At 48.9% G+C, this 288,358-nt stretch overlaps 1 protein-coding gene across 2 annotated transcripts; it reads right to left on the bottom strand.

The window, feature by feature from the left end:
• Window positions 1-96,421: 96,421 nt before the first annotated feature.
• On the bottom strand, window positions 96,422-267,181 carry egf (epidermal growth factor). 2 transcript variants are annotated; one of them, XM_038792155.1, is made up of 25 exons: window positions 266,680-267,181; window positions 238,520-238,651; window positions 234,659-234,858; window positions 230,148-230,329; window positions 226,028-226,258; window positions 223,912-224,114; window positions 212,752-212,850; window positions 207,916-208,038; window positions 196,372-196,494; window positions 190,015-190,140; window positions 185,565-185,701; window positions 181,697-181,845; window positions 177,492-177,596; window positions 175,778-176,001; window positions 175,503-175,670; window positions 166,828-166,974; window positions 158,938-159,108; window positions 154,556-154,672; window positions 153,371-153,496; window positions 152,218-152,340; window positions 149,419-149,602; window positions 137,786-137,950; window positions 127,578-127,683; window positions 103,221-103,314; window positions 96,422-96,713 (listed from the first exon to the last, which is right to left on the bottom strand). In XM_038792155.1, exons 1-25 carry the CDS (start codon window positions 266,807-266,809, stop codon window positions 96,520-96,522), a joined length of 3,759 nt encoding a protein of 1,252 aa, XP_038648083.1. In that variant the 5' UTR covers window positions 266,810-267,181; the 3' UTR covers window positions 96,422-96,519. The 2 variants fall into 2 exon arrangements, with proteins under 2 accessions (XP_038648083.1, XP_038648084.1); XM_038792156.1 differs by lacking the exon at window positions 103,221-103,314 and having other exon boundaries at window positions 96,452-96,713.
• Between the last annotated feature and the right edge of the window lie 21,177 nt (window positions 267,182-288,358).

Below are 288,358 nucleotides of genomic sequence, written 5' to 3'. Positions count from 1 at the left end.
CCATATCAATTTAAGAATATGTCCGTAAGACAATAAACAAATCTTATTCTATATGTACCATAATCCGCACGCGTTTATAGAAAAAGTTTGGCGGAACACCACCAAACAGATGAGACAACGATACTATGCAACCGATATGCACACCAAGAACAGGAAGCTTGAGAAACTCGACATCACCACCAGCAGCAACCAGGCCTGCCCCGGTACCACAACACAAAACAATACAGGGAAATCTATTGTCAATTTGTCGGACTACACCCTTCAACCAGACAAAATTGAAGTCCTCAGCAGAGGGCTCAATTTCTGCGCCACCACCAAAATGGACCCCATCAGTCTCGCGGCAGACACGGAGGAATTCATCAGGCGAATGAGGCTCCGGGAATTCTTCCACAGAGGAAGAATCCACAACCGAAGAGGAAAGAGTCGAATTGGACCCCTCCGGAAGGCCGCTGCCCTAGACTCGACATGTATGCTCAAACCACCAGGAGTTGCATCAATGCCAGATTCATCAGTCGCATTCACAAGACAGGCCCGAACATCACCCAAGCACAACGCAACGCCATCCGTGCTCTCAAGACCCACCGCCATCAAACCAGCAGACAAAGGAGGGACCACCGTAATACTGAACAGAACGGACTACTGCAAAGAAGTATACCGACAACTCAACAACCAGGAACACTACGGACAGTTACCCGCAGATCCGACCAAGGAACACATCTGCCAAATCAACAGACTGATCAAGACCTTGGATCCAGACCTTCAGAGCACTCTACGTGCTCTCATCCCACGTACTCCCCGCACTGGAGATCTCTACTGGATCCCGAAAATACACAAGGCCAACACACCAGGCCGTCCTATCGTTTCAGACAATGGGACCCTGTCTCTGGCTATATCGAGGGCATCTTGAAACCCATCATACAAGGTACACCCAGCTTCTGTCGCGACACAACGGACTTCCTACAGAAACTCAGCACCCATGGACCAGTTGAACCAGGAACATTCCTCGTCACAATGGATGTCTCGGCACTCTACACCAGTATCCCCCATGACGACGGCATTGCTGCAACAGCCTCAGTCCTCAACACCGACAACTGCCAATCTCCAGACCCAATTGTGCAACTCATCCGCTTCATTCTGGATCACAACGTCTTCACCTTCGACAACAAGTTCTTCATCCAGACGCACGGAACAGCCAAGGGGTCCAAATTCACACCTCAATACACCAACAACTTCATGTACAAGTTTGAACAAGACCTCCTCACCACACAGGACCTTCAACCGACGTTATACACCAGATACATCGATGACATTGTTTTCCTTTGGACCCACAGCGAAGAATCACTGAAACGACTACACGATGACATCAATAAGTTCCATCTCACCATCAGACTCACCATGGACTACTCTCCAAAATCAGTTGCATTTTTGGATACACTCATCTCCATCAGGGACGATCACCTCAGCACTCCGCTTTACCGCAAGCCCACGGATAACCTCACGATTCTCCACTTCTCCAGCTTCCACCCTAAACACATTAAAGTAGCCATCTCCTATGGACAAACCCTCCGTATACACAGGATCTGCTCAGACGAGGAGGAGTGTAACAGACATCTGCAGACGCCTAAAGATGCCCTCGTACGAACGGGATATGGCGCTCGACTCATCGATCGACAGTTCCAACGTGCCACAGCAAAAAACCGCACCGACCTCCTCAGAAGACAAACACGGGACACAACCAACAGAGTACCCTTCGTCATCCAATACTTTCCCGGAGCGGAGAAACTATGACATCTTCTTTGCAGCCTTCAACACGTTATCGATGAAGGTGAACATCTTGCCAAGGTCATCCCCACACCCCCACTACTTGCCTTCAAACAACCGTGCAACCTCAAACAAACCATTGTTTGCAGCAAACTACCCAGCCTTCAGAACAGCGACCACGGCACCACACAACCCTGCCATAGCAATCTCTGCAAGACGTGCCAGATCATCGACATGGATACCACGATTACACTTGAGAACACCACCCACCAGGTACGTGGTACATACTTGTGCGACTCGGCCAATGTTGTCTACCTTATATGCTGCAGGAAAGGATGTCCCGAAGCGTGGAACACTGGCGAGACCATGCAAACGCTGCGACAACGAATGAACGGGCATCGCACGACAATCACCAGGCAGGAATGTTGCCTTCCAGTCGGGGAACTCTTCAGCAGTATAGGGCATTCAGCCTCTGATCTCCGGGTAAGCGTTCTCCAAGGCGGCCTTCAGGACGCGCAACAATATAGAATCGCCGAGCAGAAACTTATGGCCAAGTTCCGCACACATGAGTGCGGCCTCAACCGGGACCTGGGATTCATGTCGCACCGGTTGGCGGGGGGGGGGGGGGGGGGGGGGCGGGTGCTGTCAACGGCCCCTGACCGGCGCGGCGGGAATCCCCAGGGCACCCAAGAATCGGCGGGGGACGATCGAGAAGCCAGCGTCAGGGCAGCGGGGCGCGATTCTCACGTCCCCCTGGGGATTCTCTGACTCGGTGCAGATTCGGAGAATCCCAGCCAATAACTCTCAAGTACAGATTTATTCCAATGAGAAAGAATGAAAAAAGATGCATTGTACGGGGCTAAATACGAAAGTTGAGGATAGTACCGAATTAAAAGAAACACGACAAATCTGCAACAATTAGTGGTGAGTTAGAAGATTGGTAAGATTCTCAGAAGCTGCAGGGTTACTCATCTGACTTGCTTATATATTTTTTGTAAGAGAGAAAGCTACTTAGTAATATAAAAACAGATAGTAAGGGTTGCTGCATGTATTTAAATTGAGCTTGTTGACCTGCTCATTCCTGCCCAGCAAAGCTGCTGCTCCTCGCTCTGAATGAGCTTGAGCTTCACACCTCCTGTCTCCAACATCTGATATTAGAAGAGGAGGAATTACAGACAGAAAAACAGTAACTAAAGCTAGTGTTGGTTCTCTAGACAGTTAAAAAAGAAACTTAAAGCCATGGGTTCCACGACATGTCACTGGCCAAATGGACTCTGATCTGCCTGCGCCACCAGTAACTCAGACTGCGGTCATCCGGGGCATCATTTTAATGGTCACCCCAGCGCACAGCAAGCAAACCAATTCACCCAGGTGCACCCCTTGGCACTTCCCCGGCATAAAGCTCGCGCTATCTGGGCACTATCCTGACACCATGCGGGAATTCCAGGTCAATATCCAGACACTATCCTGGCACTACCTGGCCACCACCCACTCCCCCCAGAATGCAGTACTCACCTGAGCCCCCCTGCAAGTTCTGCTCGCCAGTTGCATATCTTCGGAGACCAGTCGTGCTTGACACCGTTCTGGCAGCATGTTGCCATGAATGGATTTTTGACGTGGGTGGTTGGTTCTGGTGTATGGGCCTGATAATTATGATAATTTATTATAATGACTTCCCGACATTGAATCCCGAGATACATCACTATCGAGAATGTATATAAGGAGCCAGGACTACAAGTGGGAGAAAGGAGATTTGTACCACACTCCACTGTGTACAAGGGGGAATCAACTGCTGGACAGTAGTGGAGGGAGGTCATTAAAGGGTGCTGATGTTTGGGGGGTGTGGGTTTGGGTTGAGGGGGGCAGATTGGGGCTCTCCCCTGGGCTGCGGGTCGGGGATGGTCTGTGTTGGTATGAAACATGCTGTGTGTCTGTTTAAAAACCCCTTTGCAGCCCTGAGCAATTCTGCAGCCTGTCTGGTTGAAAAGCAGTTCACAGCCCAGAGCAATTCTGCAGCCCGTTGGTTTTAAAAGCAATTCACAGCCCACAGTGAATGAAAAGCACTTTGTTTATTGTCTGTGAGGAGTTACTACATTCTCATTGTGTCTGTCTGGTTTTTCTCCGGATGCTCCGGTTCCTTCCCACAGTCCAAAGGTGTTCAGGTTAGGTGGATTGGCGAGGCTAAATTGTCCAAAGATTAGGGAGGATTGCGGGGATAGGGCAGGGAAGTGGATCTATGTGGGGTGCGCTTTTTGAGGGTAGGTGCAAACTCGATGGGCCAAATTGCCTCCTTCTGTACTGTAAGGATTCTATGATTCCATGATTCTAAGGATGACCCACTGAGGTCTTGGCTGTGGTAAACCACTGTTGCACCTCTATTAGGTCATATATGGTAGGACCTGTACTACAGGTACGTTGGTAGTCCCTGCCTGCTGGGTCCGCCCAGTAGGCGGAGTATAAATATGTGTGTTGCCCATGCTGCAGCCATTTCGCCAGCTGCTGTGGGAGGCCACACATCTTAGAGCAATAAAGCCTCAGCTGTACCCAACTCAAGTCTTTGTGCAATTGATCGGGCATCAATTTATTGCTCTAAGATTTTCAAAAGATGGACGTCCGTATCAAACCGGATCGCCTGCAGCTGGATCCGCATTCAAGCGACGCCAAAAAGGACTTTCAACACTGGCAAGCTTGTTTCGAGGCGTACATCAACTCAGCGCCCAGCCCTGTCTCGGAGGCTCAGAAGATACAGATCCTGGACTCAAGGTTGAGCTCCAGCGTCTTTCCGCTAATCCAGGACGCGCCGAACTACGCCGAAGCCATGAGTCTTCTCAAAGAGAATTACACTCAGAAGACGAACACGCTCTTCGCCAGGCACGTATTCGCCATTCGCTCTCAACTCCCTGGTGAGTCCATAGAAGACTTCTGGCAGGCCCGAATCCCACTCATCCGGGACTGTGACTGTCAGGCCGTTACAGCCACTGAACATTCAAACCAACTCATGCGGGGCGCATTTGTTACAGGGATTGGGGCGGACCTCATACGCCAGCGACTGTTTGAAGGGGCCACGCACGACCTAGCAGAGATAACGATTCTAGGGCTCTCTTTGATGATCGCCTCGTCTAACGTTCAGGCCTACACCCCCAGCTGCACGGCCCACCCCTCCTACGCATCGTGGACCGCACAGATGGCCGCTCCAGTGGGGGCCTTATCCAGCCAATACGCTAGGGCCACGTGCCAGTCATCGCACCCCAGGGGTCCCCGATGTTACTTTTGCAGCCAGCAGAAACACCCCCGCCGACACTGCCCGGCCCGCGCTGCCCTTTGTAAGGCTTGCGGCAAGAAGGGGCACTTCGCCACGGTGTATCAGGTCCGCGCAGTCGCCGCTATCGCCCCCATCCCCCTCGTTTATAGACAATGGGCGCCACCATCTTCACCTCCCCGGACCACGCGCGACCAGTGGGCGCCGCAATCTTCTCCCCCTCAGACCAAGCGCGGCCAGTGGGCACCGCCATCTTCCCTTCCGAGCAACATGTGCGGCCCATGAGCGCCGCTATCTTGTTCAACCCCTGCCACGTGCGTCCCATGGGCGCCGCCATTTTGTCCTCCTCAAGATCTTCAGGCACCGCCATCTTGTCTCCCCCCACGGCACATGGGCACCGCCAGCGTCCCAGGACCTGTGCCCCCCGGGCTCCCCATCATCCGACACCAGCGACGACCGCCCACGACTCGCCTCAGTGACCATCGACCAGTCTTGTCCGCACAACCTGGCCACTGCATCGACCAGCGTTAAAATCAATGGACACATGACCTCTTGCCAGCTGAACTCTGGGAGCACTGAAAGCTTCATCCATCCGGATACAGTAAGGCGCTGCTCCCTCGTGGTACACCCCGCCAACCAAAAATTCTCCCTGGCCTCCAGTTCCCATTCCGTGGCGATCCGCAGTACTGTACGGTCACGCTCACGGTCCAGGGCATAGAGTTCAGTGGCTTCCGCCTCTATGTCCTCCCAACCTCTGCGCTGCCCTACTACTCGGCCTGGACTTCCAGTGCAACCTCCAGAGCCTAAGCCTGAAATTTGGCGGGCCCCTACCACCCCTCACTGTGTGCGCCCTCGCGACCCTAAAAGTTGATTCACCTTCCCTCTTTGCAAATCTAACCTCAGATTGCAAACCCATCGCCACCAGGAGGAGATGGTACAGTACCCAGGACAGGACCTTCATCAGGTCCGAAGTCCAGCGGCTGCTTCGGGAAGGCATCATCGAGGCCAGCAACAGCCCCTGGAGAGCCCTAGTGGTAGTAGTTAAAACTGGGGAGAAACACAGAATGGTTGTGGACTACAGCCAGACCATCAATCGGTACACGCAGTTCGACGCGTACTCCGTTCCACGCATATCTGATATGGTCAATCAGATTGCACAGTACCGGGTCTTCTCAACGGTAGACCTCAAATCCGCCCACCACCAGCTCCCCATTCGTAAATCGGACCGTCCATACACTACCTTTGAGGCAGGTGGCCGCCTCTATCACTTCCTCAGGGTTCCCTTCAGCGTCACCAACAGGGTCTCGGTCTTCCAAAGGGAGATGGACCGAATGGTCGACCGGTACGGTTTGCGGGCCACATTTCCATATCTAGACAACGTCACCATCTGCGGCCATGATCAGCAGGGCCACGGCGCCAACCTTGCCAAATTTCTCCACCCCACCACTCTCCTAAACCTCACCTACAACAAGGAGAAGTGCGTGTTTAGCACGACCTGCTTAGCCATCCTCAAACACTGGGGTTCTTTTTGTACTATGCTCAGTGGGGCACCCACTTATACAGCCAACCCATTTTCCCCTGACGGCCAAGGCACAATAGACCTTCGCCCGTATGAGAGCCGATATCGCCAAGGCCGGGATGCACGCAGTAGACGAGACACTGCCCTTTCAAGTAGAGAGCGACGCATCAGACGTCGCCCTAGCTGCCACCCTCAATCAGGCAGGCAGACCCATGGTATTCTTTTCCCACACCCTTCATGCCTCAGAAATTCGGCACTCATCCGTAGAAAAAAAAGCCCAAGCTATTGTTGAAGCTGTGTGGCATTGGAGGCATTATCTGGCCGGCAGGAGACTCACTCTCCTCACTGACCAACGGTCAGTAGCCTTCATGTTCAATAACACACAGCGGGGCAAGATCAAGAATAATAAGATCTTGAGGTGGAGGATCGAGCTCTCCACCTACAATTACGAGATTTTGTATCGCCCCGGTAAGCTCAACGAGTCCCGAGACGCCCTATCCCGAGGTACATGTGCCAGGGCACAGGTAGACCGACTCCAGACCCTGCACAACAGCCTTTGTCACCCGGGAGTCACATGGTTGTACCATTTCATAAAGACCCGCAATCTGCCCTACTCCGTCGAGGAAGTACGGACAATCACCAGGGATTGCCAGGTCTGTGCGGAGTGCAAGACGCACTTCTACCAGCCGGACTGTGCGTGCCTGGTGAAGGCCTCCTGCCCCTTTGAACGCCTCAGTGTTGATTTCAAAAGGCCCCTCTCCTCCACTGACCATAACACGTATTTTCTCAGTGTGGTCGATGAGTACTCCAGATTCCCCTTCGCCATCCCATGCCCCGAAATGACGTCTGCCACCGTCATCAAAGCCCTCAACACAATCTTCGCTCTGTTCGACTTCCCCGCCTACATCCACAGTAACAGGGGATCCTCATTCATGAGTGATGAGCTGCGTCAGTTCCTGCTCAGCAGGGGTATCGCCTCCAGCAGGACGACCAGCTATAACCCCCGGGGAAATGGGCAGGTGAAGAGGGAGAATGGGACGGTCTGGAGGGCTGTCCAACTGGCCCTACGGTCCAGAAATCTCCCGGCCTCCTGCTGGCAGGTGGTCCTCCCCGATGCACTACACTCCATTCGGTCACTACTATGCACCGCCACTAACAACACACCCCATGAACGTCTTTTTGCCTTCCCCAGGAAGTCCACATCCGAGGTGTCGCTCCCGACTTGGCTCGCAGCTCCAGGACCCGTCCTGCTCTGTAGGCACTTCCGACTCCACAAGAGGACCTGTTGGTGGAAAGGGTGCAATTACTCCATGCAAACCTCCAGTATGCCTACGTGGCGTAACCTGACGGCCGCCAGGATACTGTCTCCCTCAGGGACCTGGCACCAGGAGGTTCCACATACACCTCTGGCCCGGCTCCACCCCCCCCTCCCCCGGCGCTCCCAGCAGAAACCCCCCCGGGACCATCCGTCCTCCCCCTGCCCACGCCCAAGGATGAAGAGGATTTCGGCACACACCCAGAGGCTCCGAACATCAGACCAGCATCGGCATCACCGCCACCACTGCGTCGCTCCCAGTGGCACATCAAGGCCCCGGACCAGTTAAACCTCTAACTGGTCCACTGGACTTCAAAAGACATTTTTTTTCTCTCTATAAAATATTGTAAATGTAAATGTAAAAAAGAAAACCATTTGTTGTATATAGTTCTCCACCACCCCCGCCGGGTGAATGTGGTAAACCATTGCTGCACCTCTATTAGGTGATGTATGGTGGGACCTGTACTACAGGTACGTTGGTAGTCCCTGCCTGCCTGCTCGGTGGAAAGGGTGCAATTATAAATATGTGTGTCCCCCATGCTGCAGCCATTTCACCAGCTGCTGTGGGAGGCCACACATTTTAGAGCAATAAAGCCTCAGTTGTCCCCAACTCAAGTCTTTGTGCAATTGATCGTGCATCAGACGCGAAGAACAAGATAGTTTAATTTGGTGAGTAGTGACAGTAACACTTTGATTACACCCTAACTATAGGTGCCTAACTTCACCCATGCCCACTCTATGTGCTTTATCCTACAAGGCCTCAGGCTATGTCTCGGTCGGTCTCCAGTTTGTATGTGTGCGAGGTGCGCAAGAAGCCCAGCAAATCATGTCCACATATTTTGGGCATGCCCGAAGCTTGGAGGGCCTAGGCAGGGTTTGCCAGGGCAATGTCAATGGTACTAAAAACACGGGTGGTGCCGAGTCCGGAGGTAGCGATCTTTGGAGTGTCGGAAGAGCCGGGAGTTCAGGGGGCGAAAGAGGTCGACGTCTTGGCCTTTGCCTCCCTGGTAGCCTGGAGACGGATTTTGTTAATATGGAGGGACTCGAAGCCCCTGAGTGTAGAGACCTGGGTTAGTGACATGGCTGGGTTTCTCAGTCTCGAGAAAATAAAGTTCACCTTAAGAGGGTCAATGGTTGGGTTTACCGGAGGTGGCAGCCGTTCGTCAACTTTCTCGGGGAAAATTAAAAAGTCAGCAGATGCAGTATTCCAAGGGGGGGGTGGAGAGGGCCGGTTTTTGTTTTATGGTTGGGGTGTGTGAAGATTGGTATGGGGGTGGAAAGGTGTATTATACCATGTTTACAGCATTGTTATTATTATTATTATAAAAATTTTCTAATACCTTAATAAAAATATTTTAAAAAAGAGGTGGAGATGGCCTGCTGCCTTCTGCACATTGTAGCCTGAGGTGCCCTTGCAAACATCCTCAGGAGGGCCTCGACCTGGAGAGAACCAGTCAACTTTGGGTGTTACTGGTTTAGCTGCATCACCATATTATGCCTACTGCCCCTGAAATGCGCCAGTGTCAGGAAGGGGGGATTCAGAAGAGCTGCAGATGGCCAGTGTCTCCTTTAGAGAAGGCCCCAGGATAGGCTCCAGTGCTTCTTCCTAACTCGGGTTGCTCGTGGCCTCTGGGCTACTCCATAGGATGGTGGGGCAGCCAGAGTGAGCTCCAGGAGCCTGTGTCACCTAACGCTGCCAGTCCTGGATGCCCACCAATATCTGTACCATGTTGTCAAAGCGTCAGCAATGGTAGTCTGTGTTTGCACCAAGCTGTGAAGCTTCTCATCAATGGCACTCTGTGTCTTGACCATGCTCTCGAAACCCTCAGCCAGGGTCCTCAATAACTGACCAATGCCTTGGGCTCTGCCACTCATGGCTCAGATGTCCTACCCCAGGAATTCCACTGCGGTCGTCACCCTTGCAGTGTTGGCCTGGGTGCCACACAACACCGACAGCCTCCTCTGCGCCTTAAGGCTTTGGTATTCATCCAACCAGCCTTGCAGTTTCAGGAATCTTGCTGACACCTCGTCCTGGAATTCCCAGCTCTTCCTTTGCATCTCTAGCAGCTGAGGGAGGGACCTGTCCAGAGGCACAGCACCTGACTGGGGTGCAGTTGAGTCCTGGCATCCAGCAGACCTTCCGCATCGCTGGGATGTTCCTGTCTCCACCTGATGTGTATCAGATGCAGTGTGGTACTTCCGATAGTGACCCAGATAGTGACCCAGATGCCTGTCTGCTCAGCTCTTCGACCGAAGTGATAGTCTCTGCGATGGTGGATGGTGCGGGTGATGGATGTGACGTATTTTCGGTGTCGTTGTGTCCTTCGGTTTTTGCTGTCGAGAGTTGAAAAGGAGTGTTGGGAGGGAGTGAGGTGGAGCTAAGTGGACTAACAGTGGCATCTTGGGGTTGACGGAAGGGATGAGTGCTAGGGGCAGACAGGTGGCACTCACTTTTGTGGCTTGTAGGAGATCATTCATTTTTTTGCGACATTGAGCCCCCATCCTCCTGGTCATACTGCTGACACTAACTACTGCTGCCACCATCTGTCAGGCAGGATTAATCACGCTGCTCGGGGGCCTCCTGCCAATATGTGGGTAGATGGTTGCCTGTCTCTCCTCCACTGCATCCAACAGTGTTGTCAGGACCCTCTGCGAGAATCTTAGCGCAGGTCTGCGATTGGCTATCCTCCTGGCTTGATTGAGAGCGTGCACTGAGGAACCGTTTAAATGCAGCGCCTCCATGATTGCAGTGCTCGACTGACCCGCCAGGGTGGGCAAATCAGATGCCTGGTGACACAGGTATGGCGTGCTTCACTGTAGGGAATTTTTTTTTAACTGTGGCTCAAAATCACAATCTGGGTCATGCCACCAGTGCCAGCGCAAATCACACCGACATGCTATCTGAAAATTACATTTTGCCACTTTTCTGCAATGTTCCACTCCAAAGTAAACATTAAGAACTAAGGGCCCAGATATTTCACCTCCACGGACAAATTATCCTTTTGTAATTGGCCTGACTCTTTCCTTAGTTAATAATAATCTTTCTCTTCATGTATTTGTCCAACATGGCTGGCTTTCCCTTGATTTTACTTGCCAAATTTATTTCATGTCCACACTTTACTTTCCTAATGTGCTCTTTAATTTCACCTCTGCACTTTCTACAGTCCACTCACAATCGGGTCCTGAGTCATTGGCAGCCCCAGTGCTGCAACAGGGATCACGTCAGCAAAAAATTGTTTTCCAATTAAGGGGCAATTTAGTGTGGTCAATCCACCTACCCTGCACACCAGTCAGGGGCTGGTTTAGCTCACAAGGCTAAATTGCTGGCTTTTAAAGCAGACCAAGTAGGCCAACAGCACGGTTTGATTCCCGTACCAGCCTCCCCGGACAGGCGCCGGAATGTGGCGACTAGGGGCTTTTCACAGTAACTTCATTGAAGTCTACTCGTGACAATAAGTGATTTTCATTTTCATTTCATGTTTGGGTTGGGAGGGGGAGACCCACGCAGACACGGGGAGAATGTACGAACTCCACACGGACATTGACCTGGGGCCGGGATCGAATCTGGGTCTTCGGCACTGTGAGGGAGCAGTGCTAACCACTGCACCACCATGCTGCCTGGTAAAAGGTCTAAGTGTCTCATTTTCTTCAGGCTCCACTGGCCTGAACATCCACAAAACTGTCGAATGGGTTAGGTAAACGTGACCGTGAGTGCTCTGGATCTATGAACATCATCATTTATGCTGCTATATTGATAAACTTCTAACTGTTAGCCCTGTCCTTGAATCTTGTGGGACAGGCTGTGGACACAATGTGGTGCAGGATTTCAAAGCACAATAGCTACACCTAGTGGCAGGCACCTTCCCATACAAATCAAAGAGCTCAAGAAACAATTTTGATGCAGGTTGGTACCATCCTATATTATTTTATTGGGATTGAGGGAAGGTTAATCCACTGTCATACTGGGTCAGAACCAAACATTTGATATGTGCTTGAGCTGGCCTCGCACATTTCTTTTTAATTTAAAGAAAGAAAGTTGAATTGTTTGAAGTACGTGGTCAGCACCACAGAAACCTACGTTAAATTCATTGGTACTGCCTTTTCTAATGGTAGTAGTCATGTTTACTGATATACAAAATAACACTTAGATTTGGATTTAGTTATCTTTTTGAGCATTTATTTCATTTTTGACGCTTAATGAACATTGCTCTGGTGGCTTGACCTGAAGTTGATTTTTTCAATCGTTGTTTGGCCAGGCTTGACGTCTGTTGACCTCCCAGCAGGATTGCAACCCTGGGCACCCCCACAGTGCGAGAGTTGAAACCACAGCACTGGGTTTTCTTTTTATTATTTTCTTGATCAGATGGCCCAGTAGCAGGGAAAGAGGTCAACTGTGTGATTGCCAACTTAACCTTCCTGCTGAACAGTAATTCAGCAAAAGTCAGAAACCCATCTGCACCATAAACGGTACAATATTAGTTTAAAATGTTGTTTTAACCGGTCATTGATTTTTCGTGGCAAATTGGAAAAGTATGATTAGAAATAAAGCAATATCAGCATCTCAGTATAAAAAGTTGACAGGCTCATTGTCATTTTTGTAGTATTCTTCACAGCAAATCTTATTTTTATCAGGCATATTTCCATGAATATCTATGGAATAAATAATATAAATCGACGGTTATAGCTTAAACTGATTTCCATAGAATTGTTTTGCTGTGGGGAGGGAGCGATTTATGAGCCTAGAAATGACAGTGTGAAACCACCTAATGCATTAAAATCTAATTTTTATGCTATCCCTTTTCCTGGCGGGAAGACTTGATGTCAGACTAATGGACTAAACTTTCATAGCTCAATTTTGCCAATTGGAAAATTGTCACCAAACCTAAAGAGCTGGTTATGAAATACATTAGTCCCTTCAACTGAGCCAATACCCTCACTGCCTGTGATTCACCTTTGAACCCAGCACTCCCCAAAGCTGAGCAGGGACTTGCCTTTCAAAGGTTACAGACCCAGAACTAGATTGGTTTTGCAGGTTTCAATTGAGTTCATGCAGAAGAGCATCTGCAATGCAGAACACTCTGACACTTGTTTGCAATGATTTTTGTCAAATGTGCAAAATATCAAAATATGGATAATTAGTCTAATGGATACCTTTTAATAAAGAATTCCGCTTTTCAATCACGTTGCAGAAATGAATGAAGGCGCAATAGGATAATTTAACTCATCTTTTCAAAATGCAACCTGAAAGCCACCCAACAGATAGCCCAGAGTTGGAATCTCTCAGATGTAAAAACGTTAAAGCAAGCATATATACAATCAGTTTCTATTTTTTGGCGAACAAAATACTGTAGCTTCAACATGTGGGATAGAGAGGATGGTTGCTGCCATATGTGGAAATGCCTTCAGGACGCATTTACTTCCTTGTATTTTATTCAAATCTGGTTCATCAAACAGAATGTACTGAAAGGTTGGTGCCAAGAAGACCGGATCATGACCTCAAGGATCAAAACAAAGCCTTTGAGTGGGCAGCTAATGGCCTGTTTAGTACATCATCTGCGAAGACTGAGGAGAGAAAAAAAGAAAACCATCACTTAGGGCCAACTACTACTGTTTGAGAAATCAGTAATCATGTGAGCTTTTGCAGCAAGCCAAGCCATGCCATGGCCTACTCTCTTTAGGTGGATTAACCTTTATCCCTTACTTTAAGTCTGAACAGCTGAACCAAAGCCACCATAAAGCCACACTTACAGGAAAGAGCACTATAATAATCTACATTTACTATTCAACAGACCATAAAGAAGAGACTAATTTGATTTAATGTCTCTAATGCTGAACAAGCAAATGGCTCGTCTTAAACTCTCAATATCCCACAGAACCACTCTCCCAAATGTTCATATCATTTCGTGCTTCCACAAATAATGGTGTTGTTTGTTTTCATTAACTGCAGCCTACAATATTTTGGGAATTGAGAATTCATTTTCTGACAATGTATGAAACCTTTAATTATGAATGTGGATGGGGCTAAAAAAATTTGGATAAGGAGATGATCAAAAAGCAATACGTTTATATTCAGGACCTGTGCACTAACATTTGCTTTTTTCACAAATCCAACATTAAATATTATATTGTGTTCTCTATTTCCCACTGGCTACTCTTACACATCCCTGAAAAGTGATACTGACAGATTGATTTCTGTGAAACACTTATGGCGCGATTCTCCGCACCCCATGCCGGGTGGGAGAATCGCGGGGAGGGCAGCTCTGGCATCCCCCGCGATTCTCTCCCCCCCCCCCCCGGTTTTCCCGGTGATTCTCCGGGCCGGATGGGCCAAGCGGCCTGATGACCCCGGCGGGTTCACGCTGACGGCAAACACACCTGGTCGCTGCCGGCGTGAACATCGCGCGACAGGTAAGTGTGGGGCCTGTGGGGGGTGGAGAGAGGATCGAGCACCACGGGCGTGCTCGTGAGGTGACTGGCTCGCGATCGGTGCCCACCGATCATCGGGCCGGCGTCTCTAAGAGACGCACTCTTTCCCCTCTGCCGCCCCGCAAGATTAAGCCGCCACGTCTTGCAGGGAAGCGGAGGGGAAGATGGCAACCGCGCATGCGCGGGTTGGAGCCGGCCAACCTGTGCATGCGTGGCTGACGTCACTTAGGCACCGCCAGCCGCGTCATTCTCGGCGTGCCGCTTTGATGCAAGCATCAAGCCCGGCGGCCGAGTTTCTCGCAACGCCGCTCCTCGCCCCCTGGGGTGGGGGAGAATAGGGGGCGAGGAGCGGCCTATGACGCCGGAGTGAAACACTCCGGGTTCCATTCCGGCGTCGGCTGTTGCAGAGAATTTCGCCCTTAATATTTTTCCAATAACGTTTTGAGATAGGGAGGCACAGTGGTTCAGTAGTTAGCATTGTTGCCTCGTGGCACTGAGAACCCGGGTTCGATCCCGGCCCTGGTCACTGTCCATATGGAGTTTGCACATTTTCCCCATGTCTCTGTGGGTCTCACCCCCACAACCCAAATAGATGTACAGAGTAGGTGAATTGGCCATGCTAAAAACCCGTTAATTGGAAAAAAAGGAATTGGATACCCTAAATTTATTTTTAAAAAACGTTTTGAGATGCAGTACTTGAGTAATTTAAGACATGACATGGTGAGGAAGGTAAAGTCGCCATAGTCGCAGATGACCATAGGCTGTTTTCTCCTTGGAGGGGGAGAGCTGACTAGTGGTGATTTAACCCGAGGATCACCCACACCTCAGGTGAGGGGCAAGGCTGAGAAAGTGGGGCCTTCATGAAGAACCACATGGTGAGTATAACATGCTCAAGAGGATCCATGATCTTATTGATTGGCAGAGCAAGCTCAAGGAGTTGAATGGCCGAAATACTCCTCTTCCTATTTCTTATGTTCTCACAAAGCTCTCTGCCACTGGAATTTTCTTTATATCACGTTTAGGTCCTTTGTCGGTTAATTTTTAGAGATTGTTTGCAATGATTTACAACAACTCTATTATTGTCATGTTATGTGATTACCACGCTGGTAAAAGGCAAACTGGATGGACTTTGTTCTTTCCCATCCTGGAATTCCTGTGTTTATGCACTTTGTTCCAGCTAGGAATCGAAAAATTAGAGAGCACAGAAAAGAATAGATCTCAGAAAATAAAAAGGCAAGAATAATGGTGTAAGAGTCCTTCCTGTTTATTTCCTTTGTTCCCATTTATTTTATTGTTTTGGTCAGTGGACCCACAATTGGGATGTGCCTTCAAGACTCAAAGTTTAAACCGCCTGCTTGCCAGGACTGTGTGTTTCCAGGTTTTGTTTCTTGTGAGAAGCCAGACTCCTCGGCACCGAGTGGATCTTCGGAACCAGGTTTGGAGGGAGTTAATTTGATTGGTTAACTGGCAACCAATTGGTCAAGGACAGTGTTCTGCCTGACAAGGGTCAGTGATTGGTTCCTGTGTGATGCTCTTTGAGAGAACTAGGCCGAAGTGTTTAGACCTTGGAAGTGAAAAGAATGGTCTCTCTCTCTCTCCTGCTTACTTTTTTTTTTAAATAATTTTTATTGAAGAGATTTTTTACATGAAAATATTTACCCCCCCTAACCATAGACTATTACACAGTATTCCCTCTTAACAGATATCCCCCCCCCCCGCCCGACCCCCCCGCGCGCGCTGTCCCTCCCCCCCCCAAAAAAACAAACAAAGCAACAATTAACATCAAACATGAACTGCGAACAAATTTGTCCGCATTACAACCTTAAATAACCCACCACACCTGTTGTTGCCACCCCCCCTCCCCCCCCCCCCCCTCCCCCCCCCCCCGGGTTGCTGCTGCTGCGACCTCTGCACCCTATCTTTGAGCCAAAAAGTCGAGGAAAGGCTGCCACCGCCTGAAGAACCCTTGTACCGACCCTCTCAGGGCGAATTTGACCCTTTCCAACTGGATAAAGCTTGCCATGTCATTAATCCAAGTTTCCACGCTTGGAGGCCTCGCGTCCTTCCACTGTATCAGTATCCTTCTTCGCGCAACTAGGGACGCAAAGGCTAGTATTCCGGCCTCTCTCACCTCCTGTACCCCCGGCTCCACCCCAACCCCAAAGATCGCTAGTCCCCATCCTGGTTTGACCCTGGATCCCACCACCCTCGACACCGTCCTTGCCACCCCCTTCCAGAATTCCTCCAGTGCCGGACATGCCCAAAACATATGGACATGGTTCGCTGGACTTCCCGAACACCTGACACATCTGTCCTCACCCCCAAAGAATCGACTCATCCTTGTCCCCGTCATATGGGCTCTATGTAGCACCTTAAATTGAATGAGGCTAAGCCTCGCACACGAGGAGGAAGAATTAACCCTCTCCAGGGCATCAGCCCATGTCCCATCCTCTATCTGCTCTCCCAGCTCCCCCTCCCACTTGGCTTTCAGCTCCTCTACTGATGCCTCCTCAGCCTCCTGCATTACTTTGTATATGTCCGATATCCTCCCCCCTCCGACCCAGACCCCCGAGAGCACTCTATCGCTCGCCCCCCTGCTGGGGAGCAAGGGGAACCCTTCCACCTGGCGGCTAGCAAATGTCTTCACCTGCAAATGTCGAAACACGTTTCCCGGGGGGAGCCCGAATTTCTCCTCCAGCTCTCTCAGGCTCGCAAACCTCCCATCTACAAACAGATCCTTCAGCTGCCTGATGCCCACCCTGTGCCAGCTCTGAAATCCCCCGTCCATGTTCCCCGGGATGAATCTATGGTTCCCTCTTAACGGTGCCTCCATCAGACCTCCCACTTCCCCCCTGTGTCGCCTCCACTGCCCCCAGATCTTGAGGGTGGCCGCCACCACCGGGCTCGTGGTATACCTCGTGGGAGGGAGCGGCCATGGCGCCGTTACTAGGGCCCCCAGGTTTATATTGCCACAGGACGCCCTCTCCATTCATTTCCAAGCTGCCCCCTCCCCTTCCATCATCCACTTGCGCACCATTGACACATTAGCCGCCCAGTAATACCCCGAAAGGTTGGGTAATGCCAGCCCTCCACTCTCCCTACTCCGCTCCAAGAAGACCCTCCTCACCCTTGGGGTGCCATGCGCCCACACGTAGCTCATGATGCTGCTCGTCACCTTTTTGAAGAAGGCCCTAGGGAGGAAGATGGGCAAGCACTGAAATAAAAACAAAAACCTTGGGAGGACCGTCATTTTAACGGACTGCACTCTGCCCGCCAGCGACAGCGGCACCATGTCCCACCTTTTAAATTCCTCCTCCATCTGTTCCACTAGCCTAGAGAAGTTCAACTTGTGGAAAGTCCCCCAGTTCCTTGTCACCTGCACCCCTAAATATCTAAAACTCTTTCCTGCTCTCTTCAACGGGAGTCTCCCGATTCCCTCTTCCTGGTCCCCTGGGTGTATCACAAATACCTCACTCTTACCCAAGTTTAGCTTGTACCCCGAAAAGTCCCCGAATTCTGCTAACAGTTCCATCACCTCCGGCATTCCCCCTTCTGGGTCTGCCACGTATAGCAGCAGGTCGTCCGCGTATAGCGATACCCGGTGCTCCTCCCCGCCCCTTGTCAGCCCTCTCCACCCCCCTGAGCCCCTCAGTGCCATCGCCAACGGTTCAATTGCCAGTGCGAAGAGCAGGGGGGACAAGGGGCACCCCTGTCTGGTCCCCCGGTGGAGCCCAAAATACTCCGATCTCCTACCATTCGTTACTACACTTGCCGTCGGGGCCGAATAGAGCAGCTTCACCCATTTAATAAATCCCTCCCCAAATCCAAACCGCTCCAGCGTCTCCCACAGGTACTTCCACTCCACCCTATCAAATGCTTTCTCCGCGTCCAATGCCACCACTATCTCCGCCTCCCCCTCCACTGCCGGCATCATGATGACGTTTAGCAGTCTCCGCACGTTCGTATTAAGCTGCCGCCCTTTCACAAAACCCGTCTGGTCCTCGTGTATCACCCCTGGCACACAATCCTCTATCCTGGTAGCCAGGATCTTTGCCAGCAGCTTGGCGTCCACATTCAGGAGCGAGATAGGCCTATATGACCCACACTGCACGGGGTCCTTATCCCGCTTCAAGATCAGAGAGATCAGTGCCTGCGACATTGTCGGGGGCAGAGCCCCCCCCTCCCATGCCTCGTTGAAGGCTCGCACCAGCACAGGGCCTACCAGATCCGCATATTTTTTGTAAAATTCCACCGGGAACCCGTCTGGCCCCGGCGCCTTCCCCGACTGCATATGCCCAATCCCCTTGACTAGCTCCTCTAGCCCTATCTGCGCCCCCAGCCCCTCTACCAGCTCCTCTTGGACCTTGGGGAACCTCAGTTTGTTCAAGAAGCCCTCCATCCCCCCTTCCCTCGTCGACGGCTCTGACCGATACAGCTCCTTATAGAAGTCTCTGAAAACCCCATTTACTTCTGGCCACTTCTGCACTATGTTCCCACCCCTCTCTCTCACTCCCCCAATTTCTCTAGCCGCATCCCGCTTGCGGAGCTGATGCGCCAGCATCCTACTCGCCTTCTCCCCATACTCATAAATCGCGCCCTGCGCCCTTCTCCACTGTGTCTCCGCCTTTCTGGTGGTCAACAGGTCAAACTTAGCCTGCAAACTACGCCGTTCCCCCAGCAGCCCCTCCTTTGGTGCCTCCGCATATTTCCTATCCACGTCCAGAAGCTCCCCCACCAGCCTCTCCCTCTCCTGTCTCTCCCTCCTTTCCCTATGTGCCCGTATGGAGATCAGCTCCCCCCGGATCACCGCCTTCAGGGCCTCCCATACCATCCCCACCTGCACCTCCCCTGTGTCATTAATGTCCAGATATCTCTCAATGCTCTTCCGGACCCTCTTATACACCTCCTCATCCGCCAGCAACCCCACATCCAGACGCCACAGCGGACGCTGGTCTCGCACCTCTCCCATTTCCAAATCTACCCAGTGTGGCGCGTGGTCTGAGACCGCTATGGCCGATTACTCCACTTCCCGTACTTTCGGGATCAGTCCCCTGCTTAATACAAAAAAGTCAATTCTAGAATAGACTCTGTGGACATGGGAGAAAAAGGAATACTCCCTCGCCCTCGGCCTCCCAAACCTCCAGGGGTCCACCCCTCCCATCTGCTCCATAAACCCCTTTAACACTTCTGCCGCTGCCGGCCTCCTACTCGTCCTTGAACTCGATCTGTCCAACACGGGGTCCAGCACTGTGTTGAAGTCCCCCCCCATGATCAGGCCCCCTGCCTCCAGGTCCTGAATGAGGCCCAGTAGGCGCCTCATGAAGCCAGCGTCGTCCCAGTTCGGGGCATACACGTTAACCATCACCACTTTCTCCCCCTGCAGCCTACCCTTCACCATGACATATCTACCCTCTTTATCCGCCACCACCTCCGCCGCCACGAACGACACCCTCTTCCCCACCAGGATCGCCACCCCTCGGTTCTTTACGTCCAGTCCTGAGTGGAACACTTGTCCCACCCACCCCCTTCTCAGGCGGACCTGGTCCGCCACCTTCAAATGGGTCTCTTGTAGCATTGCTACATCCGCCTTCAGCCCCTTCAAATGCGAGATTACTCTCGTTCTCTTGACCGGCCCATTCAGCCCCCTCACATTCCAAGTGATCAGCCGGGTCGAAGGGCAGCCCGCCCCTTTCCCCCGCCGACTAGCCATATCCTGTCACCTGCTCGCCCCAAGTCAGCCCTCCCTTTCTGACCCGCTCCCCATGGCGATGGCGCCCCCCCCCCCCCACCCCTCCAGTCCTCAACTTCTCCTCCCTGGCCTTTTCAGCAGCAACCCGGTGCCCCCCCCCCCCTTCCCCCCCTCCCCCTCCCCCCCCCCCCACCCCCCCTCCCCCCCCAGGCTAGGACCCTTCCTAGCCGCGACGCACCCTCCATAGTACTTCCGTGAGTCAGCTGGTTTACGCTGACCCGGCTGCCCCTGCCACACTCCGGCTCCTCCCGGCATGGGGGGACGTCCCCCCCCTTACCACCCCACCTTGACCCCGCTCCAGCGCGGGAAAGGGAGCCATTGCTGACCACGCCCCTTACTCCCACCCCCCTCCCTCCTCTGCCCCGTGCACGGGAAACCAGAGGAAAGCCCGCGCTTTCGCCCTGCCCCTCCCCGCCCCTCCATCTTCAGTTCCACCCCCGTCCCCGATCTCCCACCGATAAATACAAAACAACCAAAAACCCCACAAGAAACACATACCCCCGGCACTCCCCCCCCACCCCGCCCTCCCACCATAACATTATAAATAACAGGAAAAAGAGAGAAAAAACTGGTATAGAGAACAAAAAGGGTCCAAAAATACGGCCAAGTGAAAATCCAACCAACAGAAAGCCACGTGTCCAGCTTAAAGTACCAGAGCGGCAACGACCGCCAAGTATCCCCTGGTTCTAGTTCGAGTCCAGCTTTTCTTCCTGGACAAAGGCCCACGCCTCCTCCGGGGACTCGAAATAGTGGTGCTGGTCCTTGTAGGTCACCCACAAGCGCGCTGGCTGCAGCATCCCGAATCTAATTCTCTTGGCATGCAGCACCGCCTTCGTCCGGTTGAACCGGGCCCGCCGCTTTGCCACCTCCGCACTCCAGTCCTGAAAGATCCTCACCGTCGAGTTCTCCCATTTGCTGCTCCTCTCTCTCTTGGCCCACCTCAGCACCCTCTCCCGGTCACTGAATCGCTGGAACCGAACAAGCACCGCCCTCGGGGGTTCGTTTGCTCTTGGCTTCCTGGCCATTACTCTGTAGGCCTCCTCCAATTCCAGGGGCGAAGGGACGGCCCCTGCCCCCATCAGTGAGCCCAGCATTTCTGCCACATACCCCTGGAGGTCCGACCCCTCCAGCCCTTCTGCCAGGCCCAGGATCCTCAGGTTTTTCCGCCTCATGCGGGTATCCATCTCCTCCAATCGGTTTTGCCATCTCAGGTGGAGTGCCTCGTGCACCTCCACCTTTCCCACGAGGACCGTGGCCTCCTCCTCCCTCACAGTCATCTCCTGCTGCAGCTCCCGAATTGACGCCTCTTGGGTCTCCTGTGCCCCCATCAGCCTGGTGGTCGTCGCGTTCATCGACTCCAGCAGCTCCACTTTCAGCTCCGTGAAGAAGCGCAGGAGAGTGGCCTGCTGCTCCTCCGCCCATTTCCTCCAGTCCTCGGGTGCGCCGCCGGCCGCCATTTTGGATTTCTTCCCCCGCTTTTTTCGGGGAGCTGCTGCCGCTTTTTTTCCTGCCCCACTTCGGGTGACGACCATAAATTTGACGGGGTTCTCCTCTGGGAACCTTCCCCCACCGGGAATTGCCGTTCCAGCGCCGTTAGGGGCCCTCCAATCGGCCCGAAAACACCTTCCTAACAGGAGCAGCCAAACGTGCGACTTAGCTGGTCATAGCCGCAACCGGAAGTCTCTCTCCTGCTTATTGAACAGAGAACATAGAACAGTACAGCACAGAACAGGCCCTTCGGCCCTCGATGTTGTGCCGAGCCATGATCACCCTACTCAAACCCACGTAACCACCCTATACCCGTAACCCAATAATCCCCCCTTAACCTTACTTTATTAGGACACTATGGGCAATTTAGCATGGCCAATCCACCTAACCCGTACATCTTTGGACTGTGGGAGGAAACCGGAGCACCCGGAGGAAACCCACGCACACACGGGGAGGACGTGCAGACTCCGCACAGACAGTGACCCAGCCGGGAATCGAACCTGGGACCCTGGAGCTGTGAAGCATTTATGCTAACCACCATGCTACCGTGCTGCCCACACGGGCAGTGAAATAACTCCCCCTATTGTTCTGAAAGCAGTGACACATCCTTTGCCGTGAACCTGAAATTACGCGAAGTCTGCAGAGGAATTAGACAACCTTGCCAGAGAAAACCATCTCAAACCTAGACGGAAGAAGTACCAGAACGAAAGCCTGAACCTCAGAAAGACATTGACTGGAAGTCGTCCCAGTGCATTAGAGATCTTTATCCTTTCATCTTTATTAATATTTTCTTTCCCCCCCCACCACCCTTTCTCCTCTGTTGTCTGTGTGTATGTGTGTGTGTGGGTATGTGTGTAGAGAGTGGGTGAGTTAGGAAGCAGGGGGTTGAGAAAGAGGTAGTAGACAGTCAGTTACATTTTCTGCCCATTTAATTTTAATACAGTACATAATAAAAGGTCAAGTGTGTTTTAAAGTTACAAACCTGGTGACTGTAGTTTATTTGGTTCAACCAAGGGCCTTGGGTATTTTAAATAAAATCTAATTTCACCTATGTTGTGATTCCAGGTCACGTGGGGCGGGAATTGACCGTGCACTAGCCCAGGGTTTCATGACATAGTTTGGGGGGCTCATCCTGAGATCTTTGGAATGCCTGACAGCGACAATTTGGGGTACAGGATACATTAAAGAGCTATCAGGTTTTTAATAGCATAGCAGGTGGCTCTGGAAGCTGCTAAAGTCTTGCTTCAGGTGGAGGATGTAGTTGGTTCATTTACAAGGGCTTCAAAAATATAGGTTAATTGAATTGACTGGTGAATTAAAAGTACGAGTGCCAGTTAAAGCTAAGAAGGCAGAGGTATATGATGTATTAGTTGAGTGCTTAGGTCTGTTAGAGACACAGGTGAGCCAGCCCACAAGCAAGTTGTCTCAGTACTGTAGCATCAGAAGCACTTTTTGGTGGGGATACCGATCTGGAGAGAATTCAGTTGCAATTCGAGCATGAGGGGCAATTTTTAAAAATGGAGGTGTGGGAAAAGCTGAAGAAAGAACTTTTCAAAAGAAAATTGAAATTAGGAAGCTTGATGTCGAAGTGGAATGATTAATATTGTCATGAGAATGTCGCATTAAGAAATGCTTGGCTGCTCATGTTACTGCTGTGATGTCAGAGTGTGGGTGGAGCTGAGCTATGGCTCTGCTTTTTAGTTTCACTTTGAGTAAAGCTTGGGTCTGTCTGTGTCTTTTTGGTTTCGTTTTCAGTGTTGGAGCTGAAGCCAGACAAAGCTGGTGTACTGTTGGTCTCTCTGCCATGAAAAGACTATCTCTTGATAATTTGGTGAATTCAGAATTATAAATGTTCTGAGTAGTGACTTTAACCTGATGTGCTTCTGTTAAAGGTTATGTTTTTTGTAAGTCTTCTGGATGTTAAAAGGACAGTTTACGCATTACTTACTATTGTATTCTTTGGGGGTTGTATTTGAATTAATGGTTGCTAAGGTGTTCACTGTTTGTTTTAAAAGGTTAACTTGAGTTAATAGAATAAACATTGTTTTGCTTTAAAAAATAATTTTCTATTTCTATTGTACCACACCTGTAGAGTGGGCCATGTGCTCCCCATAGTACAATCTATTAAAAGTTGTGGGTCAGGTGAACTCGATGATACACTTTGGGGTTCTCTACACCCTGGCCCATAACAAATTGGGGGCTCGAGGGGGACAAAGGTCTATCTATTGGATTGGCTTAGTGAACTTAAAGACAGTGAGGGGTGAGCATATTGTGGTTGCTTTTCAGGTGTGGTATTTCAGTTTAAGTAGGGAGTGTGTTGTGGACAATGGCTCTTTCAGAGGCTCTGAAGTTTTTTGGGGTGGAGACGGTCACACGCAGTACCTTACGGACAGAGACTAAAAGCAGACTGTTAGCTTTGGCAAAAACATTGCAGTTATCATTCCCTGACAAAATGTGAAAAGATGGGGTAAATATGGCAGTGGCTAAGCATTTAAAGTTGCCTGAGACACAGTTTGACTCATTGGAATTAAACAAACTGAATTTGTTTAATTCAGTTACAAATTCAACAAATGGAACATGAGAAAGAATTAAAGCAGCTTGAATACAAAAGAGAGAGAGAAGGGAAAGAAAGAGAAAGGGAGAGAGAGGAAAAAGAGAGAGAAGAAAGAAAAATAGAAAGAATAGCCCTAGCAGAACAAAAAGAAAAAGAAAGGGAGATACAGATCAGAGAAAAAGATAAAGAGAGAGAGTTTGCACTTCAGAAAATGGCCATGAAACATGACAGTCAGTTAAAATTGGCAGACGTAAAGGGAAACATACAGTTAGTTGATAGTGATAAGGATAGTGAGAAAGAGTGTCAAAGTCGAAGGCTTGGTGGAAATCTGTTTAAATATGTCCAAGCATTGCCAAGATTTGACGAGAAGGAGGTAGAAGCCTTTTTCATTTCATTTGAGAAGGTGGCTAAACAAATGAAATGGCCACAGGAAATGTGGGTATTGCTGATGCAAACAAAGCTGGTAGGTAGGGCTAGTGAAGTGTTTGCATCACGACCGGTGGAGGTGTCTGAGATGTATGAGGAGGTGAAAAAATCCATCTTAGGTGCACATGAATTAGTGCCTGAAGCCTACAGACAAAGGTTTAGAAATTTAAGGAAAGAATTTGGTCAAACATACATGGAGTTTGAAAGGATCAAACAGAGTAATTTTGATAGGTGGATAAGGCATTTGAAAATAGACCAAACGTATGAAGCTCTCAGAGAAATTATACTTATGGATGGAGTTTAAATGTTCAATTCCTTCTTTATCCAGGATCATTCTATAATTTGATCTAACTACTCGCTATCTTTATTTCTACCATGCAGATCTAGTGAGGTCTCGCAACACTAAAACTCAGTAGAAATTGGAGTTAAACTTCTCGGATGCAAATAAGAATCTTTTATTGCCTCAACTTGATTACAATTGAGAGAAACTTAAATCTATTCTCAATAAAGTCCGGCTAGCAAAAGGACTTAAAAAGAAGTCCTTTTAATTAAACATTTTAACTTTCAAAATAGTACAAACATATAGAAATGGTTTCTTGCTTCCAGCAAAACAGCTTGCATTTACTTCAAGAGTTAGAGTGGAAAAGAGAAACTATGAAAATAAAGATAGCGAGTAGTTAGATCAAAGTATAGAATGATCCTGGATAAAGATGGCTGTATGGACCATCATGTTTAAGGAGAATTTTATCAGTCTTTAGCCATCTGTCTACACCTCTATGGTGTCCAAATTGGTTTGGGTGAGAATCAAATACATTTGATTTGATGGTTCACTGTTAATCCTCAATGTGCAACATAAGTTCTGAATGTTTCATGTTTGAATGTTTGTGCATGCAATGGAATGTGAATTTGTGCTATTATCAAGACTGGTTTTTACTGATTTTCTGCTGACTTTACTTTATCCACATTATGCACAATGGTGCCTTCATATTGTGATGGTGCTTACTTCAACCTTGATCTAGATTACTGGTACGGCTCATTTCTTAATGTCAAACTGACTTTGAAAATCTATTTATTCGAACAATAGCTTGTTCATTTTGTCAGCAGAGATGTTGTTTTAATCTACAATTAGTTTATGCATGTGTCAGGCTTTTGTGCTTCTGTTGAGGTTATATGTTTTGTCAGCCTGAGGTCATGAGTACTGAAATCCTTATTTTAACATGGGCATTAAAACTGGGTTTTAATATTTACATTAAATAGCCTTTTTTACCGATCAGAATATAGCTGATTACTATCAGTGGGCCATTCTCTGGGGAATGCCTACTGCAGTTGTGCCCAATTGCTGATGTGTAAGGGTTGTCTTCTGGATGGCCATGAGGGCAATAAACAACTACTAATGATTCTGCCCATCCAATTCTCTTGCATGTTGAAACAAGACAGAAGAGACTGTGCCGTACTGGAACCTAGGGTCCAATAAGCAACAGTCTTAATGGACTGCTGACTTGTAGTATAACGCAGACTTCTGTCACCAGGGGTTCTATAGAGATAACCTGAAGTAACCATATGCTTCATTGTAGATCATTATGCAAACTATACAAATATAACTAGTGGACTCTTGCAGCACCCACCAGACCCAGCAGATTGTCTGGCACATAATCTAATGACTTTAGGAAACATTATTTGCACTCTGCAGCTGAGCAAAGATGCCAGTCCAGGCTCCTACTTATTCTCTGCCACCACCACCACCACCTAGTTCTCTCATTCATGTTCCGTGCAAAGCCCAGTGCATCATCCTCAAACTGACTTTGGGGATGGATGTAAATCCGCTGGTGATATAGAAGGAGTGAATGATACAGGGTGCCGTGAGGTGCGATAATTAATTTTGAGGTTCACTGCAATAGCTTAAAAAGAGGATCATATGTTTGCATGATAACTGCAACAAAACACTTTCAAACTAATGCTACCTATCTACTGACATGGAAATGAAAGTATGTGTGTGTGTGTATTTGTGTGTCTCTGATGCACCATGGGAGTGTGTGTGTGCGTGTGTACTTGTGTGTCTCTGATGCACCATGGGAGTGTGTGTGTGTGCGTGCTTGTGTGTCTCTGATGAACCATGGGAGTGTGTGTGTACTTGCGTGTCTCTGATGCACCATGGGAGTGTGTGTGTGTGTACTTGCATGTCTCTGATGCACCACAGGACTGTGTGTGGACTTGTGTACTGGTGTGTCTATGATGCACCATGGGAGTGTGTGTGTGTGGTAGTCACCACTGTTGTATTATATTGTATATATTGGTATTACGGTAAGGCCCCTGTACTACAGGTACGGGGGTAGATTCCTGCTTGCTGGCTCCGACCAGTAGGCGGAGTATAAATGTGTGTGCTCATCGAACAGCAGCCATTTCACCGCTGCTGTAGGAGGCCACACATCTCTGTGTAATAAAGCCTCGATTACTCTCTACTCTCGTCTCGTCGTAATTGATAGTGCATCAGTGTGTGTGTGTGTCTCTGATGCACCATGGAAGGAGGCCATTCGGACCGTTGTGCCTGGGCAGGCTCCTTGAAAGACCTACTCATGTCCGACTGCCCTGATCTTTCCCCACAGTCATTTCTTTCCACCACGTATTTATCCAATTCCCCCTGAGGATTTATTATTAAATCTGCTTACACTAACTCTTTCAGCCAATCCAGATCCATTTTTTCTTCATGTCACCTCTGATTCTTTTCCCAAGCACGTTAAGATGGGAGAGTGAGTGGAACAAGGAGAACAGAAATGGGATGATTCTGACCAGCAACGTGGGGAAGACGTTAGCTTCACCCTGGCCAACTGCCCCTATTGTTATCAGGTGTAAGTCAAAGGGAAAGTATGTCAGAATGGATTCAGACAGGGTTGTTTCCAGGCTTACCTTTTTTCATCTTTTCCTGGAACCTGAGTCATAATGCTGAGGTAGTGGATATTTGAAAAGCACAGATGAGATGCAAAATTTCCACCCTACACATCAGACCGGAGTGCGATGGAATACTCTCCACTTGCCTGGATGAGTGCTGCTCCAACAACACTCAAAAAGCTTGACACCATCCAGGACAAAGGAGTCAACTTAATTGGCACCTCATTCACCACCTTTAATATTCACTCCCTCTATCATCGACATACAGTGGTAGCAGTGTGTACCACATACAAGATGCACTGCAGCAACTCGGCTAGGTTCCTTCAACAGCACCTTCCAAACCCCCAACCTCTGCCACTTGGAAGGAAAAGGGCAGTAAATGCATGGGGGCCCCACCGCCTGCAAGTTCCCCTCCAAGCCACACACCATCCTGACTTGGAACTATATCGCAAGACACGCCTCATCACAATGCAGAGCACCTTATTGTCCGATGTTGCATTACTGGTGTTTTTCACATCCAACTAACTCTTCCTCAGCAACCATATGCTACTTTGTCTATTACCGCTTGTGGGAGGGTTTCTTACAGTCCCAAAATAGGGAATCCTCCTTGACAATCCTTTTACAAAAACATCTCTAATTCATCATCAGACAATGAAGGTGCTCTGCGTTGTGATGAGGCATGTCTAGTTCTATGCCCGCCAAGAGTTAGGAAATCCCCTCAAATACTAACTACAGTCTTTAAAAGCTGTAACAGTCAATTATTTCCTGTACCAGTGATCTCGACCAACAGTACACTGCACATAATTAACAAGGGCAATCTCAACAAATCTGATGAAGCCAGCTGATGTAAATTTGGTGAGTGCAATGTTCAGTCACTTCATCACTAAGACCAGAAAATCAATTCTATAAACACTTCGAGCTTCAGGATTGGATAATCTTGCTCAATAGAATGACATCCAATTAAAAGAGATCAAAAGTGCAAATACATGACTAGAAATGGCTAACAACTTAACTAATTACAGAACACAACTGGGGCATCGGTCGGCACCAGGAATTGTATTTTGCTGGAGAGCAACAACCATTTAACAAAGTGTTTACTCACATATTTGTTGCTGCATTTGTTTCTGTGGGAGACAGCGGCTATTCATTTATTGGCTGAAATTTTCAAGCCATTCCAGCCAATGGGAGCTTCTGGTCCTGCCAATGGCAACACCCTGCCGTGGGTTCCCCGATGGTGGAGGGTACAAGCAACAGGAAAATCCATTGACAATGGTGGGATTGGAAGGCCAATGGTGGGCTGCCTTTGCCACCGCAAAACACCTGCGGGGGGGAGCAGAAAACCCCATCTGCTATGTCCGTAACTGGAAAATATAGGTAGACACTGATCACTCGGTCCCGAGTTACTGACCATGATCCGATCACGGCCTCTGTCACCTACGCCCAGGCCCAGTTAACATCTGTGGGTGACAACCTCCTTCCCACCTCGGGGAACAACGTGCCCCACCTCTCCTCCATGGCATCCAGTAAAAGCTCGAGCTCTGTGTCCGTAAATTTCGGGGCCTGCTTTGGAATTGCATGAGCACCACGTGGTGCGAATGCTGCCACGTTAGCATGTCCTAAATGGCTCCGGCAGTCACGCCCCCATCAGGACCGTGGAACACCTCCCATTCAGTCCTGGTGTCTACACTTAGCCTCTCAAACAGAGAACTCTGCCCCTTGTTCTTTGCTTCCTGAATTGATTCTCAAAATTGGGGAATTGTGGGTCCCTGTGACATCACACTGTTGGGTATGATGCTATTGTGACAGAGTTCCGTGTTGTCGCGGTACCCACCATGTTTGTTTACGTTATTCCACATTACCTGTTTCCATAGTTACTCAGTTTAACTCACTGTTGACAGAATGTTTACCATTGATTTGGTGTTCTACCTGCCAACTGCTCAGACGGAAAACGATTGCCTTGAGTGAACATTATATCCAGGCACTCTGAACAATGATCGTGACTACCTGGATTGTATATTGTTGGGCAAATGGAAAAATACATGGAGCAGTTCAATCCATTTCTATTGCAACGACTGCTGAAGTGAAAAAGACAGAATTTAATGAAATTATCCCCAGTGGAGATCAGACACGATGTGTCAACAGTCAAAATACCTCAGTTGTGTCTGCTCAGGAGACTGAAGTTGGAACTGAACAGTCAGACGCTGAGGATGAAGAGGAGCTGAACCTCCAAGCTTTCATGTCAGAGATCAAAAGTCAGCTGCTGTGGAGGAGGGCGATCCTGGTCACCAGCGTACAGAATGACCAGCAGGATCTGGGAGTTTCCCTGGAGATCAGTGAAGGTGTGAGTGACTGTCAGATGATTGAGTGGACAAGCAGCACACCTGAACCAATGGTTGAATCACTTACTCCAGCTGTTCACCTTGATGACATTGATTGCCAAATTGTGAGTGACTGTCAGATGATTGAGTGGGCAAGCAGCTCACCTGAACCAATGATTGAATCTCTTACTCCAGCTGTTCATCTTGATGACATTGAATGCCACATTGAACAGGAAAATAGCGTCAATGGCAATAGTGATGCAGAAGACATATCTGCCGGTGAGGTCTCCTCTGTTGCCATCGATCATCACGCAGAGGACCAAGCCTCACTGCTAAGCAACTCTGAGGCAGCCATTGTGGACAATACCCCAGCTGGAGCATTTCCAAGTTTTGCAGATGATGATGAAATGGACAGCAGCGATCTAGAATCCTCGTCGGACACTTGGAGCTTCAAGTCCACCGGATTTTTATTTGTGCAATTCCCCAGCAGCAGTGAGAATGACTCACTGCTGAGCAACACCGAGGGAGCCATAATGGACAATACCACAGCTACAGGAATGGACGTCAACATCGACCTGGAATCGCCGCTGGACTCAGAGACCTACAATTCGACCAGCTAATTACGCACGCAGTTCCCAAGCAACACTGAGAGTGAGCAGTGTTCAGCAGCCACTCCCTCAACTCGGAGACCATTACTGGAACATTCTGTTGAGAGAATGCAGTCTTGGTTGGCTGTCAAATCAGCTCAAGTCAGGAAAGGACTGGAGAAAAGTCAAGTTGCTTCAGACACCAGGAACATCGTTGAACGCTCGGCAGTTCGCGTAAGAGGTTGGAAAGCAGAAGTCCAAGAGAAGATCCGCAGGCGGCTGGGCAGAGGACCGAAGAATTAAACTCATCAGAGGCCCAGACTGGAACGGGGGAAAGCCAAACAGGGAAGTCATTGTGAATTTTAACTTTTAATATTCTTCTTTTAGTGCACTTGTAGAAAAAATATTGAAATATTTAATATTGACAGAGAATTGTAATTGTGTTGTGTTGGCTTTGGCGAGTTTCTTCCCAGTTTAGCCCACGTGTCAAATTTGCTACAGCCGGTGCTGATCAGTGCTGGTCTACACAAATGTGGACCTGGCGGAATGGCACCCTGGGGGGGTCAGGTAAGTACAGGGTGAATCCCTGGCCCTCCCCCTGGAACGCGGGCACATTAACACTGCCCAGCTGACACCTTGGCACTGCCACCCTGCAGAAGCAGTGCAAGGGTGCCCGAGTGTGAGAGTGGCACTGCCAAGGGTCAGGGGGCGAGGGGCCATGTCCATGAAATGAGAGTGGAGGGTGGTTTGAAGTCTGGAGGAGTGCAGGGCAGGTACATAGGGGCTGATGGGTGGGGGTCAGGGAAGGGAAGGGACGTTGTAAGGGGGCTTTGGGGGACCTGAGCAGGGAAGACCCCCAGCACCCCAGAGTGACGTATTCTCACTTGGGGGGTTTGAGGTACTGTCCATGTGTGTGGGGTTCACATTGTCCATGAGTGGGGGTGTGGGGGAGCCACAGCTCTCTGAGAGATCAGGGCACCCCTTTGAAATGGCAGCCCGAGCTCTCTGAGTTCAGCTCCCCAGTGCTAAAAACATTCTGCACAGGATACTCCGCCCGCCAGCCAGCCAATGGGGTTTCCCCCCACACCGTCGGGAAATGCCCAGGCATGGGAGCGCTTCCGGCGTAATGATATTCCGGCCTTGTTATGCTCGCGCTCAAGTGTAAAGTGGCCGGTGAATAGCAGGAGAGGCCAAAAAGGGGACCCACGCCAGGCACCAAACAGTTTGCAATGCAACCAGCCTGCTCCTGTAGGTGAATTTAGAATCTCGCCGTAGCGTGGCAGAAACCAATTATCACCACTTAAGGCCCATTTCCATACAATTAACAAGAGCCATCTGTCATCCAAAGTCCTCCTGTCATTCACCGGCAAGTGGTCACGCTGGCGCCGATTGGTACTCCTTTGTAAAAATCGGAACCATAAGGAAGGGCTTCCGTGGGGAGCCGAGGAGGGGAGTAGCAATCTTTATGCCAAGGCAAAGAGACCGGGGGTGCTTGCCTTGCCACCCCAGTGCTCGGTGGGGGGTGGGGGATCCTCCGCAGGGGTGAGCCGCCATGGGAGTCGAGGGGAGGCACTGGGGGTGCAATCACTCACGGCACCACCATGCCAACCCTTGGATCCCAGCCGCATGCCGGGGGCAGCCGCTGTCCCTGTCCATCTGCCTCACTGATCACCCATAACCCCCACCGACTGCTGAGGCCCCTGGCTGTGCGGCTGAAGGCTGTCAATAATAGGGAACTGGCAATTGTGGTCAATTTGACACATGCCAAGTGGGTTCCCGTGGGTAGGTGGCCATGTAGCATGTGGGAGTCATTGCCCAGCATTCCAATCAAACCTTGATGTCTGGAGACTGTGTGAGGTTCATCATCACACAAGCAGCAGCCAATATCTTAACACCCAGGGGGTGGGACACAGCTCCCGGGAGATGATCACGGCCGGAGGGTGGGTTGGTGACACTGGGGAGGCCGGTAAATGACAGGAGGCCGTTGGATGACAGGTGGCTCTCGTTAATTGTATGGAAATGGGCCTTAAGTGGCGATAGTTGGTTTCTGCCACGCTACGTGTCATTCCGAATTCACCAACGGGTGCAGGTCGGTTACATATCGGGTCATCGGAGACTCCAAGGTGGTCAGGATAGGTGCAGGGTGGCCCCTGGCCTTATCCCTGGTATTCAGGCACCTTCGCACTGTCCAGCTGGCAGCCTTGCACTGCAACCCTGGCACCCAGGCAGTGCTCCAGTGCCAGTATCAGGCGCAACCGTGTACAATGCGCAGCTCATCATAGATCATAGAATTTACAGTGCAGAAGGAGGCCATTCAGCCCATCGAGTCTGCACCGGCTCTTGCAAAGAGCACCCTACCCAAGGTCAACACCTCCACCCTATCCCAATAACCCCACCCAACACTAAGGGTCATTTATCATGGCCAATCCACCTAACCTGCACATCTTTGGACTGTGGGAGGAAACCGGAGCACCCGGTGGAAACCCACGCACACACGGGGAGGATGTGCAGACTCCACACAGACAGTGACCCAAGCCGGAATCGAACCTGGGACCCTGGAGGTGTGAAGCCATTGTGATGATCACAGAACACCTGGATGTTCATTGAGTGGTACACCTTTTGGTTGGTGTAGAGCAGCCTGTTAATCGCAGGTGCCCTATGGGGAACATGCATCCTATCCCATCCACGCCTCCTGGACCCGGGCATCCCAGCAATGGTGGCGAACCCTGCTGCCCGGACATCCTGCTGGGTTCGGTCCACGTCGAAATGGATATATTGATCCGCCTGGGCATATTGTTGCGCGTTTTACTGGAGTGTTACGCGTTTTATTGGAGTGTATTAACACGCCTCCGTTTAAAGGCCATGTGCTTAACACTACTACGGCTCTGTGTATGTAATTCTGCTCAGGAGTCGCCAGATGCCGTATTTAGACACCTCACAAGTATATCAAGGTCAGGTTCAAAGTAATAAATCTGTACACCGATTAGTAAGTCCAAACGATTGTGTTTATTATAACAAATATAATAAATACACATGCATACGCTAAAGAGACTAAGTTACTTCTAAACTAAACAACTAAAATACTTATCTAGACAGGAACAGGCAAGGTCAGGGAGCGAGGCCTTCGTCCCGTTCTTGGTCTGCAACTCTCAGAGTCTTAAAAGTCGTCAGGGTCTAGCAAAGTCTGGATCACGTAGCGATCGTTGTGGTGACACTTACAGTTCGATGGCTGGTGGCTCAACAGCTGGTGATGGAATTGGAGTCAGGATGCGATGTATCAGCAAAGCGATGAAAACAGCAGAGAGCCGGAGCCAAAAACAGACCGAACTATGTGCGGGGTCTACTTTTATAGGTCCCCCAAAGTCCGTGCCTCTTCGGGGCGGTTCTCTACCTGCCGTGTATCGATTGGGCCTTTTTCCCAATCGATATTTTCCAAACCCCCCAATCTGAGGGTCGCTTCTCGATGGGTGGGGCGGTACCTATGGGGTGAAATTCTCCGCACCCGCGGAAAGTCGTAAAACCGTCGTAAAAATCGGGAGCGTTTTACGACGGTCGCGAAGGCTTCATTTCCCGACGGATTCACTTCCTGGAAATGGGCTAGTAGCGCGGCCGCGTCAATTACGTGCGTGATGACGACAGAACGCGACGACGACACGATCACGCCCACGTGACGCCGCCCGACGCCGTAAAAAGGCGCGGGCGACCACAGAATCTGTCGGGCAGGATGTCGGAGCCGAGGAGAGCTGCTCCTCGCTTTGTAGATGCTGACGTCGAGGCGCTGCTTGATGCCGTGGAGCAGAGGAGGGGCATCATCCGCCCGCGGAGAGGGCATCGCCAGCCTGCCAGCGCGGTACGCCAGGCCTGGCGTGACGTGTCTGCTGCCGTCAGTGCTGTGGGGCAGACCCCTCGCTCAGCAGAGCAATGTAGGAAGAAGCTACACGACCTCACCAGGTCTGCCAGGGTAAGTGCCATGAGGGTTCCCCCTAGTCACAACCATCCGTCCCCCTTAACTTAAGCACCCCCCCCCGGCACGGGAGGGGGGGGGGGGAGAGGGATTGGGGCAGTTATTTGAGGGTGGTTCACAAAGTTGTCACAGACCCAGCGCTCTGGCCCCGAGGAGAGACGCAATCGTCTTATGACAACTTGCCCCCCCAAACTGTGCCAGTATCTGAACGGACTGCTGCTACCTACCGTTTTGTAATGATCTACCTATGTTCCCTCCCCCAACAGGCCAAGGCCGCTCATAACCACCGTGAGCGGCACAAGACTGGAGGGGGTTCGCCCAACCTGCACCCCCTCAGCACCTTTGAACAGAGGGCCCTGGACCTTGTTGGGGGGTCTGCCACCCGCGATATCGCGCAATGCGAGGTTGGCGGAACTGCAGCAAGTGAGACAACCCTCCCTGACAAACACTCACCCCTCCCCCATCCTCTGTCCCTTCACACACCCTGCCCACTGGGATACCTCCCCCATCCTCTGTCCCTTCACACACCCTGCCCACTGGGACACCTCCCCCATCCTCTGTCCCTTCACACCCTGCCCACTGGGATACCTCCCCCATCCTCTGTCCCTTCACACACCCTGCCCACTGGGATACCTCCCCCATCCTCTGTCCCTTCACACACCCTGCCCACTGGGACACCTCCCCCATCCTCTGTCCCTTCACACCCTGCCCACTGGAACCGTCCAGCGGCCTGCCGAGCAAATCAAAATAACCCGTCTCATTCTCTTCCCTAGGACGTGATGCCGAACGACCAGGGCCATCTGCCTCCAGACGGAGACAGGAATCTGCCGCCACCTCACCCGGGGCCTCACAACAGAGGGTGCCCGATCAGCGGGCAGCCCTATCCGCCCCAACCCAATCTGCGGACCAGGACGCACAGAGGGATCGAAGTCCACCACCACCACCAGAAATGGCCAGGGACAACACTCCTGTCGCTGAGCAGCCCCACACCCTGGAGGAGGCCCTAAACATTGAGAGCGTCGGGCTTGCGGCACTGCTTTCTCCCACCACATCCATCATCCCAGAGACACACACCCCGGCGGGCCTATTTAGTGATGAGTCTCCTGGGGCACAGTCTGGTTGGCACATCACAGCTGAGCAGGTACAGCAGGTGGAGGTCGGAGCAACAGAGGGCCCGGACCCGCGGAGGCCAGGCCAGGCCCAGCATGCAGCTGGCTCCCAGACGTTTTCAGAGTTCCTGGAGTTTATCAACCCACCCGCACAGCCGATGCCTCAGGAAACCCAGGGAAACAATGGCGGGAGGAGGGCAGCCTTCCTGGCTCTGCAGACGCTGTTAGAGGAGTCGAACCGCGTCCAAGAGCAGGGAGTGGTGCCGCTCATGGCAGAGACCCAGTCCGACACCGCACGGGTAGCATCCGCGGTGGAGGCAATGGGTCAGGTTATGCAAGACGTTGGGGTTAATGTGCACGTGTCATCCTCGGCCCTGGACAGGGTTGCCCTCTCACAGGCAGCAATGTGCCAGAGCCAAAACGACATTGCCGGCGCCCTGCGGGCCATGGCCGAGTCTCAGCAGGTCATGGCCCAGTCGCAGCAGTCGGTCGCGGAGACCATCAGCCGCCAGACACATGTGCTGGATGGCGTCGTGCACACACAGGTTGAGATCGCACAGTCCCTGGCAGGAATGTCTAACTCCCTGGACTCCGTCTCTGCAAACCTTCGGATCCTGGTGGATACCGTTGCAGGCCTCCAGGACTGGCAGCGCCAGGTGTCGGTGGTGCGACGGGGCACCTCCCAGCTCGCACCTCTGTCCCAAAGTGAGGCCCGGGGGCCACCGGGCTCCCCGAGGGAGGAGGAGGTTTCGGGGCCCGTCCCATTAACTCCATCACGGGACGTCCCGGAATTCTCGGCCTCCCCCCGTCCCATCCCTGGTGCATTTGGTGGGCAGCAGGCAGAGCAGGGTGGCACAATGTCACCCGAGACGCCCGCAGAGCAGCCTGGCCCATCAAGGCCTGGTCGCCCCAGGAAACTCTAAGCCAAGGAGAAACGAGTCGAGGTGGGCGATTCGCAGCAATCCTCCTCCACTCCTGCTGTATCATCTGGGGAGTCACTTAGACGTAGTGGTAGGGCCCGTAACGCAACTAAGATAGACACTGAGTAAGTTGGCACGGGTGAAGGGCACAGTTTAGTTGTAGGGGCTAGGGCACCTGTAAATAATTGTTAATATTAAACGCACTGTTCCACCTTACTTGTAATACCGTGTGATTGTTCCACAGCCACAGGAATCGTGATGGTGACTGAGTGTCGCTGGGGGTGACGGGTGGTGAAACCTCGGTGCCGGGTGTGCAGTCCCTGCCCCTACCCCCTCCCACAGCTAGCCCACGCGGGCATGTGATGGAGTGTCAGTGACGAACTCTGCGGCCACCAAGGTGGATGGTTCAGCTATTGCCATGGGTCAGACTCTCTCTAACGATTCTGAGCTCACAGCTCTTCGCAGAGCGGGCTGTCATCATTCCACATGGCACTGATCACACCCGCTGACACAGCCATCAATGTTGTGCCATTCCGTCTGCACCCAGTGATAAGCGTCATGTCGAAGTGGAGCAGTGTACACTGAGGGGGGGAGGTTGTGGTGGTGGCAGTTGTGTGGTGACCCTCTGCATGACTAGCGATGCAGGTGGTGGTTTGGTGTTCATCGGGGATGTCACATGCGATGCGTGAACCGTGCTGCCACCAGGGCGTCGCGTGCCCGCCGTCCTTGCCGGGTCCGTCGTGCCACCTCCTGGACATCACCAGCACCTGGGTCGTGTCTGCGTTCTGCGCCCGCCACTCCGCCAGCCTCCTCCTCCTCCTCCTCCTCCTCCTCCTCCCTCGCCTCCTCCTCCTCCTCCTCCTCCTCTGTGCTGGCACCACTGCCACTAGCTTCTCCCTCCTCCTCCTGCAACAGGTCATCTCCCCTCTGCATCGCGATGTTGTGCAGCGCACAGCAGACCACTATAATGCGAGCGACCCTGTCGGCCTGGTACCGCAGGGCCCCTCCGGAGCGGTCCAGGCACCTGAATCTCATCTTCAGGAGGCCAAGGCAGCGCTCCACCACACCCCTGGTTGCTGCATGGGCCTCGTTGTATCGTGTTTCCGCATTGGTCTGAGGCCTCCGTATAGGCGTCATCAGCCAAGACCTCAGCGGATAACCCCTGTCGCCAAGCAACCAGCCCCTCAGCCGGGGGGGACGTCCCTCAAACATCGCAGGGATGAACGACTGCGCTAGTATGTAGGAGTCATGCACACTCCCTGGGAACCTTGCACAGACGTTCATGAACCTCATGTGGGGGTCGCATACCACCTGGACATTAATGGAGTATGTCCCCCTCCTGTTTGTGAACACTTCCTTGTCCACAGCAGGCGGGCGCATGGGGACGTGAACACAGTCGATTGACCCCTGAACCCTCGGTATCCCGGCCACACTGGCAAATCCACGGGCTCGTGAGTCTTGACTTGCTTGGTCCTCGGGAAAGGTGATGTAGCGGTCCGCGATGGCATAGAGGGCGTCGGTCACATCCCGGATGCACCTGTGCACCGATGACTGGGAGATCCCGGAGACGTCCCCGCTCGGAGACTGGAAGGAGCCGGTAGCATAGAAGTTCAGAGCGACCGTCACCTTGATGGCAACCGGGATCGCGTGTCCTCCCCCCGTTCCACGTGGGGCGAGGTGCGACAGGAGTTGGCAGATATGTATCACCGTCTGCCTACTCAGCCGGAGTCTTCTCCTGCAGGTGATGTCCGGCATTGTTAGGAAAGAGACCCGGACACGGTACACCCTCGCCTTTGGTCGTCGCCTCTGGTGCCGTGGCTGCACCCTCACTCTCTCCTCTTCCTCTTCCTCCTCCTCCTCCCCCCCCTGCTGCTCGAAGACTGGCAACTCCTCGGCCCTTCCCTCTGCTGCTGCAGCTGGCCCTGCAGCCACTGCGGGTTGTGGGTGTGGATGCTGCTGCATCTCCAAATCCAGTAGAGCGGCCCCAACCACTGCGCAGAACATCGCCGTTCTGTTCCCATACATCGTGCTAACCTACAGAAGGGTGGTGGGAGGCAGAGAAACGGGACATGTTAGACGGAGGTTAGTCGACACCTCGGCAGCCGCCAGCCATGGGATACCAGTGTGTCCCGGTGGCCTGGTCGCGCTGCTGACACGCGGTCAGCCTAACCCCTGGTCACTTTCTGCATCCAACGGCCAGTAAACTATGGCCTCCTCACGGGTGCGTCAGTGGCCTGTGTCCGGAAGCCACAGGGGGACCAGCGGCCGTGTCCTCGTCACCGGCACACCATGGCATGCTGGCAGACATATTGTTACGGGGTTGGACGGCTCACTCTCTACCTAACCCCCCCCCCTCCGTCGCCCCCCACTGCCTCCCCCGTCTCCCCCACTGCCTCCCCCGTCGCCCCCCACTGCCTCCCCCGTCTCCCCCCACTGCCTCCCCCGTCTCCCCCCACTGCCTCCCCCGTCGCCCCCCACTGCCTCCCCCGTCGCCCCCCACTGCCTCCCCCGTCGCCCCACTCTCCCCCCGCTCTGGACCCCCTCCCGTTCTCAGGGATGCCTTCCCCGTTGTGGCCAGACTCGAGCGGTGCGCTGAGCGGTGCGCTGAGCGGTGCGCTGAGCGGTGCGCTGAGTGGTGCGCTGAGTGGTGCCCTGACCTCCTCCAAGCTGTCGTCAGCCAGGCCGACTGGTTGATGAATTTAAAAAGCAGGTGTGTTTCACGACGTGCAAACAGGGCGCCATGACGTCGGGACTTCGGCCCAACCGGGCCGGTAAATAGCGGGGGGGGGGGTATCAGTGGCGATTCTGGTCGTGTCAGGGGCGGGAAGGAGGCGTTTGTCGGGAATGGCGACTCCGACATTTTGCGGGGTCCGGAGAATAGCGGGAGGGCGTCGGAACAGCGTCGCCGTAAAAATTTCCGACGCCCGCTATTCTCCGACCTGTCGTGAGTCCGGAGAATCTCGCCCATGGTTCTTTGTGTTGGGTACTATGGTGCCGTTTTGTCTGGCCGTCTACTCTAAAGTATCCATTCATACCTAAATGTTTCTATTGTGTGGGGCCTGGATCTGGATCACCTCATTACTATGTAGATCGTTGTTGCCATTTGCACCTTTAGCTGAGATTCTGCACCTGGCCACAAACTGGTTTCTGTACGTGCAGAATGCTAATTAGCCTTCTGCAAACTGCTTGTCCTTGCTAAGACTGTTTTCTCCCTGCAGCCTTAGCAGTTCTCCATTTTGTAGCCCAGTGTCCATCTTAGGTGGCTACATTCCCTCCTTGTGATTCTCACAATAAAATTGTGAAGGATCACCTTTGCACGTTTCCTCGAGTGCTTCTGGGTGCCCTCTTTGTGTTCCCTGACCTTAGCAAGTTCCTGGGCGTCTCCTCTGTCTTTAACTATGGGAAGAAAAATTTTATCTGACATTTCTACTTGGCGCTATGTCAAAGGGGACATGCATTACCAAAACCGGGAACCTCTACCTATCACAAGTACTATCCTTATCTTACTTTAAGCATTTTATTACAGTCTAAAAACCTTATCCATTCACACCACATTACATATCACTTTCTGACTCGGCAGTCGAGTTCAGAACAATATAATACATTGGTATCTTTTATTAACATAGTGCTTTATTCATTGAGGGGCTGGGGGGATTGGTGAAAACCGAAAATAGGGGATTGAACTCCGTAAATGGTTGAGGGGCAGGAACGGGAGGCTCTCCTTCTCCATTTCCTCAACCTGAGGGTCCGTATGGTTATGCAGAGGATTGCAATCACTAGCAGTGATTCAATCACGTACGACATTGAATACCATGTCATAAATTTTGTGCACCAGGTCTGAACTTCGCTGATCAGAGCTGAGCACGGGGGAGTTGGTGTGAGGGAAACATTGACGGCGGGGGTTGTGGGGGAAACGTGACTTGCTTCCACATATACAAATACAACATTTAACAGTAATAGGTAGGCTTCCATCATGGTCTTCTCTTCGTTCTCTTTCTCTTCCTCCTGTATGGCCGATCCTTGCTGTGAACTCTCTTTCGACTCTTCGAAAGCTATGGGATCAAGCACAGTATCTGTCAATACACAGTTTAATATCCGTACTTGTTAGTGTATCTGTCCTCTCATTCCAATTGACACATTAAATGACTGGCCAAGTTACACCCTGTGACTCCCCTCATTTTTTTTTCAAAAGCGAATTTCAGGAACAGAATACACCTAACAACTTTCCTCCTGCGAGCCGTCTCGCAGGTCTTGCAAATTTACCATCCGAATGTTCCTGGATGTAAATAGCATGTGGGATGGCGGCCTAAGGGCTACCTAACGAAAAATGAAAACAAATTTTGAAACAAAAGTTCGAATGGGTTGCGTATGGGCCGCTACGGGTACGATTTGAATGGAATCCCCGGGTAAGGCGTGCTGTGCCGTACCCGAGCTTGGCTGACCAAAGTGGGTTCTCAGACAGGGCGGGTCCTCAGTGCCGTTTCTCCACTGCCTGAGTAACCTGGAATGAACGGGCAAGAATGTGTTTACCGTGGGTTTGCAGCCTCTATTCACCGAATAGAGGGGCACCTAAAGAACAATGGAGGAGCCAAGATGCTCCAACATCTAAAAGAAAAACAGGGAACAAGTCGTGAACCGTGTCGGTTCACCAGAGGATACAACTGAAGTTCTCAAAGATTTCAGCGGAGAAACCTAGTGTGCGTGTAAGGCAGTCACAAGCCTTACAGCTGAAAAGATCTCCAATCAAACCATTGGATTGGGAACTGAAATTCTCAAAGGTTTCTGCGGACAAGCTAAAGTGCGTGCGAGGTGGTCACAAGCTTTTCGGCTGAAAAGAAGGTGGCCAACCTCCAACTGAACCATTAACATTAAAGACAAACAAACATAAACTCGCAAACAAAACATACGTGCAGGTTCCATCAGAAAGGATATCGCTTCCCTCAAGCGGTTCCTATTTTACATCATCTGGACACCTCACTTTTCCTCTGCCTCTGTGAACAGGGTCACAAAGGGGCTTCCGTATCGGGAGTCAAACACCGTGTCGTCCTGCTCTCCCGGATCCCACACCCTTGTGTGGATCAGGCATGCAATTTTTGAATTATGTGACCGGGGGTCACTTTCGTCGTTACGGACAAGTCTGTATGAATTGTCCCTGTGCCAAAGTGTTGGGTCCAAACTTAAATGGGCATTGTCGGGGTAGTCAGGGTCGGGAGGTGGGTCTGGATTTTTGATGTAGGTGACTTCCATGGGGTCACTGGAGTCGGGGTCGTAGTCGCTGCAGTGTGGGCTGTAGTGTGGTGTGCTGTGGCTGTCCTCAGAGTCAGTGTCAGTATCGCTGTCTCTGCTGTGGCAGCTTGTGGGCGTTTCGGGGCGTGGTCTGTTGTGGTCAGTGGGCGGAGTCGTGGGCGAGTCCGATGATGAACTGGTCTGTGAGGGGGATGGTGGAAACGTGTCTCTAGTGGGCGGGGCGAGGTGTTCTGCTGCGTCTAGCAGGACATGGTGTGCATGGTTAGACTGTGTTCCATATGCCTTCAGTTGGTTAATATGGAACCACGCAGTCTTTCCATTGGGGTATTTTATCCTGTAAACTGAGGGGCTAATTTTGTCCGAAATTGAATACGGGCCTGAAAATTTTGGTGCCAAAAAACTGCTGGGGTTATACACAGATAGCATTACCTGTTGCCCAACCTGGAATTCTGTGGGGTGTACGTTCTTATTAAAGCAGGCTGTGCTTTGTCTGCGGCGTTTTCCTAGTTGAACTGCGGCTGCGATCTGTGCAGACCTCACAGTCTCAACTAGGTCTTTAACAGCTTTCTCATGGGTGAGGGCCGTCACTTCTGGGCTAGTCATGTCCAGTCCTAAAAGGAATTCTGTACCTTTCATAGGGCGTCCGGTCATGAGTGTGTGTGGGGTGAATCCTGTAGATGTGGAAACCATATTTCGGATAAACATTAGTGCAAATGGGAGTACTGAATCCTATGTAGAATTGTTTTCCTGAACCATTTTCCTAAGGGTAGATTTTAGGGTCCGATTCATGCGCTCTACAATCCCGCTGGACTGTGGGTGATACGCAATATGAAAATTTTGTTTGATGCCGAATATGGTCAGGACGTTCTTCATGACACGTCCTGTGAAGTGAGATCCCTGGTCCGAATCAATACTTCTAGGTAAACCCCATCTTGTGAAGATGTGGTGGGTCAGAATCTTTGCAGCTGTCTTAGCTGTATTTGTTCTTGAGGGGAAAGCCTCTACCCATTTGGTAAAGGTATCAATTACCACCAGCACGTATTTATAGCCATTCCTACAAGGGGGCAATGGTCCTATAAAGTTGATCTGGAGGTTTGCCCAGGGGCCATTAACTGGTCGAGTATGCCGAAGCTGTGCCTTTTTGGAATACCTCTCCGGGTTATTCTGGGCACAAATAAGGCAATTCTCAATGTAATGGGTTACATCGGTCCTTAGGTTAGGCCACCAACAGAGTTGCCTGAGGTGCCTCGTGGTCGTGTCGATCCCTTGATGTCCGTGTCCGTCATGGAACAAGGCAATCATTTGGTTTCTGTCCTGCTGCGGGACCACATAAAGCTGGTCCTTGATGATCACACCCTCATGTGTGGTCAGAGCGTGTCTAAACTTATCATACTGAGGCACAAAGTTGCCTTTAAAAATCTCCCTGAGATCCTCATCCTGCTTCTGTGCTTCTGCTAAATCCTTGATGTCCGTCTGTGAGACTTGAACTGCGCTCACAGGGGCGCTAGCTGGTGCGCTAGCTGGGGGTGTCCACAAGTGTCCTTGCCTGGAACCTGCTTTAGCCAGTGCGTCGGCTTTTACATTCCCAGGGGGAGATGACCTATGGTGGCTTCTAACTTTTATAATGCCGAAGGTCCTATCCTTCGCTTTGTCTAGAATGTGGTGGAGTAAGGGGGCTGATGGAAGGGGTCTCCCGTCTGCGGAGACAAAACCTCGTGTCCTCCACAGGGGTAGAAGATCTGTCAGACTGTTGCAGACGTATAGACTGTCCGAGTATATGGCCGCCAGGCTGGGGAAAGAATCGGGGTGGTCCACTATGTACGCTATGGCCGCGAGCTCTGCTGCCTGCGCGCCTAAGTGACCTGGCAATTTTAAAGCTATTTCTTCGAGTGCGCGACCCTGCGCGTCCTCGATATAGATGCCGCATCCAGTGATACGCTCACCATCTAAAACCGTGGATGAACCGTCCACGTATATCCTTAGTGGGCCACACGTGTCTGTGTGTTGGGGGCTTTGTCTTGGTTTCCCTATCTTCCTGGGGGGGTGTCTTCGCTATAAAGGGTCCTGTGTTGTGTAGGGGTGCTACAATTTCACATTCATGGGGCTGTCCTGGATATTGGAGGTTGTCGGCTAAAAATGTGTGTGTCCGGGTCCGTTTTACCGTAATGTCGTGTCCTTGTAAAAGTAATGTCCACCTAGCTGCCCTACTCTGGCTAACTGAACCGTCCTTCAGTCGACCGTCTAGGAGTAACTGTGTGGGGGTGTGTTCGGTCAAAATGGTGATGGGGTTGAGTCCGGTAATGTAGGAGAAGTATTGAACTGCCCAGAAAACTGCAAGGAGGTGCCTCTCGCAGGCTGAAAATCCTTGTTCTACTGGGTCTAAAAGTCGGGAGGCATAAGCCACTGGTCTTAGCTGCTCGTGCCGTTCCTGAAGTAACACGGCCGAGAGGGTCAGATCTGTGCTCGCTACCTCTATTGCATAGGGGGAGAGTTGGTCTGGGACTTGTAGCGCGGGTGCTGCGCTAAGGGCTCTCTTTAACTCTTCCACAGCCTCTGTATGCTGTGGAAGCCATTCCCAAGGGGCTCCTTTCTTAAGGAGGTCTGAGAGTGGGGCTGCCTTTGTCGCAAATCCATCGATGTGGTTCCGACAGTAACCAACCAGTCCTAAGAACGACCGGAGGGCTGAAACATTCTGGGGAAGGGGCAATTTGACAATCGAATCAATTCTTTTGAATTCGATCTCGCGTTTGCCGTGTGTGATGACTGTACCCAAATACATCACCTTACTTTCCAAAATCTGGGCCTTTCTTGGGTTAACTTTACATCCAATCTCAGTTAAAAGTTCCAGGAGCTCGGCCAGAAGCGTAATGTGCTCTGCCTTTAGAACATAGAACATAGAACGATACAGCGCAGTACAGGCCCTTCGGCCCTCGATGTTGCACCGACATGGAAAAAAAAACTAAAGGCCATCTAACCTACACTATGCCCTTATCATCCATATGCGTATCCAACAAATTTTTAAATGCCCTCAATGTTGGCGAGTTCACTACTGTTGCAGGTAGGGCATTCCACGGCCTCACCACTCTTTGCGTAAAAAACCCACTTCTGACCTCTGTCCTATATCTATTACCCCTCAATTTAAGGCTATGTCCCCTCGTGCTAGCCACCTCCATCCGCTGGAGAAGGCTCTCACTGTCCACCCTATCTAACCCTCTGATCATTTTGTATGCCTCTATTAAGTCACCTCTTAACCTTCTTCTCTCTAACGAAAACAACCTCAAGTCCATCAGCCTTTCCTCATAAGATTTTCCCTCCATACCAGGCAACATCCTGGTAAATCTCCTCTGCACCCGTTCCAAAGCTTCCACGTCCTTCCTATAATGAGGCAACCAGAACTGTACGCAATACTCCAAATGCGGCCGTACTAGAGTTTTGTACAACTGCAACATGACCTCATGGCTCCGGAACTCAATCCCTCTACCAATAAAGGCCAACACACCATAGGCCTTCTTCACAACCCTATCAACCTGGGTGGCAACTTTCAGGGATCTATGTACATGGACACCGAGATCCCTCTGCTCATCCACACTACCAAGAATTTTACCATTAGCCAAATATTCCGCATTCCTGTTATTCTTTCCAAAGTGAATCACCTCACACTTTTCCACATTAAACTCCATTTGCCACCTCTCAGCCCAGCTCTGCAGCTTATCTATGTCCCTCTGTAACCTGCAACATCCTTCCGCACTGTCTACAACTCCACCGACTTTAGTGTCGTCTGCAAATTTACTCACCCATCCTTCCGCGCCCTCCTCTAGGTCATTTATAAAAATGACAAACAGCAACGGCCCCAGAACAGATCCTTGTGGTACGCCACTCGTAACTGAACTCCATTCTGAACATTTCCCATCAACTACCACTCTCTGTCTTCTTTCAACTAGCCAATTTCTGATCCACATCTCTAAATCACCCTGAATCCCATGCCCCCGTATTTTCTGCAATAGCCTACCGTGGGAAACCTTATCAAACGCTTTACTGAAATCCATATACGCCACATCACCCTCATCCACCTGTTTGGTCACCTTCTCAAAGAACTCAATAAGGTTTGTGAGGCACGACCTACCCTTAACAAAACCGTGTTGACTATCCCTAATCAAATTATTCCTATCTAGATGATTATAAATCGTATCTTTTATAATCCTCTCCAAGACCTTACCCACCACAGACGTTAGGCTCACCGGCCTATAGTTACCGGGGTTATCTCTACTCCCCTTCTTGAACAAAGGGACCACATTTGCTATCCTCCAGTCCTCTGGCACTATTCCTGTAGCCAATGATGACCTAAAAATCAAAGCCACAGGCTCAGCAATCTCTTCCCTGGCTTCCCAGAGAATCCTAGGATAAATCCCATCCGGCACCGGGAACTTATCTATTTTCACCTTGTCCAGAATTGCCAACACTTCTTCCCTACGCACCTCAATGCCATCTATTTTAATAGCCTGGGTCTCAGCATTCTCCTCCACAATATTATCTTTTTCTTGAGTGAATACTGACGAAAAGTATTCATTTAGTATCTCGCCTATCTCCTCAGCCTCCACACACAACTTCCCACCACTGTCCTTGACTGGCCCTACTCTTACCCTAGTCATTCTTTTATTCCTGACATACCTATAGAAAGCTTTTGGGTTTTCCTTGATCCTACCTGCCAAAGACTTCTCATGTCCCCTCCTTGCTCGTCTCAGCTCTCTCTTTAGATCCTTCCTCGCTTCCTTGTAACTATCAAGCGCCCCAACTGAAACTTCATGCCTCATCTTCACATAGGCCTCCTTCTTCCTAACAAGAGATTCCACTTCTTTGGTAAACCACGGTTCCCTCGCTCGACCCCTTCCTCCCTGCCTGACTGGTACGTACTTATCAAGAACATGCAATAGCTGTTCCTTGAACAAGCTCCACATATCCAGTGTGCCCAACCCTTGCAGCCTACTTCTCCAACCAACACATCCTAAGTCATGTCTAATAGCATCATAATTGCCCTTCCCCCAGCTATAACTCTTGCCCTGCGGGGTATACTTATCCCTTTCCATCACTAACGTAAAGGTCACCGAATTGTGGTCACTGTTTCCAAAGTGCTCACCTACCTCCAGATCTAACACCTGGCCTGGTTCATTACCCAAAACCAAATCCAATGTGGCCTCGCCTCTTGTTGGCCTGTCAACATATTGTGTCAGGAAACCCTCCTGCACACATTTTACAAAGAACGACCCATCTAATGTACTCGAACTATATCTTTTCCAGTCAATATTTGGAAAGTTAAAGTCTCCCATAACAACTACCCTGTTACTTTCGCTCTTTTTCAGAATCATCTTCGCCATCCTTTCCTCTACATCCCTAGAACTATTAGGTGGCCTATAGAAAACTCCCAACAGGGTGACCTCTCCTTTCCTGTTTCTAACCTCAGCCCATACTACCTCAGAAGAGTCCCCATCTAGCATCCTTTCCGCCACCGTAATACTGTCCTTGACTAGCAGCGCCACACCTCCCCCTCTTTTGCCCCCTTCTCTGACCTTACTAAAACACCTAAACCCCGGAACCTGCAACAACCATTCCTGTCCCTGCTCTATCCATGTCTCTGAAATGGCCACAACGTCGAAGTCCCAGGTACCAACCCATGCTGCCAGTTCCCCTACCTTATTTCGTATACCCCTGGCATTGAAGTAGACACACTTCAAACCACCTACCTGAACACTGGCACCCTCCTGCAAAGTCAAATCTGTGCTCCTGACCTCTATACTCTCAATCTCCCGTACCCCAAAACTACAATCCAGGTTCCCATGCCCCTGCTGAATTAGTTTAAACCCCCCCAAAGAGCACTAACAAATCTCCCCCCCAGGATATTGGTGCCCCTCAGGTTCAGATGTAGACCATCCTGTCTATAGAGGTCCCACCTTCCCCAGAAAGAGCCCCAGTTATCCAGAAATCTGAATCCCTCCCGCCTGCACCATCCCTGTAGCCACGTGTTTAATTGCTCTCTCTCCCTATTCCTCATCTCACTATCACGTGGCACGGGCAACAACCCAGAGATAACAACTCTGTTTGTTCTCGCTCTGAGCTTCCATCCTAGCTCCCTAAAGGCCTGCCTGACATCCTTGTCCCCTTTCCTACCTATGTCGTTAGTGCCAATGTGGACTACGACTTGGGGCTGCTCCCCCTCCCCCTTAAGGACCCGGAAAACACAATCCGAGACATCACTTACCCTTGCACCTGGGAGGCAACATACCAAACGTGCGTCTCTCTCGCTCCCACAAAATCTCCTATCTGTGCCCCTGACTATTGAGTCCCCAATTACTAATGTTCTACTCCTTTCCCCCCTTCCCTTCTGAGCAACAGGGACAGACTCCGTGCCAGAGGCCCGTACCCCATGGCTTACCCCTGGTAAGTCGTCCCCCCCACAAGTATCCAAAACGGTATACTTGTTACTCAGGGGAACGACCGCAGGGGGTCCCTGCACTGACTGCTTCTTCCCAGTCCCTCTTACAGTTACCCATCTATCTCCAGTCTTTGGTGTAACTACTTCCCTGAAGCTCCTATCTATGACCCCCTCTGCCTCCCGAATGATCCGAAGTTCATCCAGCTCAAGCTCCAGGTCCCTAACACGGTTTTTGAGGAGCTGGAGTTGGGTGCACTTCCCACAGATTAAATCAGCAGGGACACTGACGGTGTCCCTCACCTCAAACATTCTGCAGGAGGAGCATTGTACTGCCTTCCCTGACATCACCTCTAGATTAAAAAAAACAAGAAAAAGAAAAAGAAAGGAAGAGCTTACCTGATATTACCTCAAACCCTGCTCCCGCTGAAAGTTAAGCAAATTTAAAGGCACTCACTCACCTTCACGACAGGCCCCTGCTCCCGCTTCCCAACCACCGTGGGGTGGGGGGGTTGGTTAGAGGAGGAGGTAGGGTGGGAAACACTCACAAAGTGTTTCGGGTTTAACTGTCACTTGCCAACAGCCCCTCCACAAACCACCTTCAACTTAGGCTGACCGCACTGCACGTATGCAAATTCCCCCAGAACAGCTGATCAGTAGCTCTGCTCTGCTGCCCTCTGCTGGATGCTTGTCTTCACTCAAACTCCTTGGGTCTCCTTCGCCGGTTCCCCTTCAACTTAGGCTGACCGCACTGCACGTATGCAAATTCCCCCAGAACAGCTGATCAGTAGCTCTGCTCTGCTGCCCTCTGCTGGATGCTTGTCTTCACTCAAACTCCTTGGGTCTCCTTCGCCGGTTCCCCTTCAACTTAGGCTGACCGCACTGCACGTATGCAAATTCCCCCAGAACAGCTGATCAGTAGCTCTGCTCTGCTGCCCTCTGCTGGATCTGCAGTAGTAGGTCGTCCACATACTGTACCAGACATTCGCGGCGGGAAAACTTTTCTAAACCATTCGCCAGCTGTCGGTGGAAAATGGAGGGGGAATTGTGGAATCCTTGTGGGAGGCATGTCCACGTATACTGTTGTGCTTTGAATGTGAAGGCAAATTTGTACTGGCACGCCTTTTCCAATGGGATTGACCAGAAGCCATTGCTAATGTCCAATACCGTGATATATTTGGAGTGGAGTCCCTGTTTGAGCATGGTCTCGGGACTTGTTGCTACCGTGGGGGCTACTGCTGGGGTTACTTTATTGAGCTCCTGATAATCAATGGTCAGACGCCATGATCCGTCGGGCTTTCTCACTGGCCAAATAGGGGCATTATTGGTCGAGGCTACTGTCCTAAGCACCCCTTGTTCCAATAAGCTACCTATTACCTTCTCTATTTCTCCCTCTGCTTCTAGGGGAAATCTGTATTGTTTCTGTGGTCGGGGGTCAGGTCCGGTAACGTGAATTTGTCCAGTCATTCTGCCGCAGTCGGGCCGGTGACTGGCAAATGCTGTCCTGTGTTTGTTTAATACTGCTTTTACTTGTCTGTCCGTGTTTAGTGTAGTCAGGTCAAATGAATAGTCGCCTACTGCGCTAATCCGATTAGCGTACTCTCCTACTGTGAGAGTAGCGGGTGCTCTGTCTGATCTTGCCATTCGCCAGACACACTGGTTAACTGGGTCGAACGACAGGCTATGGGCATTCATAAAATCTATCCCCAATATGTGTTCTGCTGAACGGGGAAGATTTACTAAAACAACTGGGTGTCTGGTGGAAATGTTCCCTAGCTGGATTACTACGGGTGCTGTAATGTGTCCCTGCTGCGAGTGACCTGTAAAACCGCTAAGTGTGATGGTGGAGGTGGTCGGCCACATGTCTGCCTGTGCCGTGGTGGTGGACTTAATCGTGGTGCGGGACCCTCCTGTGTCCCAAAGTAACTCTATGGGCTTCCCTCTAACCTTAGCTGTGACTACCGGTCTTCCGGATTGATCCCAAAGAGTGTCACAGACCCAAGGTGGGGAGCCCGAACACCGTCAGTCCGTCCCGTCCACATTGGTCTGTCCTGACTGTATCCCTATACTATGAATCGGCTTTGCTTTATTTCTATTCAGAGTGCCTGTCTGCTGGCCTCTCTGTGATCTTTGGGGTGCATTGCATTCCTTAGCCCAATGTCCTAACTGGCCACAGTTGTAGCATTCAAGCGACTTCTGTGGAGGGCTGTTTTTTCCTTCATTTACCTATGCGGGGCTTTGGTGTGCTCTCACTGCTTGAATGTCCGCTGCAGCCTGAGCTTCCTCTGGGGACTTTACTTTGCCTTTGCCCTGAAGTGATTGCTCCCAAGCGCGGGACAACCTTTCCAGGACCCATTTCTCATTGTGGGCCTCTTCTGAGGGGTCATAACTGTTGCAAGCACTCTGTCCTGCATCTGTTGCATGGGAAATTATGGTGCGCGTCCATTTAACCATGTTTTCACGGTTCAAATGGGCTCTATTTAAATTGCCGAAAACTGCGTTAAAATGGATCCACAGCCTTCCTGCAAATGCTGTGGGATGCTCTGTTTTCTTTTGTCGGCACTTGTTAAGTCCTTCAACTAGGTCACCTCGGTTATACCCTATGGCATCTAAAATGGAGGTGTGCATTTCCCCTAGGGTGCCTCCGCCAACTTTCTGTGGGTCGGGGAGGGCTGCTACTATCGATTGGTCTAAGCTCAGAACCGTGAGCTTAACCTGCTCTCTCTCGTCCAGGCCGTACATGGTTGCCTGCTGTTTCACTTTCGCGAAAAATTGGTGGGGGTCTGCGGTGGGGAGAAACGGAGTGATTTTCTCACACGCGTCCCTGAGTTGGGTTACAGTTAAGGGGGTGGTGTAAGTGATATCGGGTGCGCCTTCTGTGGTCGCTTTCCTTTGGGTGGTGACTGGATTCATTGGTGCGGTAACTATCTGATCTGTGGGGGGTTGGGGTGCTTGTCTTTTCTGCTGCGCTGCTGGCGCACATGTTCCTTGAACATAGCGCTGCGCTGTCTCACTTAATTCCTGCCAGTCTGGGGCATTCTCCTCATCTAGCTTTGTTCCAAAAGTACTTTGAAACCCATTCTGCACTGAAAGCAGAGATTGCAGTTCCGCAATCTGCTTTCTAACACTTCGCATGATCCACTGTACTCTGTCTTTGTTCTGTGGTGGCAGCATGCAGTGCTCTTAAAGCTGCCTTAAGGTCAGAGCATTGCCTCTGCAAAGCCTCTACTTGCTTCTCTGATTCTTCTCTTATCAGGACGGCACGTTGCACGTCCTGATAGGCTTTTTCGTACTGGGTCTGGGAACTGCTGAGATGGGCTAGGCAAGACTGATGTGTCCTCTTGGCATCATCCACCTCTCTACCTTTCTCTGCCAACTTCCCTCTAAGATCCATATTTTCTTTCTCGATGTCCCTGACATCCACTTTACTCATTCTGTTTCTCTCTTCTAATTCTGCCCGGAGCGTCTGAACGACCTCCTCAGTGCCTCGCAATTGTACCAAACAGGACACAATTGCCATCGGCTTGCGTGCTTTACTAAGGTTTTTCTTATGAATCTGAGAGAGGTTCTCCCACCAAGTATGTCCTATACTTCCGGGACCTGTCTCCTCATTCATACAGAACTCTTTCCAAAGGGGCCATCCCTTTCCTTGCAGATATTTGAGGAGTTCCAGCTCCCACACGGGACACTGACCTACTCGGCTACTGCTGGTCGCTGTGACCACAAACCGTTCTGGATTCATGAGGCGTTCCATTGCCTGCATGGCCATTTTCTCTGACTCACTTGAATTTGGAACAGGGGGTGTTGAGGTTATGTTTTACGAGACGGTTAAGGCTTACGCTATGTTCCGTTCACAAAACTCCCGAAAGTTTGTCGCAACAAAAATGCTCTCAGGTTTACCTTACAACCCTGTTAGTACGCATGCACAAAACACACTTCCGAATTACGTTTATTCGTTTGAACACCTTGATTACTTGTGATTCTTTTTTCTTTTTCTTTACTCAGATTTCTAATTCAAATTTCTGGGTCCTCGACGGAGTGGGGGTGCCACTTGTAACCGCATCCCACCAGAGTCGCCACTAAATGTTGCGCGTTTTACTGGAGTGTTACGCGTTTTATTGGAGTGTATTAACATGCCTCCGTTTAAAGGCCGTGTGCTTAACACTACTACGGCTCTGTGTATGTAATTCTGCTCAGGAGTCGCCAGGTGCCGTATTTAGACACCTCACAAGTATATCAAGGTCAGGTTCAAAGTAATAAATCTGTACACCGATTAGTAAGTCCAAACGATTGTGTTTATTATAACAAATATAATAAATACACATGCATACGCTAAAGAGACTAAGTTACTTCTAAACTAAACAACTAAAATACTTATCTAGACAGGAACAGGGAAGGTTAGGGAGCGAGGCCTTCGTCCCGTTCTTGGTCTGCAACTCTCAGAGTCTTAAAAGTCGTCAGGGTCTAGAAAAGTCTGGATCACGTAGCGATCATTGTGGTGACACTTATAGTTCGATGGCTGGTGGCTCAACGGCTGGTGATGGAACTGGAGTCAGGATGCGATGTATCAGCAAAGCGATGAAAACAGCAGAGAGCCGGAGCCAAAAACAGACCGAACCATGTGCGGGGTCTACTTTTATAGGTCCCCCAAAGTACGTGCCTCTTCGGGGCGGTTCTCTACCTGCCGTGTATCGATTGGGCCTTTTTCCCAATCAATATTTTCCAAACCCCCCAATCTGAGGGTCGCTTCTCGATGGGTGGGGCGGTCTCTATGGTTCTTTGTGTTGGATACTATGGTGCCGTTTTGTCTGGCCGTCTACTCTAAAGTATCCATTCATACCTAAATGTTTCTATTGTGTGGGGCCTGGATCTGGATCACCTCATTACTATGTAGATCGTTGTTGCCATTTACACCTTTAGCTGAGATTCTGCACCTGGCCACAAACTGGTTTCTGTACGTGCAGAATGCTAATTAGCCTTCTGCAAACTGCTTGTCCTTGCTAAGACTGTTTTCTCCCTGCAGCCTTAGCAGTTCTCCATTTTGTAGCCCAGTGTCCATCTTAGGTGGCTACATTATAGAGACTCTGTAACAGCACGGATGCACCTGTGCACCAAACTCTGTGAGATCCCGGACAGGCCCCTACTCGGCGACTGGAAGGATCCCATCGTGCAGACGTTCAGGGAAACCATCACCTTGATGGTCACCGGGAGCGTGTGTCCTCCCCACACCCTACGGTGCCAGGTGTGCCATCATCTGGCCGATGTGCCACACAGTCTCTCTGCTCAACTGGAATCTCCGCCAACATATCCGGTTAGCAGCTCCTTGAATGACTGGCGCTGCCGGTACACACATAGAGATGCCTCAGTGGGATTTGGACAGGCTGAGTGAGTGGGCATGTGCACGGCAGATGCAGTGTTGTGTGGTTAAATGGGAGGTTATCCGCTTTGGTAGAAAAAATTTCAATGGGTGTAAATTGAGATACTCAGCGAAACATTGGTGGCCTCGTGGATCAGTCACTGAAAGCAGTAAAGAGGGCAAATGGCATGTTGCGAGAGGATTTGAGTTGAGGAATAAGGATGGTTTACTGCAATTGTATAGGGCATTGCTGAGGACACAGCTCGAGTATTGTGTATAGTTTTGGTGTCTTTACCTGAGGAAGGATGTTCTTGCTGTGGAGAGAGTGCAGCGAAGGTTCACCAGGCCGATTCCTGGGATGGCGGGACTTTCATATGAGGAGAGACTAAATTGGTTAGGATTATATTCATTGGGGTTTAGAAGAGTGAGAAGATCTCATTGAAACTTAGAAAATTCAAACAGGATTAGACAACATAGGTTCAGAAAGAATGTTCCTGATGGTGGGGGAGTCCAGAACAAGGGGTCATAGTTTGAGGATAAGGGGTAAACCTTTTAGGACTGAGGTGAGGAGATATTTCTTCACTCAGAGGGTGGTGAATCTGTGGAATTCACTATCACAAAAAGTAGTTGAGGCCAAAACATTGTGTAATTTCAAGAAGGTATGAGATAGAGCTCATGAGGCTAAGGGAATCAGGGAATATGGGGGATAAGAGACAGGGAGCAGGATTTTACCCTACCCGATGGGGCAGGGGGTCTCGGTGGGATGGAGTGGCATGAACCACTCTGGCGTCGGGCCGCCCCAAAGGGGCCGGTTCCTCAGCACCTTTAGGCCCAGGCCGGAGCGGTTGGCGCCACGCTGGCTAGCGTGGAAGGCCTTTGGCGCCATGCCAGCCGGGGCCGAAGGGGCTCCACCAGCCGGCGGCAGTCTGCGCATGCACGGGTGCGTCAGTGGCTGCTGACGTCATCCACGTGCATGCGCGGGGGGGTCTCCTTCGCGTTGGCCATCACGGAGGCCGATGGCCGACGCGGAGGGGAAAGAGTGCCCCCACAGCACAGGCCTGCGGTGGGCCCCGGTGGGAGTACCCCCTGGGGCCAGATCGCCCCCCCCCCCCCCCCAGGACCCCGGAGTCCGCCTGCATCGCCTGGTCCAGCCGGTAAGGGACGTGGTTTAATTCACGCCGGCGGGACCGGCATAACAGCAGCGGGACTTCGGCCCATCGCGGGCCGGAGAATCGCCGGGTGTGGCCCGCCGACCGGCGCAGCGCGATTCCCGGTGCCGGAGAATTCGGCCGCCGGCAGGGGCGGGATTCACGCAATTCTCCAAACTGGCGGGGGGTTGGAGAATCCCACCCAGGATCTATTTTGTAATGTGAGTCTCACTTTAGGCTTTGCTTGTTTAAGCTGGATTGAGATCTGTATGTTTACTTCCTTGTTGTTTAATGGAAAACGGAGTAATAGTTTTAAGGTGTAATTGTTCGTTTCGGGTTTGAAGTTAAAGCCAGTTTGATATTCCAATTCAGAATAAAGTTTTGTTTAACAATAACCAAGCCCTATATTTATGATATCACTCCTGGAGTGAATCATTCTGTCTGCACACTCTGACAAAATAAACTAAAATATTGTGTTTTGGTCCAGTTTCCTAGACATCGTTGGGATCTGGTCGAGGATCATAGTATCGAGGCTGTCTGCTGAGTCATTGTGATCCCCATAACCTTCAAAGGTTCCCCTATATACATGGCCAACATGGCCCTGGTGTCTCACAGGGCTGGGGCAAGATGCCCAGCCGGAGATACCGGAAGGTATGTTCCCTGATGATGGAGACGGCAGCTCCAGTATCCACCTCTATTTCTAGAGAATGGCCATTGACCAAGAGTGTTATTTTTATCAGGGAAACCTGAGGGATGATGATGCAGTTTAGTATTGCTTATTCTGACAGCTTTGACTGGGTCGTGTCATTTGGCCACACTTACAACAATCTTGTGGCTGACATTTGTCGTCCTCCCAGAAGGTTTGCCCAGTAGTTCTAGGATTTTGTGTCTGTCTTTGGAGATGCCAGAATGTCCTTGCTGAATGTTGAGATAATGGTGAGTGAGGCACATGAGAGCTTTCATTGGGAATTCTGTCCTGGAATTTCCAGGGATCCTCCCAGCCATGTTGAATCGGTAACGCTGCAAGTTTACGGACAGTTTAGAGCCGTGATGTTTCTTTACAAAATCCACAAGATCGTTGAACATCTGGGCCCTTTCTCGCCTGTTATGGGCCAACTTATCCTGTGGGGACAGAGAGGGCAATGTGAGCCACATAAAGGCTTCAGTGGGGGCGGAAGGGGGTGCTGTGGCGGGTGACAGGCATGGGCACCGCTGCTGGTGATGGGTGGGGTGCGCAGGTCGGTGCCAGGGTGTGCTGGGGGGTGGGGGTGCTGTGCAAACCAAACCAGGGCCATGGGGATAAGGGGATGCAGCTGCGATGGCGTGTGAGACTGGTGCCAGGTGGCGGATAAGAACTCACCCCTGCTGCCCGCTGGAGGTCGTTGATTATCTTGCGGTACTGGGTGTCGGTCCTCCTGGTGACACTCCCCGAGCTGATGGCCGCTGCCACTGCCTCCCAGGCGGCACTGGCTGACCTGTGGCTGACCCTCCAACCCCCTTGGAGGAACAGGTTATCCCGTGTGGACTCCACCGTGTCCAACAGTCTGGTGAGGTCGGCATCCTTGAATCGCTGTGCAGGTCTGCTTGGCTGCAAGGCTGTGTGCTGTCTGGGGTTTGCTCTGTGTAATATGTGAATGTCGTGAGCTTTTGTCCTCTAGAAAATGAGTGAAGAATTGATAATGGAAAATAAGGAACTGGCTGGTGAATTGAACAGAAATTTTGTACCATTGTTCATTAGAAAGGATACAAATAACTTTAGGGGTTGCCCATTTAAAACAGATTTGAGAAGAAGTATTTTCTCTCAGAGCGGGATGTGACATTGGAACACTTCCTAAAAGGCAGTGGAAGCAGAGTCGTTGAATATATTTACAGCTAACTGGACTTTTTTTGTACAAATCCTGTGCAAAAACCCCCCAACCTCGGACAAGTATGAACAAGAATGGTTGTTGGGGGCAACTGGGAATGTGGCGTTGAGGTTACAATCAGATCAGCCATGATCTTGCTTTTCACCTGATTATTAAACTGACGTTAGCCACCCTATTTCTGCTTCATCTTACACTTCAGTTCTTTTATCATCCTGGGAGATCAACGAGTTGTCCTGCGTTTCCTTCTTGTACGAATAAACACTGACGGTACCTGAAGTATTTAGTCTCCAGAAGGGGATCAATGTTCTGTTACAGTTTTGCTGCCAATCATTTGGGCAGCACGGTCGCACAAAGGGCAGTAGGGTCGCACAAGTGGCTAGCACTGTGGCTTCACAGCACCAGGGTCCCAGTTCGATTCCCCGCTGGGTCACTGTCTGTGCAGAGCCTGCACGTTCTCTCTGTGTCTGCGTGGGTTTCCTCCGGATGCTCTGGTTTCCTCCCACAGTCCAAAGACGTGCAGGTTAGGTGGATTGGCCAAACTAAATTTCCCTTAGTGTCCAAAAAGATTAGGAGGGGTTATGGGGTTACGGGGATTGGGTGGAAGTGAGGGATTAAGTGGATCGGTGCAGACTCGATGGGCCGATTGGCCTCCGTCTGCACTGTATGTTCTATGATTCAATGATTCGTTGGTTCCAATTAATCCGGAATAGGTTCTCAATCCCTTGAAATTGGCCCCAAGTGTTTTTATTCTCGATTGTTTCCTGTTCTTTTCCAGAGCTTATCTAATTCTTATATGTTCTTATTTTCCCTTTTCCCTAAATGTTGCGGAGACCAGCAGGAAGCAGAAAATTGCAGTGAGAGCAGCGATTGCTAGATCAGCGAGGAGGATAATGGAGCGGTGAGAGCAGCGATCGCTAGATCAGCGAGGAGGATAACGGAGCGGTGAGAGCAGCGATCGCTAGATCAGCGAGGAGGATAACGGAGCAGCGAGAGCAGCGATCGCTAGTTCAGTGAGGAGGATAACGGAGCGGTGAGAGCAGCGATCGCTAGTTCAGTGAGGAGGATAACGGAGCTGTGAGAGCAGCGATCGCTAGATCAGCGAGGAGGATAACGGAGCAGCGAGAGCAGCGATCGCTAGTTCAGTGAGGAGGATAATGGAGCGGTGAGAGCAGCGATTGCTAGATCAGCGAGGAGGATAACGGAGCGGTGAGAGCAGCGATCGCTAGATCAGCGAGGAGGATAACGGAGCTGTGAGAGCAGCGATCGCTAGATCAGCGAGGAGGATAACGGAGCAGCGAGAGCAGCGATCGCTAGTTCAGTGAGGAGGATAATGGAGCGGTGAGAGCAGCGATTGCTAGATCAGCGAGGAGGATAACGGAGCGGTGAGAGCAGCGATCGCTAGATCAGCGAGGAGGATAACGGAGCGGTGAGAGCAGCGATCGCTAGATCAGCGAGGAGGATAACGGAGCAGCGAGAGCAGCGATCGCTAGATCAGCGAGGAGGATAACAGAGCAGTGAGAGCAGCGATTGCTAGATCAGCGAGGAGGATAATGGAGCGGTGAGAGCAGCGATTGCTAGTTCAGTGAGGAGGATAACGGAGCGGTGAGAGCAGCGATTGCTAGTTCAGTGAGGAGGATAACGGAGCAGTGAGAGCAGCGATCGCTAGATCAGCGAGGAGGATAACGGAGCGGTGAGAGCAGCGATCGCTAGATCAGCGAGGAGGATAACGGAGCGGTGAGAGCAGCGATCGCTAGATCAGCGAGGAGGATAACGGAGCAGCGAGAGCAGCGATCGCTAGATCAGCGAGGAGGATAACGGAGCAGTGAGAGCAGCGATCGCTAGATCAGTGAGGAGGATAACGGAGCGGTGAGAGCAGCGATCGCTAGATCAGCGAGGAGGATAATGGAGCGGTGAGAGCAGCGATCGCTAGTTCAGTGAGGAGGATAACGGAGCGGTGAGAGCAGCGATCGCTAGTTCAGCGAGGAGGATAACGGAGCGGTGAGAGCAGCGATCGCTAGATCAGTGAGGAGGATAACGGAGCGGTGAGAGCAGCGATCGCTAGATCAGTGAGGAGGATAATGGAGCGGTGAGAGCAGCGATCGCTAGATCAGCGAGGAGGATAATGGAGCGGTGAGAGCAGCGATCGCTAGATCAGTGAGGAGGATAACGGAGCGGTGAGAGCAGCGATCGCTAGTTCAGCGAGGAGGATAACGGAGCAGCGAGAGCAGCGATCGCTAGATCAGCGAGGAGGATAATGGAGCGGTGAGAGCAGCGATCGCTAGATCAGCGAGGAGGATAATGGAGCGGTGAGAGCAGCGATCGCTAGTTCAGCGAGGAGGATAACGGAGCGGTGAGAGCAGCGATTGCTAGTTCAGTGAGGAGGATAATGGAGCGGTGAGAGCAGCGATCGCTAGTTCAGTGAGGAGGATAACGGAGCGGTGAAACAGCGATCGCTAGATCAGCGAGGAGGATAACAGAGCGGTGAGAGCAGCGATCGCTAGATCAGCGAGGAGGATAATGGAGCTGTGAGAGCAGCGATCGCTAGATCAGCGAGGAGGATAATGGAGCTGTGAGAGCAGCGATCGCTAGATCAGCGAGGAGGATAATGGAGCTGTGAGAGCAGCGATTGCTAGATCAGCGAGGAGGATAATGGAGCAGTGAGAGCAGCGATCGCTAGATCAGCGAGGAGGATAACGGAGCGGTGAGAGCAGCAATCGCTAGATCAGCGAGGAGGATAACGGAGCAGTGAGAGCAGCGATCGCTAGATCAGCGAGGAGGATAACGGAGCAGCGAGAGCAGCGATCGCTAGATCAGCGAGGAGGATAACGGAGCAGTGAGAGCAGCGATCGCTAGATCAGCGAGGAGGATAACGGAGCGGTGAGAGCAGCGATCGCTAGATCAGCGAGGAGGATAACGGAGCGGTGAGAGCAGCGATTGCTAGATCAGCGAGGAGGATAACGGAGCGGTGAGAGCAGCGATTGCTAGATCAGCGAGGAGGATAATGGAGCAGTGAGAGCAGCGATCGCTAGATCAGCGAGGAGGATAACGGAGCGGTGAGAGCAGCGATTGCTAGATCAGCGAGGAGGATAACGGAGCGGTGAGAGCAGCGATTGCTAGTTCAGCGAGGAGGATAACGGAGCAGTGAGAGCAGCGATCGCTAGATCAGCGAGGAGGATAACGGAGCGGTGAGAGCAGCGATCGCTAGATCAGCGAGGAGGATAACGGAGCGGTGAGAGCAGCGATCACTAGATCAGCGAGGAGGATAACGGAGCGGTGAGAGCAGCGATCGCTAGATCAGTGAGGAGGATAACGGAGCGGTGAGAGCAGCGATCGCTAGTTCAGTGAGGAGGATAACGGAGCAGCGAGAGCAGCGATCGCTAGTTCAGCGAGGAGGATAACGGAGCGGTGAGAGCAGCGATCGCTAGATCAGCGAGGAGGATAACGGAGCGGTGAGTGCAGCGATCGCTAGATCAGCGAGGAGGATAACGGAGCAGTGAGAGCAGCGATCGCTAGATCAGCGAGGAGGATAACGGAGCGGTGAGAGCAGCGATCGCTAGATCAGCGAGGAGGATAACGGAGCGGTGAGAGCAGCGATCGCTAGATCAGCGAGGAGGATAACGGAGCGGTGAGAGCAGCGATCGCTAGATCAGCGAGGAGGATAACGGAGCAGCGAGAGCAGCGATCGCTAGATCAGCGAGGAGGATAATGGAGCGGTGAGAGCAGCGATCGCTAGTTCAGTGAGGAGGATAATGGAGCGGTGAGAGCAGCGATCGCTAGATCAGCGAGGAGGATAACGGAGCAGCGAGAGCAGCGATCGCTAGATCAGCGAGGAGGATAATGGAGCGGTGAGAGCAGCGATCGCTAGATCAGCGAGGAGGATAATGGAGCGGTGAGAGCAGCGATCGCTAGTTCAGCGAGGAGGATAATGGAGCGGTGAGAGCAGCGATCGCTAGATCAGCGAGGAGGATAACGGAGCGGTGAGAGCAGCGATCGCTAGATCAGCGAGGAGGATAACAGAGCAGTGAGAGCAGCGATTGCTAGATCAGCGAGGAGGATAATGGAGCGGTGAGAGCAGCGATCGCTAGATCAGCGAGGAGGATAATGGAGCGGTGAGAGCAGCGATCGCTAGATCAGCGAGGAGGATAACGGAGCGGTGAGAGCAGCGATCGCTAGATCAGTGAGGAGGATAACGGAGCGGTGAGAGCAGCGATCGCTAGATCAGTGAGGAGGATAACGGAGCGGTGAGAGCAGCGATTGCTAGATCAGTGAGGAGGATAACGGAGCAGCGAGAGCAGCGATCGCTAGATCAGCGAGGAGGATAACGGAGCGGTGAGAGCAGCGATCGCTAGATCAGCGAGGAGGATAATGGAGCAGTGAGAGCAGCGATCGCTAGATCAGCGAGGAGGATAACGGAGCAGCGAGAGCAGCGATCGCTAGATCAGCGAGGAGGATAACGGAGCAGCGAGAGCAGCGATCGCTAGTTCAGTGAGGAGGATAACGGAGCGGTGAAACAGCGATCGCTAGTTCAGTGAGGAGGATAACGGAGCGGTGAGTGCAGCGATCGCTAGATCAGCGAGGAGGATAACGGAGCAGCGAGAGCAGCGATCGCTAGTTCAGCGAGGAGGATAACGGAGCGGTGAGAGCAGCGATCGCTAGATCAGCGAGGAGGATAACGGAGCGGTGAGAGCAGCGATCGCTAGATCAGCGAGGAGGATAACGGAGCGGTGAGAGCAGCGATCGCTAGATCAGCGAGGAGGATAACGGAGCGGTGAGAGCAGCGATTGCTAGATCAGCGAGGAGGATAACGGAGCGGTGAGAGCAGCGATTGCTAGATCAGCGAGGAGGATAACGGAGCGGTGAGAGCAGCGATTGCTAGATCAGCGAGGAGGATAACGGAGCGGTGAGAGCAGCGATCGCTAGATCAGCGAGGAGGATAACGGAGCGGTGAGAGCAGCGATCGCTAGTTCAGCGAGGAGGATAATGGAGCGGTGAGAGCAGCGATTGCTAGTTCAGCGAGGAGGATAATGGAGCGGTGAGAGCAGCGATCGCTAGATCAGCGAGGAGGATAACGGAGCGGTGAGAGCAGCGATTGCTAGATCAGCGAGGAGGATAACGGAGCGGTGAGAGCAGCGATCGCTAGTTCAGTGAGGAGGATAACGGAGCGGTGAGAGCAGCGATTGCTAGTTCAGTGAGGAGGATAACGGAGCGGTGAGAGCAGCGATTGCTAGATCAGTGAGGAGGATAATGGAGCGGTGAGAGCAGCGATTGCTAGATCAGCGAGGAGGATAACGGAGCGGTGAGAGCAGCGATTGCTAGTTCAGTGAGGAGGATAACGGAGCGGTGAGAGCAGCGATTGCTAGTTCAGTGAGGAGGATAACGGAGCGGTGAGAGCAGCGATCGCTAGATCAGCGAGGAGGATAACGGAGCGGTGAGAGCAGCGATCGCTAGATCAGCGAGGAGGATAACAGAGCGGTGAGAGCAGCGATCGCTAGTTCAGCGAGGAGGATAACGGAGCGGTGAGAGCAGCGATTGCTAGTTCAGCGAGGAGGATAACGGAGCGGTGAGAGCAGCGATTGCTAGTTCAGTGAGGAGGATAACGGAGCGGTGAGAGCAGCGATCGCTAGATCAGCGAGGAGGATAACAGAGCAGCGAGAGCAGCGATCGCTAGATCAGCGAGGAGGATAATGGAGCAGCGAGAGCAGCGATCGCTAGATCAGCGAGGAGGATAACAGAGCAGCGAGAGCAGCGATCGCTAGATCAGCGAGGAGGATAACGGAGCGGTGAGAGCAGCGATTGCTAGATCAGTGAGGAGGATAACGGAGCGGTGAGAGCAGCGATCGCTAGATCAGCGAGGAGGATAACAGAGCGGTGAGAGCAGCGATCGCTAGTTCAGTGAGGAGGATAACGGAGCAGCGAGAGCAGCGATCGCTAGATCAGCGAGGAGGATAATGGAGCGGTGAGAGCAGCGATTGCTAGTTCAGTGAGGAGGATAATGGAGCGGTGAGAGCAGCGATCGCTAGATCAGCGAGGAGGATAACGGAGCAGCGAGAGCAGCGATCGCTAGATCAGCGAGGAGGATAACGGAGCGGTGAGAGCAGCGATCGCTAGATCAGCGAGGAGGATAACGGAGCGGTGAGAGCAGCGATCGCTAGATCAGCGAGGAGGATAATGGAGCGGTGAGAGCAGCGATCGCTAGATCAGCGAGGAGGATAACGGAGCGGTGAGAGCAGCGATCGCTAGATCAGCGAGGAGGATAACGGAGCGGTGAGAGCAGCGATCGCTAGATCAGCGAGGAGGATAATGGAGCGGTGAGAGCAGCGATCGCTAGATCAGCGAGGAGGATAACGGAGCGGTGAGAGCAGCGATCGCTAGATCAGCGAGGAGGATAACGGAGCGGTGAGAGCAGCGATCGCTAGATCAGCGAGGAGGATAACGGAGCGGCGAGAGCAGCGATCGCTAGATCAGCGAGGAGGATAATGGAGCGGTGAGAGCAGCGATCGCTAGTTCAGTGAGGAGGATAATGGAGCGGTGAGAGCAGCGATCGCTAGATCAGTGAGGAGGATAATGGAGCGGTGAGAGCAGCGATTGCTAGATCAGCGAGGAGGATAATGGAGCTGTGAGAGCAGCGATTGCTAGATCAGCGAGGAGGATAATGGAGCGGTGAGAGCAGCGATCGCTAGATCAGCGAGGAGGATAACGGAGCAGCGAGAGCAGCGATCGCTAGATCAGCGAGGAGGATAACGGAGCAGCGAGAGCAGCGATCGCTAGATCAGTGAGGAGGATAACGGAGCGGTGAGAGCAGCGATCGCTAGATCAGCGAGGAGGATAACGGAGCAGTGAGAGCAGCGATTGCTAGATCAGCGAGGAGGATAACGGAGCGGTGAGAGCAGCGATCGCTAGTTCAGTGAGGAGGATAACGGAGCAGTGAGAGCAGCGATTGCTAGATCAGCGAGGAGGATAATGGAGCAGCGAGAGCAGCGATCGCTAGATCAGCGAGGAGGATAATGGAGCGGTGAGAGCAGCGATTGCTAGATCAGTGAGGAGGATAACGGAGCGGTGAGAGCAGCAATCGCTAGATCAGCGAGGAGGATAACGGAGCGGTGAGAGCAGCGATTGCTAGTTCAGTGAGGAGGATAACGGAGCGGTGAGAGCAGCGATCGCTAGATCAGCGAGGAGGATAATGGAGCGGTGAGAGCAGCGATCGCTAGATCAGCGAGGAGGATAACGGAGCGGTGAGAGCAGCGATCGCTAGTTCAGTGAGGAGGATAATGGAGCGGTGAGAGCAGCGAGCAGCAGCGCAGATAAACGCTCCACCGAAACGAATTATTTGCTTAAATTCAATTTGTGTTTAATCCAATTTCTTCATATGATGTAGTTGTATGTAGATAAACATGAAATGTTTAATGATATAATTTACCTTTGTTTATAGATATACAATGTGTAAAATAGAAATTTTAATGTTATGTATTTAATTAAGTTTACTTTTCAATTAGGTTTACTTTTTTATTTTTAATTAATTAATTGATCGAGCTTGTATTTGCGGTGTTTATATTAAATTTAATGTTTAGAGATTTAACCCTACACACCTCCTTGTATTCTGATGTGAATGCTTCTTCCAACTCCAATCACACACTCATGGAGAGAGAAAAATGAGAAAGAGAGTGAGAAAGAGAGAGTGAGAGCGAGGGAGCAAGACTCAAGGCCTCAGGCCCTGTGAACAGAACACTCCGCTCACAGCCTCAACCACAGTGTCTGCTCCCTCATGGCCTCTGTTTCAGTGCCCGCTCTGCTCAAAGTCTGGCCCAATGTCACTACTCCGCTCACAGACTCAGACTTTGTGAATGCTCCACTCACTGCCTCAGCCTCTGTCACCACTCGGTTCAGGGCCACGGCCTCTGTGGCTGCACTGCTCCCATCACCCCATCCCATTACAGAGCCACTCACAGCCTCAGCCTCTGTCACCACTCTGCTCAGGGCCACGGCCTCTGTGGCTGCACCGCTCCCATCCCCCCATCCCATTACAGAGCCACTCACAGCCTCAGCCTCTGTCACCACGCCGCTCAGGGCCACGGCCTCTGTGGCTGCACCGCTCCCATCCCCCCATCCCATTACAGAGCCACTCATAGCCTCAGCCTCTGTCACCACTCAGCTCAGGGCCACGGCCTCTATGGCTGCACCGCTCCCATCCCCCCATCCCATTACAGAGCCACTCACAGCCTCGGTCTCAGTCACTACACTGTTTGGGGCCTGAGCCTCTCAGTCCGCACCACCCACTGCCTTGATCTCAGAGAAAATTCTGCTCACAGCACTGTGTTCTCCGAGGCCAAAAGACTGTGGGTGGAGACTGCCAGTTAGCATGCAAATGAACACAAAAGACTTCAATTGGCATCTAAAAAGTGACAGGGTGGTAACATAGAAACATAGAAAATAGAAGCAGGAGGAGTCCATTCAGCCCTTCGAGCCTGCTCCACCATTTATTATGATCGTGGCTGATCATCAAGTTCAATACTATGATCTCGCCTTACCCATATCCCTTTATTCCTTTAGTCCCAAGAGCTATATCTAATTCCTCTTGAAGTTACACAACTACCTTTTGCCCTCAACTAATTTTTGTGGTCGTGAATTCCACAGATTCACCACTCTCTGGGTGAAGAAATTTCTCCTCACGTCAATCTACCCTGTCTAATCCTGTTAGAATTTTGTAATTTCTATAGGATCCTCTCTCACTCTTTTAAACGCCAATGAATTTAATCCTAATCGATTTAGTCTCTCCTCATATGACAGTCCCGCCATCCCTGGAATCGGCCTGGTAAATCTTCGCTGCACTCTCTCCACAGCAAGAACATCCTCCCACAGATAAGGACACCAAAACTGTACACAATATTCCAGGTGTGGCCTCAGCAATGCCCTATACAATTGCAGTAAAACATCTCTATTCCAATACTTAAATCCTCTCGCTATAAAGGCCAACATACTATTCGCCTTCTTTACTGCCTTATGTACCTGTGCGCTTACTTTCAGCGACTGATGCACGAGGACACCAAGTTCTCACTGAGTATCCACCTCTCACAATTTACACCCATTCAAATAATAATCTGCTTTACTATTTTTGCTGCCAAATCTGTAAAAGGAGCATTGAGCTGAATATGGAACTGAAAGTGAATTTAGACAAGAAGGGAGGCAGACTGGTACCGAATGAGTGTCTGCCTTTACCACAGAACTTGGTGTCCAAGGCATTGCTGCCACATGGCACCGAGGCCCCTAGTTCGATCGGGTCCCGGGTCACTGTCTGTGTGGAGTTTGCACATTCTCGCAGTGACTGTGTGGGTCCCACCCCCACAACGCAAAAAAAGATGTGCAGGGTAGTTGGATTGGCCATGCTAAATTCTCCCTTAATTGTAAAAAAATAATTGGCTACTCTAAATTTATTTTAAAAATGAACTTGGTGTCCAATCCAGAGTGAAAAAGGAGGTAGTCGAGACACTGATGGGTTAAAAGTTGACAGTGACTTTACTGAAAATCAGTAAGCTTCGAGAACTGGATGAGACAGATTTAAGGATACGGAGTTTATATTAACGACAAAGGAGAACCACACAGCCGGAGAACAGCAGAGGTTACAGAGATAGGGAGGGTCACAGGTGCTGAAGGAGGTTGCAGAATTAAGGAGTGTTGTAGGGGCAGACAATGTTACAGAGATAGAGAGGGAAACCTATATGGATAGCAGGATACCGAGGACAGAGAGAGGGCTGTGGGGGATGTAGGGTTATGCATGAAGGTCCCTCCTTCTCAATGTTGCCCCTCACCTGAGGCATGGTGACCCTCAGGTTAAATCACCACAAGTTAGCTCTCCCCCTCAAAGGGGAAAGCAGCCTGTGGTCATCTGCAAATATTGCGACTTACTTACTATACTGTAGGGGAGGGAACTATTACAGAGATAGGGAAGGTTGTAGGGGCTGTATAATGTATGAAAGTTCAGGTGGGGTGTAACATCAATAGGAGGTTTCAAAGATAGGAAGCGCTGTAGGGATGGGAGGAAGCTACAGATATAGGGAGTGTTATAGGGGCTGGAGGATGTTACAGAGTCAGGGAGAATTGTACAGTTGAGAGGTAACATATGGGGTGGTATTAAGAGTCTCAACACAGTAACTGAGATGGTGAGAGTTTTATGGCTATTGGGATTTTCAGACAAGGGAGCAATTGAGGAGATACAACAATAGTGAGTATTTTGTAGAGGCTGGGGAAGATTACAGCACTGTGTGCATTGTGGGGGCATCGAGGATTTAACAGAAAAAATAAGTTGGAGGGGTTTGAAGAGGTTACAGAGATAAGGGAGGGTTGCAGGGGCTGTAGGGTTGTTGCATCTGGAGGAGATTGCTGTGATTTGATGTGCTATCAAATCTGGGGGCAGCACGGTAGCACAAGTGGAGGGCAACATGGTAGCACAAGTTGATAGCACTGTCGCTTCACAGCGCTAGGGTCCCAGGTTCAATTCCCTGCTGAGTCACTGTCTGTGCGGAGTCTGCACGTTCACCCTGTGTCTGCGTGGGTTTCCTCCGGGTGCTCCGGTTTCCTCCCACAGTCCAAAGACGTGCAGGTTAGGTGGATTGGCCATGCTAAATTGCCATTAGTGACCAAAAAGGTTAGGAGGGGTTATTGGGTTACGGGATAGGGTGGAAGGAGGGCTTAATGGGTCGGTGGAGACCCGATGGGCCGAATGGCCTCCTTCTGCACTGTATGTTCTATGTTCAAAGAGTTGAGCTAACGGGTGTTATGGAGGGTGGAGGGGATGGAGGAACTGTAGAATATTACAACGATAAACAGAGCTATACCTCTTAATGAGGTCAGAGAAATAGGGATAGTTTTGGGATTGGAGGATGTCACAGAGTTAGGAAGCGTTGTCGGAGCTGGAGGATATAGTATGTAGCCTCTGAATGACAAACTCAGATCGGAAGGGGTGAAGGTTTAGTGGATCGTAAAGAGAACTGGGAGGTTCTAGTGGTAGGAACATGTTAGATTGATTGGGAACGTTGCAGAGATTTGAATTGTTAACAGAGATATGGAGAGTTTGAGGGTCTGGATGTACCAAGAGAGATAGGGGGTGGGTTGCTGCCGTTCCCCAGCCGTGTGGTTCTCGGTGGCACGCCATTCGCCGGCGGCAGGATTCTTTTTGTTTAAATAGTTTATTGGAGGCATTTTCAAATATATACTTAACAAGGAAGAAAACCAAAAAATAACCACGACAACAGTGAACAGCCACAACATCCTTACACCCCCCCCATAAATCTCCCCCCCCCCCACCTCAACTTGGTGCCACCCTGGGGCCTTCCCCCCTTTTTTAACCTTTACCCCAGACCTCCAACCCAAACAGAGAATGAAACCCCCTGACACCCCCCCCCACCACCCCGATCCCCCGCTGATAACTCAATCGTCCTTAAAGAATTCGATGGACAGCTCCCACCTCAAGGTGAACCCCTCCTCTGCACCTCTGATGGCGAATTTGATTTTCTCTAAGTGCAGGAACTCTGCCAAATCGCTCACCCATAACCCTGCACTCGGCGGCTCCGAGACCCGCCAGTACAACAAAATCCATCTGCGAGCTATCAGGGAGGCAAAGGCCAACACGTCGACTTCTCTCCCCACCGGCACTCCCGGATCCTCCGACACTCCAAATATCGCCACCTCCGGACTTAGAGCTACTGTTACCCCCAAAATCTTCGACATCATGGGCGGGATTCTCCCGTACCTGGCGGGGCGGAGGGTCCCGGCGGGACGGAGTGGCGTGAACCACTCCAGTGTCGGGCTGCCCAAAAGGTGTGGAATCTTTGGGGCGGCCATGCGCAGGGGGGGCTTCACCTACACGTCGGCCATGGTGGAGGCTGACATGGCTGCCGCGTAGGAAAAGAGTGCCCCCAAGGCACAGGCCCGCCTGCGGTTCGGTGGGTCCCGATCGTGGGCCAGGCCACCGTGGGGGCACCCCCCGGGGCCAGATCGCCCCGTGCCCCCCCGGGACCCCGGAGTCTGCCCGCGGGCAGACCCAGTAAGGGACCTAGTACAATTTACGCCGGCGGGACTGGCATAGAACCAGCGGGACTTCGGCCTATCGCGGGCCGGAGAATCGCCAGCAGGGGCCCGCCGACCGGCGCAGCGCGATTCCCGCCCCTGCCGAATCTTCGGTGCCGGAGAATTCGGCAGCCGGCAGGGGTGGGATTCACGCCGCCCCCTGGCGATTCTCCGACCCGGCGGGGGGTCGGAGAACCCCGCCCCATATCTGCAAATCCTGTACAAAAACCCCCCAACCTCAGACGTGCACAAAACATGTGGACATGGTTCGCCGCCCTCCCCACGCGCCGCCCATACCTATCCGCCCCCATCCCGGAAAGAACCGACTCATCCGTCGTCAGGCTGTGTGTACCACTTTGAACTGGGTGAGACTTAGTCTTGTGCATCACGAGGACGCATTAACTCTCCACAAAGCCTCACTCTACACTCCATCCCCCAAAGTCCCACCCAGCTGTTCCTCACACTTATTCCTTACCTCCTCCACTGGGGCGCCTCTCTCTTCAACAGCTCCCCATCTATATCCGAGACCTTGCCCTCTCCTATTTCCTCCTCAGACAGGAATTTGTCCTGCAGCGCCACCTCCTTTCTCATGAAGTCCCGAACCTGCAGATATCTGAACACTTTCCCCTTCGGTAACTGATATGTCCCCTCCAGGCTCCAGCTCCTCCAAGTCTGCAAACTTCCCTCCAACTAACAAATCCCTAAAATATTCTATCCCCACCTGTCACCACTCCCGGGACCTCACATCCAACCCCACCAGGGCAACCCTATGATTGTCACAAATCAGTGCCCACAGGGACATGCCTTCCATTCGAAGATGCTGCCGCACTGGCTCCACACACTGAACGCTGATACCACCACCGGGATTGTGGAGTATCTGACCGACGAGAATGGAAGTGGCACCAGCAATAGTGCCCACAAACTGGTCCCTTTACACGATCCACCTCCACCCGCCCCCATGCTGACCATTCCTCCACTGCTCATTTCCTAACCATTGCAATGTTTACTCACCAATCACAGTTTTGCAAGTGCAGCAACGCATCATAATTACATTCAGCAGCATCCGGACATTCATCGACAGCTACCGCCCCTTCACAAATCCCAGATAGTCATCACTTAACACCTCTGCCACACAATCTTCTATCCACATCGCAGCCCGCTCTACTCTCTCTTTGTGCGCCCGGATTGAGATAAACTCTGCTCCCTTACCACCGCCTTCAGCATCTCCCACAAAGTGGAGGCAGAAACCCCTCTGTCTTTATCTGCTCCACATAGTTCCGGATACCCACCCTCACCCTTTCGCAAACCGCCATATCCGCCAATAACCCCACATCCAACCATCACTGTGGCTGTCAGGGATACCCCTTTGCCAACCACAATTCCACCCAATGCAGCGCATAGTCAGATACCATGATTGTCTAATAATCCGATCCAACCACTCCCTCCAACAGTGTCTTGTCCAGGACAAAGAAATCAATCTGGGAGTGCTCCCCAGTGTGCTTGCGAGTAGAATGAAAATTCCTTTGCCTTTGGCCTCTCAAGCCGCCATGGGTAAGCCCTTCCCATGAGTTCTATAAACCCCAACAGCTACTTTGCCAGGCCAACACCTTCAGTGACCTGGGACACAGGCCTAGTCCAACATGGAGTCCAGCACCCTATTAATATCCACCCCCCCCCATAATCAGCCGGTGCGTGTCCAGGTCTGGGATCTTTGCCAAAGCCTGCTTCAAAAACTCTACATCGTCCCAATTTGGGGCATACACATTCATGATCAGCATGGGCGCCCCCTCCAATCTCCCATTTACCATCACAAATCTATCCCCAGGGTCTGTCACTAAACTCCCACCTCAAAAGCCTTGCTCTTATTAATCAACACAACTACCTCTCCAACTCCGAATGGAATACCTGCCCCACCTAGCCTTTCCTCAAGCTCGTCTGGATTCCCCACTTTCAAATGCCTCTCCGAAAGAGACCGCTTAATTGGCCCATTTAATCCCCAATGTAATCAATCAGGTCGGGGAGCACCCTGACCACACCCTGTGCGCTCTGGCATAGCTTATCTTTAACCAGCTCCCACAGGTCCATGCCTTGCCCACCATCGGGGTATCCCAAGATGTCTGCCGCCATCGCCTCCTTAACCAACTGCTCCAGATCAACTCCATCCATGTCATAACCCCCTCCCCCACACTACACTCCCCACCAAACAAAGAAGCAGAAAACCAGTCCACCCCACACCCCTCCCCACTCCCTCCATGGATCGACCCCCCACTTCATTCCCGTTAACTAACCGACCTGCTGGCATGGTGGCCCCACTCGAGGCAACCATGTACCCCCTTCCCCCTACCATCCTTCACCTGCAATTCCCCAAGGAGAGTTGAACACACCTACCCAGCCCATGCCCAAACACAGTAAACACAATCCGCCCAGCATACACACCCACATTCCCTGTCCTGGCATCTCCAAAGTTCAATATCTTCACAGGTCCCCCAGTCCATGGTGTCTCATGGATTTACTCGCCCGCTCTGGCGTTCCCCCAAAAAACTCCCGATTCTGGTGCGTGACCCACAGACGAGCAGGGTATAACACCCCGACATCACTCCTTTCTTGTAGAGAGCGGCTTTGACCCAATTGAACCCAGCCCACCACTTGCCCAAATCTGCACCCACGCCCTGGCAGATACTCACCACGTTTCCTTCCCAGGTACCCTCTCTCGTCGGCTTTACCCACTGCAGAATCTTCTCTTTATCCAGAAAATGATGCAGCCGCACCACCATCGCCCTCCGCTGCTCCCCCGCCTTCGGCCTCCTCCTCAATACCCTGTGCACTCAATCCACTTCGGTCAAAGTGCCCCTCCCCACACCAGCTTCTTGAACATATTTGCCACATATTTTGTGGCCTGCGTTCCCTCAATCCCTTCAAGCAGCCCCACAATTCAGAGATTCTACCCCCTGAAGAGATTCTGCAGGTCCTGCACCTTCTCCCTCAGCTGCTTCTGGCCGTCTGTCACGAGCACTGTCTCTGCCTCCAACGAGATCAACCGGTCCTCATGATCCACCACCGACTCCTCCACCTTCTGGAGCGTCGATCTCTGCACCTCCAGTCTCTGCTCCACCCCCTCAATAACCGCCTTGGTCAGCTCCAACACCTTTTCCAGGTCCTCTGGGGCCTCTTGGCTCTGCAGTTGGAACGTGCCGTTCAGAAACTCCACCAATTGGTCAGTAGACCACTGGGCAGGCAACAAGGCCCCAGAGCTCTCTGCCATCTTTCCCTCTATTGCAGTTTGAAACGCCTCCCGGCCAGACAGCTGCCCCTTGATCGTTGCACTCCTGGGAGGTTGACCAAACTGACCACAGCACCGTGGTACAGGGAGCTTTCAAATGGGGGGAAAGAAAGAAATGTAGTCGTTATTGTGGATAGTATAGTTTGGGGCATTTACACTACTCCGATGGGACGGTCTTCATCTGGATCATGCTGGGACCAGAATCCTGGCGAATCGCATAACTAGGGCTCTAGATAGGGCTTTAAATTATATAGTGGGGGGTGGGTTCAGTTGAATGGAGAAATAGAAAATCAAAGTTAAAGGAGAACATGGAAGTGCAGGTTAATGGCAAGAGCCGGGATTCTCCGCTATCGCGGCAATGACCCAACCCCATCGTCAAAAGCGCACAAGCAACTCTGGCGTCGGGCCGACCGGAAGTTGAGAAATTTACTGCCCCAGAAGGGGCCACCAACCGGCGTGACGCCAAGCACGATGGCGCGACCCGGAGCAGTGTCGCTCTTCAAACTATGCCACTGGTGGACAGATTGCAACGCGGGACGATGGCCGCCCGCCGCGCAGCGCCGAGGTTCCAGGAGCGGGACATCGATGCGCTCCTGGACACCATGGAGCACAGGAGGGAGGCCCTGTACCCCTGACACGGCGCAGGGTCGTAGCAAACACCAGCCGGCACCTGTGGAGGGAGGTGGCAGAGGCCGTCAGCGCCATGGCCGTAACAGCCAGGACAGCCAGCCAGTGCCACAAGAAGGTCAATCACCTAATCAGGTCAGCCAGGGGGATTGCCCCCCCACTGTGCCCATTGCACTAACCCCACCAACCCCCCCCCCCCCCCCACACATGTGACACCGTCCCCCCCACCCCCCTCAACCCTAGGTGAGACCAACATGGCTGCACCCACCCATGCAGGCTGCATTGGCAGGATGGGCTGTGAACCTATCCCAACATACACACAACCGCTGGTCTGCAAGTATATGTCTGCCGAACACTGTTAACCTTTATCTCTGTCTCCCCGCCCTCCCGCCCCCCTGCCCCAGGAGAAGCGCGCCCATAACAATCGTGTGCATGACAGGACGGGGATGGTCCATCTGAATTGTGCCCCTCACCGTTCATGAAGAGAGGGCCCTGGACCTTGCAAGCGGACCCGAGGACCGGGAGGTTGCGGATGCAGAGATCGGGGGCGCAGCACCAAGTGAGACCCCTACTGCCTGCTCCCCCTCCCCCCCTCCTCTGATCCCCTATTCCCCATCACCCCTCCCCCATTCCCTCCTCCCCCTCCCCCATCCCCCTCCCCCCCGTCTGCGTGTCTAACCATGCATGCTGTTTTGTGTATTGCAGGGCTAAACGTCGACCCACCCGTCCCTGCGGATGCCGACCGACGCCAGGACGTGCCAGTACAACCAGACACCAGGGGCCGACCTGGGCCATCAGGTGTACCCCGCCCACATCCAGTGCCGGGGCACCCACAAGTCAGGGTACGCCGCCCCCACCGAGTTCCTCAGCAACCACGAACTACTAATATACCCGGAACATCAGGCATATGCTGCCCCCATCTCGTGCCAGTGCAGTGATGCCGGAGTGCCACATCTAGTGACGGGGAGGGCAGCCACACCAACAGGCCTCTGTCCCAGTCGACCCAGGACACCACGACATAGGACTCATCCACCCAGGACACCAAGACACAGGACATATCCACCCAGGACAACGAGACACAGGACACATCCATCCAGGACAGCGAGAGAGAGGACACATCCACCCAGGCCACCCAAAGTCAGGGACAGACGGACAGGACACACCACCCCAGGGGAACCCAGACTTCGGGTCCGATGAGGACCTTGACATAATGCCACTGCTATCTCTGACACCCTCCACCATCGCAGAGACACTCACCTCGGTTGATCACTTTAGTGATAAGGCTTCTGGTACACTCACTGATGCGCAGCACACAGCTGTCCCGGTACAGCAGGTGGAGGTAGAGAGCAGCCGAGGGGCCGTATGGCCGTAGGGCAGACCGGCCCTAGCAACCAGCTGCCGCCCAGATGGGTCTCGGGTTCCTGGAGTTCCCACACCCACCCACAGATCTGATGCAGTCAGGGACCCAGTAACAAATAAGGGGGTGACGGCCGGCTTCCAGCACCTGCAGATGCAGGTGGAGGGGTCCACCCGTGTGCAGGAGCAGGGAGTGGTGCCGATCATGCGTGCCACCCAGGCTGAAACAGGTGGCGTCCGCGGTGGAGGCAATCGGTGCGACGGTGTCAGACATTGGTAGCAGTATGCAAGGCCTGGGGCTTTCTGTGCAGGCAGTATCCATGGCCTCTGTAAAGGCGGCATCAGCCACGACCGCAACGGATAACCCTTGTCGCCCAACAACCAGCCCAAGAACCGGGGGGGGTTCCCTCGAACATGACGGGGTGAATGATTGTGCCAATATGAACGAGTCATGCACACTACCCGGGTAACGGGCGCAGACGTACAGGATCTTCATCCGGTGGTCACCGACCACCTGAATGTTCATGCAGTAGGCCCCCTTCCTGTTCATGAACACAGCCCTGTTATCGAATGGTGGCCGCATGGCGACGTGCATCCCATCGATCGTCCCCTGTACCATGGGGATCCTGGTCACGGCAGAGAAGCCCGCTGCCCGGGCATCCTGGTGGGCACAATCCACAGGGAACTGAATGTAGCGGTCCGCAATGTCATACAGCGTGTCAGTCACTGCACGGATCCACCGGTGCACCGATGCCTGGGAAATGCCGGACAAGTCCCCACTCAGCAACTGGACCGACCCCGTGGCGTAGAAGTTTAAGACGACAGCCACAGGGAGAAGGTGTCCACCCCCAGTCCCTTTGTGGTGCCAGGTGTGCCATCAGGTGGTAGACAAGGCCGACGGTTTCGCAGCTCATCCTGTCTCCTCCTGCATGCCCTGTCCGTGAGGTCCTAGTACGATGTGCGGTGTCAGTACACATGGAGTCTCATCGGGCGTCTCCGTCGCCGTGGCACCACCACCACCTCCTCCTCCTCCTCATTGTCCTGTCGGGTGGGCGGCTCTCCAGCCTGGGAGGCTGCCATCTGCCCCTCTGCGGCACACTCCTCTGCGGCAGCCGCTGTCGCCTCCCTGCCCGTCCCTGCTCCAGTTCCCGTAGGGCTTCATGCAGGGCAGCGGCCCCCGCCACGGTGGCCAACATCGCTGGGTGATGGCCAAACGTAACGGTCTGCAGGGGTTGGGGGTAGATGACATATCATCATTGTACATACCCCCTCCGCAACCTGGTGCCATGGGCTACATGGTCGCCACTGTCACCAGCTGGCACCTAGCCAGGCAAACCCTTCGCCAACCCCGGTTCTCCCCTCCAACCCCCCCCCCCCCTCCCCCCCTCCCCCAGACCTCATCCCCAACACTCCCCATCCCACCCACCCCCCCGATCCTCTCCCTGGCACCCCCTCCGCCCCCCCCCCCCCCCCCCCCCCCCCCGGACCGACCAAAACACCGCCATGCCACCGACAACTGCAACCCCTCCCCCACCAGCCATGGCCGTGCCATCTCTTCTGTGGCGGCCGCCCCACGCCGAACCCTATCTCCTCATTCGCCGGCATCAGCCAGCACGACTGGTTGACACCATTTAAAAGATACTTTGATTTACGCCGGAGTGACCTGAGGTCATGTCGGCGGGACTTTGTCCCATCCGGGCCGGAGATTTGCAGCAGGCCCAGTGACTAGCACGTCGCGCCGATTCTCGCGATTCTGTGAGGTGTGTGGTGCAATTCCCGTCGGCGGGCTTTTTCGCAGGTCGGTGTATCGGGGTGAAGGCGTCGGAGCGGCGGGGTGGGATTCACGCCTCCTCCCGGGAATACTCCGACCCGGCGCAGAGTTGGAGAATCCCGGCCATGGCCTCAATTTCTTTCAATCACCTTCCGTAAAAGCAGGTGAGGAATTTTCTTTGGGGTGAACAAGTACGGTGGTTTGCTATCTGGCCTCAATGTGATGTGATAAGCTGTTTTCTGCTTCCCGAGACTTCGAAATAAGTTTGGAACTTCTGTCCTGAATTCTTTCAGGTTGTCTTATAGAACATAGAACATGGAACATAGAACGATACAGCGCAGTACAGGCCCTTCGGCTCACGATGTTGCACCGACATGGGAAGTCAAAAACTAAAGGCCATCTAACCTACACTATGCCATTATCATCCATATGCTTATCCAATAAACTTTTAAATGCCCTCAATGTTGGCGAGTTCACTACTGTTGCAGGTAGGGCATTCCACGGCCTCACCACTCTTTGCGTAAAAAACCTACCTCTGACGTCTGTCCTATATCTATTACCCCTCAATTTAAGGCTATGTCCCCTCGTGCTAGCCACCTCCATCCATGGGAGAAGGCTCTCACTGTCCACCCTATCTAACCCTCTGATCATTTTGTATGCCTCTATTAAGTCACCTCTTAACCTTCTTCTCTCTAACGAAAACAACCTCAAGTCCATCAGCCTTTCCTCATAAGATTTTCCCTCCATACCAGGCAACATCCTGGTAAATCTCCTCTGCACCCGTTCCAAAGCTTCCACGTCCTTCCTATAATGAGGCGACCAGAACTGTACGCAATACTCCAAATGCGGCCGTACCAGAGTTTTGTACAGCTGCAACATGACCTCATGGCTCCGGAACTCAATCCCTCTACCAATAAAGGCCAACACACCATAGGACTTCTTCACAATCCTATCAACCTGGGTGGCAACTTTCAGGGATCTATGTACATGGACACCGAGATCCCTCTGCTCATCCACACTGCCAAGAATTTTACCATTAGCCAAATATTCCGCATTCCTGTTTTTCTTTCCAAAGTGAATCACCTCACATTTCTCTACATTAAACTCCATTTGCCACCTCTCAGCCCAGCTCTGCAGCTTATCTATGTCCCTCTGTAACCTGCAACATCCTTCCACACTGTCTACAACTCCACCGACTTTAGTGTCGTCTGCAAATTTACTCACCCAACCTTCTGTGCCCTCCTCTAGGTCATTTATAAAAATGACAAACAACAACGGCCCCAGAACAGATCCTTGTGGTACGCCACTCGTAACTGAACTCCATTCTGAACATTTGCCATCAACCACCACCCTCTGTCTTCTTTCAACTAGCCAATTTCTGATCCACATCTCTAAATCACCCTCAATCCCCAGCCTCCGTTTTTTCTGCAATAGCCGACCGTGGGGTACCTTATCAAACGCTTTACTGAAATCCATATACACCACATCAACTGCTCTACCCTCGTCTACCTGTTCAGTCACCTTCTCAAAGAACTCGATAAGGTTTGTGAGGCATGACCTACCCTTCACAAAACCATGCTGACTATCCCTAATCATATTATTCCTATCTAGATGATTATAAATCGTATCTCTTATAATCCTCTCCAAGACTTTACCCACGTGAGGCTCACCGGCCTATAGTTACCGGGGTTATCTCTACTCCCCTTCTTGAACAAAGGGACCACATTTGCTACCCTCCAGTCCTCTGGCACTATTCCTGTAGCCAATGATGACATAAAAATCAAAGCCAAAGGCTCAGCAATCTCTTCCCTGGCTTCCCAGAGAATCCTAGGATAAATCCCATCAGGCCCCGGGGACTTATCTATTTTCACCTTGTCCAGAATTGCCAACACTTCTTCCCTACGCACCTCAATGCCATCTATTCTAATAGCCTGGGTCTCAGCATTCTCCTCCACAACATTTTCTTTTTCCTGAGTGAATACTGACGAAAAGTATTCATTTAGTATCTCGCTTATCTCCTCAGCCTCCACACACAACTTCCCACCACTGTCCTTGACTGGCCCTACTCTTACCCTAATCATTCTTTTATTCCTGACATACCTATAGAACGCTTTTGGGTTTTCCTTGATCCTACCTGCCAAAGACTTCTCATGTCCCCTCCTTGCTCGTTTTAGCTCTCTCTTTAGATCCTTCCTCGCTTCCTTGTAACTATCAAGCGCCCCAACTGAAACTTCACGCCTCATCTTCACATAGACCTCCTTCTTCCTCTTAACAAGAGATTCCACTACTTTGGTAAACCACGGTTCCCTCGCTCTACCCCTTCCTCCCTGCCTGACTGGTACGTACTTATCAAGAACATGCAATAGCTGTTCCTTGAACAAGCTCCACATATCCAGTGTGCCCAACCCTTGCAGCCTACTTCTCCAACCTACACATCCTAAGTCATGTCTAATGGCATCATAATTGCCCTTCCCCCAGCTATAACTCTTGCCCTTCCCCCAGCTATAACTCTTGCCCTTCCCCCAGCTATAACTCTTGGCTTCCCAATTTTTCCACTTTATAGATGAGTTGTAGATCTGTGCAAGCTTTTCAGTTTAATAGTGAACCCTCTTGGTTTTGGATCCAGCAATTTCTCCCACTTTGCACTAAAGTAAAGCAGTCAACTGAATCATGAACACTGGTTGAATGCCTCCTGCACTGTGTCATTGTATGGTCTATGGCTGGAGGAAGTCTTGCTTTGGCTACTGTTCTGTGGGTCTGAAAGAACTGAAATGTCTGCTCCAGTGTCTAATTTGAAGTTTGTTTTATGTCTGTTGACCATAACGTATGCACTCCAATAGTTCCCATTTGATCTTGTAATTTCTCCCAAGAATTGCATTTCATTGTCTTTTGCCTCTTCAATGTTTTGAATGCTACCTACATGCTACATGCAGAACAGTAGCACAGTGGGTAATACTGTGTTGCTTCATAGCACCTGGGTTATACGTTAGATTCCTGGCTTGGGTTACTGTCTGTATGGAGTCTGCACGTTCTCCCCGTGTCTGCGTGGGTTTCCTCCGGGTGCTCCACTTTCCTCCCAGAGTCCCGAAAGACGTGCTGTTAGGTGAATTGGACATTCTGAATTCTCCCTCTGTGTACCTGAACAAGCGCTGGAATGTGGCGACCAGGGGCTTTTCACAGTAACTTCATTGCAGTGTTAATCTAAGCCTACTTGTGACAATAATAAAGGTTATTATTATTGTTGATTGGTTTTCCGTAAACTTCTGAGTTAGTAGTTTTTTGCTGTGGCACACAGCTTTAATCTGTTCTCTCCTCTCACAGGATGAGCAGTTTGCTTTTTCGGTGGGACATTCTTCACGTTCACACAGCCTCTTCCCACCACAGTGAGAATGCCAAGTAATGGTGACTACAACACCCACTTGACTCTTACCACATCTTTGAGTGGGTGAGTTGGTGCTTCTGTGACCTACAAAATGCACTGTCAGTCGTTTTTCGCCACAAAAGCCCCCAGTCATTGAAAGCATACATGATTTTGCTCTTTGACTCCTTCCTGCCCTGTTAACTTCACAGCCTTGGATAACATTTATTCCTCCCTGGCGTGTAGAGAATCTGATGAAGTCTCCCCCAATATAACAATGTGTTATTGACTCGTGACTGCACTTACATTTCCTTTACAGTTTCAAAAACATTCCTGCTGCTTCTATTAAATTGCAGTTAAATTGATCAGCAGGCTGGATCTCAAAGGCTACAGCCCACATAGATACAGTGAGGAAGGAATTTTTGTCAGGGAATCTGGAAGTCCAGTCCCTGCTATCGAGATGGGGGGAGTAGGGGAGGCAGAGTCACGACATCGATACCAGGATGAGGATCTAATTCTGGACTTTGAGGGACGGTTGATTGTGGTGTGATTGAGTCTGTGAGCGACCTTGGGGATCAGGACGGCGAGGAAGCATTTCCCGCCAAAGCTGCTCCTTCTTCCCTTCAAATCTTGAGTTCCCTGAAGTCTGGCAAACTCTCCCAACCTAGGATAAACCACAAAGTAAATTAAATTGGAGGTTTCCAACCTCATTAAACTGTTTAATTGGTTAATTTGCTACCTGGGAATCCCAGAGGTGGATTTACAATGAAACACACTGAGCCTCGGCACAGGGCCCCAACGTAGGCTAGTGTCTGTGGGCACCAATCAGAGACTGATAACTGCATTTGCTGATAACTAAATGAGCCTATCAGCAGGTAATGCAGAGTGACATTAAACTATGATTGGTTGAATCCCGTTAGAGCAGGAAAATAGACTGATCCAAAAGTTTAGGCGTGCGCACGAGGAACGAGAAGAGGGAGCAAGGAGGGAGAAAGGCAGAGGCACAGGATCCTGTGTTTTACTTTGATGAGAAAAGGCACAGCCAGCGGGTTTCTCAACCCGGGGCTGAGGGCAGGTCAGCCAGCAACAACAAGGCGAGGTGCGAGACGCCAGGTACAAGCCACAAGCCAAGGTGAACCAGCCGGTCAGCAACCATTGAGCAGCGAGACGAGCAGACGAGGGGCGATTTGGCCCACTCTTGGCTGAGGAGGCCAGACCAACCAACAACAACAAGGTGTGGTGAAAGGTTCCAGGGCCCGGCAAAAGCCATGAGGTGGTGAGCCAGCTGCTCGGGTCAGCAACCGTCGAGCAGCGAGTGGAGCAGGCAAGGGGCGACCAGGCCCCTGGGACTGAGGAGGGAAGCCAAGAGAGCAGCAGCAAGAAGAGGTGAGGTGCCAGGCGAAGGTCACAAAGTGAGCCAGCCGGCCGGGGTCAGCAGCCATCATGTGGGGGGGCCCAGAAATGAAGGTGAGTGCGGGGCCCCATAAAGTGTGGGCAACACTTACCAACCGAGGTAAGTAAGAAGTCTTACAACACCAGGTTAAAGTCCAACAGGTTTGTTTCAAACACGAGCTTTCGGAGCACGGCTCCTTCTTCAGGTGAATCATTCACCTGAAGAAGGAGCCGTGCTCCGAAAGCTCGTGTTTGAAACAAACCTGTTGGACTTTAACCTGGTGTTGTAAGACTTCTTACTGTGCTCACCCCAGTCCAACGCCGGCATCTCCACATCATGGCAACCGAGGTAAGGAATGGATAGCTGCGAATGCTCTGAGATCGCCTCCTCAGACCAGGAAAAAGGTACTGAGGGTAGAGGTGAGACTGGAAGGCCTAAGTGTTAGCATTACAATAAAGCGGGAAACACTCGTTCAGCATGTTGGAAGTTGCAAGGAAAGCCCATGGGACTTGTAGGGGTTCAGAAGGAGGATTCTGAAAGGGGAATGAAAGTTCAGAATACTACAAGGCAAACTATAGCTCTAGTGAGAACTAGGAGGTAAACACCACTGTGGGAACAGGTGTGGAAAATGAGGTAGATGGGAGATCTGCACAGTTTTTGTCGAAGCGGAAGATCACCCAATTTTCATCAAATAACACAACCAAACCTACAACTATGTTAAGGGACATAGCATAAGCCATGATAACAGAGAGTATATGGGAAGATAAGGCAACAGAAAAGAAACAGTTTCCAGATATTTTTCCATCATGTGTAGTTACCAGGGCAATGACACGACAAAGTGCACCAGAGATGGAGGTCGCACCACCATCAGATGGTAGAATAACCAAAACTATCCTTGAGGATAAGTAGAATTCCGAGGAAGTGTTTGGTAGGACTTCATTAATTTAGGCCCAGGAGTCGGATTGAGTTACATAGATTAGCACAGTCAGCTCTCACAGAAGTTGAGGCTGAGAGGGTTCCAGAGTGCTACGACATTAAGAATGGAGTACTGATTGTCTTGTTATGCTTTAGGTGTAGCATAAGCGGCTTCCTTGTGGTTGACTCTGACAAAGGAAGGATCAGACGTGGAGATAACTTCAACACGTTTATTAAACTATGTACACTTCTATAACTTGGGTTCGACACTACTGCTAATCCTACTATAGCTACTCAGACTGACTAACCAGACTGCTACAATCCACGTGGTGGGAATGATATCAAATCAACCCTGTGTCTCTACTCACTGACTGTCTCCACTGGAAAGAGGCAGATCATGTGTGTGGTGTCCTTGATATTTGGATTGGTGTAATGCCCTCCTGTGGTCGTGTCACCTCTGTGTGTATCGTTAATGCCCATTGGTCGTGTCCTATGTAACTGATCTATTGGTTGAGTGTGTGTGTGTGATGTCTCTGGTGCTCCCTCTAGTGTCTAGCTAGTCTACATGTATTTACATTAACTCCTTGTGTATTTACAGTGATGCACATCACCACATCCCCCTTTTTTATATGTTACATATTTTCTGTACACTTTAAGAAAATTGAACACAAAAAAAAACAGGCAGATAAGTTATGGTATGTACAAGTCAGGAAAACAGTGATTAAACAATAAGTCCAAATCATATGTATGAGTCCAAAACATATTATCATGGTTGAATGTCATTCTTGTTGGGTTGGTGAGTTGGTGATGTTGACGGCGGCATGTCCTTGTGAACGCTATCAGTGTCCCTGTGCATAAGGAACCAAGAAGTGGTCAAATCACTTTGTTGTCTGATTTTGAGTCTTTTTTTCTTCCGATGCTTGTGATAGCGATGTTGGATGGCATCTGTCCTGAAATCCAGGTTGCCTGTTAGTGGTGCAGCACACGTGAATTGGGAAGATGCATCTTCCTGCCATGGTGTGTCATTGTACTGAGCTGAGCAGTAACAGTGTCCCTCATGGGCAGAGTTGTACCATGTCATACTAGTCGTAGTTCCATTGGTGTCGTCTTTGTCGTTGGTACGTGTTGTGTCGTTGTCTTTGATATGGTATTCAGATGTCATGATGTTGTGTTCGCAGCACTCAAGGACCACACTCTGTGGATAATACGAGTCTGTCACACAGTTACTCATGTCAGTGTGCGTTGTGACATCTGCTGTCACCTTGAGCGTGCCGTCACTGAGGTTGTGGCGCTCCCTGTCTGAAGTCAAGTCTGACTTACTTGAATCAGTGTCGGCATTTGGTTGGTCCCCATCTGGATTCCGGTCTGTCTTAACTGAGTCAGTGTTGGTTCGTTGGTGCTCCCCGTCTGGAGTCTTAGCAGGTTCACAGGAGTCCGCTGCAATTTCTTGAAGCTGCACATCTGGAGTTGGAACATGCAGGAATGCATTGCTATGTGGAGAGGTTTGAGCGAATGAGGTTGGAAGTATCGTGGTGTCACCGGAGTCACCAGCAGTGTCAGAGCGATCGTAGAGTGCCTCTGTGCACACTAGCTGAGGTCTGTCACTTTGCACATCTGGCATGGGAAGTGGGATGCTGTCGTCACTCATCTCACATACCGTGGGTAGAGCCTCAGGAGCTGCTTGCTGTTCACTTGGGCTTGGACTGTTACCGTCGCTTTGTTCTGCACTGGAGCATGATAGACCGTCATGGTCATCCTGCTGTGCACTGGAGCGTGGTGGACTGTCATAGTCTTCTTGCTGTTTACTGGAGCATGGCAGACTTGCATCATCTGCTGCTAGTTGGTCAGAGGAGGTTGCTAGACCCTCATGGTCTTGTGCCTGCAAGGACTGCGCGTTGGAGTCTTGCGTTGCTTCTATCATGGAGGCTGTCCACGAGCTCGCTGTGGAGGCGTGTGACACTGGAGTCACTTCCTGTTCGTGCAAGGACTGTACTCTGGAGTCTTGCATTTCTGCAATTGTGGAGCCTGTCCACGAGCTCGCTGTGGAGGCGTGTGACACTGGAGTCACTTTCTGTTCGTGCAAGGACTGTACTCTGGAGTCTTGTCTTTCTGCAATTGTGGAGCCTGTCCACGAGCTCGCTGTGGAGGCGTGTGATGCTGGAGTCACTTCCTGTTCGGGCAAGGACTGCGGTGTGGTGTCTTGCGTGTCTTCTTTCGTAGCATCAGGAACCCTTAGCGGTGCATGGACCATGCTCTGTGTGGCAGCAGGCCGCTCTCTGTGGGCTTGTACCGCTCTCTGTCTCTCGGTGTCAGGCTGCAGCATAATCCTGCACGTACGAGTCGGGATGTCATATGTGCTGGGCTGAAGATCCTCAAATTCAAAGAACTCGTCATCGGAGTCTTGAATGTACAACACGTCCAGTTGTGGTTCGGATTTGGTACTGGAGTAACCTCCCAAGGCAAAAGGTTCGTCTGAGTCGTAGTCTTCTAGGACCATATCATCACTGTTTGTGTCGGAGCTGGCATTGGGCTCACGAGGTCCAGAGAAGGAATAAAGGTCGGTGTCATAGTATTCAAGGACTGAATCATCTCTTTGGGCAGTGCTAACTGCTTGTTGCAGGGTTCTGCGGAGGTTACTTTCAGCTACTGGTTGAATTTCAGGCATTGTGCTGTCATTCCAGGTGAAAGAATCTTGTTTTACGGCTTTAAGAATTTTTTTTCGAGTTTTGGGACTTTTCCCCTTTAAATGGGCGTGGTCTAGGACCTCTGACATCATGATGCATGTGATGTAGGTCGTAGGAAGCGACTGAGCATGTGAAGCACCTTTACCAAAATGGCTGCAATTCAAAACTGCAGATTTATTCTGCAAGCCTACTTCGTGGTGAGGTTTGCTGCTTCTTTTACCGTTTTTTTTTGTATTCTCCTCGCAGAATTCTTGGAATTTTTTCAGAACTGCCTGGAAATCGCTCTTGTTTTGCCCCTTTGAGTATTTGAAGGTCTGGAAGATTTCAGCTACTTCTGGACCCGCGATTGTGAGTAGAAGCTGTATTTTCTCTGCATCAGCCACGTCTTGTGGGTCGGCTGCTACCAGGTAGATCTCGAATCTCTGCCTGAACCAACACCAGTTTTCACTGAGATTCCCTTGGAGCTGCTGAGGAATCAGAATCCTGAACATCATGCCTGGCTGCTGTTGCTGGTTGTCACTGCTTGCTGAGTTGTAACTATATGGATTGAAACAGTCACTCCTCTGGTACCATGCCTTTTTATGCTTTAGGTGTAGCATAAGCGGCTTCCTTGTGGTTGACTCTGACAGAGGAAGGATCAGACGTGGAGATAACTTCAACACGTTTATTAAACTATATACACTTCTATATCTTGAGTTCGACACTACTGTTAATCCTACTATAGCTACTCAGACTGACTAACCAGACTGCTACAATCCACATGGTGGGTGTGATATTGAATCAACCCTTTATCTCTACTCACTGACTGTCTCCACTGGAAAGAGGCAGATCATGTGTGTGGTGTCCTTTATATATTGGAAGGTGTGGTGTCCTTTATATATTGGAAGGTGTAATGCCCTCCTGTGGTCGTGTCACCTCTGTGTGTATCGTTAATGCCCATTGGTCGTGTCCTATCTAACTGATCTATTGGTTGAATGTCTGTGTGTGATATCGCTGGTGCTCCCTCTAGTGTCTAGCTAGTCTACATGTATTTACATTAACCCCTTGTGTACTTACAGTGATGCACATCACCACACTGATGAGAAAGTGGAGACATCCCCACAGACCTGTGAATGAGGAATGGATGGTTGTTCATCAGATAGTGGTTCCACCCAAATATCTTAGGGAAATACTGCAGGTGGCAAATGAGATACCAAAGGCAGGATATGTGGGAATTCAGAAAACTCAGGCATTAGTCGAAAGGCAGTTTTCCTGGCCAGGCCTGCATAAGGATGTAGTGCAATTCTGTAAAGCCTGTCATACTTGTCAGGTAATAAATAAACCATGGCATGTGATTGGACCAGCACCTTTGATACCCATAACAGTGTTTGAAGAATCGTTTAGTCGGGAATTGATAGGTTGTGTTGGACCATTGCCCAAAAGCAGCATCCATATTGACTGAATCCACAGAATCCAGCTCAGAGGGAAGCAGAAATCCAATCGATCTGGAGAATCATTTAATTGAGCCGAGTAAGTGTAGCTGGAGTTCGTCGGATGGGACAACACGATTCTGTATAGAATACCCGAAGGACAATGCCATCACAAAACGGATTTGGATCCGATTCCCAGGTTCGAGGACTGTATTGATACGATAGGCAGTGCCTCATGTCTTTCTAAAATTGATTTGTTAATGGGGTATTGGCAAGTTCCTTTAACGCCCAGAGGAAGAGATATCTGCCTTTGTGACTCCAACGGGATTGTATCAATGTAAAGTGATGCCATTCGGATTATAAAATGCGCCAGCTGCATTTTAATGACTCATATATCAAGTAGTAGCTTATGTGCCCAAATGTGTGGTCTATTTGGATGATGCGGTAGTTTGCAGTGACACATGGAAGGAACGTGTGAAACAATTGGAGGAGTTATTTAAACAACTGCAATTGGCCGATTTAGTCATCAATTTGGCGAAAACTGAGTTTGCCAAAGCAAAAGTGACCTACCAAGGGCACGTTGTGCGACAGGACTGGTGGTACCAAAAACAGCCACAGTGAGGGCGTTAATAGATTTCCCCATTCCCAAAACTAAACGGGAGATTATGACATTCCTAGGCATGTGTGAGTTCCATAGGAAATTTGCACCTAACTTCAGTACCACAGTGGTACCTTTGACTAATTAAGGTATTGCAGAAACAACAATGCCAAACAGCTTTTGAGAATTTCAGGGCCTTATTGTTAAGTGAACCAGTATTGGCAGCTCCTGATTTTCCCAAACCCTTTAAAATGGCCACAGATGCCAGCAATCTGTGGGTGGGGGGAAGTGTTACTACAGGATGATGAGTCAGGAATAGTGAGGCCTGTGGGCTACTTTAGAAAGAAACGAAGTCTGTGCCAAAGAAAGTACTGCACCATTGAGAAGGAAGCCTGAGCATTGCTACTAGTCCTTCAGCTTTATGAAGTTTTTGGCTGGCATGATAAGAAGCAAAGTCTAGCCTATACTGCCCATAATCCGCTTCAGTTTGTGGAAAAATATAAAACTCGGAACGTAAGATTATTGTTGAAAACTTTCAACTTATAAATTGTGCATATTCCTGGAAAGGACAATATTTTGCAGATGCATTATCATGAGTTTAACTGCTGATAAGTCGCAGATGTAAGATTGGGGGAACATCTGTACTGGGCGAGGAAGAATGAATGGATGTGTGTTTTGTGGTTTGTGTCACATAGCTTGGGCGGCACGGTAGCGCAGTGATTAGCAAAGTTGCTTCACAGCTCCAGGGTCCCCGGTTTGATTCCTGGCTTGGATCACTATCTGTGTGGAGTCTGCACATTCTTCTGGTGTCTGCATGGGTTTCCTCCGGGTGCTCCGGTTTCCTCCCACAGTCCAAAGTTGTGCAGGTTAGGTTGATTGGCCATGCTAAATTGCCCTTAGTGCCTGAAAAGGTTAGGTGGGGTTACAGGGATAGGGTGGAGGTGTGGGCTTAGATAGGGTGCTCTTTCCAAGGGCGGGTGCAGACTTCATGGGCTGAATAGCCTCCTTCTGCACTGTAAATTCTATGATTCTATTAAATATCCTAGCAATTCCTTTAATGGGGATGTATGTAAGAGTCCTACCTGTTCATTTCCTTTGTTCCCTTATTAAAAATGCTATTTTATTGGTTTGTGGGACCATAATCAGGATGTGCCTTTAAGTAGAAGACTCCAAGTTCAAACTTCCTGCTTGCCAGGACACTGTGTCCCTAGGTTCTATATTTTGGAGAAGAGAAGCCAGACTCCTCAGCACAGAGTGGATCGTAAGAACCAGGGGCTGGATTCTCGCCTACCCGGCGGGACGGGGGGTCCTAGCGGGATAGAGTGGCGTGAATCACTCCGGCGTTGGGCCGCCCCAAAGGTGCAGATTTCTCCGCACCTTTAGGGGCCAAGCCCTCACCTTGAGGGGTTAGCCCACGCTGGAGTGGTTGGCGCCCCGCTGGCTGGCGGGAAAGGTCTTTGGCGCCACGCCAGCCGGGGCCGAAGGGGCTTCGCCGGCCGGCTGAAGTCCGCGCATGCGCCGGAGCGTCAGCGGCTGCTGACGTCATCCCCGCGCATGTGCAGGGGAGGGGGTCACTTTCACGTAGGCCATCGTGAAGGCTATGGCCAACGCAGAAGGAAAAGAATGCCCCCACGGCACAGGCCCGCCCACCAATTGGTGGGCCCCGATCACGGGCCAGGCCACCGTGCGGGCACCCCCCGGGGCCAGATCACCCTGCGCCCCTCCCCAGGACTCCAGAGCCCATCTGCGTTGCCAGTCCCGCCGGTAAGGGAAGTGTTTTGATTCACGCCGGTGGGACCGGCATTACAGCAGCGGAACTTCGGCCCATCGTGGGCCGGAGAATCGCCGGGGGGAGCCCTCCGACAGGTGCGGCACGATTCCCGCCCCCACAGAATCTCTGGTGCCGGAGACTTCGGGAGACGGCGGGGACGGGATTCACGCCGCCCCCCGGCGATTCTCCGACCCGGCGGGGCGTCGGAGAATCCAGCCCCAGGTTTGGAAGGAGTCAGTTCGATTGATTACCTGGCAACTAGTGGCTTGGTCAAGCATAGTGTTCTGCCTGACATCGGTCAATGATTGTTTCCTGCGTGATTCTTTCTGTGAGAATTGGGTCGAAGTAAAAGAAACACTCTCTCTCTCACTCCTGCTAGTTGAAGTGAAAGGATTGCTCTATTGTTCTGAAAGCAGTGAGTGCCTGTATGTTCCATTGCTGTAAACCTGAAATGATGCTGAGTTTGCAAAGAAGATAGACAGCATTGCCAGTAAAATCATCTCAAGCCCAGAAGGAAGAGGTACCAAGCAGAAAACCAGAGCAGAAAGACATTGACTGGAAGTCATCCCGGTGCAATTGAGATTCTTATCCTTTTATTTTTCGTAATATTTATTAATATTTGGCTGTATATGTTTGGGGAGAGTGAGGCGAGTTGGGAAGTGGGGTTTAGGAAAGGGATAGTAGATAATCAGTTACATTTTCTGTCCATTTAATTATAATACTGTACATAATAAAAGGTTATTTGTATTTTAAAGTTACAAACCTGGTAACTGTAGTTAATCGGCCTCAGCCAAGGACCTCGTATATTTTAAATGAAATCTAATTTCACCTGCATTGTGACTCCGGGTCAAGTGGAGCTGGAATTGACCGCACACTAGCCCGGGTGACGTGACAATGGCAACACAACATTTCAGAACAAAATGGTTTGGTTCCACCTAGTTTATACAAAGGAAGCTTCATAACCCTTTAAGGAGTTTTTCTTGGAAAAGAACAAAGCAATAAGGCAACACCAAAAGAATTAAGAAGAAAAGAACATTTTAAAGTACATGAAATCTTTATATAATAGATTAATGGGTTAACCTTCCAAACTGTACATCCAGTGAAGAAACATGCCTGTCAACTTCACATATGATGTGATCATGGGTATGTCCCTGATTATTTCACAATATGTGTGATTGGTAGATGAGGCTCCTCCCAGCAACATGAATACAGGGGAAAACAATGGGGTGTAGAACAGGTTTCTTCAAAGTGGAGATATTTTTTTAAATGACATGTATATGCGAAAAGCTGGATCAGGGTGTGTAACATCAAAGAGAAAGAATGATATATCCAAAGCACAGTAACTGGAGAAAGGTACACAGTTGCAGTTACCATCACATCCACACCCAGCTGCAGAAACAATCTTCCGAAAACAAGTTATTGCTAAACAGGCAGCCGGTTAAGATCCAAAACCCGAACCAAGAAGATTCCCCAAATGTGGCCATATAACCTCTGTGTGGATTAACTGCTGGATTCAGCCCATCGAGTTGTATAATATTAAATGCTGTCTGGGAAAAAAGGGGCAGCTCAGAGTTCATGAAGCATAGGTAGTTGAGAACTAAAGGGTAACTTCAGGTATAGTCTCAAAATAAGGGGAAGTAGATTTAGGACTGAGCTTAGGAGGAACTTCTTCACCCAAAGGATTGTGAATCTATGGAATTCCTTGCCCAGTGAGGCAGTTGAGGCTCCTTCATTAAATATTTTTAAGATAAAGATAGTTTTTTGAAGAATAATGGGATTAAGGGTTATGAAATGAAAATGGCTTATTGTCACGAGTAGGCTTCAAATGAAGTTACTGTGAAAAGCCCCTAGTCGCCACATTCCGGCGCCTGTTCGGGGAGGCTGTTACGGGAATCGAACCGTGCTTCTGGCTTGCTTTGGTCTGCTTTCAAAGCCAGCGATTAGCCCTGTGAGCTAAACAGCCCCTGTCATGGTGTTCAGGCCGGAAAGTGGAGCTGAGTCCACAAAAGATCAGCCTTGATCTCATTGAATGGCAGAGCAGGCTCGAGGGGCAAGATGGCCTACTCCTGCTCCTAGTTCTTATGTTCTGATGTTCTTTTGTAATAGTGTGTTTGTAGAGTCATCAGTGTAATTAAATGTCATTGTCCTTCTTGTCATGCATTCTTTCTTTTAAGTTAATAAATATTCTTAATTAACTGATCAAGCAAAATGGCTGTACTATTTCTCTCTGGTTCACATGTCTTTTCTCACAAGATACCAGATTGGAAATATGTACCACTAAGAACCGGTGTTCCAGGTTACTCTTCTGAGTTTTGGGATACCCTCGCATTAACATCAGCAGGGTTCTTAACACTGATGTCCTGTGAGCTCAGCAGTGGCAGGATAGGAAGTATATTGTACGGTGGGTTTACTCAGATTTTCTTGGTGTAGAATGCCCATCTACATGTTAGTGGATTTACAATGGGACCGGCTCCACTTCTGATGGAATTTTTGACAAATGGGCAAAAGAATAAAGTGTGAGCTGGTCTCAAGTTCTACCCCGCATTCAGCCACCTTTTTTCTCTCCTGACGTTTTAGGATCCTCATGATAACATTCTGATTTCTAAATCCATTTTGTAGATGTTGTAACCTAAATGACACTCACAGGGCCAGGCCCATTAAGCTCCCCATGAGCCTAATGGAGAATGAGCTTCGCTGCTGGGAAAAGCGAGACATAAAAACTCGGCCTGAGTGTAGTCTCTTCTTGGCATCCCCTTCTGGGACTGGTGTGTATGGTGTCTTCATCCTTTCTGTGAGTACATATTTTGTTCCTCATGCTTCCTGTGTGGCCGCTTCTGTGAATTCAACACTGGCGACTCGGATTAAGTGCAGCTGCAGACAGTGCGATTTTCACTGAATCTGTCCACCCCTCCAAAGGCCTCTGCTAGGTCTTTTCGTCCGCCACAGTGATGCCGCATTTCAGGAAGCTGGAACCATTTGATGCAGGTATTGAACACTGGCCACAGTATGTCAAGCTGATGTGTTTTGTTTTGGGTCAATGGTATTATCGGAGATGAACACCCGACCATGATTCCCTTTTTGGCTTGTGGAGTGCCCATCTTTAGTGTGATAAAGAACTTGACATAACCTGCCGCAGTGGGCCCAAAGTCGTTCACGGTCCTGGTAGCACTTGTGGCTGATCACTTCAACTCCAAAACATCAGTCATCATCCAATGCGTCATCATCCAATGCTGCTGTTTCAATGCGGCCAAGTGGATCTCTGAAGACTCCACTTAGGCATGTCTCAGGAAACTCATGGAATTCTGCAGATATGACACCCCCCTCTCCAGAATGCTGGGACACAGGTTGGTCTGTGGTGTTCTTACCACAGCTACACAGCAGAGAATGTTCGCTGAGCCTCAGCTGGACCTCACAAGGGCCAAGGAAATTTCCCTGTTGCAAGAAGGCGGAGAACAGGGTGTACAAGAATTGCAGGGGCTGGAAGTCCTCAGCTTAGACCACATTCCTCCCTGGAACATGCCGCTCCCTCAACCAGGTAATCCCGGTTTCCCGCCCTCCGCGGCACTCTGCCAGGAGTCAGGCCGGTGGCCTAAGGCCCGGCGACCAGGTGGGACCCCTCCCCTGATCCAGACAAGGAAGGCACGGGCATTGTGGGAGATGTGGTCAGCTTGGTCTCAAGAGGAGGCAACCATGGGATGGTCTGTCCGCTTGTCACTCCGCTAGGCCTGGCAGACGGCCCGACCCCGCTCCTTTTTCGTGGAAGAGCCCACGGATGATTGTCTGCAATTGAACTGCGTTTCCGCACACAAAGTCGGCTCCATTAAAATCACTGTTCAAGTCAATGGTCACACATTACTAATGGACTTGGACACAGGTACTGCCGTCTCAGTTGTTGGTAGGTCCACTTTTGAGAAACTACGGATGGGAGTGCAGCTCCTGTCATTGTGGGACACCGAGACTCAGTTGGCTATGTACACCGGAGAGTCGCTGGCCATAGCTGGCACCACCATGGCCAAGGTAGTCTTGAGGCAGGCAGCAGTCTGCTTGCCTATTACTGGTAATGGTGAAGGTGACGATCCCAGTTTGCTCGGTCATGACTGGCAACCACGTCTCCACGTCGACAGACATTTTTCCGAACGGACTCGGGCGGCCTCAACACGGTCTTGGCAAAATACTGCAACGTGTTCAAGGCCGGGCTGGGAATGATCCGCAAGGATATGGGAAAGGTCTAGTGGGCCCTGCAGCAAAACCAAGATATTTTTGTACTCGCCCAGTTCCTTATGCATTACTGCCTAAGGTAGAAGCAGAGCTCGGCATTGGCACTGTATTGTCACATTGGATAGGCAATGGTAAGGAGCATCCAATCGCTTTCGCCTCGAGGACACCTGCTGTGGCTGAGCCCAAATAGAGGAGGGTCTGGCAGTGGTCTATGCCAACAAAAAGTTCCACCAAAACGTCTACAGGCGTTGGTTAACAGTACTGACCAATCGCAGGCTGCTGCTGAGGCTATTCAAGGAGGACAGGGCCATCACTCCCATCTTGTCGGCTTGAATACAAAAGTGGGCCCTCTTACTGGTGGTGTACAGATACGCGTTGGAACACCACCCGAGGATGCAGGTCACTCAAGCGGACACTTTGAGTCGGCACCAGCTCCTGACAAGGTCACTGACTCCTGCCCCCCAACGAGGTTGTTGCTGTAATGTAATGTAATATGGATACATTGCCGGTCACCGCAGCCCGGATATGCGCGTGACTCATACTGACCCCCTGTTATCCAAGGCTCATCATATTGCCTTGTATGGGGCCCAGCATGCGTCCTTCCCAACAAACTGAAGTTGCCGTTTCCCTGTCATACATGCCCCACCTTGATTGTTCACACCTCGCGCCTGCCCATGCGCGCAATTTCAGAGACGGTGCAAAGTGGGTTCCAGGCACTATCATTCATCAGATTGGACCAGTGTCATACCGGGTTTGTGCGTGATTCCAGGAATCGGGTCGGCACCTCCATCATCTCCGCAGTAGGAGCTCCGTATTGTGCAATGCCACTTTGGAGGGTCCGGCCCAGCCCCTGGACACCCTGGCAATGCCACAAAGATTGCTGAGTTCAGCATGGAGGATGGTATCCTGCTTTGGCAGTGGTTTCACACAAGGGGCAAGGCTCCATGTTGGCGGACCTCCATAATGGGCACCCCAGCATATCTAAAATGAAGGGGCCTGCAGTTACGTTTGGTGGCCATGTTTGGACACGGAGATTGAGAGACGTGTGCCAGGAACAGCAGAAGCTGCCACCTGTAGCACCACTTCAACACTGGGAGTGGCTAGATTGGGTGCGCCTCCATCACAATTTTGCCAGCCCTTTTCAGGGGTCCATGTTCCTCCTCCTTATGGCACACACACAAAGTGGCTGGACGTCTACAGGATGTCATCGACAATTTCAAGGGCGATGATCGATAAGCTTAGGCTCTCGTTTAGTACGCACAGCATTCCGGAGGTACTGGACTGTGACAATGGAATGCTGTTTACTAGTGTGGAGTTCGAAAATGTCGTGAGGACCAATGAAGTACATCATAAACACACTGCCCCATATCAGCCCACTTCCAATGGTTTGGCCGAGCGGCTGTCCAGACTTTCAAGTGTAGAATGAACAAGCAGACCACGGGGCCCATTGACACTTGTTTGGTGCATTTCCTTTTCTGCTACTGCACCACACCGCTCTCCCCCACTGGCGTGGCGCCAGCAGAACTTCTTATGGGGAGTCATCTTCGGACTCGCCTCAGCCTGGCGTTACCCGATATGGGCGGGATGGTACGTCACGGAGAGAAGCAGCTGGGGCGTTTCCCTGTCATACATGCCCCACCTTGATTGTTCACACCTCGCGCCTGCCCATGCGCGCAATTTCAGAGACGGTGCAAAGTGGGTTCCAGGCACTATCATTCATCAGATTGGACCAGTGTCATACCGGGTTTGTGCGTGATTCCAGGAATCGGGTCGGCACCTCCATCATCTCCGCAGTAGGAGCTCCGTATTGTGCAATGCCACTTTGGAGGGTCCGGCCCAACCCCTGGACACCCTGGCAATGCCATTGCCGCAGACACCGTACCATGGGGGTTTTAACGCTGAGATGCTGGATGCCGAGGATTCAGACTCCAGGATTAAGACTCCAGCCACAGCCTGATGTTGCCGGTGACGAGTCTGCTGACTACCAGCCACTGATGGTGGTGCCACTGTGACGATCAGCGAGGAAACATTGGTCACCGGACCGCTATATGGCGCCTAGCCCTGCCCCGGCGACACCCGACAGGCAGCCACAGGTGAAGAGATGCAGGTCTCCTCTGCGCCCTTCTTTTCAGACACTTTTTTGGACTTTGGGGGGCGGGGAAGGAATGTTGTAACCACACAAAACGCACGGGGCATGAACTTCCCGGCTGGGAGAACAAACTGGAACATAAAATCCCAGCCCGAGTGTCCCTTCTGGGACCGGTGTACATAGTATCTTTGTCCTTTCTGTAACTAAACCTTTTGTTTTTTGTGTTTCCTGTATGGTCGCGTCTGTGAACTTAACAGTCGAGATTCCAACGACTTACTCATATTTTCTAAAAGATGGACTATATTGTGGTATCATCGATATATAAATTGCTTCAATACTAGGTTCCTACCGTCAGCCTTTAATCGTCAACTATAATTCACATTTTGGACTGACTTGGAACATTTAAGCTTAAATTCCACCCAATGTTCTCTCCTATTTTCCTGGAGACTTTAGCTTTTGTTGCAACACGCCTTCATGGCTATCAGGAACCCAACATCATTGCAACATCATTCTTCATTCGATTGCATAAATGATGAATGTGACACACCATTTGATTATGCATGGCATCAGAGCTGAAACCTGTCACACCATTTGATTGTGCAGGACATCAGAGCTGAACCCTGACACATCATTTGATTGTGCAGGACATCAGAGCTGAACCCTGACACATCATTTGATTGTGCAGGACATTAGAGCTGAACCCTGACACACCATTTGATTGTGCAGGACATCAGAGCTGAACCCTGACACACCATTTGATTGTGCAGGACATCAGAGCTGAACCCTGACACACCATTTGATTGTGCAGGACATCAGAGCTGACCCCTGACACACCATTTGATTGTGCAGGACATCAGAGCTGACCCCTGACACACCATTTGATTGTGCAGGACATCAGAGCTGAACCCTGTCCTGCTCTCATCGGGGGTCCATAACATACACTTTACAGTTGTGGCCACTGAATAGCGATTGAAATTGTGGTTAGGACTATGAATCCAGGTTAACTTTTCTTCTTCCTACCCTCAGCTAGTAGTAACTCGGCTAAGATCAGCTGACTCAACATAGATCAAAAAAGTAGACCTGGGTGCGTGTAGAAAAAGATTTCCTCAATGTATAATAAAATTGTGAACATATTTACCTTGCAGCTACACTGTCCATTCCTCCAAGGTAAGCAGCTGTGCCTGCATCTGTTCCCACACATTCACTGTCTGCAATCCATTCATGGATTGACAGCTGGTATCAACCATCTGCTGCTTTGATCAATTAACCATTCTCCACGCTTCAGTGGCCTAAGTGGTGAAACTCCAATGTTTATAAACATTGCCCACGTCAAAGGGAGGTAAGTGCAGTGAAATCACATGTTTAAGTGATTTGAATGTACTTAGTGCTACTTACACACATAGGTTTGTGTGGGGCGATGGTCTGTGGGTGGGGGAGATCTGTGGAGAGGGTTCCTTAAAGAAGGGGGTCCCTATGTGGGATCCCCCTGTTACTGGTGTGCGGCGTGGAACTCGTTCACACCACTAGCGAAGGTTCGGAGCATGGCATTCAGGTCGGCGCCCGGCGTCAACCCCAATTTGGCCCCGTCTCCCGATTCTGTCCCATCGGGGAACACATTCTTGGCGTCTTGGGGACAGAGAATCCTGCCCCAGATTTTCATTTGCACTTAAGCATGCATTCACAGAACACTTCTAACCTTCACTAGAGAGGGACTGAATTGGCAGTTTAATTCAGTACTATTGGCCATCGATGACTTTGATCAGGCGCCAATATCAAACAGTGGCATGCATTAAAACCATGCCTCAAGTTTTGCATCATATATAGTTTAGCAATAAAGTGTATTTTAGCATTTAGGTAAAATGAGCCTAACAAGTCATTGACAGAAAGTCACCCAGGCTCAAAACATCAGCTCCCTTTTCTCTCCACAGACCAGCTGAGATTATCCAGTATTTCCCGTTTTTGTTTCTAACAAATCATTGTGCAGTCACGGAAATACAAAGCTGGAGTGATCACAATGAAGCTCATGAAAATCTACCCAGTGTATTTGTTCTGACAATGGATTAAGTATTGATGTTCAGCACATGGATATGGGTAATCTGTTGATGAGAATCACCCATTCAGTGTAGAACCAGACCAGTAATAATTGCCTTCAAATCAATGGAGTGAAAACCCAACACAGTCAATTGACCCATTCGGTACAGCTGGAAATTTAACCCAAAATGCACTGAAAACCAACCAATTTCACAATATCTGAGGAAGTTTCTTTGAGGTAGCAGTCTTTGGAATTACTGTCAGACCTGAAGTTTAGCAATCTCTCTAATATCTTTGCTTAATATTGTGGCCAACAATGTACCATGTTCTAGATTATCCTGTTCATCTATTTTGTTCCCAGGAACAATCTCAGTAAGAAACAGAAGGAAGTTTTGACGGAGGGACATTGAGAAAGTACAATGTTACTGGCAGCCCGGAAGTATAAATACACATTGAGTAAAAAGTGCAAAACTGATGATAAAACTTGATTAGCAATTGACGAATGAAACAGTGAGTTCAGGAAAAATAACGGTTCAGGGAGGTGTTCTATGTGTTTTAATTTGACATAAATGAACACAATCAACAAGCTTTTTCATTGTCTTCATAAAGATTCAACATCCTAACTGGTTAATCCTTAGTCAGATGAATGGCCTGATCTCATTGATGCGGTTGGAATGATTGTCAAGGTGACTCAGATTGACCTCTTGTGGAAGCTGATATCTATTTGGAGGTCTCCTATGCGATGCTGCCGACTGGCTCACATGTTTGTGCATTAGTTCCTCCTTCATATGATAACCAGCTCCCTCATTACGCGTTGCTGCTGTTGCACATTCTGTAGATAAAGAAAACGATTAAACATTTTTAGACTCATACTGAATGGTAGCCATCAATACCGTCCTTTAAGTATTTTGTTATCTTAAACAAAGTTTGTAATAAAGTGCAGTTTTCAAATATAACGAACTATCCAGAGTATCTCTATCACCTGCAACATGAAGCTAAGATGAATAGATGTACTATTATTCAGAAGTTCTAAACAAAATTTTATGAACATAAGTAGAAAAGGGGTAGGCTTCACCGTCAGCCGCAGCCAAATTCTCGAAACGTGCCTGAGTGGAGAATAGAATCCAACGCCAAAATCAGGGTAGGCACCGGTTTAACATCAAATCGGGATCCTCCAGCACCCCAAAAATATCATAAATGCATTGCTGGTATTTAAGTACGCCATTTAAGTACCGTTGGCATATCATTAGCGGGCCTCACCCTCTATTCTTCGGGGCCTCCACGATTCACCACCGCCGATGGGCCAAGTTCCCAACCGTGCGGGGGACATGTGGTCTCCGCGCTTGGGAACCCGGCGTGGAGACTGCGGTCTGTGTCCGGTGCCACCATAGTTAGCCAGGAACCGTGCTGCTGGCCGGTGGGGCTTCTGGGGGGACTGGAGGGGCATGGCCAAGGGGGCAGTATTTGGCAGGTCATGTCCGCGCACGGCCGGCGCCATGTTTTACGCCGCAACCACTGCAAGTCATCGGCGTGCGCATGCGTGGCCACGGACCCGGCCATTCTCCAGCCATTTATATCGTGGAAATACCCAAATCATTTTTTCCAATTATGGGGCAATTTGAATTGTTCAATCCACCTAGCCTGCACATCTTTGGGTTGTGGGGGCGAAACCCGCGCAAACACGGGGAGAATGTGCAAACTCCACACGGACAGTGACCCAGAGCCGGGATTGAACCTGGGACCTCGGGGTCGTGAGGCAGCAGTGCTACCACTGCGCCACCGTGCGGCCCTTGCATCTGTGAAGTTAACGTTTCAAGTCGTTACGACCCTTCTACAGAGCTGGAGTTCAACTAAAACCCTCCGTTAGCCTCGTACAGCTGAACATGTGTTCAGCAGCAGGAAGGTGCCCCACTGCCTCCCAATGCTTCTTATAGGAATGATTGATTACTTTCAGTTTAGTTGCTGATTGATTTCTCCACACTGTTGAGGTGTTTGGTGGTTTCCAGACTTATTTAAAGTTGTTGATATCTATAGGGAGTAGTGTGGCAGGTGCTGAAGGACTTTGTCTCCACGCCAGGAATTCTGCACAAGCCATTTGCTCCCAGGCATGGGTGCATTAGTATGCATCACTCTTGGACTGCAGCATTGAAAAATAAGCAAAGGCAACACAGAGCAGGAAAGCTCCTGGAAGAGGGAGGAGGAAGAAAAGATCTCTCAACAGGAAGTCATGTCCTCCCAGGGTGTTCAACGGGCAAATAGTCTTACCTGGGACCTCAGTGAGGCACAATGTGTCAGATGTTTCCACCTTGTGACTTGCTGCAGCGTCAGAGCAGAGGGAAATGGCATTGCTAGCAGTTGTATACTTTCATGTGCCTGCTCCTTCCAGACTGGAGCAAGTGCTCTTTGTAACATTCCCAGTTTGCCACCCTCGGTTACAGAAGGTAGGCCACTGAGGCTCTGTTTTCCGATGGAGCTGGCTATATTTTATCTCTTAAAGAGCTGCAAGCAGAGCAAAGACGTGACTTTGCAAGGATTACAAGCTTGCTGATAGTGCAGAATGCTACTGGATTGCATGCTTTCCGAGTGCTGCATCTGAACTCTGGGATATTCAACCACCAGCAAGTTGATACCCAGTATCCTGGCAACGGTCATGGTGTCAATATTCTGCAGCAGTCTGTTGTACCATTTGCAATTGAGCTACTTCGCCTAACAAGAGGGTGGCTATTGATAATGGTTATCAGATGACCACATGGCTGTTGACTCCAGTGCACAAACCAATCACATGGGCAGCATGCATATAATGAAAGCCATGCTGCCACATAAAGTGTGACAAAGCAGACCACAGGAGTGGTTAAACACCGCTTCTGCGGCATGGACCGTTTTGGTGGAGACCTCAAGTACTCAGCAGAGATTCAACATGGTTCGCTGCACAACCTCATCGTCATAAGGGCTCAATCCTTTCCCCCAATTATTTAGTGAGCAGTTCAAGAGGAGAAGGAAGAAGAGGGAGAGGAAGAGGAGCGTCAGGCCGGACCCAGAAGACCTGGCTTTGGAATCCATTATCTTGGCATGGGAGAAAGCAGTCTGGGCTACCTGGCTGTTAGGCATCAGCATTAGCACCGGCAGAATGGCAATGGATACTCTCAGCCTGAAGTGGAGGCCAGATTGCTGGGCTGCTGTAACACACCGCACGGCCCTTTAATGTTATCCACAGCGATGACAGCAGCAGCCTGAGCTTTCATGATCTCAGTCTGAGCTTCTGCTGCAGTGCCTAGACACTGGGAGGCTCCTGCCAGTGCTGCAGTGGAAGCTGGGACATTGGTCATCAAATGTTACCTCATGGTTGGGTGTACAAGTGCTTTAATGGAGTTGGCTACCATATCCATGCTGGAAAGGATAGGCTTCCAGCTCTGCACAAAGCTGCATGCAAGCTTGCTGCTTGCCTCCTGTATGCTCCTTGATGGTGATCATAGTCTTCTTGACAGTCTACCAATTGCACCAGCATGTCACTGTACATATCCACCTTCTGTAGCTCACTCCATTGAAGTACTCATCTGAATAATTTCTAGTGAGCTGGCTCTGCCCTTGTTCCATGCACTGGCTACTTATGTCCAGTGTCTCACCACATGCAGATCGCGCATTTCAGCTATCCCCTAAAGTATGCTCAGTGTTAGAATCTTAACTGAGGTAGCTGCGAATGGGAAAGTGAGCGGCCGTGTTTGTTCTTTGCCACTGTCTTTTTGCCCTTCCACCACCGCCTTGCCAGTTTGCAGTTCTTGGGTACCTTGGTGGCACAATCATAGCATTGTGATGAGGGAGGAGGGGGAAGCAAGAGGTGTACCCTGACACTGCAGCTTGTAAATCAGAAGAGACTATGAACGGGAATTGAGATGTGAAAAGGAGGATTAGCGATGAAAGACTCCACAGTGAGCTTGTGGACAGCTTCCACGATAGAAGCAACAAAACACTCCAGAGCACAGTCTTTGCATGAACAAGAAGTGACTCAAGTGACACAAGCCTCCACAGTGAGCTCGTGGACAGCCTCCACGATAGAAGCAACACAAGACTCCAGAGCACAGTCTTTGCATGAACAAGAAGTGACTCAAGTGACACAAGCCTCCACATTGAGCTCGTGGACAGCCTCCACGATAGAAGCAACGCAAGATTCCAAAGCGCAGTCCTTGCATGAATAAGACCATGAGGGTCTAGCAACCTCCTCTGAGTAACCAGTAGCAAACAATGCAAGTCTGCCACGCTCAAAGGAACAACAGAAAGACTATGACAGTCTTCCATGCTCAAGTGCACAGCGAGAAGACTATGACAGTCTACCATACCCCAGTGAACAAGAAGAAGACTCTGACAGTCTACCCAGCTCAAGTGAAAGACAAGAAGACACTGAGGCTCTACTCACTGTATGTCCGACAAGTGACGACAGCATCCCACTTCCCATACAAGATGTGCAACGTGACAGACCTCAGCTAGTGTGTACAGAGGCACTCGACAATCACAGTGAGACTACTGGTGACTCCGGTGATACCACGTTACTTCAAACCTCATTCGCTCGAGCCTCTCCACAAGCCAATGCATTCCTGAACGTTTTGACTCCTGACGTGGAGCATCAAGAAACCTCAGCTGACTCAAGTGAACCTGCAATGACTCCAGACGGGGAGTGGCAAGAAACCAAAGCTGATTCAGGTGAACCTGAAATGACTCCAGACGGGGAGCGGCAAGAAGCCAAAACGAGTAACTGTGTGAAGGACTCGTATTATCCACAGAGTGTGGTCTTTGAGCGCAGCCAACACAACAACAACATCAAAGACAACATCCAGAAGCAGACCAAAGGCAACAGCGTCGACAACAAGCATGATAAACACAACACCACTGGAACTACGACTGGTACAGCATGGTACAACTCTGCCCATGAGGGACACTGTTATTACTCAGCTCAGTAAAATGACACACCATGGCAGGACGATGCATCTTCCCAATTCACGTTTGCTGCACTACCAACAGGCAACATGGCTTTCAGGACAGATTGCATACATCACGACCACAAGCATCGGGAAAAAAAAGACTCCAAATCAGGCAGCAAAGTGATTTAACCATTTCTTGGTTCCTTACGCACAGGGACACTGATGGCGTTCACAAGGACATGCCACCATCAACATCACCAACTATCCAACCAAACAAGAAAGACACTCGACCATAATACTTAATGGATTTTGGACTCATACATATGATTTGGACTTATTGTTTAATGATCACTGTTATCATGATTTGTACAGAGCATCACTTATCTACCTGCTTTAACACTGTACAGAAAATATGTAACACAAAAAAATTGGGATGTGGGATGTGCATCACTAAGTACACAAGGGGTTAATGTAAATATACTTAGACTAGATAGACACTAGAGGGAGCACCAGAGACATGACAAGCAGACAGTCAACCAATAGGCCAGTAAGATAGGACACGACCAATGGGCATTCACGACACACACAGAGGTGACACTACCACAGGAGGGCATTACACCAACCCATATAAAAGGACACAGCACACATGCTCAGCCTCTTTCCAGTGGAGACTCTCCGTGAGTACAGAGGGTCGATTTGAAGCACATCACACCCACCACCTGGATTGTAGCAGACTGGTTCGTCAGTCTGAGTAACTATAGCAGGATTAACAGGAGAGTTGAATCCAAGTAGGACAATTGTTAACAGTTTAATAAATGTGTTAAAGCTATCTCCAAGTCTGAACCTTCCTTTGTCAGAGTGCACATCAAGGAAGCAGCTTATGCTACGTCAAGAGCATAACAAAACAGGTATGAGGATGCCGTCACCTTCAGTGGTTTGTGCCGTGTTGCTGGTTTCAATCAACGTCACTCCAATGATGGTGAACACAGTCTCCTCCATGGGGGTAAGGACATGTGGATGTGCCTGTCCCCTGTCTGTTAGGTGCCACTGCCCCTACATATGTGCCACCTTGTCCTGCAAGAGAGAGGGAAGTGCGGGAGTGTGGTGCATCGTGTTTAGGTGATATCGCTGTCATAGTTGAATAGCCGGCAGTGTGTTCAAGTTGTGAGATGTGGGGGTGAGGCTTGCAGCAGTGTAAAGTATGTGAGACACAGGAGAAGCTATGAATGTAAGATAGGGGCTGATTTAGCTCACTGGGCTAAATCGCTAAATCGCTGGCTTTTAAAGCAGACCAAGCAGGCCAGCAGCATGGTTCGATTCCCGTATCAGCCTCCCCGGACAGGCGCCGGAATGTGGCGACTAGGGGCTTTTCACAGTAACTTCATTGAAGCCTACTCGTGACAATAAGCGATTTTCATTTCATTTTTTTCATATGAATCGTGATAGAGATTGTTGGATGGGGGTGTGGAAATTTGAGCAGTGTGTGAGGTGAGTGCTGCAGTTAGTGGGATATGGTCTTGACCACTTACGTGAGATCTTTGGACTTCCTGCAGCACTCCACCCTGGTCCTCGGTGGTTTACTCCCGGCATTGATAAGCATGGCTGTTTAGCTCTGTAACCTTCACAAAGGTATTTTGGCAGGACTCTTGTGGATAGATAACAGCATCTCTTCTGCTCTTCACCTCCTCCACCAAGGCCTTCAAAGCATTATTATCAAATCCTGGAGTCTGCTGGCTGCAACTTGTGCCATCCTTATTTCTTTCCCAGGGTCAGCTGGAGGGTGACTTCCAGTATCTTCTTCAACCACAATGCACTTCCCTTTGAAGATAGGCTTTCGTGCAGGCTAACTTTACCTTGTACTAGCCTCTCACTATTTTGTGGCCCAGGCAAGTAGTCACTCAACAGCGCGCTTTGTGCTGGTTGCATGCTGCAATCATTTACATTTGCAGACAGAATCTGTGTGCAGTCTGCGCTGGAAACAACACAAGTGAGCTCATTACTCAACAATCCTGGGCCTATTTACGTGGGTTATCAAATTTCCGGCCTACAACTCTTCCAGTTTTAGTATATGCTGTGAACGTCCATATATCGCAAAAATTTCAAATAAGTTTGCCCAGCTCTGCGCTGAAAATGCCTACCTACCACTGACAGGAAGTGGACATAGCAGTGGAAATATGATTTACAAAGAGAATCGAATTGCGGCACCTTGTAATTTAGCAGGAAGTTTTCGATTCCAGCCCTGTAATGAAAATGTACACTTCATTTTCACCTCAACTTCAAAAAAGCACACATATGTTTACAGATTGAAAATTAATGCTAAAATATGCCAGACTAAACATTAAGTAGAGAATCAGTACCACTGTACAAAACTCACATAGACCCTCCCACCCCCACCCACTAATTTTCAGCAAAAGTGTCTGGCTAACCTGATTCTGTGGCATGGACGTGACTTTCTTTTCTTATTAAATGGACTGTACAAGCTTCTCCATTCTTCCAATTAGATTTCACCACAGTGCAAAACTGGAACAATCAAGTAGCAGATTGTAAATACTATGAACATTAGACCCAGCAAGTTAGAACAGAGAAAACTGGAAAAATGAGTGCAGAGAAGTTATATCTAACTTATTGGACAGCTGTAGCTAAATTGCAAGGGAATACTTCAAAATTAATGAACAACTAAAAAAAATGAATTGGTACATCAAGTCTTTTTTTGGAAAAGTTAACTTTGCTGCTGCAACTAACTCTAACCACAGGCATTAGTGCGTGTATGTGTGTATTCAATGCAGCAATAATCTGCTTACTCTTTCCTTCTGGAATGCCTTTTCACATTGGCAACTTTGCTCTTCAATATTGCTGAAAGAAAATTTAAATCCATGAAATACTGCTAATTATCACAAACTGCTTTGGCGGAATTCTCCGTCCCACCAGTCGGCCAATAGGGTTTCCCATTGTGGGCACCCCCACACCGTCGGGAAATCTGCAGCGTGATTGTGCTGCCGACTAAGCGAAGGATCCCGCCAACAGAGAATCCAGCCTCTTATGTTTCAGGAATAACATGTACTTCCATTGCTGTGTTCTGGGCCTCTATTTTCTTTTAATTCATTTGTTCATCTTATGTGGGCATTTCTTGCCCATCCGTAATTGCCCTTGAGAAGGTGGTGGTGAGCCGTTGCAGTCCAGTTGGTGCAGGTATACCCACAATGCTGTTATGAAGGGCATTCCAAGACTTAACCTAACGATGGTGAAGGAATGGTGATATTGTTCCAAATTGGGCATGCAAATCCAATAATCCAGTAATTCAGGGTCTGGACTCATGCTCCAGAGTTTTCAGTTCAACTCCCATCATAGCAACAATTCAACTAATTAATTAATCTGGAATAAAAAAACTCTTGGGGAACTGAATTAGCTTCAGACCTTATGGTGAAATTTGGCCATGCATATCCAAGGCTAGGCTCACTGAAGCAGGGTCGGGGGGAGGAAGGTTTGGATGCATGCTGGATGTCAAATTCCTTAAAACTGACATTGGGTCCAGACCCTGACATTATCCCGCCCTCTTGGGTGTAAGGTACTTGAATATTCAAATAGATAATTAAATATTACTTTAAGTAAGGATTTCAGCTTCACCAATCAGCGGACCTTTCTCCCAAGCTGTGTAGAACTTGCCAGGGTCGCCAAGGTGAGAATATAGCAAAGAGTGCTTCTTCAATGAAAGTGGTAGGCTAGAAAGCCTTTGAACTTTTCAAACGGAAGAGCTCCAACCATGGCAAGGTGAGGGGCTGTTGCCTGCAGCATTCATTCTCAGGAATATTCCCTGAACCCCCCCTCCACCTGGTTATGCCCCCCCCCCCCTCCTTCCCCCCCCACCGGGCTTGATCCCTGGCAGTGCAAACCTGGAATCCAGACACACTGGCACTGCCACCATTGCACCCTGGCAGTGCCAGGGTGCCCAGCTGGCACTGCCAGGCTGGTCGGGGTACTGCCAGGGTGGCACTGACCGGGTGCCTAGGTAGCACTGCCAGTGTGTCAGTCTGACAGTGTGAAGGTGTCAGTGTGCCACCTGCCCTGTCACCAACCACCCAGGGAGAGCTCCCCAGATGCCAATATGACTGGTTCACGTTTGTGGAAACCAGTAATCGATGGCGCCCTGGCGAGATCTTCCAGGAGAATCCCATGAACGCATATTAAAATGAGCCATAAATATGATGTGCTGGATCAGAACCAGCGAGGGCGAGATCCAGTTTCCGACGTCTTGTGAGATTCCGTTATATCTGGCGAGGCGTTTTGAGCATCGCAAATCAAGAGGCCTCTCGCGAGTTTCAACAGCCTTGTTCCGACACCAAGTTGGTTGCGATGAGGCCGATAAATCGCGCCCGTTGCCTGACCTGCTAGTTGTATCTGATCTTTTCTGTTTTTCTTCCTGCTTTGTTGCTGTATTTTCTCAGACTGGGCCAGGCATTGGCCTCTTCTCCTCTCCCAGCTCATCCTAAATGCGCCCGCTTTGCCTTCTCCCTCCCATGATGTGGAGATGCCGGCGTTGGACTGGGGTGAGCACAGTAAGAAGTCTTACAACACCAGGTTAAAGTCCAACAGGTTTGTTTAAAACACGAGCTTTCGGAGCACTGCTTCAGGAGCAGAGCTCCGAAAGCTCGTGTTTGAAACAAACCTGTTGGACTTTAACCTGGTGTTGTAAGACTTCTTACTGTTCTCCCTCCCAGACCAACCTTCAATCTGTGAGCTCCATTCTTTCTCTTCCTCAGTACCTGAGCTCTGAATGTGCGAGTCCTCTACAATGGGGCAGCATGGTAGCATGGTGGTTAGCATAAATGCTTCACAGCTCCAGGGTCTGCACGTCCTCCCCATGTGTGCGTGGGTTTCCTCCGGGTGCTCCGGTTTCCTCCCACAGTCCAAAGATGTGCGGGTTAGGTGGATTGGCCATGATAAATTGCCTGTAGTGTAAGGTTAATGGGGGGATTGTTGGGTTACGGGTATAGGGTGGATGCGTGGGTTTGAGTAGGGTGATCATTGCTCGGCACAACATCGAGGGCTGAAGGGCCTGTTCTGTGCTGTACTGTTCTATGTAATTAGGTCCACCTCAAGTTCTCCATCTTCAATTATGTTCCCTTCTCCTGATTAAGCCCTGTCCAAAATACACCAACTATATTTGATTTAGATTTATTACCACGTGTAACGAGCATCAGTGACCCGTTCACGCCGCCGCAAAACACGACACTCTGACCCACTTACGCCCTCACTTCCACCCTATCCCCATAACCCAATAACCCCTCCTAACCTCCTTGGTCACTAAGGGCAATTTATCATGGCCAATCCACCTAACCTGCACGTCTTTGGAGTGTGGGAGGAAACCGGAGTACCCGGAGGAAACCCGCGCAGACACGGGGAGAACGTGCAGACTCTGCACAGACAGTGATCCAGCGGGGAATCGAACCTGGGACCCTGGTGCTGTGAAGCCACAGTGCTATCCACTTGTGCTACCGTGCTACCCCAAACATAGGACATACAATAAATACACAATGTAAATACATAGATATAGGCATCGGGTGAAGCATACGGAGTGCAGTGTTACTCAGTAGAGAAGATGGCGGGATTCTCCCATCCTGCGGCAGAGTGTCGTGTTTTGCGGCGGCGTGAACGGGCCACTGCCAGAAGTAATTCTGGCCCCTACAGGGGGCCAGCACAGTGCTGGAGTGGTTCACGCCGCTCCAGCTGCCGATCCCGGCGCGAACTGGGCACCGCGGGAACCGCACATGCACAGTGGCCTCCTTCAACGCGCCGATCCTGACGCAACATGGCGCAGGAGTACAGGGGCCAGCACGTAGGAAAAGAGGCCGGGGGACAGGGAGGCCGTCCCGCCGATCGGTGGGTCCCGATCGCGGGCCAGACCGCATCGGAGGCCCCTCCCGGGGTCGGAGCCCCCATCACAACCTGCCCCCCCCCACAGACCGCCACCCGACCGGCTGCAAGTAGGTGTGGACGGCGCCGGTGGGACTCAGCGTTTTAACTACGGCCGCTCGTCCCATCCCAGGCCGGGAATCAACGGGCCGGCCGCGTAGAGCGACCCGCGACCGGCGGGTCGCCAACCACACCGGCGCCAATGCTGCAGATTCTCCCCTCTGCAGAGAATCACGTGCCGGCGTCGGGGGGGGGGGGCATGGCCCGGTCGCGGGGATTCTCCGGCCCGGCCCCGGCTGAGAGAATCCCGCCCGATGTGTGGAGAGATCAGTTCAGTCTGAAAGAGGGTTATTCAGGATCTTGGTAACAGCGGGGAAGAAGTTGTTTTTGAATCTGATATTGCGTGAGTGCAGACCTTTGTATCTCCTGTCCAATGGAAGAGAGAATATACCAGGTTAGTAGGGGGGTTCTTTGATCATGCTGCCCGCTTGCCCAAAGCAGCGGGAGCAATGGATGGGAGGCTGGTTGGCATGATGGACTGGGCTGTGTTCATGACTCACTGTAGGTTTTTACGGTCTTGGGCCGAGCAGTTGCCATACCAGGCTGTGATGCAGCCAGATAGAATGCTTTCTATGGTGCACCTTGTAAAAATTGGTAAGAGTAAATGTGGACATGCCGAATTTCCTTAGTTTCCTAAGAACGTATAGGTGCTGTTGTGCTTTCTTGGTCGTAGCATCGGTGTGGGTAGACCAGGGTAGGTTGTTGGTGATGCGCACACCTAGGAATTTGAAGTTGTCAACCATCTCCACCGTGGCACCATTGGTCCAGACAGGGATGGTTATGACACCTCACTTCCTGAAGCCAATGACCAGCTCCTTAGTTCTGCTGACATTGAGGGAGAGATTGTTGTCGTTGCACCATGCCACTAGATTCTCTATCTCCCTCCTGTTCTCTGACTCATCGTTGTTTGAGATCCAACCCACTACGGTCGTGTCATCAGCAAATTGTAGATGGAGTTGGAGTAAAATTTTGTCACATAGTCGTGTGTGTATAGGGAGTATAATAGGGGGCTAAGTATGCAGCCTTGCAGGGCCCCAGTATTGAGGACTATCGTGGAGGAGGTGTTGTTGTTTATCTTTACTGATTGTGGTCTGTGGGTTAGGAAGTTGAAGATCCAGTTGCATAGGGAGGAGCTAAGTCCTAAGTTTTGGAGTTTTGATATGAGTTTGGCTGGGATTATGGTGTTGAAGGCAGAGCTGTAGTCAATGAGTAGGAGTCTGACGTAGGAGTCCTTGTGTCAAGATGCTCTAGGGATGAGTGTAGGGCCAGGGAGATGGCATCTGCTGTGGACCGATTGTGGTGATATGCGAATTGCAGAGAATCAAGGCATTCTGGGAATATGGAGTTGATGTATTTCATGACCAACCTCTCGAAGCACTTCATTGTCAAGGGCTCTAGATGGTAGTCATTGAAGCACGTTGCCTGGTTCTTCTTTGGCACCGTTTTTTTTTTCTTTTATAAATTTAGAGTACCCAATTAATTTTCTTTCCAGTTAAGATGCAATTTAGTGTGGCTAATCCATCTACCCTGCACACCTTTTGGTTTGTGGGAGTGAGACCCACCCCACGCAGACAGGGGGAGAATATGCAAACTCCACACAGACAGTGACTCAGGTTGGGATCAAAGCCTGGTCCTCATGCTGTGATGCACCATTGATAACCACTGCGCCACTATGTTGCCCTTTTGGCACCGGTATGATGGTGGTCACTTTGAAGCATGACATGGCCTCCCTCAAAGTTGTTTTACGAGCATTCCCATCCACCATCTTCCATGGTTTTCTGTCATTCTTCTTGTCTATATTCGGCTCCCAAACCCCGTACTTCACTCTGTTCCTCTTACCCACCCTGTGTATCCTAACCATTTTGGCAATGCCAGTTGAGATTAATGGACAGAAAATCCTGCATGGATCATTAACCTTTCTGCCTGATTTCCTGCTGAATGAAGTTCCATGTTGAGAAAGCAAATTTGTAAAATTGATCCTTCAGCGCCAACAGCCATATCTAACCATCGGATGTCTAAATTGTGTATTCTCCCATAACTGCCAACCTGACTTTAAGGGTACCTTCCTCCATCTTGAGATGCTTTGTTCCAGTCCTAAGTCAAGAAGCTTGAGCAATGGATGCCTGTGGAGAAGTTTGCTGGCAATCACCAAAAACACCGACTGTTCCCATTCAAAGTACTAAGCACCCACTGTTAAGGGGCGGGGTGGTGGGGGGGGGGGGGGGGGGGGGATAGATTGAAGATTACCTAAGTTTGGGAAGAGAAGCACCAATTGCTGGTAGGAAGTTGCAGCAGCTAAGTAAAGTAAAATCACCATTGTCCCAGATGACTATTGGCTACTTTCCCCTTTGAGGGGGAGAGCTGACTGGTGGTGATTTAACCCGAGAATCACCTCAGGCGAGGAGCAAGTTTGAGAAGGCAGGGCCTTGACGAATAACCTCAGCCGGCATGGGAATTGAACCTGTGCTGCTGGCCTGATGTTGCATCATGAAGTAGCTGCCCAGCCGACTGAGCTAAGTATTACTTCTCGCAGCAGAGAAGGTTCTGTAAACTTGTTTGTATTGTCTGGCAAGGTTTAAAATGGAGCATATTGGAACTCAAAGGGTTAAAAGGAATTGGATTCATAGAATGGGAGAATGTTACAGCTCTAAGACCGACTCATTGGCTTATTTAGTCTGGGTTGGGGCTCCTCCACATGAGCCATCTCAGTTAATATTCGCTGATCGAATCATAGAATTGCACTCACGCTGCACTGGGCCAGAAGTTGTTCATGTTGTTCGTTTAGTGAAAAGGATGGAGCAAAATCAGTCAGTGAGACTGACAGAAGCTTTAATTTCTGTCTGACTTTCCAAAACAAAAATATTATGAATCAGAGACCTTGGGGCAAGTAAGTTGAGAGAAATTGGAAAAGAAGCTGAGTATGATTGGAACAACAGCAGAAACTGCGCACCAACAATTAGGATAATTAACTAAAAATGTGGGATTTATACATTGCACACAGGCAATCTTATATGACACAAATTGAGATCAAAATATTCCACAAGAATAGTGCTTGAATGATTTTCCTCTTAGTTGTGAGCTAATCAACACTATTGGCAGAGGAACAAAGTATTCTACATCGAGCAACAATTACATTGAAAATGATGGATACCGCCAGTGATTAGTGAAGTAATGCGATCGGTAAGGCTCAAGATGAGAGCAGAACTCAAGCAGTTTAAATTTTGCAATCCACCCTCTGTAATAAAAGCAGAATACTTCGGATGTTACAAATCAGAAACTACAATTGGAAAATGTTGAAACACTCAGCAGATCTGGCAGCATTGCTGGTGAGAGAAACAGAGTTAGTGGGGGCGATTCTCCCAAATGGAGCCCAAGGGCGAGATTCTCCGCAAATGCGGAGAATCGTAAAGGCTGCCGTGAAACTGGCCGTGTTTCACGGCAGCCTTCACGCCCGTTCCCGGGACCCGATTCTCCCCCCCCCATTGGGGCTAGGAGCGGGACCCCGGGAATCACGGCGTCGCGGCCTTAACGACCGTCGCACGGTCTGGCAATGCCGAGCTGCCTCCGCGGCCGGAAAAAACCGCGTGGTGCCGGAATATCCGGCCCAACATTTCAGCTCGATGACCTAATGAAATGTCATATCACCTGAAAAGTTAATGCTGTTTCCTTCTCCACAGATGCTGTCTGACCCGCTGAGCATCTCCAGCATTTTCTACGTTTATTTTGGGCTTGATAGGGTTGTTTTTATTCTGCTTTTCATCCATTTTACTTTGCCCATGTCATGGGGAACATCCAGAGCTAGGTTGCTGTGAAAGAGTTGATGGGGTAGGACATGCGTTTGCACAATCACATCCAATTGGTGACAGTGGCCGACAATGGAAATGGAAGTCAGGCGACACGTTAGCACAGTGGTTAGCACTGTTGCTGCACAGCGCCATGGTCCCAGGCTTGATTCCCGGCTTGGGTCACAGAATCTGCAAGTTCTCCCTGTGTCTGTGTGGCTTTCCTCCGGGTGCTCCGGTTTCCTCCCACAAGTCCCGAAAGATGTGCTTGTTTGGTGAATTGGACATTCTGAATTCTCCCTCTGTGTACCCGAACAGGCGCCGGAGTTGGCAACTCGGGGTTTTTCACAGTAACTTCATTGCAGTGTTAATGTAAGCCTACTTGTGACAATAAAGATTATTATTATGTAAAAATGGGCGAGAGACTCCCCATCACCTGTTGTACTTGATTGCACAGTCAAGACCTATCCGAATGTGTCCAGCTTGCTTCACCAGTCCTGATATTAGTTGGCCACTAAAACGTGTAAAAGAAGCTAGGGGATAGTTCTCTCTGCTTCTGCCTTTCCTTATGTAGAGGTACTAGGCCTCTACTTGGCAACTCTCTATGATGGTGTGGTTAAAATCAAAACAAAATTAAGCAGCAAAATTGAGCCCGTGTTTGAACGCCTGGAATCATGGGCCAGTTGTTTCTTTCATTTGAAAAAAAAGTTAGTTCCACTTAATTAGTCTTGTTTCAATTTTTGAAATTACTTTTCTCCTGTGGTATTCCTCTTTGTGAGGCAGGAAGATATTTAAGGAATGCATGAAAACTTGGAAAGGAGCTGATGAAACGTACAGAAAGTTCTGCTGACTACCTGAAGGCAAATCTTGTCAGTTGGGCAGCACGGTGGCACAGTGGTTAGCATTGCTGCCTACGGCGCTGAGGACCCGGGTTCGAATCCCGGCCCTGGGTCACTGTCCGTGTGGAGTTTGCACATTCTCCCCGTGTTTGCGTGGGTTTCACCCCAACAACCCAAAAAAAAAGATGTGCAGGATAGGTGGATTGGCCATGCTAAATTGCCCCTTAATTGGAAAAAATTGGGCACTCTAAATTTAAAAAAAAAAAATCTTGGCAGTTTAGTACAGAGATCAAGGCCCGAGCGGGAAATAGGGGTACAGTTAAAATGATAATCGGTTGATATAGGTTTTTAAAAATGTACTCTCTCATGGGACCTTGCTGACAAGATTAGCATTTGTTACCCATCCGCATTTCCCTTGAACTGAATTGCTTGCTCGGCTATTTTAGAGGGCAATTAAGAGTCAACCGCATTGGTGCAGGTCTGGAGTCACATGGCCTCGAATGGCAGACTCTCGTTCCCAAAGAATCGAATTAATCTTTTGATGGCAATTGATGATTGTAGTGACCTTTACACGGGTACGTACAGAAGGGGCTGAAGGGTAATGGAAATACCACTAGGGGGCAGCACTGCTGTGTATAAAAGGGGAAGCAAGCAGCCCTCTGGCCTGTTGGGTGGATTAGACTGTGAGGAGAACAGAGGCAGAAATTTAGCTCAGGGCTGCTAGTGTGGTCAGGCCTAGTTGTAGTGTATAGAAAAGTTGCAACGTTACTACTAGTACAGTTCTTAAAGCAAGATCTCAGGCAGTCATTTAAGTTGTGTTGCTCAATAAACCTTCTGTAAAACCTCTGGACGACTTTGAGCCGTCTTCCAAAGCCTCTACTGTAACTGAGTTGAGTAGCACAGGTTACCTGCTTTACAGGTAACAAAACATGGTACCAGATTGGCTTTAATTGAACAGCACTAGATAGATTAGGTTAGAGACCAGAAAGAACCAAAACAAGCAGCAAAAGCAACGGGCCGGCCACTCAACTGTGGAAGACTTTGCAGCATTTTGATTCCAAACAACCTACTGAAGCGATGGATCACACGCCACTTCCAGAGTTGCTGAAAACTACCGGTAATTTAAATAGTTACTGGAAAATGTATAAACAGCAGCGCAGCTACTGCCTTAAATGCAGCCCCCGATGGGAGAAAGATTGGGATATTACTCTCAATGGCAGGCCGGCAAGCTGTAGACATTTATAACTCTTTTACGTATGGTGACAATGAAGATAGAAATAGCTTTCAAGTGATAACTGCAAAATTTGATGAACACTGTAAAACACAGTCAAATGAAATCATGGAATGATTCAACCTGCGTAACAGATTCCAAAAACATGGGGAGACTATCTCCAATTTTGTCACAGATCTCCGATTGGTAGTACAAGGTTGTAACTATGCTGACGTAACAGACTCCATCATCAGGGATCAATTAATCTATGGTCTCTCAGATGAAAATTTAAGGGAATCATTAATGCAGCAAAATGATTTAACTTTAACAACTACCATAGCAAAATGCTCACAGCAAGAACAGACAAAACAGCAATACCTGGAGCTTCTTGAGAAAAAAAACATGGAGAAAGTACTCCACGAGGTGGAAGATGTCAAAATGGTGACCACTTCTCACAGGCCTTCTTTTCCCGCCGCTGGCATCCATTACAGCAAGTCTGCACATGCGCGCAGTCAGGAGAAACGCGATCATGCAAGATCCCGGTATGTAAAGTACCGACCCCAGCCAGAAGAGCGAGTCGCGCATGCGCGATTGCTGCCGACACGTGATGTCACGGACATCGTGACGTGCTACCGCTGTGGCACTGCCCATTTAAAAGGGAAATGTCCTGCACTAGGGAAAAGATGTTTAAAGCGCTCCAAGATTAATCATTTTGCCTCCCAGTATCAGTCCACAGCCAAATATTACTCTCCTGTGGTGAACCATTGTACACCTGTATTAGGGGATGTAAGGTAGGACCTGTACTACAGGTTCACCAGTAGCCCCTGCCGGCTGGCTCCGCCCACTAGGAGCTGTATAAATATGCGAGTCCTCCATTGATCTGCCATTTCACCAGCTGCAGCAGGAGGCCACGCATCTGACTGCAATAAAGCCACAGTTGTACCCAATCTGAGTCTTTGTGCAATTGATTGTGCATCAATTTATTGCAGTCATATGCGTGGCCTCCTGCTGCAGCTGGCGCCTGCGCCGCCATTTGCAAGTCTTGTAGCAAAAAGGGCCACTTCGCCGCAGTGTGCCAGGCCCGCGCAGTCGCCGCTATCGCCCCCTCAACCCTGCCAAACACACAATGGGCGCCGCCATCTTCTCCTCCCGGGGCCATGTGCGGCCAGTGGGCACTGCCATCTTCCCCCCCACCCCCCCGGGGCCACGTGCGGCCAGTGGGTACCGCCATCTCCTCCCCCTCAGTCCACGTGCGGCCCATGGGCGCCACCACCTTGTCCCACCCCTGCAATGTGTGCCCCATGGGCGCCACCATTCTGTTCCCCGCAGGACCTCCGGACGCCGCCATCTTGTCTTCCCCACGAGGCAGGAACGCCAACGACATCCCATGACCTGGGCCGCCGACGCTATCCATCTGAAACCTCTGACGATCACCCGCAGCTCGCCTCGATGATGCAGGACCAGTCTCGTCCACACAACCTGGCCACCACTTCGACAACGGTGAAAATCAACGGCCACGTGACCTCTTGCCTGCTGCACTCCGGGAGCACCGAAAGCTTCATACACCTGGATACGGTAAGGCGCTGCTCCCTCGCGGTCCACCCCACCAATCAAAGGATCTCCCTGGCCTCCGGATCCCATTCTGTCCCGATCCAAGGGTTCTGCACGGTCACTCTCACAGTCCAGGGTGTAGAATTCAGCAGTTTCCATCTCTACGTCCATCCTAATCTCTGCGCTGCTCTATTGCTGGGCCTGGATTTCCAGTGCAATCTCCAGAGCCTCACCCTCAACTTCGGCGGGCCCCTACCTCCACTCACCGTTTGCAGCCTCCCTCTTTGCCAATCTAACTACGGATTGCAAGCTCGTTGCCACCAGGAGCAGATGGTACAGCGCCCAGGACAAGGCCTTCATCAGGTCCGACGTCCAGCGGCTGCTTCGGGAGGGTATCATTGAGGCCAGCAACAGCCCTTGGAGAGCCCAAGTGGTAGTAGTTAAAACTGGGGAGAAACACAGAATGGTCGTGGACTACAGCCAGACCATCAATCGGTACATGCAGCTCGACGCGTACCCCCTCCCATGCATATCTGATATGGTCAATCAGATTGCACAGTACCGGGTCTTCTCAACAATTGACCTGAAATCCACCTACCACCAGCTCCCCATCCGTAAATTGGACCGTCCATACACTGCCTTTGAGGCGGACAGGCGGCTCTATCACTTTCTTAGGGTTCCCTTCAGCGTCACCAACGGGGTCTCGGTCTTCTAAAGGGAGATGGACCGAATGGTTGACCGGTACGGTTTGCGGGCCACGTTTCCGTACTTAGATAATGTCACCATCTGTGGCCATGATCAGCAGGACCACGATGCCAACCTCGCTAAATTCCTCCGCACCGCCACTCTTCTCAACCTCACGTATAATAAAGAGAAGTGTGTGTTCAGCACGACCCACTTAGCCATCCTCGGCTATGTAGTCCTGAACGGACTTCTGGGGCCCGATCCTGACCGCATGCGGCCCCTCATGGAGCGTCCCCTCCCCCACTGCCCCAAGGCCCGCAACCGCGGCCTGGGGTTCTTTTCGTACTAGGCTCAGTGGGTCCCAAACTATGCGGACAAGGCCCACCCACTCATACAATCCACTCAATTTCCCCTCACAGCCGAGGCACAACAGGCCTTCGCCCATATCAGAGCAGACATAGCCAAGGCCGGGATGCACGCAGTAGACGAGACACTGCCCTTTCAAGTAGAAAGCGATGCTTCAGATGTCGCCCTTGCCGCCACTCTAAATCAGGCAGGCAGACCCGTGGCATTCTTTTCCCGCATCCTTCATGCCTCTGAAATTCAGCACTCATCCGTCAAAACAGAGGCCCAAGCTATCGTTGAAGCTGTGCGGCATTGGAGGCATTACCTGGCCGGTAGGAGATTCACTCTCCTCACTGACCAATGGTCGGTAGCCTTCATGCTCAACAACACACAGCGGGGCAAGATCAAAAATGATAAAATCTTGAGGTGGAGAATCGAGCTCTCTATAATTACGAGATTTTGTATCATCCCGGCAAACTAAACGAGCCCCCAGACGCCCTCTCCTGAGGTACATGTGCCAGCGCACAAGTAGACCAACTCCGGGCCCTGCACGACATCATTTGTCACCCGGGGGTCACACTACTGTACCACCTCGTCAAGGGTCGCAACCTGCCCTACTCCGTCAAGGACGTACGGACAGTCACCAGGAACTGCCAGGTCTGTGTAGAGTGCAAGCCGCACCTCTACCGGCCGGACCGTGTGCGCCTGGTGAAAGCATCCCGCCCCTTTGAACCCCTCAGCGTGGATTTCAAAGGGCCCCTCGCCTCCACCGACCGAAACATATATTCTCAGTGTGGTCGACGAGTACTCCAGGTTCCCCTTCGCCATCCCATGCCCCGATATGACGTCTGCCACCGTCATCAAAGCCCGAAACACTATCTTCGCTCTGTTCGGTTTCCCCGCCTACATCCACAGTAACAGGGGATCCTTATTCATGAGTGATGAGCTGTGTCAGTTCCTGCTCAGCAGGGGTATTGCCTCCAGCAGAACGGCCAGCTACAACCCCCGGGGAAACGGGAAGGTAGAGAGGGAGAACGGGAAGGTATGGGGGGCCGTCCAACTGGCCCTACGGTCCAGGAACCTCCCAGCCTCTCGCTGGCAGGAGGTCCTCCCTGATGCACTACACTCCATCCGGTCACTACTGTGCACCACTGCAAATAACACACCCCATGAACATCTTTTTGCCTTCCCCAGGAAGTCCATATCCGGGGTGTCGCTCCCAACTTGGCTCGCAGCTCCAGGACCGGTCCTGCTCCGTTGGCACGTCCGACTCCACAAGGCTCCATGCCAACCCCCAGTATGCCTATGTGGCGTACCCCGACGGCCACCAAGATACTGTTCCCTCAGGGACCTGGTACCAGCAGGTTCCACACATACACACTTCTCCGGCCCGGCGTCACCCTCCCCTACCCCGGCGCTCCCAGCATTAACCCCACCAGGACCATCCGTCCTTCCCCTGCCCACGCCAGAGGATGAAGAGGATTTTGGCACGCTCCTGGAGTCACCCAACATCAGGCCAGCATCAACATCGCGAGCATCGACATCGCCGCTACCGCTACGTTGCCCCCCAGCGAACATCAAGGCACCAGACCGGTTAAATCTCTAACTGGCACCGGACTTCAAAAGACTTTTTTTTTCCTGATAAAACACTGTACATAAATTCACTACTATATATAGTTCTCCACTACCCCCGCCGGACTCATTTTTAACAGGGTGTGAATGTGGTAAACCACTGTTACACCTGTATTAGGTGATGTAAGGTAGGACCTGTACTACAGGTTCACTGGTAGTCCCTGCCTGCTGGCTCCGCCCAGTGGGAGGAGTATAAATATGTGTGTCCTCCATTCAGCAGCCATTTCACCAGCTGCTGTGGGAGGCCACACATCTTAGAGCAATAAAGCCTCAGTTGTATCCAACTCTAGTCTTTGTACAATTGATCGTGCATCAAATGGAATTTCAGCTTGGCCAAGGAAGGAAGTTGGTTTGAATCAATGATTTGTAATAACAGGGTTTCTCCAGCGAGGATTGATTACAGTGCACCTGATTAATTAGAGTACGCTCACATTGCAGAGAGACTGTGGTACATGTTCAATACTTGACATAGTAAACCACAATAAACAGTGCTGGGTTCTGTGCCAGAGCTTGCAGATAGATAACCTGTAGCTTCTGCCAGAGATATAAGTGGCTGAAATGCATGGAATCTGAGCCTGTAACAACCACCTGTGTGTGTGAGAATTCTCTTAGAAATATAGAAATTAGGAGCAGGAATAGGTCATTCCCATTGCAATTCACCCACATTTAGTCAGATTTTTGGAGCCAGGGGTGAAATGCGCGGAGGAAGTGAAGTGTGGGATCTGATGACGGCAGCAAGCCCGGCCTCAAGAGGGATTGCGCACCATTTTTACAGAGCGCCCCATTCTAAAAGTGAGAGTGTCGGCCTCCCAACCACACAATGTCGCAAGCATTTGGGGTTCAGTGCCCCCCCCCCCCCCTCCCCACCGTCACCATCCACGGCAGGATCTAACCCCTCTCTCCCCACCCCCCCACCCCCAACCGCCCCCACTCCCAGGATCGCTGGTATCCTCACAGAGTGAACTGTCCGAGAGACATGGTTCAGTCTCAGTATGCCTTGGTTGAGGTTGTCGAGACCATGCTGAAGACAAGGGGGGGCCACTAGGATTGGCAGCATCTGATGACGGTGGCACCTCCGGTGCTCACACCGGCCTCCCCACTGTTCCATGGAGTAGCCCGTGAGCCAGCTTGAAGCCCGGGGGAGGAGGGAGTAATGGGGCCCATACTGATACCTCTGCCAAGGTTAACACAGGGCGGCGGGGGGGAGGGGGTGAGACAAGCAGCATGCTGCCTCCATTTCTGATGTGCTGTCTGGGAACACCTGGAACAAGTGGCGGGCCACGCAAGGTTCGCAAGGTAGATTACACAAAAGCTGGCACAGTGTATTAAATAGTAGAAAGTAAGGGGGAAGGGCACACATCAGTGTAAATAATTACAATTAAAATCTTTTGCGCCACCAGTCCATTCTGCCTCTACCCTCTGTTCCACAGGCATGAGGATGGGTTGGGGCTGAGTGTTGTGTGGTAGTCGGGTGGGGTTTGTGAGGGGGGGGCGGTGCCCATGAACAGAATGTCTGACATGCCTACATCCTCACCGAGAGGTTGTCAGGCTCTGAAACGGCAGTGTGAGTGCTCCTTGTTTGACAACATTCCCAGTAATTGAGCCCTAACCATTCACCGCCTCCCAACAACCACACCCGGCCTCAACATTCTTGGTGATATGAGAAGGAATTTGCCAACACACATACAGGGATCTCTCAGGGAGACAGTAGACTGTTACCTTAGAGACATAGGTCAAACTTTTGTCAATGAGGAGCACCAGAGCTCTTCTCACAGCAAGGCACCCTGCGTCCCGCAGACAAGACCCACTGATACTGCCAACCTAGGCCCAACACCCTCTGGTGATGCTGGTATGACACTCGGAGGGGAAAGGAGTGGGAAGCCTGGGGGAAGATTGAGTGAAGGACTAAGGGGGAGGGAGGGGATGTGAGGCTCAGGGACTGTGGATTCTTGGTGGGGAGAGTGTTGAAGTGGGCATGGGTATAGGTAGGACAGCGCAGCCTCCTGTTCGGTAAATTAGGAGGTGATGAGGTTGTCCTGTGTGCGACGACCCTGCATCACATGTTGGGCGGCCTGCTGTGCCAGCTCTGGCTCCACACCCAGGTGTTCCTGGACACACCTTGTCCTCCTCGTCAGATGAAGCCTGCCATTCTTCCTTCTCCTCCAGCATGTCACCCTCTGCTACGGGATGCTATCGTGCACACAGCTATCCGCCACAATCATACATCATAGAATTTACAGTGCAGAAGGAGGCCATTCGGCCCATCGAGTCTGCACCGGCTCTTAGAAAGAGCACCCTACCCAAGGTTAACACCTCCACCCTATCCCCATAACCCAGTAACCCCACCCAATTTGCATCACCAATACTAAGGGCAATTTTGGACACCAAGGGCAATTTAACATGGCCAATCCACCTAACCTGCACATCTTTGGACTGTGGGAGGAAACTTGAGCACCCGGAGGAAACCCACGCACACACGGGGAGGATGTACAGACTCCGCACAGACAGTGACCCAAGCCGGAATCGAACCTGGGACCCTGGAGCTGTGAAACAATTGTGCTATCCACAATGCTACCGTGCTGCCCGTCGAGACCCTCCGAGACCCTCTGAGTGCACCAGTATGTATGTGTCGTGCATGCTGCCTGGATATTGGGTGCAGGCATGCATGATGTGCAGCTGGCGGTCGATACCAACTGCACATTCATGGAGTGGTACACCTTCCTAATGATGTAAGGCAGCCCTTTTCGAGCCGATGCTTGCATGCCATCGATCATCCCTGGACCTGGGGCATGCCAACAATGGCGGCTAATCATGCTGCCCAGCCATCCTGGCGGGCCTGGTTCAGGTTGAAGGTGATGTATGTAGACAGCCCTTACAGCGCCGTTGCACCTTTGTGCGGACAATTACGGTATCCCACACATGTCCCCACTTGAGCCCTGGAATCAGCCAGAGTATAAAAGTTCAACTTGACAGCCACCAGGAGCGGGAATGTCAGCAAGATGAGGGTTCCCTTGACCATACAATGCCACCAGGTTACATGGCCACCCTCAGTTGTACAACTACGCTACCCTCAATATATCCCCCCCCCCCACCTTGCCACAATCAGTGTTAGCGAGAGGCTCTGTGACCCCTGTCCTATGTCTCCCAGTGTGGTCCACTGTGGGTCTCCTCACTGGGTGAGCCTTGTGCCCTCCCGCCAGATGGGTGGCATCTGGTTGTGTGGTGGAGACGTTTATACAGTGCAGCCATCGTTTCCATGCTAATAGGCTGGTGGGCAGGTCCTACAGATGGGGGTAAGCAAGAGATGTGTGAGTTTGTGGTAGCTTAGCTGCAGTGTTATGTGGAGCATGGGTTTTATATACAGGTTGTGACAGGGAGATGGTCAGATTTCCTAGCCGGGGACAGGATGTATGGGATTGGCGTGCAGTGAACAGGCAGGGCTTGGGGACATCTTATGATCCTCACGGGTGGACAGCTGAGAGTGTCACTGGTGAGGCTGTTACTCTGAGAGGGGCAGCGTGCTAGGGAGGGGTCCAGCGGCGCCGGTTATGTATCCATTGTTTGGGGTGAGCTCTGCTGATCCCTTGCTACCTGTAGTGTGGAGCAGCACTTTGAAGGGGCGCAGTGAGTATCTCTAACACCTGGTGGGGTGGACATTGAACACTGCCATGGCCATGGCCTTGCTGGGATATGAGGGTCTCCATGCGGGCTAAATGTGTTGCCATATGATCTGTGCTCCTCAAAGCATTTCCAGGATCCTGTGGGCAGTCAGCTGTGTGGATGTACAGCAGCAATGGGGATCTGACCAGGGCACCCCAGTCCTGAGGGGGCACACCCCGTGTTCACACACCTGCTGCAGAATTGTTCCCGGCTACTTCCAGGAGTCCAGGCTTACAGCCCCCAGCAAGCACGACATGTTTAAAAGTCACTTACCTCCTTTCTCCCCCTCAACAGACATGGCGCCTGGTCCTCGCTTGTATATATTTGCAGCAAATCATGCCCACATGACTCCCAGCTATGAGGGGTGGAGCATTGCGATAGGGGTGGAGATTCGGGCTTCCAGCCGGTGAATAAGATTTAAATCCATGATTTGCATGGTGCTGCAAGCGAGGTCGGGAAGGTCACTGGGGTCGGCCTCGGGTAGCGGAGCATCACAACCGATCTGGTGCTCGGCGCAGAACCTGCTTTTAGCCCGAGGCGCTTGCCTCGCCTCCAGATTAAATAACTCCGCTACCCGTGGTGGTTGGCGGACAATCCACCTCTAGTCGTGATTCCTGCCAGCCTCACGCTGCACCATATGGGGGTGGTGGGGGGGGGATAATGTTGGGAGCTGGGGGAGTCCGGCTTTAAACTCACCAAGTGTGAACCAGATTGCGTCAGGTCCCAGGGGCCGGGAACATGGCGCTCCATACGGTGCGCAGGGCAAAGCCCGCTTAGGAGCTCTCCCCACTATTCCTGGAGAACAGCAGGATGTGAGCTGGGAGCAACGTGGCAGAAGAATCTCCCCACCAATATTTTGGCCTCAACTGCTTTCTGTGGTAGTGAATGCCACAGGCTCACCACTCTCTGTGTGAAGAAATTCCTCCTCATCTCAGTCCTAAATGGTTTACCCCGTATCGTTAGACTGTGACCCCTGGTACTGGACATACCCACCCTTCCTGAATCTACCCTGCCTCACCTGTTACAATTTTATAGGTATCTACGAGGTCTCGCCCCACACACTTCATTCTTTGAAACTCCAGCGAATATAATCCTAGCCGACTCAATCTCTCTTCGTACGTCAGTCCTGCCTTCTCCGGAATCAGACTGTTAAACCTTCACTATATTCCCTCTTTCACAGGAACATCATTCCTGAGAGAAGGAGAGCAAAACTGTGAACAATATTCCAGGTATGGCCTCACCAAGGCCCTGCATAATTTCAGCAAGATACCCATGCTCCTGTACTCGAATCCTCTCGCTATGAAGGCCAACATACCATTTGCCTTCTTTACCGCCTGCTGCATCTGCATGTTTACTTTCATCGACTGGTATACAAGGACACCCAGGTCTTGTTGCACATTCCACTCCCTCAACCTTTAGCCATTCAGATAATAATCTGCCTTCCTGTTTTGCTACCAAACTGGATAACCTCACATTTATCCACTTAATCCCGCATCTGCTATGCATTTGCCCACTCACTCAAATTGTCAAAATCACACTGAAGGATCTCTCACAGCTCATCCTCCAACCTAGCTTTGTGCCATCTGCAAATTTGGAGATATTGGGCGCGATTCTCTGACCCCCACGCTGGGTGGGAGAATCGCGGGAGTGCCGGGCGATTCACGTCGCGCCACGCCGCCCTGGCACCCGCACGTGATTCTCGCACCCCCCCCCAAAACGACGTGTCGTGTTTTACGACAGGCCGCTGGGAGAATCGCTGCTCGCTGTTTCTAACGGTCCGGCCCGGATAGGCTGAGCAGCCTGCCTAATCCGACCGGTTCACGCGGCGCCAACCACACCTGATCGCTGCCGGCGTGAACAGCGCGCGACCGCTGCGTGTGGGGCCTGTGGGGGGGGGGGGGGGGGGGGAGAGGATCGAGCACCAGGGGGGTGCTCAGGAGGGTTCTGGCCCGCCTTGAAACAATGGGAGCCCCAGCTCCAGAGATGACTGCTGTTGCCCTCAGAGGGGAAACACAGGGTCGCCTCCAGCTTGAGGTTAGATTTCAATATTTTTAAAATCTCAGGCCGCACCTATGAGGCCACTCGCGAGGAGGGGAAACTCTTCCAATAGGATGGCTGGTGGCAGCAACTGTGACTCACTGATGGCTGTGGTTCTAGTGGCAGGGTGTTAGCATACAGCAGGCTTCACAGGCCTACCAGGCAGACCACTGACAAGCTGCTTTCAAGCACTTGCCCATCTTGGCCCTCTGTGGGTGTGGAAGGGCTGTCCACTGCTCCTAGCAACGGCCCCAGTCAGCCCACAACTTAATTATGCAAATTGACAACTCACCACTGCCGGGTACTTTTAGACATTTGTCTCGGCGCCAACCCTGAAGCTTCGGCCAGCTTCAGCCCATAAACAGCAAAGCCAATGTTACTATTAATTCAAATCTCTTCCTAGTGGAAGATACAATCAAGAGAGATTGCTTTTTCGTGGGTGGCAGGTATTGAGAAGAAATATCTCTGACTAATGTTTTGTGACTTATAATGCGATATCCTAACACAGTTAATAATGTAGATCCAGGCACCCTTTAAAGAAGGTCACAAAATGTAGGGCTACAGAGGAGCTCACTGATCAACGCCTGCCATAGACAGTCCTCAGCCAGAGGGCTCCTTTCCTGTTTAACTGCATATTTGTGCATTCTAAGCAATGGAAAATTGATGCTGTTTCCTAGTCACTTATGGCTTTTAGAAGCTTGCACAGTGAAGCGTTGGCATCATCATACACAAGTTTCATCTTGTTCGAATTACAGAAATCTAAGGTCAGTTTTCCACTTAATAAATGAAAATGTAAGAATATACAGTGTTTGTTTTCTTGGTAAGACATCAGTAGATCAAGCTCCAAGCAACAGGATCAAACACTCGTGTAATCGGTACCACACCCATAGCAACTGACATTGGAACAAGATTACTTGAATTTAAAGCATAATGCCAATTATGAAAACTGTCAATTATGCTGTTATATTAGCCACCCATTTAACAGATTAAATGAAGTCCAGGCTTTTAAAATAATGAAGCAACTGATATGGGGCATGCTGTGGCTAAATACATTAAAGAACTAATAAAATGAGCCAGAGAGATTTCAAGACAAGGTCGTTCAGAAAAATAACAGATTAAGAATAGACGTTGTTAAATTAAGAAGAAGATTGTTAAATGTTGGCTTGTTGAAGCATTCAAATATGACTCTGAGCGATCCCTATTTCACTAAGGAGTGCTAAAATGGCCTTCGATGTGTCAGTAAAAGGGTAACTTAAAACTTGGGGCTGGATTCTCTGCACCCCGCTGCCGAAATCACGGCCGGCACAGGGGCGGACAATCCATATTCCCGCAAGAAATTGGGACCGCTGCCGGTTCCCCGCTTCTGAAGGCCCCCAGAAGCAGAATACTCCCCGCGGCCTGGGGCCTACCTGGGGCCATTGCCAGAGGCCTGCTTGGCCATTCTGCTCCCCCGAATGGCCAAAGTCCCGATGGCATGGATCCAATGTGGTCCAGCTGATTTGGAGACTCAGTCCGCGGTAGCCCTGGCTGAGAGAATCCAGCCCCATAACTTTCCTAAATACAACAAGCTACACTGGGCCATATGACCTAATGAATTCCTCATTGTGTTCTTGCAGAATTCCATTAACTAGTCGAACTAAGGGTAGACATAAGGGAATATAAATGTGAATCCCCAGACAGGAAGCTCTTAATCTCAGCCATATTGTGAAATTGAATGGTGAGTAGAAGACGGGTGCTTCTCTTTAGAGACAATATGAGTTTAAGAGAATATGGGAGAAATAAACATTTAACCCAGCCCATTACCTCTAAAGACAATGAACGCGATTTAATGGCCGCGTGTGATAGAGCGAGAGTGAGACTTGGCCGTAGGTCGTGGTAGAAGCCAAAATTGAGAGATGCATAGGCGCCGACCGGTTTGCGATCTAACCGGCATGCTCCCATTGGCGAAATCAGGATCCTGCCATGGCGCGGGGAGAAACCAATAATTACCACTTAAAGCCAATCTCCATACAATTAATGGGAACGACCTCCGGTCTAATGGCCTCCCGTGTGTGGTGAATGAGATGCACACGGTATTATAGTTACCAATGTCACTCTGTTCTAAGTATATATATGTATCAATATTTTAAGTGCAGTTGCACTACCTGACCACCGGGGGAGTAGCTCTGGGAGTACTTGAGAGTTTGTACTGGGCTCCCCCCTTGGCTCCGCCCAGAACTCCTCCCCCTGGAGCTGCTGTATAAAGATCCATGCCACAGAGTCAGCCAGCCAGTTCACCGAAAGTTCAACGGCTAACAGGCTGGCTCTGTTGTAAGTATATTAAAACCGCTATTCTAATCCTACAAGCACGTGTCCGTAGAATTGATGGTTCCATCACCGTGATCTAATCACCTCCCCAGCAAGTGGTCATGCAGGCACTGATTAGTACATCTTTATAAAAATGTGAAGCTGCCGGAATTGGGACCCACACACTGAGGGCCCAGCTGGCCAACAGGCCAGTGCGGGACCCAGGCAGGGAGGCCGGTGGCAGCCCAGGGTGTACAGGCGTCACTGGTCTTTCGAACAGATGATGGGCAGAGTGTGCCGTAGTGGGCTCCACCTCAACAAGGGATGGTGTGGCACCCATGCCTTGTCCTTGCGGAGGAAACCCGCTCCCGGTGGCCATCAAGACCCTGAACCTCCAAGCTCAGGGTCATTCCATGGCTCAAGCAGGGGCTTGTGTGGTATCTCACAAGCTACAGCCCACAGTGTATCCATGAGATCATGGATTGCATGAAAACCGGATTGCAGCTCACTGCCTGCAAAGCTGGATTTTTCACCACATTGTGCAGCACTCTGTGGAAAAAAAAGTGGCAGCATGGCTCACGTTGCCAGTTTGGAAGGCGTGGCTGCAAAATGCCAGCATTACAGGGAATCCCAAGATCCAGGTACCCGGGGCTGGATTCTCCGATTCTGGGGCTAAGCAGGAGTGGCAACATTGGCGTTTTACGCCAGAAAAAGTGGCGTAAAGCAGCCACTGATTTCCCATTTTGCTGGGGGTTAGCATGCTGGCAGCAGTCTCTTGCTGCCGATATGGCCTGAACAATTGCCGGGCCCATCCCCCTCAGTGCCCCCAGCCCCGACTAAAGTCCCCTCTGCTCGCGGACCAGCCCTCCCCCGACTGTGATGGTGCTTGGCTGCGTCCGCAGCCGCCACGCCGAGTTCCCAACGGATGAAGCCACACGCGACCTACGCTGTTGAGAACTCGGCAAGTCGGGGGCGGCACATCGGGGGCGGACCTCAAGCAAAGTCCAGAAGCCGTTGATACGTGGCATGGCATCCTTTGCGAGAACGCCGCTTTGGATGTAGTGAAACCTCACGAAAGCGGCGCCACCCCCAATTTGGTCGGGAACTTTGATTCTCCGGCCGAACACGATTTTGGCGTTGGCGACCAGAGAATCCAGGCCCTGATCTCCAATAAAAGGAAAACAGTAACAGCCCCACTCCCCCGCCGGCACGGGGGACCTCCCCCCAAATGGATAAGGGAATCCCTCACAATGGAGCTCCCCAAAGCGTTCCCTCACCCGGCACTGCCCCCAGTCAATCCACCCCCGGCACTCCCAGGCATGTACCTCTCCCCTCGGGGACTATCCTTATCTGTGCGCCTCTGCCTGGTTCCCGCTTTTAAAAACCTGTCACCGACCTGACGGCGGAGATCCCAATGTCAGGGGATCATGCAGCGGGGATGTCCTTCAATAACATTACAATTTACTTAAATCAATTTTGTGCCCTTTCTGGGTCTAAGACACCGGCGGGAAGGGGCGGGACAAATCTGAAAACGAGATCTCGTTTGTGGGGATTCCTGTTTTCTGTTTCCAGCAGGATTTTGCACCCACATTGTCTCTTGCGCCCAGAAAATCCCGATCTTTTTCTTCCACTGTGTATCTGCTGTGTTTCCTCTTATGGAAAAAGTAGCAACATGGGTGAAATCCTAGTCTTCAATAAATTGAGCAAGTATGTCCCATATATAAGCTACCACATCCATTTTGCATTTTTGCCTTTTTTTGCTGAAGTTCATAAAGACTGATACTTCACCCCGACAAAGTTATTCTCAGTGTTAACTTTTCCATCATATCCTCCCTGTCTGAAGTATTATGATTCAAACTGGTCAAATTTGTTTGTAAATGCCTTCATGTTGTTGAGTTTCAATAGAACTTTTATGTTTTCTTATTGCACGTTACAGAGCAGAACATTACCCTATTTTCATAATATTTAGAAAGATGGGTATAAAATTTTAATATTGACCATTATGCAACAAATCAGAATATGGCACCCAAGTTGAACATTAACAAGGAAAAGAATATTGCTGTACAGGTACGAGCAAGCAAAATAGGAGCAGGTTTAGACCACTTGGCCATTCGAGGCTGCATCTCCATTCACTAAGATCATGGCTGATCTGACTGCAATCTCCCGATACCCCCGATAACCTTTCACCCCCTTGTTTATGAAGAATCTAGCTACCTCTTCATCATGTCTTTTTTCTGTACCATGTCATTAACGCATCTATGAGTTATTTCATCTATAAAACATGGTGGGCGAGATCCTCTGGCCTCCCTGCGGCATGTTTCTCCGAGGCAGGAAGCTTGTCAATGGGATTTCCCATTGAGTCCACCCTCCGCTGGGAAACCTGCGGCGGTGGGGGGGGGGGGGGGGGGGAGGGGGAGGGGGGGGGGGGGGGGCTCTGTCGGCGGAACTGGAAGATCCCACCAGCGTGAACAGGCGGAGGATCGTGCCCGATGTCTATGCCACCAATTTCAGCAGAGAGGTTGTAGAACATTTAACTTGATTGGACATTTTCTTACTATTGCCATACTTCTTTCAATCGTCCTGAAATTAGAAATAAAGTAAGCTTTCATCAAGGGGCCTGAAATATTGAAGTGATCTTTCCTCATTCTTAAGATGATTAGATATTATTTTGCAAATCACACACCTGGGGGAAGCAGAGGTCAACAAAATCACTTACTGGGAATCGAGACATGCACTTTCATGAATTTCCGTCCATTCATTTTAACCTTCATGAACTGATCAAATTACCTGCTGCTCAATATTTGTCGAGGTCTCATTTACACTGTCGATGGTGCTGCTGCTTGTTTCACTCATGTCTTCTGAATAGTGGCTCTTGTTCAAATGTTTCTGATGCCTATTAAATAAAATCTACATATATTATCGAAGCTCCACATATGGTCAATGATAATCTGATCAAGGTGTTTAAGACATTCAAAGGATTTGGGGTGCAGAAATGCTGGGCAGTATTTAACGGAGGTGCTGGGAACCTCACCTCGCCTCTTTTAGGGAAGATCAACCACAGTTGACTGGACAGCGGCGGGATTTCCCAGAGATCACCTGCCGAGAGCTGCCAGCCAATCAGACACAAGCAAATGTATTGAATAGCAGTGCCATTGGCAAGGGCATTGAAGTGTTATGCCCATCCAAGGTCTAAATAGTGTTACTGAATTGCAGGCCATATGGTGGGAGGTGGAGGGGTGGGTGGAGAGGAGGATGGGAGGTCATGGTGGGGAAGGGGCGTTAACAGCAAGGGCAAGTGGTTTGTTCCTCGTGGGCACTTCCCCTTCCGATGCTGGGTTCCTTTATCAAGCACTGAATGGCTTTGACCGAAGGCCCCAGCTGTTCTCTTCCCCAATCCCCCACCCTCCCAGTGCCTGCAATTAACCCTGCAGGGGTGAGCCATGCTCCCAACAGGTTGAGCCGGCTCCCCACACAGTGGCCTGTCACTGGTAGGATAAGGTCCTTAAGTGGGCATTAATTGCTGCTGCACTGGACTTCCCGACGTGGACTGAATAGGGTGGTGGCAACAAGGCAGCGGTACATACCCTCCATCCTCTCATCTAATTAAATAGCCCCCTGCCACCAAACATGCCACAGGGGAGGGTATCAAATTCAGCACACTATTTTGTCTGGTGTGGGTAATCAAGAATGAGAAGATATCTTAAAATTAGTGTGAGGCCATTTAATTAAGAGGGAGATCATGAGATCTTGTGCAAAAGGTAGTAGAAATTTTCTTTCCTGGAAGGCTGCGGATGCTGTGCCAAATGAAATTTCCAATACTGAGATTGACTGATTATTTTAGCTACGAGTAGCAAGTAATATGGAGCAACGGCCATTTCTAGGATTCTATGCAGCTGGTCTGAAGGCTGGGTATATGTCTGTCACTGTGCACCACCTCCAAAGTTCCAAAATCTTTTGTACCAGTTTTTGCCTGCAGAACAAGATGCCGCCTAATGCAAGTGAATAAACCATAAATCACAAGCTAATAATTCCCTCAGAGAGGAACATTCTGGCTGAAGAACAATGGCAGCAGGGACTCAGCCAGACTTCCATTGCACTGTGGTCCAGTTTGTGTACCTGAGTTGCTCTGGCATTTAGTTTTAGCATCTATAAACACATGGACAGGCAACATGTTGAGCCATTTGCTTCGTACCGATATTGTCCACCATTGAAACTAGGTGCAATGTCCTCATTCACGAGAACTTCAGATCAGTCTTTACCAAGATAGAAGATAAAATCTCTAGTGAAAGCAAAGGTAGTTGAGCTAAAAATGGAAATAGTTTAAGTATTAGAAAGGCTTAAAGTTGAGGGGCGCAATTCTCCGCACTCACGACGGTGCGGAGAATGGCGGGGGTCGTAAATTTTTATGGCCACGCTAGTCCGACGCCCTCCCGCTATTCTCCCTCCCCCCACGCCCGACTCCCGACACGAATCGCTGCCGCCGTTTTTTTACGGCCAGCAGCGATTCTCAGCTGGCCGATGGGCCGAATTCCAAGCCCTTTACGGCCGTTTTTACGAACGGCAAACACACCTGGTCTGGCCGTTCGTAAAAACGGCCGTAAAGTCCCGATCTTGGCAACCATGGCACCGATTGGCACGGCAGTACCACGGCCGTGCCAAGGGTGCTATGGGCCCGCGATCGGTGGGCTCCGATCGCGGGCAGCGGGTCCGATTCCCGCGCACTCTTTGTCCTTCCGCCGCCCCGCTGTATCAATTTGCGGGGCGGCTGAGGGGCATCCCGGCCCGCGCATGCGCGGGTTTCGCGTAAATGCGCGATGACGTCATCCGCGCATGCGCGGGTTGGAGTCTTCCAATCTGCGCATGCGCGGCTGACGTCATGCGGCGTCAGCCGGCGCAAACTCTGGCAAGCGGGCTTAACGAAATTCGTTAAGCCCGCGATGCCGGAGTTCACGGCCGCGGCATACTAGCCCCGACCGGGGACCAGAATCGGTTCCTGGTCGGGGAGGGGGAGGCTGGCGTCAAACCCGCCCTGTTTTGACGCCAGCCTTACGATTTCTCCTTGTCTGGGAGAATTGCGCCCGAGAAGTCATCAGGATGGGATGCATTCAAGGATACTGAGGGAATGTAAAAGTGGAAATTATGGAAGTACTGACCATAACCTTCCAATCTTTACACTGGATGCAGTGCAGGAAAGGTTCACTTGGGATGAGAGGCTAAGTAAATTGCATCCAAATTCTCTGAGAGTTCAGAAGAATGAGAGGTGATCTCACTGAAACAGTCAAGATTATGAAGGGGCATCACAGGGTAGATAACAAAGCATCATTTCCCCTGGCTGGGGAATCTGGAACAAGGGGGCACAAGTTCAGGATAAGGGACCGATTATTTAGGACTGAGATGAGGAGAAATTGCTTCACTCAAATGATTGTAAATCTTTGGAATTCCCTACACAGGAGAGTTGTCAATGTGCTATCAGTGAATGTATTCAGTACTGGAATAGGCAGCTTTTTGTCTCCCAGGGAATGAGGGAATATAGGGAGAGGACAGGAAAATGGAGTTGAAGCCTGTTACGAAAACAAAGGTTGTTTTAGCTAAATTATATTTGTGTTGGTAAACATGAGAAATAAGGTATAGTTTTAAGTGGGTTTAATTTATTGTTTCTTTGCCTGGAAGGGTAAAACCTATAGTTAGATTCATGTTTGACAAAGGTGCTAGAATGCGTGGGGCATGATTAAGTTCCAACTGTGTTTCTATTGTGTTTAAATATGGTAATGGCATGAAGAATAAATAAAAGGTATAAACATGCAGATGTTGCTTAGCAACTGGGGTCTTGGAAGGTAGCAAAGCTTTTAAGTTTTACTCAAGCTAATTTGATTGCAGTTGGAGATAGCTAGTGAGACTGAAGGCAACTCCCACAGCTCTGCTAGAGGCAGGTGGTTTTAGAAATTAAAGAGGGAACACCTCTCTCAGTTTTGCTGGAAGAAAAGCCATACTTTGGAGTAATGATTTAAAAAAGATGCCAGAAACCTAAAGTCCAGCAAGTTAAGGAAACAAGAGTAATTAAGAGAAGTGCCCAAGACATCGGTGTTAAATGAATAGAGACCAAAGTATTGTTCAGTAGAATTCAAGGAAGAGTAAACAAAGTATTCTGAGTTAAGTAAACAATTGCAGCAACCAAATTTAAAGTGGGACAGCAGCCTTCAAAGGTAATGCCATGTTAATACAGTCTGGTCATCAAGAGTGAAAGCAATTGTGAGCAGTTTGTCCAACAGTCAAGGCAAAGAAATCCTAAAGGGGTTGGTGTAAAATCCTGAACTGGATTCACTGTTAAAAGCAGAGCAGAAATTTTGTTTAAAAGTATAATTCGGAAAACCTAGTCTGAATTTTGGAATGTGAAGTGCCAATGAAAAGCATTATTGTGAGAGAAGATTTTATAGCGTATTTTGGGGATTGGAGTTTAGAAGCACGCATGTGATCATCATCTGGGAGGATTCTGAGAAGAAATCCACAGACACAAACTTGAGTCCAGAGCAAAATCCGTGTATTTGACAATAGTCATCCTGTGTGCTTAAAAAGGACTTTGTGCGTCAATTAGACCTTTGTAGCTTAAAATGTACTTTGTAATCTGTGTTAATTTTAAAATATGTGTGTATTTGTTAGCTAAGGGGGGGGGAGTAAAGGAGTATTGTATAATAATGCAACTTTTCACATCCAATAAAAAAAATATTGTTGTTGAAACTAATTAGGGGTCCTGTGACTCTGTCCCTCTATGATTTATAAATAAAATAGTAACAGTTACGGTATTTTTGAGCCAGGGTTCCTGGCTCTTTCTGGGATCATTCCATCCAGTTATAGCATCAACAGGGATCATATTGAATGGCGGAGCAAGGCTCAACATGGGCCACATGGTCTACCTCTAATGTTCTTCAGATACGGGGGTGGGTGCCTGGGTGCTGGAGGATTGCAAATGTTACATTGCTTGTTCAAAAACAGATGTAAGAATATACCCAGCAACCACAGGCCAATCAGGTTAACCTGGTGAGCGGTAGAAATATAATATAAAATATAATCTCAGAATAATAATCCAAGACAATAAAACAGTCAGGTGGGTACATAGAACATAGAACATAGAACAGTACAGCACAGAACAGAACAGGCCCTTCGGCCCTCGATGTTGTGCCGAGCAATGATCACCCTACTCAAACCCACGTATCCACCCTATACCCGTAAACCAACAACCCCCCCCATTAACCTTACTTTTAGGACACTACGGGCAATTTAGCATGGCCAATCCACCTAACCCGCACATCTTTGGACTGTGGGAGGAAACCGGAGCACCCGGAGGAAACCCACGCACACACGGGGAGGACGTGCAGACTCCGCACAGACAGTGACCCAGCCGGGAACCGAACCTGGGACCCTGGAGCTGTGAAGCATTTATGCTAACCACCATGCTACCGTGCTGCCCTTTTTTTTTAAATAATCAAAGCACTTCATACATACTCCAATCTGTGAAAGAATGCCATTGTTGAGCAGGCTAAATTTGGCAAACATACCCCATTATTTCATAGAATTTACAGTACAGAAGGAGGCCATTCGGCCCATCCAGTCTGTACCAGCTCCTGGAAAGAGCACCCTACCCAAGGTTAACACCTCCACCCTATCCCCATAACCCAGTAACCCCACTCAATACTAAGGGCAATTTTGGACACTAAGGGCAATTTATCATGGCCAATCCACCTAACCTGCACATCTTTGGACTGTGGGAGGAAACCGGAGCACCCGGAGGAAACCCAGGCACACACGGGGAAGATGTGCAGATTCCACACAGACAGTGACCCAAGCCGGAATCGAACCTGGGACCCTGGAGCTGTGAAGCGATTTTGCTATCCACAATGCTACCGTGCTGCCCACGGTGTGAATTAATTAAGAAAATTTTGTTCAAGACAAATCATGTTTAACTAAGTTGGTTGAAATTTTTGATTTGTTAATATGGAAGGTAAGTGAGGGTTATGTAATTGATGTGGTACATAAAGACTTGATAAAACGTAATTTAAATAGACTTGAGAGCAGAATTTAAATCTATGGGATAAAAGGAATAGGAGCAGCACGGATAACAATACTGATGAGTGACAGGAAACAGAAGTTATTGGTAAATAATTGTTTTCTGGGCTGGAGGTTTCTCAGTGATCACTACCAGGATCTCGACTTTTCTTTATGTGTTCAGATCATTTAAACATGGGGGATAATGATAGACTTAAACAAGACAGATACAGTTGGTTGAAATGGTAAATACGTGGCCGATGAAATTTAATGTTGAGAAGTGTGAAGTGATACATTTTGGTAGGAAGAACAAGAAAAGGTAATGTAAAATAAGGTGTACAGTTCCAAGGTCTGCGATCTTCCGGCCATGCTGTGCCTGTAAAGCATCTTGCCGTGGCGCAGCCTGGCCAATGAAAGCTGGGAGACCCCGCTCCCGGGATAAACCCGGCTCACAAAGCCTCCCGAGATTCAACGCAATCTCGCGAGATATTGCAGGAGCAAAGGGGCTTAGAGAAATTTGTGCACAACTTGTTGAAGGTGACAGGGCAGGTTGAGTAAAGGATTAAAATGGGATATAGGATTCTGCATCTTATAAACTTAGACATAGGGTAAATAGATAGCAAGGAAGTAACAATGAACCTTAATAAAACACTGAATAAGCGTTAACTGGTGTATTGTGCCCAGCTCTGGGCACTGTACTTTAGGAAGGCTGTGAAGGTAGGGAAGATAGCGCAGAGAAGATATATTAGAATGGTTCCAGGGATCAGAAACTTCAGTTTCAAGGATGGATTAGAAAAGCTGGGCTATCCTATTTAGAAAGGAGAAGGTTGAGAGGATCAAAAATAGGGGTATTTAAAATCATGAGGGATCGAGGGTTGGAGAGAGACCATCCCCATTAGTGAAAGGGTAGAGAACTAGAAGGGCGCGATCTTCCAGCCATGCTGTGCCTGAAAAGCATCTCGGCGTGACACAGCGTGGCCAATGAAAGCTGGGAGACCCGGCTCCCGTGAGCCACCCGGCTCGCAAAGCCTTGTGAGATTCAATGCAATCTCGCGAGACATTGCAAGGAGAATCCCACAATAGGCGGGATCAGTTTTTGGCAAATATGCATGTTAGAGCGAGGCAGTAAGCCTTAGCCTAATGTGCAGATTTCCAATATACCTGAGGCTTTGGGATTCAGTCCATTTTCCTTCAGCAACTCGGAGGAATGCCGTTTGATACTGGTCCCCAGAAACGGGGAATGGCACACACAGGGGTCTCCAAGGGGATCGGAGGTCCCCAGCTACATGCTCTTTGGGCAGGGTGGTGCCCTGGCACTGCTAGTGCCATCTGGGTACCCTGGCAGCGCCAGTCTGTCACCCTGGCAGCGCCACCTGGGTGCAAGCCTGGCACTGCCCAGATGGTATTGCCAGGGGCACTGCCAGGGTTTCACTATCGAGGTGCCAATCTGTCATTTTCTGTGTGCGATTGGGCCGGGTTTGCCCACTGTGGGTTTTGGGGTCTGAGGGACCTTCCCATGTTGCGTTCGGGATGAGGGGAGGCCGGGGATTTTTTTTTGTGGGCCTTGGAAATCTCTCGCGACAACGGGGAGTTCAGCTGAGTGAAGCTCCCCGTTGTGAAAACGGACTATGTGCGGACTCGGCCACGAGTTCCCTATTTAGGCTCTTTAGTCAACGTGAGTAGCGTTGAATTGCCACGTTTCTCGGCACTTCCCTTTGGGAAGGTTGCGCCCAAAGACACCGATTGAAGGTAATTGGCATAAGAACCAATGGCAACGTGAGGAAAAATATTTTAAATGCACTGAGTGGTTAGGAACTGGAATGCACTGCCTGGGAGTGTGGCACAGGCCAAACCAATCATGGCTTTCAAATGGAAATCGGATAAACATCTGAAGAGAAAAGATAATTGCAGAGCTACAGGGAAAGGGCAGTGAAGTGGGACGAGCTCGGTTGCTGTTGCAGAGCGTAGGCATGGACATGACAGACAAAACTCCCTCCATCTGAGCTGTATCTATTCTATGTTTGCATGATTCTAAGCAGCTTTTTTGATAAGACTTGTCATCGCTTGTTCAACTTTTTCCATTTTCTGTGGACAATTGATATCAGGTTGGTCCTAGTTACCACCTCCTGCCGGCATGTGCTATCGCTCTCCACTGTGAAAGGTGCTCTGGAGTGTCAACCAAAACAAATCATTTTGGGATCCATTTTAGGCAGCAGGCTCCCCACTTCATCATCGATCAAAGGGGGCTCCTGTATAGCACGAGAACTTCATCAGCTCACATCCTGTCTTGTGCCTCCATATTTTATTTTTTTCACCTGAAGACTTGGACCAACCAAAATTGTTTTGCCTCTGGGTTTTTTCCCTTCCTTTTTGCTACCTTACATTTTAACTTTCCATTGATTTTTGGCAGCTGTAAAATAAAATTCCCAAGCATCTGTGGCCACATATTTTTAAATGTCTGTTGCATTCTTTAATTGCAGTGCCAAAATATTCTACATCCCACCTCTGCATGAACTCACAACAGTATGAACATTTCACACTAGGGGCAGAATTTTCATATCTCCGTCCATTTTGGAACGTCGTTGGATGGGATAAAAAAATGGCAGCAGGACCTGATTCCATTTCCGTTGTATTTTAAGGACATGGTAAGCATGCAGATAGCGAGCTGCGTGGAGTAATCCTACCTTTTCCTACTCCATTGTAGGCGTGGACATTTTAGACCCCCCCCCCCCCCACCCCCCACCACCACCGCTATTTCCTTATATCCAGGCCTATTTCAGTAGGCAACATGGTTCACAGAACCTCAGAGAAGTCGTAAACCATTGGGGAAGCAGTCAGCAACGTTTTGGCAGATAAGTACAGAAAGTGTTGACAACTTCACATGTCAAGTAATCTAGAATAATAAGCAAAGTATGATTTATTACAGTGCTTAATAATAGAGCTTTGTTTAAAAAAGATAAGTAACTATTAAATTGGCCAGTATTGTGAAAGCATTCAGATGCAGTTGAGTGCTTTATGCGATGGATGCAGAGCTCTTCTCTTTCAAGATCATTGAAATGAAGATTTTCTTGCCCTGTGGTTCAAACTTTCCTTTGATTGACAGTCCAGCCACCTGTTAAAACCTTTTGAAGTAGTGGAATATATGGTTATTTGTTAACCACTGTGAAATGGAATCCCATTATAAATGCCTGACTGAGCTCCAAACTCCACTATGGATTTAGCTCAGTAGGATTGTTGACATGGCTGTCAAGGAGATTCTGAACTTTGTATTAATTGACAGTTTTATGAGTGATTAATAGTATTAGTCTTTTGAAGAGGTTTTTGAATGGCTGTTTGCTTATTTTGTCAGTGTTATGACCACCTAAGAATATTAAGATTTCAAAGGACGTTTAAAGGGTTGTGTGTTTGATTGACAGTTTTATGAGCTCCTAAGAGGATTAACGTTTTTGAGGCATTTATTTTAATTGATTCTTGTTTATTTTGACAGTTTCATGAGCATCTCAAAGGCCTCCTACAGTTATTATAAAGCTCATCAGTTCTGTCCACAGAGGATACTGGGTGGGTGGAGACCGGGGAATAGAGAGGGCATTAGAGAATGAGGGGGCATGTGGCATGAGGTGTGAGGGGGAATGGGGAGTATTGAGGGAACAGAGGTCTTTGGAGTGTGAGGAGGGTAAGATAATGATGGTTGATGGCTAGGGCGTCGCATATTCGTGTTCAGATCTGGCAAATGTCCTGGTGGATGGAATTTGGCCTTCTAACTTGTCTACCTCATCAACCACCCACCTCTTGTTGACCTGTGGCCTGCTTTGGAAGGCAGTGGCCCCACCACCTGTCTTTCCTGCTGCCCCAGCATGACCTTGGTATGGCTGGACACTGCCAGATAGGAGTCAGGGTCACAACATCAGGGTATGGGCCAACTCATGATTCCCATATCAAGAATAAAAATCAGGGCCTAGGAGTTGTTATTAATGTGCAAAAAGAATATCGAAAGATTTTGGCCATATATAGAACACATACACATAAAACACACTGGGCAGCAGTTATTCTGCAGGATCACTGACCGTGAATAATTTGTCGTTAAAAATAGTTTTAAAATATGCATGCTACCCTCTACATTTATGATCAGACAGTACAATCTAAAAACAGTAACCAGTCAATATTTTACTTCCTTTTCTGGCGCACAGCACAATGGCATTGGGTGAATTAAGGAGCAGGATTGGAAATCTGAGTTTCAGAAGGGAGTCAGATTTTCTGATATTCAATTTTTAGGGCCCACATTGGCTCCTGATGAGGCAATGCCTCAATTTTCAAATTCTCTATCCTTGGTTTCAAATCGCTCCCACTTACTGTAAACCACTCCAGGTGCATAACCCTCCAAGATATCTGTCCTCATCTAATTCTGGCCTCCTGAGCATCTCCGATTTAATCGCTTCACCATTGATGGCTGCACCTTCAGTTGCCCAAACCTTCAGTTCGGGAATTCTCTTCCTAACTTCTCTGCACTGTCTATCACTCGTTCTTCTTCCTTTAAGTTTGTCCTACCTCTTTGACCCAGCTTCTGGATTAGCTCCTTATGTGACTTAGCGTCAAAATTTGTTTGACAGCAGTCCTGTGGAGCACAGTGTGATCTTTTATTACATGAAAGGTGCTATATAAGTACAAGTTGGTGTTGTTCTGAGCACAGGATGTATCTATATGATGTTCCAAAAAACATCAGGGGAACGACTGCATAGAGGGAGTGAAACACCTTGAAATTTCAGGCCTGTGAATCATTTTTCCCGACATTGCGATAATATACGGTTATGTTTCCATATTGGATTTCGTCAAGGAAAACATTCCTCCAAAAAGACTGAAATTAACTTTTATGTATTTTGAATCCCAGTTGAAACACAATTCACTGTAACTCATTTCTTTTTTCATACAGCAGTTATACATTATCCAGTGAGACTCACCTGTAGCAGTAAGTAACACACGCTCCCACTGACAGCAGACAGATTATCACTATTATGCACACGGCTATAACCACATTACGCCTCTTCTCTTCCTCAACACGATGCAGTTCCCACCATTGTAAGTCGCTGTATTCACATCGTTCTCCCATGTAGCCTTTAAGACAGCTATTAAAATGAGATAAAAACTATTTATGACCGAGAATACGGAATATCTGCACTCCATGGTAAAAAATATAGTTCATATCAGATTAATGCAATGGAAATTAGTTTGCCTCATGCTTGGCTTCTGCCACAACCCCAAAATTAGAGGGACCCGTTCTGGTGCAGTTGAATAGCCTTTTCCTTATCTCCCTGGAAGTACGCAAAATGGCCAGTGTGCCCGACGTGAAACAGGTGTCAGGTCTCTTGATTATGCTGGACAGCATCCTTAATGTTTGTTTAAGGACACTGGAGGGGGGGGGGGGGCATGGTGGCGCAGTGGTTAGCATTGCTGCCTACGGCGCTGAGGACCTGGGGTAGATCCCGGCCCTGGGTCACTGTCCGTGTGGAGTTTGCACATTCTCCCCGAGTTTGCATGGGTTTCACCCCCACAACCCAAAGATATGCAGGTTAGGTGGATTGGCCATGCCAAATGGGCCCTTAATTGGAAATAAAAATAATTGGGACTCTAAATGAAAAAAAAAGGACGCCGGTGTTCCGAGTTAAATTGAAAATGAGCCGTTTGGCTCTTCCAGTTGTGCAGCAGCCTTACAAGCAGCTCTTAAAGGAGCCCAATAAACAGGCCAGCCTCTATTGTACCAACTGAATATGGAGCGTGGAGGAGTAGAAGTGACTGTTCTATCTCAGCTTGCAACCTTCCCATTGACCGGTCCCCTCTATTGATATCGCAGAGAGCCTGCCTCACCCCTGCCAACAAGCTGCAACAAGGTCACTAACTGATGTGACAGGCCGCTGGTTAAATACAGGCGAGACCCATTGTTGAATTTGCAGGGGCCCCATGCCAGCATGGATAGGGGCACATCAATTGCCTCTCTGGCTTGTCTTCCATTTCAGGCCCAATTCCTCCTTCCAGCCCCATTCATCCCATTGTTTCTCCAAAATCTATATCCAAGTCATTAACATTTTGGTACATGTTCGGAATGTGCAATTTCTTTCATGTCACTTTTCATCCCCAAGTTGAAATATGTTGCTGACTGTCCACTGCTCAGCACCAACTGAATACCTGTCTATAATTCACTGACCATCCATTCTTACACAATGTACCGAATCTTACAATAGATCTCTGTATTTTAAAAGTACGGGCGAGATTCTCCGCACTCCCGACGGTGCGGAGAATAGCGTGGCTCGTAAAATTTTACGGCCACGCTGTTCCGACGCCCTCCCGCTATTCTCCCCCCCCCCCCCCCCCCCCCACGCCCAACTCCCGACACGAATCGCTGCCGCCGTTTCTTTAAGGCCGGCAGCGATTCACAGCTGATAGATGGTCCGAGTTCCCAGCCCTTTACGGCTGTTTTTACGAACGGCAAACACACCTGGTCTGGCCATTCGTAAAAACGGCCGTAAACACTCGCATTTTATAACCATGGCACCGATTGGCACGGCAGTACCACGGCACCGATCGCGGGCAGCGGGCCCGATGCCCACGCACTATTTGTCCTTCCGCCGCCCCGCAGTATCCATTCGCGGGGCGGCTGAGGGGCATCCCGGCCCGCGCATGCGCCGGTTTCGCGCAAATACGCGATGACGTCATCCACGCATGCGCGGGTTGGAGTCTTCCAATCCGCGCATGCGCGGCTGACGTCATATGACACGTCAGCCGGCGCAAACTCAGGCAAGCGGGCTTAACGAAATTCGTTAAGCCCGTGATGCCGGAGCTTACGGCGTCGGGCTGCTAGCCCCGACCGGGGACCAGAATCGGTTCCCGGTCGGGAAGGGGGGGGCCCGGGTTTGACGCCAGCCTTACGATTTCTCCCGTTTTGGGAGAATCGCGCCCTACGTGTATGAATGGACTCATGCATCAACATTCACAATATTGTTTTGCTTCTGACATCATGAGCGCGACGAAGCCGGTGAATAGTGGGATGGGCCAAAAATTAGAACCCAGCTGGGTGCCAAACTAAAAGCAATGCAACCGGCTCGCTCCCATAGGCCAAATTGGGATCCCGCCTTAGCGAGAAACCAAATCACCACTTAAGCCCAATTTCTACACAATTAATGGGAGCCACCCCATATCCAAAGGCATCCCGTGATATAGCTGCCTTCCCAGCAAGTGGCCAAGCTGGCAACAATTATTACTCCTTTTGAAAAACGTGAACCTGCCGGAAGGGCTGCTGCAGAGGCTCGAGGAGGTGAGTAGCCATCTTCGTTCACAGGCAATGAGCCCAAGGGCACTGGGCTTACTGTCCCTGTGGACGGAGGGGGTGGGGGGGGGCAACCAGGAAGGCTGCAGCTCCTGTTGGGGTGGGCCAGCATGGGAGTTGGGGGTATCGGGGCTGGGGAGGGGGTGGAGGGGGGCGGTAGTGGAACGAGTGGGGGGGTGGGCTCGGCAGAGGGAGGGTTAACCATGCACAGGTCCTCATGCCAACCTCTGGATTGTTGTACCCATTCCAGGGGCAATCCTAATCCCTGCCTGTCTGCCCCACCAACTACCCATTGACCACGGAGGCCTCTGGCCAAATGGCTGAAGGCTATTGCTAAAAGTGAGCATTTCACACATCCCAAGTGGATTCTGTATCTTCTATTATTTAATTATTTTTTAGAAGATTTTTATTTTTTATAAATTTAAAATACCCAATTCTTTCTTTCTTTTTCCAATTAAGGGCCAATTTATCATGACCAATTTACCTACCCTGCAAATCTTTTTGGGTTGTGGGGGTGAGACCCATGCAGACACGAGGAGAATGTGCAAAATCCACACGGACAGTGACCCAGAGCCAGGATCGGACCCGGGTCCTTGGTGGCGTGAGGCAGCAGTGCCAACCACTGTGCCAACATGCCGCCCTTGTATCCTCTTTTATAACGTACCTTTTAAGAAGGCAGCAAGGACATCTGGCCAAAGGTTTCAGGGCTACTGTAAACATGTAGATCAGGATCCAATAATATCCAATCAGAATATGATCTGCAATATTGGTTGAGAATGGAAGCCTCTCTTAATGCCAATGAGAAGAGGATCTGGGTCCAGAAGAGCTTCAAACCTGGAAACGATGTTTGAATTTCCTGACAGAATCAAGATGAGTTGGAGTTGTATGAATGACAATTGGCCTGGATTTTGTGGAGACAATGATGATGAAATTGTCAGCGTTTGCTGTCATTACTCCACCAAAACAGGCAGAAGCGTCAGGCATCTGCACATGCAAAGAATAATGTGCAAACCCACAATTGAGACATTGCAATCTGCAATCCCTTAGCCATCAGTGAATTGACAGAAACTTCTATTTTTTGACCTCTTGTTGAATGTGGTGCAACTGGATTTATAATGGACACGATTCTCCCAAAAAATGACAAATACGCCATTTTGGGTATGTTTGGCCAGGTGTTTCCCGAGAAATATGTTATTTTGGGGTGAGATCCGGACCTGGATTCACCCACACTTAGTTGTTTGTTTGGGCCTTGACGAGTCTTTCCCCAATCCAGCCCACATAGGGCGCGATTCTCCCAAAACGGGAGAAATTGTAAGGCTGGCGTCAAACCCGGGCGGGTTTGACGCCAGCGCGCCCCTTCCCGACCGGGAACCGATTCTGGTCCCGGTCGGGGCTAGCAGCCCGACGCCGCAAGCTCCGGCATCACGGGCTTAACGAATTTCGTTAAGCCCGCTTGCCGGAGTTAGCGCCGGCTGACGCGTCATATGACGTCAGCCGCGCATGCGCGGATTGGAAGACTCCATCCCGCGCATGCGCGGATGACGTCATCGCGTATTTGCGCGAAACCCGCGCATGCGCGGGCCGGGATGCCCCTCAGCCGCCCCGCGAATGGATACTGCGGGGCGGCGGAAGGACAAATAGTGCGCGGGCATCGGGCCCGCTGCCCGCGATCGGTGCCCACCGATCGCGGGCCCATGGCACCCTTGGCACGGCCGTGGTACTGCCGTGGCAATCGGTGCCATGGTTATAAAAAGCGAGTTGTTCCCGCCGTTTTTACGAACGGCCAGACCAGGTCTGTTTGCCGTTCGTAAAAACGGCGTAAAGGGCTGGGACTTCGGCCCATCGAACAGCTGTGAATCGCTGCCGGCCGTAAAAAAACGGCGGCAGCGATTCGTGTCGGGAGTTGGGCGGGGGGGGGGAGAATAGCGGGAGGGCGGGAAAAATGTCGGGAAGGCCCTCCTGCTATTCTCCGACCCGTCATGGGGGTCGGAGAATTTCGCCCAATGTTTTCATCATTGGGGGGCTGAACTCGCTGGTGAGACCGGCTCCTCAAAGATCAGGCAACATTTTGAAAGGGTGCCCAAATCTCGAAGTGAGCTTGAGGGTCTCCCACAACCCCCACCCACGGATAATGCCACCCTCCCGCACACATGGACCCTCCCACCTCCCCTTTCAGGAATGCCCCATACCCCTCCTTCACCTCCCCACTCTTCATATCTCCCTTCCAGGGCTCCCCTCAGACCCCGACCCTTGGCAGAGCCCACCTGGTAACTGGGTATCCTGGCACTGCCATTTGGCACCCTGACAGCACTCCTGGCACCCTGGCAGTGCCAACCGGCCATCCCAAAATGCTAGCTTGGACAACAGGCTGGTCCTGCCAGGGTGCCAGGTGGCAGGGGAAGTGCCAGGGTACTGCCCTGTTCTATCCCCGAAAACATGGGAGTCTCCAATGGCCTCTGAGCATCCTGGAATGACCATCATGCCTGGTCTCCACTTGTGGGGCCCAGTACTAATCGGAGCCCAGGTGAGGCCTCGTCAGTGTGGTCGGTGACTCCCGGATGCCTCATATAGGCCACTCATGTTTCCAGATTGTGCCGGGTTCCACTGGTCGGGTGACTCATGAGTGGTTTTGCGCCTACCACAATGCCCGATTTGGGCTTCTCCCACGATACCCCCGTGCACTCGGATCAGCGCAGGGGAAAACGTGGTGGAAAAAACACGCCCAACGTGCATTGACTTCAGAAGCAGTGCTACATGTCCTGACAGGTCCCGAAAAGCTAATTTTAGATTTGTACTGTCAAATTTTCTCCATTGTCCGAAAAAAAAATAATGCGGGTGGAATTAATTGGCTGTTTCTAGCGGTTTCTCAGAGCAGCTGTATTGTCAGCTGCTATCTGACATGCGCCATTTTCCAGGGATACTGGTACATACAAGTGTTCACCCTGTGAACCAAATCACATTGAATTAGTCCACTCCTGGCATAAAAAAGCACAACTGGCTGATGTGAACGGTATGAAATAGTTAACCTCGACGCACAGCATCTGAAACCCTAACTCAGGATTGGTTCGGTGAATAGTAACAACTGGGCAATGCCCTAAATTAACTGACATTATGAAGCACATTCAGTTCCTGGCAACATGGAGGAAGCAACATGGAACCTTTTCTGTTGCAATGTGTCTGCAAGTACTTTGGAGTGTTTTGGAGAAGTTTTGGTGAGATACTGCATTTGCTCCAGGGTGTTGCCCCATCATCAGAGAGAGGGCAAAGGATTTGGTGACTGTGTTCACAGAAAGGCTGCAGCAGCAATGCCCGGTTGCAGTTGCAGCGTCTCTAAGGTTCTGCAAAATGACGGAGAGATGAAGCAGGGAGCTATAGAGAGAAAAGGCTCTACGCGATGCCCTCTGCCAAGTTGGAGCTATACTCCTCTGTGCTCTTTGACCGGGACAGTCGGCTGTCTGGTTGACCAGCCAGTGCACCCAGTATCGCAGTGAGCATGGCCAGCAACGTTCTCCAGTGCTGCCCCATTCAAGTCCTCAGAGGAGTGTTCCACAGTAGAACTCCTCTGCAAGTTCATCCTTTAAAACAGCCTGGTGGGCCTATGTTGTGCCGAACTCCAGACCAGCCTTTAATGTGCATGCATCTGAGCTGGTGGCAGAGTATTATATCTGAACAGTGCTGTTGCTCTCGACAGCACGGTCTTAGGAGGAGAATGTTGGTTTGAGGAATTGGGGAGGAGGAGGTCCATGATCACACCTTCAGCAGTTTCCTTGACAGGTAAGCTAGATGAGAATGTGTCGAGGGTTGAGACGACCCATTAGGGAAGAACATGCTGTCATCCTCAATGTTCTCAGTGACATTGAATACTGCGAACCACATCACAGTCGACGCCACCTCTGCCGTAGGGATCAGGAGAGGTAGGTGTCCTTGACTCCCTGTCCCCTCTGCTCTACTCCCCTTCAATTGTGTGCCACCTTCTCCTATCAGATGGAAGGTCCCCTTGAATTAGCACCAAATTCAAATTGCGATCGGGGTAGGGGAGATCTGCATCACAGAAATTGCTCAATCCTTGTGAGCAGCTCACTTCAAGGCAGGTGGAGAGTATGTTTCTTCAGTGTTGACCTCTAAAATCCAAGCCATTACATGTTGTATGATGATTGTGCCTTTGGTGTTGACCGATATCATCCTTCTGTCTGAATGCTGAGTCACACGCACAAATGAGCAGCTGTTGCTTCTTGCCCGCTTTGGGTGAGCTTCTGATCAGCACAGGAATTAAAATCATTGAGGTTCACGTTGCAGAGGTCAAGAGTGGCTTAGCAACCTAGCCCACTCCCACCTTCCCGCCTGATTGCTGTTTCCCACTCTTGATTAAAATCATGGCTTTATTTGGCTCAACATCCAATTTTATCTTCTTACAGTTCCACAAAGCACCTTGGCATACTTTTCCATATTAAAGGCGCTGTATAAGTACAATGGGCTGGATTCTCCGATTTTGAGGCTATGTCCGGAGCATGTGTCGTTTCTTACAACCAAAATGTAGTCGCGCCCCGCGCCGATGCTCCACCCAGGGGCTAGCAGCCGCGCCACGTGAAGCCCCAGGCTTTACCTGCAAATACGGACGAGGTCGGCCGTTCGTGGACCTGGCCTACCAGATTGTGCTGCCTTGTAATCCCCCTCGCAACCCCCGGACTACCCCCTACCAGTCCCCCCACCCCCGTTGAAGCCCCCCTGCCAGCGGAATGGCTCCCCCCCCACCAACTGTGATGGTGTTGGACAAAGTCTGCTACTGCCATGCTCGGGAAGTCGGCCCATTGGGGGCGGAGCATCGGGGGAGGGCCTCAGGTGACGTCCTGTGGCCGTCCCAACGGCATGCGGCGTTCTCAGTGATTATGCCGCTTTTGAGGGGTCGGAGCATCCGAAAAGTAACGCCATATCCAATTTCGGCATTAAAATGGATTCTCCGGCCAATCGCTGAACGTGATTTCGGCGTCGGCAATCAGAGAATCCCGCCCTAATTGTTGCTTGATGAGATGAGTTGACGATAGGGACTATTTTAATTGGACAGTTTAGTCTGTCGGCACAATATTAAATGTTAGTATTGTTGCCATGATAATGTTCGTTTAGCACATTGAAAGAAAACCCGCTGATAGGAATCTGCATGCACCTCCTGTGAAGAGGGTACACAGCGATCTGCTCCCACATCAAACCACAGTACATCCTGTAACAGGTTAACACAGTGGTTGGGAAAGAGATTGGCAGAACTCCCCTCAACAACCCCGAACTGACTCTCCCAGACGAATGCAATAAACAACTACTTTTCAGCAAGTTACACTTTGCCCTCTCTCCCTTCCTGACTGGGCAGGGCTTCATTTTAGTGAGACCCTGTCAGGTTCAGAGCCCAGTCACTTCAGACAAGACTGGCAGATACTGCCTGACTTGATGGGCAGTTCTAGAAATTTCTGTTTTCATTCCCAATCACTTCAGTTTGTGTCTCTGTGCCTTATTTTATACTAAATACTGTGATTTCTTCGAAAATACATTTCATGTGGCAACACTGCCCTCTAGTGCATTGTAGTTGTTTTTTAAAATAAGCTTTCACCAATTTGACTGGTTCAGATTCAACTCCAGTCTTTATTCATAGCTCACAATTTTTCACTGTGTTTTTCTCCTGCTTTTCCTGTAAATGTGTACGTGAACTACCAAGAAACGTAAAGTAATAATGAGTGTAAACTGGCCAATATTAATTTGATAATCACTCAGCTCTACGGCTAAATCCGCATTGCCCGTTTGACACTAACATCCAAAATGAACATCACCCACAATCAGACTTGTTCAACTTTGGGGCTGAATTTCCAATTTGGAGGTGAGAAAAAGGAAGTGGGATTGTTCCTGGGTCCTTGAAGGTGGGGTGAGGTGCGATAGGGTTGGTGGTTCAGGGGTGGGGGGGGGGGAAGCAGTCATTCATTGGAATTGTAACCAGGCCACCACCGTCATTGGCACGGAGATGGGTCCCTTGTCCGATGAAGAGCATCAGTCAGGCTTGTGAAACTGGCTGGGCCAATCCTCCGGCTTGGAGGAGTGGCAGGCTGCAGTACAGAGTACATAACTGAGAGGGCGCTACAATATGAAGGTGCACTCATGCACATTTTCAAAAAATTCAATTAAAAGAATAGAAAATGCAGCTAAGCCACCACAATAGATGGGAAGGGATGTGGAGTTGGTTGTAGTGGTGGGGAGGGTTGGGGATGATATGATGTGGAAGGAGGTGTGGAAATCACTCTACAGCACAGTCATTGGCTGCACAAACATTCAGGTGGTCAGTTAACTGCCTTTACCTCTTGCTAACCAGTGTGTTAATGAGCCTAATTGACTGCTTACATTGATGGTGCAAGCAACCTTACTGGGTTGTCCATTTTTTTTGCTTTCCTGTTTGTTGCAAGGAGCATTTTCTAAAAATCCATTATACTTTCATAACATAATGAAACAATTGGGAAATTGTACTTTGCTAATCCCATACAATTTTATTAACACAATTTAGAATAATCTTCATTGTCACAAGTTGGCTTACATTAACACTGCAATGAAGTTACTGTGAAAAACCTCTAGTCACCACATTCCGGCACCTGTTCGGGTACACAGAGGGAGAATTCAGAATGTCCAAATTACCTAACAACTGTCTTTCGGGACTCGTGGGGGGGAAACCGGAGCACCTGGAGGAAACCCACGCAGACACGGGAAGAACGTACAGACTCCGCACAGACAGTGACCCAAGATGGGAATTGAACCTGGGAACTGGCGCTGTGAAACGACAGTGCTAACCACTGTGCTACCGTGCTGCCAATACTGAAGATCAGTGCAGTGGCACAGTGCTTAGCACTGCTGCCTCACAGCGCCAGGGACACGGGTTCGATTCTGGACTTGGGTGACCGTCTGAATGGAGTTTGCACTTTCTCCCCGTGTCTGCGTGGGTTTGCTCCGGGTGCTCCGGTTTCCTCCCACAGTCCAAAGATAGGTAGGTGGATTGGCAGCGCTAAATTGCTCCTTAGTGTCCAAAGATATTCAGGTTACGTGACGCTATGTGGATAGGACAGGGGAGTGGGCCTAGGTGGGGTGCTCTTTCAGCCGTTCAGTGCAGACTCGATGGGCCAAATGGTCTCCTTCTGCACTAGAGGGATTGTAAGATGATTTTATCACCAAAAAAATTAAGTATTTGAAATAAACGTGGGAAGTTACAGTTATCTATGAGTAACTTGATTTCAAAATCACTCAGATAGACTTCAATAAATGATACGATTTAATCATCCCGAAGACTGTTACTTGCCCGGTTTCAGAATTGACAGTGCAGAAGGAGGCCATTCAGCCCATTGAGTCTGCACCGGCCCTTTGAAAGAGCACCCTACTTCAGCCCCACCCCCATCTTATCCCCATAACCCAGTAACCCCACCAAACCTTTTTCTGGACACGAAGGGCAATTTAGCATGGCCAATCCACCTAGCCTGCACAGCTTTGGATTGTGGGAAGAGACCGGAGCACCCGGAGGAAATCCACGGGAGAACATGCAGACTCCGCCCAAGCCGGAAATCGAATCTGGGACCATGGTGCTGCGAAACAACTGTGCTAACCACTGTGTCGCCGTGCTGCCCCTCTCCTCTGGGCTGGAAAGGAACCTGGGGTGGGAGGGGAAGGATCCAGTTGTCGTGCTGTATGTGGGGGCCTACAACTCAGGTAGAACTATGAAATAGGTAGTGCTGATGGAGAATGGGCAACTCAGGGCTAAATTATAAAGCAGTACCACAAAGAATCCCTGGATTACAACCTGAATGGGTTTAGGGTAAGTAAGATCAGACAGTGTTCACACGAGGGGTTATTTAGAAAGTTAGTGAGGAAGAGCACGCCAATAGTGCAGAGCAACAATACAGAGAATGCTGAACAAGAGTGTGATAAGGGACAGAACATCCAAATGCAAGAGTGCATCAGTAAATAGGGTCAGAGTGTGGAAAAACAGTAAAAAGGCAGAATTCAATGCTCTTCATCTGAATGCATGCAGCATTCATATCAAGGTTTTTGAACTAATAGCACAAATTGAAATCAATGGGTATAATATGACAGAGATATGGTCACAAGATAACCAAGGCTGGGAATTGAATATTCAAGGGTATTTCAAAAGCAAAATACTGCAGATGCTGGAAATCTGAAATAAGAACAGAAAATGCTGGAAATGCTCAGCAAGTCAGACAGCATCCCTGATGGGAAAGAAAAAAATAGCACCTTTAACAAGCTCAGACAGTCCCGAAATGTTCAACAAACATAGTTAACATTTCAGATCGATTATCCTTCAGCAGAATGCCTGACATGCTGAGCATTTACTGTTTTTATTCCAGGGTGTTTGATATTTTGGTAAGTTAGGAAGAAAGGAAAAGGAGGTTCATTAATAAAGCATGAGATTAGTATAATAGTGAGAAATGATCTTGACTCAGAGGGTCATGATATGGAATTAGTTTGGTGTTAGGACAGAGCAAGGGAAAGAAATCACCGGTGCGAGTAGTTTATAGACCCTCGGATAGTGATGAAACTGGACGGTAGAGTATGAATCAAGAATAATGGAGACTTGGAAAAAACATACTGCAAAATTCGTGGGCAATTTTAAACCTCTTTTATATGGAACTTATAAAATTGGCAAAGGTAGCCTTGAGGATGGGTTCATAGGATGTATTCAGTAACGTTTTGTTCCAGTTAAATCCCAGCGGTGGCTGAATGAGGTCTGGAAGTGGACACCGATTGCCTACTAAGGAACTCAATTGGCCCACTGGCAGGCAGGTCACCTGACATCACTGGTGAAATTGCACTAGGGGCAGGGCTGGGTGGGCAGGCTGCCTAGTGAATTTTATGTTCCTCCCCCTACTTACAAACCTATCGGTCCGAGAGCATAAAATCTAACCGGGGAGGATTTGCGTTGTGGGGGTTTCAGCCGACGGACCTCGCTATCAGGCTGCCTGCTCAAAATGGCGGCCCAATAGTGGGATAAGGAAAGGAATCCTTTGCACTCCCCACCATGCATGAATTGGCATGGCCAGGGAGAGGAAATCACTTTTGGGCATCAGTCCCAGTGCCGCTGCAAACCGGAAGCGATTCAGCTCCGGTGGGAGAACATAGTCGCCCAAATGGAGAACCCTGCCCATGATTTGTTTCTTTGCCATTCTTCAGTGTGTGGCTACTTCAAAAAATATTTTGCAGTTTATGCTTGAAAATAAAGTGCAAATTGCTGACTTCACTTACTTGCAGGCAAACACTGTTATCTCGGGGATATGGAAACAAACCCCTCCATTCAGACAGAAGCCTCTGTGCGAAACCGGGCAAGTCACAATGTGATTACTTTTCCTGTTTGTGGTTGTTTCAAAGGTAGTGCTCCTGACAGTTGTCTCCATTGAACCATCAGTGGGCAAGGCTGAGCTGGTCACACCTGAAAGAATTATAGATATTTTATAATTTGCTCGGTCTGTACCACAGAACTTGTGATTGCTGGGAAAAAGGTTGCACTTGTGGGTGGAATTCTCCCAGTCTTCCTGCTGCGGGTTTGCTGGTTTGCGGGAGCCAAAAAGTCAGAAACCCCACCGATGTAAAATCCGATTGCAATTCTCCCATTGGTGGGTTAGTACGTGTTGCTCATCCCACTGGCAGGTGGCAAAAACACCATTTGCATCTTATGAATGCTCATTGTAACAGTTGCCCGCTGGCATCCCGAAAAGCCTTTCCATCTTGTGTCATGCCACCGGGAATTGAAGGTAGCATCAAACCCGATTGCTAATGTGTGACATGCACAAGGCAGTCCTCATTTCACCAGAAACTTTAGGGTGGGTGCAATAAATTTCTGCCATAATGCTGCCCTGTGCTGCTCCTGAAGTTCACCTCTCCGCCAGGACACACTGGTTGCTGCTTCCATCTCCATGTCAAGCTGGTCTTCATGGACAGCACCATGCTACCGGACCCCTGTACCCTCCTGTGCCACCGGGTCGCATCAGTACTGTGCCTGGGGTTGGGGGATACAGAGGGCTCCTTGCCCCAGGTGCCACACTGCAGTGTTTCTATGGACAGGACTGTGCTGAGGGACTCATGCAGCCACCATAACAAAGGTCTGAAGTTCAACCAGGGGGTGGAGTTCAAGTTGAGGCTGGGGGGTGGCGTTGGTATGGCAGGGGCTCACAATGGCATGCGGAGGGACAAAGAGGTGGATGGAGAAGCGGAACAATGGAAGGCGGGGGCAGACTGAGGGGAGGGAATCTGAATCCCGACAAAGCTGCAAGAAAAACTTAGGAACAAAGGGATCAAAGGGATACCTCATCTGGACGGGGATGGGTGAAGGCTCCAGATGCCTGGGGAGAGGGTTTGCTGAAGCAAGTGACAGACTTTGTCTTGAGGCTGCTAGCCTTTTCCCTCTGGGTTGCTGACATCCTGCACGGTCTGGCGAAGACAGGTTGCCTGGAGAGAGTGATATTTGTGTGCTGGACTGGTATTTAAACATGGTGCCGAGACCTTCAAACCCATCAGCTGAGGGCGGGTGAATCAGCTGCCTCTCTGCAGGAGAGTCGGAGGGGAACTCGCTTGTGCATAATTCATGAGATTCCAAGCACTGAATTGTGGTTTGGGACCCTGCTATTCTGGCCAGCAGGACAGGTAATGCCGGAGCCACCCACCACCGCACTTAGTCTCAAAAAGGAGAATTTTGCCCTATGTTTTTAATATATCATTCCGGGAACATGAGGGTCATTGGTGAGGTTGACTTTATTGCCCATCCCTGGTTATCCTTAAGAAGGCGAGGATGAGCCAATTGCATAATCCATACAGCGAAGGAGTTCCCACAATTCTGTTAGCTATGGAGTTCCAGGATTTTGACCCAGTGACCACCAAGTAACAGCAGGTGATCATGTCCAAACAGGAACAGCAATGAGATTTTGGGAGGTGGTATTCCCAAGCATCTACTGATAGACATAGAATTTACAGTGCAGAAGGAGGCCATTCGGCCCATCGAGTCTGCACCGGCTCTTGGAAAGAGCATCCTACCCAAGGTTAACACCTCCACCCTATCACCATAACCCAGTAACCCCACCTAACACTAAGGGCAATTTTGGACACTAAGGGCAATTTATCATGGCCAATGCACCTAACCTGCACATCTTTGGACTGTGGGAGGAAACCGGAGCACCCGGAGGAAACCCACGCACACACGGGGAGGATGTGCAGACTCCACACAGTGACCCAAGCCGGAATCGAACCTGGGACCCTGGAGCTGTGAAGCAATTATGCTATCCACAATGCTACCGTGCTGCCGTGTTGGCCTATTGGTGGTGGAGGTCATAGGCCTATGAGTTGAAGTACCCTGATCAACTGAACAGGCAGCAGAATTAATAATCTTATCCTTACAGCAAATTTAAGCTTTTGAAAAACATTAATAAGGAATTTTTTAAAATCCATTCCCTTCCCTGTAGTAAGGAGGAACTGTTAAAGATTACAGTCCCCGGGAATTCCTCAAAGCACCTTGGGCTCGTGAAGCAGCAGTGGGCTGTTACCTCCAGGAAGTGTGGCAGAGATCTCAATTAGGCACATGACTGGAGTATCTGTAGAACTGCCAGCAAAGGCACAGCAGTACAGCAGGAGCAGCTGTAATGTAATTCCTGACCCATATATTTTCCCACAAGTAAAAGTTTAGACTGTGAAAATCATCAGGAGTACAGTTGTTGCTTTATGCTCACATCATCTTCTTTGTTAAAATAACTGAATGGTGGAAAATATATAACCAAATATTTCTCCTCCCAATCTTGCAACCCAGTGGAACTGACATTTGTGCCTTGGGCTTTATCAGAAAGAATTTCCTTGAAGTATAACGCTTTATTTTTGAAAACTATCTTAATGAATGGCAATAATTGTATTTACCATTCCACACTATTGACTGAGCCAATGAGTCAAACGTTTAAATGTTGTGATCTTTGATCTGCTGATAAGCTCACAGACACCCACGCGTAAGTATAAACTCCAACATCCTTAAAGAACATAACAGACTCATGAAGCTTGTGCACTTACCTCTACAGCTATAACCTGTTCCCAAAAGTCCTTTGTTACATGTACAGGTGTAGTTGCCATCCGTGTTTGTGCATACAGCATTTTCATCACAATTATGTTTCCCAGTTTGGCATTCATCAATATCTGCAAAGCCAACAATGGATATCACATGCTGGAATGACCCAGAAAACTAGTGACTAATTTCACCTTTATGTAAGTCACTTATTCAATAGTCTCTGGGCACGATCTACCAGCAACGCTGCGCCTGAAAATAAGCGTGCCATGGTGCAATATGGTCGGTAAATTTACTCACGACACTAGCGAGATTGCGTTCGATCTCACGAGTTGATGCGGCGTGAAGCCAGCCCATTTTGGGCGGGATCACTGTTTGGCAATTCTGTATATTACAGTGGCTAGTCTCACTCGAATACGCAGTTCCGGGAAACAACCAAGACATTGTGATCTATCCCCTTCACCTTGGAGACTTCAGGTGAGTGCTGTTCAATACTGGTCTCTGAAGGAATGGCATTTGGGAGGTCTCCCAGGGGATCAGAGGCCCCCAGGTGCTTGCCCAGCATGGCACTCTGGCAGTGCCACCTGTGTGTCAACCTGGCACTGCCAAGGTGCCCAGGTGGTGCTGGCAGGAGTGGTGCCAAGCTGGCATTTTCCGCGCAGCAGTAATCAGGAGGGGGGGCGTGCACTGTGCGGGTGTGGGGGGCAGTGCTTGGAGCCCCCTAATAGTGAGTTGGGCTAGGAGGGGTACGAGGGTCATTTCGGGAGATCAAGATATCGGGACGCTCCTCAATGCAGGAAACGGGGCTGAGTGCGGCCGTAGCCACACGTTCCCCACTGAGGTTCCACACTTAACCGGATGGGTGTTAGATAGTGAGGTGTTTCTCGGCGCTGCGAGCTAAAAGTGCTCGCTATGGGACTCTGTTCCCATTTGGTTAGATCGGGCCCTCCATGTGAGATGGATAGCTGACACGGTGCATACAATGCTTGCGAACCCACTAGTGACAAAATAGAGGTCATAAAATTCTAAGATGCAAGCAATAAAGTAGAAGATAAACTCTTAAACTAAAATGTCAAGAGGATGAGGATCGGTGTCGCACATTACAACATTACCACTGTCAAAGGAAATTAGTACAACACAAGGTACAACAGCCTTCCTCACCGTAACAGAGGAGTCCATCACCACTATAGCCAGGGTGGCATTTGCAGACATAACTGCCCTCTGTGTTAATGCAGTCTGTCACATGTCCATTGCAAAGGGCATAACCGGTGGTGCATTCATCAATATCTGCAAAGAATAAAATGTATAACTGACTGGTGGCACCTTTCTAAATGAATCTCACGAACATAGGAATTCCTGGACAAATAAAGATCAAGTTCCAGCATAAAAGGCATCATATTCCTCCTCCCTTCAGTCGAGAAGGGTGATTTCAGACTCGAAACGTTAACTATGTTTCTCTCTCCACAGATGCTGCCAGACCTGCTGAGTTTGTCCATCAGGTCCAACACTTTCTGATTTTATTTCAAGTTCCAGCCAGTCTGCCGACCACAGTACTAATTATCACACGACACAGCGATAATGACATTGTTGTCCATTCTTAACAATCAATCTTTATCCATTCAACAGACCCAAAATTACAACAAAGGGGCGGGGTTCTCCATCCCAGCAGACCCTTTTGTTTGCTGCGCGCGCCCCTACCGGCAGCGGGATCCTCCATTCTGGCAGCCTGCCAATGGGGTTTCCCATCGTGGCCACTCTATGCCATGGGGAAATCCACGGCGTGAGTGCGTTGCTGGCAAAGCGGAGCATCCCGCTGACAGAGAGTCCCGCCGAAGGTCTGTGGCGGAACTCGTTGGGAACCACAGATCCAAAGTCACATGCTGCATCTACCCTAGTCTGCTGATATTTGTGTACAAAGTAAAAAGAGAATGGCTGAAATTGGTGACAGCACAAACAGCAGATTGCCTAAGAACTTATTAAGTAATTTGAAGCTGAACTCTAATGTGAGCAGAGATCTGATTATTCCATCTGTCTTCGTCAGACATTAAAAATATAACTAACCTTGGGTGCTAGAAAACAGATTACTCAGCATGTCTGGCCAAAGGTTAGTGCCAAGTTGGCAATATATATCGAGGATGCAGATTTCAACCAGGAGTGTAACTGGGTCATGGCTGTTGCTGTTTGGAAATCATTTGAAAACTTACTGATGGAATAAAACTAGTTCATCAATCACCGTATTAGAGAAGTGAAATATTAAACATGGTTGTATTCCCATCCCCACTTCAAAAGGAATCTTTCACTGAGAATTAAGAAAATGAAAAAAGGAGAATTTGATGCATTCATTACCATCGCAAACTTGGCCAGAACCAGTAAATCCTTCCAAACACTGGCATCTAGCAACTCCCTCTGAAGCAACACATTGAGCATTGAAGTCACAATCCAGGGTTCCACAGTCATCCTGATCTTGATAAAGAAAGTCAAACAAAATTATCAGAAATAATTAATGAATAATCCACATTTAAAAGTATTCATATTGTCTTTGCCCCTCAGTGCCACACTGGATTACATGGAAACTTTGAAAAACTTAGCCTCAAAAGGAAGAGACTAAGAGAGCATCTAAAAAACACTATTTACAATCTCAAGTGGAATGGAAAAAGTTGATCTGGAGCACAATTTTGCATCAGATCATGACTATTTGGAGAAGGACAAGTGCCAAAGGCAAACTCAGGACAGAGAATCTAAAGCACGTCATGCAAGGCAGAAAATTCCTCTGCATATGATGATGAGAAAAAAAGGACTTGCGTTTTTAAAACACTTTATTATGCCATGAGAGCGTCCCAAAATTCTCAGGGTGGCACGGTGGTGCAGTGGTTAGCACTGCTGTCTCACAGCGCCGAGGACCCAGGTCCGATCCCAGCCCTGGGACACTGTCCGTGTGGCGTTTGCACATTCTCCCCGTGTCTGCGTGGTCTCACCCCCACAACCCAAAGATGTGCAGGGTAAGTGAATTGGCCATGCTAAATTGCCCCTTATTTGGGAAAAAAAGAATTAGAACATAGAACATAGAACAGTACAGCACAGAACAGGCCCTTCGGCCCTCAATGTTGTGCCGAGCAATGATCACCCTACTCAAACCCACGTATCCACCCTATACCCGTAACCAAACAACCCCCCCCTTAACCTTACTTTTAAGGACACTACGGGCAATTTAGCATGGCCAATCCACCTAACCCGCACATCTTTGGACTGTGGGAGGAAACCGGAGCACCCGGAGGAAACCCACGCACACACGGGGAGGAATGGAGACTCCGCACAGACAGTGACCCAGCCGGGAATCGAACCTGGGACCCTGGAGCTGTGAAGCATTTATGCTAACCACCATGCTACCGTGCTGCCCAAAATTGGGGACTCTAAATTTATTTAAAGAAAAGAATGTTCCCAAATTCTTAATGACCAATGGATTCATTTTGAAATAGATTGAATGTTGCTCTGTAGGTGCATTTCAGCCAATTACATGATGCTATTGAGGGAAGATTGTTCTTTGAATGTTGCTACGAGATGCGTTATGTCCAGCTGACTGTGCAGAAAAAGCCTTGCTATAATGCTTCATGTGAACAATGTGATCTCCGACATGAACATTCTGTCAGTAATGGACTCAGTGTCTGAGTGTAGGTTACAAGCTAAAGTCCACAGTCAGGCTTGACTTCTTCTGCCAATGTTTGGGACATCTGCTCAGGATTGGAGAGGATCGTTCAGTGAGAGCATCCATAGAATTCCTACAGTGGAGAAGGAGGCCATTCAGCCCATCAAGTTTGCACCGACCTTCTGAAAGAGCACCCTACCTAGGCCCACTCCCTCCCACCAATCCCCCAAATCCCATCTAACCGGCACATGTTTAGGCACTAAGGGCCAATTTAGCATAGCCAATCCACCTAACCTGCATATCTTTGGACTGTGGGAGGAAACCGGAGCAGCCGGAGGAAATCCATGCAGACACGGGGAGAATGTGCAAACTCCACATATACAGTCACCCAAGGCAGGAACTGAACCCTGGTCCCTGCCATTGTGAGGCAGCAGTGTTAGCCACTGCTAACCACCATGCCAGTTGTCGAGGTCCATGTAGGTACTAACGTCATAGGTAGAGCTATGAAAGAGGTTCTGTATATACAGTATGAGGACCTAGACACCAAATTAAGAAGCAGAACCTCAAAGGTAATAATTTTTGGATTATTACCTGAGCGGCAAATAAGATTAGAGAAATTAATGCATGGCTTAAAAACTGGCGTAGGAGAAGTGGGTCCCAGTTCCTGGAGCACGCTCACCAAAAATGGGGAAAGTTGGATTTGCACCATTGGAATGGGCCACATTTGAACCATGCTGGGACCGATGGTCTTGCGAGCCACATAACTGAGGAAGTAGAAAGGGTTCTCAGCTAAATAGTGGAGCAAGGGATCAGTAGAGAGATATTGCACAACAGCAAGTCTAATATAGCATGATCTTTGGTTGGCTCCAGAATGTGGTGTTCTAAGAAACTATCCCCAAAGAACCCCTCATCCAGACTACCTTTTATCTTTGAGGTGAGATTCAGATCTCTGAGATTCAAAGGCATCTGAGTGGTCCTAGTGCGTGTATTGCAAAAGATTAGTCTGCAAGTACAGTGAGTAATTAGGAAAGCTAATAGAATGTTATCATTTATTGCAACGGGAATTGAATATAAAAGTAGGGAGGTTATGCATCAGTGTACAGGGCACTGGTAAGTATTGTGTACAGTCTTGGTTTCCTTATTTAAGGAAACATGGAAATGTATTAGAAGCAGTTCAAAGAACAAAAGAACAAAGAAACGTACAGCACTGGATCAGGCCCTTCGACCCTCCAACCTGTGCCAACCATGCTGCCCGTCTAATCTAAAACCTTCTACACTTCCAGGGTCCATATCCATCTATTCCCATCCTATTCATGTATTTGTCAAGATACCTCTTAAAGATCACTATTGTATCTGCTTCCACCACCTCCTTCAGAAGAGAGTACCAGGCATCCACCACCATCTCTGTATAAAACTTCCCATAAAATCGCCATAGTCCCAGATAACCATAGGCTGCTTTCACCTTTGAGAGGAAGAACTGACTTGGGTCCCTGTCTGTGCGGAGTCTGCACGTTCTCCCCGTGTGTGCGTGGGTTTCCTCCGGGTGCTCTTTCCGCCCACAGTCCAAAGATGTGCAGGTTGGTGGATTGGCCATGCTAAATCACCCTTAGTGTTCAAAATTGGCCTCAGTGTTAGGTAGGGTTATGGGGATAGGGTGGAGGTGTGGGCTTGGGTACGGTGCTCTTTCCAAGAGCCAGTGCAGACTCGATGGGCCGAATGGCCTCCTTCTGCAATGTAAATTCTATGAAATTCTATGACTGGTAGTGATTCAACCTGAGGATTACTTCACAGGGAATGTTTACTAGGCAAATACCTGAAATGGACAGGTTGTCTTATGAGGACAGGCTAGACTTGTATCCACTGAAGTTCAGAAGAATAAGAGGCAACTTAATTGACTTTTAAGACCCTGAGGGGCATTGACAGGGTAGATTTAAGTGAATGCAGGAGCAGCACGGTGGCACAGTGGTTAGCACTGGGACTGCGGAGCTGAGGACCCAGGTTCGAATCCCGGCCCTGGGTCACTATCCGTGTGGAATTTGCACATTCTCCCCGTGCCTGCATGGGTTTTACCCCCACAACCCAAAAGATGTGCAGGTTAGGTGGATTGGCCTCGCTAAATTGCCCCTTAATTGGAAAAAAACAAAATTGGGTCCTCTAAATTTTTTTTTTTTTAAAGATTTAAGCGAATGTTTCCTCTTGAGGGAGAATCTAGAACTAGGGGTCACTGTTTAAAAACAAGGAGTCACCCATTTAAGACGTGGATAAAGAGAAAAGTTTTCTCTCAGAGGGTAGTGAGCCTTTGGAATTCCCTTCCTCAAAAGTCGGAAGTCGAGTCTGAAAATTTTGAAGACAACTAGATTGATTCTTGAAAGTGAAAAAAGTGAAAGTGAGGAAGTGAAAGGTTATCGGGAGTATGGTGGGAGGTTACAATCAGATCAGCCATGATTTTAATGAATGAATGGGCCGAGTTCTAAATTTGTATGGTGGTATGTTTGCATTGAATCCACAGTCAAATACAGAACGCCACCATCTCGGACAAGGTTTCTCGAATTTTCGAAAACCAGGCCAGACACTCTGATTTTGAGGCTGGGGAGGGTAAACTTTAGCCTTCTATGGAAGGATTGGTTAGATGGCCTGAATGGTCTTTCTTTTGTCTACTCTTATTTTTGAAATCTTCATATTCCATTATTAATCATTTGTAAATACTAAAGTTTACCATAATTTTCTGATACACTCATGGGATTCATTTAAAATTTTTACTTTGGAATATAGTCCAGTTTTAAATACGTTGCTTTATAATTCAAGTAACAAATTAAATTACATGTCTGGTTAAAAAAAAGGGAATCATCTCCCATCCTAGCAAAAAAATATTTTATTCTAGCACATTTTGTTGAGCATTTTAGATCAGTGATGTTCTTCACCAGTTCGATAGTGGTGTCCAACAAATCAAGGCTTTTGGCAATAAATATGGAAACTGAAATTGTTACTTTTCCTCTGCTATCTCAAACCTCCTCAAATATCGATAATCACGTCTTCCATTATGTATTGGCTGATCTCGAAATGTGTTTCCTGCAGCAGCAGTTACCTGATATCATTATCTCTGCCACAAGTGTGGATCTTGGCTGGAGTTCAGGAATAATCTTATCCTCTTTGAAATTGGCAGTGGAAGAGCTGGGTTCAGAGGGTGACATATTCTTCTTTCGTAATGTTGTGGCCGCTGGAAAATTCACCTTGTGGGAAGATGTAACTCTGGACCCTGTTAACGAAACAAAAGTCAGAATATTGCTTTGCTTGACATCATTATCCAATCTGCAAGCACAATCCTGATTTTCTCTTTGCTGCCCATTTCAAATCCCAGCCTATATTTATTTCAGTGAAAATGTTAGCTTCCGATGTAGCAGCAACTTGGATTCATATAGCATTTTTATAAGGTAAAATGTCACAGGGCATTTCACAAGGACATTATCAGACATAATTTGATATCAAATCGAAGAAGAAAAAGACCAAAAGCTCAATCAAAAAGTAAGTTTTAAGGCTTGCCCTAAAGAAAGAGAGAAAGGTAGAGAGGATTAAGGAAGGATTCCTGGAGCTCAGGTACTAAGCAACTGATGGGCTAGCCTCTCATTGTAGATGGAATGAAGTGGCGGATGTACAAGAAACCGGAGCTGGAGGGATTATGGTGCTGAAAGATTTTATAGAGATAGTGAGCTTTATCAGCTTAAAGCAAACTCCATGGGTGTGATTCTCTGACCCCCAACTGGGTCGGAAAATCGTTGGGGGTTGGCGTGAATCCCGCCCACGCCATCCTCCAAATTCTCCCGCCCCCCAAAAATCGGCCCGGCGTGAGTCGCGCCACCCGCCTTGGAGAATGGCAGGAACCGGCGCGACTCAATGGGCCCCGGGGCTCCCTGGGTTCTCAGGCCTGCGATGGGCCAAAGTCCCGCCCGTTCTTTGCCAGCCCCGCCCGGGTAAATTGGAGTAGGTCCCTTACCGTCAGGGACTGGTGGTGCGGGCGGCCTCTAGCATTCTTGGGGGGGGGGGATCTGGCCCTGGCAGATTCCCCAAGGTGGCCTGGCCCGCGATCAGGGCCCACCGATCCGTGGGCGGGCCTGTGCCATGGGGGCACTCTATCCTTCTGCACCGGAGGCTGTACCAGTCCGCCATTCCTGGTGCGGCAGCGTATCCCTCTGCGCATGTGCGGGGATGATGCCAGCACACGCTGGTGCTACTGCGCATGCGCCAACTCGCGCCGGTCGGCAGAGGCCCTTCAGTGCCGGTTGGCGTGGCGCCAACCCCCTTTCCCGCCGGCGGCCGGGGCGCAAACCACTCCGGGGCGGGCCTAGCCCCTAAAGGTGCAAAGGATTCCACACCTTTGGGGTGGCCTGACGCTGGAGTGGTTCACGCCACTCCGTCCCGCCGGGACCCCCCGCCCCGCAGGGTAGGGGAGAATCCCGCCCCGATCACAAATAAGACAAATAAGGTAAAGTCACTATAATTTCAGATGACCATAGGCTGCTTTATCCTTTGAGGGGGAGAGCTGACTGGTGGTGGTTTAACCTGAGGATTGCCACACCTGAGGTGAAGGACAAGGTTGAGAAGGTGGGGCCTTCATGATTAACCTCAGCTGGTATGGGAATTGAATTCTGCTGCTGGCCTTGTTTTGCATCACGAATCAGCTGTCCAGTCAACTGAGCTAAACTGGCCCCTGGCATTCAATGGAGTAGCACATCCTAGGCAGCAGCGCTGCATCAATGAGAACAGGGCAAGAGCGGACCTGTTTGGAGGCAACAACGGGCAGCAGATAATTCAGAGCCTGAGAAAAGCAAACCTACTACGGGTGTTTAATAAAAAAGCAAGGGGTAATATTATAGGATAGTAGGTGATTGGTTGTTGAGTTTTAATTTAATTTTGTTTTTCTCTCTAAAATGGGCAGTGTTTTTAAACCAGGACTGGGGAACTATGTGAGGTGCTGTACTAAACTTACAGCTGAATTCATCAGATTTAAATAGGGTAAGAATTATAATAAGTGAATGAAAATGAGTATTAAGACAGAGGAGGTCTAGATGCATTAATTAAAATGAATAGTTTAAACAAGGTGCTAGTTATATTTTAGAAGAGGCAATAGCGATTTTTCCATAGACCATGGATGAACAGCTGATACCTTTTGCTTGCGATTCTTGTGGGAACTACAGAACACTTAATGTATCTTGGGGACCACTTGTGTCAGAAGCTACTTGAGTTTATGCTCAGGATTTCTAGCTTGGGGGATAACTGGACAAAATGCACAAGGGAGTTTCCTGAATCCTATGTTCCAGGAGGTGGGAAATCCATAAGCAATGAGAGTTCAGGAGTAGATGGATGGCCAAAAAAGTAGGAAGCGGTTGGAGCTGTAAGAATTTTCAGAGTGTGCGCCAATCTCAAAACAGAATTCAGCTTTGGGGACTTCTGAGGATGATGATATCTTGATGGATGTTGCTTGGGATGGAACATTTATATTATAAGGAGATGTATAGGCTTGGGTTGTTTTCGCTGGAGCAAGGGTAAGGGGCGACGACCTGATCGAGGTGTACAAGATTATGAGGGGCATGGAAGGATGAAAAGGGAGCAGCTGTTCCCCTTGGTTGAAAGGTCAGTTACGAGGGGACATATGTTCAAGGTGAGGGGCAGGAGGTTTAGGGAGAATTTGAGAAAAATCTTTTTACCCAGGGGGTGATGAGGATCTTGAATACCCTGCCTGGGAGGATAGGAGTGGCAGGTTGCCTCACATCTTTTAACAAGTACCTGGATGTGCACCTGGCTAGTCATAATATTCAAGGCTCTGGGTCAAGTGCTGTCAAATGGGATTAGGTAGGCAGGTCAGATGTTTTTCACGCGTCAGTACAGACTCAATGGGCCGAAGGACCTCTTCTGCACTGTATTATTCTGTGATTCTGAGGGAGTACAGTGCAGGTCATGGCACCAATGGGAAAGGGACCATAAAGGAGGGATCAGTAAAGAGTAGAAATACAATTGTTACAGGAGATTCCATAGTCAGGGGGACAGAAAATCATTTCTGTAATCGTCATAGTATGTCCTGCATGATGTGTTGCCTTCCTGGTGCTAATGGAAAGGACATAAAGGAGAGGGTGCAAAATATTCTGTCGGGGGGAGGGGGGTAAACCAGAAGGTGCAGTACAAGAGAGATTAAATGACAAAAGGGATGATGCAAGGCAAAAAAGAAGGTAGTAATGGAATACGTAAAGAAGCAAAAGATGGCTCTGGAGGAGATGTAAATAGAAAAAGCAGAATCAACAATTGCCATCTACAACACAACAAGCCACCAGAGTAAGCACAGAAAGAAAAACCTGGAGACAGTGATTATGATCTGAAATTGTTAAACTCAATGTTGAGTTTGGAAAGCCGTAACATGCCTATACGAAAGAGTTCCTTCAGCCTACATTGAACGTCAATAGAATATTTTAGGAGGCTGTGGAGTGGAGTAATAAAACGATAAGCAATTAGAAGCTCGAGGTAAAATTTTCAGACTGAAAGGGAAGGGGATGTTGTGTCTGGTGGTGGTGTTAACGGTTGTTCTCTCTCCGCAGATACTGCCTGACCTGCTGAGTATTTCCTGCATTTTATTGTTCTTGCTTCAGATGACTGCACTATTTTATATATTTTTTAAATCTGGCTTTTGGATAGGCTATACATCATGCTTGGTGTAATAGCTAATTAGTGTGTGCCGAGTGTATTCTCGTAAATAATTCATAGTTTCAGATCACTCAGAATTGAAAATTAGTTTGCTGCTATTTTCAAAGTTATCTGCATCCGAAAGTTGGTTGCATTAACACAAAAGACATCTAGTGGCATTTATAGGGCATTGCAAGAACACTTTGCAAAATCATTGAATGGAGGCATTCATAGATTTTTCAGTCATGTATTGTGTTGTAGAAAGGAAAGGAAGGGGTCTTTTAAACTCCTCTTGATACAGCTGTGTCAAAGTACACCTTTGTCACGTTCTTAATAACTGAGGAAAATGACCCTCAACTATCATTTCGGCCGATAAATGTTGAGCAGGATTCTCTGATCCTGAGGCGAAATGTTGACGCCGTGTAAACGCCGTCGCATTTCTCGGCGGCGTCAACATGGCCTCAGGAGCCGCAATTCTTGCCCCTACAGGGGGCCAGCATGGCACCGGAGCGACTCACGCCACTCCAGCTGCCATTCCCTGTGTCAGATGGGCTCCGCGGGTCTGCACATGCGTAGTGGGACCGGCGCAATTGCTGTGCATGCGCGGTGGCTCCCTTCTCCACGCCGGCCCTGACGCAACATGGTGTAGGGCCACAGGGGCCGGCGTGGAACAATAGAGGCCCCCAGCCCGAGAGGCCAGGCCACAACGGAGGCCCCCCCACCAAGGGTCGGAGCCCCCTCCCCACCCCCCCACCAGGCCGCCCCCGGATCCATTCATGCCGAGGTCCCGCCGGGTAAGACCAGGTTAGAACGGCGCCGGCGGGACTCGGGTTTTTTCGTACGGCCACTCGGCCCATCCCCCAACCGGCGCCGTGCCGACCGCGGCGTCGCCAATGGCGTGATTCTCCACTCTCCGGAGAATCCGTGGACCGGCATCGGGGCCGCATTGCGCGATTTGCGCCCGTCCCGGAGATTCTCCGGCCCGGCCTGGGCTGCGAGAATCCCGCCCATTGAGAGTTGTCTGTGCAATTTGATATATTTGTTGGATTTTCTTTCCATGCTATGATATACTGGGCTAACTGTTTCACAACTCCTAATTTCTGAACTGTATTGTATAATGGTTGTTTGAGAGCTCGCAATTATCATACAGGAAATCTGACATGAGAAATCTTTTTTTAAAATTCATTCAAGAGAGGTGGGCTTCACTGGGTAGGCCCCCATTCATTACCCATCCCTATTTGCCCTTGAGAAGGTGGTGGTGAGCTTCTTGAACAGCTGGGGCAGGATTCTCCAAACCCCCGCCGGGTCGGAGAATCGCCGGGGGCCGGCATCAATCCCGCCCCCGCCGTATCCCGAATTCTCCAGCACCGGAGATTCAGCGGGGGCGGGAATTGCTCCGCGCCGGTTGGCTTGCCCCCACCGGCGATTCTCCGGCCCGCGATGGGCCGAAGTCCCGCCGCTGTCAACCCTCTCCCGCCGGCGTGGATCAAACCACCTACCTTACCGGCGGGAGCAGGCAGCGTGGGCAGGCTCCAGGGTCCTGGGGGGAGGGGGTGCGGTACGATCTGGCCCCGGGGGGGCCCCCACGGTGGCCTGGCTCATGATCGGGGCCCACCGATCGGCGAGCGGGCCTGTGCCGTAGGCTCACTCTTTTCCTTCCACCTTCGCCATAGTCTTACCATGGCGGAGGCGGAAGTGACCCCCTCTCTTGCGCATGCGCGGGGATGACGTCAGCAGCCGTTGACGCTCCGGCGCATGCGCGGACTTCCGCCGGCTGGCGAAGTCCCTTCGGCCCCGGCTGGCATGGCGCCAAAGGCCTTCCACGCAAGCCGGCAGAGCGCCAACCACTCCCGCGCGGGCCTAGTCCCTCAATGTTAGGCCTTGGCCCCTAAAGGTGCGGAGACTTCCACACCTTTGGGGCGGCCCGATGCCGGAGTGGTTCATGCCACTCCATCACTCCGGGACCCCCCGCCCCGCCGGGTTGGGGAGAACCCCGGCCCTGGAGTCCATGTGGTGTACACCCTCAGTGCTGTTAGGAAGGGAATTCCAGGATTTTGACCCAGCGACAGTGAAGGACCGGCGGTATATTTCCACATCAGGATGGTTTGGAGGCGAACTTCCAGGTGGTGCTGCTTTTCCCTGTCTAGATGCTGGTGATTGTAGGTTTGGAAGGTGCTTGGTGAGTTCCTGCAGTGCATCTTGTAGATAGTACACCCGGCTGCTGTTGAGAGTGGTGATGGATGGAGTAAATGTTTGTGAAAGAGATGCCAAACAAGTGGGCTGCGTTGTACTGGATGGTGTTAAGCTTCTTGAGTGTTGTTGGAGCTGCACTCATCCAGACAAGTGGAGGATATTCCATTACACTCCTGACTTGTGTCTTGGAGATTGTGGACAGGCTTTGGGGAGTCAGGAGGTGAGCTTTTCGCTGTAGGATTCCTCGCCTCTGACCTTTTCTTGACCTGTTCTTGTTGTGACAGTACAGGACACCCCCAGGAATTGTAATGGTGGTGTCCAGGATATTATATGTAAGGTATGATTCCACCTGTTTGACTATGTCAGGTTGTTGCTTGGCTAGTCTGTGAGACAGCTTTCACAATTTTGCAAAAGCCCCCAGATGTTAGTAAGGAGGACTTTTGAAGGGCAATAGGGCTGGGCTTATCGTTGTTGTTTCCGGAACCTGGGTGAATGCCAGGTGGTCCATCTGGTTTAATTTCTTTTTGTAGACTTCGTAGCGGTTGGATGCAACTGAGTGGCTTGCTCAGCCATTTCAGAGGGCATTTAAGAGCGAAACACATTCTGTGGGTCTGGAGTCACATGTAGGCCTGACCAGGTAAGAATGGCATATTTCCTTCCCTAAAGGGTGCTAGTGGTGTCATCATAATTCACCATCCTGTGATGTACGACCCTGAAGCACAGCTCCAGCATATTGTGTCACCATTCCTCTTGTAAGTGGATCTGATCAACTTCTCGGGCGCGATTCTCCGCTCCCCACGTGGCGTGGGAGAATCGCGGGAGGGCCTCCCAACAAAATTCACGCCCCCTCGCGCCCCCCCCGCGATTCTCACCCCCCCCCCCCCCCCCCCCCCCCCCCCCCCCGCGCGCGCGGCAGAATCGAGATTCACGGCGAATGCCGATTCTCCGACCCGGATGGGCCGAACGGTCTGCCGTTCGTGGCCGTTTCACGACGGCGGCAAACACACCTGGTCACTGCCGTCGTGAAACGGGAGTGAGAAGCCCGTTTGGGGCTTGTAGGTGGCCTAGAAAGGAAAGAGCACCACGACTGTGCTCGGGAGGGCACAGGCCCGCGATCGGTGCCCACCGATCGTCGGGCCGGCGTCCAAATCGGACACACTATTTCCCCTCCGCCGCCCCGCGGGATCAAGCCGCCACGTCTTGCGGGGCGGCGGAGGGGAAAGACGGCCACCGCGCATGCGTGGGTTTGTGCCATCAGCGTCATGACGTCAGCCGTGCATGCGCGGGTTGGAGCCGGCCAATCTGCGCATGCGCGGCTGACGTCATTAGGCACGCCGGCCGCGTCATTCTCGGCGCGATGCCCCCGCGGCCGGGATTTACAGAGTGCCGCTCCTAGCCCCGCCGGGAGGGGAGAATAGGGGGCGAGGAGCCTCCAAGGCCATTGTGAAACTTGGCCGAGTTCACGACGGCCCTCTCGATTTTTCCCGGGAGCGGAGAATTCCGCTCTACATGTTTTGATGTCTCTTTAGAATGAAACAAATGGAAATTTATAGAGGAAACCTTGGGAAAAAATCCATTTTAAAATCCATTAGCATTGGTTGGCGATATATTCCATTTCAAGATATATATTTTATGGATAGATCTGGAGGCTAGATTTTGAAATAATATTTTGAATACTGTTTGTCGCTTTTTTTACTATGATGATAGGGTAAATGCTTCTATATGTGTATTCTTCTGCCAGTTAGCTGGAGGTGAGAAATCATTAATGTGTCAAATATGGGTGGGACTATAGCACAGTGGGTAGCACTGTTGCTTCACAGCGCCAGGCACCCAGGTTCGATTCCCGGCTCAGGTCATTGTCTGTGTGGAGTCTGCACGTTCTCCCCGTGTCTGCGTGGGTTTCCTCCCACAAGTCCACAAAGACGTGCTATTAGGTGAATTGGACATTCTGAATTCTCCCTCAGTGTACCCGAACAGGCACCGGAATGTGGCAACCAGGAGATTTTCACAGTAACAACATTGCTGTGTCAATGTAAGCCTATGTGTGACACTAATATTGATACAAAGCTGAATTATTAGTAGATAGTAAAGCAATGATTGAAACTTTTCTTACCTGCAGTTGGTGAGACGTTCATAGGCTGACATGATTTTCCATCTGTTCTCTTTTGGAAACCCTCATGGCACAAGCAATATGGAACTCCAAATCTATTCTCGCACATTTGATCACATCCACCATTCTTATACAAGCAAGAATCAGCACCTGGAATGTCAGCACAAGAAATCTTTACCAAGTTCATAACTCAAATTAAAGCATTTTTTGATAGTCTCATGTTTAGAGTTAAAATCTGGGTACCTTGAAAATGTTTCAAATAAGCCACCTTTCCATTAATCTATGACTCGCCCTGTTATTGTTTCAAATTCTGAAGAAAAGCAGTAGAATTGCTGTGGAAATATTTACACCTGAATCAGACTGAAATTTCAGATGAGTGGCGAAATGCAGTTAAATACAAAAATCTGGAAATTGCTGACTGAGATATGCTGGGCGAGATTCTCCGGACTCACGACGGGTCGGAGAATAGCGGGCGTCGGAAATTTTTACGGCGACGCTGTTCCGACGCCCTCCCGCTATTCTCCGAACCCCGCAAATTGTCGGAGTCGCGTTTCCCGACAAACGCCTCCTTCCCGCCCCTGACACGACCAGAATCGCCACTGAGAGCCCCCCCGCTATTCACCGGCCCGGATGGGCCGAAGTCCCGACGTCATGGCGCCCTGTTTGGACGTCGTGAAACACACCTGCTTTTTAAATTCGTCAACCAGTCGGCCTGGCTGACGACTGCTTGGAGGAGGTCAGGGCACCACTCTGCGCACCGCTCAGCGCACCGCTCAGCGCACCGCTCGAGTCTGGCCACAACGGGGAAGGCATCCCTGGGAACGGGAGGGGGTCCAGAACGGGGGCGGTGGGGGGGACGGAGGGGGCAGTGGGGGAGACGGAGGGGGCAGTGGGGGAGACGGAGGGGGCAGTGGGGGAGACGGAGGGGGCAGTGGGGGAGACGGAGGGGGCAGTGGGGGAGACGGAGGGGGCAGTGGGGGAGACGGAGGGGGCAGTGGGGGAGACGGAGGGGGCAGTGGGGGAGACGGAGGGGGCAGTGGGGGAGACGGAGGGGGCAGTGGGGGAGACGGAGGGGGCAGTGGGGGAGACGGAGGGGGCAGTGGGGGAGACGGAGGGGGCAGTGGGGGAGACGGAGGGGGCAGTGGGGGAGACGGAGGGAGCAGTGGGGGGCGACGGAGGGGGGGGGTTAGGTAGAGAGTGAGCCGTCCAACCCCGCAACAAAATGTCTGCCACCATGCCATGGTGTGCAGGTGACGAGGACACGGCCGCTGGTTCCCCTGTGGCTTCCGGCCACAGGCCACTGACGCACCCGTGAGGAGGACATAGTTTAGTGGCCGTTGGATGCAGGAAGTGACCAGGGGTTAGGCTGACCGCGTGTCAGCAGCGCGACCAGGCCACCGGGACACACTGGTATCCCATGGCTGGCGGCTGCCGAGGTGTCGACTAACGTCCGTCTAACATGTCCCGTTTCTCTGCCCCCCACCACCCTTCTGTAGGTTAGCACGATGCATGGGAACAGAACGGCTATGTTCTGCGCAGTGGTTGGGGCAGCTCTACTGGATTTGGAGATGCAGCAGCATCCACACCCACAACCCGCAGTGGCTGCAGGGCCAGCTGCAGCAGCAGAGGGAAGGGCCGAGGAGTTGCCAGTCGTCGAGCAGCATGGGGGGGGGGGGAGGAGGAGGAGGAGGAGGAAGAGGAAGAGGAGAGAGTGAGGGTGCAGCCACGGCGTCAGAGGCGACGACCAAAGCCGAGGGTGTACCGTGTCCGGGTCTCTTTCCTAACAATGCCGGACATCACCTGCAGGAGAAGACTCCGGCTGAGTAGGCAGACGGTGATACATATCTGCGAACTCCTGTCGCACCTCGCCCCACGTGGAACGGGGGGAGGACACGCGATCCCGGTAGCCATCAAGGTGACGGTCGCTCTGAACTTCTATGCTACCGGCTCCTTCCAGTCTCCGAGCGGGGACGTCTCTGGGATCTCCCAGTCATCGGTGCACAGGTGCATCCGGGATGTGACCGACGCCCTCTATGCCATCGCCGATCGCTACATCACCTTTCCCGAGGACCGAGCAAGTCAAGACTCACGAGCCCGTGGATTTGCCAGTGTGGCCGGGATACCGAGGGTTCAGGGGTCAATCGACTGTGTTCACGTCCCCATGCGCCCGCCTGCTGTGGACAGGGACGTGTTCACAAACAGGAGGGGGACATACTCCATTAATGTCCAGGTGGTATGCGACCCCCACATGAGGTTCATGAACGTCTGTGCAAGGTTCCCAGGGAGTGTGCATGACTCCTACATACTAGCGCAGTCGTTCATCCCTGCGATGTTTGAGGGACGTCCCCCCCGGCTGAGGGGCTGGTTGCTAGGTGACAGGGGTTATCCGCTGAGGTCTTGGCTGATGACGCCGATACGGAGGCCTCAGACCAATGCGGAAACACGATACAACGAGGCCCATGCAGCAACCAGGGGTGTGGTGGAGCGCTGCCTTGGCCTCCTGAAGATGAGATTCAGGTGCCTGGACCGCTCCGGAGGGGCCCTGCAGTACCAGGCCGACAGGGTCGCTCGCATTGTAGTGGTCTGCTGTGCGCTGCACAACATCGCGATGCAGAGGGGAGATGACCTGTTGCAGGAGGCGGAGGGAGAAGCTAGTGGCAGTGGTGCCAGCACAGAGGAGGAGGAGGAGGAGGAGGAGGAGGAGGAGGAGGAGGACGCTGGCGGAGTGGCGGGCGCAGCACGCAGACACGACCCAGGTGCTGGTGATGTCCAGGAGGCGGCACGACGGACCCGGCAAGGACGGCGGGCACGCGACGCCATGGTGGCAGCACGGTTCACGCATCGCATGTGACGTCCCCGATGAACACCAAACCACCACCTGCATCGCTAGTCATGCAGAGGGTCACCACACAACTGCCACCACCAAACCCCCCCCCCCCCCCTCAGTGTACACTGCTCCACTTCGACATGACGCTTATCACTGGGTCCAGACGGAATGGCACAACATTGATGGCTGTGTCAGCGGGTGTGATCAGTGCCATGTGGAATGATGACAGCCCGCTCTGCGAAGAGCTGTGAGCTCAGAATCGTTAGAGAGAGTCTGACCCATGGCAATAGCTGAACCATCCACCTTGGTGGCCGCTGAGTTCGTCACTGACACTCCATCACGTGCCCGCGTGGGCTAGCTGTGGGAGGGGGGGAGGGGCAGGGACTGCACACCCGGCACCGAGGTTTCACCACCCGTCACCCCCAGCGACACTCGGTCACCATCACGATTCCTGTGGCTGTGGAACAATCACACGGTATTACAAGTAAGGTGGAACAGTGTGTTTAATATTAACAATTATTTACAGGTGCCCTAGCCTCTACAACTAAACTGTGCCCTTCACCCGTGCCAACTTACTCAGTGTCTATCTTAGTTGCCTTACGGGCCCTACCACTACGTCTAAGTGAATCCCCAGATGATACAGCAGGAGTGGAGGAGGATTGCTGCGAATCGCCCCCCTCAACTCGTTTCTCCTTGGCCAAGCGTTTCCTGGGGCGACCCGGCCTTGATGGGCCAGGCTGCTCTGCGGGCGTCTCGGGTGACATTGTGCCACCCTGCTCTGCCTGCTGCCCACCCGATGCACCAGGGATGGGACGGGGGGAGGCCGAGAATTCCGGGACGTCCCGTGATGGAGTTAATGGGACGGGCCCCGAAACCTCCTCCTCCCTCGGGGAGCCCGGTGGCCCCCGGGCCTCACTTTGGGACAGAGGTGCGAGCGGGGAGGTTCCCCGTCGCACCACCGACACCTGGCGCTGCCAGTCCTGGAGGCCTGCAACGGTATCCACCAGGATCCGAAGGTTTGCAGAGACGGAGTCCAGGGAGTTAGACATTCCCGCCAGGGACTGTGCGATCTCAACCTGATTGTGCACGACGCCATCCAGCACATGTGTCAGGCGGTTGATGCTCTCGGCGACTGACTGCTGCGACTGGCCAATGACCTGGTGAGACTCGGCCATGGCCCGCAGGGCGCCGGCAATGTCGGTTTGGCTCTGGCACATTGCTGCCTGTGAGAGGGCAACCCTGTCCAGGGCCGAGGATGACGCGTGCACATTAATCCCAACGTCTTGCATAACCTGACCCATTGCCTCCACCGCGGATGCCACCCGTGCGGTGTCGGACTGGGTCTCTGCCATGAGCGGCACCACTCCCTGCTCTTGGACGCGGATCGACTCCTCTAACAGCGTCTGCAGAGTCTGGAAGGAAGCCCTCATCCCGTCATTGTTTCCCTGGGTTTCCTGAGGCATCGGCTGTGCGGGTGGGTTGAGAAACTCCAGGAACTCCGAAAACGTCTGGGAGCCAGCTGCATCCTGGGCCTGGTCTGGCCTCCGCGAGTCCGGGCCCTCTGTTGCTCCGACCTCCACCTGCTGTACCTGCTCATCTGTGATGTGCCAACCAGACTGTGCCCCAGGAGACTCATCACTAAATAGGCCCGCCGGGGTGTGTATCTCTGGGATGATGGAAGTGGTGGGAGAAAGCAGTGCCGCAAGCCCGACGCTCTCAATGGTTAGGTCCTCGTCCAGGGTGTGGGGCCGCTCAGCGACAGGAGGGTTGTCCCTGGCCATTTCTGGTGGTGGTGGTGGACCTCGAACCCTCTGTGCGTCCTGGTCCGCAGATTGGGTTGGGGCAGATAGGGCTGCCCGCTGATCGGGCACCCTCTGTTGTGAGGCCCCGGGTGAGGTGGCGGCAGATTCCTGTCTCCGTCTGCAGCCAGACGGCCCTGGTCGTTCGGCATCACGTCCTAGGGAAGAGAATGAGACGGGTTATTTCGATTTGCTCGGCAGGCCGCTGGACGGTCCCAGTGGGCAGGGTGTGTGAAGGGACAGAGGATGGGGAGGTGTCCCAGTGGGCAGGGTGTGTGAAGGGACAGAGGATGGGGGGGGGGAGGGTGTTTGTCAGGGAGGGTTGTCTCACTTGCTGCAGTTCCGCCAACCTCGCATTGCGCGATATCGCGGGTGGCAGACCCCCCAACAAGGTCCAGTGCCCTCTGTTCAAAGGTGCTGAGGGGGTGCATGTTGGGCGAACCCCCTCCAGTCTTGTGCCGCTCACGGTGGTTATGACCGGCCTTGGCCTGTTGGGGGAGGGAACATAGGTAGATCATTACAAAACGGTAGGTATCAGAAGTCCGTTCTGATACTGGCACAGTTTGGGGGGGGGGGGCAAGTTGTCATCAGATGATTGCATCTCTCCTCGGGGCCAGAGCGCTGGGTCTGTGACAACTTTGTGAAACACCCTCAAATAACTCTGCCCCAATCCCTCTCCCCCCCCCCCCCCCCCCGGGCAGTTAAGGGGGAGGGATGGTTGTGACTAGGGGGCACCCTCATGGCACTTACCCTGGCAGACCTGGTGAGGTCATGTAGCATCTTTCGGCACTGCTCTGCTGAGCGAGGGGTCTGCCCCACAGCACTGACGGCAGCAGCCACGTCACGCCAGGCCTGGCGTACCATGCTGGCAGGTTGGCGATGCCCTCTCCGCGGGCGGATGATGCACCTCCTCTGCTCCACGGCATCGAGCAGCGCCTCGACGTCTGCATCAATAAAGCGAGGTGCAGCTCGCCTAGGCTCCGACATCCTGCCCGACAGATTCTGTGGTCGCCCGCGCCTTTTTACGGCGTCGGGCGGCGTCACATGGGCGGGTTTGTGTCGTCGTCGCGTTCCGTCGTCATCACGCACGTAATTGACGCGGCCGCGCTGCTAGCCCATTTCCAGGAAGTGAATCGGTCGGGAAATGAAGCCTTCGCGACCGTCGTAAAACGGTCCCGATTTTTACGACCGTTTGCCGACTTTCCGCGGGTGCGGAGAATTTCGCCCGCTATTCCTCCAGAAGCTGCACGAAAAATGCCACTCACAGTCTGGATTTCTATTTAACATAATGAACAATGTAAAGTTCCTCACTAACATTGTAGATATGGACTAAACTCACCGGAGAAAGATAAGCATGTTCATTGCTTCTGCCAGTTAGCTCGAGGTGAGATAATTAAAAAAAAAACATTTTAGCTGTAAGGTAATTCTTAATTACGGCCAAATGATCTCTCTGGCAGGAAGATTAATTTTTAGAAGTGTGAGTCTCATTCCTTCGGTTTCTAAATATTGATACAGTTTTATTTTATTTATTTATGTTCATTTTATCTCACTCTGTTAAGCGAATCCTTCACTGTCTCTTGTTATCTTGCAATCTGTACATGATTTGATATTGGATTCAATATTCCGGCAGGCATTTCCTCGTTCAGGCTTTATGTTGTTCATTCACGGTTATTCAATCTGATGGTTTAAGGTCAGTCACGGCCTTATCCATACTGGCCCCAGGTGCCTTGTGGAGAGAGTTGTGCTGTTTGAATAGCTCGCTGACAGGAACTTATAATGCAAAAGCCTAAAGAACATCTATTTGCAAGGGTAATGGACAGAGTGTGCCATTCATTCATCTATGGTAAATACTGGCATATATATCTGACATCTTTCTGTCTTTGTTACTGTCACTGTTTGGGTTTATGTTAGCTTCATTCGCTTCAGATTGATAATCATATTGCTGCCTGTAAATGCTATTGATAGTAATGTATCTCACAAAATATTATTTTTTTATTATTTTAGAGTACCCAATTATTTTTTTTCCAATTAAGGGGCAATTTAGTGTGACCAATGCACCTACTCTGCACATTTTTGGGTTGTGGGGGCGAAACCCACGCAGACACGGGGAGAATGTTCAAACTCCACACGGACAGTGACCCAGAGCCGGGATCGAACCTGGGACCTCAACGCCGTGAGGCAGCTGTGCTAACCACTAGGCCACCGTGCTGCCCCTCACAAAATATTATTGACAGTGAGTTGCAAAGAATGGTTTAGTTCAAGGTCCATAATGAATTTGAGTTTAATGCGGTTTTTACAATGTATCTGTAATTTTAGCAAAATAAAAAACAACTATACAATTGCTGTTTACCTGAACTGCATTTCTCTTTGGTTTGACAAGAGAACTTGACAAATAGTTAAGAGAAAAATCAGCAGGAAAATCACAGTCATGATCCAGAAACATCATACCATCAGTTTTATGTACCACCAGCCAGCAGAAATTATCAAACTATTATTAAAATATTTTCCTAAGTATAATGTTCATTTTCTGTGTATAAAGAGTACATTAAAAGAGCAGGAAAATAGGATGAGAGTAAACAACTTAATGTAGAACAAAAGAATGAAGGAACTTTCATACATAACAACCTAGATTTCCGCTGAGTCAGGACAACACAGGAGCGCTTTGAACTGGTGGATGGGACCCGATTCCAGGATTCTTCTGTGGCCATTATGAATGCTCAGCTGAGTCTCAAATAGTCAAGGTTCACTTATCTCAGTAACAGGGCTTGAGGGATATTTTTATTAATAGTTTTAAGACATTATTACAGGGTTGGCCATGTTGTCAGTGAAACAGATGCTTGTTTGGCTTACAATAATTGATCGCTCCAAAGGATTTAATTTTGTTGGAATAGCAATATTTAAAGGAAGCTTTTTCGTATGGTGTGTTTGAAAGTGATTAGAATTTCAGACGTTAATTTGTTTATAATTGCCATTTTAACATAAACTTGTGGTCTGCCCATAGTGGATACTGGATGAATAATTATGGAGAAAAAGAGAAAATGCTGGAAAATCTCAGCAGGTCTGGAAGCATCTGTAGGGAGAGAAAAGAGCTAACGTTTCGAGTCTGATGGCTCTTTGTCAAAGCTCTTTTCTCTCCCTACAGATGCTGCCAGACCTGCTGAGATTTTCCAGCATTTTCTCTTTTGTTTCAGATTCTAGCATCCGCAGTAATTTGCTTTTATCCAGTGAATAATTATGTAGGTTACATGAGGAACATGGAAGAGGAATGGGGGATATGAGGTGGCATGGGGTTCATGTGTGGGCATGGAGAATATGAGGGGCATGATAGGGAATGGGGTTTATGTGGGACAATAGGTATATGAGGGGGCATGCAGGGGTCGTGGATGATAAGAGGGACCATAGAAGGCATGGGGATGTGTGAAGGAGTGTGCTTGGGGTAAGAGTTTGAGGACCTCACATTCATCATCATAACTGAAGTGATGTCCCAGTAAATGAAGGTGGATTGTCTAGCCTCCCATCCTGGCTATCTGCTTGTCTCCTTTGCCATCTCAGGTCTGTCTCTGGAGGTGATGGACCTGACTGCATCTTGCACCCGCCTCCCTCGTACAAACATACAGGGTCAGGGAATTTTTTTAAGGAGGTAGATCAACAGTCAGGAAGTTTTCCAACTTCCCACCTTCCCCACGGAAAACCAACCCAACAGCGTTTGTTTGTAAGGAAATTCCAAACAACAAATGACTTTGGAAAAGTAGCCACACTGTTTTTACCAAGAAAGAAGGACAGTGGGCCAAATAGCCATGTTCTGTGTTGAGGTTTCCACATAGGAAAAATCTGACACCTAAATCAAAGGACAGGAAGCCACAGGATCATGCAGTCTGCCGGTTTTGCACCTCATTCAATATTACTCAGAGTAAAATTGGGCAGGGTGCAAAACCAAGGTTGCACCTAATCTCATCAGTTTCCTGTCAGGTGGGTTAGGTTAAAGTTGCCTATGCCAGCAGGATTAATTTGAATTTCAAAAATTCCTCACTATTAATGCTGAATGAAGTTACCTGGTTTGGCTATTGGATGAACTACTGCTATAGATGAAGGTCTAAGCATACTGCCTCGAAGTCGTACTCTATTGTGACCTGTCCACTTATCCACCCTCATAAGAGAAGGTTTGCTCCAGTCTGTAAACCAAACATGATCTTCAAATACCGCTACAGCGAATGGACGTCCTACAGAGAGGGGAGAAAATGCACAGAATTGCTTCATAGAACTGTTTGCTTTCTTTTGTAGATGAGAAAATACTACACAATTTGTTTGGTGAAAGAAAGAACCTCACCTACTTCATTCTGTGCAAGTATCCGACGGTTGGATCCATCAAGATCAGACATCTCAATGACAGATTTCTTGGCATCACACCAGTACAGTTTATCTCTTAGGTAGTCTATGGTTATTCCACTGGGCCACACAAGATTAGTGCTGATAACAACCAAACGGCCAACACCTTCAAGGGAAGAACTTTCTATTCTAGGTTTATCTCCCCAGTCTGTCCAGAACAGTCTCCTTTATTAAATGACATAGTAGACAACAAACAGTTTAAAAGAATAATTGTATTAAGTTGTCACATTTTAAATATGCCCGTCCATCATTCAAGTAGATGTATTCCAATGATAAAATAGCCACAGAAGAGCTTATCGGACATAATAACAACTTGCAAACTCTATGTACCTGGAACTCCCTTGTGTTCGTGGTGTTTCCCCATTACCATGGTGACAAAAATTTAGGGAAAAGATTAGGACTTATGATCTTAGTAATGTGGATCTTTTAAATATTTTTATAGATGTTTTTTCTGCAGTTGTAACAACAAATAGACTGGTTAACCACATTCAGATGGCAGGAATGCAGTTCTTTGTTCAGAGTACTGCGGCATTTTAACAATGTAAATTGGAATTAGTGAGTAATTTGCACACCAAAAAATTGTGACACATTTGAACTCACGTAAAGAAAGAAAAGATTCAGGTTATAAATCTGTATAATATTGAGCTTATTATTTTTCTTCGTACTATTAGGCAGCTTGTTCAAAGAAAATAGAATAAACTAATCTTGTGTTGAAGCATGATAATGACCTGCCCATGAGTCTCCTCGTTTTCAATTTGACCTCCTCTATAACATAATCGGCATCACCATCCCACAACCTGGTTAAGATCAGCAACTCAGCTATGAGAAAAACTGTGACTAGACAACAAATCTAGCCCAGTGCCTGAGATTTTTATTGATTATTATGGAATCTTTCTGGAGATTATTAAACTATGGCTCTCACTTTGTCAATTTTCAGAGAAGGATTAATCTGGATATATGTGAGATTCATTGATCTGTGCTCAGGCTGAGCGAACAAGAAGCTTTATCTGTTTATGTTGACCAGTTGGTTGGTTCAGTCATTTTTATGTCACTCCTTGCTTTTGCCTCTTGTTTCATGTTGTCACCTCATTTTGACTTTAAACTCAATGGGTTGAAATTTCACTGACAATTGCATCAAATGTCTTGGTGCAGTATTTCAACATTACACATTGTTAACACATTATTGGATGAAAAAATGTCTTAATGTCCCATTGCAGACCTGTCCTCAGGCCTCCTCTGATGCTATTGAAAACAGAAAGATGGGTGTTCAATCGCAGAAAAACTGCTACAAGGATTCTTCTCCAGTGTAGTAACTGTTCAGCATATCCCTACAGACAAAAGTCTGAGATTGGGAGCTTATCATTGAGTAGGGGATCAACTTTCCATTGTCTATTGCTGTGGGTAAAACTTATTGACTAACATTGGACTGGCTGTTTTACAATGGGAATAATAGAGCATGGGCAAAAGTTCTTCAGAAGGTGCTGTGAATAACATTCTTTTCAGGACTTTTAGTCCTCTAAATTCGGCAAGTTTCAATCAGATGATTTAGAGTTTCACCATTTTATAAAGACATTTGATGCATTCTAACTTTATGCAATGCTATCATGTCAGCAATGCAGTAGCTGCTTTAGCACTTTATATTTTCACATTCTTACTTTGCCAATGGATGAACAACAATTCCTCTTGGCTTGCTGACACCTTCAGTGACGATTACTTCTCTGCGCATGCCATTGAGTTCACTCTTCTCAATGTGTGATAACCTGTAAAAAAAAATGGAGACAATAGTTCACTATATTGTAGTGGTTCAACATTTGATTTCAGTTATATAGTTCTAACTTTGACACTTTCTCATTGTAGGGCGTGTTCCTCATACTGAAGGATGACTTTGCCAACAAATAAACAAGAGGTTATGGTAAAAGGGAGCGGATATTGGGGGAAATTCTCCCAAAAAATGATTGTGTCATTTTGGGTGAGAAAAGTGATGCGTATTGTACTGGCTGTTCTGACATCATTTTCCCGTACTTAGGCATGATTTATTGGCCCCGTTACGCTTAAACAAGAGCGCAACAAGGCCATTAGGTCACAGGACAGGCCAAAAATGAGAACCGGGCCGGGTGGCGATCGGTTTGCGATCTAATCGGCCTGCCATCATTCGCGGAATCAGTAACGCGCCGTAGTGTGGAGAAAAACAATAATCACCATTTAAGGCTGATCTCCATAGAACTGACAGGACCCCCTATCCAACGGCCTCCCGTGGTCTAACCACCTCCCCAGTAAGTGATCATGCGGACGCCAATTACTACACCTTTTTAAAAATATGAAGCTGGGGGAAGGGCTGCTGCGAGGATCCGAGGAGGTTAGTCGCCACATTCGCTCCCAGACAATGAGCCCGGGAGCATTGGCGTTGCTGCCCCGGTGCTCGGGGGAGGCCCAACTCCCACCGGGGGTAGGGGTGGGGGGATGGAGCAGCAGTCTCGATTAGGGTGGCCCGTCATTAGTGGGGGGGGGGGGGAGGGGCAATTGCTAAATGGGTATACTAATCGTCATTAAGTGAGCACTTCATAGCTCCCAAGTGGAATCCCATGGTAGGTGTGCCATGTTGCATGTGGAGGTTTGCTAAGCATCCCAATCTGACCATGATGCCTAGACACTGTACCTGAACACTACGGGAGGCAACAACACGGATGCAGCGGCCGACATCCAAATACACAAGGGCTGGGCCTGAGCATTGACAAAGCATCATTGGACTCGAAACGTTAGCTCTTTTCTCTCCCTACAGGTGCTGCCAGACCTGCTGAGATTTTTCAGCATTTTCTCTTTCGGCTGGGCCTCAGCCCTGGGGACATTTCAGTGACCAGAGGGTGGGTGCGTAGACCGGGGTGGGGACCAGCATCCAGACCAGGTAACGTGACATGCTCGATGGAATAAACTCCCTGTTTTCCCCACCGCTCCTCAATGATCACTGGCATCAGGTATCAAAGCCATCCCAATGGGTCTCCCTTCAGATCTCCCATCTCGCCACCATCAGGCCCCCTTCAATCACAGGTGCCAGTGCCCCTTAATCCCCACCCAGGTGAACAACACCCTGCTTTGGGGTTTCCTATCCCCACCCCCCCTCCTTTCATACCCTGACCTCTTTCAGGCCTGGCCCTTTCAGGCCTCACCCCTTGGAAGTGCCAACTGTGCACAAACCCCATTTTAGGGACTCACCCATTATTCTCCTAAAATAGCGGGATTGGTGCCAGTCACAGCGTGGCCAGAGAATCACCCTCATTGTATATCACATGCCTCACATAATGAGCTGGACGTCTTGTCGGGCAGTGGGTACCATCCTTGCCTGTGAGCCAGAAGGTCCGGATTCAAGTCCCACTTCAGGGGCAAAATTCTCCGACCCCCAGCAGGGTCGGAGAATCGCCTGGGGGCGCCTAAAATCCCGCCCCCGCCGTGGCAGAGATTCTCCGCCACCCGGGAAGTGGCTGGGGCAGGAATCTCACCACTCCGATCGGAGAGGCCCCTGCGGCGATTCTCCGGCCCGGATGGGCCGAAGTCCCACCGCTGGGAGGCCTCTCCCGCGCCGAGGTTTGAACCACCTCTGGAACGGCAGGATCAGCGGCGCGAGCGGGCCCCGGGATCCTGGGGGGGGGCGGGGGGCGATCGAACCCCGGGGGGTGCCCCCACGGTGGCCTGGCCCGCGATCGGGGCCCCCCCTCAGAGTCCGGGCCAGTGCCCTGGCTGCACTAGTTTCTTCCGCGTCCGCCGCGGCCTCCGCCATGGCGGAAGCGGAAGAGAACCCCACATCGCGCATGCGCCGGCAGTGACGTCAGCGGCCAACTGCCACTGACGTCACTGCCGGCGCATGCGCGGACCGGCGAAAGCCTTTCGGCCAGCACCGCTGCCGGGGGCGCCGGTGTTTTGCGCCGGTCTTCTGGTGGCAACCGCTCCGGCGTGGGGCTGGCCCCCAAAGGTGGGGAGAATTCCCCACCTTTGGGGAGGCGCGACCCCTGAGTGGTTGGCGCCACTCCCCTACTCCAGGACCCTCCGTCACGCCGGGTAGGGGAGAATGCCGCCCCAGGATGTGATGGCCAAGGAAGATACGTTCAAAACACAACCACACAGGCTGAATGTCAACCTACAAATCCTTCAAACACATCAATGGCCGGTGGTGAGAGAGGGGAGAAACTCCTGGTCAACCATGCTTGATGTGGAGTCGCACCCCTTAAGATAAAAATAAAGGCTGTGGTGACAGACTAGCGACCTGTTCCAGGAATAACTCGCTATGGAAACAGATACAAGCTTGCCTCTGTGCATCACTAGGTGCGGGATGAGAATTGGATTGGACATAAATAGTTTGGACCTATTGTATAGTGCAGTTTACTATTTCTTGTTAACCTCCAGTACACAGTCTAACATTGATAATGTGGTCCAAATATTATTGGCTGATGAATTAAATTTGCTCAACACCAAAATTAGTTTTCTTTCATATAATATTTTCTGCAAATGTTGACTTTGCTATTCCTGGCCAGAGCGGAGATGGTTGGTTAATTCACCCGTTAATCACACCTGAAGACTGTATTCTTAGTGACTGGGATGGATTTTATTGACATACTTTCCCCAGGAAATCACAAGCAGCCACTCCACCCATCTCCATCCATATAGCGTGCATGTCACTATCCTCCACTCACTGCATTTTGCTGGAAACATCAGGCTGCTTTCATCTGGAGGCAGCTGTTGTTTAAGGCAGGAGTTCCATTTGCTATCTTCCCTTATGATTCCATTTCATTCAAACCCATAGATTGTTTGCTGTTCGGCACTGTTTATATAGGCTCTTCTTTCTGAGGAAATAGACTTTGCTTGCTTTGCAGTTTGGCAAATAACTAGAGTTTGGGCTGGATTTTCTGAATTCCCCTCCCTCAACGGCGTGTTTTGGAGGCGGCCCGCCATTGGCCAGTGGTGGGATATTCCGGTCTTGCTGCTGTCAGCGGATTTTCCCATTGTTCACACCCTCCGCCTGCCCATTGATTTGACCCAAAAAGGAAACAGCAGCCTTGACCAGCAGGTGTACACACTGAAACAGGCCCGAAATGGCCCAATGAGATGATGCATATATATAAGCTGACACAAAGAACTTAGAGGAGTTTATTGGTTTATTGGTGTTTTTTTAATCATAAACAACTTAAATTTCCCATTTATTAGGGTGTTCATCATTTTAAGAGTTTAATTCAAACACCATAATCCTAATTGGAGCATTTAGCCACCTTAGCTAATATTACAACCGGAACTGGTTGAATTGAATCACTAAGACATTGCCAGAAAGGTGACTGAGGCCTATAGCCATCAGTCACTTCTGCGCAGTGGCCACACATGAAGGTATGACACCAGCAGAATAATGAAGTGTAGAATCATGTTGAACGCTTCCATTGCAAGTGAGCAACAATTGGCTGAGATTTCGGAGCACCGCCCATTGCTGGGATCTTCCTGTCCTGTTGAAAGTCAATCACACCCCTCGCACGTGTCCTGCTAACAAAGGGGTAGAAAGTCCCGGACATTCTTTCATTCGAGAAAACTGCGTGTAAATCATCAGGAATATGATGAAATTCAGATTTCCCCAAATGTACGGAAAATGAATACTGTTCTCCTGTCAGCCAGTGAGAGTTGGAGTGCAGTCCCCTCTTGTCTTTAGATTGAACTCAATCTAAACTCAATTTACCCCTAAACTATCTGAATGTTTCAAAATCCTATTTGCTGATGCTTATAGCTATTTGCTAATGGATGATGAGCAGATCTTCAGCTAAACAAGCGCTTACGTCCGACATAAAATTAAGCTAAACATCAAGAATTAACTCTCTAATTCCGGACATACCCTCTGTCAGTCCAGTATAATTTCCGGTTAATCCAGTCCACAGCTAGTCCTTCAGGCAAATCCATATCATTGCTAATCACCTCCTCGCGCTCAGAACCATCCAGATTAGCTCTTTCGATCCACTTCAGGCCTGTATGAGCAAAATAAATCTACAAAAAACACACAAATAATTCATTAAAAATCTAGTTAAACATCAACTAGATCAGTTCTTTAAATATTAAAGAGCTTAGTGCCTGGGTGAAAACACACATCTTGCAAACGCATGACCAACCCATCATTAATAGTAAGCCATTCACCATCATGAATAGCTTAAAAAGCTATTTGTTTCAAGCTGCATGTAGTGGCTGGAGAACAAAGCACCTTTGAACACACATAGCACGAGCCTGAGACACTCTAAGGATACGTCTACCAGTTAGATGGGCAATCAAGGGGGTTGGATTGGGCATTAAGGTCCCTGGGAAGCCCACTGCTCCTCCTGATTCACAATGAGAATTTACCTTGTGCAGCCAGCAGCTCATTCCTCCTTTTCATTGGTGTGTTTCCATATCCCATGGCATGTAAATATGTCAATAACTCCCTTATGGGACCCTTGAATGTATCCCAATGTCCACCAATGTAAAAAAAAGTGGCAGGCACTCATGCAATAATTGTGGACACTTACACCATATCTGATTCTAAACTCCCTACATTTTCGACTCCCTTCTTATCAGGGCAGTGGAGGGGAGGAATTAACGTCTAAGCCAATGTTTCTGTGAGATTGAGGCATTCCCGTGGATGGGATTTTTTTCCAATTAAGAGGTAATATTTGCGTGGCCAATTCACCTACCCTGAACATCTTTGGGTTGTGGGGGTGAGGTCCATGCAGACACGGGGAGAATGTGCAAACTCAACACAGACAGTAACCTGGGCAGGGATCGAACCCAGGTCCTCAGCAGCGTGAGACAGCAGTGCTAAACACTGCACCACCGTGCCGCCCATCGTGGGTGGGATTTAATGAGCCAGATGGAGGTCTCACCCACCAGTTGGGTGGGGAATATCCATCAGTTCCATGCGAGTGGGAGGCCCAATTGAATTAAGTGTCCATCAGATATTTAAGTGGCCACTGTCAGGTCTTCCCCAGGATTGAGAACCTCTGCTGGCCAATCAGTGGCAGCAGCTCATCATTGTTTCTCAGCACTACGAGGGGAAGGGGCAGCTGCCCTAACAGAGGCCCAGGGTAAATGAGGAACCCCAGGCCATAGGTAATTGAGGGCAGAATGGGAGACGTGGTGAGGGGATTGCAGAAGAGGGTGAAGTGGGATGGGTGGGTGTTGGAGGCAAGAGCATGACAGAGGTGGCTTTCAGTGGCCATGCCCCTCCTGATGCTGGGTCTCTTGATCAGGCATTAAGTGTCTTTGAAAGAGCAACTCTCTCCTACCTCCCTCATTATGCTGCAGGCAAATCCAACAAAGTTTGTTGGGTGGCCTTTGGGAGGCAGAGGCCAGCGAGGCCAGTCACATGTACTCCCTAAGACATCATCAAATTCTGGTAGGCTCAGGGATAATTGATGTCAATTGGCTCTTTAATGTGCCTAATTGACAACATGCCACAAGCAGCTCAGGTTCCCCCATCGACTCGTCCTCATTCCAGCTTAAAATCGCGGTAGGTTTTCCTGACACCTGGAGACCGATGCATGGTCTCTCCTGCGATTAAGTGGGCTCAGCTGCCAAGTTTCCCACCACAATGGCTGCATTAATTCCAGCCCCATCTTTGAGAGGATCCAGCTCACAATGGATAGCTATTGAATCCTTTAGAGTAGCCATGAGATTTTATTTTGGTGCCAAATGAAAATACACATATGCTTCACCGCCAGTAGAATAAGCAAGAGAATGTTATCTCCCAACTGGATGATTTTGGATTTGATTCTTGGGGATTTCATGTCACTTTGGCATTCTTAACTTGACTGATTGAGTTATGTTATCTGTTAATTGAATTGCTAGCTAGGGAGGTGAATGTACATTAGGTGCTGCACACCTTGGGTAGTTTAAAGAAGAAGACATGAATATCATGGCATCCTGACATGCCTGATTGAATTGTTTATCCTACTGGTCACAATGGACAGGCTCAAACTATTCCACCTCCTCATCTGAAGGAAATTGTGTGAGATGTAAATAATAACCAGTACAAACGAGAAAAGAAAAATAGGACAGATACTTATAGTTTTAAATTAAATCAGAACAATGAAATCAGAGTGTTCAAACTCCAGAAGATGAAATGTCCTTGGCATATCCCTCAATAAGAAGTCGCGGCACAGTGATTTCTCAATGTTCTCTACTCCTCTCCCAAAGGTATTGAATCACTTTTCAGTATGTATCAACAGGCACCATAAACTAAAAAACATCTTTGATGGATGGGGGGCATGGCTGATCGGTGAGTATCATCTGCTAATCGACTGTAAGAAGCCAAGTCTCATCTTATTCTCAACCAACATTCAGGCACTTTCCAGCTGAGATTTGGGAAATCTATCCAATTTTTAACTGCGACTACCTAGGAACACTTAGACAAATGATTGGCGCGATTCAACGAAAAAGATTCTGGGGGGATTCTCCGGTCTGCCGCATGGATGCTGCCAGCGGAACGGAAGGTCCCCCGACGGAGAATTCCACTGTCTACGTCCTGTTTTGGGTGTGTTTAGCGGGGTGCATCTTGGCGCTTAATGACCCTGCCACTCAATGGCACTTTGCCATTTGTTTGGCCTCGGTGAGGAACATCCCATCGAGGCCGCACTTCAGTCATTTCCTGCACTGACAAGCTGAGCTCGACAGTGCAGGAAGACTACTCATGGATCAGGGCGCCGTTTGTAAAGGCAACCCCGAACCTGCAACCCTCATCAGTGGCCTCCAGACTCCCCCCCCCCCCCCCCCCCCTCCCCCACTTCACTCAACTTAGCTCCTCCAGGATCCTCCTCACCCCACCTCTTATGGGTAAGGCACCCCCAGCACCACTCCACGCCCCACGCCCCCCCCCCCCCCCGGCACGGACAATCTGGCACCTGGGCATTTTGGCACTGTCAGCATGCCCCAGCCAAGGTGCCCATGTGTCAGGGGAGAGCCAGGGTGCCACCCTGGTGAATCTTGGCCCTGGGAGAAACTGGCCTAATGGCTCATTTAAATATGCATATCGGGAACTCGTCAGGGAGGGTGAGATCCAGATCACGACTTCTTGCGAGATTCCATTGAATCTCATGAGACATTTCAAGCATTGCGTGAGATTCACCAGCACTGTCCCGACACCAATATCTTTCACACCAGTCCCTCATTCTGATCAGCTAACCGGGCATAGAACAGTGTTCAATTATGAGACAGAAATAAAGATGGTATTACAAAAGCAAAAGGTCCAGGATTCTTCATTGAAGGATGGAAAGCATATTGATAGCAATGTCTAATATGTGCAATTAAACCCCACATAAAAAACATTTGTGTTACATTTCATGGCTTTGTAGTTACCAAGTACACGATTTAATGGTTTCCTTGATCAGTAAACTGAATTACTTAAATACTATAAGCTGGAATTCAACCATAATATTAATGGAAGGACATTTCATGTAATTTTTGAAATGTTTTTTGTCCAATGCTTTAAAAAGGTATATCTGGATAATACCCAATTTTAAATCACCAATCCCACTGCAAAGGTAAGAGACAGAGAAATGTCACCTGAATACTGAAAGGCATTGTCATTAACTTCACCAGTCATTTCCAAACTTCTGTGTCTGGAGTATGAATTAAAAATTAACATATTAATTGAAACCTGAAAGGAAGTCTTAACTATATGTCTATATAAATTAAAGTCTTTCTTTCAGGGCTCAACCATGTGGTAAAATCCTACTTACCTTACTTTCGACAGGGTCATAATCAAGCGCTAAAACTCTTCCCATCTGTCTTTCCAGCACAGTATGATAATCTGTTCCATCAAAGTTTATGCGCCGTATATCCTGGCTATTTGCAAATAACAAAAATGGTCTGGGACCTGTTAAATATAAATTACATTATTTACTATATCAATTCAAAATCAATGTCAATGGCTAGCAAGCTGGATTTCCGTTGATTGAGATGATTCAGGAGCCCTTTAGAAATGATAGCGAGTACCGATTCCAGGATTCCCGATCGCAATCCCGGGGTTTCTGATTTTTGGCAATTCCTTTTTAAGGGTGTGGATTACTTGAGATGAGTTTGCAGCCTGCATTCCTGACCTGGCCGGCTCCATTGCGGGAATAGGCTTGTCCTCCACAATTTTCATGGAGTTGCCCAAACTTTTCAAAGTGTCACAGTTCATGGCACCTCAGTCATTGTGAATCATAGTCTGCATACGGGAACCTTTTGTAAGGTAAGTTCGAGAAGTCCTCCTCAGGATAAGCACCTCCCCAAGCAAGCCCTAAGGCTCCTCATGACCCTGTGCCAAGCTGTTGCATGTCGTGGGGTTATGCTGCAATATACATGACCCTGGTGAGACCACATTTGGAGTATTGTGTGCAGTTCTGTTCAGCTCATTATAGGAAGGATGTGGAACCATTGGAAAGGGTGCAAACGAGATTTACTAGGATGCTGCCTGGATTGGAGGGCAGGTCTTATGAGGAAAGGTTGAGGGAGCTAGGGCTTTTCTCATTGGAGCAAAGGAGGATGAGAGGCGACTTAATAGAGGTTTATAAGATGATGAGGGGGATAAATAGAGTGGACGTTCAGAGACTATTTCCTCAGGTGGATGTAGCTGTTACAAGGGGGCATAACTATAAGGTTTGGGGTGGGAGATATAGGAGGGATGTCCGAGGTTCTTTACTCAGAGAGTGGTTAGAGTGTGGAATGGACTGCCTGCTGTGATAGTGGACTCAGACACTTTAGGAACTTTCAAGCGGTTATTGGATAGGCAGATGGAGCACACCAGAATGACAGGGAGTGTGATAGCTTGATCTTGGTTTCAGACATAGCTCGGCACAAAATCGGGGGTCTAAGGACCTGTTCTGTGCTGTACTGTTCTATGTTCCATGTTCTATGTCATGCTCATTCACCCACTATTTATTTTACAGAAGCAATGAACCACATATTGACAGATGAATGTGTAAAAAAAAACTTTTCAATTATTAATTATTCATTGATAACTTTACACTTTAAAAACTCAATTTTACTATAGCCCAATATAGCTGAAACTGCAAGTACTAGAAACCTCTTTATTTTGTGCTAATAAATATTGTGAAGTTGACAGCATAGATCAGGGAGCCAGTGCTGTCAATCAAGCAATGATTTCCCTAAGACTCAGGTGTTTCAATAGGCTAATTAATTTTTGGCTTTCAGCTAACCTCATTATGTATCTTGTCTGGGAACCCGGCAATACATTAGTCAGTTGAAGCACCTCAACCCCAGGAAAAACATTGTTTGATTGAGAGGTTTGGATCTCTGATCTATGCTGTCAATTTCACAATGTTTACTTACACAAGATAAAGAGATTGTACATGCTTGCTGTTTCAGCTATCAATACTTTAAAGTCTGGATAACTGGCTATAATAAAAATGAGCTTTTCTGAAGAAAGTTATTTAATGAATTACTTTTTTAAAAGTTAAAAAAAAAACATTATTCTGTCACTATATTTTTTTTTTATAAACTTAGATTACCCAATTATTTTTTCCAATTAAGGGGCAATTTAGTGTGGCCAATCCACCTATCTGCACATTTTTGGGTTGTGGGGGTGAAACCCACGCAAACACGGAGAGAATGTGCAAACTCTACACGGACAGTGACCCAGAGCCGGGATCGAACCTGGGACCTCAGCGCGGTGAGGCAGCTGTGCTAACCACTAGGCCACCGTGCTGTCCCTGTCACTATATGGTTGATTGCAGCAATTCAATTTACTATGGGTGAATGGGCATGGAGATGCCATATCTTGGCATGGAGCTCATAGTGGCTATTTGGGAGCATAGCGGGCATGAGGTGAATAAAGGGCCATGAAGGTGGATATTGGGGATGGGTTGACATGGATGGTGCATGGGGAGTGTGTGCAGGGAGGGTGTTTGAGAACTGAATTTGGGAGGAGCTTTCTGTTGTTTTCATAATAAGGATGAAGACCCACAGCACTGAGCGGGGCCTTTCAAACAACCTGCCTCAGCATTCAGCAGTCACTACGTCTGCCTCCAAACATTGTCTCAGATCGGCTGGCCCAATTGTATTCCACACTCGAGGCCCTTGCCCCCACCCCCACAATGAAAGTCCCACCCTTAGGGCACTTTCTCCTGAGCCAGGTGGACTGAGCAAGGAATTTTCCCAATTCCCACTGCCCATCTCGAGAATGAAAATCGAGCCCTAGGATGCCTCACATAGCAATGATCTCCAGCTTATACTGTAACAAAGAGCACGAGCGCCCAGGCAATGAAACAATAAAGACTTGCGGCCTGAAATTTATAAAGGGTTCCACAGGGATATCACCCTCTTAAAAAAACATTGACCATTCTGGTTTAGGAACCTGAGGACAAGAGGCCAAGGAAGGTGAAAAGGAGTAATGCAGTACAATAACAATCGCAGAGTTTACTTCACAAGTTTGATTGTAGAGCAGGAAGGTACCCTGATTGGAGGAATTGTGATAGATACGAATTTGGGGAGAGTAACAGCATTTTTATGGATTTTGCTAAAGAAACAGAGATTCAAGATTGAGTGGTAGATTATAAGGGAAGAGTTGAGACTTGATTTTTTTGAGAAGGGTTGAAGAGGCTGGTTTAGCACAGTGGGCTAAACAGCTCGCTAGTTCAATTCCCATACCGGCCTCCTTGAACAGGCAGCGGAATGTGGCGACTAGTGGCTTTTCATAGTAACTTCATTGAAGCCTACTTGTGATAATAAGCGACTATTATTATTATTATTAGATGGGAATTTCGAAAGGGGGGCAGACAGCACTCAAACAGAATAAACAATTCATAATGTTAGCGAGCATGAAGGTTGTGGGGGGGGGGGGAGCAGACAGGGGATGTACTGGGAAGGTGGGTGGGGAGGGGACTGGTGGTGTTGATGGTGGTGGGGAACGACAAGAGAATTTAGTAGGAATGGGGCCAAGGTCAGGTCAAATGGACAAAATGAGCTCGGAGAAGACATGGGAGAGAGACAAGAGAAAGGGCAGGGCAAGCCTTGGGGAAGGTTTAGCTTAGGTAGACATAGGGAAGATGGAGGAAGGATTAAAGACAACTAAAGTCCAAAAAGTTAGTCCAGGAACTCCCTGCACTTGCTATTAGAAGCAAAACTTTGGTGGAGATTTAAGGTAGCATTTTCTCAGAGAAAAGAGGTTGGGGAAAGGCAATTAGACTTTTTAAAAATAAGTAACAAACATAAAACGTCATTTTTACAAATCTATTTGTGACTTGGAGTTATGTCTGTTGGTCGCACATATTGAACTTTGGATGTGCACCAGTCACAACTTATTGAAATTAATTTTTGAGATGTGCTCCCATTGGGCAAAGTTCAATGTTGTGATTACAAATTTGTAAACGTAACCATGGGCGCGATTTTCTGGCCACGCTGCAGCCGAAAAGCAGCTCGCTACTCTCTGGCTTGCAATGCCTCGCGAGATCATGTTGGATCTCGTGAGGTGTTGGAGAACCTGCCCATTGTGGGCAGGATCACCTTTTAGCAAATCTGCATATTAGAGCGAGACAGTTAGTCTCAATTTAATGTCCAGATTCCCCAGTTACCCGAGGTGTGGGATTAATCTCCTTCGCCTCGGCCATACAGTACTGGTCTCCACAAATGAGGTTGGCACTGCCAAGGTACAGGTGTGATCAGGCTGGGGATGCCCTGTATGGGTGTCGGGGGGGAGTGGTGTTTGAGGGGGGGGTTGCCTGGGGACCCTTCCCTCCCTTAATGCGTTGCGGCTTGGGGGGGGGGGAATGGGGTTCATGTCGGGGGATTGTGATTGGTGATCCTTGGTGATTTTACGCCATTTAAAAATGGCGTCCTGATCTCTTGCTACACTGAGGAGTTCCGGCGAGCGGAGCACTTTGGTATACAAAACTGTACTCAGTGCAGCCTCGGCCATGTGTTCCCCATTGAGGCCCCTAATCAAACCTAAGTCGTGTTTTATAGCTGAGAGCACCGGGAAACACACGGCTAAATGCGTTCGCTATGGGACTTTGTTCCCATTCAGTAAAATCGCACCCCAGATTTCTACAACTTGATTTTATTACTGAGGTATTGAGAGAATGCTTCAAATTGAATAAACGTCCCCAAAGTCTTTCCTTCCCCGTTAATGTTCAGGACACTATGTCCAAAATCAAGAAAACATGATTTATTAAAATTGTTAACATTGACCTGAGGCACTGCAGTGTTGTCCATCATGTTGTAGTTGGTAACCAGGCAGACACTCACATTCCCAAGACACTGGGTTGTTCAGTACACAGAGCTGGCTACAGCCACCGTTATCTACTGCAGAGCAACCTGAAAAAAATACTAAATTGGTCATGGAATCACTCATAACTTCTAACCATACACACAATTCATTCTTTGCCTAGCTTTTTTGTCAACAGGGTACTCGTTAGAAAAGATATTCTGGCCTAATGTTGTTTAATACAGATCAATCTACATAAAATAGTTGCAGCTTGAACAATTCATTTTACAAGGGAGTGGAAGGGGTGCCTCATAAACCAGTAGAAACACAGCATTGCAATCTGATAAGTAGATTTTTGTAGTAACCAGAAGCTAACTCTGAGGAGGTCTTGTGGTGTAGTGGGTAGCAGATCTCTCTCTCAGAACCAGAAGCTCTGGGTTTGAGTCCCATCCCAGGACTTGATGGCCATGAAAGATGCATTCACAATGCAAATAGGTTGAGTGTCAATCTGCAAATTCTTCCAACAGACCAATGGCTGGAGGTAAGAGCCGGAAAGACTCCTGTTCAGCCACACTTGATGCAGAGTGTCGCCCCTCAGCAATAAGCACCTGGCAACAGACTAGCGACCTGTTCTGGGAATTACTAGCTATGGAAACAGACAGAAATTTGTCTTCCACGGGGTGAGGGAAGAGAATTGGAATGGAGAAACTAACTCAGTCTCTTAAGTCAATTAATTGCATTTAATAGAATTACAATAATTATGGCGGCATGGTGGCACAGTGGTTAGCACGGCTGCCTCACAACTCCAGGGACCCAGGTACAATTCCGGCCTTGGGTGACTGTGTAAAGTTTGCACTTTCTCTCCTTGTCTGCGTGGGTTTCAAAGAACAAAGAAAGAAGAAAGAAAAGTACAGCACTGGAACAGCCCCTTTGGCCCTCCAAGCCCGTGCCGATCATGTGGCCCGACTAAACTACAATCTTCTACACTTCCTTGGTCCGTATCCCTCTATTCCCATCCTATTCATGTATTTGTCAAGGTGCCCCTTAAATGTCACGATCGTCCCTGCTTCCACCACTTCCTCCGGCAACGAGTTCCAGGCACCCACTACCCTCTGTGTAAAAAAACTTGCCTGGTACATCTACTCTAAACCTTGCCCCTCGCACCTTAAACCTATGCCCCCTAGTAATTGACCCCTCTACCCTGGGGAAAAGCCTCTTACTATCCACTCTGTCTATGCCCCTCATAATTTTGTAGACCTCTATCAGGTCGCCCCTCAACCTCCGTTGTTCCAGTGAGAACAAACCGAGTTTATTCAACCGCTCCTCATAGCTAATGCTCCGGGTGCTCTGATTTCCTCCTGCAGTCCAAGATGTGCAGATTAGGTGGATTGGCCATGTTAAATTGCTCCTTAGTATCCAAAAGGTTAGGTCGGGTTACTGGCTTATGGGGGTAGGGTGGAGGTGTGGGCTTAATTAGGGTGCTCTTTCCAAGGGCCGGTGCAGACTCGATGGGCTGAATGGCCTCCTTCTGCACTGTAAATTCTGTGATTCCATAACATTTTATTTTATTTTAACATTATTATCATTGAAGTTAGTATGTCATCTCAACCAGCTTCATAGATCTCCAAAAGATCATTGGGTACCTAGATTGAAAATGAATGGCTTGGTAATCATGAAAGTCACAATTATAGTTATGTAAGAATGTACAAGAACAGGAAATGGTCAGAGTTTAAAAGCACTTTTCAATACCGGCAATCCCCCAATTCTTTTCTTTTGTCAAACGAGTTTGTAGCTTCTCCGTGAAGTTACTGATATTATAAGCCCCATTTGTCTCTTGCGATCAATGGTACGAACATTTGCAAGGGGAATCTAGGAAGCAATGTTCCCACAATGCATTGCTGAATTTCCCAAGGCATTCAGCACCAAGTTCATTAGAAGTAACAGGCTGGATTTTCATCCTCGGTGCAGGAAATGTCCCAATTTTTTCACGCACACCGATGGAGAAAATGGTCACACACATGGGATTTTAATTGTGGTGGTGTGAGTGGTGGCAAGGGAGAGGGGAGGTGGTGTGTGTGGCCAGCTGCCCGGGAAAGAGTTTGGAGGCAGCCACTAGGGTTGCCGGGTGCCAAGGCAAGCTTCTTAAAAGACCTGCTTTCAGTGCTGTGGGACTTAATCCCAGTTATAATGACAAGCATAAAGTTCTCTAGCTCTCATCTTTCGCACACTGCCCATGACCCATCCATGCCAACATATGTCCCATCCAGTCCCCTCATACCTCCCATACAAAGGTATGACTCCCACTGCCCCCATGGCTCCCCATGCCATAGGATGCCTCCAACCAATCCCGAATTGCCCCATATGCTTCCCATGCCAAAGTATGCTCCCCACCCACCCCATGGCCCCTCATGACTCACTATGCTAAGCTATGGCACTGCCATGCCTATTCATTCATTGTATGTATAGGACCAATGAATCCTATCGTGATAGAAGTACGTGTACAAAAAGAGCTTGTAAAAAAGTTATTCATTGGTAACTTTCCACTTTCTTTTTTTAAAAAATCCTTTTAATTACAGACCAACAAAATTATCAATCATCCACACACTTTAAAGATTCAGTAGGACAAAATGCAAGCACTTGAATCCTCTTTATCATTTGTAAATAAACACTGCAGTTTACAGTATAGATCTAAGAGCCAGAGCTGTTAATATTTAATGCTTCCTCTGGCACTCCAGCTAATACATTTCTGGTCTCTCGGCCCAGAATACATAATGAGGCTTTTCTGAGAGCCCCGAAATTCATTAGTCTGTTGAAACACCTGATTCCATTGGTTCTATACAGTGAATGGGCATAGAATTGGCAAAGATTCCCACCATAAGAGTGGATGGGGACATACCTTGGTATGGGTGGCACGAGGAGCATCTTTCGAACTTTACTTTCAAAACAATTCCTTCACAAAACACTGGTTCACGACACCTCTGAGGTGCCATGAAGAACAACTCTTTGAAAAGCTGGCCTGACTCTGTGGAATGTGGGATGCAGGCTCACAAACCAGCTGGCATTCTGTTAAGCCCCTGGTGACGGGCAACTCAGTGGCACAGTCGTTAGCATCACTGCCTCACGGCGCCGAGGACCCGCATTCGATCCCAGCCCCGGGTCACTGTCCGTGTGGAGTTTGCACATTTTCCTTGTGTCATCCAGACCCTATCGGAGGCCCCCCCCCGGGAACGGAGCACCCCCCCCCCCCCACAGGCTGCCCCCGAAGCCTTTGCGTCGAGTACCCGCCGGCAGCGACCATGTGTGGACGGCGCCGGCAGGACTCGGCCGCTCGCCGCATCCAGGCCGATTATCAGCGTTCGCCGTTTGCGGTGATTCTCCGAGCGGCTCAGCGCGATTCGCGCGGCGCTGGTTTCGGGGGGGGGGGGTAAGAATCGCGTGCAGGTGTTGGGACGGTGTGACGCGATTCGCGCAGTGCCCCGGCAATTCTCCCACCCGGCCCGGGGGGAGGGGGGGAAGAATACCGCCCCCCCCATTCTTTGCTGAGCCAGTGATTCATCTTTCATATATAGAACAGTACATAGAACAGTACAGCACAGAACAGGCCCTTCGGCCCTCGATGTTGTGCCGAGCAATGATCACCCTACTTAAACCCACGTAACCCGTATACCCGTAACCCAACAATCCCCCCATTAACCTTACACTACGGGCAATTTAGCATGGCCAATCCACCTAACCCGCACATCTTTGGACTGTGGGAGGAAACCGGAGCACCCGGAGGAAACCCACGCACACACGGGGAGGACGTGCAGACTCCGCACAGACAGTGACCCAGCCGGGAATCGAACCTGGGACCCTGGAGCTGTGAAGCATTGATGCTAACCACCATGCTACCGTGAGGCCCCTAATATATGTCAGCATTTGAAGTACTAATTGTTGTGATATTCAGATGTCAATATACATGATCAATGTATGTAAATATAATACAGTCATTTCAACACTAGATGGCTCACAGTCAGATACTAGAAGAACTGACTTCCCGTCTTTTCTAAGTCAGATGACATGATGATGCTAGTGGTGGAGCTGCGCAACATGAACAGCAAGTTTTGAATTTACATATTTAATAGCATATCTGCCCGTGACTGAAGTTGCTGAGTATTTCCATTAGAAATTCCATTAGATTCAGAACAGTGAACAAGCAAGACATAGAGAGAAGTTAGAACTAGTTTGTTATAATATAGAGTTATCTGTACTGTACTTTAATTTTTTATTGTTGGTTTAGTATTAAGTAAAATTACTCACAGTTTATTATTTTATTACTCATTAAATAGTTAATCTTTCAACAAGAAGACTATTGGTCATTTTATCATCCTGGTGAATTCAAGACTAGTATATATATTTTAGATAAATCATTATTTAAAATATAACACTAATAAATGATTAATTATCTGGCCCTGCCAGAGTGGAAACCACGCCCCAAACGTTCTGTGCTCTAAATACTGCAAAAGAAAAATTAGAGTGTGGTATGGAGTATCTCCTCAAACTATCTAATCAATTAAAAACTTTCAATGACCAAAAGATGGTATTTCTATTAAACTAATGGTTACGTTAATGGAAATACAACAGCAACTTCAGTCACTGGCAGATATGCTATTAAATATGTAAATTCAAAACTTGCTGTTCATGTTGCGCAGCTCCACCACTAGCATCTCTAAAACAGCATCTTATTGCTGTTAGAGGGTTAGATAGGGTGGACAGTGAGAGCCTTCTCCCGCGGATGGAGGTGGCTAGCACGAGGGGACATAGCCTTAAATTGAGGGGTAATAGATATAGGACAGAGGTCAGAGGTAGGTTTTTTACGCAAAGAGTGGTGAGGCCGTGGAATGCCCTACCTGCAACAGTAGTGAACTCGCCAACATTGAGGGCATTTAAAAGTTTATTGGATAAGCATATGGATGATAATGGCATAGTGTAGGTTAGATGGCCTTTAGTTTTTGACTTCCCATGTCGGTGCAACATCGAGGGCCGAAGGGCCTGTACTGCGCTGTATTGTTCTATGTTCTATGTTCTATTGTCCATCTCACCAATGAATTGCATCGAGTGTCATGCAATTGTAGTATTCGTATAGCATATATGAACGAAACTCACCACTAAAAGTTACTCTTTCCATTTCAGTCCAACGAACCTTTTAATGACATGACGAGTGCTAAATGCTGCTAAATAAATTCCCTGGAGTTTAAAATTAACGATTATAGATGTAAAGTCTCATTCCTTCAGCTTTTGATTGTTGTTTGAGATTTTAAAAATAGAAACTGGCACTGTGGTTAGTACTGCTGCCTCATAGTGCCAGGGATCCAGGTTTGATTCTAACCTTGAGTGACTGTGTGGAGTCTGCATGTTCTCCATGTATCTGCATGGGTTTCCTCCAGATGCTCCAGTTTCCTCCCACAGTACAAGGATGTGCAGGTTAGGAGGGTTGGGCACAATAAATTGCCCCAAAGTGTTCAAATATGTGTAGGTTACAGGTTGTAGGGAGAGGGCGGGGGAATGGACGATACTGAGTGCTCTTTCATTCGCTCGGTGTTGGATCAACGGGCCGAATGCCCTCTATCTGCACTTCAGGGATTCTATGGATTTGTAAGAAAGTTGAAAATATAGGGTAGAAATTTTTCAAAAAAATGGCGAAGTGTTAGAGTCTGACAAAATCTGATGTGTTTCACTACAAAAACACGGCCACGTTTTCAGACCAGACTATCTGGCATTTAGGGATATGGTTTACGTCATCACTCTGGCGGGGCCTAATAGACAGAGATCAGGCTGTAATCTTTAAAAGGCTCCCAGATTGGCATTTAAAATAAGTTTCCCCGACCCCTCCATGGTCACGGAGGACCAACTCACAAGCTTCGGGGTGACTCCCACCACCACGGACGTTATTCGCTCTCTCCCCCACCCCTACACTATCATCAGGGCTCTCCCTTCTCCCCGCCACACCGCGCTGTGGTTGGAGCTCCCCTTCCCACCCCCTGCCCTGTCATTGGCGCTTACCCCTCTCCCAACCACCACACATATAGGGAACCCCTCTCACATTGGAGGAGGGTTACCCCCTGCCACAGCCCACTTGGCAGTGCCCACTACAAGTCACAAGAATCAAAATAAATCACCTTTGTTAAATTTTTCAGCAACCAGTGCAAAATATTTCATTTCAATCTAGTACACTTTCCAATTTCATAGGATTGAGGTCTAAAGGTTGTATTATTTATTGATGGTCAAACACATAAGGGCAGTTTTTCAAATAATTTCACAGAGCGCATGCCTTTAATAGATTTTGCATTCTCAAATCATACCTGTGCATGTTTTGCCATCAGATTGTAAAATAGATCCTGGTGGACAGACACAGACTGGTCCTTCAGATGTCTGGATGCAATCAAGGCTGCATTCAGTGTAATTTTCCAAACAAGGAATGGGATCTGGCGAATTAAAAAAATTGAGTCAGCATGAGATTAGCATTTTCAGTGCATTATTATTTTTGTCCTCGTAAAATGCAATGTACATTTTTACTGCTGTATTTGGAGTGGTGCTGGATGAAAATCAGCCTGGAAACAGTCTCCCTACTGGTCACCTCCACTTCCAGGATTTTCCAATGGAAATGTCAGTGGACAGTAAATATTCTCAGGCGCCTTCATAGGCAGCCATAATGACAAAGCACGAGCACTGGAATGGTTTTTGCTCCATTTTTATTTTCCACTTTTGTTCCCAGAATGTCATTGATATTTTCTGTTAGGAAAGAGTATTAATGGATATGGGGCAAAGAGTAAGTGGATTTGAGTATGGATCAACCATGATCCACCCCCGTACAGTAACACAATGGTTAGCACTGTTGCTTCATAGCACCAGGGTCCCAGGTTCGATTCCCGGCTTGGGTCCCTCTCTGGGCGGAGTCTGTACGCTCTCCCTGTGTCTGTGTGGGTTTCTTCCGGGTGCTCCGGTTTCCTCCCAAAAGTCCCCAAGGACGTGCTTGTTAGGTGAATTGGACATTCTGAATTCTCCCTCAGTGTACCCGAACAGGCGCCGGGGTGTGGCAACTAGGGGGCTTTTCACAGTAACTTCATTGCAGTGTTAATGTAAGCCTACTTGTGACAATAAAGATTATTATCTTATCTCTTATTATATTCTAATGGCACTCAAGATGTTTTCTATTCATTCACGGGATGTGAGCGTCACTGGTTTGGTCCATCCTTCTTTGCCTGAGTGGCTTGTTAGGCAATGCCAGAGAGCATTTAAGAGTCAACCACATTATTGTGGATCTGGAGTCAAATGTTGGCCACACCAAACAAAGATGGCAGATTTCCTAAAGAACATTCGTGAACCAGGTGGGTTTATAACAACAATGGACAGTGTTTTCACTGCCATCATTAGCCGTTTAATTCCAGATTTTTATGAATTATTCAAATTTAATTATCTGCCATGGTGGGATTCGAACCAAGACCCTAGAGGATTACTCTGTTGTCTCAGGATTACTAGACCGATGAGAATATCACTCCGCCACTGCTTCCCCCATACATTGGGGAGTCAGGGGGTAACCAAGTCAAGCCGGAAGAATCAGGGGGCAGTCAGATGGTTGGTCAGGTTGGCTTAGAGGAATGAATCGGGTTAGGTGGGGGAGTCAGGGGTGTCGGGGAGGGGAGTCAGGGGGTCTGGGTAACTATCCAAAAAAGTCAGAACCATCCAGAGTTTCTGACTCTCACTCAGTGTTGGATAAATTTTCGGACGGTCCTGGGGAGGAGAGTAAGTGCCGACCCCAAGTTCAAACTTCCTGAACAATTCCCATAGAGTAATTCCATCGGAACTTTGACAGGGTCCTGAAGAGCACCTTGGGGGACACGTCGAGGACCGAACCCTTTGACATAGCATTCGTTACAGACTGCCAACCAGAAAAAGATCCATTTATCCCCACTTTCTGCTTTCTGTTGGTAAGCCAATCCTCTACCAAGCTCATATATTACCCCCAACCCTGTGGAATCTTACCTTTCGCATGGCACCTTATCAAATGCCTTCTTGAAGTCCAGTCACACTACATCTACAGGATCCCCATTATCCACTCTACTTGTTACATCTTGGAAGAACTCTAACAAATTATTCAAACACGGAATCTGCACGTTCTCCCCGTGTTTGCGTGGGTTTCCTCCGGGTGCTCCGGTTCCCTCCCACAGTCTAAAGATGTGCAGGTTAGGTGGACTGGCCATGCTATACTGCCCTTAGGTTAGATGGGGTTGCAGGGTTACAGGGATAGGGTGGAGGTGTGGTGTAAAGTAGGGTTCTCTTTCCAAGAGCCGGTGCAGACTCGATGGGTCGAATGGCCTCCTGCACTGTAAATTCTATTATTCTATGATTCACCCTTCATAAAACCATGCTGACTCTGATGGATTGCGTCTTGACTTTCCAAATGTCCTGTTACTACTTCCTTTTTAACAAAATATTTTTACTCAAATAAGGACATACATAACAACACACATACAAACAATCATTCAGTAGCAAAATAAACAAAATACAATTGTCCTAATTTGAGATATTTTTCTCTTATTTCCATTAAACCGTTCCCCTCTTAGGGCAGCACGGTGGCCTAGTGGTTAGCACAACCGCCTCACGGCGCTGAGGTCCCAGGTTCGATCCCGGCTCTGGGTCACTGTCTGTGTGGAGTTTGCACATTCTCCCCGTGTCTGCGTGGGTTTCGCCCCCACAACCCAAAAATGTGCAGAGTAGGTGGAATTGCCCCTTAATAGAAAAAATAACTGGGTAATCTAAATTTTTAAAAAAACCTTTCCCCTCTTCCCTCCTCCCTCTTCCCACTTACCCTACCCCCTTCCCCTTACCCACTGTCAACAAACAGATACGTAAATAAGAGACAAGAACAGCTTCCATCTCATCCAGAAACCCATCTGAGCCACAAAAGGCAAACTTAATTTTCTCAAGTTGAAGGAATTCTGCAACATTCCCCAACCATGTCGATACCTTTGGCGATCTTCTGACTTCCATTCCAATAAACTTCGGCCCTGGGCAATCTGCATCGGCCCCTTCCCTTCTATTAGTCCTGGTACTTCCAACAGCTCAAAAACAGCCTCAAGAAGTTCCAGTAGTATTTCCACATCAGCAATTTTGTTAATTTTTATTGTTTTAAATACCGTGATCCAGAACCGCACTAATCATGGACATGACCAGAATATGTGGACGTGGTAGCTGGTCCTCCTTTACACCTCTCACATTTATCTTCTACCTCTGTGAAGAATCCGCTCATTCTTTCCTGGGCCCTATGTACTATCTTGAATTGTATTGAGCTGATCCTAGCACATGAAGATGTAGCATTGACCCTGTGCAAAATTTCACTTCATATTCCCCATTCCAATTCCATAGCCAACTCTTCCTCCCTCTTTTGTTTCATCTCCTCAATCAGTGCTTTTCTCATGTCCATCAACCATCCACAAATATTTATAATTCTCTCATCCCTCACTCATGTGGCAAGAGCAACTTATCAAGCAGATTATCTGGTAGTCGAGGGAATGAGGACGTCTCTAATTTCACCAAGTTTCATAATTAAAGATATTTACACTTCTCCTCCCTCTGCATTTTGTGCCTCTCCCTCAATTCTTCAAAGCTTGCAAACCTACCTTCTAAGAACAAGTCTTTCACTTGTTTATACCCCCCTTTATGCCACATTTTAAATGCTGTATCCAATCTTGCCGGAGTGAATCGGTGATTTCCGTAAATAGGGGCTAGCACTAACACGTTTCCCAAACCAAAAAGCTGTCTTAATTGACTCCAGATTTTTAAGGACGATGCCACCACCAGACCTTCTATAAACCTCCAGGAGAGTCAGAATTTCCAAACTTCTCCCATGTACATCAGGTATACTCCCGTATGGGTTTTTTTAATAGTGGATAATTCAATTCTGCCAGAAATAATTGGAATGGAATATGGCCGATTGTGGTCTCTGATCATGTGCGACATTTGACAGATATCAAACAGAGGGATCTTGGGGTCCACGTACATAGATCCCTCAAAGTTGCCACCTAGGTTGATAGGGTTGTTAAAAAGGCATATAATGTGTTAGCTTTCTGATGTGCCATCAATAAACACGAGACGAGCAGTGAACGTAACTGAGGCTTTAATAAACAAAACAGAAAGCCTCCTGGCCTCAGATCCCGAACTGGGGCAGCGGTGGAGACCAGTCACCTTTATGCTGAGCCCGAGGGGAGGCGGAGCCAGCAAGCAGTGATTTACCACATTACATATAATACAGTGGCAGTTTACCACAATACACATATTATATACTACAGTGGTTCGGAGCCAGCAGGGACAAGCCCAGGCATGTAGCAATACAATCGTACAATACAATACAGTGGTTTACCACATTCACCCCCTGTTAAAAAAAGTGTCCAGCGGGGGTGAAGTGGACTTAAAGATCAAGTCTGTCGGGGGCCTTGACCTTCCGCCGTGATCGCCTCAGTCCCGGCTGTGGTGTGGGCACCGGTGTCTTGACCTGCATGTCCGGGAGCGTTTCATCCTCTTCTTCACCCAGTAGTTGAGTCGGTGGAGGGGGGAGGTGTGTGGGCGGGTGGTGGTGATGGTTGCCGGTGGGCCTCCGGGTGCCAGATCTTGAAGTAGCTGGGTAGTTGTGGAAGGTGACGGTGTAGGGTCGGGGGTGGTGGTGATGGAGGCTGGGGAACCCGCAGATGCCAAATCCCGGAGGGAGACTGTGTCCTGTCGCCTGTCATGATGTGCCACGTAGGCATATTGTGGATTGGCATGGAGGAACAAAACCTTCTCGACGAGGGGATCTGATTTATGACCCCTCGCATGCTTCCGGAGGAGGAGGGGCCCTGGGACTGTCAGCCAGGACGGGAGCGTGACCCCGAAGGTGGACTTCCTGGGGAAGGCAAACATATGTTCGTGAAGGGTCTCGATGGTGGCAGTGCACAGGAGCGACCGGATGGAGTGGAGCGCATCGGGAAGGACCTCCTGACTGGGAGACTTCTAGACAGTAGGGCCAGGAGGACGGCCTTCCAGACCGTCGCGTTCTCCCTCGCCACCTGTCCATTGCCCCGGGGGTTGTAGCTGGTCGTCCTGCTAGAGGCGATGACCTTGCTAAGCAGGAACTGACGCAACTCGTCACTCATGAAGGAGGAACCCCGATCGCTGTGGATGTAGTTGAGGAAACCGAACAAGGTGAAGGTACTGTGCAGGTCCTTGATGATGGTGGCAGAGGTCATATCAGGGCACGGGATGGCAAAGGGGAATCTTGAGTATTCTTCAACATTGTTGAATAAGTAAGCGTTATGGTCAGTGGAGGGGAGGGGCCCTTTGAAGTCGATGCTGAGGCGCTCAAAGGGGCGAGATGCCTTTACCAGGTGCGCTCTGTCTGCCTGATAGAAGTGCGGTTTGCACTCCGCGCAGACCTGGCAGTCACTGGTCATGGACCTGACCTCCTTGATGGAGTAAGGCAGGTTGCAAGCCTTGACAAAATTAAAAAATACGGGTGACCCCCTGGTGACAGAGGTCATTGTGGAGGGCCCGAAGTCGGTCTACTTGTACGCTGGCACATATACCATGGGATAGGGCACCTGTGGGCTCATTGAGCTTCCCGGTCGGTACAAGGTTTCGTAGTTGTAGGTGGAGAACTCGTTCTTGATTTTGCCCCTCTGTGTATTGTTAAACATGAAGGCAACCGACCGTTGGTCAGTGAGGAGAGTGAATTGCCTGCCGGCCAGGTAATACCTCCAATGTCGCACAGCTTCTCCAATGGCTTGGGCTTCCTTTTCGACGGAGGAGTATCGAATTGTGGAGGCATGGAGAGTACGGGAGAAGAAAGCCACGGGCCTGCCCGCCTGGTTGAGGGTAGAGGCCAGAGCAAAGTCCGACCCATCGCTCTCTACCTGGAACGGAATGGGCTCATCCACAGCGTGCATCGCAGCTTTGGCAATATCTGCCTTGATGTGGTTGAAGGCCAGGTGGGTCTCAGCCGTCAGGAGAAAAATGTTGGATTTATTAAGTGCACGGGCCTTGTCCACATAATTAGGAACCCATTGGGCATAGTAAGAGAAGAAGCCCAGGCATCTCTTCAGGGCCTTGGGGCAGTGGGGGAGGGGGGTTCCATGAGGGGGAGCATGCGGTCAGGCCCTAGGACTCCGATTTCCACAACGTAGCCGAGGATGGCTACGTGAGTTGTGCGTAAAACACATTTTTCCTTATTGTAGGTGAGGTTCAGGAGTTTAGCGATGTGGAGGAAGTGCCGGAGGTTTACGTCATGGTCCTGCTGGTCATGGTCGCAGATGGTGACATTATCTAAGTACGGGAACGTAGCCCGCAGCCTGTACTGGTCAACCATTCGGTCCATTTCTCGTTGGAAGACTGAGACCCCATTGGTGATGCCGAAGGGAACCCTGAGGAAGTGGTAGAGGCAGCCATCTGCCTCGAAGGCAGTGTATTGGCGGTCCTCCGGGCGGACAGAGAGCTGATGGTACGCAGACTTCAAGTCAACTGTGGAGAAGACTCGATACTGCGCAATCTTGTTGACCATGTCAGATATGCAGGGGAGTGGGTACACATCGAGCTGCGTGTATTGGTTGATGGTCTGACTGTAGTCGATTACCATCTGGTGCTTCTCCCCAGTCCTGACGACCATCACTTGGGCTCTCCAGGGGCTGTTACTAGCCTCAATGATCCCCTCTCGTAGGAGTCTCTGGACCTCCGACCTGATAAAGGCCCTGTCCCGGGTACTGTATCGTCTGCTCCTAGTGGCGACGGGCTTACAGTCCGGGGTGAGGTTAGCGAAGAGTGAGGGTGGAGCGATCTTAAGTGTCGTGAGGCGACAGATGGTGAGGGGAGTGCAGGGGTCCACCGAACTTTAAAGTAATGCTTTGGAGGTGGCACTGGAAGTCGAGTCCCAGTAATAGAGCAGCGCAGAGATGGGGAAGGACGTAGAGCTTGAAGTTAGTGTACTCTACGCCTTGAACAGTAAGGGTCGCAACACAGTACCCCCGGATTTCTACTGAATGTGATCCGGAAGCCAGAAAGATTTTCTAGGTCGCGGGTAAAATTGGAAGGGAGCAGCGCCTTACCGTATCTGGGTGTATGAAACTGTCAGTGCTCCTGGAGTTGAAAAGGCAGGCCATCTCGTGCCCGTTGATCCGGACGGTCATCATAGATTTTGCGAGGTGATGAGGCCGGAACTGGTCGAGCGTGATGGAGGCAAGCTTCGGAAAGTGATGGGTAGGCCGGTTGGAGGTAGCGGCGGCTAGCGTATGACCTGGGAGGTGGGGAGTAGTCCTAAGATGGCGGCCCCCATGGGTCGCACGTGGCTGGTGGCATCGGAGATGGCGTCAAAGATGGCAGCACCCATGGGTCGCGCGTGGCGGGTGGAGTACATGGTGGCTCAAAGATGGCGGCGCCCACGGGTCACACATGGGGGTGACGCGGCAGCTGGGGGCGGCCCCGACAGGCAGCAGGCAGTGCTACTGGGCCTAGGAGTTTTAGGGAGAGACCGGGACTGGCAGGCTTTCACCAAGTGGCCCTTCCTCCCACACCCGTTGCAAGTCGTGTCCCGTGCAGGGCAGCGTCGTCTAGGATGCTTACCCTGGCCGCAAAAGTAGCACTGTGGGCCTCCGGCGTTGGCAGGCTGCTGCGTGGCACAAGCCTGCGCCGCACTTGAGTCGGATGATGGCAGCGCCCACAAGGTCCACGAGGGTGCTGCATGGTCAGAAGTGTAGGCCTCCATGTTCTGGAAGGCTACTTCAAGCGAGTTTGAGAGCTGCACTGTCTCTGGGAAACCGAGTGTATCCCCTTCCAGCAATTGCTGGCGGATATAGTTCGATTTCATGCCTGCGACATAGGCATCCCTGATCAACAGCTCCGCATGTTGGGTAGCCGATACCGCCTGGAAAGCACAGTTCCGGCCGAGTACCCGCAAGGCACGCAGGAATTCGGCTTGTGATTCTCCAGGGCGTTGTCCCCTGTGGCAAGAAGGTGCCTAGCATCCGCCTCGTTTACAGACTTTATATATTGTCCCTTCAGCAGCATTATCGCCTCCGTATATGAGGGTGCGTCCCTGATGAGAAGGAAAACTTGCGGGCTCACCCGTGCATTGAGGATCTGCTGCTTCTGGAGGTTGGTGAAGTCTTCTGTGGAGGATCCGAGGTACGCTTCGAAGTAGCTTAGCCAGTGCTCGAATGTTGCAGTGGAGTCGGCTGCCTGTGGGTCCAGCTCCAGGCGATCAGGCTTGAGTGATGAATTCATCTTAGATGTTTAGTTTATGAAATTGATGTGTCATCAATGAACACGAGACGAGCAGTGAACGTAACTGAGGCTTTAATAAACTAAACAGAAAGCCTCCTGGCCTCGGATCCCGACATGGGGCAGTGACAGAGACCAGCCACCTTTATACTGATCCCGAGGGGAGACGGAGCCAGCAGGCAGTGGTTTACCACATTACATATAATAGTGGCAGTTTACCACAATACACATATTATATACTACAGTGGTTCGGAGCCAGCAGGGACAAGCCCAGGCATGTAGCAATATAACAGTACAATACAATACAGTGATTTACCACACTTTCATGAACAGGGGGATTGAGTTTTGCTGCAGCTTTATAAGACCCTGGTTAGACTACACTTGGAATATTGTGTCCAGTTCTGGTCGCCTCATTACAGGAAGGATATGGATGCTTTGGAGAGGGTGCAGAGGAAATTTACCAGGATGCTGCCTGGACTGGAGGGCTTGTCTTATGAAGAAAGGTTGAGAGAGCTAGGGCTTTTCTCACTGGAGCCAAGAGGAAGAGAGGTGACTTGATAGAGGTGTACAAGAGGCATGGATAGAGTGGATAACCAGAGACTTTTCCCCAGGGTGGAAATCGCTGTTATGAGGTGACATAATTTTAAGGTGATTGAAAGAAGATATAGGGGAGATGTCAGAAGTCAGTTCTTTACACAGAGAGTGGTGGGTGCGTGGAATGCACTGCCAGCGGATGTGGTGAAGTCAGAGTCATTAGGGACATTTAAGCGACTCTTGGGCAGGCACATGGATAGCAGTAAATTGAAGGGGTGTAGGTTAGATTGATCTTAGATTAGAATAAATGGTCGGCTCAACATTGTGGCCAAAGGGCCTGTACAGTGCTGTACTGCTCTATGTTCTGTGTTCTATATTAGGCTGAGAGTAGGTTAATCTCAGGGACGCTCATCGAGGATGGACCCGACATTGTTAGCTGATGAAAACCTTTATGGAAAGGTGACTTTGTTTATCAAGGAGTACATGGAGTTTAACCAAAATGGGGAGGTCTCCCCCTTTATGTTCTGGGAGGCATTTAAGGCAGTGTTACAAGGGGAAATTATTGCAATTAAAGTACATAGGGATAAGATGAAGAGAACAGAGAGACAACAATTGATTTTTTCAGTTCTGGAAGTAGATCGGCAGTACTCAGTGGGTCCTACCAGGGAACTCTTGGCAGAATGGAAAAAATTACAAATGGAATTCAATTTAATGACTAAGGGAAGGCGTTGAACCAGCTTCGTAGATGTTTTATATTAGTATCGGGAAAAGGTTGGCCATCTGCTCTGCTAGCACACCAACTGAGATAACAAGTTGTCACAAGGGAGATAATACAAGTGCGGGAAGAAGGGGGAGAACGGCAACAACACTGGAAAGCATTAATAAATATTTGAATAATTTTATAAGAAGTTATATAGGTCTGAACCCCTGGGGTAAGGGGATGAAATGAGAAGATTGTTTGAGGGATTGGTATTCCCAGAGGTTGAAAAGAAGAAACGGCAGGGACTGGAGGCTCCTCTGAAGTTATAGGAAGTTATGGGTGTAATTGGCGGAATGCAATCTGGGAAGGCGCCGGGCCCCGATGGTTTCCCAGTTGATTTTTATAAACGGTTTGCGACCATATTGTTTCCACATCTCCGGATTCTTTGGCCCAGGTGAAATTACCAGCCACGCTTACTGATGCATCTATTTTGTTAATCCCTAAGAAAGAAAAAGACCCAGTGGAATGTGAATCGTACAGACCCATCTCCTCATTAAATGCAGAGGTAAAGATTCTGGCTAAGGTTGTAGCACTACAACTCGAGAGGTATGTTCCAGATGTGGTAATGGAATATCAGACAGGCTTTGTGAAAAGGTGGCAGTTGTCTAATAATATCAGGGGCCTATTAAATGTTATGATGACATCATCTAAGGGTAGGATGCCGGAGGTTGTGGTGGCTATGGATACAGAGGAAGCGTTTGATAGGGTTGAATGGAGTTATCTGCTGGAGGTTTGGGGTAAGTTTGGATTGGGGCCAACATTTGTCTGATGGGTTGGACTGTTGTATGTGGCCCCCACAGCTAGTGTCAAGACTAATTCAGTTATCTTGCGGTAATTCTGACTATTTAGGGGCACGAGACAGGGCTGTCTGTTTCCCCACTTCTGTTTGCATTAGCAATAGAGTGATACCCCGCTAATCGCGCCGTTCAGTGGACTTTACCTTGAGTCAGCTGAAACACGTCCATTGTTCCAGGAAACAATCCCTAGTACACTCTCTGAACTCTCTCCGAGACTATCCTTGCCAATTTGATTAATCCAGTCTATATACACATTAAAATCATCCATGATTATTGTTGTACTTTTCATACAAGTCCCCAGTATTTCTTGGTTTATACTTTGTCTTACTGTGGAACTACTATTAGGGGACCTAAAAATTACTTCCATCAGTGACTTCTTTTCATTGCTATTTCTTTTTTCTACATATGGAACTCCATTGCCAATGTCATTTCTCACTACAGCATTGATCCGTTTACTAAGAAAGCTACACCAACTCCATTTCCTTACTGTCTATACAGTGGGGAGTGCCAATGGGCAGAAACAAGATGGCTAAAATCTCAGCCAATGGTTATGGAGTTGAGCGAGAAAAGGTTCACACAGTAGACTAGGTTTGGGTCTGTGAAAGATACAGATGGAGTTGAAGAGCTGTAAAAAGTTATAAATTAGGGCTAGGTGAGACTGCAAAGGGATTTGAAGAGGAGAGCCTGGACTTCGATGGGTCAGTCAATACAGGCCAGCAAAGATTGGCAGATGACTGGATTGTAGTCTGGACGAAGAAGCAGCTCAGGGAGCTCTGAGAAATTGGGCTTTATGAAGGGTGAAACTTAGGAGGGGAGCCAGAGGGTATTGGAAATTTGGAGTGGGGAAGTTACAAAGGCAAGGATGAGAATTTCAGCTGCTTTGGGAGTAAGGTAGGTATTGTGGCAGGATTGGAAATAGGCCTTAAATCTCAGTTCCGGCTGAACGGAATATTGAGGTTGCGTATAATCAGACTAAATTTCAACAGTCTGTCAGGTAGGAGAATGGGATTTGAAGTTGAGATTGCACAAAGGAGAAACCTCCTGGCCTGTGACCCCCCTCCATGGTCCTCACCGACTTTATTCTCTAAAACTAGCTCCATGGAAACATGAGATGTTGCAGCTCAATTCCAATGTCTCCTGCTGCGTCACTGCCTAACCTATGCCGGGACTGCAATTGAAAATCTGGAGAAGTTCAAGGCTGAAATCTTGTATGAAAGTCTTTGCTTCCACATTAAATCAAACTATTATAAAATTTTACACCATTTTAAAAAGGCAGGTTTACCAAATGTCATGGAGATCTACAATACATATGTAGGTTATTCAGTCTCACTACTTAATATCAGTCTTTTACATTGGAAATTCTAGACTCTATAGATGTTGCAAAGATGACTGTAAAGAACAAACTGAGGTGAGATACTTCAAAGTTTACTGGAGGAATAAGAATCAATGGGTAGAATGTTCCTTCCCCTGACTTTCTTATAGTTTAATATAAAAGTAGTTTCACAAAACCTTACCGTGACAGGTTTTCATATCAGGCAGCAGTAGAAATCCTTCCGGGCAGGAGCAGCGATAGGAGCCAGGGAAGTTCTCGCAGCCAAGGGTGCACCCATGGTTCCAAAAAGCACATTCGTTCACATCTGAGTCACACAGAGATACATATATCAGAGAAAAGAAAAGTTGCATGATGTTTTTATATGGCGCGAGGAAAAAAACCAAAGTAGTACTGTGCGGGGAAAGAGTATAGGGCTACGGGGAAGAAATGGGTGTAATTTGTATCGGGCTACGGGGAAGAAATGGGCAGCACGGTAGCATTGTGGGTAGCACAATCGCTTCACAGCTTCAGGGTCCCAGGTTCGATTCTGGCTTGGGTCACTGTCTGTGCGGAGTCTGCACATCCTCCCCGTGTGTGCGTGGGTTTCCTCCGGGTGCTCCGGTTTCCTCCCACAGTCACAAAGATGTGCAGGTTAGGTGGTTTGGCCATGATAAATTGCCCTTAGTATCCAAAATTGCCCTTAGTGTTGGGTGGGGTTACTGGGTTATGGGGATAGGGTGGAGGTGTTGACCTTGGGTAGGGTGCTCTTTCCGCGAGCCGGTGCAGACTCGATGGGCCGAATGGCCTCCTTCTGCACTGTAAATTCTATGATAACTATGATAATTGATTGATCTTTTAAAGAACTAGCACAGGAGGTGATGGGCCAAATGGTATCATTTTTGCTGTATGATTCTAGATTGGGCAGTGAGATGACAGGAGATCTCACCACCTGAGCTCTCCCTCATTCTCCACTCCTATCTCATTCAGTTTTAAGATGGATCACTGAAGAGAAACCATCTTGATGTGTCATTGAAAACCTGCTTGATGGAATTGACCACGTTGCCTCTAAAAGATCCAGGGAAACAAAGCGAATGCACCTTTCAAATGATCTAATTGGGAGTTGCCTGTGTTGACTGTTGTTGGAATGCTGCTGCTTCTTATTGCACAAAAGACTTCCCCAAGATGTATTCCTATTCCAAGTACTGCTACCATCGCTGAGAAAAATGTCTGAATTCTTCTTTATAAAATTTAAATACCACTGTAATATTCCGCATGGTATCTACGGGGTGAGAATGATTAGCTTCCCCATGAGAGTATGAGCTCCCCCACTAGGGGGCGGGAGAAATCTAATTAATCACTAAGAGGCACGGTAGGGACCTAACGGGAACATATTGCAAATAAATTTAGTTCTTTACTTGGTATGGACTCGCAGTGTCCTTATTAAAATTGCACTCTCCGTACAAATAGGTGACTGAATCAAAAATTTCAGAAGTTTATACATAAATAAAGTGTTCTGTTTACATTGTAAATAGGTAAATGAAGAACTATAATGGGAGATTGACTGCTTTTGTATTCCTGGAACATTCTATTAGCCTATATTGGCAAATTGCATAGCCCAGCTTGTGAACTTTCTTTCAATAAAATTAAAGGATGGAATATCATGTCTTGATAGACAAGGCTTGCAGATCTATGCGCCCAACATATGGAGCACTGAATCAGAAATTATCCCTTCTGTTTTATATGCACAAGACAACATGAACATTCAATTGTGTGCGCATTCTAGTGCAGAATCATGGAGATTATATTTGTGGCAATGATGGTTCTAAGCTGGAGCAATTTACTCAAATTCCATGCACACAACATATAACATGCAAGATCTATGCACACAACATTAACATATGATATGCATGCATGTGGCAACCTAAAACATACACCCGTGACATCCAGTCACAAGTCCAACGCTACTCTGTTTGCAACTGAATTTAAAACAGGGCAAGGTGAGATTCTGATATGTTTTGTAATTTTTTTTAACAATGTTAAATTGTAATGCATTTACCATGTTGGAAATTTTAATCATTAGATTTTATGATGGAGTGGATGGGAAGCAACAGCCACTCAAAGGATTTGGAAAAAAAACTTCAGGGATGTGAAAGTGTCATTTTTTGTGAACAGAAATTCTTCTAGTGACGGAAGAATAACGGTTTAAAAGTGGTTTGCTTGTTTTTTAGTGAATTAAAAATTTGAGGCATCTGGGATACTTGCCTTTATTAGTCGAAGCATAGGGTATAAGAGCAGGGAGGTTATGATGGAGCTGTATAAAATATCCGAGAGGCTACAGCTAGACTCCTGTGTGCAATTCTGGCTGCCACACTATAGGGAGGATGTGATTGCACGAGAAAGGATGCAGAGTAGATTCACCAGGACGTTGCCGAGGCTGGAGCATTTCAGCTCGGGTTGTTTTCCTTAGAGCCGAGAAGAGCAGGGTGCCTCATTGAAAAGCACAAAATTATGAGGGATGTAGATAGGGGAGATAGGTAGAAACTTTTCCCCTTAGTGGAAGGGCGAGTAAGCAGGAGCCATAGATTTAAAGTAAAGAGCAGGAGATTTAGACGGATTTTAAGGAAAATTATTTTCACCCTGAAGGTGGTGGCTAAAAGGGTGGTAGAGGTGGGAACTCTCACAACATTTAAGAAGCATTTACGTGGGCACTTGAAACGCCATAGCATACAAGGCTAAGGACCAAATGTTGGAATATGGGATTGTATTTGCTGGGTTTTGGATGGCCAACACAGACACAATGGCTGTAGGGCCTCTTTCTGTAGTGTAAAACTCTTTATGACTCTATGAGTAAATATGCAGACACTGTGCCCTTACAAGGAGCCACCCAATAGCTATGTCACTAGAGCAATATAGTAATAGTGTGACATTTGGGAGATATGAAACGTCTGATGATACAGGTTTGGCATTTCCACCTGTGGGGAGGAATGACAAGCTGTAGTTTGAAGGCAATGGGTGAAGCAATCTCTGTTACTCATGTGAAGCAACTCCCAAATGTCTTAAGAACCGGAAGGAGTTCCACTGCCAGAGACACAGCATCAGGAGGTAGAAATGTCACTCCTGTGTTCCCAGATGGAAAAGCACAATCTCAGTCTGCGCAGTTTCATACTATACAATCCTGGCAGAGCATGAGAGCTCTGTCATGGAATTTTTATACCCAGCTTCCTTACCTGCTCCCTTATGTAGGATGAGACAGAGGGTTCTGTGGAGGCAACACAAGGGAAAGGGAAGAGGACCCATTTTTTAAATTATTGAGTAATAATGCCATCTAATAAGGGTTTATAATTGTGCTTATTTTTTAAAGGCTAATGTTAAAGGCTAATTTTAAGCTAATGTAGGAACTCACTGTGGGTGAATTTCCACCATAACTCCAGAGGAAGATTTGCAGAAACTCTTTAGAAAAGGTGCATTGACAAAATCCAGAACCATAGTGCACAAAGTGCCAAGTTTAATTTTAAATGCAGTTGATGATAGGTATAAGAGTCAGTGAGGTACATGTTCGGAATTTTGATGTTATGAGAACGGGTATACTGCAGTGAATGTTTTGGTCATGTAAGTGTGCAATATTTTAAGCAACAACATCTTACATCTATATAGTGCCTTTAACTTCGAAATATATCCCAATGCACTTGACAAGAGTTTGGATGTATAAAAACTAATAACGAGTACAGACAGCACGAACAGGACAGATGACCAAAGCTCGATCGAACAAGTAGGTTTATAAAGCATATTTAAGGAAGGAAAAGAGATAGAGAGACTGAAATGTTTAGGGAGGAATTCAGAGCTTAGGACCATTTAAGAACAGTAAGGGCAGCACGGTAGCACAAGTGGATAGCACTGTGGCTTCACAGCGCTAGGGTCCCAGGTTCGATTCCCCGCTGGGTCACTGTCTGTGCGGAGTCTGCACGTTCTCCCCTGTCCCCGTGGGTTTCCTCCGGGTGCTCCAGTTTCCTCCCACAGTCCAAAGACATGCAGGTCAGGTGGATTGGCCATGATAAATTGCCATTAGTGACCAAAAAGGTTAGGAGGGATTATTGGGTTACGGGGATAGGGTGGACGTGAGGGGTTAAGTGAGTCGGTGCAGACTCGATGGGCCGAATGGCCTCCTTCTGCACTGTATGTTCTATGGGCTATGTTTGGCCCTTTGGGCCTGCTCTGACAATCAACAGGACCACAGCCGATCTACCTCAATTCCACTTTCCCACACTATCCCATAGAACCATAGAATTCCTAAAGTGCAGAAGGAGGCCATTTGGCCCATTAAGTCTATATCAACGCTCTGAAAGAGCACTCTACTTAGACCCCTGCCCTATCCCCATAACCACACCTAACCTGCACATTTCTGTGACACCAAGGGGAAATTTAGCATGGCCAATCCACCTAACCTGCACATCTTTGGACTGAGGGAGGAAACAGGAGTTCTATGTTCTATGACCCAAGGAGCAGGAAGGATGACAGTTAATGACAGAGTGATAATAATTGACAACTTGCCATGTGCCAGAATTGGAGGTGGGCAGAGGTCTTGCGGCTTGTGGAGCTGGAGAAGGTTATAGAAATAGAGAGCGGCAAGATTACAGAAATATTTGAACACGAGGATAAGGATATTAACATTGAGGCATTGTTCGAGAGGGAACTAATGCAGGCCAACAACCAAAGGGAAAATAGAGAAACAAGACTTGGGTTGGGTTACGATACGGATAGCAGAGTTTTGATTACCCACAAGTTTATGAAACGTGGGAAATGGGAGACCAGCCAGGAGTGCACTGGAATGGTCAAATCTAAAGGTAACAAAATCATGGATGATCATTACAGCAACATATGAGCTGAGGCAAGGTCAGATTTGGGAAGGGTTTTGAAGGTGGAAGTAGTTAGTCTCAGTGACAAATGGTCAGATGCTCCTCTTAGGGTCAAACACAATACTAAAGTTGCAAACAGTCCAGATCAACTTTTAAAAGTTGCCAGTTTATAGTGTGACATTTACCTTCACAGGATTTCTCATCAATACTGAGAAAGTAGCCATCTTTACACTCACAACGGTTTTCGTCTAAGATTTTCTTGCAAATGCTTCCATTGTCCTTTTCTGCAGAAACATATAATAGAAGCATGAAAGCAGAAAGTTAAAGATACTTTGAAAACTACAGCCTAACCACCTGCAGTATTCTATCTCTACTTCGAACAAAGTCCAAGTAATGGGAATTGAGACATTAGGGATGAATTTCCAAATGATTGCCCTTTGCACAGAGCCGTACCTGCTGGGATTGCACAACAAGAAATTGTCAACTTGATCCCTACAATTTCCACCCATTATAATGATCCGATAAGAAATGGTGGCACTAGTATCACATTACGGCACCAGACCATTAAAAATTGGCTCTCTTGTCTCCTCAAATGGCACCAAGGTGTTGTGGAATCAAGTTTTATTTTCAAGGTAATAACTATTCATTTAGAATCTATTTGCACATTTCTGGAATTTCACAAACTTGCCAGTTTCAGACAATGCTACAGATATTCTTAAATTCATGTCAGGTACTTTGGCTGATTTCCCAGTTGGTGCTCCCAGTGAATAGCAGTATTCAAGAAGCACCGGTTGATAAAGCGTCAGCGGCGACTTGTGACGTTTCTGCCCATTTATCTAAATGGGTGGAAAGACAAAAAGCTCTTTGATCCATTAATATCTATTCACAATCGGGTTCAGGTGAACATTTGAGATGGACTGACTCAATCTCTGTGTAACTTTCACCAGTCTCCATTATATCATTGTGGAAAATTAAAAAATATTTTTGTCATTGTCACAGCTTTTCTTTCTCTGATGATTTACTGTAAGATCTGATCTCATTGCCATATTTGGCAACCTTCAGTCTCATGTAAACTCCTTGTCTGTAGCCCAGCAGAAGGAGAAGGTTGGTCTTGCATTACAAAGCAACATGGACTACCCTGATATGTACACCACTGCTTCTGCACTTTGGAACTGAGTGATGAGCCATCAATTGCACGTGAGACGAGTTGCTGTACAAAAGTTAGGCTTTAATAAGGTGGAACTTAGCCCTACGGTCGCCTGCAATAAATGGATGACCACCGGGCGTTCTGACTATTTATACCTCGGTATGGAGGCGTGGTTAACTCAGCCTCTCGACCAATCGGAGAGCAGTCACATGACTGGTATCAACCAATCGGTCGAGAGGCACATGACCGACCAGGGCCAATGGTAAGCCGGTGTTCTGCACCAATGGCAGACAGCTATGCAAATTATACCACCACATTCACCCCTTGCGGAGAAAGAAGCCGGTGGGGGGAGGGTATCAATGAGAGCCAGGGGCGGGGGGGGGGGGGGGGGGGGGGAAGAGAGAGAATTGGTGGTATGAGTAGCAGCTGGGAGAACAAAAATTTTCTCTTCTTTTCTTTTATTACATTTTTGGCTTCCCACTGGCCCAGACAATAAGCAATATTACACAAAGTCCCAACAAAGTCCATGGAGCTGTTGTAATTTAAATCGTTCGATCAGTCTTTTTGTGGCCTGTGACGTTCTGGCAGACCGCCGCAGTGGAGGAGGTGACGTCGGTTCAGCCGATGGTGGTGGTTCCGCTGACGTCCTGGAGTCCGGGAGCAATGGTCCTTGAACAGTCTCCATCACCCGAGCTGGCTGTGGAGGCAGCATGGATGGAGAAGGGGTGGCCTGGGTGGGGCGCTGGGGGGGGGGGGGAAATAGGGGGGGGATCTGTGGTGAAGGGGGGGAGGCCGCACACCGGCGGGTGCCAGGTCCCGGAGGGAGACCGTGTCCTGCCGACCGTCGGGGTACTCCACATACGCATACTGAGGGTTAGCATGGAGTAACTGGACTTGTTCCACCAACGGGTCGGACTTGTGCACCCGCACATGCTTCCGGAGCAAGATGGGTCCGGGGGCGGCCCGCCACGTCGGGAGAGGGGACCCGGAGGACGACTTCCTTGGGAAGACAAGAAGACGTTCATGAGGTGTCTGATTTGTTGCGGTACAGAGGAGTGAGCGGATAGAATGTAGGGCATCGGGGATAACCTCTCGCCATCGGGAAATAGGGAGATCTCTGGACCGGAGGGCCAGTAGTATGATCTTCCAGATGGTACCATTCTCCCGCTCGACCTGTCCGTTACCCCGGGGGTTATAGCTGGTCGTCCTGCTAGAGGCAATGCCCCTGTTGAGCAGGAATTGACGCAGCTCGTCGCTCAAAAAGGAGGACCCACAATCGCTGTGTATGTACGCGGGGTAGCCGAACAGGGAGAAGATGGAGAGGAGGGCCTTAATGACGGTCGATGTGGTCATGTCGGGGCTGGGAATGGCGAAGGGGAAGAGGGAGAATTCGTCGATTACCGCCAGGAAGTAAATGTTGCGGTTGTTAGAGGGAAGGGGCCCCTTGAAGTCAATGCTGAGACGTTCAAAGGGGCGGGATGCTTTGATCAGGTGTGCGCGCTCGGGGCGGTAGAATGGTTTGCACTCTGCGCAGATGTGGCAGTCACGGGTTACTGACCTGACTTCCGCGATGGAGAAAGGCAGGTTGCGGGCCTTAATGAAATGGTAGAAACGGGTCACCCCTGGATGGCAGAGGTTCGCGTGGAGGGAGCGGAGGCGGTCTATCTGCGCGCTGTGCAGGTACCGCGGGACAGGGCATCAGGAGGCTCATTGAGCTTCCCAGGACGATACAAGATCACATAGTTGTACGTGGACAACTCGATCCGCCACCGTAAGATCTTGGTGTTCTTAATCTTGCTCCTTTGTGCATTATCAAACATGAAGGCTGCTGACCGTTGGTTTGTGAGGAGGATAAACTTCCTGCCGGCCAAATAGTGCCTCCAATGTCGCACGGCTTCGACTATGGTCTGGGCTTCCTTTTCCACAGAGGGGTGGCGGAGTTCGGAAGCCTGGAGAGTTCTGGTGAAGAAGGCCACGGGTCTGCCCGCTTGGTTCAGGGTGGCCGCCAGAGCTACTTCTGATGCGTCGCTCTCGACCTGGAAGGGGAGGGACTCGTCGATGGCGCGCATCGTGGCCTTTGCAATGTCTGCTTTGATGCGGCTAATGGCCTGGCAGGCCTCTGTTGACGGCGGGAAGGTCGTGGTTTGAATGAGGGGACGGGCCTTGTCAGCGTAGTTGGGAACCCATTGGGCATAGTATGCGAAGAAACCCAGGCAGCGTTTGAGGGATTTGAGGGTATTGGGGAGAGGGAGTTCCGTCAGGGGGCGCATGCGTTCGGGGTCGGGGCCTATCACTCCGTTACGCACTATGTAGCCGAGGATGGCTAGACGGTCGGTGCTAAACACGCACTTATATTTATTGTATATGAGGTTAAGGTGTTTTGCGGTTTGGAGGAATTTCTGGAGGTTGGCGTCATGGTCCTGCTGATCGTGGCCGCAATGGTGACATTATCAAGATACGGGAAGGTAGCCTGTAATCCGTACTTGTCGACCATTCGGTCCATCTCCCGTTGGAAGACCGAGACCCCATTTGTGACACCAAATGGAACCCTAAGGAAGTGGTAGAGGCGCTCATCAGCCTCGAACGCGGTGTACTTGCGGTCACTCGCGCGGAGGGGGAGCTGGTGGTAAGAGGACTTAAGGTCCCCAGTGGAGAAGACCTTGTATTTCGCGATATCGTTTACCATGGTGGAAATACGGGGGAAAGGATACGCGTCCAGTTGCGTAAACCGGTTGATGGTCTGGCTATAGTCGATGACCATGCGATTTTTCTCCCCAGTCCGGACCACCAGCACTCGGGCTCGCCAGGGACTGTTGCTGCCCTCGATGACCCCTTCCGTCAGCAACCTCTGGACCTCGGACCTGATGAAGGACCGGTCCTGGGCGCTGTACCGTCTGCTCCGTGTCGCGACGGGTTTGCAATTGGGGGTGAGATTAGCAAACAAGGAGGGGAGGGTCCACTTTGAGGGACGCGAGGCTGCAGACAGTGAGGGGGGGTATAGGGCCGCCGAATTGGAAGGTCAAGCTCTGTAGGTTGCATTGGAAGTCCAGTCCTAGGAGTGCCGGTGCGCAAAGGTCAGGGAGGACAAGGAGTTTATAATTTTTAAAAACCTTCCCTTGGACCGTGAGGTCCGCGATGCAGCAGCCGGTGATGCGGACGGAGTGCGAACCTGAGGCTAACCTGATTTTGTGTTTTACAGGATAGACAGGGAGCGCGCAGCACCTTACCGTGACAGGGTGAACAAAGCTTTCCGTTCTCCCGGAGTCCAGCAGGCAGCCCGTCTCGTGGCCGTTGAGGTAGATCAGCGTTGTCATTTTGGCGAGCGTGCGTGGACGCGACTGTTCGAGCTGAATGGCCGCGAGCCGTGGAGAAAATCCATATTCGTCGTCCGAGTAGATGCTGGAAGAACCTTGCGTGCCAGTCCCGGAAGGCGGTGCCCAGGATCCGCACGTGGAGTTGGGATCCCAGGATGGCGGTGCCCAGGACCCGCACGTGGAGTCGGGGCCCCAAGATGGCGGCACCCAGGATCCGCACATGGGGTCGCGTCTCAAGATGGCGGCGCCCAGGGCCCGCACGTGGAGTCGGCGCCCCAAGATGGCAGCGCCCTTGGGGCCCTCGTGGTTGCTGGGGGCGGGGTTAATGGTGTCGGCGGGCCGATTGGAGCGGCTGGGAGCGGGGGCAGAGAGGCGCGCAGGCCAGGCGCAGTGGCCCGGGGGCGGCGAGCGGAGAGTTGCGTGGTGCGCTGGAGGGGCCCGGAAGTACCCGGAGGAGAGAGAGAGGCGCGCAGGCCGGGAGCAGGGGCCCGGGGGCGGGGGGGAGTGAGTTGCGTGGCGTCCAGGAGGGGACCGGGAGTGCCCGGAGGAGAGAGAGACACGTGCAGGCCCGAAGCAGGGGCCCGGGGGCGGGGGGGGGGGGGGGGGGGGGGGGGGAGAGTTGCGCGGTGTCCAGGAGGGGACCGGGAGGGCCCGGAGGAGAGAGAGAGGCGCGCAGGCCGGGCGCAGGGGCCCGGGGGTAGCGGGGAGAGAGTTTTGCGGCGTCCAGGAGGGTCCAGCAAGGGTCTGGAGGGGTGGAAGCGCAGCGACCTTTTTGGCCTGGCAGACAGTGGAGAAGTGGCCCTTCTTCCCGCATCTTACAGAGGGCGGAGCGGGCTTGGCAGCGCGGGCGAGGGTGTTTCGTGAACCCAAAAAAATAGCAGTGGGGCCCCGTGGACTTGTCGGGGCGTCCCGCGGCACAGGCCTGTGGGAGGTCGGGAGCGGCGGATAGCGGTGGGGAAGCGTGCCAGGAGACCCAGGATGGTGCAGCGCGGCTGGGGACATAGTCGCGGGCGTTTAAATTGGTGACCTCCAGGGAGGTGGAGAGAGTCCGTGCCTCAGTTAGGCTGAGGTCATCTTTCTCCAGCATCCGCTGGAGGATAGTGGGGGACTGCATCCCAGCCACGTAGGCATCTCTGATCAGCAGTTCCATATGCTCTGTAGCTGAAACTGCGAGGCAGGAGCAGTTACTCCCCAGGATGGCGAGTAACTGGCGAGCTGTTGTCTGGTGGCCAGCAGATGTCGGGCGAATACTCTGTTGACTGATTTAAGAAATTGTCCATTCAGCTTAAGCATGGCGGCATCAAAATCTTTCTCTCCCTTGATCATCGTGTGGGCTGCTATGCCCACGCTGGAGTGGAGGATGTGAAGCTTCTGTGCCATGGTGGGGGGGCTGATTGCAAACTCCAGGTATCCTTCGAGACATGCCAGCCAATGTTGAAAAGTTTCTGCAGAGTTCTGAGTTTGCGGGCTGATGCGGAGGCATTCGGGCTTGATCCGGAACTCCATCTTCAAAAATCTAGCTTATTAAATTGATGAGTCATCAATTGCACGTGAGACGAGTTGCTGTACAAAAGTTAGGCTTTAATAAGCTAGAACTTATCCCTGCGGTCGACTACAATAAATGGACGACCGCCGGGCGTTCTGACTATTTATACCTCAGTATGGAGGCGTTGTTAACTCAGCCTCTCGACCAATTGGAGAGCAGTCACATGACTGGTCCCAACCAATCGGTCGAGAGGCACATGGCCGACCAGGGCCAATGGTAAGCCGGTGTTCTGCACCAATGGCAGACAGCTATGCAAATCATACCACCACACTGAGCAATTCTATTTTTCCCTGGCCCATATGCCTCTATATTAGTTAGGATCCACAAGGCCCTTTCATACAATGTCCCATTTACATGCCTCGCTCATGTTTAATTGGCATAACTTTCTATTCTTTTCAGAGTTCTAACAAATGTTCTGACTCAGTAGGTGGAATTTAATGCACCCCCTCACTAGATGTGTTTGGTGGTGGTGGGGATTTCACCGTGTGAGGACCCCGGCACATTCTCACCCCAACCCCCGTCCCAATTAAAACCAAGACAGGAAGTCCCTGCCAATAATTGAGGCCCTGAAGTGGGCGATTAACACTAGCTACCACTGGTATTAACCCAATGGCAGGCAGGGGTTCACCATGTGGTGAACATGACAAGCAAGCCCTGGCGTGTAATGCATGCACAATGACACCCAAACCATCAGAATGCCAACATTTACTTACATTTACCTCACATTTTTAAAAATAGCAATTTGTCTCTTCTCTCTTCCCACCAAAGTGGATAATTTCCTAAATTAAACTACGGGCTATTCAGCGACCCCGTTGCACCCAGCGCATATCCAGGCGCAATGAGTGAATTGGGTGTGAGCGCCAAATCGAACTCCATGCCAGGCGTGAAGCCTCGCGAAAGTCACCTGTCTCCCAGTGCCCAGCGCGATCTGGATCCTGCCCTTGTTGGGCAAGATCCAGGTCTGCATATTTAAAAGAGCATTCACGGGCGCAAGATTGACCCGGCCCCTGGGACTTACTGGCTGTGCCTAGGAGACCTCGCCAAGGCGCTGTTTAGTATTGGTCCATAACGGTACCTGAGGGGGGTCACCCAGGCCATTGGAGACTCACGGGTGGTCGGGGACAGGGTCCTACCCTGGCACTCCCCTGGCACCATGGCATTGCCAGGATTCCAGGCCAGCAGTGCCAGTGTGCCCAGGTGCCAGGTTGGCAATGCCTTGACTCGAGTCTGGGGTGAGATGGATGAGGCCTTGCTATATAGTAGAGGTGGGGAGTGGGGAGATCGGGGCAGTTTTCCAAGATTGCGCCCCGATCTGTGAGGAGCCTTTCCTGCTGCGGAGTTTCAGGAAATCCCTCGAAGTGCAGCCTCAGCGAGAGTATCTCCAGGAGGCAAAGAAAAACGGCAAATGTCATTGGATAGCGGGGTGTTTCTTGGTGCTGCAGACGCTGAGAAACACCCAGCTAAACATGCCGTTAAAGTCCATTGAATCACGCCCTATATCTGTCATCTAACCAATCTTTTGCAGGCTCTCCACACCCTTCTCTCAGTTTACTTTCTCACCTAGCTTTGCATCATCAACAAATTTGGATATATAAGATCACTCTCCTCGTCTAAGTCATTGATCTACGTCGAAATTAGCTGAGGCCCAAGCATTGATCTTTATGGTACCCCATTAGTTACATCTGGCTATATCCCAAAAATGACCCTCTGTTTTCTGTCCTTTAAATAATCCTCAATCCATGCTAATCCAGTAATCCCAATTCCTTGTATCCTAAATTTGTACAGCAACATGTTATTTGGCACCTGACTGAATGCTTTCTGAAAATCCATATATACTACATCCATTGGTTAGCCTTTAGCTACTCTGATAGTTACACCTTCAAAAGATTCTAAGGGATTTATTATTTTTTATTCTTTGATGGGATGCGGCATCACTGGAAAGGCCAACATTTGTTGCCCGCCCCTAATTGCCATTGAACTGAGTGGCCGTTTAAGAGGACAGTTAAGAGTCATTCACATTGCTGTGGATCTGCAGACACATGTATGCACACAGGGTAAGGGTAGCAGATTTCCTTCCCAAAAAGGCATTAGTAAACCACATGGATTTTTAAAAATATCAACTGCTTATTGTAATTCTAGATGTATTAAATAATGGAATTTGGATTTGACCGGCTGTTATTTCAACCCATGTCCCTAGAGCAGTAGGCTAGGTCCAGTGTCATTACCACTACACGACCATATCCCCCCGTAGATATCCTGGGCGGGATTCTCCATGTTTTACGACGGCGTCTCCTGGCCCCTAGGATCAGCGATCCTGCGCTGCAGAGGGGGCCAGCATGGCACTGGAGCACCTCACGCAGCCGATACGGGCACCAGCACGGCCGTCGCGAGTTCATGCATGCATGCCTCGGCCAGCACGAGTTTGCACATGTGCGCCACGGCTGGCCGGACAACATGGCGATGCCCTACAGGAGCCCGGCACGGAGAAACATAGCCCCCGCCCCCCGGGATAAGCCCACCCGCCGATCGGTCGGCCCCGATCGTGGGCCAGGCCACCATGGAAGACCCCACCCCCCGGAGTTGGATCCCTTCTCCCCCACAGCAGGATGGCCCCCGCAGTATGAATGCCGAGGTCCCGCCGGGTAGGACCACACGCAAACGGCGGCATTCGGCCTGTTGAGTGCAGAGAATCGCCGGGAGGAGGGCGCTCGACCGGCACCGCGCCGACCGTCCCGGCGCCATTGCCGCCGATTCTCCGGCCATCGGAGAATCGGTGGACTGGCATCGGAGTGCAGTTGCATGATTCTCGCTCCCCCCCCGCGATTCTCCGACCCGGTGCGGGATCAGAGAATTCCGCCCCCTGTGCCTTCTAAGTGGAGACAGGTATCTGGGGCGTGATTCTCCCAGAGAGGGAGAAATCGTAAGGCTGGCGTCAAATCCGGGCGGGTTTGACGCCAGCCTCCCCCTCCCCGACCGGGAACCGATTCTGGTCCCCGGTCGGGGCTAGCGTGCCGCCGCCGTAAACTCCGGCATCGCGGGCTTAACGAATTTCGTTAAGCCCGCTTGTCAGAGTTTGCGCCGGCTGATGCGTCACATGACGTCAGCCGCGCATGCACGGATTGGAAGACTCCAACCCGCGCATGCGCGGATGACGCATCGTGCATTTGCGCGAAACTCGCGCATGCGCGGGCCGGAATGCCCCCTCAGCCGCCCCGCAAAGTGATACAGCGGGGCGGCGGAAGGACAAAGAGTGCGCGGGTATCGGACCCGCTGCCCGCGATCGGTGCCCACCGATCGCGGGCCCATGGCACCCTTGGCACGGCCGTGATACTGCCGTGCCAATCGGTGCCATGGTTTTAAAAATCGGCACTTTACGGCCGTTTTTACGAACGGCCAGACCAGGTGTGTTTGCCGTTCGTAAAAACAGCCGTAAAGGGCTTGGAACTCGGCCCATCAGCCAGCTGAGAATCGCTGCTGGCCGTAAAAAAACGGCGGTAGCGATTCATATCGGGAGTCGGGCGTGGGGGGGGGGGGAGAATAGCGGGAGGGCGTCAGACTAGCGTGGCCGTAAAATTTTACGAACCCCGCTATTCTCCACACCGTCGTGAGTGCGGAGAATTGCGCCCAAAGTATTTGTTTAACAACTTTGCCATTTCCTTTTTCCCATCATAATTTCTCCTGCCTGTGCCTCTAATGAACTCAAATTTAATTTCACTCATCTTTTCCTTTTTATGTTTCTGTAGAAGCACTTACAATCTGTTTTATATTTTTTGCTAGTTTCTGCATATTCTACCTTCTCCACATTTATCAATTTCACGGTCATCCTTTGCTAATTTTTAAAACCTCCTCAATCTCCAGGTTTATTGGTTTTTCTGTCAACATAAGTCAGCCTTTTCTTTTAATCTAATACTGTCCTTAATTTCTCACGTTTTCCATGGTTGCATCACTTATCTAATAAGTGTTCATTCCTCAAAAGAATGTATGTTTGTTATCATTATATCTTGTAACCCAATTTCTCAATCTTAACCAAATTGCCCCCATAACTCTGTAATTGAATTTGTTTAAACTGATGTCCCTCGTTTCATAGCGAACTATATTCCTCTTAAACACAACATGAAATTCTTTGCTATTGTCTCCATTCTTTCCCAGAAGATCCTTCACTATAAGATCACTAATTAATGCTTTCTTATTACACAATACAAGATCTAAAACAGCATGTTCCCTAATTGGTTATGTGACGCATTAGGAAACTGTCCCAAATACATTCCCTGAACTCATCCTCCAAACTACTTTTGCCAATTTGGTTTGCCTAATCTATATAAAAAATAATTCATCCAGAAATATTGCTTCATATTTGTTACATATTCCTCTAATTATCTAATTAATGTTTTGTATAACACTATACCCAGCATTTTCTGCTTCCTATTATTTCTTAGCTCCACCCATATTGATTCTCCATTCTAATTACTGGACTAAGATCCTTGCTCACTACTGGTTCTGTCACATCCTTTATGAGCAGAACTATTCCATCTTCTTTGATACCTTGCTTAGCTTTTCTAAAAGTCAAGAAGCTGGAATACTTTTTTCCCAACTTTGGTCATTCTGTAAACAAAGATAGAATTTCCATCACTTTAGTCTGTGCCAAAATGCCAGAATCATTAAAGAGTTGGGAACCTGTTGAAATCTCTAGCAGGCTCTTCTAAGGTTCTTTCATTGATCCCAAGGCTTTAACATCCTGCTTCCGAACCCCTTGACCAATCAGAGATGGCAGACATTGCCGTTCTCCTCCACAGCGATCGTCTGAATGACTCACCTTGCAGCTCCACTCATTCCTCTCTCCAGGCACCTCCTCACAGCCCCATCTGGGCAGCCCTCCAGTGATAGGCAGCTCATGTGGAAACTAGCAATGGCACCTGCTCCAGTGGGAAAGAGTTCTTGGTACAGAAGACTACAGATGCCAGCAATGGGCTGCCGTGAAAGCGGTAGCCTGCTGAGGCACATGTGCTGACGTACATATCGTGAGGGCTGATCATCTGCCTGTACAACCAATGTTGAGGATCTCTCCTCCCTGGAGCTAGATCCCTGTGGCCATCCCCTCTGGCCTGTTAAGTGGCAGAGGGCTGAAGAGAAGGCAGTTTGAACTGCTGGCTCTTGCAGCACTCTTTCAGTCACATACATGAAATACAAATCTCTGTTCCCCGTATCAATTTGCACATGGCTCAGGTAGTAATTCAGAAAATATTATTTAAAATTGAGCATTGCATGGCTGTGGAAAATTCTAAATAGATAAAAGTTCAATAGAACCATCATGGTAAAATGGTTGGTTGAAAGTCTGTACCTGATGACAGTAAGGCTGATTCTGCTGCTGGTTGGCGGAATGGATGCACTATTTTGATATCGGCTGGAGGCAAAAAGGATGGCTTCGGGCTGATGGTGACAATATCTCTCCCAGTGTACTTGTTTGCTCGCCGAATGGTGCCAGTTTTCCAATCTGAGTAATAGATGTACCCGGCAAAGAGAGACACTCCAAATGGATGGTGACTGTACAGATAGAAGGAGACACAGCAAATAGTGAAGATAATGTTTTGAGTTTTTGATTTTTCATTCTGAGTGTAACAAAGGGCCAATTCCTTCTCATAGATTAGATTAAGGGACTATGCTTCCTCCCTCATGAGATGCATCTTAGTACAAAAAACAAGAAGATTCTGTACTTTACATATAATTAACCGCTTTGATTCCTCTATTTAAAAAGGGAGGCAGAATGAGTTCAGGGAGCTTTAGACAAATTGGGCGCGATTCTCCGCACTCACGACGGGGCGGAGAATAGCGGGTGGCGCAAATTTTTACGGCGACGCTGGTCCGACGCCCTCCCGCTATTCTCCCCCCCCCCCCATGCCCGCTCCCCGACACAAATCGCTGCTCGCCGTTTTTTTATGGAGAGCAGCGATTCTCCCCTGGCCGATGGGCTGATTTCCAAGGCCTTAATGGCCGTTTTCACGATTTTTAATACACCTGCTATACCAGTTCGTGAAAACGGCCGCAAAGTGCCGTTCTGCACAACCATGCCACCGATTGGCACGGCCGCACCACGGCCGTGCATAGGATGGCATGGGCCCGCGATCGGTGGGCACCGATCGCGGGAAGCGGGTCCGATTCAGCACAGTGCACTCCAGCGCCGTGGTGGTCTCCTGCGGGCTTCAGAATCGCTGGGCCAAGAGGCCCGTTGACGCTGGCGTAAAACACTCAGGTGTTTACGCCGGCGTCAACACTTAGCCGTGTTTTCGGTGAATCCCGGCCCTGACGTATACAATATATGCAGGAGGTGTATATGGATTCAAAGCCAAGAGTTTAGGAATTTAAATTGTACATGCACAGTTATATTAATCCATCTAAAAATAAAGCTAGATACGTAAAATAGAAATCAGAACTAATTGTCACAATTTCTGAATCTTTGGTTAATTATAACTGTACCATCAGTCTCTCCATGCATCTTTTGATAAAACAGTTGAAACAGATACCAGCACGACAGTCTTTCGGTGGAATTTGTTAAAACTTACATTACTTTGTCTGTGAAAATTAAGAGCGGCAGATGCAGAAGCAGTGTGCATAAGGAAATAATATAAATTTATATAACCTGAAAAGTATGTCCGTCTCATATTACTAAAAGATAATGGGCTGAATACTCCGATTTGCAGACTAAATGCTAACGCTGGCATGGGAACAGTGGTGTTTACACCAGAAAAAAACGTCCGATGGGGGGGCTAGCAACCGGAGATTTGGTAGGTTCATGGCCGCGCATGCGCATGGCAAGATGGCACCTGCCGTGAGCGGACCCTGCCTGCCAAATAATGTCCCCCTGTAACCTCCCTCGCCACCTCCGGACCATCCCCACCAGTCTCCCCAGTCCCCGCCGAAGCCCCTTCAGCCAGCAGAACACCCCACCCCGACTATGGCAGTGCTGGACACAGTCCGCAGCCGCCATGCAGCGTCCACGAATAAAAAAAATAAGTCTTCCATGCCATCAGGAACTCAGCCCATCGGGAGCTGGGCATCAGGGAGGGCCTCACGTGACATCCTGAGACTGTCCATACAGCGTGTGGCGTACTCCCCGAGTATGCCGTTTTTGAGGGGGCAGAGCATCACAAAAGCCGCGCTGCCCCCCGATTTTGGTGCAAACGGGGATTCTCCAGCCGGTTGGCGAACACGATTTTGGGGTCGGCGACCGGAGAATCCCGCCCAATGTCTTGGTTTCTCATCTAATTTCCACATTGACCATTTCAAATAAATAGGTTAATGTGTCCATTGAAACAGCAGGCAATATATTTTCACATCAATGGTCATATTTAAAAATTAACATCTGGGCTAATATGTTTCAGTGAAATGCACATAAGCAATAGCGTATCAGATAAAAGAGCAAAGTGGAGTCATCGGGTGCCTTTTGTCATGCCACTTACTGTGTTGATTGTCTTAAGATGTGAGCTGAATTTCCATTATAATCACATGACCCGAAGCTGCTTGAGATATTCTCAGCATCAATTTGAACCCAGAAGAGTCGCTTGTCAATAAGATCCAGCGTTAAAGTCTTCACTTTTTTCATAGTCTTGAAAATGGTGACAACTCCAGTGGCTTTTAGTGTTGCACGATGGATACTTGGAACAGAGCCTTCTGAAGCCCAAAACATGTACCTTTGAATAAGATTACACAATTGGATTAATTATCAAAGTAATTTTGCTTTTTATGAGACTTGATGATGTGCACAGTTGGCTATAGGATGATGTGTACGCAATAGGTTAATAAATTGACACAGCAAAGAGCATTGTGGGTTACTTAGTACATGAAGCTACAATGAATAATGCAATAATGAGGCTTGGCTGTGAGTCCAGACCAATAGAAGCATTGGCTCAGGAAGATATTCCATTTAGACAACTGAGGTGAAATGTTGACTTCACTGGATTGAAATCTTAAAGTGGTTAGAATTAGCCGTTCTTTCTGAGATCTATTTTGTCAATGTCCGAATGTTTATTTGGGCAAGATTAGGAGGTATAAATAGGGAGGTCTGGTGGCAGCCCTACCTCTGAACCAGGACTTGATGCCATTGAAGGTGCATTCATAACCTAGTTAAACAGATTGATTATCAACCTGTAAATCCTTCCATTACATCTACAGCAGATAGTAAGAGATGGAGAGTCTCTTCATCAGCCATGTGGCATCCTTCAAGCAGGCTAATGACCAGGGGCGGGATTCTCCGACCCCCCGCCGGGTCGGAGCATTTAATGTTAATATGTTAATATGATAATATGTGTGCCACAGGGGATGGCTGTAGGCATGAGTTACCATCGAGTTGGCATGGAGGACATAAGGGTTCATGGGGGGGGGGGGGGGCATGAGTTGGAAAGCAGGGGACATGCGGATGTGGGTGGAACTTTTTAAATATATCTTTCAAAAGGTTCCTGAATCAAGAGGATGGTTGCCAATGTCTCTGAGGGGTCATGAACCTTGAGTCATGGAGAAGCTGTCCAGACGCCACAAAAATTGCAGGGACTAGGATATACCCAGGTAGGGAATGGGGGGTGCAGGCTCACCAATTGCACCCTTCTCCTGCACCAGTGAAAATTGGGGGTACTGGGATTGGGCTGGGAGTCCCGGAATTGGGTCCCATCCGTCATTTTTAAAATCCAGGCCTTAGAGAATTCAGGTACAGGGTTAATAATCATAGATAGTCTCAGTAAATAGTTAAATAGGCAGCATATACAGACACATACACCACCTTTTTTTATCAGTTGGTGGTTTTACCAGTATCTTTCCCCCCACATAAAGATCTTACACCAGTTCTGAACCTGTGATTCCTCATACAGTGAGTTCCCCATTATGTCCAACCTGAAGTAAAATGTTGGATCAAAGGAAAATAAATTGCCGACATAAAAGAATGAAGAATGTGGCATAAGAAGAAATCGAAAGAAATGTAAAATGTTGAGAAATAAAATAATGTCAACAAAATAGACGGCATTAGCATTGTAAAATAATGGGACTGATTGCATTATATAGTACCTTTTGTGTTCTTAAGATTTTACAATTGCATCACAGCCTGAGAGTACAGGTGGACCATCAGAAATCAGAAAATAATAGGATAAGCTTAATGAAATAATTTACAACAATAAACAGCAAAAGTGAATAAAGACATGCAAATAATTAAAAAGGAAGTTTATAGTAAGTTTTGTTTATTGTGAAACTGCTTCTCTGCCTCAGAAAAACAGAGGAATGGTCAAAAGCAGGCCAGCTGAGAAGAAGTTGAGCACTTTGCACATGTGTCAGCTCTTCACTGTGGTATCCCAGTAATCCCGCAGCTGGAATGTGTAGTTTGAAAGGAGCATTCCTTCACAAATCACTTCCCAGGCGTGAAAATCTTTACAGGAGGGAGGCATTCCTCTAAATGCTCTTTTCATCATAACTGCTATTTAAAGCATCTTTGGAAAAGTTTTTTTCGTCTGAAATTCTGTGGGATTCTTTTGACTTCTTGCTATTCCTTTGTTGGGTGGCCAGAAGAAAATATGTAAATATCAATTTTTAGCCTTTTATGAAATTTGCATGCAAATCATTTTGAATCTTTGTTCCCCTTTCATTTATTATATTTCAGTGTGAACGCAGTGGTGTCAAGATGTAGGAGGATGATTTCCAATTTGGTGCCTGAGAGTAAAAATGGCATTTGGGATCAACCACCCATTTGGGATCAACTACCCATACCAGGTGGCACACTGGCACAGTGGTCAGCTTTGCTGCCTCACAGTGCCAGGGACCTGGGTTTGGGTGACTGTTGGTGTGGAGTTTGCAACATTCTCCTTGTGTCTGTGTGGGCTTCCTTCGGGTACTCTGCTTTACTCCCACAGTCCAAAGATGCGCAGGTTAGGTGGATTGGCCATAATCAGTGTGCAGGGTTACGGGGAGTGAGCCTAGGTAGAGTGCTTTTCAGAAGGTCGGTGCAGACTTGATGGGCCAAATGGCCTCCTTCTGGACTGTAGGGATTCTATGCAAAGCGCACTATTGATTTTGCAGTCCAAGGTAAGCCTGAATGGAAAGTTAAAATTCTACCACAGTATAGCAGGATTGGGAATCTAACATGTTTTCTCTTCAGGCATCAACTTCAGCATCAAGCAATACATCAGACCAGCTAAAATATAGGTTAAAAGAAGGATAATTCTTCTTCTTCTTATGATCCTGGACCAGACCGAAACAGTGGCTCGAATACTGGACAGCAACCCGAATATTTAATTTTAATTTTGCAAAACTATGATGAAAGAATACCTCGCTCTAGGAGTGATTGCACAAAGAAATAGGGATATGGTATTTTAAAACAAACCATGTTACCAAACAGTGTTAAAATATCTTTATCATCACCCCTTAAACAATGCTACTCCATACAATGAATACAATACCCTTAACTGTTGTCTTTATTCCCACTCACATAACAAAAAATACCCTTAACTGTTGTCTTTATTCCCACTCACATAACAAAAAATACCATCTCAACTCTCAATCCACTTTAAGTACCATGAGTACATAGGGATATCTACTGTACAGAGATGTTCTTTGAGAAAGAGAGATCTTGTGCCACTACTTTAAAGAAATGGTCTAACTCCTGTCAGAACCATGCAGAAACTTTGGCCGTCTGTCTTCAGAAGGTGCTTCTCAACTTGTTTCAGCTCCCCTTGTTCTCAGACAAGGGTGCACCACTTAGAAAGACTGTCAATCTCTTTTAACTGAATTGCACTGAAAGCAAACTGCTTGACTTCTGGTCACAGCTTCATTTAGAACTCCACTGACCTGCTTTTCTACAAAATGCCTTAGCTCCGCCCAGTAATGTCATCATCTTACTGAGTTGAAATCTAATTAACTCCACAGGGAATCCCCTTAATCCAAACAAAACTGCATTAGCCCAAGATTTGTATGATTGTTTAATTGCGCCCCTGGCTCACAAAACCTTTGTGTCTTTCAAACTCAAATCTTTCAAAACCTGATTGCAACAGTCAGATACTAACTAAGGCTTTTAACCCTTACTGCATCAAATACCTATAAAACAATATAGCTGAAATCACACTCTTCAATGCCCTAGCAAAGCACGACCTTAATGGATAACATTTCCATTTCAAGCAGGAGCTATCCTGTGGCCATTCTGAATTGCATTTTCAATCACTGACAAATTGTAAGTGCATTGTGCTATCAAACATTGACCACTGAAACTGCCCAAATGCATTTGCTTTAGGGTTCTTCTGGCCAGAAAGAGAGGGCTAACACACCACCATTCTAGGCTGATTTCTAATTCAAATCCCACTGACTCAAACAGACTCCAATGGGTATAAGTAATCTCTGCTCCTGATTCACTGCTTCACATTCTCAAAACTTGTTCACTTACCTGCTGACTTTGGTTTGAAAACTCAAAGGATACATTTACTTCTCACACAGCCAATTTCCTGAAGGCTGACATCTGCTTCAGAACCTCCCCTCTATTTTCTGCATTTGCACATTTGAGAAAAATTGCTTTTAAAGCTGAATAGCAGAAAAGATTAACCAAAGTCCTACCCTTCTTCTGGATCGACCGCTATCACAGTGGGAAAAGTCAATTCTTCCAGCAGGATCTTGGGATTCTCCCCATTTAAGTTTGAAGTTTCAATAGTTCCTCTCTTTTGATTGGTCCAAATGATGGTGTTGTGTAACCAATCCACAGCAAACCCCGACAAACCTTTCCCTACAGCATGTATACTCTGCGATGCAAAAAAGGCAAGTTCATTATCCTTTGAAGCTTTCTTCAAAAATATAGTAAAACAGATTAATTGACAATAATGCATCTTCATTATAATTTAGTCCAAGTGATAAAGCATTAATCAATTGCTCTTTGCACTGGTATACTTCTTTAGAGAATTGGGCATTCATTTAGCACATGTTCCTTAAGTTACAAAAGATTATGACAAATTCATTCAGCAAAATAACTGTTGCGTGTAAAATTGCAATTGACTGTATACCTGTCGGTGCTGCATGTTCTAGGTCAGCATTTTCAGAACCATTACTGAACCATTGTTCAATTTTCTTTTTTTTTTAATTTTTAATAAATTTAGAGTACACAATTCATTTTTTCCAATTTAGCGTGTTCAATCCACCCACCTTGCACATCTTTGGGTTGTGGGGGCAAAACCCACGCAAACACGGGGAGAATGTGCAAACTCCACACGGACAGGGACCCAGAGCCGGGATCATACCTGGGACCTCGGCGCTGTGAAATTGCAGTGCTGCCACTGTGCCACCGTGCTGCCCTATTGTTCAATTTTCTTAACTGCATTAGGAGCAGGATAGTTAGTGGGGATAATAATAATAATCTTTATTGTCATAAATAGGCTTACATTTATGCTGCAATGAAGTTACTGTGAAAAGCCCCTAGTCGCCACATTCTGGCACCTGTTCGGGTACACAGAGGGAGAATTCTGAATGTCCAATTCACCTCAAAAGCACATCTTTCGGGACTTGTGGAAGGAAACTGGAGCACTCAGAGGAAATCCACGTAGACACAGGGAGAACTTGCAGACTCCGCACAGACAGTGACGCAAGCCGGGAATCGAATCCTGGGATCCTGGCGCTGTGAAATAACAGTGCTAACCACTGTGCTACTGTGCCGAAGATAAATTAATCTTTGGTGAAAGCAGAAAACAGAAAATGGGGAATTGCATTTTACAGCACATATTCTGCCTTTATCACCATTTCCTGCGTATAGTAAAAATCATTTCACACCTAGTGTCTTCTTAAAATTGATTTTTCACACTAATAAGAATCTTTACAATCCCAATGTTGGAGCCTCACCTACTCAGAGCATATATCAGAAATCCATGCATGTGCCTCCCAGGAAATTTAGGTCTTTCATTTTAATGAATGACCAAAATACATACACTAACTTCTTGATCTGTCAAGTCAGCTGCTTAAATTAACCTTATACAGGATGAATGCATCCAAAATCTGACCACTGCTGATGAAGTTTCATTGGAAAAGATATTCAATACAATTTATGCTTAGTTTCTCTTACAAGTTTCTTGTGCACTTTCATTTCCGTTTCTTTCTCCCATTTCCTATAGTCCAGTTCAATTCCTTTCAATTTGTTTACTGTATCCACCATTATTCCTTTCTTGGCCCCTCCTGACTTTGCACATAAACAGATCCTAAGCTTGCGCGATCATTTAGCTGACAAGGTATGCACCTTGTCTGCAGAGGCCCAGACACAAAGAACATGGTGATGAAGGGGACGGGTTGTAAAATTTCTCCTCAGAATGCGGATAACATTTAAAGAGGGTTTGCCACTTTATTTTTAAAGAGACTAAAATGCTTTAATTTCTTTTAATACTTCTCAGCCTCAGAGTCGGGTCATGGCTGGGGCGGGAAAGCGTGAGGATTTGTATATGGCATGCCAAAAAACAGGCAAGACTAGTGGAGTGATCAAATGAAGCATTTGGACAAATGGAGGAGCAATGTTGAGCACATATTTGATAACTGATTGTGCTGCTGTAAGAGGAGAGGGTGAAAACGGTTAGGCCGTCTGTGCATCATTTTCACGACACGGTGGGGTGCTTGCCTAGCAGGACATAACACTCATACAACAAACATATAAATTAGGAGCCATTGAACCCCTTAACCTGCTCCGCCATTCAATAAGATTATAGCCAATGCGATTGTAGTCTCAACTCCACATTCTTGCCTACGAAGGTAACCTTTGAGTCTTTCGTTAGTCAAGAAAATATCTAACTCTGCCTTAATAAAAAATCAACGACGCTGCCTCCAGTCCTGTCTGAGGAAGAGATTTCCAAAGATTGGCAACCCTCTGAGAAAAAGAATTTCTCCTCATTTCCGTGCTAAATGGAGACCGCTTATTTTGAAACTGTGACTCCATATCTCGTCTTTCCCATAAAGAGAAACATCTTTTCAGCATCCACTCTGTCAGGTCCCCTGAGCAATCTGTATGTTTCAACAACATCACCTGTCATTCTCTGAACTCCAAGGGATACAAGCCCAGCCTGTCCAATCTTTTCCTATCAGAAAATAAGTGGAGAATCGAAAAACTGGGATCAGCGCCGGGTGTCGGTGGGCGCTGATCCGAACGCGATGCTCGAACCGCCCGCTGGCGACGGAATTGAGGTTCGCACCCACATGGCAGTAGTCTCAATGACCAATTTGTATCCATTTAGTGAGCCCGGCGCCCTATTCTCCAGTCCTCCGTGATTCTCCAGCCCTCTGGGCCGGTAATCCCGTGGGCGGGGTTTACGATAGGTCTCACCAAGTGTTAGCCTGACGTGGTGGTCCTCACGGTGGGCCAAGGGGGTAACTCCTTAAGGGAGTTCCACTAAAGTCAATTCGAGGGCCACCCTCCCACAATGCGCACCCTGCCCACCCCTCTTCCAGCAGATCCCCCAAGGACCTCCTAGAACGGCATCCCCCCCCAAGAGGCCCCCAAAGTAGGAAAACCCCACACAAGGCCCCCTTAATAGCGAGAACCCCCCGGACCCTCTAAGTAAAGGAATCCCCCCCAGAAACACATAACTAAAAGGACCCCCTGACTAAAGGGACGCACCCACAGGGACCCCTCCACAGATCCTTCCTTGAAAAGAGACGCCTGACTGAAAGCCAGACAGCAATCAAACATCAACCACATTACATGCTTGAGTGACTGGAATGCACTTAGTTACTGCAATGCACTCATCTCTCTTTTATGTGGTTGATGTTTGTAAACATTGGGATTTCTGCACTTAAAGAGTCACTCATCCACAAAGGGTGATGAATGAATGAATGAAGGTTGCAGCTGTTTTGTGGAAGCTCTCAATCACAGCCCACAACTAGAAATGAATGAATGGTTTGCAGCTACAGGATCTGAGGGGTTTAAATGCAGGTCACAGCTGTTCTCCCTCCAGGACTATAAATGTGGTGCTTCCAGGTAAGTTTTACATCTATAATTTATTTGACTTCTCATGTCTGCACTGCTGTCTAGCTTCCACACATTCCTACATTGATTTGCGGTGCGGCGAGTATGGCTGCCTGCAGGACTTTGGTATCGGGCCACCCACTCAAAATGGTGGCCCGATAGTCAGATTCCCTCGGGAATCACTCGTACTCCTCTCTGAAGTATTGGCTAGTATAGACTTGAGAGATGAACAGACACTTCCAACACTGATGAAGGTTCAACTCAATTTTATAAACTAACTTCTAATTAACTAACACACGATGACTGCGGGTCTAAATGATGCTAACTTAAACTAGAGACCAAAGCCTTGTCCGAACCAGTTGATTCTCTCAGCACGTGGTGTGAGTCTGTGCTGGACTGGATGAATTCTTGTTCCACTGAGAGGCAGCACCCAGAATGAGCGGGAACCATGGTGCCCTCTGCCTTTATAGTGTGTGTATTCTAACTGGTGATTGGCTGCGGTGTTTGTACATGTTGATTGGTCCCTGTGTATGTCCATCAGTGTGTGTCTGCACCATGATATACTGGTGTATATTATGACACTCCCCATGCACAAAATTGCATGACAAGGTATACTGAGTAGTTTTGCGATTTGCGCTCCCAGGGGAAATGTAAATTGGTAGCAATTCTTGTCCGGCGAGAGAACGTAAACTTCCAAACGGAGAATCTCGCCCAGTAACTCAGCAGCACATGAGTACAGAACATACTCTCCTATCTCTCTGATCTCCCTGAACCTCTGCTCTCCTCTGAAAAGCTAAGTAGAGGCAAGGTGGTCACTTACATCAGCAAGTACATTCAGTTTTCAAAAGGTTACCCTGTTCCTCTGAGAAATTAATTTATTTCAGTACCTACTTTATACAGTGCAGACCTTCTTAAAGATAGGTTTAATTATTCATATCATTCATAACACACCTTTCTCAATTTTGTAACATTTGAAATCAGTCAACTTGTAGTTTATTTCTGACAGGTCTGATAAAAGTTAGTCCAAATTCAGAGGAATGGCATCAAACTTCATCAGAAGAGTATATCACAACCTGGACATGACAAGAGGTTGCAAGAATAAAGCCTGAAAGCCACACCTTCAGTGCTGCACACTTACCTCCTTTTTAGTGCCATTCATGAAGGCCCGTTGAATCAGGCCTTTGTCTGTAACTGCCCAGTAAATTCTTCCATTCCTGTAGTGGAAGTCCAAGAGGACTGATATGCCAGAATTGGTCAGGAGCCTCTGGTGGTTAGTTCCCTCTATGTCAATCCTGAATATTGCATTGCCATGGCTGAAGATGAGGTATGGTAGTGGAGCTTAAAGAAATTAAAAACATAAAAACGGATGAACGGCATCTCTTAAGAAACAGAACAGAGGCCAGAAATTACTATTAATATACGTGAAATGGCTCCATTATTTTGGGTTACAAGCTGAAACAAGAATATAGGCTGGTACAGATTTCTTAATCATTTATTACAATGTCTGAAATTGCTGTTTGCACTACATAAACAGGTACTTGAAGTAAATATATATCATATTTTCAAGCTAATCCATTGCAGGTGTGAAACCCATATACAATAACTTAATTGCAATGTTAATGTGAGCCTACTTGTGACACTAATAAAGATCATTATTAAATTTACAGGAGTCTAATTAATATGGCGAATTCAAGGACTAGAAGCTATCTGGCTGGAATAGGACCTAAGAATCATTTTGGACTGGCTCCTGGAGAATAACATGTCCACTTAAGGGATAGAGCAAAGTATATCTGTAGATGGAGATTTTTGGTCATTTTAAATGTTAAATGGGGGCTCTTTTCTGTTGTTTAGAATATACATTGCCTACTGAAAGAGTGTTTAGTTAGTGTTTCTTTTAGTTTGTTTTACAGTAAACGTCTTAAAAGTTGAAATATTGTCGAGCAATTCCATTAAGTTGGTCACTGGGAATTTAAATATATTTTTAAAAGTTATCAATCTCTTTGGGGATCAAAAGAGAATGCAATAACAGAGTTGTGCCATTTATTTTAGGAAGTCCCACTTACAAGATCTAGCATCTGCATTGCACTGGCAATGACTATTTGTGCACCTCTGGCTCCTCCCAGGCCAGCACGGGCAAATTTGCACTGCCTTAGCTAACCTGTTTTAGAAATCTTTTGTTTTCTTGTGTTAGGAAAGCTTCCCTGAACAACTTCAGATATATTTGTGAACTTACTCAGGGTCATCACCTGTTGCCGTGGTTGTGTATTATATCACAAGCTCCTCAAAAACATCGGTGTTAACATTGGAAGGGATTGGAAAAGCATTGTGGAGGGAGGGAGGAATAGGCAAATCAGGTATGTAAGTCATGGAAAGCTAGTTTCGTCACAAGAGCACTAGAATGATAAAAACATGGAAGTTTGCTGCAGTTATGCAGACAATTGAACCTTCTTCCACCATCCATTCAGGCATTGCATTCCAGATCATAACAACCTGATGCGTCAAAGAAATCATTTCTCTGGTTCTTTTGTCTCTATTACTTATATTGCTGAACTCCAACTGCAATTCTTGTTTCTGTCTATTTTTCAGCAAAATGCAGGCTGCAGTACAAACACAATTTAAAATGTAATCATATCTCAAGCCTTTTAAATTTACTCAAAACACCTTGAAAACCTGGTTTTAAGTGTGCAGAATCTACATAATGACCTACATAGATTTTCCAGGATCTGTAACCACGACAGTGGTAGTCAGGAACAATGTGCAGTGTTTAAATCAAGTTACAGATATAATCTAGTGGGAGAAACGTGTTGTACGTCTTAAATATTAGCTTTGTCCAATAAAAACCGAATGTATGGAAGTCAACAGAATGAGGTAAGTATTCGACGTGTAACACAATGTGCTATGATGTAGGTTTGCATATGTGATTCCACAATGCATTGAGTTCTCAATTATGGGTCGGGCATGCAGGGGTAAGTACTTAATGGAGAGAAATATTCTCTGTGAGGACAATATTCGGGCAAGTTTCCCTTGGCCAGACTTGTATATTGGTTGCAGAATGGAATTAACGATGCTGGAGAGTGATGCAACAGCATCATGGGAATCTAACATAAGAAGATATACAGTTTAAAATGCAAATGGAATATCATGGAATGACGACAGTGCAGAAGGAGGCCATTCGGCCCATCAAGTCTGCATATGTAAAAACAATAGGAGATGGAACCTATGACATTCTTTGTATTAATTTATTAGTTTTGGCTTACTTTGTAAAATTTTCCTTCCAATTAATCATTTTTGCAAGCAACCTCGTTGTCACTAGTCTTCAAAATTATTAAACTCCTCTCAAGTAAGACGGTTACAGATTTATCATTCCGAGAGAAACAACATTGTTTAACTAAAAGGGGTCCCACTCCTCCAGTGCACAGGTTGTTCATTCCGAGCAATGCATGACCATCCAGAGCATTTTGTGTATGTGGTATATCCCAACAATCTCCGCAGGTTACTGGATTTTCTGTTCACACAGAGCAGATCAATGTTAGCATCTTTAGAATATGTAGCTGAATTCATTTACGTAAATGACATTGGAGTGCTGAACTGGGCTGGGTTCGTTTCTTCTCAAGAATTTGACAGCTGGCCTAGATTTTTGCCAACAACATTCTTGCGCTCAGTTTCCAACCTTTAGCTTCTTTGTTGACTGCAATGGAAACTATTCTCCCAATGCTACATACACCAATATTTTTGCTCAAGTTTCAGTGAGAAACAGTAATTGGTTATTCAATTCTGGCGGTCAACCTACTGAAGGGTCTGAATATTTTAGGGTGGTGGGGTCTCATCCCCCCCCCCCCCCCCCCCCGCCCCACCATTTGAAGAGTTGGGGGGGGGGCAAATCCCTGCTGACTTCCGAGTGCCCCACAGTCATTTCACGCTCAAATTAGCATGAAATGGCTGCAGGTGGCACTTCGACCTCTCATTCAGCATGAATTCCCGCTTTCCAGAACTTCTCTCCAGTACCTGCAGCCACTGGGCTGCAGTGGATAGAGGAAGAAATGTAGGTGACGCCTGAGGCTAGGTCCAGGCACTGGGGGCCAGGTGTGTTTGAGGGGTCCGAGGGTGGGGAAGGTGGGATGTGAAGGGGTGATTGGGACCTGGAGAGACTGGGAGGGAGGGAGGTCCAGGAGCCAATGGATCTTAAGGGAGGCATGCCCAACTTCAGAAGGGGGCTTCTGATGGAGGACCGAACCTCCCCCCATTTCTAGAAGTACTATTCCTTGCTGGAAGTATTTAACTGGAGGAACAGTGCCATGATATTGTAGAAGGGTCCCTGTTAGCTTTCATCCCAAGCTTCAGCAATACACAACGGGGCTAATTTTGACTTTGTGATAATATAAATTGGTGATATTGATCCAGCCGCACATTAGACATCTCTCCTCATTTTCATATCATTTGAAATTAATACCTGTTTTTCCAAAGGATAATTTGACTGACTTGGGAACATTGAGGATATTGAAAAGCTCATCACTATGTTGCAGATAAAAGTTAGCTCAGATATCAAGATCAACGGTAGGGAGAAGACCAGTTTCTAACTAATCTTAACATTCATAAAAATCGGAACAGCATTCAAAAGTGAGAATTTGGATGTCAGTTCCTATTATCGCTCACTTGATTCCCTGTTGTGCAGTGCACCGTTTCTTTAAGTTCCAGCTAATCTCTCGCACCAGACAGAAAGAAGATAAATCCAAAACCAGGGACAGTCATATTATACCATTATTTCATGGTTAGAAACTGCAGGATTACTGGGTTGTTAAAGACATATCTTACCTAGAATTGTATTAAATCCAGCATTCAGTTGATATTTGCCTTAGAACTAAAAGAAGTAGGCATAAATGTTAATTATATACCAATATATAATTATCGGTATAGTTTTCCCAGTGTACCTTTTCTTTGGGCTGGAGTTTCTGCCATCTTTTAAAAATAAAACATAAAATTCAGTTAATTGATGACTTACAGTCTGCGTGACAAGACCATTTATTGTCCTCTAACGTGTAACCTGGCAGGCAGGAGCAGGTGTATGACCCCGGCGTGTTGGTGCAGGTCTGACCACAAGTTCCCAGTCCATTTTCAAAACATTCATCAATGTCTGAAAGATAACATTGACAATACTGTGACATACCAATTTGCAGTGACTCTGACTCTGATTCTATCCATTCGACTCACATAAACAGCAGAAATAGTTTAGCCATTGGGACAGTTAGACTGTTTTGTCTGTGATCCAGCACAGTGTTTACATTGTTCATTAGCGAATCATACTTGACAATATTATATCAGTGTTAGAAATCTTATTGTTATCATCATTCGGTCAGAAATATTAAAACATATTTTTATTCATAGTAATTTAAATTGGGAAACATTTTGGATAGTAGTTTCGAAGACCATTGTGTTGTTTTGTTTAATTCTTTGCTATCTCCCTAATGTTATTTGTTGCTGTGGGTAGAAGGACTGGTGTATGATCACTGCTTTATGATCCTGGATATTTCTGGAGGCTGATTTAAGAAAAGAGGCTGAGAGATATAAGCAAGTTGGAACAGAAATCGGCCTCTGCCTGAAGTGCAAAATGTGCTCGTTGTAAATCGGCAGCTGACCTTTCACAGTTCCAGCTGTTATTTTCCATTGACTTGGGAAATATTGCGAAGATTTTTAATTTCAAGCCAAATAAAAATGACAGTAAGACTGGGAAATGAATCTCCGGAAATAGTCTGAACTGTCATTCTCTGAATCTTAATGGAAAGAAGATCAGGCGTGGTGAAACTTCAGTTGCCAATTCACTACGAGCCTGTTTTGTGTTGCTGCTGCAGACCCAATTTCACCGCCACAAAGTAGACTTACTTCAGGAATTGTGAGAAACGTCTTTAAAATGGAGGAACAATGGCAGACAATGACATCCATGATAATAATACAGTGATTCTGGGTGCATAGCGTAGACCTAAGGGGACATAGCCTTTTGTGACTCCAGAAGCAGAATTTTCCAAAAAAGTGACAGTGTCAAGTTTTGACTGAAAACCAGGTTATTTCTCTTCAAAAACACAGCCAGGTTTTCTGACAAGATCTTCTGACACTTTGAATCGGGGGCGGATTTCTGTCACTCTAGCAGAGGGGGCCTGATAGAGCCAGCAAGACTGGCTCCACAGAGATCGGGGCGCCATCTTTAAAAGCGCCTCGATCTGTGAGAAAAGTAATCTCCCTCCCATCCCCCCCATGGCCATGGAGGACCCCCCAACAAGCTTCAGGGTGAAACCCCCACCATGGGCAATCTCCCCCCTCTACCCCTCTACCCACCCTTGTGCGTTCATCGGCATGCACCCCTCTCGCCCCCCCCCCCTCCCCCACTACACATAAGGGGACTCCCCCTTCCCCCAATGGAGGAAGGTTATCCCCTGACAGTGCCCCCTGGCATTGCCCACCTTATTGCACACCTTAGTGCCCCCTGGCAGTGCCCCAGCACTTCACTCTGGCACTGCCCCAGTTTTCCAGGGGCAATACACAGCCTTGACTCTCAGCCCCAGGACCTCCAGGCACCTCTGCACCCCCGGCAAGTTCATCAAACAGAAACCAGTTGTGAATTCACGTCAGCCTGATGTCACTGGGTGGGGGCAGGGGGGAGCATTCCACAGGGACAGACACTATGGTATAAAGTTGTTTAATGGAATTTAAATCAATGCTAATTGATGGAAATCAGGTGGGGAGAATATCTCAAACTGTGATCTCGTCTGGCTTTCTCGTGAGGTTTAGTGGCCATAATGGGATTTGCATCCGCAGCTGACGAACCCCCAAAAAAATAACGTTCTAGATATTTTAATATTGTTATGAATACATTTACATGTTACTGTGTATTCCACAGACCCACAAATGACAGTCATGGCGCAGGATTCTCCCCTCCTGAGACATAGGGCGCGATCTTCCCAAAAGGGAACAAAGTTCCCTAACGAGCACATTTATCTGCATATTTCCCAGCACTTGCATTGGCTATTCAACGCTACTCATGTTGATAATGGGTCTAAACGGTAAACGCGCGGCCTGGGCAGCACATAGCCCCGTTTATTACAATGGGGGGCTCTGCTCACAGGAACTGCCCGTTGTAGCGAGAGATTGGGACGGCATTTAAAAATGGCGCCCCCATCTCCAAGGCCCATAAAAAAAAGCCCAACCTCACCCCAGCCAGAAAGCAACATGGGCAACCCCGGACCAATCGCACATGCGGAAGGAATGCCATCTTGGCAGTGCAAACCTGGCACCATGGCTGTGCCATACCAGCTGGCAGTGCCACGCAGGCAGTGCCAAGGTGGCACTGCTAGGGTGCCAGGCTGGCACTGCCAGGATACCCAGGTGGCACCAGCAGTGCCAGAGCACCACCCTGCCCAAAGGGCATGCAGCTGGGGGCCTCTAATCCACTTGGAGACCCCCACATTCCGTCTGGTCCCTGTTTGTGGGGACCAGTACTGAATGGCACTCCCCGAAGTCTCCAAGGCAAAGGGGTTGAATCGCAAAGCCTCAGGTACAAGGGGCGCAATCCTCCGCTCACACGAAAATTCGGAGAATAGCGGGCAGGGTAAATTTTTACGGACACGCTGGTCCGACGCCCTCCCGCTATTCTCCCCCCCCCCCCACCCCAAGCCCGCCTCCCGACACGAATCGCTGCCCGCCGTTTTTTTATGGCGAGCAGCGATTCTCTCCTGGCCGATGGGCCGATTTCCAAGGCCTTTACGGCCGTTTTTACAAGCATAAAACACACCTGCTCTGATTGTTCGTAAAAACGGACGTAAAGTCCCGTTCTCGGGAACCATGGCACCGATTGGCACGGCCATACCACGGCCGTGCCAAGGGTGCCATGGGCCCGCGATTGGTGGGCACCGATCGCGGGCAGCGGGTACTTACCCCGCGCACTCTTTCTCCCTCCGCCGCCCCGATGGATCCATCCGCGGGGCTTCTGCAGGGCATAACGGCCCGCGCATGCGCGGGTTTCACGCACAAGCGCAATGACGTCTTCCGCGCATACACGGGTTGGAGTCGTCCAATCCGTGCATGCGCGGCTGACGTCATCTGACGCGTCAGCCGTCGCTAACTCTGGCTAGTGGGCTTAACGAAATTCGTTAAGCCCGCGATGCCAGAGTTCACGGCCGCGCGATACTAGCCCCGACCGGGGAGCTGAATCGGTTCCCGGTCGGGGGGGGGGGCGGAGGCTGGCGTCAAACGCGCCCGTTTTTGACGCCAGCTTCCCGAGTTTTCGTAACTCGGGAGAATCGCTCCCCTTGGAAATCTCTTTCTAGAGTAAAGGCGGGATTCACCTGCCCCGCCCACTGCAAGAACGCCACGGGCGAGTCACGTACAATGCAGAACTCCATTGACCTCGGGTGGGGTTCCCCGATTGCTGGGTGAATGTGGCCGGAGAACCCCGCCCTAAGGCTAGCTGCCTCAGACTAATATGCAGATTAGCCACAAACAGTGGGTGGAATTCTCTTTGCAAGTCTTGCGAGACTGTGTTGAATCTTGCAAGGCGTTGCGAGCTGGGTGGATCCCGGAAGTGGGGTCCCCCGGCTTTCACTGGCCACGTTGCACTACAGCAAACTGCTTTCCTGGCACAGCGTGGCCGGAAGATCGCGCCCTAAGTGTTGACACCAGAGAAAGGATTCATGGACTTCTACGACACCTGGACCGATTCAGCGACCATTGAGGGGCTAGCACCAGGGCCACGTGGAACTCAACCAATTCCAATGAAAAATGGTGCCTGATTCATCGGGTCCATGATTGACACTCAGGAGCTGACAAGCTGCAGATGCATTCACACACCATCCCAGCCAACAAGATGGCACTGGTTGCACCCATCCTATTGATGGGTTGGCTGGGGCCAGAGGGCTCCTGGGGGGTAGCCTGGACGGACACCCATATGACCCATGGCAGTCAGTGGGCAGTCAGCAGCGTGTACAGCTGCATGGCTGCCTTGCCGGCTGCAGCAATGCTGGCTCAAATAAATACCATTTGCGAAAACTTGAAGAATATGTTTTTCAACTCGTTTCAATAGAAATGAATGTTAAAGCCCGAGTTAGGTTCCTTCGGACATCTCTCGTTCAGAGGAAAAGAATGTTCAAGTTAAATATTGCATTTTACATGTGCATATTGTTATTCCGAATTGAAATAACTTGCAAAATTTAAAAAATCTATAAACATAAAAGAAATATTGTACAAATTCAAATTAGATAACATTCACCAGTCTCTCTTAAGCACTCGGATGACTTAGAACATAGAACATAGAACGATACAGCACAGTACAGGCCCTTCGGCCCTCAATGTTGCATCGACATGGAAAAAACTAAAGGCCATCTAACCTACACTATGCCCTTATCATCCATATGCTTATCCAATAAACTTTTAAATGCCCTCAATGTTGGCGAGTTCACTACTGTTGCAGGTAGGGCATTCCACGGCCTCACCACTCTTTGCGTAAAAAACCTACCTCTGACCTCTGTCCTATATGTATTACCCCTCAATTTAAGGCTATGTCCCCTCGTGCTAGCCACCTCCATCCGCGGGAGAAGGCTCTCGCTGTCCACCCTATCTAACCCTCTGATCATTTTGTATGCCTCTATTAGGTCACCTCTTAACCTTCTTCTCTCTAACGAAAACAACCTCAAGTCCATCAGCCTTTCCTCATAAGATTTTCCCTCCATACCAGGCAACATCCTGGTAAATCTCCTCTGCACCCGTTCCAAAGCTTCCACGTCCTTCCTATAATGAGGCGACCACTCTGCCTCGATGGGTTCTGAGATGGCTGATAAATCCAGTGCGCAGTTTTCAGATTCTGCCACATAGAACATAGAACATAGAACAGTACAGCACAGAACAGGCCCTTCGGCCCTCGATGTTGTGCCGAGCAATGATCACCCCACTTAAACCCACATACCCATAACCCAACAATCCCCCCATTAACCTTACACTACGGGCAATTTAGCATGGCCAATTCACCTAACCCGCACATCTTTGGACTGTGGGAGGAAACCGGAGCACCCGGATGAAACCCACGCACACACGGGGAGGACGTGCAGACTCCACACAGACAGTGACCCAGCCGGGAATCGAACCTGGGACTCTGAAGCTGTGAAGCATTGATGCTAACCACCATGCTACCGTGAGGCCCCATGTGGGCAGGTGTTGTCTGGATCAGTCAGATGAGTTGCTTGGATGTTTTTATACTTTCCCTGCCGCTTTGACTTAGCTTCTGCATGTTTCCGATCAAGTCTCTCTATGTTTGATACCTTCCCAAATGAACCTTCCTCCTTTTTGGCCAGTCACCATGAGTTGGTGAAACTGTTTTCACCCTTTCAGGGATGATTTGATGACATCCCGGAAGCATTTCAGTGGAGGTGGCTTTAAGTTATTTCAGACCTCAATGCTGGTGTTTGGAAAGATCTGGCTGTTGTACTGCCTTTCTTGCCACTGGATTTGGAGGATCATTGGGAGACACTGCTGGTGGTGCTTTGAGGTGGCTGGTGTGGTGACCTTAGTCTCAGGTTTGAGATCCTGGTCCTCTTCTTCTGAGAAGCCCAATGACTGAAGTTGGAGTGATTGTGATTATGAATTGAAGGCTGGATGTTATAGCCAGCTCCTGGTGGGGTTAGTGGGCTGAAGGGCCAGGATTGTCAACGACCTTGAAGAACTGATCCAAGGGCTGTTGGATGGTTTTCTTTTGTATCTCCCTTTAAATCTCTCTGCAGCAATCAATGCCATCATTGATCACCTGTTTACTTTGACACTGCATTCCCTGTTTGGGTCATCCTCTGTGAAGATTTCTGTTGTTTCTCCCATGAGTTGGAAAGCTCTTGATAGTCATTTGTTGACAAAACACAAGGCGGTGGGGTTTCCGCGCCGTCTTCTTCACCTTGTTAACTTACGAGCTTTGTTAATTTTTCATTGGACAACTCCTATCCTTGGGATATAAGCAATTGTACCACATCCGCTCCATCCACTTCACGAAAGCTAGCCTCGCTTGTCAAGGTGATGAACCTCAGGGAAAGCATTGTGATTTTCCCCATGGTCACTGACACCATTGGGTCACAATCTCTGCCACATGCCATTCAGGCACGATGACGTGACGCCATCCAATTAATCATATTGTCAATGCCCTTGAAGATGTTGTAGCCACACCAAATTCCCTGACTGTTGATGCGTTCTGACTATCGGCTGCCTTGATGAGCTGGGAGAAGGTATGGCATAGTTAGTAATCCTTGCAAGCTGCTATTGTTCGCTGATCCATGGGCTGTAGCAATGCGGTTGCATTCGGTGATAGGAAAATTCATCAAGGCTGACAGGATGGCCTGGACAATTATCCAAGAGAAGCAATATCTTGAAGGCAAGATTCTCTCTGGCACAATCTACCCTCCAGGCAGGGATGGCATACAGAGGAAACCATTCTTGAAAGAGTGCCCGGTCATCCAGGCTTTCTTACTTGAATACCAAACGAAGCACAGACACTCCTCGGAATAACCCCCAATGCCTGTAGTGCCTTTGACTGGTACACCACTAAAGGTTTAAAACTAAAATGTCCTGCCGCATTTCCACCAAGGAGAACATTCAGGTCGTCTTTGGCAGCTTTAAATCCTGGTGCTGTCTACTCCTCTTCCAAAATATACATTCTCTGTGGTATAGACATAGAATCCCTGCACTGCAGAGGAGGCCATTTTGCCCATCGGGTCTGTGCCGACCCTCTGAAAGGGCACCCTACCTAGGCTCACTCCCATGCCATTTCCCCATAACCCCACCTAACCTGTCCAACTTTGGACACTAAGGAGCAATTTAGCCTGGCCAATCCACCTAACCTGCACATCTTTGGACTGTGGGAGGAAGCTAGAGTATCTGGGGGAACCCAGCCAGACACGGGGAGAACATGCAAACTCCACACATACAGTCACCCAAGGCCAGAATTGAACACAGGTCCCTGGCACTGTGAGGCAACAGTGCTAATCACTGTCCCACCATGCCGCACCATGCTCCAAAAAAGCCACATCTCATCAGCATTAAAAACCTGTTTTGGTGAGTAGCCACCTTCTTTAATGGCTGTCTTCAAATGGGCAGGGAGTTCAACAGCCTCTTCTACATCAGCTTTAGATGCTTTCAAAAACACCAATGCAAAGTATTTATTTAGTACCTCAGCCATGCCTTCTGCTTCCACTCTTGCTGCATTAGGACAAAAGTAATGATTTTCTAAAAGTGGCTGCAGTTCACAGAGATAACTTAGGTTGAAACCTCTTTTTAAAAAAGCACAAACAATGGATTATTCCAATACTTACCTCTCCAGCCTCCCATCTTCCATGTTCTGCAAAAGTCAGGCCATCAGAAACTCATTTGCCTGTATCTTAACCTGCACCATGTCCCTCTCATCCATCAGCCCTGTGTGGCTTCCTGGTCCACCAAGATCTCGATCTTACTTCTCATCTCTCATGTTGAAATATCTCCATGGTCTCGGTCTTCCCTATCTCTGTAACCCACTCCTCCATACAACCATTGCAAGAATTCTGTATTCTATCAACACTAGCCCCTTGTGGATTCCCCAGGCCCTTCACTGCAACATTGGCTTCAGCTATTGTGACACAAAATTCTGAAATTAAGTCCCTAAATCTCCCTGAATATCTCTCCACCTCCCTCTCCTTCTTTCAGATGCTCCTTGAAAACTCATCACCTGTCCTAATTTCTCTTTCTTTAGATCCGTGTTAATTTCTGTCTGATTAATCTCATATGAAGAGCCTTGAGCCATTTTCCTGCAATAAATGTGCTGTATAAATGCTGGTTCTTGCACAGATATTTTTCGTTGGTGAGGAGGAAACCAAAAAGGATAAGGAAATGAGTAAGGCAATCCTACACAAGAATGACGGATGATTTTACCGTAGATGAAGTTTCTTGCTGAGGTGTGCATTTGCAAAATTAGCCTAATAATGCACATCTACAAATGCAGTTGCAAGTACATCTGGTAAGGACCACTAACTGTTCCACCATAACACATGTACAGTGTGCATGTGTTAATGGAGATTGTGCAGCAACTAAGTTGTCTTTTTTCAACCTCACAAACTTGACCGGAATTCTCCGGCCGTTGGGATTCTCTTTTCCCGCTGGCAGCCCACCCCCACTTACGTCCCATTGACAAGCGAACGGCGCACCGCCAAAATTACAGGGCTGGGGGACCGGGGAATCCAATCCAGCATAGCTGACAAATGCCGGGATGGCACGGCGCCACAGTGGTTAGCACTGCCACCTCACAGCGCCAGGGACCCGGGTTCGATTCCAGCCTTCATCACTGTGGGGAGTTTGCACATTCTCCCCATAATTGCGTGGGTTTCCTCTGGGTGCTCCGGTTTCCTCCCACAGTCCAAAGATCTGTAGGTTAGTTGGATTGGCCATGATAAATTGTCCATTAATGTCCAACGATGTGCAGGTTAGGTTGAGTTATGGGGTTCGGGCGAGGGAGTAAACCTAGGTAGGGTACTCTTTCAGAGGGTCAGTGCAGCTCGATGGGACAAATGGCCTCCTTCTTCACTGTAGGAATTCTATGGTTCTAATGTTTGCAGGTGAAAACTCAAAAGGATCAAGACCCTTGATGTGTTAGCAGTCGAACAAAAGTTATACAAATGGGTGAAGCATTGGTTCGCTGAAAATGTCAGCAGCAATACTATTTTCTGATTTCACAAGAGCTTCACCTCATCAGACACCAGGTGTGATATGTGCAACTCTATGACTTGGAATCTCGACAGGCAGTAAACACCTTTACAAATCTTCACTCTATTTCTCAGCCATGTCTGAGTCATCGATGTCAGGCTTAGCCTTTCTCCTTGATGACACACTGTTATCTGATTTCAATTGCAAAAATAAAACACATACCAGGACAGATCAAGTCGTAATTATACACTAGAAAGATGCAAAGACAACACATTGAAGCATTGCTCAGATCGAAACAGGTTCTGCCTACATCTGTAGGTAGTTATTAGAACTGCCCACATTACTACTGACTCACCTTACTGTCACTGTGCATTCTGTGGCTTACTGTTGTTTATTGTTGATACAGCAAAACAAATGAGTTGTTGGAAAAAAATGTCTTGCCCATTTATCAACTGTCAAATGACTTTAAAGCTGTGACTCAGGAGTAGAGTTGCCTCTTTTGAACACATATCAGATAATACCTTTATATTTACTTTTACTTACATTTGCCATAATTCAAAAAATCTGAAACTTTCGGTGCAATTGGAAAATTGCTCTGGAAATGTGCTTGAAATTGCTCTTTTCAGTAAAATTCATTGCATAGTCGTAAACATAGGGGCGATTTTGGGCTCAAAATCTGGAGCGAATCAAAAATTGCAATTCTCTCTGGTGTGATTGGAATTTACAATATTGACCCCCACCTCCGGTGGAGTAGTATGACTCACGCCTCGGGAGCCTGGGAACCTCATTTTCTTACATTAGCGTGTCATTAGTGAGCATTCTCTCCACAACTTTGCCCCTCACGGATTATTCACCGAACAGTGACGTGATGTCACACTGGCATCATTTAAAACAGATCATGAATGTGAACATCTCCCAATGCTTCCAACTGCACAGGGGCACCAGACAAGGATGCCCACTGTCCCCGGTGCTGTTCGTCCTAGCGATCGAACTACTAGCAATCTCCGCTCAGAGCAGGAAAAAGCTGGAGGGGGATCCGAAGGGGAGGCAGAGAGCACAGAGTCTCACTCTATGCAGATGACTTGCTCCTCTACATTTCGGACCCACAAAGCAGCATGGACGGAATCATCGTGCTCCTGAAAGAGTTTGGAGCCTTCTCGGGCTACAAACTCAACATGAGCAAAAGCGAGATCTTCCCAGTACACCCGCAAGTGGGGGGCAACACTAAAGGGGCTGCCATTTAAACAAGCCTGACACAAATTCCGCTACCTGGGGATCCAAATGGCCCATGACTGGAAAGGGATCCACAAATGGAACCTCACCAGTCTGACGGAGGAAGTAAAAAAGGACCTGCAAAGATGGAACATACTCCCACTCTCCCTCGCGGGGAGTGTTTAGATCCTGTTTAGATCCATTCCGATCTACATCCCCAAGGCCTTTTTCAAAGCGCTGGACAAACTGATCATGACGTTCGTATTGGAGGGGGGGGAAATGCTAGGATCCCAAAGAAGGTCCTACAAAAACCAAAATCCGGGGGGGGGGGGCTCGCCCCCCCAAACCTACAACTCTACCACTGGGCGGCAACGGCCGAGCGAATAAGGGGATGGATCAAGGAGCCAGAAGCCGAGTGGGTGCGCGCGGAGGAGGCCTCCTGCTCCTGCGTGGGGACCTCCGGGCCCTCGCCACGGCAGCACTCCCATCCCCACCCAAAAAACACTCCAGCAGCCCGGTGGTGATAGCCACCCTCCAATCCTGGAACCAACTGCGGCAGCAATTTGGCCTGACCAAAATGTCGGACAAGGCTCCCATCTGCAACAACCATAGGTTCACACCAGCACTGACTGATGCCACCTTCAAAAGGTAGGGGCAGGATAGAGGGACACTGACAGTCAGGAACCTATACACGGACGGCAGGATCGCAACACTGGACGAACTGACAGAGAAATTTTGGCTAGCCGGGGGAACGAGCTAAGGTATCTGCAGCTTAAAAGCTTCCTACAAAAGGAGACAAGGATTTACCCACAACCGCCACGACAGACACTACTGGAAGACCTACTGGACGAAAGCATATTAGACAAAGGAAACTGTAGTGACATGTATGACCGACTGATAGAAAGGGCCGACACCGTACTGGACGCAACAAGAAAGAAATGGGAGAATGACCCGGGGATTGAGATAGGGTGAGGACTCTGTAGCGAAGCACTGCATAGGGTCAACTCTACCGCCACGTGTGCAAGGCTCAGCCTGACGCAACTAAAAGTGGTACATAGAGCCCACTTAACAAGAGCCCGTATGAGTAGGTTCTTCCCGGAGGTGGAGGATAGATGCGAACGGTGCCAAGTAGGCCCGGCCAACCACGCCCACATGTTCTGGTCTTGCCCCAGACTTGTGGAGTACTGGACAGCCTTCTTTGAGGTAATGTCCAAAGTGGTGGGGGTGAGGGTGGAGCCATGCCCGAAAGTGGCGGTCTTCGGGGTCTCGTACCAACCAGATCTATTCTGGGTAGGAGGGCGGACGCCCTTGCCTTTGCCTCCCTGATTGCCCATCGTAGAATCCTGTTTGGCTGGAGGTCAGCAGCACCACCCAAAGCAGCAGACTGGCTGTCCGACCTCTCGGAATCTCTCCAAATGGAGAAAATCAAATTCGCCATCCGAGGGTCAGACGACGGCTTCCACAGAACGTGGGAGCCATTCACGCGACTGTTTTGGGACCTGTTTGTGGCCAACGAACAAGAGGAAGAATAGCCAGGTAGCCAAGAATCAGAGGAAAGTAGTCAAGAATCAGGGGAAAGTAGCCAAGGCATGAAAGGGAGAGATAGACCGGGAGAGAGGGGTGGGGGGGAGAGACAGCTAAACCTGAGGAAAGAAAGGTGAATCACGGGGCGGGGGGGGGGGGGGGGGGGGGGGGGGGGGGAGAGGGAGTGGGGGGGGGGGGGCGACAGCTAAACCTGAGGAAAGAAAGGCGATCCGCGGGGGGGGAGGAGAGGGAGGAGATGGGGAACAAGAGAGGAAAACCAGCGAGATGGGGGGAGGCAGGGAAATGAGAATTGGAAGGAAGGCACAGGATACCAAAACGAGCATGACATCTCCAGGAGCAGGGAACGAAGAAAATAAAGACGGAGGACGGGAGGAGCAGCAAATGCGGAGGTGAACGCGAGACGGCAGCGAGATCCGTCCGGGAGAAGCAAGCGACAACAACACGAAACACAGCCGAGTATCGCCCACTGTAATTATCTCTCCGGCACCCAAATGTATTCCCCCCCCCCCCCCCCCTTCCACCCCCCCCCCCCCCCCCCCCCCCCACCCCCCACCGCAAACAGTTGCCTACTTATGTGTTGTAAATAATTTTGCCAGGTGTACAGAGTTGCTGCTGTTGAGCTGGTGCGCAATATCCTACCAGTTATTTATTTTGTATTGTATTTTTTTTTGTACTATGTACTATTTTCTTCTCTTTAGTATGTTTGGGTGTGCCCTTCTCTTCTATATATGTATATATATATATATATGTTTCTTATCCTGTGTACATAATGGTAATTATACCTTGTTCAAAATCCGAATAAAAAACATTTATTAAAAAGAAATGAACATGAACATGGCAGCCTCACCTCTGAGAGTTGCATTCCTGCCTCATAAGGAATGGAGACCCTCTCACTTGAAGAAGCACAACTGAACTTTAAGTAGAACCCCGCACTCAGGCAGTACTCTGAAGACCAATGGCTTAAGCTCTATTGGATTTCTATTCATCTTTTCATGGGAAGTTTGTCTGTCAGGAATTAGTGTGTAGGGCTGTGAAATGGGAGAATGAGGGTGCCCTCTAAGTTTGTACATTGTCATGCTAATTGCAGGCTTCACTCAAATAAGATGTGCTTCATCTGCTGCATAAGGCAGTAATCTGCCTGGTCACCCTTTATTGAGAAGTCAATTGTGCCAATTAAATATGCATAGCTAAAGTTCACTGCCACGGATTGGAGTTTCAAACACCCTCCGAGCCCTTTTGCACTGCAGAGAGGCGTTTCCTGTATGGGGTGTTGCTGCACACCCTTCACCTCCTTGCCCTCATCCATCACTGGGACATATCTTGGCACAACTTGTTGCCAACCAGCGGTAGAGGTTCCCACTGGAGGTCCCTCTATGGAGTCCCGTCCCCTCGCCCACCCCGCCCCCATTAATCTCAGGGACCTGGGGTTCTATGCAGAAGTCCCATAAACTGGAGACTGCATCGGTACACAAACTCCCATGATGCCTGCATTTTTACGACCTTGTGGAGTGCATGGACCATGGATATGTAAGTTGTTTCAAGCTGCACCCCTTTTCAATTTCTTGAAAAACCTTGGACTGGATTCACCATTTTTGAGGTGAAGTGCCGACACCGGCGTGGCAACTGTAGCACTTTACGACGTCAAAATCGGCACCAAGCTCTCACCGATCCTATGATCAGTGAGGGGCTAGCAGCCACGCAGAGTAAAACTCCTGGCGTCCACGATATAAATGGCTGGAGAATGACTGGGTCCGTGGCCGCGCATATGCACAGCGACAACCTGCAGTGATCACGCCATGAAACATGGCGCCGGGCATACGCGGACCTGACCTGCCAAATACTGTCCCCTGGCCACCACCTACCAGTACCCCCAGCCCTCACAGAAGCCACCCAGCCAACAGCACGGCTCCTGGCCGACTGTGGCGGCGCCGAATACAATCTGCAGCCACCACGCTGGGTTCTCCACCGCTGGGCACCCCCCCCACCCCGCGGAGTTGGGAACATGACCTATCAGGGGGGAGCATCGGGGGAGGGCCTTTAGGTGACGCACCAACACCATTCCAATGGCGTGCAGCGTGCGATGCGGTGATGCCATTTTGGAGGGGATGGGGGATAGAAAACCAACGTCAAACCAGCACCCCCCCCCCAAAGAGATTCTCCTCCCGATCGCGGATTACAGAATCAGTGTCTGACAATGGTGAATCCTGCCCCTTTTGTTGCAGTTTTGTTTGCACTTCAGCCCGACATTCCTCCGGCACTCGTGCAGAGAGGGGCGGGGCAGGATGAGGATCTCCTTGTGAACCTGCTCCTGCGCCTGACTAAACTTGCCGTAAACATGTCGAGGCAGAAGATGACCGTGGGGGTTGCCCAACCCGACTGTCTGCCCCTCTTTCGCGGCTGCATTTGCAATCGGGTGTCTCTGAAGAGAGAGCATGTTATGTCCACAGGCACCATCGAGGCTTTCTGTGTCCAGTGGCCACCGCAAGGTCTGAGCTTTTTTATTGACCCTTTTAATAACATTTCAATTCAATGTTTTAAGACTCAATTGTGTTTTGTTTTTATTTAAGTCAGTATCCCTTTAAGAGGCTGTCACCTTCACTTTGTCCCTCAGTTAGTTGAATTTAGTTTATTTGGTTCAATTAAAATAGTTGAGTGCCAAGCATTGAACCCCAATGCTCATACAAGAGTTAACATCACGCAGGAGACACTGATATGAAGCTCAGTGCAGGGCTTCACGGTGAAACCTACCATCACTCACCCCGTTATAAATCATGACAGGATGCAAGCGTGGGTCCCATCCATCCACTCAATAATCCTAATCACTACTGCAAAGGTTTCAGGAGAGGTGGGGGATGGGGTGCTCTTTCCAGGAGCTGGTGCAGACTCGATGGGCCGAATGGCCTCCTTCTGCACTGTAAATTCTATGATCTATGTATGCTTAATCTGATGTAGTTACATTGGATACCTTGTGTTGCCCTATTATGTATTTTCATTTATTTTGTTATGGGCCAGTGTTTAGAGAACCCCAAAGTGTATTATGGAGTTCACCTGACCAACAACCTTTAATAGATTGTGGTATGGGGAGCACACAACCCACTTTACAGGTGTGGTACAGGAGAAATAGAAAAGTATATTTTAAAGCAAAACAATGTTTATTCTATGAACTCAAGTTAACCTTTTTAAAACATAGTGAACATTTTAGCAATCATCAATTCAAATACAACCCCCAAAGAATACAACACTAAGTAATGCTTAAGCTGTCCTTTTGATATCCATAAGACCTAAAAAAAACTTTAAAACAGAAGCATATCAGGTTAAAGTCACTACTGAGAACAGTTATTAGTTTTAAATCACGAAAGGATCGATTTACATTCTTTGGATTACAGAGCGAGAGAGACGCATACACCTTCTGGCTGTGACTGCAACTATCCAGCACTGGAAACAAAAATAAAACACACCCTGCAGCAAACAGCCTAAAACGAAAGTAAAAAGCTGACAGACAGCCAAGCTCCACCCACACTCTGACATCACTGATAAACAACCATTTCTTAAAGGTACATTTCTTAAACACCAATTTCTTAAAGGTACTCTCACATGACACCTCCCCGCAAGAAAAAAAAACTGTCTACTTCAAAATGGTGTAATTTTTCACCTTTTCACTATCCTTTAAGAAATTCACACTGTAAATATACTTTTTTGTTTCAGAAAAACAACACCATGCAAACAGGTATAATGATATACTCCATTTACTTTTCGTTCTTCTTCCTCCAACTGAAACTGCTTCCATTCATCACATTCGTGACAAAGCATAGGCTATCATGTTTTCTCGTCCTGCCACATGTACTATTTCTAAATGAAATGGCTGTAACAATTAACTCCAGTGAAACAGCCTTGCATTGTTATTCCGGAATTGCTCCAAAAACGTCAACGGATTATGATCAGTATATATAATGGTGTCATTTGGATTGCTGGTCACATGAATGTGAAAATGTTGGAAAGCTAGAACCAAACTCAACATCTCCTTCTCTATCTTTTTCTGGTGAGAATTCAATTTCTTTGAAAAATAAACCAGAGGCTGCTCTAGCCCTTTGTCGACGTTTTGTAGAAGCACCGCACCTACACCCACATCACTCGCATCGGCAGCCACTTTGAATGGTTTTGTATAATTTGGGATGGCTAACACAGGAGCAGTGGTTAACACAGCCTTCAGGCCGTCAAATGCCTGTTGGCACTCCGCTGTCCACTGGAATTTGTTACGCTTCTTGAGTAAGTCTGTCAGTGGATCGACCACACTGCTGAAATTTGGGACAAATTTCCGGTAAAAGCCACTCATACCAAGAAATTGCATTATTTCCTGTCGAGGGTATCAGAAACTCCCCAATAACTTTTGTTTTGACATCCCATGGGACCATTCGACCCCATCCGATTGTATGGCCAAGGAAAGTGACTTGGGTTTTTCCAAATTCACCTTTGGCTAGGTTTATCACCAAACCCACCTCCTGAAGTCGATCAAATAACTCCATCAGATATTTTCAATGTTTTTTCCATGTCTGGCTGAAAATTACCAGATTGTCGATGTAAACGCACAATTGGGTAATCCTGAAACAACTTTGTTTGTTAACCGTTGAAATGTGGCTGCGGCGTTTTTCATGTCAAATGGCATAAGTTTGAATTGGTATATATCATCTGGAGCCACAAAAGCTGAAATTTCCTTCACCCTTTCAGATAAAGGTACCTGCCACTAACCATAAAGTAAATCCAATTTGGAAATAAAAGCTGATTGTCCCACGTTCTCAATGCAATCCTCCAAACTTGGGATAGGATAAGAGTCCGTTCTTGTAACTGCATTAACCTTTCTATAGTCCACACACAACCATTGGGTACCGTATGGTTTAGGTACCATCACTATGGGTAAGCTCCATTGGTTCCAACCCACTTCAATTATGCCATTTTTAAGCAGACTCTCAAACTCTTTGTTAACCTGTGCCAATTTTAAAGGGTTAAGTCTGTATGTATGTTATTTGATTAGAACAGCATTTCCCACATCTACATCATGTATAGCCATTTTAGTACTTCCCAATTTATCTCTACAAACTTGCCCACATGATATCAATAACTTTTCAGGTCAGGCCGTTATTCCTCTGGAAGGTAACTCAACAATTTATCCCAACTTTTAAGAACATCCTCATTTTCCAATTTAATTTCAGTTATGTCAAATTCACAATCATCTGGATTTGATTTGTCACTTTGAGTTAGAATCATTAAAACCTCCTTTTGCTCTCCTTCCCTTTCAAAGTACCTTTTAAGCATATTCACATGACACACTCAGTGAGTTTTCCTCCTATCTGGCGTTTTTACCACATGATTCACCTCACTTAATTTCCTTTCAACCTGATAAGGTCCACAAAAAAAACTAGCTTTTGACAGCGCACCTACCACTGGTAACAACACTAAAACTTGATCTCCACTGGCAAAACTACGAACTTTGGATTTCTTGTCTGCTAACCCGTTTCATCAGATTTTGTGCAACATTTAAATGTTGTCTCGCCAATTCACATGCTCCATTTAATCATTCCCTAAAATTTGACACGTAATCCAATAATGTAATTTCCGATCTCTCACACCAATTTTGCCTCAATCAATTGAAGTGCTCCTCTTACCTCATGACCAAACATTAGTTCAAAGGGACTGAATTTGGTTGACTCATTAGGTGCATCCCTAATTGCAAACAGTACAAATGGAATTCCTTTATCCCAATTCTCTGGATAATCTTGACAATAACTCCTCAACATTGTCTTTGATGTCTGATGCCACCTTTCTAACGCTCCCTGCGATTCTGGATGGTACGCAGTTGATTTAATTTGTTTTATTTCCAAGCTATCCATAACTTCTTTGAATAACCTTGAGGTAAAATTTGATCCTTGCCCTTGGGCACTAAGGGCAATTTATCATGGCCAATCCACCTAACGTGCACATCTTTGGACTGTGGGAGGAGACTGGAGCACCCGGGGGAAACCCACGCACACACGGGGAGAACATGCAGACTCCGCACAGACAGTGACCCAAGCCGGAATCGAATCGAATCTAATTGATCCACTATCTGTGGGTAGTCCATATCTAGTAAAGAATTTAACTCCCCCCTCCACAATCTTTTTAGCTGTAATAGTACGTACTGGAACTGCCTCTGGAAACCTAGTAGCCACATCCATTATAGTCAAAAGATATTGATTCCACTTTTTGTTTTAGGAAGTGGTCCGACGCAATCAATTAGGGCCCTTGTAAAAGGTTCCTCAAATGCTGGAATGGGTATTAAGGGTGCTGGTTTTATCACTGCTTGAGGTTTCCCTATCACTTGACATGTGTGACATGATTGCCAAAATTTAACTGCATCTTTAGGGGCCTCACGGTAGCATGGTGGTTAGCATCAATGCTTCACAGCTCCAGGCTCCCAGGTTCGATTCTCGGCTGGGTCACTGTCTGTGTGGAGTCTGCACGTCCTCCCCGTGTGTGCGTGGGTTTCCTCCGGGTGCTCCGGTTTCCTCCCACAGTCCAAAAGATGTGCGGGTCAGGTGGATTGGCCATGCTAAATTGCCAGTAGTGTAAGGTTAATGGGGGATTGTTGGGTTATGGGTATACGGGTTACGTGGGTTTAAGTAGGGTGATCATTGTTCGGCACAACATCGAGGGCCGAAGGGCCTGTTCTGTGCTGTACTGTTCTATGTTCTATGTTCTATTATGTAGTCCAGGCCAATAAAAATGTTTTTGGATTTTAGCTTGAGTTTTCTTTATTCCCAAATGACCTCCCACTGGTACCTCATGTGCAACTCGCAACACCTCCTTTCTATACACTACCGCCAATACTACTTGATGAACGTAGGGCAGCATGGTAGCATAGTGGTTAGCACAATTGCTTCACAGCTCCAGAGTCCCATGTTCGATTCCCGGCTTGGGTCACTGTCTGTGCGGAGCCTGCATGTTCTCCCCGTGTGTGCGTGGGTTTCCTCCGGGTGCTCCAGTTTCCTCCCATAGTCCAAAGATGTGCTGGTTAGGTTGGTTGGCCATGATAAATTGCCCTTAGTGTCCAAAATTGCCCTTAGTGTTGGGTGGGGTTACTGGATTATGGGGATAGGTTGGGGGTGTGGGCTTGGGTAGGGTGCTCTTTCCAAGAGCCAGTGCAGACTCGATGGGCCGAATGGCCTCCTTCTGCACTGTAAATTCTTTGATCTATGAACTTCTGCCCACTTTTCATCAGCCTGAATATGTAAAGGTCTCCATTTTCTCATCAAGACATCACTTTTACGGTAATAACACCCTGGTATACACGTAGAGTCCTCTTCTATGTATGCTTTCTGATACATCCGGTTTATTTCTACATCTTTCTGTTGTAACTCTGCCAATTTTCCTGAACTAAAAATATCAGCCTCATCCTCCACCTGTTCTTGTTCTTTTCCAACCATCTGATCAAAAATCGTTTGTAATAATTGCACTTCAACTTTATCTTCACTGTTTGATTTCTCCTCTTGTCTTAACCTGTGACTTTGCGACCTTGTTACTACAGAATCTGGAAAAATCCCAGGATATTTGTCCTTCAACACTTCAGTTGTCTGATTTTCTACTGGCTTATCAACCACAATAGGCATCATAGAATTTACCTTACAGAAGGAGGCCATTCGGCCCATCAAGTCTGCACCGGCTCTTGGAAAGAGCACCCTACTCAAGCCCTATCCCCATAACCCAGCAACCCCACCCAACACTAAGGGCAATTTTGGACACTAAGGGCAATTTATCATGGCCAATCCACCTAATGTGCACATCTTTGGACTGTGGGAGATGACCGGAGCACCCGGAGGAAACCCATGCACGCACGGGGAGAACGTACAGACTCCGCATAGACAGTAACCCAAGCCAGAATTGAACCTGGGACCCTGGAGCTGTGAAGCAATTGTGCTATCCACTATGCTGCCGTGCTGCCCACTAAGGCATCACTCCCACCTGCGATCCAGCTATATCATTGCCCAAGATAAACTGTATTCCTGGACAAGATAGTTTCTCTATTACTCCTACTACCACTTCACCACTCTTCACTGGACTTTCCAACCTTACCTTATATAATTGAACACTACTCCTCTCACACTGAATTCCACATATTACCACCTTTTCTGGCAACTTTCTTCCCAAACTACATAACTCCTCATCTCTTACCATTAAAGATTGACCAGCTCCCGTATCTCTTAAAATTGGGACTTCTTTACCTGCTCCTCCTGATACACATGAGTAAACTTTACCCACACAAGTAAATTCTTTGAAGAAATCTGGCACCTTCTCATCAATCACCTCTTGATCAGGCTGTACAATCTTTTACACCTCTTTCGCTTCACTTGGGCTTTAACAAACCCCACTGTCTTGTCCTGTTTTACCACATCAGACTTCCCAGTGCTTTTCTTCAACCACCAACACTGTGACTTTACATGGCCTAGTTTATTACAGTGAAAACATTTGACATTTTTCATTTCTTTTCTACCCTCCTGGATTTCCTTTTGCGTCTGAGGTGCACTCTCCTTATTATCTCCCATCAGATCACCTTTACCGTTACCATTTGAGTATCATGTCCCCAGTTTCTATCCCTCACAGCCATTACTGCTGCTAACCTCGCAGTTTTAACCCTCTGCTCTTCCACATGAGTTCTCACTACATCAGAAATTGAATTTTAAACTCCTCAAAAAGTATAATTTCTCTGAGAGCTTCATACGTTTGGTCTATTTTCAAAGCCCTTATCCACCTATCAAAATTACTCTGTTTGATCCTTTCAAACTCCATGTATGTTTGACCAAATTCTTTCCTTAAATTTCTAAATCTTTGTCTGTAAGCTTCAGGCACCAGTTCATATGCACCAAAGATGGATTTTTTCACCTCCTCATATGTCCCACTCCCTCTGGTAGTGATGCAAACACTACACTAGCCCTACCTATCAACTTTGTATGAATCAGTAATACCCACATGTCCTGTGGCCATTTCATTTGTTTAGCTACCTTTTCAAATGAAATGAAAAAGGCTTCAACCTCCTTCTCATCAAATCTTAGCAATGCTTGGACATATTGAAATAGATTCCCACCACGCCTTTGACTTTGACACTCTTTCTCACTATCCTCATCACTATCATCCAACTGTACATTTCCCTTTATGTCTGTCAATTTTAACTGACTGTCATCTTTCATGGCCATTTTCTGAAGTTCAAACTCTCTCTCTTTATCTTTTTCTCTGATCTGTATCTCCCTTTCACTTTCTTTTTGTTCTGCTAGGGCTATTCTTTCTTTTCTCCTTTCTTCTCTCTCCTTTTCTTTTTCGTCTTTATCTGTTTCTCTTTCTTTTTCCTCTCTTTCGTATTCAAGCAGCCTTAATTCTTTCTCAGGTTCCATTTGTTTAATTTGTAACTGATTTTTTGCCATTTCCAATGAGTCAAACTGTATCTCATGCAACTTTAAATGCTTAGCCACTGCCATAATTACCTCATCTTTTCGCATTTTGTCAGGTAATGTTAACTGCAATGTTTTTGCCAAATCTAATAGTCTGTTTATGGTCTCTGTCCGTAAGGTCCTGCGTGTGACAGGCTCCCCCCAAAAAAAACTTCAGAGCCTCTGAAAGAGCCATTTTCCACAACACACTCACTAGTTAAACTGAAATACCATTCCTGAAAAGCAACCACAATATGCTCACCCCTCACTGTCTTGAAGTTCACTAAGCCAATCCAATAGATAGACTATTATCCCCCTCGAGACCCAAATTTGTTATGGGCCAGGCTTTAGAGAACCCCAAAGTGTATCATGGAGTTCACCTGACCCATAACTTTTAATAGATTGTGGTATGGGAGCACACGACTCACTCTACGCAGCAGAAATGGAAAAGTATTTTTTAAAGCAAAACAATGTTTCTTCTATGAACTCAAGTTAACCTGTTTAAAACATACAGTGAACATCTTAGCAACCATCAATTCAAATATAACCCCTCAAAGAATACAACACTAAGTAATGCTTAAGCTGTCCTTTTGACATCCATAAGACCTAAAAACCCTTTAAAACAGAAGCACATCAGGTTAAAGTCACTACTGAGAGCAGTTATTAGTTTTAAATCACCAAAGGATCAATTTACATTCTTTAGATTACAGAGAGAGAGATTCATATGCCTTCTGGCTGTGACTGCAGCTATCCAGCTCCGAAAATGAAACTAAAACACACCCTGCAGCAAACAGCCTAAAACAAAAGTTAAAAAAGCTGGCAGACAGCCCAGCTCCACCCACACTCTGACATCACTGATAAACACCTATTTCTTAAAGGTACATTTCTTAAACACTCATTTCTTAAAGGTACTCTCACATTACAATTTATTTTTCTTTTCATGTACTTAATGATATGTTCAGCTGCTCACAGAAAAATATTTTTCACTGTACCTTGGTACACGTGACAATAAACAAAATCCAATCCAATGGCTGACCAGGAAAGTCACCCACTTTTCAAATATGGTTAAGTCAGGCAAGAAGTCGCCTCTTGCCATTATGCTTATTGGAAGGATTTGCAGGCTGATAAACAACTGAATTGAAGTTACAATCAGATCAGTCATGATCTTATTGAAAGGCAGAGCAAGCTCAAGTGGCCAAGTAATTCGTATGTACTTACGTAAAAGCGTGAGGTTTTTTATTCTGGTAGTAAGAATATGGAGAGACAGTTCAAACTAAATGGCACAAAATTAAAGGCCTAATAAGAACAAAGAGACCCAAGGCTGTTGGGACAGAAATCTTTGAGGGTGGTAGAGAAGTTAACAAAGCAGTTAATGAAGTATATGGAATCCTGGATCTTATAAATATTTGCAGGGTACAAAAGCTGGGAAGTAAAGTAAAGTCACCATAGTCCCAGATGACCATAGGCTGCATAGCCTTTGAGAGGGAGAGATGACTGGTGATGATTTAACCTGAGGATCACTACACTTCAGACAAGGGGTAAGATTCATGAATAACCTCAGCCAGTATGGGAATTGAACCTGCAACGTTGGCCTTACTCTGCATCATAAACCAGCTGTCCAGCCATTGGAGCTAAAGCAACTCCCATCAAACATGGCTGATCTGATTGTAACTTCAACCCCACATTTCTGTCCATTCCTGATAACCTTTCACCTCTTTGTTACATCGACTTTCATTCGCCATGTGCTCATCCGTTCAACCAGGGTATCTAGATCCTCTAGAAATGTATTTATTACTTTCTTAATCATTTCCAATCTTAATACACTTCCAAGTTTTGTCTAATTCTGGGCACAACATTTTAGGAAAAATGTGAAGGCCTTGGGGAGGGTACAGAAGAGGTTTATCTGAATCCCAAGATTTGTGGATTCCAGTTACACAGAAACCCTCGAGTTGTTCTCTTTTGAACAGAGTCAGAAGAGAGATGATAAATGGCGCTTAAAAGCATGAGGGATTTAAGAAAAGTAAATAAAGAGAATGCTGCTTCCAATGCTTGGACACAGATGTAAGGTAATTGACAAAAGAACCAGAGGTGACATGTGGCAGAAACATCTACAGAAACAGATAGGATTGGGAATGCACTGTTTGATAGGATGGTGGATGTGGCTTTAAAGATAGGGAACCTGATAAATATTTGAAAGAGAAAAGAAATACAGGGAGGTGGGAAATGAGTGGCGGGGGAGAGGGACTAACTGGACTGTTCATTGAACAGTAGTATAGAGTTGATGAGCCGAATGACCTCCTGTGTTCTACTGTCGTATGATGCCATGAAACATTATAATGGCAGCTTCCTGCTTCTATTTTATTCAATGTCAAAACTATAATTGACAGCAAAGTGGGTGGATATCTGGTGTTATTTTTCTTGTCCAACTTTCCTTTCAGGTCAGTGAACCTGGGCTAAATCTGTTTGGAAAAATATACCTTTATTTAACTTATTTATAACGTTGGCACTAAGTTAACAGTCATTGTTCAGACACCACAAAGTTAGCTCATGTAGGAAATTGAAGTACGCCACAGTGGTCCAAGGAGGTATGTTACCGTGAAGTTGGGTTTCAGATCTATGGTTAGGACAGAGTGGAGGGAACTTTCAGTCTGTGTCTGGCTGCATTATACATTAGCTGGAAATGCTTGAAGCTGGCACTGGGCATCTGAAGTGGGCAGTGTCCCATCCCCCAGCACAAAAGCCTTCATAAGCATATTTTTTATAAGATAAATCTTTCATTGGTGCAGATGAAGTTATTGCATGAATCAATCGTGTATGAAATTGGACGATCCCAATGCGAATCAGGTCCTTTTAGATTGTCAGGTCAGTGGAATTTGAGATGACTCACCAACTTCAACAGTAAGGCAGCTTTCATTTATCCTAGCAACAGTCTGCTCCAAAGAGAACCGCTTGTACTGCGGACTGGGTTGAACTCCAATGAAAGCCATCTGAAGCAATGTGACAAGCTGCTTTGAACGGAAGACTAAAAATCTTGGAGGTGACTCAATAACATCTTTAGAATACAGGAGATTATGCATTTGAAATCAGCAGAGAATTTGTGCCAGTTCACAACTTGCGGTCTTTGAATGGTGCTGTGATTAATATTCTAGTGTTTCAAAGCCTGTGACCATTAGCGAATGCACAATGATGTTTCCCAACTACGTTTGGCAATGAAGGCAGAATTGTTTCTTAAAGCTTCGGTGTTTCTCTTCTTCTGCTTGCAAGCCAGCTAATAGAGCCTATCATCAGATGTAATTTGCATATGAACTAAACAGAGAAAAAAAAGTTCCTGTAAATCTTAGATGAGATGGATTTGGAAAATGTTGCTCTGTGAACAAACAGGCAACAAATTGAAAAGAGAACTAAGCTGTTTCATATCAAATATGTGTATATATTTACTGATTTCTCAGCTTCATTCTAATTGCCTTTACTTATTGAATTAAAATTGAACATTTGCAAAGATTAAATGATACCTGACAAAATGATAATGTTAAAAATCTGTTATGCAACCCATTGTTAAAATAATACGTGGCTAACTGGGTTGCAAATCTGATTGCTGCTTAAAACACTGAAAGAGCCATTTGACAGGTTTATGCTAACTAACCATTCTGAGCCTGAATGCTTGAGACTGCTCACAGTTTACTGCCACTGGCAGAGAACATTGCTCTGTAACTTATGTCCATCTCCCTTTTCAATCCCCCACTGTTGTCCAACCACTTTTTTTATAATCAATGTGCAGCAATTCATTATGTTGACCCAGTTAAAATGCATAATTAATGATTTTAATTGCAATCGTTACAATGTTCGTTTGGAAATTGACAATTCCAGAATCCTCAATGATAATTTATTCACCACAGTGGAAATGAATTGAAATGAAGGGACCGGATTCTCCCATTCCTCAACATGGGGTGGAATTCTCCCAGCGGGAGTTTAAGTGCCGACGCCGGAGTAAAAACCAGTATGTTTTACACCAGCTTCGGCGCCCGTTCCTAGACCCCTATTCTCCGCCCTCCGTGGGGCTAGCAGGGGCGTCGCACGATTTACAGGGGTGGGGACTTGGCGTGGCATCAGACACCCGGCACCTTGGGTCCCGCGCATGTACAGTTGGGCCAGCGCCAACTAGCGCATGTGCAGTGGCACCGGTGCCAACCGACGCACACGCAGTAACCTCACGGAGCGCTCCGGACCCTCACCAACATGGCGCCGGGGGTCTGGGGCTAGTCACTCAAGGAAGTAGGCCCAGGGGTGGGGGGAGAGGCCGGCCCGCCGATCGGAGAGCCCCGATCAAGGGCCAAACCCCATTGGAATCCCCCCCCCCGGAAACGGAGCCCGCCCCCCCCCCCCCACCCCAAACAGGCTGCCACCCCCAAGCCTTCACGACGGGTACCCGCCGGCAGCGACCAGGTGTGGACGGTGCCGGCGCAACTAGGCCATTTACGCACAGCCGCTCGGCCCATCCGGGCCAAAGAATCACCGCTCACCGTTTGCGGCAATTCTCCGAGCGGCCTGGCGCGATTCACGCGGCTCTGGTTTCCGGAGGGTGGGAGAATCGCATGCAGGGGTCGGGGCGGCATGACGCGATTTGCGCGGCGCCCCAGTGATTCTCCCACCCGGTGGGGGGTGGGGGGGGAGAATCCTGCCCAGTGTGTTTCTCCGCGATGCGCTGCTCGTTGACGGCGTGATTCTATGGGATTTCCCATTGAAACCACCCCATGCCACCGTGAAACCTGCTGGCAGGGGTGCGCTACCAGCAGGAAAAGTGAATCCTGACAACCAGAGAATCCCGCACGAGGTCTTGAACTCAACGGAAGGGACCAGGCAGAGATAATTCCAGATAAATTCACCCACATATAAAATCAACTACATGCAGCAGATCGCACAGTCCTGCATTGGGTCACCAATAAATTTGAATTAAGGTGAATTCAAAATATTTCAGGAAGTCTTTGAAGCATGGGCTGGTAAATTTCTTGGAGCTGCTATCTCTCTGCTGGCATCGCTATTTCGGAAATGCAAAGGAAACCCCATTGAATTTCCCAGCCATTGAAGTTTGAAAGCAATTCTAATGTACAGCCAATCTAATAAACTCAGAACGAAAATCAAGATGGGAAAAATGTCTTTTTGCAGCTTAAAGAATTCTCTTGAAGAAAATGCCTCTGTAAGGCCCTTTCACCTGTAGCGCTGTAAATTATTGTAAATTATGGGGTAGAGTGCTGTTTATACCAGAAAAGTCAACAAATTGCTCCTGTTATGCCTGCAGCAATTGATTGAGATATGCTCACTTTATGAGTCATGTCAACTCTCTTTAACTTAGTTGAATCTCTTTACTTGCAATTTATTGGGCAACATGCCATTTTGTGGCTTAAGATTCCACTAAAGCATTACTTTTTAGAGGGAAATGAAAGGTTGTTGGAATGAAACCGAGTAGATTGTACTTTCATCAATTTCACAAGTGCTGCTTCCAATTCCAATTCTCTTCCTGCACCTACTCGTGCACTAAGGCAGACCTTCATCTGTTTCCAGAATTATTAGCTGGAACAATTCACTAGTCTGTCATCAGGGGCTCATAGCTTAAAGGGCATCACTCCACATCAAGCAGCAGTCACTCCCACTCTTACCGCCAGCCATTGGCGTATTGGAAAGATTTGCAGGTTGACACGCAGGCTATTTGGCCGCGTTATGAACTCCCCTTCTTTGGCCATCAAGTCCTGGGATTGGACTCAAACCCGTAATTTCTGGCTCAGAGGGAGGGATACTGCCAACTTCAAGATAAGACTTCCACAAGACCCCTGCTGCTTCAGTGCTGACAAATTCTACCAGGGTAAATTTCCAAAGGGAATCTCCCACTTGTCCACCATTCTTTTGGCAGAAGAGTTGCCATTACCCTGGGAAATCAGTAATTTGTATTTGTGCATGCACATTATCTAAAGAGCTACATAATTTACTTCATTACAATGTAGTTTGTGGTGTGGCATAAAAAAAACTTGTATTTATATAGCACCTTTCATGACCTCAGGACATCCAATAGCACATTGCAGTCAATGAAGTACTTATTGGCGTGTGGTCACCTCTGTATTACAGGAAATGCAGCAACCAATCTGCTCACAGCAACCTCCAGCAATCAACAATAAAATAATGAGCAGATAATCTGTTTTATTGATGTAAATTGAGGGGTATATGCTGTCCAGGACATCAGGAGAACTTCACAGGATCTTTTATATCCACCTGAGAGGGCAGTTTAATGTCTGATCATGAAAGATGCGACCAGCAACAGTGCAGCATCCCCTCAGTACTGTACTGGAGTGTTCACCTAGGTGTTGTCTGGTTCCTATTACACTTCTGGCTTCAATGATGGTCATGAGAAAATTGCTTATTGTGATATATCCAAACCTGCATTTACAAACCCAAAGAGCTATATCAGACAAGGCTTATCTTTATAAAACGGCTTTATTGAGCTTCTTGACATACATCAGGCTGATTTGCAGACAGTTGTTGGAACAGAAATAGTTCTACCAGCAGCTGTAAAAGTTATCAAGGCATTAAACTTTTAAGCTACCAGATCCATCCAACCCACCATAGAGACTCCTGTTGGATCAGCCTATATACAGTACTAGATGCTACATTTGATATGGGTTGTAGGCTGGGGCATGTTTTGGAAATGGGTAGAATGAGACCATTGAGGATTTTAACACAAATATATTGAAATGGAAAAATACTACGCCAGGGAGAACACTCCTGTTCTTCTTTGAAATAGCGACATAGCATGTTTTTTACAGTGCTATTCATTGTCTACTCCCAGTCATGAAACTAAATGGATTGTTTTACATTTAACAATAAAAATCCCATCATACATTAATAATTAATAGACAAGTACCACATAGGAAAAAGGTCTGCCAATAAGTTCCTGAAAATCTACAGAAAATTTTAGAAAGCTTTTGAAATACTGTAATTTAGAATCAATTTGTGATGTATAGCTTTTTTTATATTGAACATAAAGTCAGGTTCATAAGTGTCATGTCTCTTAGACTCTAACCTTGCAACATATTAGAATTTTCAATTATTTCATTATGAATATTATTCGTATTAAATTTTAAAAAAATAAAACAAATAAGTAAGTTAGAAATAAAAACATGCAGTTGTTCAAAAGAAGATTTTTTAGGACCCATAAGATGTGAAATCATGACTTTATACGTTCTAAAATGCCCAAGTGAAAAAATGAACTTACCAACACATGTGAAGTTATCATCAGCTAAGCGGTAACCATCCAAGCATCTCCAATCCACAGAGGCAGAGGGATTTGTCAAAACAACACTGAAGAATAATATCAAAAGTGGTAACAGTAGCATAATATCCATTCTCCTTGGGTAACTGCAGTGATTAATTCAGTGGTTTTTAAGCATGTCTTTCGGGCAAAAGTGTAAAGGAAATCTCCAGAAAGAATCTAAATGGTATGTTGCGTTTTCTCACAATTCCTATGTCTTCTTTTCTGCATTGTAGACTTCTCCACTTTTACTAAGTGCAGCTCCCTCGGAATGTCTTGCAGGATTTTGTAGCTTTTTGGAAGTAAAGTATGAAATGCCTGACACCCTTGTGACAGATTTGACACATTTAAAAAATCCAGATCAGTTGATAATACCAAATTTCCCGTAAATATTAAGCCTGCACATTAATTCAAAATACAATAATGCAGTGTTGTCTTCCAAGTTCTCTTTAGTGCGACGTTTTCTTTGCTGAATGAGGTGTTCTGCTTTTGCCAACTTGTTTGCATATATTTATAAGGGCTCCCCTCCTCCACTAACCCTTAACAGCACGAGAGCGCTATTCACCCCACCCCTTTCTGCTTTAAAAAAAAAGTTGACTTAAACTTCATTCAAATGTACATGTGGGTAAACTAATACCAAAGAGAAGTCAGCCAAAGAACAGAGACCCATAACTCATATTTTCTCTGTTGGGACAAGTCTGTAGCTTGCATGTTGAATGTGAATAATCATACTTTTATTTGTCTCACTTAGAACCTAGGGTACACATCAGCTTTTCTGAAGGGCGGCAGACTCAGACGTAGTTCATCACTGTTTCTTTGCGCAGCATTAAAAAAACATTTTTTTTGGTACAATTATTTCAGCCAAGTAATATCTTTGCATTTCATCGGATTAAATTATCATGTTAAATTGAACAGATTTTACTGGTAAACATGATTCTTGATAGCTTATTGTGAGTGAAGCGGAATTTTATTGACTGTTTCTGTTCAGGTCAGCAACCTGGAAAGTTAAAATAATTTTTGCGCTTCAGTAGATACCACAGCAACTCCCCCACCCCACCACAGACACACAAATCTTCACTACCCTCTGCCTTTAATCACTGTAAACTCAGAACAGCTCTCTGCCATTGAATGTGACATGGAATTAAGCATCATGTTACAGTTGACATTATTTTTAATGGAACAGCTATCGTTTTACTTCACTTGTCTCGTATCATACAGTGGTAATTAATTATAAAGCAGAGTTGATCTACTGATGCCCGGCAGGATCAGCTCTTAGTGCGCAGATTGAGCAAATGGCACATTCAAAGTTCTCATCTTGGAAAGGCTGCCCATGTTTATGAGGCATCGCATTGTTGAGTGCCAGATTTATAGGAATGCTATCAAGTCTTTTGACCCTGGATATTCTGGAGGCAGGCGTGACAGGGTAGGTTAGGAATCTGACAATAACCTTATTTAAAGTATTTCTAAGGTATGTGAATATATCATTGTTCCAGTTTATAATATCCTTCAAAGTTTAGGCGCCAAACGGGTAACTGGATTACATGGTGCGGCGCTGAGCTGCACTGAACAGGAAGGCCTTTCGCTTGATCTCTATTTGTGCCATGTTAGTTGATCTAAGCCTCGGTAACTTGGCAGAGTATGGCCAAGGAGTGTGAAGAAATCTGCCAAGGTTATTTCTGCAAATTACTGGTCAATAATCCCAATCTGGATGTTAAAAGAGGATGCGATCAGATGATCGTGTTTTTGGGATCCTTAAGGGGGAGGGGGAGCAACCCCAAGTCGTGGTCCACATAGGTACCAACGACATAGGTAGGAAGAGAGATGGGGATTTGAGACAGAAATTCAGGGAGCTAGGGTGGAAGCTGAGAGCTAGAACAAACAGAGTTGTTATCTCTGGGTTGTTACCCGTGCCACGTGCTAGCGAAGTAAGAAATAAGGAGAGAGAGGAGTTGAACACGTGGCTACAGGGATGGTGCAGGAGGGAGGGTTTTGGTTTCCTGGATAATTGGGGCTCATTCTGGGGTAGGTGGGACCTCTACAAACAGGATGGGCTTCACCTGAACCAGAGGGGTACCAATATCCTGGGAGGGAGATTTGCTAGTGCTCTTCGGGGGGGTTTAAACTAATTCAGCAGGGGGATGGGAACCTAAATTGTAGACCCAGTGTACAGGATGTTGAGAGTAGTGAGGTCAGGGATAGGGTTAAAAGTTCGAAAGAGGGCACCGGCAAGCAGGACGCTGGTTTGAAGTGTGTCTACTTCAACGCCAGGAGCATCCGGAATAAGGTGGGTGAGCTTGCAGCATGGGTTGGTACCTGGGATCTCGATGTTGTGGCGATTTCGGAGACATGGGTAGAGCAGGGACAGGAATGGTTGTTGCAGGTTCCAGGATTTAGATGTTTCTGTAAGAACAGAGAAGATGGTAAAAGAGGGGGGGGTGTGGCATTGTTAATCAAGGAAAGTATTACGGCGGTAGAAAGGACGCTTGAGGACTCGTCTACTGAGGCAGTATGGGCCGAGGTTAGGAACAGTAGAGGAGAGGTCACCCTGTTGGGAGTTGTCTATAGACCTCCGAATAGTCCCAGAGATGTAGAGGAAAGGATTGCAAAGATGATTCTTGACAGGAGCGAGAGTAACAGGGTAGTTGTTATGGGGGACTTTAACTTTCCAAATATTGACTGGAAATACTATAGTTCGAGTACTATAGATGGGTCAGGTTTTGTGCAGTGTGTGCAGGAGGGTTTTCTGACACAGTATGTAGACAGGCCAACAAGGGGCGAGGCCACATTGGATTTGGTACTGGGTAATGAACCCGGCCAGGTGTTAGATTTAGATGTAGGTGAGCACTTTGGTGATAGTGATCACAACTCGGTTATGTTTACTTTAGCAATGGGCAGGGATAGGTATATACCGCAAGGCAAGAATTATAGCTGGGGGAAAGGCAATTATGATGCTATTCAGCAAGATTTAGGAGGTATAGGATGGGGAAGGAAACTGCAGGGGATGGGTACAATCGAAATGTGGAGCTTTTTCAAGGAACAGCTACTGCGTGTCCTTGATAAGTATGTACCTGTCAGGCAGGGAGGAAGTTGTCGAGCAAGGGAGCCGTGGTTTACTAAGGAAGTTGAAGCACTTGTCAAGAGGAAGAAGAAGGCTTATGTTAGGATGAGACATGAAGGCTCAGTTAGGGCACTTGAGAGTTACAAGTTAGCCAGGAAGGACCTAAAGGGAGAGTTAAGAAGAGCGAGGAGAGAACACGAAAAGTCGTTGGCGGATAGGATCAAGGAAAACCCTAAGGCTTTCTATAGGTATATCAGGAACAAAAGAATGACTCGAGTAAGATTAGGGCCAATCAAGGATAGTAGTGGAAAGTTGTGTGTGGAATCAGAGGAGATAGGGGAAGCATTAAATGGATATTTTTCGTCAGTGTTTACACTGGAGAAAGACAATGTTGTCGAGGAGAACACTCAGGTTCAGTCGACCAGGCTAGATGGAATTGAGGTTCAAAAGGAGGAGGCGTTAGCAATTTATAAAATGTCAAAATAGACAAGTCCCCTGGGCCAGATGGGATTTATCCTAGGATTCTCTGGGAAGCCAGGGAGGAGATTGCTGAGCCTTTGTCCTTGATCTGTATGTCGTCTTTGTCGACAGGAATAGTGCCGGAAGACTGGAGGATAGCAAATGTTGTCCCCTTGATCAAGAAGGGAGTAGAGACAACCCTGGTAATTATAGACCTGTGAGCCTTACTTCGGTTGTGGGTAAAATGTTGGAAAAGGTTATAAGAGATAGGGTTTATAATCATCTTGAAAAGAACAAGTTGATTAGCGATACTCAACACGGTTTTGTGAAGGGTAGATCATGTCTCACAAACCTTATTGAGTTTTTTGAGAAGGTGACCAAACAGGTGGATCAGGGTAAAGCTGTTGATGTGGTGTATATGGATTTCAGTAAGGCGTTTGATAAGGTTCCCCACGGTAGGCTATTGCAGAAAATAAGGAAGCATGGAATTGAAGGTGATTTAGCGGTTTGGATCAGTAATTGGCTAGCTGAAAGAAGACAGAGGGTGGTGGTTGATGGCAAATGTTCATCCTGGAGTTCAGTTACTAGTGGTGTACCGCAAGGATCTGTTTTGGGGTCACTGCTGTTTGTAATTTTTATAAATGACCTGGAAGAGGGTGTAGAAGGATGGGTTAGTAAATTTGCAGATGACACGAAGGTCGGTGGAGTTGTGGATAGTGCTGAAGGATGTTATAGGATACAGAGGGACATAGATAAGCTGCAGAGCTGGGCTGAGAGGCGCATATGGAGTTTAATGCGGAAAAGTGTGAGGTGGTTCACTTTGGAAGGAGTAACAGGAATGCAGAGTACTGGGCTAATGGCAAGATTCTTGGTAGTGTAGATGAACAGAGAGATCTCGGCATCCAGGTACATAAATCCCTGAAAGTTGCCACCCAGGTTAATAGGGCTGTTAAGAAGGCATATGGTGTGCTAGCCTTTATAAGCAGGGGATTGAGTTTCGGAACCACAAGGTCATGCTGCAGCTGTACATAACTCTGGTGCGGCCACACCTGGAGTACTGCGTGCAGTTCTGGTCACCACATTATAGGAAGGATGTGGAAGCTTTGGAAAGGGTTCAGAGGAGATTTACTAGGATGTTGCCTGGTATGGAGGGAAGGTCTTACGAGGAAAGGCTCAGGGAATTGAGGTTGTTTTCGTTAGAGAGGAGAAGGCTGAGAGGTGACTTAATAGAGACATATAAGATAGTCAGAGGGTTAGATAGGGTGGACAGTGAGAGTCTTTTTCCTCGGATGGTGATGACCAACACGAGGGGACATAGCTTTAAATTGAGGGGTGAGAGATATAGGACAGATGTCAGAGGCAGTTTCTTTACTCAGAGAGTAGTAGGGGTGTGGAACGCCCTGCCTGCAATAGTAGTAGACTCGCCAACTTTAAGGGTATTTAAGTGGTCACTGGATAGACATATGGATGAAAATGGAATAGTGTAGGTCAGATAGGCTTCAGATGGTTTCACAGGTCGGCGCAACATCGAGGGCCGAAGGGCCCGTACTGCGCTGTAGTGTTCTATGTTCTATCTATGCTCTATGTATCCATGATGGGCAGCACGGTAGCACAGTGGTTAGCACTGTTGCTTCACAGCACCAGGGTCCCAGGTTCAATTCCCGGCTTGGGTCACTGTCTGTGCGGAGTCTGCACATTCTCCCTGTGTCTGCGTGGGTTTCCTCCGGGGGTTCCAGTTTCCTCCCCCAGTCCCGAAAGACGTGCTGTTGGGTAATTTGGATAGTCTGAATTCTCCCTCTGTGTACCCAAACAGGTGCCGGAATGTGGCGACTAGGGGCTTTTCACAATAACTCCATTGCAGTGTTAATGTAAGCCTACTTGTGACAATAAAGATTATTATTATTCTACACCCAGCAGTCGAATGGCCTCCCAAGTGTTCACTGTCCATGTGAAAGCAACTTCTGGATTGTCAGATATATCCTTGGTACTTTGAACATTGAAGCAAACATGTTGAACATTCCAAGTAAAACCATGAAACTCAATTTTAGACTGAGACTGGCAATATCAAAACAACACATGATATGATTCAGCACCTGACTCACAGCAGCTAACATGATAGGATTCCAAAGTATACACCTAAATGTTACATAAAAGGTGCAGCAAAGAAAACGGGTCCCTCAAACCAATTGGTCTATGTCTGTGTTTATACTCCAAACATCCCACCATCAACTCGGATTCCACTTCGCTTTCTTCCCCTCACACTCCTAATCACTTCTCTCGCATGTGAATGAGACTTCCCCTAAATGTATCGATGCTATCTTCCCCAAACATTCTGGGTGCGATTTAACCACCGCGTTGCATCCGGCGCGGATTTGGGCATGCCGGATAAATAGCAGGAAAAGCCAAAATGGAGATTCACGGCAGACGCGAGTCAGTTTGCTATTTAACCGGCCCGCTCCAGATGGGAGTTCCGGATCTTGACTAAAAATAGCAAGCATATCATTGACCCCCATTTGATTTAATTTCCATCTCATTAGCGAAATTGGAGTCGAATCCTGGTCTCCCAGGAATTAACTGGCTCCCCATTGAGAAATCACGTGGGTGTTGTTTAGTACTCTTTTTTTAAATCCCTCAAATTGGTGCAATGGCTGCTAAGGGGCATTGAGGACATGAATAGCCGTTTCCATTTTCGGGCATGCAGCTCAAGGGCACTGGAGCTGCTGCCCCAGTGCTCAGGTGGGTGTGGGGGACCCCTCGGGGGGAGTTGGGATTGATCAGGGGACTGAAGCGTTCCGGGTCAGGGGTCATCCCTGGCTTAGAGGGTGGTTGAGAGGTTTTTTTGTCTGTGAGGCCTTTAAGCCATCTTTAAATATTGCGGATATGCATAACAGGGACAACTACAGCTGCTGCCTGTCTGCCCAACCAAACACTTCCAGCACACAGCCCTGTTCTTGGACAGAGCCCTGTTCTTGGTTATATGCTGATGGTCATTTTAACTCCCTTTGACTGTGAGCAGCCTCCAGCTTCACAGCTGAAGGCTATTGCTAATAAGCAATTGGCCTTGCTAGTTGTGAGAGTACTTCTCGGCTACAGGTTGTGTTTGCTGCTTGCTCTTGCTGGTGGCTGCAGATTCCTGGAGGCTGCTGTTGCTGTTTCCTTCCTTTCCTGTAGCCGGAAAGAAGGACAATTCTTTCTAAGACGCATGGGTCCTGGAACACCGGGCTCAGGGGGATGTATAAGTCCAGAAGGCAATTCGATCTGAGGCAAGAAGATGCTGCAGGACCTGGTGCACAGCATTGTTCCAAATGGGCCACCTGCTAACGCTGTTGAAGAAATATTCTCACAGAATTGCTGATGCTTGTTGCTGGTGTGGTAAGTGCTGCATGTAACTGACACATTATTGGAGGTTAAATATGCCGGAAGTCAAGAATGTTCAACTATAACTTGAGCGCCAGTAAAACATGGAGGTGCACAATATATGACCCTTCACCTAATCACATCTCTCTTTGGAAGCTACACCTTCATCTTTCAAGAATGCAAACGAGGGACGGAGAATCGCCGGGGGGCGGCGTGAATCCCGCCCCCGCCGGCCGCCGAATTCTCCGGCACCGGAGATTCGGCGGGGCAGGAATCGCGGCGCGCCGGTCGGAGGATTCCCCCCCGGCGATTCTCCAGCCCGGGATGGGCCAAAGTCTCGCTGCTATAATGCCGGTCTCGCCGGTGTGAATTAAACCACCTCCCTTACTGGCGGGGCCAGGTGGCCAGGACGGACTCCGGGATCCTGCGGGGGGTGGGGGGCGATCTGGCCCTGGGGAGTGCCCCCACGGTAGCCTGGCCCTGATCGGGGCCCACCGATCCGCGGGCGGGCATGTGCCGTGGGGGCACTCTTTTCCCCTCCGCGTCAGCCATCAACCTCCGCGATGGCTGACGCGGAGGTGACCCCGCCCCTGCGCATGCGCGGGAATGATGTCAGCAGCCCCTATGCTCCCACACATGCGCGGATTTCCACCGGCCGGCAGTGTCCCTTTGGCCCCGGCTGGTGTGGCACCAAAGGCCTTTCCCGCCGGCCGGCAGCGCGCCAACCACTCCGGCGCGGGCCTAGCCCCTAAAGGTGAAGGCTTGGCCCCTAAAAGTGCAAAGGATTCCACACCTTTGGGGCGGCCCGATGCCGGAGTAGTTCACGCCACACCATCCCGCCGGGACCCTCCGCCCCGCCGGGTAGGGGAGAATCCCGCCTGAGATTTGAGAACACCTCTGTCTCAAACTTACACAACCAAGAATAAACATGACATGACCTGCAAAGCACGTGAACAAGATTCCTTCCAAAAGCACACCTAGCATTCAGGTCGAGACATCACTGGTGGCGAGAATGATCTGAAAAAGGGACACACGCTTTCACAAGCACATTCCATAGACCAGAGGCTCATGATAGCGGCATCTGAGATAAATGGGAATAGGGACAAAAGTATCTCACCTGATTGACAGCAACATAGCTCATCATAAAAAGGAGACATACACAAGAGGAGATGTGAAATAGGTGTGATTCTATTTACATTTGTGAACATTATATATATGTTGTGAACACCCATGCCACCTTTGTGATCCTAAATGTTTCTAATTTTCCTAACCCTACCGCCATGTCTTGGTTCTTCCCCAAACTCCACAGTGGATGGGGAGGTAACCTTCTGACTGCTCTATATTGTGGAGCCTTTAGCAGGCATCCTCTGGGAGGCTGAGGCCTGGAAGGATCCAGCCTGATTTTGATATCCTGCTGTGAGGCAGGTAGACCCTTCACACCCTGTGGAGAAGGAGGTGATGGGGGGTCACAGGAAGATGGGATTGGGATTGGCTGGACATTCCCTGGTTCCCCCTGTGTGGAATTTTCTGGCATGTCCAGATGCTGGTCCACCTCCCCATGGTTTCTTAAGAGCCCCTAGCTGACTCGTTGAGGTGAAGGGGAAGTTGAAGTGAGATTGAGGAGCTCCACTCCCCTCTTTCATGTTTACTAATGGATGTCACCAATGGATGCAGCAATAGAGTGCATATCCTGCACCACTGCAGGACCAATGAACTGGGCTAAGCCTAAGTGGCTGCCTCCATGCTACCAGTGTTGTCTTTAATGTCACCGTTATCATCTCAGACTGGACCAGGATGCACTCCTCCATCATTCCTTGCAATCTGTAGATTGCAGCTGGCATCCCTTCCTTATGTTCCCACCTTTGCAGTCCAGCAAATAATTTCGGGCCCAGTCTGGAGGCTCATGATCTGACTCAGACTCCAGCAGTCCTCTGAGAGCCAACAACCTCGGGTGTCCCTGCCTCAACCTACTGTGGGCCAGATTGAGACCCCAAGCCTGCTCTAGGACTAGGCCAAGATGCGTGTCTCTGCACTGGTGGAAAGTATGGGTGTGTCTTCTGCAGTGGTGTCCTCAAGATCCTCATCCGAGGGGCTTGAGCTAAGGGCCTGGCTGCTTGAAGCCATCAGGCTCTTGGGTAAGGTTCCAATGAAAGAAAGGAGAGATAATTAGTGCACGGCAAGAGACTCTAAAACAGGACAATGCACTTACAGTATGGCTGTTTGAGGGATAAACTGGTGCAGGATCCTGACACGGGTGCTGACATCACCGTTGTTTGCAGTCACGATCTATGTCCTCCCCAGCCAACTCAATGGCTCCGTTTTCAAATTGAGAGAGAATCTTGAGTCTACACCTTGTCTAGGACCTCTCCCTTTTATTGTGTGCGAGCTTGTCCTGCACAACGACAGTGATACCCCACTAGTTACAGCCCGCCAAGCCAAAAATATCCTGTTTATTCCTACGCTCTGTTTTCTGTCAGGTAACCAATCCTCAATCCCTGCTAATATATTTTCCAAAACCCCCCTAATGTTATGGGGGGAAAAACGCTGATGTGATGTTTGTTGGAACCAACAATTCTACGGACACGTGCTTGTAGGATTAGAATAGCGGTTTTAATATACTCACAACAGAGCCAGCCTATTAGCCATTGAACTTTCGGTGAACTGGCCGGCTGACCCTGTGGCACTGATCTTTATACAGCAGCTTCCGGGGGAGGAGTCCTGGGCAGAGCCAAGGAAGAAGCCCCGTACAACTCGAGCATTCCCAGAACTCCCCCTGGAGGACAGGTAGTGCAACTGCACTTACAATACAGACACATGTAGATTAGAATCCGGTGTGAATCACATTCACCACAATGTTATATCAAATGTTTCTTGAAAATCCAAATACATGGGGCTCGATTCTCCGTCAGAGTGATCCTCTGTTTTGCCGGCAGCGTACTCACGCCCTCGGATTTCCCGACGGCGTGGGGGTGTCCACAATGGGAAACCCCATTCACAGGCTGGCGGGATGGAGGATCCCGCTGCCGGCGGGTGGCGCGCCGCCCAGAAAACAGGTGCGGCGGGACGGAGAATCCTGCCCACAATACCTGTTGGTTTCCTGACAAATTCAACAAACAGATTTGCCAAGCACGGTTTCCCTTTCAGAAATCTTTGTGTTAATTCTGCCCAATGATATTGTTGTGGAGACAATCTCCACGAGTAAACCAGGAGACTTCTCCAGCGATACAAGAGTTTCAAGAGTGTATATACTATTTGAGAACCTAGGACAATGACACAGGATAACCACCACCATGTAATGTAGTTAAGGAATGGAGGAGACCATTGTTCCAACCAAATGGCCTCGGGCAACATCCATTCACCCCTGTCACGAAGGGGAGAAACTTCCACGCTCCCCCAGCCATCTACATATATCCCCTGCCCCTCCCTCCTCCTCCACATCCGGAAGCAGCAGCCACTCCAGCAGGGCACATCCCGGCAACCTCAGAAACCCCCCCCAGGCCCCTCGCGCAAAGTCCCTAACCCGCAGATACCCAAACTCACTACCCCTCAGCAACTCCACCCCCTCCCCAGTCCCTCCAGACTGGCGAACCCCTCATTCAAACTCAAATCCCCCACCCCAACCAGCCCCACCTCCCTCCACCACATACACTATCCATCCTCCCCCCGGATCAAACCCATGGGGCGCGATTCTCCGCCCCCCACGATGGGTCAGAGAATAGCAGGAGGGCCTTCCCAACATTTTTCCTGACCTCCAGCTATTCTCCACCCCCCCCCCCCCCCCCCCCCCACCCACGGCCGCCCACGACACGAATCGCCGTTTTTTACGGCGAGCAGCGATTCTCCCTTAGCCGATGGGTTGATTTCCCAGGCCTTTATGGCTGTTTTCACGAACTCCAACACACATGCTCTCACCGTTCGTGAAAACGGCCGCACAGTGCCTTTCTGGAGAACCATGCCACCGATTGGCACGGCCGCACCACGGCTGTGCCAAGGGTGGCATGGGCCCGCGATCGGTGCCCACCGATCGCGGGCAGCGGGTCTGAACCCCGCGCACTCTTTGTTCCTCCGCCGCCCCGCTGGATCAGTCCGCAGGGCGGCTGAGGTGCATAACAGCCCGCGCATGCGCGGGTTTCACGCATATGCGTGATGACGTCATCCGTGCATTCGCGGATTGGAGCCGTCCAATCCGCGCATGCGCGGCTGACGTCATCGTGTGCGTCAGCCGCCGTTACCCTTGGCGCGCGGGCTTAGCGAAGTTCGCTAAGCCTGTGATGCCGAGGTTCACGGGGCCCCACTGCTAGCCCCGACCGGGGAGCAGAATTGGGTCCCGGGAGGGGGCGCGGAGGCTGCCGTGAAACACGGCCAGTTTCACGGCAGCCTTCACGACTCTCCGCATTTGCGGAGAATCGAGCCCCAGATTCTCGCACCGCGGCTTTAGCACCAACATCCCTTCCACCCTAAAATGCTCCTCAGCTGATTCCATATCTTCGCCGTGGACTGCACCACTGGGCTCCCTGATTACCTACTCGGAGCCATTGGCAATGCTGCCGTCACCATAGCCCTCAAACTAGGCCCCCCACAAGATTCCTCCTCCATCCTAACCCACTCTATACCCTCTCCCCTCCACCACCGCTGCACCTTTTCCACATTTGCCGCCTAATAATAATGAAGCAAGTTCGGCAACACCAACTCCCCCTGCTGCCTCTGCAGCAGAGTCTTGCCCACCCTCGGCACCCTCCCCGCCCACAGAAAGTCCAAGGCGATTGTGCCCACTTTCCGAAAAAAGGCCTCTGGTAGAAAGATCGGGAAAGCCTGAAAGATAAACAAGAACCTCGGCATAATATTCATTCCCACCACCCGGATGCTCCCCGCCAATGGCAAGTGCAGTGTATCCCGCCTCCCAAGAAAGGAGAGAAATCCTTATATTAAGATTCAACTTTGGAACCAGGGACAGCTCTGGGGTGAAATTCACCGCAGACCTACGTGACGCCCATTTCCGGTGGGCAAAAGCAGCGCCGGTGACTCCGACGTCGCGGGCTGCTTTTAGGTCCTAAATCTCCGTTCCCGAAAGGGCCAGCAGCGGAGTGACGCTGTACGCATCAGTTTCACCCGCTGCGGAAGTGGTGCGTCGGTTGATGTCGGGCGACATCGTCAACGTCGCCCAGCGTTTGGGGAGGGGGTAAGAGTACCGGCGTTTGTGTGTGGGGGGGGGGAAGAGTACCGGCGTTTGTGTGTGTGGGGGGGGAAGAGTACCGGCGTTTGGGGGGGGGGGGGGAAGAGTACCGGCGTTTGGGGGGGGGGGAGAGTACCGGCGTTTGGGGGGGGGGGAAGAGTACCGGCGTTTGTGTGTGTGGGGGGGGAAGAATACCGGTGTTTGTGTGGGGGGGGGGAGAGTACCGGCGTTTGTGTGTGTGGGGGGGGGGGAAGAGTACCGGCGTTTGGGGGGGGGGGGGGAAGAGTACCGGCGTTTGTGTGTGTGGGGGGGGGAAGAGTACCGGCGTTTGTGTGTGTGGGGGGGGGAAGAGTACCGGCGTTTGGGGGGGGGGGGAACAATACCGGCGTTTGTGTGGGGGGGGGAAGAGTACCGGCGTTTGTGTGTGTGGGGGGGGAAGAGTACCGGCGTTTGTGTGGGGGGGGGAGAGTACCGGCGTTTGTGTGTGTGGGGGGGGGAGAGTACCGGCGTTTGTGTGTGTGGGGGGGGAAGAGTACCGGCGTTTTGGGGGGGGGGAACAATACGGCGTTTGTGTGGGGGGGGGGAAGAGTACCGGCGTTTGTGTGTGTGGGGGGGGAAGAGTACCCGGCGTTTGTGTGGGGGGGGGGGGAGAGTACCGGCGTTTGTGTGTGTGGGGGGGGGGGAGAGTACCGGCGTTTGTGTGGGGGGGGGGAGAGTACCCGGTGTTTGGGGAGGGGGGGGAAGAGTACCGCCGTTTGTGTGTGGCGGGGGGGAAGAGTACCGGCGTTTGTGTGTGGGGGGGGGAAGAGTACCAGCGTTTGTGTGTGTGGGGGGGGGGGGGAGAGTACCGGCGTTTGTGTGGGGGGGGGGAGAGAGTACCGGTGTTTGGGGGGGGGGGGGAAGAGTACCGCCGTTTGTTGTGTGGTGGGGGGAGAAGAATACCGGCGTTTATGGGGGGGGGGGGGGGGAGAGTACCGGCGTTTGTGTGGGGGGGGGGGGAAGAGTACCGGCGTTTGTGTGTGGTGGGCTGAAGCTGAAATAGACAAATCCAGAAACATCTCCCACCCCGGGATCCCAGCATTTCCCTCTGCATTCTAACCAGGCAATATTCCTGGGTTTAGGCAGATTGCAATATACTCACCAGAGCCCTGCTCTCAGCCAGAGGACGGACGGGACTCCCTCTCTCTGTCTCTCTCTCTCTGTCTGTCCCCACAATCTCCCTCTCTACTCTCTCTCTCTCTCTCAAACAAAGACAAGGCAGCTGGGAGGAAGGGGAGCCTTGAGGAAGATCTGCTGATGCCCCCATCCAATGGATGCCCGGGGCCAACGCACCATCGCCCCCCCCCTCTGCACGCCGCTGGCCACCTACCCCAACCCCCTCCCCTACCCCCCTACCTCTACCCCTACCCATACCCCCACTCCACCCCTACCCCCCACCCCCACCCCCACCCCTACCCCCCCACCCCCACCCCCACCCCTACCCCTATCCCCCACCCCCACAAACGGTCCGTTACTCTCCCTCCTCCCACCTCCCCCTACCACCACACAACGCGGTACTCTCCTCCTCCCCCCCACACACACAAACGCCGGTACTCTCTTCCTCCCCCCCCCCCCCCCCCCCACAAACGCCGGTACTCTCCCCCCTCCCCCCCCCCACCACCACACACACGCCGGTACTCTCCTCCCCCCCCCACACACACAAACGCCGGTACTCTCCTCCTCCCCCCCCCCACCCCCCAGAAACGCCGGTACTCTCCTCCTCCCCCCCCCCACCCCCCACAAAACGCCGGTACTCTCCTCCTCCCCCCCCACACACACAAACGCCGGTACTCTCTTCCTCCCCCCCCCACCCCCCACAAACGCCGGTACTCTCCTCCTCCCCCCCCACCCCCCACAAACGCCGGTACTCTCCTCCCCCCCCCCCCACACACACAAACGCCGGTACTCTCCTCCTCCCCCCCCCCACCCCCCACAAACGCCGGTACTCTCCTCCTCCCCCCCCACCCCCCACAAACGCCGGTACTCTCCTCCCCCCCCCCCCCACCACACACAAACGCCGGTACTCTCCTCCTCCCCCCCACCCCCACAAACGCCAGTACTCTCCACCTCCCCGTGCCGCACTCGATGTAGGTAACTGAACGGCGTCAACCATCATCAATGGTTGACGCCGTTATAAACCAACTGTGATTTTCGCCGACGTGACCCGTTGCCACATTGGCGGGACTTAGGCCCATCCGAGCCGGAGAATTATTCAACGTAAAAATGAAATGACATCCCGCCGGCGCCAGCTGTTCTCGGAGGCTGCCGGCGGGATTTGAACTACGCCGTTTAATGGCGGTTCGGTAAATTAAAAACATGGCGGGAGCGGGAATAACGCCGCCGCCGGCCGATTCTCCGACCCTGCGCGGGGTCGGAGAATTTCGCCCCAGGTTTTTCAGCTGTGGAAATAACATCAGCACTAATGTCTGTCCTGGACACAAATGCAAACTCAAAGTGAATACTGAGCACTAATCATCCTGGAGGCTGTCCTTAGGAGAGGTGTTTGTGATATCGTTTATTGAAACAAACTGTGTGACTTACAGGTCTTAATTTTTGTAAGCTGAGCGTCCGAGAATCATTTTCACCCCTTAATTGCTGTACGGCTTGGAAGCCCCACTTCACATATTATGGTTTTTTTAAGTATCCTGCTATCACATTCCAAATAATAAATTTTCCCTAAAAGAGATGTCAGGCTCACCAGCCATTTTGAGCCTGCATGTCTGTCCTGGCGACGGGTGAATCACAGGAAAGGCTCAAATCAGGCTTCACGCCAGGCACAAAATCTTGTGTGAGTCAGCCGACTCACAGCTCCTGGTGCAATCTGGTTCACACCCTCACTGGACATGATCTAGTGGCTTATTTAAATGTCCCAACACCACATTCACCCAGCGCCCGAGAGGGGACACTGTCCACAATTTCAGAATGTCAAGTCAGAACTGATTGAAGTTGACGGCCTGCTGCTACGCAATGCGCAGATTGTGATTCCGGCCACACTCCGCGCCGAGATGCTACGTAAGATTCATGAAGGCCACCTCGGCATTGAGAAATGCAAACGGCGAGCATGATAGGCTGTTTACTGGTGCGGCATGAATCAAGACATAATGGACATGGTCATGACATGTGACACCTGTCTAAGATATCAACCCGCACAGTGTAAAGAACTACTGCAGCAACACAAACTCATAATGGCGCTGTAGACAAAAGTGGGCATTGACCTATTTTATACCGCAGGGCGTGATTACGTCTTGATCATGGACTATTACTCAAACTATCCGGAGGTACTGAAACTCCATGATCTCACGTCTTCATCTGTCATCAAGGTGTGCCAGGAGACATTCGTGCGACATAGAATCCCGCGTGTGGTGATGTCAGATAATGGTCCCTGCTTCGCAAGCTGGGAATGGAAAGAGTTCTCAGACCGCTACAGCTATCGGCATGTAACATCCAGTCCGCGCTACCCACAGTCAAATGAGAAAGTGGAAAAGGGTGTCCACATCATTAAAGGACTTATTAGCAAGGCAACAGATTTACGCTTGGACATCAACCTAGTGCTGTTATCCTACCGAGCAACCCCATTGAGTTCAGGACTGTCGCCAGTCAGATGCTCTTCGGCAGGGACATCTGGACAACCCTACCGGCGATTCAATTCCGAGACCCCGATAACGCTCTGGTACTCGACAAAATGCGGGTACTACGGTCCAAACAAAAACAATACAAAAAACAAAACAAAAACAAAACAAGTAAGGTTAAAGGGGGGGTTGTTGGGTTACGGGTATAGGGTGGATACGTGGGTTTGAGTAGGCGATCATTGCTCGGAACAACATCGAGGGCCGAAGGGCCTGTTCTGTGCTGTACTGTTCTATCTATTCTATAATACTACGATCAACATGTGATCTCGCTCAAGCCACTGAACGTGGGCAACATTGTCAGGGTCAGGGACTCAGAAGGCGGATGGGGTGAGCCAGCCATGGTGATCAGGCAGGAGGCACCGCGGTCCTACATTGTCAAATCGTCAGCGGGAGTACTCTTTCGCCATAACCGCCGGGTTCTGTTAATGCTTCGGCCTACAACGCCGGTGTTTCCCACGCTGGACTTGACCAAGTCCATTAGTCCACAGGACGATCCTCACCACACAACGCCAGACAGTACTCTTGATGACATCAAACCCTCATCCCCACCACCATCGTTACGACTCTCCAGCAGAAGCCGTAAGGCACTGACCGGCTAGATTTGTAACGACACTTCAACACACCCACGAGATGAATATGAACATTTCTAACGATGGACTCATAACACTGTTAATTGTTTCTGTATTACTTTATCATTTTCGCAGTGTGCGGATTTGATTACTCTCACCATTTGTTCTGTGCAGTTTTCTTGCGGCCAGTCTAGAAAACATATCAAATCAAAAGGGGGGGGATGTAGTGATCTGTACATCTGCACATACATCTGCACATACACCAGGGACTGCAGCACAGATGTAACAGCCACAGCATCACTAGAGGGCAGCATCAGAGACGGTATAAAGGGTCGAGCCCAAGGCAGGATCGGCCTCTTTTAGAAGCACAGAGCTAGAGGGCAGCAGCAGACAGAGACAGCTCAGCATAGGCAGTTTACCTTAGTTTCACCGGTGATACTTCTTGACTGTTTTACATCTAATTGAGCTCTGGAAGCAGAACAAACCCTATGAATAAAGTGTTTGTGTTAACTGTAAGTCTACAATCTTTATTCAGACTTAGAGGATAACATAGGGAAAGTATCAGATATTTATCAGGAACTTTTGGAATCGGAGGAAACTCTGGTGGAGGTGTAGCCACCGAAGTTGGCCATTCCCTAAATACAAAATGGAGGAACGCAAAGCATACAGGTTAAAATGGACAATGTTTGCAGCACCTCCCTGCTGCACCAAGCAGGTGCGGGTTCTGTCTGCTAAGAAAGCAGACAGCACCGAAACGAACATTCCGCATACTAATGAGGCAATCTCCGAGATAGTTAGCATGTTAATGGAACGATTCCAGAGACAATGGACACAAATAGGGAAGTAACTGCAACATTGTAAAGGATCCCAAACACCCAGGCACCAGCAGGGTTCGAAAACAAAGAACCTGAAAGCCTGCCCAGTAGCTAAGGAACAGCCTCAGTATTGGGGGGATTCAAACATATCGACTGGGAAGAGACCCAATCGATTCCAAGCAGGTAAGGGAGTCCGCCCAAAGGGGCGCGGATCCCTGGGATCTATAAAAGACAGGTCCCACACATGGTTCAGTCTTCTTGTCCAGCCCTCCTCTCTCCTTGACCAACACTCCTCCGTGGACCAGCACCTCGACCAGCTTTTGCCAAGAAGACCCTGAAGGCGAGAGAGAGAGGTTTTGGGACAGCAGCCGCCAGCAAGTAAGTGTCTCACAACGATCGCTACCAGAGATAGACACTCCTGATCCCTTTTAACTTATACCAACCTGAAGTCTGCAGACCAGAGCAGAGCAAGAGGCCTTGTTCCCTGACCCGGCAGTTCCACTGAGATAAGTATTAGTTTATTTAGCGGTAGGAATAGTTTAATCCTTTTAGTGTGTGCATGGGTAGTTATTATAATTGTATTATAATAAACTCAGTTGTTTGAACTTACTAATTGGTGTATGGAGTTATTGCTTTGAACTTCACCTTGAACTTGTGGCGGTATCTTAACGATACCTGGAGACTCCAGAGCTAAGTAAAGAAACAGAGCCAAATTGAGTGTTAAGCGCACTCACCCAGAACGACCAACAGAGGAGCTCAAGGGCAAGTGGGAAACGAGCTCGGGGAAAGATAGAGGCGGGTCTGTGGGCGGATGCCCTAAACAGGGTTAATACATCCTCATCATGCGCCAGGCTTAGCCTGATACAATTTAAGGTAGTCCACCGGGCACACATGATGGTGGCCCGGATGAGCAAGTTTTTCAGGGTAGAGGACAGGTGTGCGAGCTGCGTGGGAAGCCCAGCAAATCATGTCCACATGTTTTGGGCATGCCCAAAGCTTAGAGGGTTTTGGCAGGGTTTCACTAAGGCGATGTCTACGGTACTCAAAACACGGGTGGTCATAAGAGTGTCGGAAGTCCCGGGGGTCCAGGGGGAGAAAGAGGCTGACATCTTGGCCTTTGCCTCCCTGGTAGCCCGGAGACGGATCTTAATGTGGAGGACTCGAAGCCCTCGAGTATAGAGGTCTGGGTTAGTGACATGGCTGGGTTTCTCCATCTCGAGAAAACAAAGTTTGCCTTAAGAGGATCAATGTTAGGGTTCACCTGGAGACTTTCTCAGAGAAAATTAAAATGTCAGCAGAAGCGGAATTCCAAAGTGTGGGGCGGGGGGGGGGGGGGGCGGGGGGGGGATAGAGGGCCGGACTTGTTTTATGGTTGGGGTGTGTGAAGATTGTGATGGGGGTGGAAATGTTTATTGTACCATGTTTATGTCGCTGTTATTGCTATTATTATAAAAATTGTAAAAACCCGAATAAAAATATTTGTTTGAAAGATAGTTTATCTGGGAGTAGTTCAAATGTCCCGAGCATCTTTCCAAGTTTTTTACTCCTTTCGTATCTTTGCATAGATATTTATCCTTGCAGCTCTATGGCATTATTTTGTGGGCGTTAGCATGCTTCTCATAATGTGACTAAACTCGTAGGGGCGGCATGGTGGCACAGTGGTTAGCACTGCTGCCTCACAGAGCAAGGGACTCAGGTTCAATTCCGACCTTGGGCGACTGTGTGGAGTTTGTATATTCTCCCAATAACTGCTTGCAGGTGCTCTGGTTTCCTCACACAATCCAAAGATGTGCAAGTTAGGTGGATTGGCCATGCTAAAATGCCCCTTCGGTGGGATTAAGGGTATAGGGCGGGGGAGTGGGCCTTGGTAGGGTGCTCTTTCAGAATGGTGATGCAGACTTGATGGGCCAAATGGCCTCCTTCTGCTCTACAGATATTCTATGAAGTCCTATCATTGATCCCGATATAAATGTATTCTGTCTCCATACCTCTAATGGGCGGCAGGCTAGCACCGTGGTTAGCACTGTTGCTTCACAGCATCAAGGTCCCGAGTACAATTCCCGCTTGGGTCACTGAGCGGAGTCTGCACGTTCTCCCATGTCTGCGTGTGTTTCCTCCCACAAGCCCCAAAAGGCATGCGTGTCAGGTGAATTGGACATTCTGTCGCCTCAGTGTAACCGAATAGGCGACGAAGTGTGCGACTGGGGGATTTTCACAGTAACTTCAATGCAGTATTAATGTAAGCCTACTTGTGACATTAATAAAGATTATTATTATTATTAGCTCAATCCTTTCTCTCCAGTGCCATTATGTTATTTCTGATAAACACAGCTATCCATTACATCTCCCTCATTCCCTGTCATTTTTAAATGCATTATAACCTCGAACATTCAAAACACATTATTATTTCATGTTCAGGGTACAAATTTGTTTCCATGCACCGTTATACTTTGTATGATCAGCAGGGCGTTTACTGCTGTCCTATTTTGAATAATTTCTCACAGAATATTAATTGTAAAAACATGTGAGGAAAAGTAATTGATTTTTATAGATAGAATTTACAGTGCAGAAGGAGGCCATTTGGCCCATCGAGTCTGCACCGGCTCTTGCAAAGAGCACCCTACCCAAGGTCAACACCTCCACCCCATCCCCACAACCCAGTAACCCCACCCAACACCAAGGGCAATTTTGGACACTAAGGGCAATTTATCAAGGCCAATCCACCTAAAAAGATTTGAAAATTGTATCTAATTTCTTGCTTTTTTTTACTCTATTCATATCTTTGCATACATTTGGAAAATAATTGGAAGTGTTTGCTGTTCCCTTGAAGTTGTTTATTGTATTAAAAATAATGTATCCATTAATTTGAATTGAGCAATATAAGTAGCACAACACAATGGGAATTCAATGCTAATGAAAATGACCAGATAGAATCCCTACAGTGCAGAATGAGGCCTTTCGGCACATCGAGTCTGCACCGACCCTTTGAAAGACCATCCTACGTAGGCCCAATCCCCCTCCAATTCCTGAAACTCGCGCGCAGGAGGCAATTTAGCATGTCCAATCCACCTATACTGCACATCTGTGTAAGGGAGGAAACCGGAGCACCCGGCGGAAACACACACAGACACGGGGAGAATGTGCAAACTCCAAGTAGACGGTCACCTGAGTTCGGAATCGAACCCGCGTCCCTGGCGCTGTGAGGCAGCAGTGTTAATCACTGTGCCACCCAAAAACAACTTTAAATAAGTGAAGACTGTACATAAGGTGTGACTGAGGGGGCAAGTTTTAAGGGTATTTGTATTTGTATTCTTTTGTACTTTTAAACTTATTCACTTATCAAATATTTTCTCAGCTAAATGTAAAAAATGATTTTAAAGTTATGTTAAATGAATTCAGAATGTAATTCTTGCCAGTGACATAGGTCCTCCAAACTAGAAGGCTGATCTGAGTTTCATAGATTTCATAGAATTTACAGTGCAGAAGGAGGCCATCCGGCCCATCGAGTCTGCACCGGCTCTTGGAAAGAGCACCCCACTCAAGCACACACTTCCTCCACCCCATCTCCTTAACCAGTAACCCCAATTAACCTTTTTGGAGACGAAGGGCACCATAGATGGCCAATGCACCTGACCTGCACATCTTTGGACTGTGGGAGAAAACCGGAGCACCCGGAGGAAACCCACGCACACACGGGGAGAACATGCAGACTCCACACAGACAGTGACCCAAGCCGGGAATCGAACCTGGGACCCTGGAGCAGTGAAGCAACTGTGCTAACCACTATGCTACCGTGCTGCCCACTAAACGTTCTAACCTAAACGTCCATTAAAATATTATCTCGTTATTTCCATAAGTCTCCTTCTAAAGGTGTCAAGAGGGCTGCTGAAGCATTCATTTATTAAGTGTTGGCACTATCATCAAAGGGGGTCTTTTATTCCTTGCTTTCCAGCCTCCTATCCTCAGGCTCCCAAAGTGTACCAATGGTGTTGTGGGCACCCACCCAGGTACTTCAGAATGATCTTGAGAGGGACACTGCTGCACGCTTCACTACACTTCCACAGGTGGAGCAGGCTAATGATTTTCAGCCTTATATTTTACCAAAATTATTAAAACTTGTTAATATTACTAAAAAGTGAGGGGCGACACGGTGGTGCAATGGTTAGCAATGCTGCCTCCTGGCGCCGAGTACCTGGGTTAAATCCAGCCATTGGTAGGTCCTTTCCAATGTTACTAAAAAGGAAAGTCAAAAAATGCACAAAGAATTCAAAATGAATATTTACTAAATGAGTGCTTCAGACCTTTCCCCCTTATTTTTAGTTAGCACCATAGATCTATGGAAACGTTACAGCGCTGAAAGAGGCCATTCAGCCCATCGTGTCTGTGCCGGCCAAAAAAAGAGAAAAGAAATCTAGGGCTGCTCATTTTAATTCCATTTTTCCAGTGCCTGGTCTGTAGCCTTGTGGGTTACAGCTCCTCAAGTGCAGACCCAGGTACCTTTTGTGGTAGTATGACTAGAGGTACTACGGTACCTGGGAATGTGA

This window comes from Scyliorhinus canicula, chromosome 3 (assembly GCF_902713615.1).
Source record: "Scyliorhinus canicula chromosome 3, sScyCan1.1, whole genome shotgun sequence".
Classification (NCBI taxonomy): Eukaryota; Metazoa; Chordata; class Chondrichthyes; order Carcharhiniformes; family Scyliorhinidae; genus Scyliorhinus; species Scyliorhinus canicula.
The sequence above is the reverse complement of the archived record's forward strand: the minus strand, read 5'-3'. Positions and strand labels throughout refer to the sequence as shown.

Coding starts and splice junctions, on each gene's coding strand:
- egf (XM_038792155.1), bottom strand. CDS start 266,809: ATGGATATTATGCTACTGTTACCACTTTTGATATTATTCTTCAGTGTT. Junction 224,115..226,027: donor ATCTTAAGACAATCAACACA/GTAAGTGGCATG, acceptor CTATCTGTACAG/TCACCATCCATTTGGAGTGT. Junction 153,497..154,555: donor TTCTGGCCAAGTTTGCGATG/GTAATGAATGCA, acceptor TATTCTTTGCAG/ATATTGATGAATGCACCACC.